Source organism: Homo sapiens, chromosome 1, assembly GCF_000001405.40.
Source record: "Homo sapiens chromosome 1, GRCh38.p14 Primary Assembly".
Taxonomy (NCBI): Eukaryota; Metazoa; Chordata; class Mammalia; order Primates; family Hominidae; genus Homo; species Homo sapiens.
Window position 1 is genome coordinate 116866496 of NC_000001.11, and position 261623 is coordinate 117128118.

Here is a 261623-nt window from a genome sequence, read left to right on the forward strand (position 1 = left end):
CACCAGCAAAGGCAGGCTATGCTACAGTATCTTCCACATCTATCATTGAGGCTAGCACTCTGCCACCCTCCACTACCTCTCAGCAAGCCGAACTCATTGCCTTAACTTGAGCCCTCACTCTTGCAAAGGAACTATGTGTCAGTATTTATACTGACTCTAAATATGCCTTCCATATCCTGCACCACCATGCTGTTATATGGGCAAAAAGAGGTTTCCTCACCACACAAGGGTCCTCCATCATTAATGCCTCTTTAATAAAAACTCTTCTCAAGGTCGCTTTACTTCCAAAAAAAACTAGTCATTCATTGCAAGAGCCATTAAAAGGCATCAGATCCCATCTCTCAGGGCAGTGCTTATGCTGATAAAGTAGCTAAAAAAGCAGCTAGCATTCCAACTTATATCCCTCATGGCAGTATTTCTCCTTCTCATCGGTCATTTCCACCTACTCCCCCACTGAAACTTCCACCTATCAATCTCTTCCCACACAAGGCAAATGGTTCTTGGACCAAGGAAAATATCTCCTTCCAGCCTCACAGGCCCATTCTATTCTGTCGTCCTTTCATAACCTCTTCCTTGTAGGTTACAAGCTGCTAGCCCACCTCTTAGAACCTCTCATTTCCTTTCCATCATGGAAATCTATCCTCAAGGAAATCACTTCTCAGTGTTCCATCTGCTATTCTACTACTCCTCAGGGATTCTTCAGGCCCCCTCCCTTCCCTACACGTCAAGCTTGGGGATTTGCCCCTGCCCAGGACTGGCAAATTGACTTTACTCACATGACCCGAGCCAGGAAACTAAAATACCTCTTGGACTGGGTAGACCCTTTCACTGGATGGGTAGAGGCCTTTCCCACAGGGTCTGAGAAGGCCACCACAGTCATTTCTTCCCTTCTGTCAGACATAATTCCTGGGTTTGGCCTTCCTACCTCTATACAGTCCAATAACAGACCGGACTTTATTAGTCAAATCACCCAAGCAGTTTCTCAGGCTCTTGGTATTCAGTGGAATCTTCATAATCCTTACCATCCTCAATCTTCAGGAAATGTAGAACAGACTAATGGTCTTTTAAAAACACACCTCACCAAGCTCAGCCTTCAACTTAAAAAGGAGGACTCTGCCAAGGATAGAGTCCAAAAATTCCCAAACCAAGCAAATAATTACGCTGAACCCCCTTGGGCACCCTCTAATTGGATGTCCTGGGTCCTCGCAGTTCTTAGTCCTTTAATACCTGTTTTTCTCCTTCTCTTGTTCGGACCTTGCATCTTTCATTTAGTTTCTCAATTCATACAAAACTGCATCCAGGCCATCACCTATAATTCTATACAACAAATGCCCCTTCTAACAACCCCACAACATCACCCCTTACAACAAAATCTTCCTTCAGTTTAATCTCTCCCACTGTAGGTTCCCATGCTGCCCCTAATCCTGCTCGAAGCAGCCCTGAGAAACATCGCCCATTATCTATCCATACCACCTCCAAAAATTTTCACCACCCCGATGCTTCACCACTATTTTGTTTTGTTTTTCTTATTAATATAAGAAGACAAGAATGTCAGGCCTCTGAACCCAAGCTAAGCTACCATATCCCCTGTGACTTGCACTTATACATCCAGATGGCCTGTTCCTGCCTTAACTGATGGCATTACCTTGTGAAATTCCTTCTCCTGGCTCAGAAGCTCCCTCACTGAGCACCTTGTGACCCCTGCCCCGCCCGCCAGAAAACAACCCCCTTTGACTGTAATTTTCCATTACCTACCCAAATCCTGTAAAATGGCCCCACCCCTATCTCCCTTCGCTGACTCTCTTTTCAGAGTCAGCCCACCTGCACCCAGGTGGAATAAACAGCCTTGTTGCTCACACAAAACTTGTTCTGTGGTCTCTTCACATGGACGTGTGTGACAATATCTATTGCAACTGATAAAAATTTTATACAAAATGATGAGCTACTATGCATTTCCAACTTCACATTGAGTGATGTCACATTAGTAACTTGAAATCAGTCATGATGGGTGTATTTACACCAAGAAAATTGGCCAGCTCTATCAGTCAGGGTTTCCTCCCTGCATCCCCCAGGGAAGCCAGTGGTTAAACATTTAGCAGCACACTCCTGATTGCAATCCTTAAGACTTACTCACTATTCGGTATTTACTGGCTAAGACCAACTACAGTATAAGGTCCTCACAACTGAGCATATGAAGAGCACCTTTCCTCAAAGACCCACCATAAGGCAGGTGGAGCATGGGGCTCAGGTATTCCTTCTATTTCCGGACTTGATGATTCTGAATTGTTTCAACTTCCTGAAATTCTTACCTTCCACCAGAAAGGCTCAACCACTTTGAATTTTCTAACCTACCTTTTCTTCTACCAAGGTTCTAAATCATCTTGTGGCTATATTGCTCCTCAGCCCAGATCTCTGCTGTTATGTGTCCATGAGATGCCTAACTCTGCTTGAGAAAGCAACGGAATGAGGGAACCAAAGTGTCCTTCTCCTGAGCAGTCCTAGAGATTGGGTTGTGAGTAGGTCACTAGCATAACTCTGGGGAATGGATCAGTTCTTAGAATGATGCTGCTGCCAAGGCGAGGCATGTTATCCCAAATCTCAGTGGCTGTTACAAGAGGAGGAGACTACCCAACTGCCTTGTTTGGAACATGACCCATGTTGGCCAAGTATCTCTCTGCCCAGTGAGTACACTAAGGTAAGACCAAACAGGACTGGACACTTTGCACTCAAGTTTCCCTGGACCTAAAATAGTAGCTATGGATTTGGAGGGGGAAAGGCTAGCTTTCCCTTTTGGACTTCCTGCAATTACTAACATGGGGGGGTCTTGAATAATGTGCTCTGGGAAATGACTGGGTACATTATATGCATCTCAAACTGGGTAGAGAGGCATCCCAGTTCAATGAAACAGAACAAGATGAAAAGGCTGGGCACGGTGGCTCATGCCTGTAATTTCAGCACTTTCGGAGGCCAAGGCAGGTGGATCACAAGGTCAGGAGTTCAAGAGCAGCCTGGCCAATATGGTGAAACCCCGTCTCTTCTAAAAATACAAAAATACTTGGGAGGCTGAGGCAAGAGAATCACTTGAACCCGGGGGGCAGAGGTTGCAGTGAGCCGAAATCTCGCCACTGCACTTCAGCCTGGGCGACAGAGTGAGACTCCATCTTAAAAAAAAGAAAAAGAAAAAGAAGGAGATGAAAAGGAAGGAGAAGAGGAGGAGGAGGAAGGAGGAAGAGGAGGAGGAGAAGGAGGAGGAGGAGGAGGGGGAGGAGGAGAAGAAGAAAGGAAAGAAAGAAGGAAAGAGAAGGAATGGCACAGATTAGACAATGAAGAACAAACCCCGGCTATTCTGCCTCAGACTGCCCCTTCTGCTGCATTCTCCGACTCAGTTAATGTGATCTTCATTTTCTAGTTTCTCAGATCTTTATTTTTTACTTCTTTCTCTCACAACCCAAATTTAATCTATTATCAACTACACTTTCTCTCTCTTTTTTTTTTTTTTTTTTTTTTTTTTTTTGACAGAGTCTCTCTCTGTTCACCAATCTGGAGTGTAGTGGCTCAACCTCAGCTCAATGCAACCTCTGCCTCCTGGGTTCAAGCAATTCTCTTATCAAGCCTCCTGTGTAGCTGGGACTACTGGCATGCACCACCATGCCTGGTTAATTTTTGTATTTTTAATAGAGACGGAGTTTCGCTATGTTGGCCAGGCTGATCTCAAACTCCTGAGCTCAAGTGATCTGCCTGCCTTGGCTTCCCAAAGTGCTGGGATTACAGGTGTGAGCCACTGCGCCCAGACATTTATCAATCATACTTTCAAAATAAACCTAGAATGTACCCTTTCCCTCACCATTTACCCCTGCCACCCCCCGATCGCAGTCACCATCGTCTCTCTCCTGCATGATCACAAACGCTGCTAATGGGCCTGTTTCTGCCCTGGCTTTCTCTTGTTTCAACAGAACAACCAGAGTGATCTTGTTAAATCATGAGCCAAATGACATCACTCCTCAGCTCAAAGTCTTCCAGAGGCTCTCATCGGGAATGAAGGCCAAAGTCCTTCCTCTGTCCTGCGGGACCCTACTGATCTGCACCCCTTGCCTCTTCAACCTCATTGCCAACTACCTCCCCCTTGTTCATTCTGCCCTATCTACGCTGGCCTCTGTGCTGTTCCTTGACTATATACCAGACAGATGCCCACACCAGGAACTTTGCAGTTACTATTTGCTCCCCCAAGACACTCTTCCCCCAGATAACCATATGCCTGATTCCCCACTTCTCTTAGTTCTGTACTCAAAAGTCATCTTCTGAGTGAGTCCTTTCCTGGCTACCTAACCAAAACATCTCCACCATCTCCATGCTTCATATTCCCTTTCTTTGTTTTTTTTCTTCTTGGCTTTTATTACCCTTTGTATATTTATCTTTTTTATTGACTATCTCTCATTAGCATATGGGTATATGAGGGCACAGATTTTTGTTTTGTTTACTCTCCAGGTTCTAGAACAGTGCCTGGTTCATAGTAAATGCTCATTTCAATGATCTATTGCTGCATCATAAGCCATCCTAAAATACAGGGACTTGAAACAACAGTTTATTAGAATCTCACAATCTCATAGGCTGACTGGGCTCAACTGGGTGGTTCTTCCTTGGGAATCTCTCATGTGGTTGGAGTCAAATGGCAGCTGGGACGGGAGTCATCTGATAGACTTGGCTGACACAGGATGCTGGCTACTGGCCAGGAGTTCAGCTCCGCCCACTGTCTGGAGTGCCTACATGTGACCCCTCCAAGTTCACTGGGGGCACCAACTTTTTTCTTTTTCTTTTTTTTTTTCTGAGACAGAGTCTCTTTCCATCACCAGGCTGGAGTGCAGTGGCATGATCTCGGTTCACTGCAACTTCCACCTCCCAGGTTCAAGCGAGTCTCCTGCCTCAGCCTCCCGAGTAGCTGGGATTACAGGCACTCGCCACGACATCCGGCTAATTTTTTGTATTTTTAGTAGAGATGGGGTTTCACTACGTTGGCCAGTCTGGTCTCAAACCCCTGACCTCATGATCCACCCACCTCAGCCTCCCAAAGTGCTGGGATTACAGGCGTGAGCCATGGCGCCTGGCGAGGCACCATCTTTAAAGATTAACTACCAGGGTATTCAGTGAATACTTGTGGGATGAAGGAAGGCAGAAAGGGAGGGGAGATGGTGGGAGGGAAGTAACTGGAAAATTTACAAAAAAGAAAATGAGGAAGGAAAGGAGACAGCAGAAAAGGAAGGAGAAAAGGAGATGTGGATTTCTGAATATGATGACAGTATTATAGCCCGGGAATAAAATCCATCCTTTCCTGCCTGACCCTTCTTTCCCATCTCCCTCAAGTTGCATAATAACCTGCTTGGAAGCAGAAATTCAACTAACGCCACATATCAGAACTGGAGCGCTCTTGGCAGAATCTTCTACAATTTATACCCCAAGTTCAAATTTAAGCCAAGGCATATTTCCAAGGAAAGAACAACACAGTACTTTATCTTGATGTTGCTCCTCACCCTTGGTGATTTCAAAGCAGGTTTATAAACAAGCGCTGTCATTGTGCAAGAGAGGAAATGGAAGGGAACTAGTAATATTTAGGTAACCAATAACAAAATCTTTGAGTCAATATTATAGTGAAATGATTAAGTAATTACGTGGAATCAGAGGCAGACTACAACTGCATCAAATTAATAAAGTAGAATTTGGAAGAAATAAGATATAAAAATTTCCACATAAAAACTGAAGTCAATTGAGGCTGTAAGGAGCTAGAAATTAAAAATAGATTTATACCAAACTAGGTAGAACAAAATTGAAACAGTTGTTGAGATATTAAAAATGGATTTGCTTTTAAAACCGTTTGGAATAGTTTAGTCATTTTCCAGAGCCATAGATATTCTGTGCCAGTTGAGCACTTTTTCCCAAACCAACCTGGCAGACGGTTGTCTAATCAGGAAGCTTTGCAGGCAAGTTCCTTGGCTAAAACCCATAGGAATAAATGAATTTGGGTTTCTAAAGTTCCAGTGTCTCAGTACAAAGAGAGATAGGTAACCCTTTTTCCTAGAGATACTGATGATGATATAAATTGTGGTATGACAGAATGCAAATTCCCTAAGCTTGGAATTCTCCTCTAACTGACATGTCACAGAATAAGATGGCATCATGTTTACTTCAATTTGTGGTCTCTCTAAACCACTTTGGTCTTTGGCCCCCAGATCTGCCCATTTCAGGGAAACTGGAGTAACTCAAAAAAGTAACTTGTCATGAATTAGTTAGGATTAGGTTTGGCAGCAGGATATTGAACTCTCCCTACTCCCCAACACCTTCACCTCCCTTAAAAAACAATAACAAAAAAAAAAACCAGTGGCTTAAACAACATGAAAGTTTATTTCTCTTTCATATAAGCCTGAATAGGTAGTCCACAGATGGTAAAGGGCTCCACAGTGCAGGGAATCAGATTTTTTTTATTTTTATTTTTCTGCCTTAACTGCATAATCTCCACTTCCTAAATCATCCTATCGTCCAAAATGAATGCTTGAGCTCCATCCCGCATATCCCATTCCATCCAGGAGAAAGAAGAAAAAGGTAGAGAGCAGGAAAAGCTCCCTGCCTTTAAGAACACTTTCCAGAAGTTGCTCACACTACTTCTACTTACATCTAACTAACCAAACGTTAATCCCATGACCGGGAGAGAATCAAGAAGACTGGGAAGCAGTCCTTCTAGCAGCAGGTGCCTAGCTAAACATTTAAGGTCCTAATACTTTAAAATAGAAGAAAACAAATGTTGTGAGACAATTAAACAGTCTCTCTGCTACAGTTTATCCCTTTGGCCTCCCCAAATATATGGGCATCCCCATGTAGGACACAATCCCTCCTCAAGGGGAAGAAACCCAGGGACTGCCTCCAGATCAAAGTCAAGATCTCTGAGTGAAGTGTAGTCTCCGTCTTCAAATCCAGATATGATGTTCACAATCTTGCAAGCTGTTTTAGTCTGTTCAGGTTGCAATAACAAAATACCTTAGACTGTGTACTTTATAAATAATATAAATTTATTTCTTACAATTCTGGAGGTTAGGAAGTCGAAGATTAAGGCACCAGCAAATTTAGTGTCTGGTGAGGGCTCTCTGCCTCGAAGATGGCACCTATTGCTGAATTGTCACATGGTGGGAGGGCAAAAAAGGGCCAGACTCCCTTCAGGCCCTCTTATAAGGGTACTAATTTCATTCGTGATGTCGTCACCTGCTGAAGACTACCCCCCGACCCCTTACTATGATGACATTGGGGATTAAGTTTCAACATGAATTTTGGAGGAGCCATATTCAAACCATAGCACAAACCATAAACTAAAAGATTAGTTATCTTTCCCATAACCCACTACATATGCAGTGATGTAGTAAGAACAAGAAAACCACAATTAAAACTACCAGTCAGAAAATGTGAAAGTCCCAGAAGTCGATCTATAGTAATTATCAAATCCTGCTGAGCAAGAACAGAGGGGACTCTCTTCTTAAACATCAGGAGTCAGCCGTCCGTCCTGTGGGAGGTGCTTCTGTGTCCATTATTCCCCATGGTTATGTCTGAGGCAGGAAGTGATGAGTTTGCCCTTTGGGGTGGGAGGACTGCTGCACAGCTTTCATAGCCTGTTTCTTGTTAATACATAGTTGGAGGCACAAAGGTTGCTTTAGGCATTGAATAGTCACAGGCTTTGGCAGATTAGGCTTGGATGCTTGGCAGTACAATTCCCTCAAAAACTAAGTAGGCATCTTTTCCATTTGCCTTCCATCAGTTCCATGTGCGAGTAACAATAGCCAAATATCTTGTCTAAAAATGGTTTTTAAACTGAAAGACTCAGATCTTTCAGACCTTTGTCCTCTGCCCACCCTTTGCCCCAGTTTAATGGCAGCTAGTTGAGTTTTGGAAGGAAAGCAACAGCTTTAATTGGATAGTAACAGCTAAGTTGTCACCCATTGTCTAGCAGACAGTTTTTAATAGCATTTTATTTTTATTATTAATTTTTTTTTTTGAGATGGGGTCTGTCTCTGTCGCCCAGGCTGGAGTGCAATGGCACGATCTCAGCTCACTGCAACCTCCACCTCCCAGGATCAAGCCATTCTCCTGCCTCAGCCTCCCAAGTAGCTAGGACTACAGGCATGCGCCACCATGCCTGGCTAATTGTTGTATTTTTAGTAGAGATGGGGTTTCACTATGTTGGCCAGGCTGGTCTTGAACTCCTGACCTCTTATTTTCTGAGACAGTTTCTCACTGTGTCAGCCAGGCTGGAATGCAGTGGTACAGTCATAGTTTACTATAACCTTGAACTCTTGGGCTCAAGCAATCCTCCCACTTCAGCTTCCTGGGTAGCTGGGACTACAGACACACACCACTACATCTGGCTAATTAAAAAAAAATTTTGTAACAGTCTTGCTATGTTGCCCAGCCTAGGTTAGTCAATTTAGATGGCAGGCCAAAGGCAGAGAGCATAGCCTGTACCACTTCCCTAATATCTTAACAATTGGACAGATTTAGCTGTAGTTTTCTACACTTCTGCTGCTCATGGAATTGAGGATTTTGCAACAATAACCACCAGCCCTCAGCCCCACTCTTGGTACTGAAATGAGAAAAGTTCCCTTGCCCCCCTTGCAGGGCGCGCGATGGGGATGTGGCTCGCTTCTTCAGTGAGCGGCTGTTAAACCTCTAGGGGAGCATACAGAGAGGCAAGCTGTGGGGCTCCGACCCCACTGCAGTGTCTAGGGGTGGATGTTTACAGCTCCTGAAGCCCCAGTGGGCGCGTGTTACAGGGTGCTCTTTTAGTTTGGCCGTCTATAGGCAGCTTGTGTTAACCAGCTCAATTAGACCCTCTACCTTGTTGCAAGGACAGAAGGCTTTCTGTATCCCGAGGTTCTTGCCTTGGTGTACTGGCGGGCTTGGAGAATGGGTGCAAGGTTTTTTTATTGAGTGGAAGTAGCTTTCAGCAGATGGGTGAGCCAGAAGGGAAATGGTTTTCCCCTGGAGTCGAGTTGCTTGACGACGGACCAGGCTCTCCTCTAACTGCCCCAAGCCCAACTCCATGACGTTCTGCCGGTTGGTGGCCTGCTGGCGTGCCGGTGCCTGTCGGTGTGTCCCTCTCCACCTCCAGCCACCTGTGTATTCCTCCGCTGATAGGCTCCTCTCGCCGTCCAGCTGCCTGTGTGTCTGCCTGCTAGGGTCTCCGGGGTTTTTATAGGCACAGGATGGGGGTGTGGCAGGCCAGGGTGGTCTTAGGAAATGCAACATTTGGGAAGAAAAACAAAAATGCCTGTCTCACCTAGGTCTGTGTGGGTAGAGCTCTAGCCAGGGACCACGCCCTCCTCTACCCAGCACTTCCCTTCCCCCATTCTATATCATTTAAAGGGACCATGCTTTTCCCTTCCCAGCACTGCTATTGCAGTACAAATTTATGGTTTAGTTAGGGTAGGTTAAATGGCTACCAGTAGTTGACCTAAGAATTTAATCACTCTAATACAAAAAATACATTTCTCCTTCTTTTTTTTTTTTTTTTTTTTTTTCTGAGACAGAGTCTTGCTCTGTCGCTCAGGCTGGAGTGCAGTGGCACAATCTTGGCTCACTGCAACCTCCGCCTACCAGGCTCAAGCGATTCTCCTGCCTCAGCCTGCCAAGAAGCTGGGATTACAGGCATGCACCACCACGCTTGGCTAATTTTTTGTATTTTTAGTAGAGATGGGGTTTCGCCATGTTGGTCAGGCTAGTCTTGAACTCCTGACCTCAGGTGATCCACCTGCCTCAGCCTCCTAAAGTGCTGGGATTATAGGCATGAGCCACCACGCATGCAACTGTCCAGGATAGGTGCTCCAGAGATTCAGGGACCCAGACTACATGAGTCTATGTCTTCGTAAGCAAAGGACTCATGTTAGTGAATAGTCTGACTAAATGTCTTATCTTAGACATTTTCCTATTAAGAGGTATAGATCTGCAATAAGAAAGTAAATTCTGCTGCTTAGTCAAAACTCAGAATTTTCAGCCAATAGAATTTAGTGTATGTGACAATAGGGCATCTGTATTAGAGAATGCCCATTTAAGGCTCTCTTAATTGCCCAATCTGAACCCATAACGCTGTGGGGCTATTATGAGCTTTGCACAAACCTGGATTCAAATATTGCCATTCCTATTACTTACTGCCTATGTGACTTTGGGCAAATTACTTAATCTTTCTGAACCTTTGAATGCAGATATTAAAACAAACCTACCCAATGTGTAGATTTGATTTGATATAATATATATCAAATAGATATATAAGTTTGGCATTTACTAAGTGTTGAATAAATGGTAGCTATACTTATTTGAGGAGCTCACAGTTATGATATCGGAACGTGGGTATGAATTTGGACAGATCTGTGTTTGGATCCTCATTCTTGCTAGTTGTATGTATGACCTGGGCAATTCTTTCCTTATTAGGTTCCTCATCTGTTAAATAGGGATCATAATACCTATCTCTGAGTGTGGTTATAAGGATTATACACAAAAGACTCCTAGTATAGTAATTAACACAAACATTCATTCAATATAAGGCTTCAGTTCTTGTTTTTATTTTTATTACTTTCTTTTCAGATTAAGAAGGCAATGTATGCTCAACTAATTTTGAAAAATACAAAAGGTTATGAAGGAGGAAATAAAAACCTACTGAACATCCACTACCTGGAAGACATTGTCAATGTTATATCTTGAGGGCTTCATTCCAGCCTTTCTTTTTTTATTAGGCTATTGTTTTTAAAGCTATGGACTGTGGAGTTCCCTTTGGTTCTATACACAGGGAGTTCCCCACTTTGTGTTGTGAAAGGGAAGCCAGAAATCCCTACCAGTGTAAAAATAACCTCCCCATTAAAACCAAAAGCCTCCAGTTAATAATAGAGAGCTTCAAGTGAAGAAATAATAGCCCTTCCTAAATTAGGCTAGATTTGCTGCCATCTTGGAAAGAGGAATGAAACCCCATAGGAATAGGAAGGGCTGGGAAGATCTGGGGGTGTGTGTGAGTCTGGGGCTGCTGAAGACACTTGACCAATTTACAGTCTCGCCGTGGGCTAGTTCTGCTAGGAGAACATCTAGTACTGATTCCAGTCAATAGGGTATTCTAGTCACAGAAGGACTGTGAGATTTGGCAAAGATCACAAAGCAAGAAATGCAGACAGAAACACTCAAAAATTGCAGCTTGGGATAGAGCAGAAGTAAAACCCCAAATTCTGGATTCACATGTTCTGACATACCCAGTTTATCTGGAACAAGAATCAAAAATTTAAACTGAACAGCTACCAATCAGGACTTATGTCTTCCCTAAAAGGCTCTGCAGTATGGGCACTCAAGGAATATTTTTAAAAAAAATAATCAGTGATAATCTGATAATGAAATAACAGATGAGTTTGTCATTTTAATTTCTGTACCTCCCCTTCCTATTATCACTGCCCAGACATTTTGCCTTAGTCTTTAAAATGTAAATTTACCTACAGCTATTCATTCTGCCTATTCTAATGCCTGTCAAACCAAAATGAAAGAAAACTGTACCAAGGCAAGTCTGAGATCTTCGTCTCAATCAGTAAAATCTTCCGCGGAAGCTTGCACTACTCAAGCAAGACAGATCTGAGCTCTTGATACAGTTAGGAAATGTGACCTACTTTAAAACCCAGCAGAGTGTGTGTGTGTGTGTGTGTGTGTGTGTGTGTGTGTGTGTGTGATGAAAGTGAATTGTTTTGCTGAAATCTGACACTAAAAATAGGGCACCGGATCCTTCCCCTGCTGGAAAAAGAAAAAAAAGAAAGACATTAAAATGAGTGTGTGTCTGTATGTCTGGGAATATGTCTCCATGGCAACCATTGTCCCACCTCCCCTATCAACAGCATTACCCCTCTCCACGGAAAGAGGGCATATGAACGCCTTTCCCAGCACCCCTCTCAATCCCTTACTCCATGAAATCTAATTAAAGAGTGAAATGAATTTTAGCGCTGGTTCCAGAGGCTGGGAGAAGTCCACGACTTGGGGGCAGGGTAAAGAGAGGAGCGCTGGGGGAGGGACAGGGAGACCTGCCCTTCCACACTGGAGCAGCAGCACGCGACTCTGTTCTCATTTTTAAAAAGAGCCACAGCTCCCACGCTGAGGAGCTGGAAGGGAGTGATAAACCTGCCATGCAACGATGTTATTACTTTAATGGATACAGGACCGGTTGAGCACTTTATTTCCACCAGGGCTTTTTACTTTGCATCTTCCCTTTCCACAACATCCAGTTTTCCTCAGACACTCCCCCCTTTACTAATGAACGTTGTCCCCATTTCTAATCCCGCTCAGGTGAGGGAGAAAGCAAGCATTATTTGAGATAATAGGTCTGCCTCTGGGGTGAGGCGTATGAGTCAATCACACTGGTGAACAACCCCACCCCCCAACCTCAAAAATCCTTTTCTGTATAGATTAGAAGCCAGAGAAGAATAGGGGGACATGGAGTGGTGAGGAAGACACTCTGGGGAGGTTGAAGCTGATTTGGGCAAATGAGCTTCAGGGTTTTTTTAGCATCTGCCAGGGACCTCCCTTCCCCCTTTCCAGCAGCTGCCTGCCCTCCCTCCTCCTTCCCCCACCTTTAGTGTCCAGTCAGCAGCAGCTCAGGCGCCTCCCTCTCCCTCCTTTTTGGCCATCCCTGCCCTTAGCTATCTGGGCATCTGTTCCTCATTCCTGCATCCAAACATTTTCTCCAGGTTGGCTGTCAGTCCGGCATTGTGCTGCAGGGGTCTCAGCTGGAGCAGAATTGCCTTCACATGAGCATGAGCATTCGGACAGGTCTGGACTTGTCCCTCTGACAAGGAGGAAGCGGTGGCAGGAAGCCTGTGGGCCCTCCTGGGAGAGAGGGGAGAGTTAGTTTTACACGGGCTCCAACTGTGTGATGTTTCAGCGACAAGAAGAAGGAAGAGCATGAAGAGTAAATCGGAGCCTGTCACTCAGACTTGTGTCTTCTGTCCTGGTGGACTGAGTGTGGCGGGCTGCAAGCACAAGGAAAGTCAAAGATGTGCTTTTTTACCCACAACAGGGTGGCAGGGTCGAGAGTCGATTGGCACAGGGCAGCCAGCGTGTGACTGTGGGCACCAGCAGGAGACAGCACCAGCTGTGGCATCTGCAGTAGCCGCCACCTTGACTGCCAGCCCTGCCGCTTCAGCAGCAGGCACCTCCATGTCCTTGGAAGGGATAACCAGCCTCTCCACCTGGACAGTGGGCCTTAAGCGAGCCTTCCCTTCTTGCAGCCAACTGAGGCAGCCGGCACCCTTGCTTGCCAGATACCCTGAAGCGTTCTGGAAAAAGTCAGGGAAGACCCACAAGCATGGGTCACTGTCAAACCAGAGAAATTCCTCTGACTTTAGTTTTTTTTTTTTTTGCCCAGGTTGATGTGGCTTAGGGCACATGGCTTATCCACAGTATAATCATGAGAACCAATATTTACTAAGTCCTCACTCTGGGCCAGAAATTCTTCTAAGCATTTACCAACTCACTTAGACTTGCAAGAGCCTGTGAAACAGATGTCATTCTTGTCTCCATTTGACAGAGGAGGTAAGAATATTCTCAAGGTTATATAGCTAGAAAGTGGCAGTGGCCAGGGTGCGATGGCTGACGCCTGTAATCTCAGCACTTTGGGAGGCCAAGACAAGTGGATTTCTTGAGCCCAGGAGTTTGGGACCAGCCTGGGCAACATAGTAAGACCTCATCTCTATAAAAATTTAAAAATAAATAAATAAAAAGTAAAAATACAGCTAGAAAGTGGCAAAGTTATGGTCTCAAATCAGACAGTTTGAACTCAGAGCCCATGTGCTGGCCTCTCAGACTGGGATCTACTCAGTCACTGGACAACAACAAATCTCCAGTCTTCATCAGATTATCTGATTTTTTCCAAATTGCTTAGGAATTCTTTAAACATCAAAAATTCATTATATAACCATTATGTAAATAACATCATTAAAAGCATGTTCAAATGAGAAAAAGAAGTCACTACTAAACTTACCACCCCAAAGCAACTGATTTTATATATGCATGCTTTTTTGATCCTTGCACTCACATGTTCCATATAGTGAAATATAATTCTGTATTATGATTATTTCCTGATGTTATAACATTGTATTATAAGTGTATTTTCATAAGGTTATTTTCTGACATTTTAATTGCTGGGTAGCATTCCTTCAAGTTGATGTACCATAATTGACTTAGCTACTTCCCTATTTTGAACATTTAGATTGTTTCCACTTAAAAATTTGAAAAATAAACAAACTCTTTGCTCTCATTTTTTCCTTTTATCAAATGCCTTGACCGTCCAGACGCAGGAGAGATGTTTAACCTGTGCAATTGAAGCTATTTTGATAACCTTTAGCTTATCCTTAAGGTTTATGCAAAGGTTAAAAGTGTATGAGCTGGAAGAATTTCATTCTGTACTATTCATTGCTGAAGGACTTGGAAGGAATGAAATGGTGAATGGAATTGCGCTCAGAGTATTGCTGCCAAGGTGCTAGAATGGTGTATGTAACAGACACAGGCCAAGGAGGCTGAGCAGCAGACTTGCAGAGTCAACATTTTTAACTTGGTAACAGATGGCCCACTGGTCAGAGCTCAAAAGGCTTGGGCTCCGTAAACCAACAGGACCCAGGCATATGATTCAAATGTTCTCAGTAACCAGAGGGACCGCTACTGTCCACTTGCCAAGGGCTGTGGTGACATGTGTGAATATGCAAGAGACGGGAATTATTTATCTTCCCCTAACCTCGATATTTCATTAGCCTCAGATAGAGACTGCTTTTTTTTTTTTTTTTTTTTTTTGAAACGGAGTTCCGTTCTTGTTGCCTAGGCTGGAGAGCAATGGTGCGATCTTGGCTCACTGCAACCTCTGCCTCCTGGGTTCAAGTGATTCTCCTGCCTCAGCCTCCCAAGTAGCTGGGATTACAGGCGCCTGTCACCACACCCAGCTAATTTTTGTATTTTTAGTAGAGATGGGGTTGCATTATGTTGGTCAGGCTTATCTCGAACTCCTGACCTCAGGTGATCCACCCACCTCGGCATCCCAGAGTCCTGGTGTTACAGGCGTGAGCCACCGCACCTGGCCGAGACTTCTAAAACTCTGAATCACCACTGACTGTATTCCCAACTCCATCTGGACTCAGCCCTTCCGAAATAATGAGAAAACCTCCCTATCTAGGGTATGCTTAGACAAGATGAGATTCAGCTTAAACCCTGGTAATAATTATCATTCTCCCCGTATCCCGAAAGCTCAATCCTGGTTGCTAAGTCAATCCAGACAGGCAAAGGGGTTTAAGAAAGCCAGGACTAGGGAGAGACAAGTGAGGTGCCTAGTGGGCAAAATTGAAGGAGGCATCACTTGCAAGTGCCGGCCCTGCACTTGTGTGACCCTGAGAATGAGGGCCTCCTTACATTTTGTGCCCTGAGCATCTCACTTGCTCACCCTGCTGGCCTTGCCCTAATGTCGCAGCAAAGCTCTGGCTTAGTCATTGCTGTCCTTATCAACTCCCTGCCCCTGTTAGGCTTAGAATAACTAGTTGAACCTAGGTCCTTGACCTTGGCAGGTGAAGAAATGGGCCACATCCACTAAGGTAGCAGTAGTAGAAGGGCATAGGCTGATAGCCTTCACAGGACCAGGTGGAAAGTGGAAGCCCATGTTCTCCAACCAACTGTGGACAAACAAAAGGACCAAACAGCCAGAACTGTAACTTCAATACGCACTGGCACTTGTGTTTTTAAGCTTGCCGAGAGAATTAACGTTCAACAGCTGTGCGTATTCACACTGCTGAATGCATATTACACAATATTCTCAGACATTCTCCTACGCAGAGCAGCAGTATTGGCCCATCGGGTGATTCATGAGTTTCCAACACAAGCCGCCAGAGAAAGGGAGCTATCAAGATTTTGGTGATGAGAGAGAAGCTGTAGCACATGGTAAAAGAAGAAGACAAACTGGATATCTTTTCAGGCTGGATCAAGAAAAAGCTTTGACAGAATGAGACATGATTTTCCTTTATTTGAAGTGTTGCAGGTCTACGGATCTCGGTGCAATTTGTTCAGTATATGGAGCAATGCAATGAGTATTCCAACCCTGAACAGCTGGGAAAGGAGAAAGATGTGAAAAATGAGGAGGGATCCAGGTGAGTTCACACTTGAATAATAGATTCTCTTGGTAATAAAACCACAGAGAGAGCCAGTGCTTGCCCAGATCTAGAGCTATCAAGAACTCCATTGAAACTCTACCGGCTTACAGTTCCTTCTATGCCACCTTAAGCACACCTATTCTGAGAGCATGGCTCTCCTTTTCTGTTGTCTGAGTCAGTGGCTGCCAACACAGGTGTGTGCACACAAATCTATTGGGGTACCAAAAAAAGAATTATATTTAATAATTATTTGTCTTCATCTGGCTAAATTTCTATTCTTGAATAGGTTTTAGGATGTACATCATATATTAGTACAGCAGTGATAAGTATTCATTTTGACAGAAAAATGCTAAAAAAAAATTCATACTAATGGGTCACATGATCAAAAATGCTTGGAAGAAGGCCAGGCGTGGTTCCTCCTTCCTGTAATCCTAGCACTCTGGGAGGCAGAGGCAGGTGGATACCTGAAGTCAGGACTTTGAGACCAGCCGGCCAACATGGCAAAATCTCATCTCTACTAAAAATACAAAAATTAGTCGGCTATGGTGGCATGAGCCTGTAATCCCAGCTACTCGGGAGGCTGAGGCATGAGAATCACTTGAACCAAGGAGGCGGAGGTTGCAGTGAGCCAAGATCACACCACTGCACTCCAGCTTGGGTAACAGAAGGACTCCATCTCAAAAAAAAAAAAAAAAAAAAAAAAGCTTGGAAGTCACTAAGCAAGAAACTCCTGACTGGGCGCAGTGGCTCACATCCATAATTCCAGCACTCTGCAGGGCTGAAGTGGGAGTATTGTTTGAGGCCAGGAGTTCAAGACTAGCCTGGACAACACAGTGGGACCCAGTCTCTATACACAGTGGGACCCAGTCTCTATAAAAAATTTAAAAATTAGCCGGATATTGTGGCACACACCTGTGGTCTCAGCTACTCAGGAGGCTAAAGCAGGAGGATCACTCAAGCCTGGGAAGTCAAGGCTGCAGTGAACCATGACTGTGCCACTGCACTCCAGCGTGGGTGACAGAGTGAGACCCTGTCTCAAAAAACAAAACAAAAAGAAACTCCTTAGCTTGATGTTCTGGGCCCTCTGCAACTTGCTTATTCAACCTCCCCTCCTGCTATTTCATCCCTATACTACCCACTGTAATAAAATGGATCTGGTCATCCAGTAATTCCTGTTTTTTTTTTTTTTAAACTTCCTCTCTCTGTATCTTGGCTGCTGGAATACCAGCAAATGAGGAGAGCTAATGAAGTCTCTTGGATACATTGAGCCTACAATCATTTTACTAGCAGAAATTTCAGCCCTGTCCAGGATACCCCTTCCTAGATAAGCTCTCCAGGGATAACTATCTTGTTCATAATTCTCAGTGAAACAACCTACTGCTGTCTGCCAGAGAGAAGTGGTGGCTCAGATGTATTCAACTTTCTTTCTTTTTTTTTTTTTGAGATGGAGTTTCACTCTTGTCACCAAGGCTGGAGTACAATGGCGCAACCTCAGCTCACTGCAACCTCTGCCTCCCAGGTTCAAGTGATTCTCCTGCCTCAGCCTCCCCAGTGGCTGGGATTACAGGCACGTGCCACCACGCCTGGCTAATTTTTGTATTTTTAGTAGAAATGGGGTTTCACCATGTTGGCCAGGCTGGTGTCAAACTCCCAACCTCAGGTGATCTGCCCATCTCGGCCTCCCAAAGTGCTAGGATTACAGGCATGAGACACTGTGCCCAGCCAGATGTTTTCAACTTTCATGAACAAACATTACAACTACTGCCACCCCCACTGGCAGCTATCCCCACTGCTTGGTAGACTAAAGACATCAACATCATTGGAATTAATACTAACTGTGTACCCTGCCACACCAGTGTTGGTGCTAAGACCTTGGCAATACAAAGGAAAAATGATTCCAGGAAGTACAGTATGGAGATCCAGAAAACACCCTCTATCTCTATAATTTACTCAGCCAGGGATTTCCCAAAGCCAAACTGCTGGTAGCAAGGGTGCTGCATGTTTCTGTAGTTTGTACATGGCACAGTGGTGCCAGGCAGGCAGTGGATCAAGCCCTCAATCCAGGGACTTTTCTTAAGGTATCCTAAGGCAGATTGCATTTTCCAAAGATGGCAGCCACAGTATCTCCCATCCCTCAAGCTCTTCTGACAATGTGACATTGACACTTCTCCTGTGGAGTGGTGAGGTCAAATGACCTCTCCTTGTAAACTTGGGCGGATCTTTGTGATTTCTTTGACCAATAGAGTATGGTAGAAATTATGGTTTGTGATTTCTGAGGCTAGGCCATAAAAATGCCATGTACTTCTACAAGGATCTCACTCACATACTCATCACCTGTGCCACATAGCACAATATGCCCCAGATGAGCTGTGTGACTGTGGGCAAGCTGCCTAAGTTCTTGGAGCCTCAATTTCCTCTTTCATAGAATAGGGATAAGATTAATCCCTACTTCACAAGGATTACATAAATTAATCCATGCAAGTGCATAGTATAATGCCTAGCATATAGTAAGCCCTCAATGTTAGCAATTATTATCATGTGGCATTTGGTAGGTGGCCAATTAATATTTGTTCATTGATTAATTAAATTGCACTGTACACAGGTGGAAAGAAGATGAAGATCCAATTTTTATCCAATGGCACAGAAGGCTCTTCATGTCCATGCTCTGTTAATGTCACCTTCCCCAAGCCGTGTCTGCACCAACTGCCCTGCACAAACCGCCACAGGACACCCACAACCCTGCACCCTGCCCTAGTCTTCTCTGCATTTTCCCTCAAGCTCCATGTTGCCTGCCGATGTCTGCTTTTACAATTCCCTCTTTCCAGAGTATTCCCTTCAACTTCCTCATTCTCATTTCAACTAATTTTTACTGGTACTCCAGTCCTCATCCTGCAGGGCACCCCTTTGGAGTCATTTTCTGACCTGGAGGTTTTATAGAAAATGTTCCTCTCTGTTTACCCTATCATGGCAGTGGTTTGCCATAGGACAATTGCCTGCTAATTTCTCTGTCTCCTTCATTACCTGGAAGCTCCTGGAGGGCAGGATTTATATAATCTTCACCACTGTTTTCCTAGTAGTTAGGAGTACCCAACCAATAACAGTCACTCAATAAATACTTTTTGAATAAATTGTTGCAAATAAATAGTAACCCTAGAATATTCAAGGTAACAATGTTCTGTACAATCACTGGAAGAAAACAGCTGTTTAGTACATTTTGAAAATATTTCCATCAAAACAGATTCAAATAAAATCTTGGCACTTCAATGGAATAAGCTTCAGTTAACTGGAAAAATAATGTGCTTGCAATGTGTTAACAGAAGATGGTAAATAAATGAGAATATAGTTACCTAGCTTTTTCACTGACCTTTCAAATAGATAAGCTCTGGGGATGACAGGGGGATGGGAAGAAGGAACCATATCCATTCTACAGTACCAAGGATTGTGCCTTGATTACTTAGTTGCTCAATGAATATTTGATGACAGACTCAGAAATGTAGGGCTTAAAGGAACTTTGATGACTGAGGATTGTTTGATTAAAACTGAACCATTTAGGACCCTGGGGGATGAACCACAAAGCAGCTGTCACTGGCCAGCAGAATAAGGGAATACCTCGCTGCTACTCCTAGGATCTGGTCCCAGGTGTCTGCACTGAATGGCTTTCCAGGAACCCCAGCAGTGCCTGCCAAGACTGCATTTTCAGATTTAACTGCTAAGGCTTTCTGTATGGAACAAGGAAATATCTGCAATGCTTTTTGTCTAAATGTGATCAGCACAGCATTCTGTAGTATTCCTTTCCAAGGAAAGCACACCACATTTAGGCTGGGAAAACATTCCAAATTTCCATTGTGATAGGATCCACCAGGGTGAGGCTAACAGCAGTTTCTAACATAACCAAGGCCATTTTAATTTCCCACAGAGGCCTTTCTGATACCCAAGGCTCCACATTGGTTTGCATTGCCAGAACCTGTTGGAGCACTGCATGCCATAACCTGTGTTTCTTGGTGAGTTGCTTGTCTATTATTGAAAATCCCAAGACTATGACATCATGGCAATAAACTTCAGAATGCTGAGTGGGTTTCCTCCCTGCCTGGGAAAGCCTCCTTCTAGACAGGATATGACATGATGGTCTGGGAGAGCTTAGGTTAAATTTTTTTCTGCCACCACTCAGGGTAATATGGAGGTGGATGTATCTACTCGCAGACTATGCCCATCATTTCTAAGCCTTCCTTAGATTCTTTCTCCACAACAGATACCCCCACTGATAGTCCCACACAGTGTGTTCTAGTATAGGTGATTCAAACACACAATCAAGTTTTAGTACAATATGAAGAAACTTGGGGTCCAAAGAACCTGAGCTGCCATGTTTCACAGCTCCAGCGGGGCACCGTTCACTCATGCTGCTGTGCAAATCACCTGTTGCCACATTGTTTATTAGCTCTCTTGGAACAAATGTAAAGTCTCTAATAGGAGCTTCCTAGTTGTCACTCTCATCTTTGTCTACAGCCCCTTTCGCCTAGCTCTGACCTTGGGAGTTGACATTTCTTCAGGCTAAAATAATAACACCTTACTTTCACTTATAGTTAACAAAACGCTTTCAAATACTTTATATCACATGAAACTCAATACTCTCATGATGTAATTTGGATATTTGTCCCCACCCAAATCCCATGTTGAAATGTAATCCCCAATGTTGGAGGTGGGGCCTGGTGGGAAGTGTGTGGGTCATGGGGGTGGATTTCTCATGAATGGTTTCGGCCATCCCGTTGGTGATAAATGAGCTCTCACTCAGTTCACATGAGATCTGGCTGTTAGAGAGTGTGTGGCACCTCCCCTCAACTCTCTCTCTTGCTCCTGCTTTGGCCACAAGTCACACAAGCTTCCTTCTGCCATGAGTAAAAGCTACCTGAGGCCTCCCTAGAAGCAGATGCCCCAGGGCTTTCTGTACAGGCTGCAGAACCATGACATGAGTCAATTAAACCTCTTTTCTTTATAACTTACCCAATCTCAGGTATTTCTTTATAGCGATGCAAGAATGGCTGAATACAGGGAGGTTAGGCAGTTATTAATGCTCTGTTTTATAAATGAAGAAACAAATGCTCAGAGGTCGCTGGCTTGCCAACAGTCACCCAACTAGGAAAGAGCAGAGGTCATGACTCCTGGCTTATTGCTTATTCTATCAGAACAAACAAGCTTTAAATTATAAACGGAATCACCCTCAGACCACTGTTGCTGGTGCCCAAGTCAGCCTCAATCTCTCCTACTTAAGACCCTAGGAAGATTTGTGCATGCTCATGAACAAGCCCTTTCAGCTGCCCTGTGGTCCTCCTTTCCCCTCCCCTCCTTCTTTGGTTTCCATCAGTCCCATCATGGCTTACTGCTGGTGCCTGCAACCGGGAAGATGGAACTAGTGCTCAGTGCTGGAGCCACCATTTTGGGTCAACTCAAATGTTCTGCAGGGATAAGGGGAAGGGGAGGGGGTCAGGAAATTTTCCAGCAGCCCCTACTGTTGTCCTGGGGCAGGAAGAACTCTCACTAGAGAACAAGAGGTACTGGGACAAGTTTCTGCATCTGACTCTTTCTTTAGGATGACTCCTTTTCCAATAGCCTCTTCTCCAACTCTTCTTGGCCCTCCATGTAAGTAGTCTCTGGTGGCCTGCCCCTTTAATCCTCCAGATATGCCTTGATGCATCTGAATTTCAGTCCAAGCTGGATTAAGAGGATCCAGACAAACAACTGCCCAGGGTGCCAGAACACCATGGATATAAATCTGAATGACTCCACTTAATTCCCCCCAGTCATGTGAACATTGGTTTCTCTCCCAGGACACAGCACCTGTAAGTGGTCAATTTAAAACCACTCTTCCAGAGTTGATCTATCCTTGTGGAATACATGCAGATGTACCATGTCCATGTGTAAGAGGCTTGATGCAACCATACCCTGAAACTGGAAATCACAATTGCATAAGTTTTGAAACCTAATAGGGTTTTGAACCCCAATAGTGCTACTTACTGAGATCAAGTAATCTAATTATTTTTACTTACATTTTAAGTCCTTTCATACTCCTATCATTAAGTTGCCTTGTTTAGAAAATTGCAAAGGAAAGCTGAAGCAAGAATAAGAACATCAGAAAAGGGAAAAATATTTTGCCAAGTTTTATCAGTACCCGGACTCTGTTTTGGCTGCTGGGAATAAATTAATAATCTGTTTCAACATAGAACTTTTATTAATAGAAAATCAGTTTATTTCTGAAGTCACTAAATACATGTTGAACAAATATTTCAAAAATATCCATTTGAGGCTGAGCGCAGTGGCTCACGCCTCTAATCTCAGCACTTTGGGAGGCCAAGGCGGGTGGATCACTTGATCTCAGGAGTTCGAGATCATCCTGGCCAACATAGAGAGACCTCATTTCTACTAAAAATATGAAAATTAGCTGAGAATAATGGCATATGCCTGTAGTCCCAGCTACTCCGGAGGCTGAGGCAGGAGGATTGCTTGAACAAAGAAGGCAGAGGTTGCTGTGAGCTGAGATCACCCCACTGCACTCCAGCCTGTGTGACAGAGGGAGACTCTGTCTCAGAAAAAAAAAAAAATCCATTTTAAGGGGCACCAAGTTGTTAGCCTTCCAGGATGCTCACAGTTTTGGTCTAGCCCTGATCCTAGAGGGCAAATCACAGCAGGCATCTCCAAACTCACTCGGCCTTTGGCTTGCTCTTCTGTGAAAGCAACTAAAGTAGAAGCTTAACAAATGTTTGTTAACTGCGTGCCTTCAAAATCATATGAATCTTTGATGTTCGTTTTTGAAAGAAGAAGTAAGCTGGAATTTAGAAATCTACTCTGCAAGGGATTTTGCCATGAAAATATTGCTGTGGTAATAAGATTTGATCTGAGGAAGTAGCAATGGTTCCATTGCCCCACCCAGGCAGGCTGGGATCCTCTCTTTACTGTGGCTCATTTTCCTCTACTTCTTACATAAGCCCAGTTTAGCCACCGTTTTGGAACAAAGCTGTGGGCGAGCCTAGAGCCAGAGTGAGTGATCAGAGAGGATGTTTTCAGAGGATACCATTTAGGGCCTCCTCTTGGGGAGGTCAGACTCCATAAAAAGCATGTGTGAACTCACACGCCCAAACACAAGCTCACCATCTACCTGTATTAGCCTCTAACCCAAGGCTTTGAAATCGGAATGTGCATACAGGTCAGCTGGGGATCCAGTTAGCGTGCAGACCTTGATTAAATAGGTCTGGAGTGGGTCAAAGTCAGCATTGCTAATAAGCTCCTGAGGGACGCTGCTGCTGCTGGTCCTCAAACCACACTTCGAGTGGCAAGCTCCATCCCGCATTCTCTACCTGACTCAGGAGCACAGCAGTCACGGTGTTAGAGTCTAGGGACAGGTGAATTAGGAAGATGAGAGTCAAGAAGAGGAGATGAATATACAGGCCAGTGACTATATCACAGTGTTACAAGTGTTCATATGGGTACATATAGATGTGCGTAAGCATGGGAAAAGGGACTGAGTAGAGGGGACCAAGGCTAAAAATAAATCTTGCAGAAATCAATGGATTTTTTATCCATGGATTCTCTTGACAGGGTCTAGGAAGAAATGAGGGCAGTTTGGCAAGATTGTATATTTAGCACCTTGGATGGCAACCTCCCTGGGGCAGTCAGATTGTTTACTCTCTTTTGTGTTCTGTCTAGTTCAGTGCTGGCGAATAAATTCTCCATAAATACTTCCAGACAGAATGAGTTAGTTACTTACTACATTTCATTTTTTATTATGGTAAAATATGCATAACATAAACTTACCATTTTAACAATTTTTAAGTGGACAACTTAGTGACATACATTCATGCGGTTGTGCAACCAACACCATACCTTTTGCTAGAAATTTTTTTTTTTTTTTTTTGAGACGGAATCTGGCTCTGTCGCCCAGGCTGGAGTGCAGTGGCGCGATCTCGGCTCACTGCAAGCTCCACCTCCCGGGTTCACGCCATTCTCCTGCCTCAGCCTCCCAAGTAGCTGGAACTACAGGCGCCCGCTGCCACGCCTGGCTAATTTTTTGTATTTTTAGTAGACACGGGGGTTTCACCGTGTTAGCCAGGATGGTCTCAATCTCCTGACCTCGTGATCTGCCCGCCTCGGCCTCCCGAAATGCTGGGATTACAGGCTTGAGCCACTGCACCTGGCCGAACTTTTTCATCATCCTAAACTGACGCTCTAACTCCTTGATCCTTCTGCTCTCCCCAGCCCCTGGTAGCCACTATTTACTTTCTGTCCCTATACATTTAACTGTTCTGGGTACCTCATAGAAGTAAAATCATACAGCATTTGTCCTTTTGTGTTTGGTTTATTTCATGTAGCATGTCTTCAAGGTTCATCTATGTTATAGCATGTATCAGAATTTCATTCCCTTTTAAGGCTGAATAATATTCCATTGTGTGTGTGTATATATATCACATTTTGTTTACTCATCCATTGATGGATACTTGAGTTGTTCTCATCTTTTAACTATTGTAATGCTATGACATAGGAATACAAATATCTGTATAAGTACCTGCTTTCAATTTCAAATCTTTCAGGTATAGATCCAGAAGTGGAATTATACAATGTAAATATGATGTAAATAAAACAGAATGGAATTACCAGATAATAGGGTAATTTTATTTTCATTTTTTGAAGAACCACAATACCATTCCATTTAATTTTTTAAATTTAAAAACTTCATCGTTTGTAATATAGGAAATAATTTAAGAATCTAGATTCTCCTTGCTGGGAGAACATGGGAGTGACCTTTGAATCTGGTAATTTATGAAATGGGTTTTGCTGGCTGTACCTTCCCTATGAGATGTTGTGAAAGTGAAGCTGGAGGGAGCTATATGTTGCATCATTTCATCTGTGCTGGATGGGCCAGTGGATGGGACTGTCAGGCCTTCAGATTTCTGGACCAACCAGCCCAGGTCATAACTTAGCAGAGTCTCTCTCAGCAAAGTCTCTCTGCTGACCCTACAGCTGCTGAGAAGAGAGATGGCCCTGAATCAAAGCTGCGTGGGTTTCTCATCACAGGAGAACCCGGGAAGAGCAAAGCCAGCAAGACTCCTCATACCAGAGGCTGGATGGTTTCTGCAAATGGTGACACCAGCCGTAACATTTTCCAGGGGGTTGATCTCAGAGGCAGCCAAACCTCGGGGAGCACCAAAGCAGAACACTCAGAGGGTGCGGCTAAGGCCAAGGCTGGGGAGGGGCTGGTCTGCAGCTGGAGGCCATTAAAATGTGGCAAAGTCTCCCTTCTTTGTTCTTAGGATTAATTTAAAGTGCTGCCATCCTGTAGGGCAGGGAGTTACATTCCTGGAATGGGAGACTCAGGAATATCCAGACAGAATCCTGACTTTCAAACACAGGATGTCCTTTTTTAAAAAACTATTTATTGGAATAACAGACTTTTAAAAAACCATCTATAATCATCTCCCCTCCCCCCCACACAAATTCACTGTTTCCATTTTTCCATGTTCTCATTTATGGCTAATGCACTTTTTGTTGCTCTTTTTACTCATCAGTCATACCTAGATTTCTCTTGTCTACTCCTACTTCTGAAGGCAGTTCTACCCAAATTATTGTCATTTTCAGGTTTCTGGGATTGGAGGAGAGAAGGGTGAGTCTCCTTCCTTCTCACCACCCCTTCAACACACACACACACACACACACACACACACACACACACACCCTCCAGGTGCCCTCTTCTTGGTTGGTAATGTTTTCACTTATCACTCACTCCAGTTATTGTCTAACTTCTATGGGAAAGGTGCCAGTTAGGAACAGAAATGTGCCCTTTTAGCCTTATGCCTGTTCTAGAGCTGAACATTGCAAAAGGATGCAGTGGTGATGTTTGCCTCATAGAGCTCCAGCGCCGGGCATTTTGCCCACCTCAGCAGTCCCCGTCTTCTTTCCTTGCTCCCGAGTTCCCTCTCTCCTTTCCTCCCCACTGATAATAGCCCTCAGAAACTTCACTTACACTAAGTGGCTAGGGTAAGAATTTACTAGGAGATTTATTGTGTTTGTATGCCACCACAATGTGTTCCATTTTTTATATCTCCCCAAGTCTTAAAACTATAACTTTGGGCCAGGCACGGTGGCTCATGCTTGTAATCCCAGCACTTTGGGAGGCCGAGGCGGGTGGATGAGGTCAGGAGTTTGAGACCAGCCTGGCCAACACGGTGAAACCCCATCTCTACTAAAAATATAAAAATTAGCTGGGTGTGGTGGCGGGCACCTGTAATCCCAGCTACTAAGGAGGCTGAGGTGGGAGAATCGCTTGAACCCAGGAGGCAGAGGTTGCAGTGAGCTGAGATTGCGCCACTGCATTCCAGCCTGGGTGACACAGCGAGACTCCGTCTCAAAAAAACTGACTTTGGCATTCCTTTTTTTTTTTTTTTGAGACAGAGTTTCGCTCTTGTCTTGGCATTCCTGGTAGACACAGGGTAAGACTTAGAGACCATGGGCTCTTTCTAGCATCTCTAAACTAACAAACTTCAGGTTCTTGACCATAATAGGATCATGACATGGGTCTTGGGGGCTTCTCCCCAGCCACTGTTGTTTCGCATCTCCTGTGTCACTGACTGACTTGAAAACTTCCTTCAGCTCAGGTGGCCCTGGTGACACTCCCAGGCTGTATATTTTGACATTGCTGCACTTCTGATGTTTCTGGAGACCTAACTCTAATTCTCAGTTGCTTGCTTAGCTTTCCCGTTCAGGTATTCTTTATTATGATTAAGCTAGCTACCCTAGCAGGCAGCACACACATCTTTCTTCTTGGAAATAGGTAGGCAGAAAGTTAGGATGCAGGATTCAGATTATAACTTTCTTTTTCCCTAAGTCTGGGCAAACATTCAGGTGTCCTGTAAGGTACTTTTTTCATTAATCAATGGGTTCTTTTAAGTAAAAAAACCTATAATCTAGATTAAATCCACAGACCATCTACATTAGGAAGACTAAATAACAGTGTAATTTTGAAGTCAGGGGGAGCCTGGGATTGAACTATCCCAGCTACGTGGGAGGCTGAGGCAGGAGAATCACTTGAACCCGGGAGGCGGACGTTGCGGTGAGCCGAGATCACGCCACTGCACTCCAGCCTGGGCAACAAGAGCAAAACTCCGTTTCCAAAAAAAAGACTCTTCCATTTCTGACCATGAAAGAGTAGCTGGTATCAAACTTGCCCTCCTGCCAAAGCAACCAGAAAACTGGAAAAAATATATGAAACAACTGTTTTCCAACATCGTACACAGGCATTACAGGGTAATCCCTGAGAGAAGGGAAACAGATTAGATGAGCCCTATATTTGCCCAACTCCCTTCCTGGGGGTACTTTCTGGACCACAGAGCACTAGGACATCCCAAGCAGAGCACAGCAGGCTCTCTGAGTTTGGGAGATTGAGATCTGAGTTTAGGGAGGTAGAGGTTGGAATGTTGTGGGGAGGATACTGGAAAGGAGAAAGCTACACAGGGAAAGAACCCCCAGAAATATGCATAAAGAGAACCTGTAAATCTTTGGATGAATACTAAGTTGCATAGACTTGGATTAAAACTGCACAAGGACTGGCAATAAAATAATCGTTGAAGATCTGTAAACTGAACAATTCCCAGTGTTCACACAGGAATGATAACTGTTAGTATTCCAGTCAGCTAAGGTGGAGAGTTATCACTGAACACCTGAGCATTCAGTAGAGTCCCCAGAAAGATCATGCCTTAGTAGTAAGATTATACAGCCCTAGAGTAAAGGCTATCTCCCTTAACAAAGCTTAAAAACAATCCTCAAAATAATTAAGCTGATATGAAGGTAACTACCCATGCAAAGCTCATCACTCTTTAAAGGAAGACAGCAAAATCTAGATACTCAATAGTATAATAGTCATAATGCCTAGCATACAATAGATACCAAAATATGTAAAGAAGCAGAAAAAATGTGACCCATATGAGAAGAAAAATCAATGGAAACAGACTTAAAAGTGACAATCATGATGGAATTTTCTAAAAAATAATTTAAACAGCTATTATAAATATGTTTAAGAGTTCAAGGTAAAATATAAGGATGAGAGAGACATAAATGGAAACTGTAAAAATAATGAAATGGAACCTCTAGTTCTGACAATACAATATCTGAAATGAAAAATTCACTGATGGACTTAACAGCATAATCAACACTGCAGAATAAAAGATCAATGAACTCAAAGACAGCAATAACACCTATCCAAAGTGAAGCACAAACAGGAAACAGTCTGAAAAACAATGAACAGAACCACAGTAACTTATGGGATAATATCAAGAGACTTACATACATATAATTGATGTCTCAGGAAGAAAAAAGGGTAGTGGAGGCAAAAAAATTTTTTTTGAAGTAATTGCCAATTTTTTCAAAATTTGATGAAAATTTTATACCACAGATCTTGAGTTTTTAATAAACCCCAGACAGGATATACACAAATAAAATCACAGCAAAATGCATCATAATAAAATTGCTGAAAACCAGCAAAAAGGAGGAAATCTTTAAAGTACCTAGAGAAAGGGACACGTTGTATACAGGAGAACAAAAATAGTAGTGATGGCTGACTTCCTGTCAAAAACACTGTAAGCCAGAAGACAATGGAAATGACATCTATAAAGTGCTGGAAGAAAAGTAAACCTTATAAACTAGAATTCTATATCCAGGGGAAATGTATCCTTCAAAAATAAAGACAAAATAAAGACATGTTCAGGTAAATAATAGCTGAGAGAATTTATCACCAGCAAATGCACTATAAGAAATATTAAGGAAGTCCTTCAAGTGGAAGGAAAACGGTACCAGGTGAAATTTGATACTTTCTTTATACAAAGAAATAAAGGGCTCTGGAAATGTAAGCATGTGGATTTATATAACAGATATTATTTTCTTATTTTGAAATTTTTAAAAAAGAGAAATGACTATTTAAAACAAAAATAACACTAATGTAGTCTGATATTTACAACATCTGTAGAAGAAAAATGAATGAAAACAACAGCAACAAAGGAGGGGAAGAGGAAATGAAAGTAGAATGTTGGCCAGGCGTGGTGGCTCATGCCTGTAATCCCAGCACTTTGGGAGGCCAAGTCAGGCTGATCACAAGGTCAGGATTTCGAGATTAGCCTGGCCAATACAGTGAAACCCCGTCTCTAATTTAAAAATACAAATATTAGCCGGGTGTGGTGGTGCATACCTGTAGTCCCAGATACTCAGGAGGCTAAGGCAGGAGAATCGCTTGAACCCGGGAGGCAAAGGTTGCATTGAGCTGAGATCGCACCACTGCACTCCAGCCTGAGCGACAGAGTGAGACTCCATCTCAAAAAGAAAAAATAAAAAAAGAAAGGCTCTCACATTATACATGACCGGTATAATATGATGTACAGGTACACCACAAGTTAAAGATGCAGATTGTAAGCAGGGAACCCACCTTTTTTTTTTTTTTTTTTTTTTTTTGAGACAGACTCTTGCTCTGTTACCTAGATTGGAGTTCAGTGGCATGATCTCGGCTCACTGCAACCTCTGCCTCCTGGGTTCAAGTGATTCTCCTGCCTCAGCCACCCAAGTATCTTGGATAACAGGCATATGCCACCATGCCCGGTTAATTTTTTGTATTTTTAGTTGAGATGGGGTTTTGCCATGTTGGCCAGGGTGGTCTCGAACTCCTGGCCTCAAGTGATCTGCCTGCCTCAGCATCTCAGAGTACTGGGATTACAGATATGAGCCACCATGCCTGGCCTAGAACCCACTTTTAGAAAGAATAGCAAAGAAATATAGCTAAAAGCTAAAATAAGAGATAAAATGAAACACTAAAAAACAAAACAACACAATCCAAAAAAAAGGCAGAAAAAGAAAAAAAGAAACAAGACAAATAGTAGGATCAGCTGGACATAGTTGCTCATTCCAGAACTTCAGGAGGCTGAGGCAGGAGCATTGCTTGAGCCCAGGAGTTTGAGATCAGCTTGGGAAACATGGCAAAACCTTGCCTCTACAAGAAAATTAAAAAATTAGCTGGGTACAGTGGTGTGTGCCTGTAGTCCCACCTATTCAGGAGGCTGAGGTGGGAAGATCATTTGAGACCAGGAATTCCAGGCTGCAGTGATCTATGACTGCACCACTGCACTCCAGCCTTGGTGACAGAGCAAGACCTCGTCTGTAAAAACAAATAAAAATAAAATAAATAAAATTAAAATAAACTTTAAAAATATCAGTATCGGTTGGGTGCAGTGGCTCATGCCTGTAATCCTAGCACTTTGGGAGGTCGAGGTGGGTGGATCCCTTGAGGTCAGGAGTTCGAGACCAGCCTGGCCAACATGGTGAAAACCCGTTACTGGTAAAAATACAAAAAAAATTAGCTGGGCATGGTGGCACATACCTGTATTCCCAGCTACTTGGGAGGCTGAGGCAGGAGAATCACTTGAACCTGGGAGGCGGAGGTTGCAGTGAGTCAAGATCGCGCCACTGCACTCCAGCCTGGGCTACAGAGGGAGACTCCATCTCAAAAAAAAAAAAAAAAAATTAGTATCATAGAGTTAAACACTCAACCATATTGAAATTACATTAGGCTGAATGCGATGGCTCATGCTCGTAATCCCAGAAATTTGGGAGGCTGAGGCAGGCAGATCACTTGAGGCCAGGAGTTTCAGACCAATCTGGTCATCATGGCAAAAACCGGTCTCTACAAAAAAAAAAAAAAAAAAGAAAGAAAGAAAGAAAGAAAAGAAATCACATTAAATGTAAATGTTTCGAATGCCTCAACTGTAAGTTAGAGATTGTCAGGAAGGGTAAGAAAGCAAAACCCGGCCAGGCGCGGTGGCTCACGCCTGTAATCCCAGCACTTTGGGAGGTCGAGGTGGGCGGATCACGAAGTCAGGAGATCCAGACCATCCTGGCTAACACGGTGAAACCCCGTCTCTACTAAAAATACAAAAAATTAGTCAGGCATGGTGGTAGGTGCCTGTAGTCCCAGCTACTTGGGAGGCTGAGGCAGGAGAATGGCGTGAACCCGGGAGGCAGAGCTTGCAGTGAGTCGAGATGGGGCCACTGCACTCCAGCCTGGGCAACAGAGCGAGACTCCGTGTCAAAAAAAAAAAAAAAAAAAGAAAGCAAAACCCAACTATATATTGTGTATTGTCTACTAAAACTGCATTTTAATTATAAAGTGACAGATAGGTAAAGGTAAAAGAATAAAAAAAAATACTATACAAACACGAATCTGAAAAAAATCTGCAAAACATGTATGTGATGAGATTTATATTTAAAATATATAATGAATTCTTATAACTCATTAATAAGAGCAATCCAATTTAAAAATAGGCAATATATATTAATAGATATTTCACCAAAGAAGATATATATATGGCAAAAAGACACATGAAAAGATATTCCACATAATTAGTCACTAGGGAAATGCAAATAAAAACCATAATTATACACTCATTAGGATAGCTTAAATTTAAAATGTCTGACAATACGAAGTATTGACAAGGTTGCAGAAGAACTGAAACTCTCATATGTTTGTGGTGGAAATGCCAAACAATATATTCCAAACTATTAGAAAATAGTTGGGGGGTTCCTTGAAAACTTAAACATAAACCTGCCCTATGATTCAACAATTCCACTCCCAGGTTTATTCCTAAGAGAAATGAAAATATATGTCTGCACAAAAACTTGCTCATATGTGTTCATAATACCTTTATTTATAATAGGCTAAACTGGAAATAACCCAAACATGCCTCACCTGGTGAGTGGATAAGCAAATGTGTTGTAACTACACAATGGAATACTATTCAGCACCAGAAAGGAACAATTCACTGACACAGGCAACCATGTAGGTGAATCTCGAGAGCGTTATGCTGTGTGAAAAAAGCCATATATCTGGAGGATCCAGTTCATATGAAATTTTAGAAGAGGCAAAATTATCGTAATAGAAAGCAGATCAGATGTTGCCAGGGACTGGGTGCGGAGGGAGGAAACTGACTACAAAACGGCACAGAGAACTTTTGGAGGAAATAGAAATATTCCTTATCGTAATTGTGGTGGTGGTTATATGACTGCTTACATTTGTCAAAACTCATCAAACTGTATGCTTAAATTGGTATATCATATGTAAATTATACCTACATAAAGCTAAAAATAAAAACCAAAAACAATTTTTAAAAAAGTGATAATCATAAGAAAGCTAGAGTAGCTATATTAATATAAGAAAAAGAAGACCTGGCCGGGTGGAGTGGCTCATGCTTGCAGTCCAGCACTTTGGGAGGCCAAGGTGGGCAGATCATGAGGTCAGGAATTCAAGACCAGCCTGGCCAACACACTGAAACCCCATCTCTACTACAAATACAAAAATTAGCTGGATGTGGTGGTGGGCACCTGTAATCACAGCTACCCAGGAGGCTGAGGCAGGAGAATCTCTTGAACTGGGGAGGTGGAGGTTGCAGTGAACTGAGATCATGCCACTGCACTCCAGCCTGGGCGACAGAGCTAGACTCTGTCTCGAAAGAAAAGAAAAGAAAAGAGAAAAAGAAGACCTTTCTACAAATCATTCCCAGAAGACTTTTCCTCACATCTCATTAGCCAGAATTTCCCCATATATTCATGCTTAAGCTGATCACTGACAAGGAGTAAGATTTGGAAGAATTGAAGTTTAGAACCCCGTAGTGCTCAGGCATAGGGCACTCAGGAATCACCCACTCAGACTAGGGATTCAGCCGGTCTCCCCTGAGGCAGATGGCTCAATAGAGGTTGGGTGGACCCCTCAATAACATTGAGGTTCTGTTAGAAAACAGGGAGGTGGTCAGGTACAGTGGTTCAGGCATATAATACCGGCACATTGGGAGGCTAAGGTGGGAGGATCACTTGAGTCCAGGAGTTGAAGACCAGCCTGCACAACATAGCAAGATCCTGACTCTCCAAAAAAAAAAAAAAAAAAAAAAAAAAGAAGAAGAAGAAAATTCAAAGAAAAGAGGAAGGGAAGTGTATGACTTAGGGTAGCTGTAGCAGATGTAACAAGTAAGCCCCCATATTTCAGTGTCTTAACAGCATCAAAACTCACTTCTCCCTGCCATAGCAGAACAATGCAGATGTTCCTGTTGGGGGCAGCTTTCTTCCATGTGGAGATTCAGGGACTCTTATTTCTCTTCCATCTTGTGGCTCAGTTATCTTTGGCCTCTGCTTCTAACTAGCAGGCCAGGGAAGAAAGTATGGAGAAGCCACACAACTACTTCTCAACCTGCCTTCTATCCAAGTTACACATATAATTTCTCCTCACACTCACTGTCAAGAACCAACCATGCAGCCACATCTAGATGGAAAGGGAGCTGGAAATATAGCCCCTAGCAGGAGAGCCGATTCCTTTGATATCACCACAGTGTGGAATGGGACACATTGGTATTCTGGTAGACAGTTGGTTGTCTGCCAAGATGGAGGTAGAGGTGGAAGCAATTTTGAGAGACAACCCAACAGCTTCTATTACATAAATACTTATTTTATTTTATTTTATTTTATTTTATTTTATTTTATTTTGAGACAGGATTTCACTCTGTCACCCAGGCGACAGTGAGGTGGCATGATCAGAGCTCACTGCAGTCTCCTCCTGGGCTCAAGCAATTCTCCTGCCTCAGCCCCCATGTAGCTGGGACTACAGGCACATGCCACCATGCCTGGCTAATTTTTTGTATTTTTAGTAGAGACTGGGTTTTGCCATGTTGCCCAGGCTGGTCTTGAACTCCTGGTCTTAAATGATCTGCGTGTCTCAGCCTCCCAAAGTGCTGGGATTACAGGTATGAGCCACTGTGCCTGGCCTACATAAATACTTTTTAAAATCCTTTCTCAGTTATCCCCAGAATAATCCTTTGCCATAAACATTATTATTGTCTCCATTTTATAGATGGGGAAACTGCACACAGAAAGGTTAAATAACTTGCCCCAGGTCAGCAGCTTTTGTAACTGGCAGAGCCAGGATGTTCCCCCAGGGTCTGTGACGCCACATCTGCTTCTCTCAACCTTTATTCTGCATTGCTTGATGAAAAATTTCACTGAATCGCTCTTCATCGTTTGGCTCAGATGAGTGTCAGAAGGAACACTTTGAGAATGGGCCACACAGATGAGGAACAGGTGTCTGCCTCACACTCACCAAGTGCTTTTTCATCATGGCATCAAGGATCATGGAAACGTTACACCAGCCACTCTTTTCTGGAGCAATGTTGACCCATGTCTGGGCAAATAAGAAAGGTTTCGTATGAGTATGTCTGTTCAAATAAATCCTAACTTTCTCACTGGGAAGGAATGACTAGTTCCCACGACTCACAGGACACCACCCCCCACCCCAATATCAAAAATTTCACCTTTTTTTTTAATACTAGCACACAGTGAGAAGTGGTACGCTTCTGTTTTTCTCGGTTTTCATCATAAGCTTTGGCTGTCCCTGGCATTCTGTATGCCACACATGTGCCAAACGCTGCAGCACAAGGATGGGCTAGGGGCAGGAAGGCAGCACAGGAAAGGGGCAGGTCTGGGAGAGGACTTTTGTTAGGTCAGTGCAAAAGTAAGTGTGGTTTTTGCAATTAAAAATAATGGCAATCAACCTAACACAATTTATTGAGATGGTAGTACATGCCAGACTTCATTTTTAAATTACAAATGAAAATGCTACTATCCCTATAGCTGCCATGTTAGATGAACAGGTTGGAGGAAGAGAATGCAAAATGAGTTCATTCTGATTCAAAGTTCTTGGTACATTACCTGAAAATGTGTTTACAGTGGGTGAATATCTTCCCCTAGAAAAGAAAGCCTCACTCAAGCCATTCACTTCTTTAATCAGAGCTCAGGAGCTTTCCAAGCTATTTTATTTTAAGCAATTTCCTGGTGAAAATCTAGCACAAACCTCCATTTGAAGTGCTAATAATTCACATTGTAACTCCAGTCGGCTCCCTTGTCTGCATTTGATGTACTTTGTGAAGTCATTTTAATATTCCATAATCACTTTAATATACTGTGTGATATTGGAGAAGTTACTTAGGTTCTCTGAGCCTCAGATGCTTCATCTGTAAAATGAGGGGGTTGGGTTAGATCAGTGGTTTTGGATGACTTTTTCCTCAAACAAAATTTTATGTGGCACTCCAATATATAAAAGAGATCAAAGCAGAAGTATTCTAAGTATAGCTGAAGCATTTATTAAGCAGACCTACTATGTTTCGAACGTTGTGCTAGGTGCCTGGGAAACAAAGCTGAGGGGAACACAGCCTCTACTTTCATTCTAGTAGAGGAAACAGACACATAAACTAGGACAGATACACAACCCTGAAACAAGCATCAGATGCAGAACTGGTGACATGGACACGGTGGAGACAGCAGCTAGGGAAACAGGGAGAACTCTTGGGGGAGTAATGAGTAGCTGTATCCCTCGGCCCCTCCTGGGGTTTCCATGCAGCCATGTGGACAGTTCAGAGTATGCTGGAGTGGCCCGCCTCACACATATCTGTCTCTCCACTTGTTTGCTTCAGGGCTCTAGACTCAGACAGGTACAGACGGGAGACAAGGAGGAGTGAATGCCGTAGGGGCCAAGCTCAGCTGTTGAGGCAGGAGAATCAGGGAGTAAATACCTGAGCCTCTTGTCCCCTGAGGGACAGTTCAAAGGCACATTCTACACAGTTTGTTCACAGCTGTGCTTACCTCAATAACACATATTTATTGACTTTCTCTTGTTCCCTGACTTGCTCTCCCATTCCCTCAACACTGCTTTTTGAGATAACTTCCCAGATAAAGAACTCACAGCCAAATCAGTGTCTCACGCTTTGCTTTCAAGGGAACCCAACCTACAGGAGTAGCCATGTGACATGTGAAACGCATTTCTGAGGGAGGGGACAGCAGGAGATGGCAGAGTACACAGGAGCCATAAGCGGCTTGGTGCCGGCTGGACCATACCACCTGAGCTGTTGACTGCATAGAATCGGGCACACTCCCATTCATCTGCCCTGGACACGCAGGCCACTCCAGCCTTCAACCACTGTGTGCTTAGAGAAAGCAAATGAACCCTAATATTTGCTAACTCAGTGCAGACAGATGAGCAGTGCAGTTTTCTAGGGTTAGGAGAGTCAACTATCTGCTGCTCTTGGAAACAACATCCTTTCAGGAGCTCCTGTGACTCTAGTGGATGGCAGTGCCCTTTCTCATCACACTCCGCCTTGAGTTCTAGGGCGGCTGACACAGCCTCATCACATTCCAGTCTTTCCCTGGAAGCAGAGCTCATTGTGATTATTACCTCATTGCATTTAATCGGCAAATGAGGAGTTAGAATTTAAAATGTCTGTTGAAGGGCAGGAGGAGTGGACTAGAATTTTACAGTAAGAAGGAGTTGCTGCATTGTGCAACTGCATGAACATAATAAAAGAAATGAAAATGAAAAAACAGTAAATGAGGGAAAGGGAAAATAATGATGGCAAGGTAAGGAGGAGTTAGAAGGTTATGCAAAACTAGAGTTATGCAAAACTAGGAGCTAGAAGGTTATGCTAGAGGTTATGCAAAACTCATGCTATAAGTCCTCTTCAAGGCTTGGCACTGTGGCTCATGCCTGTAATCACAACACTTTGGGAGGCTGAGGCAGGAGAATTGCTTGAAGCCCAAGTTCAAGACCAGCCTGGGCAATACAGGGAGACCCTGTCTCTACAAAAAAATTTTTTTAAAAATTAACTGAGCATGGTGGTGCATGTCTGTAGTCTTAGCTACTTGGGAGGCTAAGGTGGGAAGATCACTTGAGCCCAGGAGGTTGAGGCTGCAGTGAGCTGTGATCGTACTACTGCACTCCAGTCCAACTTGGGTGACAGTACAAGACTCTGTCTCAAAAAAAAAAAAAAGTTTTATTCATTTGCTAGAGGGAGGTCATAGAATTGAACATAACCTTCCCAATCACTACCATGAAAAGGAAAATACTATCAGTTACAATATTTACAGATTCCATACGAAAAAAGAAACTAGTCACTAAGGAAAAGCACAACTATTTGTGGTTCTGAGATGAGAGTAAAATTCCTCCATGCATCCTAAGCAGAGGCTGCTGCCTGATTTAACGAAGAGCATCTGTAAACCTGTCCTTCTGGGAAACAAAATGACAAAGTGCACAAAGCTGTTTCTTAGGACATCCCTCAATATAGGCTGATGGTATCATGACAAAATGCAATTCAGTAAAAGCAACTTTATGAGGGTGCCAATATGGTATATCCAGGTACTAAGCTTACTGATGTTCTACTTAATTCATAACTTAGGGGTAGATCTTTGGGTGTCTAGAAAAATGTACAGACTGCATTTACTTCAATAATCTTCCATAAATACTATTTTTTCCCAGCTGAGCATTTAAAAAAATATTGAGGGGCAGTACGTTTGAAATCCTCATCTAGATGATGACTTTTCTAGGTGGGGCCACATCAGGACAGCCAGCTGTGACTCAGAAGTGGACCTTCGGTGTTTTAATGGGGAGGGCGCCCTAGATTCTCCTCAGAAAGTAACTTTGCCTTCCAACCCAGAGGTCAATGGGTGATCGAAACCTCATAAAGTTTATATCATAAAGCATGGATACAATAATTTTAAGCTGGAAAAAATATTAAAGCAGGTGCAACAAACCTGCTTCTGCTGCAGGTGGATGAACAACCATTCATTAAAGAACCCATGACATGGCTGACTGTGCAAAATGCCATTCCATGTACATCCCCCAAGATAGACAAAGTTGCAAAATGTTGCAAAATGTATCTGGGCAACAAGTGACTGGCTGAAGGGGATTATGAGTTATAAAGTAGATAAAAAATGGAGCCATGTCTACCAAAATGATGGCTCCGTTTTAGAACAATCGATCTGTGAGTCCTCTCCAGTGGAGAGTACACAGGGAGCAGGAGTTGTAATCCCAGTTTTTCATAATAAAGCCATGTCATCTGTCTATGAGTTTCTCTGTTCTCTAGTGCTGCAGAGCACACCTATGGCTCAGCCCTAAGTTAGAGAAAGAGAAGTGCAGCAAGGACAAAGACTGAACTTTGGAAGATGGACTAGAAAAGAGAATTGGCTGGATTTAGGTAAATCTCGAAATCTTGAGATTGGAAAGGATTTCCTCCAAGGTCAGTTTGTCCATGGCTCCACCTAATGTCCCCTTAGAGGGGCCTTAATGCCTTGGAGGTAAACATTTTACCTCGAGAGGAGAGGATACCACTGTATAATTTAACTCTCCTCATCATTGAGCTAAGTGGTTATCACAAACTAGGCCAATTTTTTCTCTTAGCAATTTTTACACAGTGACTCAGAGTAAGACTTCGAATCAAAGTCTACTCCTCCCTTAAAGTGCAACACTTCAAAAACAACTGAAGACAACTCCTCAGAGCTCCCTGTTGTCTTCTCCAAGTCTTCCAGAAGAACCTCTTTCCATATAAGGTAACTCTTCTCCTGATGAGGGTTGCCTGATTTCACAGATAAAAATATAGAATGCCCAGTTGAATTTGAGTTTCAGATAAACAATGAATACATTTTTAGTGTTAAGTATGCTCTGTGTAATATTTGGGACATACTTATACTAAAAATATATTGCTTATTTATCTGAAATTCCAATTTTACTGGGCATTCTGTATTTTGGCTAGCAACCCTCCCTACTCTGGATGCATTTTAGTTTGTAAATGTTGTTTTTAAAATATAATGCTTAGAACTTAAGATAATATTCTAGTTGAACACAGAAGTGCAGCTCACGTGGGGTGAGAAAGGCAAGTGGGGAAATGGTGAAAGGAAGAGGACATCTTCATCCTCGTCTCCCTCCCTCCCCCTCCCAATTTATGTGTGAAGACTGGGATAAACTCCCTTCCTGTGAGGGGATAAAGGCCTCTCCTGGGCATAGCAGGTCAGAGACAGGGCACAATGTTGGCTCGATGGGGCACCCTTGGGCACCATCCTACTTGGCAGCCATGACCTTAGGTAAAGAACTTACTCCAACATCCATAGTGCCTGCAACTATTTCTAATGTGTTAGCCCCTCTTTTGCACAAGGGACTGCTGTCTCCATTCATTTAAGAGATACTTTCAGCCCAGATGATGGCATATTTGCAGAATACAACACATAATGGCTTGTGTCTCTCTTATCCATTTACCTTTCTTTCAATTCCTTTGCTCTTGTGGTTTCCATCTCCTCCCCGTCCTTCACTGTATTCCAGGTTTTTCATGCATTAAATTAGATGATAAGCCCCTCCAGGGCAAGGGCCCTGTCTGCTCGTAACATAGGAAATAGCCTCAGTCTTGGGGAGAGCTTTTATTGCCAAAGGCTCACCTCCATCCAATTCCTTATTTTCTCCTCACACTTCTCCACCCCAGTGTTCCTGCAGGCGTGATGCTATGTGGGGTAGCTTCCCAGGGAGGCACTTTTGGCCTGGTGGAGGTGGAATCTGGAACAGTTCTAAGTCATTTAAGAACACTTTCTCCACCATGTCCCACTTCAGTCTTTTAGGGCTGAAGAAAAGATGGGGAGAATTGATAGTTGGGTGGTGACGAGCAGGACCAGCCCTCAGGCAGGACCCTGCTTAGCCCATACCAAACAGATGAGGTCCCTTGCTGTTTTCAAACTTGTCACATGAGCATTCTACAGCTTCCCCACTAATCTCACCAGTATTGCAGGACTCTCACTCGTGGGGAAATAAAGGCCTCCTCTTCCCACCCCTCCCTTTCTAACTTTTAATTTCATTTTCTAATTCTATAATATAATCCTAAATTTCTTTTTGTTTAGTAATCTCTGTTTAACTTTAACTGGGAAAATATACATCTGGACACAGAACAAGGAAGACTGTGAGTGAAAATGATTAGTGGAATGAAACGGTGCCATGGAATATACTCCTTCCCCTGAGCCCCTGCTGAAGTAGGTAGGGGTCAGGGTCATTTGGAGACTGTGTGCGTGTACAGGCTGCCAGAGGTGGCAGGGCCAACAACTCCAAGTCTAGGTGAGTCTTAGAACAATCAGCAATTTCATTCACTGGGAACCTTTTAACATTTTCATTCACAAAGTTAAATAACATGATGATGTTTTTGCCTGATCTCAGCAGGGAAAACTTGTTTGGCGTAACAGTATGAGGACTCTTGTGAGGTTTTAGGGGTATCACCTGCAGAAAGACATGTGTGACCAAAAGACCATAATGTCGGACTGCTGTGACCAGTGCCCCTTGGGGGCACTATGATTGGAGAAAAGAAACCCATGTCGGTACTCTCCTTGGGGGTGGGCGTGAATCAATTAGAATTGCTGGAGAGTGAGTCTTCCTGCCCCAGGCAAGCCTATAGACTAAGATAGGAGAACAACTGGTTGGGGCAAAAGCCTTACCTGTATAGAAGGTTACTCACTCTGGTAAATAAATATCTTTCATAGTAAAAGCATCATCAGATTCCAGAGTCATGAATTAACAAATTGTGCCAGTCTGCTGTGTTTCTTCCTTTATCCATTGGTAGTCAGGAAGGTGCAAAGGGTGTGGTGGTTATAACCAACAGTCTAGACTTATTAATTTATGCTTATTTTTTGCTACAAAAGTGGCTCTTTGGTTAACTCCCATGACATTTAACTGCCAGCCACCAGCAGGCTACCCACTTCAGTCCTCATTCTACCTGCCTTACCTAGACAATTTTATTTATTCTCATCATTTCAATGGTTAACCACTGTTATTTCCATGATTGTAAGATACACCATTAATTTAATAATACCTGGGGGTGGGTGAGGTGAGAAGAATCTCTATCATATTAAATACACAACATCTATTGTAAGCTTATCCTTACACTCCACAGCTAAAGACCTACCAATTTTTCAAGACTCGTTGCATAGTCATCCCCTCTGTGAAGCTTTCTCTGACAGCCTCCTCCTGGACTGGCCGCTCCCTTGTGGTGTCACAACTCTACCTTGCATATGCAATCACAATGCACAAAATGTCGACTCCTCAAGGGCAAGAACTGTCTGCTTCATCCCTGTACCCCCAGGATCTAGCCCAGTGTCTGCCATTAATTCACTCTATAAATATACATTGGGACCTACCATGTGCTAGGCACAGTCCCTGACACACATTGTTTATTAAACAAAAGAATTTTTAAAACATCTACTCTGCCATAAGGTGGGATACAAGGTGAAAATGTGACAGCCTCTTAGGCCCATGCATTATTAGACAGAGATGGGGGTAGTGTATACATTTTGCTAAACTGAATGTGACCAAGTGCCACAATGTGTGGTTCAAACATTAAGCGTTCTGGGTGGTTAAGAAAAGGAAAGATGGAGGATGAGCTGAAATCTGAGCTTCTGAAGGTGCCAGGCCTCACATTTCTCTGAAGCTCCACTACCTTCCAAGGCCTAACATTAGGCTTGAATTCAAGGTTGATTGAATGAAATTGGGAAACTTCCCTGCGAGATTCTAGGGAAGAATTGGGATGGGGAAGAGAAAGGAATTACAGTGTGTATGAACAGAACCAGGAAAGGCTTGGCGGCAGAAATAAATTTTAAAAAAATTATTGTGTAAAATGTACATAGCACAAAATTTACCATTTTAACCTTAAAAATTTTTTTTTAGAGACGGTGTCTCACAATGTTGCCCGAGTGGTCTCAAACTTCTAGCCTCAAATAAAAAAAAAAAAGAAAGAAAAAAGAAAAAGAAGAAAAAGTGCCAGCCCAGTGGCTCAGACCTGTAATCCCAGTCTTTGGGGAGGCCGAGGCGGGAGAATCGCTTGAGCCCAGGAGCTCGAGACCCGCCTGGCCAACATAGGGAGACTCCAGTGTCTACAAAAAATAAAAACAATTAGCGAGAGTGTGGTGGCACACATCTGTGGTTCCAGCTACTTGAGAGGTGGAGGTGGGAGGATTGCTTGAGCCTGGGAGGTCAAGGCAGCAGTGATCCCTGATCGCACCACTGCACTCCGGCCTGGGTGACAGATCCTCATTTTGAGACCCTGTCTCAAAAATGAAAGAAAGAAAGAAGACAAAACAAATAAAAACTCCTGGCCTCAAGCAACACCATCCCTGCCCCCCGCCTCCCCCTGCCCCCCCAACCTCAGCCTTCTGAGTAGCTAGCATTACAAGTACCAGTTACCAGGCCTGGCAATTTTAAACATTTCTAAGTGTACCATTCAGTGGCATTAAGTACAATAACGTTGCACCACCAGGAATGAATTTTTAAGTCTCTTTCCAAAGATACCTGGCTAATCACACATTTGATAGTGGGGAAATAAGAAACATTTGTTGGTTGAAAGACGGATGCATGAGAGTAAAAGCAGTGTTCTTCCCCAGTGTGGGCAGTTTCCGCATAAGCATCTGCGATCCGTTTTGCATGTGAATGAAAGCCCAGTGACGGGCAGTGGGCACCAGTGCTGCTCCTTGCGTGTTTGAATCATGCTTGCTAAGTTTCAAGCAAGGAATGCTCCATTTCTCCCAACCAAGTCGGGCCTTTTGTATTCAAATCAAAAGCACAAAACTCTATTGTAGGGGGAAAAATGAGTCTTTATTGGCAATCAGTGGTGTCCACTTAGAGCAATAAATATTAAGTCTTAAGAGTACATTCTATATGAAGTACTATAGCTATTAATACACTTGGGTTTTGTTTGTTTTTTAAATGGGTGTCTTTGTGGGGTGCTGTTCTAATCAGTGCCACAGGCGCCGAGGAGAGGGAGGGAGCTGGGTAAGGAAGGAGACAGGCCCACCCTAGCCACCGGGGAGTGGGCAGAGTCAGGAGAGCGGGGTTCTGATTTTGCCCCTTCCCTGTGAATCCTTGGGCACCTCACCGAAACACTTAAGGCCTCTGTATGGTAGAGGTTGGAATCCGTGGCCTTTAAAAGTCCTTTCAGCTCCTTCGCTCCTATCTGCATAATTTTTGGCATAGGCCAAGCGGCTGGTTGGTGGGGTGTTTAGCTCAGGACGAGAGGCCGAACGAGCGGGGAGTTGGCTGAGGATAGACTAGACACGCGTGGGTGACTCCAGCGTGATGGAACGCGGGGTGTCCCGGGATAGGGCTAAAGCGATGGGATTTCCAGACGAGTCTTTCCCAGGCCAACTTTTAAAGGTCGGAGGAAAGTTTCTCGTGGGGTGGGGGCCCAGAGGGGATGGCAGGGTGGGCTCCGACGCCTCCTCGCCTTTAAGCGGGTGGCCCCGGCTCTTCCTCCGTTACCTGGAGCGGGGAGGGGCTTGGGAAAGTTTGTGTTTGTTGCTGGCAAAGCGCCGGATGGGAGGCGCGGGCGGGCGCTGCGGTTCTTCCCTTCTGCTTTCGGGAAGCGGTCGGGGCTGCACACTCGGATCGGCGGGGCCGGCTCCCGGGCCCGGCCGGCTGGAGGAGGGAGGGAAGGAGGCGGGAGGGAGCGAGCGGAGCCAGGGGCGCACGTACGCCCCAGCGCTGGGATTTATCGGCTCGCGAGGAGAGCGGAGCAGGCGCGCGGCCCAGGCGGAGGAGCGCCGACTCTGGAGCAGCCGGAGCTGGAAGAGGAGGAGGAGGAGAGGCGGCGGGGAAGGAGGAGGAGGGGGAGAGTCGCTCCCGCCGGGCGAGCATGGGGCGCCTGGCCTCGAGGCCGCTGCTGCTGGCGCTCCTGTCGTTGGGTGAGTGTGCGCGGGGCTCAGCGGGGCACACGGGGACTGGCGAGGCCCTGGAGGGCTCGGCGGGGCGCGGCTGCAGCGCGCGGCCTGGGGCGCCGAGGGTGCCCGGGCTGCTCCCGGGAAACCCGGCCGGGGTGCGCGGGTTGTTCGGCCCGGCGGGGAGCGGCCGCGGGGCCGCCCGGAGCCTGGCGCGAATCCGCTCGGGCCCCGCGCGCGGGGTGCAAGTGGCCGCTCCGCCAGGCCGAGCCTCGCCCCCAACATGTGCCGGGGGGAGTGGCCCGGGGCCGTCTTTCCCCCAGGTCTCCCTACCTGTTGGCCGCCGGGAGCCCGGCTCACCTTGAACTCCCGGCCCGGAAGGTGCTGCGGTCCCGGCCCGGGTCCTCGGCTCGAGAGCGGAAATGTGAGCCTTTGATATGCCCCGCCATAGCCGCCGCCGGCCGGGTCGCTCTTCACCCAACCCGCGCGGAGTTGCCTTTCCAGGGAAGCGAGAGAATCCTCCAACTTCCTTCCACGAAGGTCACAGGGTGGCCCGGAGCGTTACAATGGAAATCGGCGGGCGAGTCCTGCCGTCATTTTCGTCGTGGCTAGATCTTCTGCCTCAGTCTTTTCTTTTAGCTTTTCTTGAAGCTGCCTAGCTGCGTATTTATACACAAAGACCTAAAAGCCTGGCTTCTCCAACTTTTTCTACCTGTTACTTTCCCTCCCTTACTATCCCCTCGTCTTCCACCCTCCGGAAACCCTGGGTGCCCCGTGAGGTTTTGGCCCAGCGCCCTCCCCCCACCCAAGGAATCTTTTGTGGGTTTTTTCCCTCTCCATTTTCCATTCACTCCATACACAGACACCATCTTCACGTAGATCCACATGGTGATCCTAGCCAGCCACGGAAATATGTTTATTAAGTGCCCACCATGGTACCCCAGGGCCGACTCTTAAATGTTTTGATATTCTTGGATCCTTGTTGTCAGTGTCAACCAGGACAAGATGATTCCTGTGACCTGGCCTGGGGTTCTCTTCCAAGCCCCTAGAGAAGGCGGCTCTGAGTCTTTCACAGAGCGCATGATGTGCGGTGTCCGTGCCATTCAGGTCCCAGCTGCACACAGGGCAAATGATTACTCTGCACTTATGGTCAGAGGGTTCCAGAGGAGGCCTTCTATAGCTACTCCCCTGCTGGGGACACCGGGGCCCACACTGCTGTAACCCCCATGACTCCTGCTGCTGATGAACCAGCCTTGCTGGCTGCTGTGTTTTCTTCCTTCACCTTGAAGGGATTTTCTGAACTGACTCCCTCAGAGAGCTCGTCCAGCCACATTGCTTCAGCTTCAGCCCATGTGCAGAAAGCTTCCAGATCTTCCACTTAGTTTTATGGCATCTTTTCTATAGTCCCTGATCCTAGTGCTTTATTTTTATTTTTGAAACAAAGCCTCAGTCTTTCACCCAGTCTGGAGTGCAATGGCACAACCACAGCTCACTGAAGCCTCAAACTCCTGGGCTCAAGTCATTCTCCCACCTCAGTCTCCTGAAGTGCTGGAATTACAGGCATGCTCCACCACACCCGGTGGTAGTGCTTTTAATCTTTACTTTTCACTCTGGGACCCTTGTAAGTTGTATGTTAGTGGCGCACTGCTGTTATAGTCCACACACATTAATTGACTTTATGTGTCTGGGTCAAGCAGGGCCATGGCCTAGGTTTGCACAGATGGTGCACTGTACAACTTCGGGAGCTGCTGTTCACTTTGTAGTCTGTGTGAATAACTCCCCCTAGAGCTGTGCAGTTCTCTGAACAACCTGGGTACCAGTTATGAGGGTGGGATGAGGTAGAACTTTGAAAACAATGCCCTTGAGTAATAATGAAGGGAGAAGAGGGGAGGGGGCAAAGAGAGACTGACAAAAACAAAATAGAAGTGGGGAAAGCACAGCTTGGGGAAATCTTGATTGTACTCCAGCATATCCTGTCCTGGCTGGATGCCTCCTATGAATTACACAGGGAATTTCTGTGGTGTCACCAGCCAGTACCTTTTCACCTAACAGTTCTCTGAACCATTGATGACCCTCCTGATAACTCTGCTGTCACAGAATCTCACTCGGTGTGGCTTCAGCCTGACCTCTGGGAAGGTCTCGCTGTGTTACACTGCTCTGGCACTGTACTGATCCCTGAAATGTAATATGTTGATAAACAAGATCATCTTTCCTCCTGGGGTGTAACCTGGGTATAATCGTGGTATCGCTGCTCTTTTTGACCTCCATATTCACGTAGTCTCTCAATTCTTGGCTCTCCCCGTACCACAGACTCCAGCTTCTTTCTTTCCTTCCTGTTTCTACGGCTACTGTCTTAGCCCAGGTCCTGATTGTTTCCCACACAGTTGGTGTCTTCCTGGTTGATTATTTCCTCCAGCCTCCCTTTTAAGCTCATCCTTTTCCTAAATGATCATTTTTGGGGCTCCCACCTGTTCTCACTGTGTCCTTATGAGTTTCCTCCAAGGAGATGTTGCCCCTTGTGTGTCCCTCCCCTCTGGTCTTCTCTGGCTCAGACACTTCGTTCCAACTAACCTGTTTGCTCTCCTTTATGTAGACTATATTAAACCTTCTGGCCCCTTCTACTTCTCACCTCTTGCCTGCGTATTAATATTTCCTTTTTCCCTTGAAACTCACTTTCTCCATGAAGCCTTCCTAAGCCTACCTACCATGATCACACCAGAACCCACCCAGCCACATAGAGCAGGTTTCACATCCATTGCCTATGTCTGACCTGTCTTGCCCATCCACTCAATGTGGCATTTCTTGAGTGGCCACTCTGTGTGCAACTGTGTGTTCAATACTGGGAGTCCCAGACAAATGACAAAGACACAGCATCTCCCTGAGCGGCTGGTGGGTGTGAGTAGACAGAGAATAAAATAGCTAACCACAGGACTGAATGAAATACCTGACATGGAAACCAAGTGTGGGAAACAAGGAAGGGGATGATTAATTTTGACTTGGGGGTTGGGGCTGGTTTTGCTGAAGAAGTGACATTTGAGTTGAGCCTTGAGGATAATTAGAATTTTGAAAGAAAGGATAGAAGAGCATTCTGGGCTCTGGGGAAAAGCCTAAAGTGTGGATGAGTGAAAGTACATGGCTCATTGAGAAATGGCACGTAAGTTCCCTGTAGCTGGAGCTGGGAGGAGGAGGAAATAATGGGGGTGCAATTATTTGGGGGAGGAGGAAATAATGGGGGAGGAAAGGTGGGTTTGGGATAGATCCTGTAGGTTTTGCATGCTGTGCTAAGGAGTCTGGACTGGGAGGGGTAGATTTGTTGGTGCTCTGGGTGCTGCCAGCCAGTCTGTGCCCTGTCATCAGAGCATATATTTCCTTCATTGTATGTAATTGTTCCCTACTCTGATTGTTTCCCCTGGGGGCAGGGGCCACGTTGATTTTGTTCACTACAATGTCCCTATTACGAATAGGATATATAACTCATACTGGTTGTTTGATACATATTGGCTGACTGAATACTTACATATGTCATTTTATCTGTGGGAATGGGTAGCCATTAAAAGTTTGTAGGGCGAGATTAACAGGACAGGGTAATGTGTTGAGGAGGATAAACCCTCAACTAGTGCAACATAAATTGGAGAGTAGAAGGCATGGAGATTGTAGGGTGGGATTAACACATTCTCTTTATGTCTTTATTTTTGCAAATCTATTGAGATACTTTTTTAAGTGTCAAAAGCATTACATCTGTATTTTAAAATTCAAATGATATAAAAGGACTTTGTATTAATCAGGTAGGCTAAACTGCTCTAACAAACTCAAAGCATAGTGGTTCAGACAATAGATGTGTCTTATATAACAATGCGAGGGAGATGCTTCAGAGGAAAGGGTTGGGTGGGAACCCTGCTTTACACAGTCATTCTGGCTCCCCAGCTGGTGGCAGTTCTGCTGTCTTCAACTCACAGTTTCTAAGATCACTTTGGTAGTCGTCATCACCATTCCAGCCCCTACAAAGGAGGAAAGAGCGTAGAGTAGAATATTTGGAGTCTTTGTGGGTCAGACTTGAAAGTGGCACACATCATTTCTGCACACGTTCTATTGGAGAGACTTTGGGCCCATGCCACACTAGCTGTAAGGAAAGCTGGGAAGCCATGTGCCAGCTACTATGGAAGAAGGGAAAGACAGATTTTGAGGGAACAGCTAACAGTCTCTGTGTTACTTACAAAGGATATAAGGTCAAAAGAAAAATCTGGGCTAAACAGGTCAGCTCATGCCTGCAATCCCAGCACTTTGGGAGGCCAAGGTGGGAGGATTGCTTGAGATCAGGAGATCGAGACCGGCCTGTGCAACATAGTGAGACCCCCATCTCTACTAAAAAATAAGAAAAGTTAGCCGGGTATGGTGGCATGTGCCTGTGGTTCCAGCTACTTGGGAGGCTGAGTGGGGAGGATCACTTGAGTCTGGGAGGTCAAGGCTGTAGGGGACCGTGATCGCACCACTGCACTCCAGCTTGGGTAACAAAGCGAGACCCTGTCTCAAAAAAAAAAAAGGAAAAAAATGTGTCCACCCTCCTGCCCAGGCACAGCCACTCCTGCCTAACGTGTGTGTGTCTCTGCATACTGAGTATTTTGTTTTTTTTTCCTCATAGCTTCTGTACAAGGCTCTGCACCTAATAGGCACAGACTAATAATAGCTACTATTTCTCGATTGCATATCAAGCGTCAGGCTCTGACGTACATTCTGGTATTTATTCCTCACAACAATACTTTGAGAAAGTCACTATTTTGTCTTTATTACAGATAAGGAAACTGATGCCCAGAAAAGTTAGTTAACTTGTCTAGAGACATACAGATTCTTCCTAGCAGACCTAGGATCTGATCTCAGGACTCCATTCTGTCTCTGCTAAGGAAAAGTTTACTAATGTTCGCTAAACCTTATGCTGCGTATTGCTTGAGATTAGCTTAGGTGAAGAAAGATGATAGTGGTTTGAAAGTGAAAGTGCATTTAAAAATAGGAGGATCCAGGGTTAGTGCAGCCCAGGTACACTTCCTGAAGGGAAGGGCAGTGCCAGCATGCACCTCAGAGGTGTGGCATCTCTGCAACCCTAGCAGGTGGCCATGCCGGCTCTGAGGACGGGCCGAAATGCAACTGCCTCTGGAAAGCACTGAAGGAGGAGGAAGGCCAGTGGGAGGAACCCTAGTGAATCCATCCAGCTTTAACAGTCTTTGAAGTGCTGTGGCCTTCAGAGATTCCTTGGCACTTATTTTAGCCTTGTTAACAGAATTCCTGTATCTGCCAAGCTGATTAATGCCTGCCCTGGCTATAATTATTCTTATTAGCCTGCTGAATAGGAACTCTAGTTGTCAGTGATCATTCCTTACAAGGCAGCAGGCTAGTCGGCATTTATGTGGCTGTTTTGTTTTAGCGATGAGCTGCTGAGCTGATTTTCCCCCCGTAGATTGAATGTACATTTTCATATTGGCACTGCGTCTGGCAGTTAAATAAGGTGTGTGCTTGTCTGTCGATGTGTGTCTGCGTCTCACTTTATCAAATGAAGTTGGAAGGATGCTGTCCAGGCAGTTCATAGCTGTTTTGTTTAATTGCATTGGTTTCTTAAAGGCAGGGTTGCAAGGGTCATTTGACTCTGCTTTGGGAAAATAACTTGAACTGGCAAAAATTCTTCATAATTTATCTTCTGGAAAAGGTGAAGTGCTGCAGTTGGCACAGTCAGTGGTTTTTTCGATCTTGGACTATTTCTCCCCACACCAACTGTAGTCTTTGGGAAGCAACAGAATTAGACCCAGAAGTTAACACTGTCGTGTCCCAGCAATATGCGTTTCCAGTAGGCTGGAGATCATGGCTCTGTGCATTCGCTTGTGTTCTTTGAAGGCTGATTTCTCCACAATACTCTGTATTGTGTCACTAAGCAGCATGATTCAAGTTTAAGTAAAATGTTCTGGGACCTTAATTGCATCCTGTTTCACACCTTTACAAGCAGCTGGAATGTGAAAATATTTACCTCACTTGGGATATTTCATAGGAGTGGAGAAGAACCCGTGGCTACTGTTGCTCTGTCTAGGATGAATTTGGCTTAGAATAGCGAAGAGTGGAATTGTGCCTAAGGGTTCCGGGCACATTTCAGAGTGGGTGCTACCTTGGAATCCTAATGAAATAGAGATAGTGGGCAGACAGATGAGTTACTTCTTGGAGCTTAAAAGTGACTCCAAGCCAAGAATATTCTGATAATGGCTCTTCCTTGCTCTTCTTTAGAGCTGGACTAGACAGAACTCCCCAGCTTATGGGCCTCAGTAAGGGACTCACATGGATTTCAGGTGGGTTGTCATGATACTGATACCCACAGGGCAGGAGCTGCCTCTAAATCCAAAGGCCTGCGTACCCAGAGAGCTGTACAGATACTGTCATTTCCTGTGTGTGCTATGATTTGACGAAGGATGGCAGTTCTCTCCTTCACTTGGTGAACTACAGCCCTTTAGCCCTAGCTTTGGAATGAGCTGTTTGAAGATGCAAGGTGAGAAGCTCAGTAACACGGCTAGCAGCTCATTTATTCAGCAAATATTGAGCAAGCGCCTACTATTACACGCCGGGCATTGTTCTGAGGATTGCTGTATGAGCAGAGCAGACTCAGATCTGCCCTCAAAGAGTTGGACAAAATGCACTAGATGTCAGAAAGTGGACGATTGAGATGAGGGTCAAGGGCAGGTTCTTGGAAATGCCTGCAGTGAGGAGACAGGAAATGAAAGGGAGAGTTCTAGGAGTAGTCAGGGAACGGAAGAAGTACTGGGAGAGCACGCTGTCGGAAGCCAAGCAGAGATGGGTGTGAGTGGACTTGTTAAAGAGGGATTGGTCACATGCTGCTACAGAACTGGAAGGATAAAGACAGAGAAGCCCTTGGATATGGGCACTGTGAAGTCTGCCCAGTGAAGGAGGAAGGGAAATCACAGAACTTGAGAAGTGGGTGGGGTGGGGAAGGAACTCTGAGTCAGAAACGATCGCCCACCTTTTCAAGTGGTGTGGAGCAGAAGACCACTGTGAGGGTAGTGGCTCAGGGCACGGCAGAACCAGATCAACTTAAACAGGATCCAGGCGTCTCTAAGCAGGCCCACAGGCCAGCTGGGAGACTCTGGTGGCAAAGGACAGGCTGAAGAGCAGTGAGCAGGCATGACTACTGGGTGTGGACTCCAGAGAAGGTGGCACAGGGGGGTTGGGGTGCAAATAGAAGCCCTAGCCTTGAAGAGCCAGAGAGGAGGGAAGGGAGAGGGAGAGGAGAGCATGGAGAGAGCAGTTTGATATGGCATGCAGTCTCTGCAGTGATCTCAGACTTTTCAGCCCTAAGAGTAGCCCCAAAGCTTCCCCAGACATGCTAGTTAGAGGTTTTCTATATGTTCCCTTGTTCCCTGTCTCTCTCTTTTTAGGACAGGGTCTCACGCTATCACCCTGGCTGGATTACAGTGGTGCAATCACGGCTCATTGCAGCATGAAACTCCTGGGCTCAAGCAGTCCTCCCACCTCAGCCTCCTGAGTAGCCAGGACTGCACAACCAGGCCTGGTTAATTTTTTATCTTTTTCCTAGAGGCAGGGTCTTGCTATGTTTCTCGGACTGGTCTCAAACTCCTGGCCTCAAGTGATCCTCCTGCCTCAGCCTCCCAAAATATCGTTAGCCACTGCGCCCGGCCTGTATGTTCCCTTTCTTTATCTGCACACATATAAAGTTTCCTCTGTGTCCCTCTGGATGTCTTCTTCTGTGTTGATTGGTGGAATTAACTTACTCTCTGATAGCTTTTAGGTCTTTGGCTGTTAGGCAGAATCTCTAGCACAGGGACTCTTGCATTTTATAATCCATCTTTCTCTTATTCACATTAGCTAAGAAGATTTTAATAGTTTGTATTACAAATAAACCATTACATGTGTGTTTTTAAAATCTACTTCTGTTCTTTATACCCTTCCAGCCTTACTTCATCTCCCAATTAAAAGAGGAAAAAATAGGATTCAGGCTTCAGAATCAGCCTTTCATTTGAATCCTGTCTTCCCTCAGTGTGAACCTTGGACAGGTTTTCTAACCTCTTTGAATCTCACTTTCTGTCTCTGTGAAATGGGAATAATACCTCTCTTGGAGGTTTTTCCATGAAGATTAAAAACAATATATTTAGAAGAATGCAAACATTAGTGTATGTAAGTTCCTAGAACTCTGCTACCCCAACTGTGTTCTGTGGACCACCAGCATTGGCAGCACCTGGGGGAATCTCAGGTCCAAACTTGTGAATCAAAGTTTGTATTTGAACAAGATCCGCAGGGGATTCAAATGCATGCTAAAGTTTAAGAAGCATGTCTGGAGGAGGTTTGGCATACAAATTACTTGGTAGTCTGGGCTTTCTCAGTGGGACTGAGGCAAAGCCATGGTCAGAGTCTGAGCTGGAGGAGAGTGGGCTGGGGCTGGACCCCACGGGAATGTGACAGTCATTCAGTTAGCAGTGAAGGATGGAGGATAGCATAGGTCTGTAGTAAAGGCAGTGGGCCTAGTTTCGTGGCTTTATCCCACCAAGTTTGGCAGCCTAGGAGGGACAGCATCATGTGGTCTCTCCATGGAATGAGAGTGGAAGGATGAGTGATAAAGGAACCGAGGGAACTGATGAGAACATCACAGGAAAGATTAGCCAAGGAGTACACGTGGGATAGGCAGGTGAGTGGGGCTTCCAGGCTTGATGCACCTGCAGAAGGTTTGAGGGCCTGGAGGGCATGATGATGGCATAAAAGCAGATTCTGAGGTGCAAGGGAATGGGTAGTCTAGGAAAGTAGGAGGTGAGGATCAAGAGAGGTAACTTCTGAGTTCAGGGTTTTGGCAGCAGAGATCTAAGGGGAGATAGGCTGGATGGCTAGTAGTGACATAAGCATTTATTCAGAGTTTCTGCCTCTTCCACCATTTTGGCTGGTTGAGCTAATATCTGACTGGGTTGGGCCTGAATGGATTAGGAGAGAGGGGTGTGACTTAGAAGCATTAGCCCTAGGCGTTGTGGGGAAAAGGCAGTAACCTATGACTAAGATGAATTGGGGGTTGGGGACCAGGTGCGATGCAAGAGAAACCAATATGAGGGTTCTTTCCTTCCCAATAAATTCCTGTCTACCTTTTTTGTAGCATTTATTTTGTGCCAGGCACTACGCTTTTCTTTTCTTTTCTTTTTTTTAAAGAGAGGGGGTCTCTGTCACCCAGGCTGGAGTGTAATGTTGCAGTCATAGCCCACTGCAGCCTCAACCTCCCTGGCTGAAGTGATCCTCCCACCTCAGCCTCCCCAGCAGCCGGAACCAGCTAATGCACTTTCCATAGATGAACTTATTTAGGAGGCTTCATAGCCCCATGAGAGTAGGCACTGTTGTTACCCCTGTTTAATAGATGAGCAAACTGAGTCACAGAGGTGAAGTCACTTGCTCAGGGTCACAGTGTAAGTGGCAGACTTGGGATTCAAACCCAGGTAGTCTGGCTCCAGAGTGTGGGTTCATAACCACAGTACACTAGTCTGTCTTTCCATGTTAGTCAAAATATATCTTTGAAAACACTGAAAGGAATTGATATAATTAGCTAAATTGTGATAACATTTGTTTCCTTGTCTTTCAAGACAGGAGGCTTGGATTTTGGCCCTTGTCCTTCTACTCACTAGTTTTGTGACCTTGGACAAGTTGCTGAACAGCTCTCAGCCCCTGTAAAATAAGGGTTGGGCTAGCTGATCCCAAAGGTCTCCCCTTCCATCTCCAGAATTCTTTGAGTTCATGCTGACCCCTGCTGTTGGCCATGTGGCCTCTTGGCCCAGCCCTGGCTTCCTGCCCATCTTCTGAGCACTCCTTATAATCCTGCAGCCTGTGCCTGTTGTCTCTCACCTGGCTGGTGCCTCTTCACAACAGTGGGTTGGTGCCTCTGAGGGCTCTGGAAATTGTTCGGTCCTTGTGTAGGCGACTGCTGCCTGATTGCAGCCCATTTCCTGCACACTAAGGATCTTTCCCTGTGGTTCTCTAGGGTACAGAAGTGTCCCCACCACCAGGCTAACTGGGCTTTCAGGCAGACCCCTGGGGGAAGTCACAGAAACAGTAAAACTAATAAGCCATTTCTAGATGACAGACTGTTTCGTATCATTACCAATTTTCTTTTATGTGTGCAAGTTTTGATTGAGGATATCAGCCATGAGTAAGCTGGGGCTGACTAATCAAGCCTCAGCCCTCACAAATGTGACTTGTGTCTTCTCCCTTCAGCCTAGGAAAGAGCCTGGAAGATGTTCCACAGGTTGCCCTTTTCCCAGTATGCCCCAGACCACAGTGAGAAGAGACACAGACATCTTGAGATGTGTATAAATATTGCTACTACTTTGGCTTTTACACCCTTCCTGAAGGGTAGAAGAGTTGAAATACTTTTGTTTTTTTGAAGCAGGGTCTTGCTCTGTTGCCCAGGCTGGAGTGCAGTGGGGCAATCTTGGCTCATTGCAACCACTGCCTCCCGGGTTCAAGCAATTCTCATGCCTCGGCCACCCAAGTAGCTGAAATTACAGGGATGTGCCACTACACCGGGCTAATTTTTGTATTTCTAGTAGAGACGGGGCTTCACCATGTTGGCTAGGCTGGTCTCGAACTCCTGGCCTCAAGTGATCCACCTGCCTCAGCCTCCCAAAGTGCTGGGATTACAGGTGTGAGCTACCATGTCTAGCCGAAGAGTTGAAATTCTGACATCTCCAACCAATAGACTCAGCTGGCTAAAAAATGTGCCCCTAGTATTTGGGGAATTTCTTCCTTTTCATTGCTTTGGTCTGAACAAGGAAGGTTCAAAATGATGCTGGATAAATACCACCTACTAAAAGGATACATTCTAGAAAGTCTATGTGTTATAGAAGAAACTTATGTGTATGAGCTCAGTCCTTACTGCATCTTGGCTGCTGTCTGGCCCTCCCTGGCTACTTTGAGGTGCTACTGTTGATGCTGCTGCTAAGCCTAGTGATTTCATCTCAGTGGTTTTGGATGCAGATATTTTTGAGGCTTATCCCTTTAGGATGTACTGAGAAGCGAATATTAGCTGATTTGGTGTCTGTCCAGTGTACACTACTTTGCTTATGTTGCAGCGAGGAGTTAAAAAACACACACATTTTTGGTACAACTATTCGTTTTCCCATTTTCTGAAAGCTGGCGCATTGAAACGTTTTCTTATTTATTAGAAGACATTACAGTCCATCATCTTTGATTGAGAAATCCTTACAGTAAGTTCCAAGTTAAGACCATAGTGTGTAACTCACGGCATGACACAGCACAGGGTACTGAGTCACATTAGTCAAAGTAAAAACAGTTATGACCCTTGAAGGAATAAATTATTTGTGTCCAACTTTACTTTTCAATACAGGACATTGCTACTTTGCTTTGTAATCTTTTTTTTTTTTTAGTACTTCCGCAGCATTAAGGGAATATTGACTCTGTTTCTGACATTGTGCAAGATTACAAAGTCCAAAATGGAATGGAACCAGTTATAAGTGAATGGCAGAATGGATCATAGGTGTTTTTTAAAGGCTTGGGTGAATGAGTTATTAGATCACTGTACATATGGGACTGTCACAATTATAGAGATGAAACTGAGGCCAGGGGCTGTTATTATTGAAAAGTTCCATGGAGCAGGTGGGGCTGGAGAGTCGGGAGCCAGGAGCAGGAGGAAATGCATTTCAGGTATGAAAGTGGGCAGTACGGTTTCTCAGAGGTGGGAGTAGATAAATGTGTACAGGTTGGTGTCCCATTTGGGGATTAGCTAACTTCAGCTGGAAAAGTAATAGAGACCTTAGGGGACGTGGATATTAAACTCTGGGGAAGGGAGGTTGGTGGAGAAGAATGTGAGCAAAGTCACCCTGAAAGATGTTGGCAGCATCACCAGCGCCCACAGAGCAGCTAAGAGCCGGCATGTGTGAGGCTGGAGAGGTCCGCTGGAGCTTACAGGAAGCCAGCCTGCTAAATTAAGGTGATAAGTCAGGCCATAATCCTATTTTTGGTTGTTTCTTATAAGAAAAACAACTCACAAAACAATTACTGATGTTCCCCCCAGATAGTTTATCAGAGCATTTCTTCAAAGGACTATGACCTGATAAGAGACACATAAGTTTTAGAGCAATGATGGGAATTTTAGTTGGTTTTCTATGGAAACAAGGTTTATGCAATCATGTGATCTATTCATCGGAGTCCTATTTTCATTACCATTTATCCCACAAACAAGTTTCAGCGGAAACAGTAGTATGAATCCCAGGAAGCCTAGTGTCATACGTGGCTCATAAATAATTGGGGAAGGTACCTTTGTTAGCCCATCTAGGGAGGGCCACAGAGGTAGCAAGGTGGCATATGCTGCCCAGTGGTACCCTCAGGGACCCCACATTCCAGCACCGAGTTAGCTCACACCACAGGCTGAAAGGTAGTTATCATGCAGCAGGATGTGACTTTGGGTCATTAGAAAACAGCAGTGATGAGGCAAGCTCTGCTTTCTGTCCAGTATGTTCATTTAAGGCATTTGGGCCTCAAGACAAAGAAGTGTGAAAACTGAGCACATAATCAAGTGTTGGTGACCCCTCTTGAGGTTTTCCCAAGTACCCCTCCCACCAGTCCTTAGAAACGACTGGAAGATAGATGCACACAACACCTTCTTTGGTTTATATATTTGTCTTGGAATTATTTCCAGTTATTTGATTCTTTGGATTTCAAGTAAAGCCTCATTTCCTCAGTGAAATGAGGACATGTTGGACCCAGGAGCGCTGCCGCCTACAGCATGGGCCAGCCTGCGTCAGCTCTTGGTGATGGGCTGTCACTCAGCCACCTTCCTTGAGAGCACAGCCATCGGTTTGTGATGATCTGTTTATTAGGATGAGCATTTGTGTGTCTCACCCAACCGTAAGCAGCTCGAAAGCAGGATCATGTCTGTTTTTGCTTACCCCAGCATGTAGGAACTTGAATCTTTGAATAATTGAATTAATGTATGTGCTTAGAAAAATGCCTATAAGGTGTGTATATTATATATATTTAAAATTGTGGACGTTAAGTTATAACAGGGGCAGAAGATATCTATGTGTCCTTTTTACTATCTTTCTTATGTGTGCTTATTTATCTTCTTTTGTTTGGAAAGAATTGCGTGTGACTTCATTTCTAAGACAGGTTTTTGTGGTAGAGTAGGAAAAAATGAAATCTATACATGTTAAAGAAGGGGTGAGAAAAGTCTCCATTCTTCTTCCTGTGGATTTTCTCGTTTTTTTCCTTGGCAGCTTGGGTGGAAGACAGATGACTCATGAGTTCTCATTATTGTTTCTCCACTGCCTCCACCCCTTCCCTTTGCAGGATTGATACAACCGTTTCCACCCCAGAATGGCATAGGCTCCCTTCTTGGGCTTCGTCCTGGTTGGTCATAGTCTAGAGAAGCAGACTTCTTCAGTCCCAGTGTATGCGTCGAGTGCCTCGTGGCTGGGTTCATTCAAACCATGGATCATCTGCTTGTCATCACTGTTCTAGGGAGCAGCCCACACTGAGCCACATCTGAGCAAAGGGGCAGTAGTACTGCCGCCTGTAGCGTGGGCCTGGTCTCACTGGGTAGTTAATAACCACTATTTATTATCTGCCCCATGTCGAGCATTATTCTGGATCTGGGGGCACCTAAAAACATAGATCGACACAGTCCTTTGACTCCTCCAGCAACCAGTCTAAATGTGGAGGATGACACACACACAGGAAGAGAGGTGGCATGGACGAAGTGTCATCCAAGGATTGTTAAACGAAAGGGGAAACAAACTGAACATTAAAGAAAAGGGAGAGCATTCTGGGAGTACTTTAGGCAGAGGTGTTTTTGCAGAAAAGGTAAGTATGATCCCCTGTACCTGTTTATATCACTACCTATGTCTCGTCTCTACCTGTGCATGTATTTTTTTTTTTTTTTTTTTTTTGAGACGGAGTCTCACTCTTTTGCCTAGACTGGAGTGCAGTGGCACAGTCTCGGCTCATTGCAACCTCCGCCTCCCAGGTTCAAGCAGTTCTCTGCCTCAGCCTGCCGAGTAGCTGGGATTACAGGCGCCTGCCACCACACCCGGCTAATTTTTGTATTTCTAGTAGAGATGGGGTTTCAGCATCTTGGCCAGGCTGGTCTTGAACTCCTGACCTCGTGATCTACCTGCCTCAGCCTCCCAAAGGGCTGGGATTACAGGCGTGAGCCACCACACCCAACCTGCATGTAGTTTTAAAGGCATTAGTGCCATGTCTGGATTGGGGACTTTTGTAAGGATCCAGAGCACCCAGATAGTTGGTTTTTACTAGCCCCAAAGAAGAGTGTAAGTAAAATTGATGAGGTGAGTTTTGGGGTTTAGAATCCTGAGATTGTGTCACTTCCCAAGGTGCTGAGAACTGGTCCCTTGATTGACGCTGTGTGTCACAGTTGCCCCAGCCACATGCTCTGCGCTTTCTGTATTGAGCCTGGTGAAGGGCTATTTTTGAAAATTCACTGATGAAGGGCTGTTTCTGAAATTAATGAGATTATGTACTTTTTGTTAAGCCCCTGGATGACGATCCAAAGATCAATTCTGGCCCTAACATTCCAGAAGCTCATTGAGATAGGAGTGATCACAGTCACTGCATCAGCAGGCATGCTGCTGGGCTGGGGGTGTGGTGATGAGCAGTCCCTCCAGAGTCTCACAGGGAGGCTGACAGGCAGTTGGCTCCAGGTGATCGTGGTGGCAAGCAGACCCGCAGTGGGCACCTTCTAAACTCTGCCTGAGCTGGGGGCTGAGGTGGGGAAGGATCAGGAAAGCCTTCAGCAAGCTGGACTCATTTGAACTCATTAAGTCTTGATGATGAGTAGGTTTTTGTCTGGCAGAGAAGGGGTGGGTAGTTTACTTTAGGCAGAGGGAAGAGCACAGAGAAAGCGATAAACCAGCTGTCGCAGTGGCTTACACCTGTAATCCCAGCACTTTGGGAGGCTGAGGCGGGCGGATCGCTTGAGGCCAGAAGTTCGAGACCACCCTGGCCAACATGGTGAAACCCTGTCTTCGTTAAAAATACAAAAATTAGCTGGGCATGGTGGCACATACATTTACTCCTAGCTACTCGGAGGTTGAGGCATGAGAATTGCTTGAACCCAGGAGGCAGAGGTTGCAGTGAGCTGAGATTGTGCCACTGCACTCCAGCCTGGGCGACAGAGAGAGACTCCCTCTCAAAAAAAAGAAAAAAAAAAGATAAAACCATTCATAGGAGGATATTGGTTTTTAATAAATGAGGAAGACTTTTTGCAGCTAGTGTGGAGGGTTGAGTTGTAGGGTCATTTAGAGGGAAAGGATTGAGACTGGAGAGAAAGTCCTGAGTGTAAAGAGCCTGTGTGTCACCTGAAGGAGCTTAAGTCTAACATCATAGATGAATTTGTCTGTTTTTTCCTGATTCTGCCTTCCCTAAAAAGCTGGAGGTCCCTCCTTTCCTTTATTTACTTGATGTTTTAAAAGGTCCTCATCTTATTGGGGACTCATCTCCTTCCAACTTTTCTATAAGTCAACATACTGTTTCATCTTTATCGACTCTGACGCTTGGCCAGGTGTTAGCTCATCAACTTTCCGTGATGATGTGGTTCTGCACACAGTAGGCGTGCAGCAAAAAAATACTGAATGAAGGAATGAAGTATCAGACTGTAGTTAAAGTGTTCCTTAAAGGGCATGTGAACCCAGAGTCTTTTTTAATTTAATTCCCTGCAAGCCAAACTGTTAAACAACACTGTACTCCTTACTGAGCCTCATCAGGGAAGCTCGGCATAGACCCCTCATCACCCATGGCTTCTAGCACTGTGTCTACAAATGAGAAGGGCAGGCTTAAAGTGTTGTTGGGGAGGAGGGGTGGATGAGGCAAAGGAGGAGCAGACAGTGGATCTAGGGAACAGTCAAATAACGGGAGAGAGGACAGAGCTGCCCAAGGAAGGGAGTCGGGTTGGTGGGGAGTTTCCCCAATTATCTCAGGTGCCTTTTATGCTCATATGCAAGTTTAAACACAATATGAATCTCCCATTCTCTTAAACTAGAGGCTAAAAAGAGGACCAGGTGTTCACACAGAACTTGGCAGATGATGTTGGCCAGTTTGAACGTGGAGAGGATTGAAAATGGCTGAGCAGGGAGGGATGCTGAGCGGTGCTTGGGCCTCTAGCAGCTGCTAATTTTATAGAATGCGCTAAAATAAACCTTGTGGATAGATCTTGCCTCAGCCTTTTCTATCTCTGGTCCTTGGACAGAGAATTGTTTAAGTCATTTCATGTTTATTGAGTTATTTTGGTTAATCATCAGTACAGATTGCCTCTAAGTGGTTTTTGCATCTTTTTTTTATTATCGCTTGGTCACATAACTTCTCGGAACCTCAGTTTCCTTATTTAATACTCTCAAGGTTGAATATTAAATCATATGAACAGGATTTGCAAACTATAAAGCAATGCTATGCATGTAAGGTGTCTTTTTTTTGCCAGTTACTGAGTCTTTAAGGGCAAATTGTCTACTCAATACTTGGTTTACTGTGTTAGGATTCCATTAGGGAAGCAGAACCCTTATAAATATTGTGGAATAACACATGTATTAGAGGAATTAGACCTTACACAATTATGGAAGGAGTTGGAGAAGTGAAGGCCTAAAAAGGAGAGTTAAAGTATCAAGGAAAAGTCACTAGTCAGCTGTCTTGAAGCACTGGCAGGTGGACAAGTTGAAGCGTGAAGAGGAATCTGGAAACCAGGCAGAGTGGGCTGGTTTAGGGTTCTGAAGAAGGGTAATCACTTAGCCCCGAGATTGCAGCCAAGCATCTAGTGGTCTTGGGGTCATGTTGGTCCATAAGAATAGCATTTGGGAAGAAAACAGAAGCAGAAAGAGCAAGGACAAACGGGTGTCTACTAGCACCTTCACATCTGTCCCACACTGCCTTTAACCACGAGCCATATACCAAAGTAATGGCTGCCGCTTGACTTCCATCTCCCAAATCTGACATGAAGTTCTATTTTGTCCAACCCTAACCTGGAACTACACAGATAAGAGGATTCTGGGATATGTAGTTCCAGCTTAGCCAGGTGACAAAACCTCACAATTTCATAATGTAGAATTAAAGGTTTGACATGGTTCTGGCCTCCCAGGATCTCTCAAAGGCCACAAAACTGGAAGCAATGTCATAGTTATATGATCTAGTGCTTTACTAGTAAGAAGGAATTCAGTTAGTTAATGATCCAGTCTTGAAGAAGTACCGTGCATTTTTGTTCCTCACTTGTTGGTGGCACTGTATGTCTTTCTGCCTTGCTTACCTTTTTTTTTTTTTTTTTTTGATACAGGGTCTCGACCTGTTCCCTGTTGCCCAGGCTGGAGTGCAGTGGTGCAATCATGACTCACTGCAACCTTTGCTTCCCAGGCTCAAGCCATCTTCCTGCCTCAGCCTCCCAAATAGCTAGGACCATAGGCACATGCCACCATGCCCAGCTAATTAAATTTTTTTTTTTTTTATAGAGACGAGATCTATGTTGCCCAGGCTGGTCTTGCACTATTGGCTTCAAGCCATCTTCCCACTTCAGCCTTCCAAAGTGCTGGGATTACAGGTGTGATGCAGGAGGTAATGGTTGTCTTGGCAGCAAAAACTAAGAAAAGTTGCATTGACTTTGAAGAGCCTGTCAGTACTGATGAAATGCAAAGTCTTTGTCGCCTCCTTTCTAATCTTGTTTGATTTGGAGAACATGCGTATGAAGGCTGAAAGAAGATTTCCAGATATAAATGGCAGGATAGATAACATTAGAGCCAGAACTGCCATGTAAATGTCAATTAGAAACAAGATTTAAGTCTCTGGACCACCCTTCTTACCCCCTGTGGCCTGTTGGTCACACTGCCCCTTCCTCGTGTTTCTGTAGCCAGGCACAGGCTAACGAGGACTCAGAGAGTGCCTGCTATGATAATTTTAGCCCCTGGAAAAAATAACAGACTTTGTGAGATTTAATGGCCACACCTGGGCCTTGTCATCACTTAGTATTCTTTCACCTTTTTGATTGTCAATTCTGATATTTCCCTCTGTGACCACAACCTCCTTGCTTTACTCCTTTCAGATTCCCTCCTATCTGTTGAACCTATTCTTCATCCTAATTGTGATTCCCTGATTTTGAACATTCTTCCTTTTCAGTCCATCAGGCCATTCTCACTTTACTTGGCTCTGAATCCAGGGTAGACTCTGGTGGTCAGCATTTCAGCAGTGAGCTTGTTAACAACCTGGGACCCTCTGTCATATTTCTTTGCCAGACCTCACATTGTATTACATTTCAGTAATTCACACCAATCGTAGTTTGTAAGCCTGAACTTTATTATCTTGCTGGGGAAAATCTCAAAGTCTGCCCATCTGAGATTCCAGCAAAGTCCTGGCATCTTTACCGCAGCTCAGCTCTCCTTTGTGTTCCTTTTGTGATGGTTTCCTATTATATTTCTTCTGATGCTTATTCTAAACCTTTGTCAGGATCTTTAGCATCTGAACTCCTTTCTACTATTTTACTGAGACAATAGAGACCAAAGAAACCTCAAGCTTTTGCCTCAAAACTTTTTAATATTTTTACTCCTTTTCTCTGTCTAACCTGAAAAAAAGTAAGGGCTCTATCTTTGGCTCTTTTTCCTCTCTATGTGTATTCTTTCCCCAAGTGACCCCAGGCAACCTGTGGCTTTAAATACTCTGTGTGTGCTGATGACTCTCTAGTGAGTATCTCCAGCTTGGACCTCCCCACTGAGCTCCAGACTTAAACATCCAGCTGCCTACTCCACTGCACTTCCACTTGGTGTCTGATAGGGACCTCACATTTAAAATGACCAGAAGACAACTCTTGCTTTCCTTGGTACAGATTTGCTTCCCTCTAATTACTTTGCTGTCTCAGTAAGTGGCATCACCCTGTATGCCAGATGCTCAAGCCAGAAGCCTAGATCATTCTTGATTGCTCTCTTCTTCATTCCCCACATTCAAAAAGTCAGTTTGTCTTTTCATTCATACACAAGTTAAGTCCTGAATCTGACTACTCCTGAGAGTCACCACCACTGTCAACCAAGGCCGGTGTTCATCAGCTTTTGCTTGGTCTACAGAAACTTCCCCCATGCTGGTGTCCTTGCTTCCAAATTGGCCCCATATAATCTGTCTTTCCCACAGCAGTCAGACTGAAATTTCTACAAAGAAAGTAGGCTCTATCGTTTTCTCGTTGATGTGCTTCCCATTTCAACCAGAATCCAGGGCCCCTGCCCCCTCATTCATTGTGATCAGTCACAGTGATCTTTTTTTTCTGTACTTTAAACACCCAAGCTTGCTCCATCACAGTGCTTTTATATTTGCTGTTCTGTGTCTGGAGCAGTTTTGCCCCAGAGCTTCAATCACTGTCTCTTCGTCATTCTGGTCTAAACTCAGACATGACCCTCTCAGAGAGGCCTTTCCTGACCACACTTCATATTGTCATATTTTAACTGAATAGCATTTGTCAGTGGGTCTACTTCATCACTGTCTCTTTCCTAGAACACAGTTTTCTTGCAGGCAGGGACTGGTGGCCATGTGTCCCCAGTGCCTAGAAGGTGCTTTGGGGGACTGACTGGCTGACTTTGCAGGATGAACCCCCTGCTTGCTGCTTCAGTGCCTTTTTCATGGTTGTGCCTTCTCTTCCCTACATCTTTGTTCCTTCTCTCCTGGCTCTTACTTTCCAGATCCCATACCCGTCATTGAAAATGCGCTTTCCTGGAGGTTGCCAGTGATTACTTAGCCATCAGTTCATTTCTCTTTTCTCAGCACCCACCTTCCTTGACTTTTCTGCATGTTTGACATTGTTGTTCATTTTTTTCAAACAAAGGCATATAGTAGGAGTCTGCTTTAGATATTGTGCAGGATGCAGATATGGGTAGGAAACAGCTCCTGCTTTAAAGGAGCTTGCAGTCTGCCAGGAGCAAGTAGATGAGTAATGTTCATAAAGAAACAGTAAGTGTTACTTCAAACCCTTTCTTGAAATTCTTGCATCCCTTGGCTGCTAGGGCATAAGCCTTTCCTGGTTTTCTTCCTAACTGGTTACTATTTCTTTTTTCTGTGCTGACTCTTTTTCTTCTGCTCATGCCTTAAACATAGGACTTTGCTGTGGTTTTGTCCCATTCCCTCTTTTCTATACAGTAATCTGTCTCCCGATGGTGTCATCGACTCCCACGTCTTCACTGCTGGGCAGATTTCCTTTTTACCCCCCACTCCCTCCGTGCATGTGACTCCACATTGATGTTAGGCTCAAATATCTTCTAGGGGTTTCCATTCCAACTGTCCGGTGGACATTTCTACTGGTCAAAATCTTACTATAAGAAAATAGATTTCACCAGTGATTAGCTTCCCTTTGGCTTCTGTCTCCCCTCACAGGTCTACCAGTTGACCCTTCCTCTGTTGTGGCTCTCAGAGCTGCTGCCTTTTGATTCCTGTCATTGCCCTTGTTTTCATTATTATTACCTCTCCCCACCATTGATAGAGGGTCCCTGAATGATCTCTGGGCCTCCATGTCTCCTCTCCAGTCTGCTCTTGATACACTGTTTTAGTCACCCTGTCTTCACCACTACCTGCCTGTGTCCCCCGTGGCCCCTTTAGGTCTTTGCTTATGCTACACCCCTTATCTCTGGTCACTTTCCTCCTTCATGTCTTCTGTTAAACCTCCCCCTCATCCAACCATTTTTCAAAGGCCAAATTCGAATATTGACACTGCATGAAGCTTTTTATGAATCCCTTTGGATGGAAATGTCCTCATTCTCTTTTGACCCCTGAGGCACCTGTTAGTGCATCTCTTTGATTATTTATATCCTTCCTTATACAGGTTGAGCATCCTTAATTCAAAAATCCAAAATTGGAAATGCTCCAGAATCTGAAACTTTTTGAGCACTGATACGTTGCTCAGAGGTCATGCTCGGAGGAAATGCTCGTTGGAGCACTTTGGATTTTGGATTTTCAGATTGGGAATCCTTAACTGGTAGGAATGCAAATATTTGAAAATCTGAAATCCCAAACACTTCTGGTCCCAAACGTTTTGAATAAAGGATATACAGCCTGTATGACAGTTTGCACTGTTCCACACCTCCTGACTCTTAGCATACCATACGTGCCTTAAAAGAAGATCCACAAGCTGACTAACCTTTCACTCTCACTTATCACCTAGCACAGGGACTTTTTGCTCAGTAGCTGTGTGTTGAATGAGTTATCTTATCTTACATTTGTCTAGTGTATCTCAGTGAGGTCTTAGCTGAACTTTTTCTTTTTTTTTTTTTTTAATGATTATAAGCACTGTTCTAGTAGAACCTTATTTGCTTCTGGATGGGGTTTTGAAGTTCTGCCATATGTGACTTCATTACACATTCTCTGCTGTCTATAGCTTGTTTAATGTGCCTTGCTGCATTTTCATGACTTAGGGACTGTCTAGATGAAAGTTGGCATGATCCTTTCCTGTCAGACCTCTCAGTGGCAGACTTGAGGAGACAAAGGTTTTTCATTTGTTGAGTCAGGTACTCCAATAAAGGCACTATAAGGTTTTATAAGTTTGACTTTCTGTGCATTCATTTCTAGCTCATATGTGGACTGGGAACTCCATGTGGCAATCCATAGGCCCCGAGTCTCTCCTAAAAGCCTTGTAAGGACTCGGGAAGTGGGAATTAGGCACCCATTTACAAGGCATGCTGAAAACCATAACCTCTTTAGTTTCAGCATTTCAACTCACCTGTACCACTGGATTCAATAACTGCTGATACTTATCTTACAAATGGTTCAGATTGGAAAGTCAGATTGTTTGCTTCTAGGCAGCTCAGTGAAATAATAAAATTTGAGCAGAAATAGAAACAATTGCAAGAATTTTTAGCAAATATGCTATACTCTGCAGGTCTTGATTTAGAATAATGTTGATGATAACCTGAGAAATAAAATCCATTTCCCATGGATATCAGAAGGAGGTGGAAAAGCATAGATAAATGAAGTGTAGTCTTCATTGCCTTGTCTTTCTTAATGATTCCTCATGGTTGGCAATAGCACTTATTTAAATAAACATTGCAGGAGTAGTTGTTTACTTTGAAGAACTTGCCTTTTTCTACCTGTCCCCATCGATTCCACCTGATAGAAGAAAGTCGAAGGCATTTAATTACTTTCTTGAGTATTCCAGAGGTAGGGAAATGGTAATCGGGAAACAATTAACTCTTGGTTGTTAATTTTCTACTGCTGAGAAGTCAGAGCAGAGGACTTCTAAAAGTCCCTCCTGTATGATTTTGGAATAAAGTTCTCTGCACCATTTTTGAGTATAAATATGCGTGGTGTTAAAGTTGGTATCACTTAAAATAACAAAGGTAGTACATCAGAAAAATTTTTGAAGAAATTTTTAACAATCCAGTTTCTTCTATTCTCTCATCTGTCTACTTCACATTGAAAATATATAATATTTCTTCTTTCAGTGACTCATTTCTGTGTTACTTTGCTGCCTATCTTGGTTCCATTGCCCATGGAGAATATGAAATATAGGGAATTTTAAGCTGTTTCTTTTTCCTACTCAGATTAAAGACAAAAAATCAACAGAGGATGATAATATATAATGCAATTGAAGGCAAACGAAATCCGACCTATCTTTGGCTTATGCTGCACTATCAAGTTTGGGTTTGAGTCCCTCACGTTATAGCTGTTATGACCTTCAGGAGGTTATTCAACTTCTTTGATTCTCAATTTCCTCATATCTGTGATAGGGGTGGTAATAGCTACCTTATGGTTGTCTTCTGTGGATTAAGACAATTTGTGGATAGTGCCTGGCTCAGTCAGTCAGTGCATGCCATGTAAGAAACACTGTACATTATTATTCTTCCTCTTACTCGATTCTAATATTGTTGTGGAGAGAGACTGGGAGACTTGATAGTAAATCAAACTGAATACATCATGAAATAAATACTATGAGAAATGCTTATATGATTTTAGCTGAAATTATGGGGTCTTTGATTAATCAAGTATTTTTTATTCTACCCTCCCCCTCCCCCACCAATTAGCTTGTTATTCAGTCTTTCATTTTTGTGGTTACTCTAGAGATTAGAACACGTATCAGTGATCTGTTAGTGTTTACTAGTGATCCTTTTACCACTTCCAGGATAATGAAAGACCTTACAACATTTAAGCTCCAATGTATTCCACCCCTCCCCTCACTTTTTCTGCTATTGATGTCATATGTTTTAATTATGTATATATTTTGAATTCCAGAAGACATTACTAATATTGTATTTATAGTCAATATTCAGTAGGTTTACCCACATAGTTATTCTTTCTGTTGCTCACTTTGCCTTCTCACATTTCCATGATTTCAACTGGGATTATGTTCCCTCTATTTGAAGAACCCCCTTTAGTACTTATTTTTGGTGCAATTAATTCTTTTTCCCTTGTTGAGAATTGGTTGAAAGCATGTTTATGTTGCCTTCCTATTTGAGGATTTTTTTTCTCTGTATAGAATCCTAGGTTGGTGGTTACTTCCTTTCATCACTTTAAAGATGTCATTCTGTGGTCTTCTCATGAGCATCATTTCCGTTGAAAGTTAGCCATCAGTTGTATTCCTGTTCCTTTCTCTGCCTTTCAGTAGTTTTGCTATGATTTACCTAGGTGTGGTTTTATTTGTATTTATTCTGTTTATGATACATATCTTATCTTGCATCTGTGGCATGATGTCTTTTGTTGGTTTAAGAAAAATCTTAGCCATTATCTCTTCAAAAATTATGCCTAATTCTACTACAGTCTCTCCCTGTCCTTCTGGGCCTCTGTGACACATATGTTTGGCCTTTTTACTGTGTCTCATAGATTCTTGTCTGGCTTTTTTAGTTCTTTTTTATACCCTGGGCTTCAGTTTGGATAACTTTTACTGACTTTTGTTTTATTTTGTTTTGTTTTTGTGATTGTTTTGTTTTTTTTTGAGACAGGGTCTTACTGTGTTGCCCAGGCAGGAGTACAGTGGCACAGTCATGGCTCACTGCAGCCTCCATCTCCTGGGCTCAAGCAGTCCTTCCACCTCAGCCTCCTGAGTAGCTGGAACTACAGATGTGTGCCACCATGCCTGGCTAATTTTTTCTGTTGTTGTTAGAGACAGGGTCTCACTATGTTGCCCAGGCTGATCTTGAACCCCTGGGCTCAAGCAGTCCTCCTGTCTCAGCCTCCCAGTGTGCTGGGATTATAGGCGAGAACCACTGTGCCTGGCTGCTGACTTCTTCTGTGCTGCATCTAATCTGCTGCCAAACCTATTTATTGACCTCTTAATTTCGGATATTGTATTTTTTTTTTTAGTTCTAAAATTTCAATTTGATTGTTTCAATATATTTCAGTTTGGGTGAAATCCTGTTTTCTATTTCTTTAGTAAATTAATTATAGTTAGTTTACAATCTGTGTCTGATAAAACCAATATCTGGATCCCTGGAGGTCTGTTTCTATTGTCTTATTTTTTCTCTTTTGTTTTTGTTTATTTGGTTCTGTCATCTGGAATACCTGGTAAGTTTTAATTGAACACTGAAAAATTGTAGTGGCTTTGTATGATGTCATCTTCTATCTGAGAAGATTTACTTTTTTCCTAACAGGCCAGTAGAGTAAGAGAAGCTCATCTTTATCCAATGAGGAATTGAGATGCTTTGAGACTGTCTTTTAGTCTTGATGAGAGCTAGTTGCTTTTTCCGCTTTGCTCTTATTCCAAGAGCATAGCCCTTCCAGGATTGTAACTGAGAATCTGAGTGTTTACCACCTTCCTTTGTGGACTCAGAATTCTAGTTTTTGTTTCCCCGTATTGTGAAATGGTCAAAAATTTTACTTAACCTTTAGCCCCCTAGTGTTTATTTTCTGCTTAGCTTCTCAGCCACTTACCACCTCCCCATACCCTTCAATGTATCTTTCATGTCAGTTACCTTGAGGGGAAAACAATGTAGTATGTCAAGCTCACTTCTCTGCTGTTGCCTTTTTTTCGTAGGATCTTGCTCCTCAAACTCTGACCTTCTTAGTATCCTTGAACTTCAGTTGTCTTCTTGGCCCCACAAGGTGCTGGAAGCTCTGAGTTACTTACTTCTACTTGCTTTCTAGCCTGCACCACTTAAAAATAGCAAATATCTGAAGAGAAAAGGCAGTGGGTATTGTTGAGTCCACTTCAGTATCTTTCTGTGATCTTGGACCCTTGAGCCTGGCTGCCTTGATTGCTCACCACTGCATTCAGTTAGCTTTTATCTATCTTTTATGGTTTCTGTAGTGGGAGTGAGGGTGGGGGCAGGGGGTGGGGAGTGATCTGATATTAGCTACTCTATGATAGCAAAAAGCAAAAATCTAAAAGTAGAAATCTCAATTATTGGTCTTTTGAAATTTAAACTCTGCTTACCACCCCCAAATATTTGAGTCAACTTCCAATGAAATACACATACATATACGTAAACACTGCATGAAGGTGATAGTTAAAGTGCCCTTATTTTGTCTTGGGTATCAAAGGTACTCTGAGGCTGTGGTAACTGCCCCGAGAGGTAAGAGAAACCTGTGTAGTTCCTGTTTTTTTGAAAGAATGTACAATGGTCCATCAACAGGTATTTTTTTTTCTGGTATTAAATTTTAATGGAATTTTATTATGTGAATTTTTGTGTCATTGAACAACCCAGTAGTGTCCTCAATAGGACTTTTAAGGCTGATAAATGTTTTTCGTATGAAGGTTTCTTATATTGACTCCTGAAAACAAATGAAGCCATAATTCAAGATTGTTACTTAGTAGCGGCATTTTTATGGGGAACTAAACTAATACAGTTCAGGTAAAGAAGTGTTTGGGACCTTCAGTTTGAAACACTGGTAGAACTTGGAAAAATAGAGGAAAACTTTCTTTTCCTCTTTTTCCCTCAGTTATCAACTGTTACAAAAGGTTTTGACAAAAATTGGCAACATGTGGCTATGTAGATATTCTTTTTGATTTGAAAAGAGCCATATGCTCTATTTTTTCCAAGTTATATTTATTTTTAAATATCATTAGCTGTTATTTAACAATATTACAAGAAATCTGTGCTAAATACCAGATTGCTTGGTGGCAATTTGAAATTCTGTTACCAAAATTTAAGATCTTGATTTGCATGGATGAGGGGACATCCTAGTTCTGCATGCAAGACAGTGCTCAGGTTTATATCTTTTCGGATTAGAATTTGATCTTTCAAGCATCTGTTCATATCTGCTTTACTTTTCCCAGTGGAGCTATCATATAGCCAATGTTGAAGGTACTTTTGCAGGTTGAGTTGGAACATGAAGGAAGGAGTACCTAAGTGATCCTAGGGGAGTTGGGGAAGGCTTCACAGAGGAGGTGGTGCTGCAGCTGCTTCTTACAAGAGGGTGAAGAGATGGATGAGAGGGTATTCCAGGTGATGGAGGCATGAAAGCAGAGGCCATGAAGCACCAGAGAGTATGGCATTTCCAGAAAGTGAAGAGATGTTTGTTTTGTGGGATAGAAGCATCAGAGAGTGGGAGAACAGTTGGAGATGAAGCTAAAGTGGTATCCATGAGCCAGATCATGAGTGGTCTTGTATGTCTTTTATTCATTCATTCATTCATTTAACAAATATTTATTGAACAACTACTATTTTACCAGGTCCTGTTCTAGGCACTGTCATTCAGCAATGGACAAAACAAAAATCACTACTCATATGGAACTTACATTCTACTGGGGAAAAAAGAAAAAGAAAACAAATAATAGTGAAAACATAAATGTTCATAAAGTATTTTAGTAATAATTGATAAGGAGAAAATTTGGCAGGAGCAAGAATGGGGATGTGCCACTTTAGGGTGCTCAGGAAAGGCCTCATTGAGAAGGTGACATTAGAATATGGATCTGAAGCTGGTGAAGGAGCTAGTGGGATGAATGTCTGAGAGTGTCCTGGGTTGAGGAAATGTGCAAGGGCCCTGAGGTTGCAGTAGGTGAAACCTTGGGAGCAGAGCATGGCTGGAGTATAGTGGAGGAAGAGGAACAGACAGGAAGTCCAAGAAACAAAAACGGCCAGGTCCTGTAAGGATTGCCTCTATAAGGATTTCAGCTTTCATCTGAATGAGATGGGAAGTGATTGGAGACCTTTGAACAGAGTAAGATATAACCCAACTTAAATTTTTCAAAGATCACTTTGCTGTATTGAGACTAGAGAACAAGAATGGAAGCCAGGAGAACAGTAAGGGACACTGCAGTAATGCAGATGAGACGGGTGCTGGCCGGGGCCAGGGTGACAGCACTGGGGGTGGCTGATGGGTTGATTTTGTCCTATAGGTGATAAGGAGCCATTAAAGACTTGATCAGTGAAGGGACATCGGATTTGTATGTGGAAAATATGATTTTGGCAGCCCTGTGGAAGGATTGGAGAGTTCAGACAAGGAGATGAATCAGTTTCTAAAGCTCTGATCACTAAGGATAAAGATAGAGACCTTACAAGGATGCAGTCTCATGCTTGTGGGTAGGTTGTCCACCCTGGCCAGCTTCTTGACAAGGGATAGGAATGGAAAAGATTAACACATTAGGAAATTCCTCTGTAAACCTAGCCAAGGAAGCAAGGTGAATGACTATGATCAGGTTTATCCTAGAGGTGGCCTGCTCAGCACATAACCGCAGCCCCTTGCCATAGGCCAGGGATCATGAGTGCTGTAAGTACATTTCCTCATTTAATCCTTACCACAGCCCTCAGGGAGGGTGGTGACCACGGTCTCCATTTCACACGTGAGGAAACTGAGGCACAAGAGGGTTAAGCACAAGGCTGTTTTGCCTCTAAAGAGTCTCCACCATGATGCTTTCTTCTAGAAGATCTCATTGGGAGATTCAGAATTGTCTGGTTGTCTCAAAAATTAAATGTAAAAAAGTGATCACCTCATTTCTTTGTGAACTGTGGTAATGATGGCTTCAGAGAATTAGTCACTGCTGGGTAGTGATATATTATTTCAACGTTCTTTGAGTTGCCAGTGACAGAAATTACCTTTACCTTAAGAAACATAAGTAGGCTGGGCATGGTGGCTATAATGCTATAATCCCAGCACTCTGAGAGGCCAAGGAATATTAGTCCGTTTTCACGCTGCTGATAAAGACATACCCGAGACTGGGCAATTTACAAAAGAAAGAGGTTTAATTGGACTTACTGTTCCCCATGGCTGAGGAAGCCTCACAATCGTGGCGGAAGGCAAGGAGGGGCAAGTGACATCTTATGTGGATGGCGGCAGGCAAAGAGAAGAGCGCTTGTGCAGGGAACCTCCCCTTTTTATAACCATCAGATCTCACGAGACTTACTCATTATCATGAGAACAGCACGGGAAAGACCTGCCCCCATAATTCCATTACCTCCCACCAGGTCGCTCCCACAACATGTGGGAATTAAAGATGAGATTTCGGTGGGGACAGAGCCAAACCATATAATTCTGCCCCTGGCTCCTCCCAAATCTCATGTCCTCACATTTCAAAACCAATCATGCCTTCCCAACAGTCCCCCAAAGTCTTAACTCATTTCAGCATTAACTTACAAGTCCACAGTTCAAAGTCTCATTTGAGACAAGGCAAGTTCCTTCTGCCTATGGGCCTGTAAAATAAAAAGTAGGTTAGTTACTTCCTAGATACAATGTGGGTACAGGCATTTGGTGAATACAGCTATTCCAAATGGGAGAATTTGGCCAAAACAAAGGGGCTACAGGCCCCATGCAACTCTAAAATCCAGCAGGGCAGTCAAATCTTAAAGCTCCAGAATGATCTCCGTTGACTCCACGTCTCACATCCAGGTCACGCTAATGCAAGAGGTGGGTTCCCATGGTCTTGGGCAGGCTCCGCCCCTGAGGCTTTGCAGGGTACTGCCTCCCTCCCGGCTGCTTTCACAGGCTGGCATTGAGTGTCAGTGGCTTTTCCAGGTGAACGGTGCAAGCTGTTGGTGGATCTACCGTTCTGGGGTCTGGAGGATGGTGGCCTTCTTCTCACAGCTCCACTAGGCCATGCCCCAGTAGGGGCTGTTTGTGGGGGCCCTGACCCCACATTTCCTTTTCCTCACTGCCCTAGCAGCGGTTCTCCATGAGAGCCCCACCCCTGCAACAAACTTCTGCCTTTCATCCAGGTGTTTCCATACATCTGAAATAGAGGAGGAGGTTCCCAAACCCTAATTCTTGACTTCTGTGCACTCACAGGCTTGACACCACGTGGCAGCTGCCAAGGCTTGGGGCTTGCACCCTCTGAAGCTATGGCCAGCTCTGCATTGGCTCCTTTCAGCTATGGCTGGAGCAGCACCAAGTCCCTAGGCTGCACACAGCACAGGGACCCTGGACCTGGCCCATGAAACCACTTTTTCCACTCCTGGGCTTGTAATGGGAAGGGCTGCCATGAAAACCTCTGACATGCCCTGGAGACATTTTCCCCATTGTCTTGGGGATTAACATTAGGCTCCTCATTACTTATTGCAGATTTCTGCAGCCGGCTTGAATTTCTTCTCAGAAAATGGGTTTTTCTTTTCTATTACATTGTCAGGCAAATTTTCCAAACTTTTATGCTCTGCTTCCCTTATAAAACTGAATACCTTTAAAAGCACCCAAGTCACCTCTTGAATGTTTTGCTGCTTAGAAATTTCTTCCACCAGATACCCTAAATCATCTCTCTCAAGTTCAAAGTTCCACAGGTCTCTAGGGCAGGGGCAAAATGCTGCCATTCTCTTTGCTAAAACATAACAAGAGTCACCTTTGCTCCAGTTCCCAACAAGTTCCTCATCTCCATCTGCAACCACCTCAGCTGGGACCTTGTCGTTATCAGGCTTTTGGTCAAAGCCATTCAACAAGTCTCTAGGAAGTTCCAAACTTTCCCACGTTTTCCTGGGAACCCAGAATTTCAAAACATGAATTAAACCAGTGAAAAAAGAGTGGCAGTAGTATATTAGTTTGCTAGAGCTGCCGCAACAAAGTAGCATGAACCAGGTTGCTTAAACAGACATTTATTGCCTCACAATGCCAGAGGCCAGAAGTCTAAGATCAAGGTGTCGGGGAGTGGTTCCTGCAGAGGGCTGAGAGGGAGAATCTGTTCCGTGCTTCTCCCTTAGCTTCTGGTGGCTTGCTGGCAATTTGTGGAGGTCCTTGGCTTGTAGACATATCCACTTAATCTCTGCCTTATCTTCATGTGGCTTTCTCCCTGTGGGCATGTGTGTGTCCAAATTACCCACTTTTTAAGGATACAGTCGTATTGGATTAGGGGCTCACCCTATTCCAGTATGACCTCATCACAACTAATTATATCTGTGACAACCCTGTTGCCAAATATGGTCACATTCTGGGGTACTGGGGGCTAGAACTTCCACAAGGAATTTTGGATGGGGACATAATTCAACCTATAACAAATGATAAAAATACAAAATTAATAAAAGGTTCCCATTTCCTGGAGCCCTTATTACATGGTAGACTCTCACCTAGACATTTTATTTCATTAACTCAGTGAAGCTGCCTTGTCCCAATTCATAGTGGCAGAAGTCAAAGGTAAGAGAGGTCTCTCAGATTGCAACTTAGGTCTCCTTGATTTCAGACATGCTTTCTCTTTTATATGTTATTGCAAGAACATCACAAAGGAGCTATATGTGTTTATTTGGTGCAATTGAAATGCTAAACAGGTAGTAAATACACTGCAAAATCATGCTGAAGTTCATTGCAATGAAGACATCTTAAAGGACTCACAGGTGCCAGTTGTAGGGTCCCTACCAGAGAGGGCTGGGAATTGCACACTCTTAGGGAAGGGAAAACCAGTGAAGTCTTGCCTGTGTCCACTGGGCTTATACCCGGCAACCAGCTGCTGCATTCCTAAGAACACCCAGCAACCAACCTGCCTCTCTCCCTTTGTGCTTCCACATCCTCATTCTGAATTTAGATCAGAACAAAGAGTAGAGAAGGAAATGAGCCAGAAAATAGAAAATTAATACTTGGTAAAATCATCATATTTTAAAATTAATTTATAGGCAATGTCAGATAACAGGAGTTAAATCATTTTATCAGCAGGCTGCTCTAGGATTTAAAAATTGGCATCCGTCATTGTAAATCAGGTCTCAGGAGCCCCAGGGAATGGTCTCTAGGGATGAGGGCTGATGGCTGGGCAGAAATGTAAACACTTGACTGGCTGTGCCCTTTTATTTCACACAAAACCTAAAATATTTTTACATCACATGGAGTGGTTAGGGTGTGTTAAATAGTAACTGGAGGGAAGAAGCTATTGAGGTTTACAGTTAGCCTGCTTTTAATGCTTATCTTCCTCCCTGTTGGTCCTGGGAAACTGGTTGTGTGAGAGATGCTCATTTTGAGGTTGCATTCCTGGCTCATTATTTAAGGGTTAGGCTTAACCTTCTGCATAGATACATTTTCCCTAGTAGTTTGGCTGTCACGTTTCTGCCATGCCTGTGAGCAGGAGCATCCACAGGTTTGCCACATTTGTCCTGGGAAGACTTTCTGTGATTAAAGACCTGCCTTTCATCTTTTATCATTGCAGCTCTTTGCCGAGGGCGTGTGGTGAGAGTCCCCACAGCGACCCTGGTTCGAGTGGTGGGCACTGAGCTGGTCATCCCCTGCAACGTCAGTGACTATGATGGCCCCAGCGAGCAAAACTTTGACTGGAGCTTCTCATCTTTGGGGAGCAGCTTTGTGGAGCTTGCAAGCACCTGGGAGGTGGGGTTCCCAGCCCAGCTGTACCAGGAGCGGCTGCAGAGGGGCGAGATCCTGTTAAGGCGGACTGCCAACGACGCCGTGGAGCTCCACATAAAGAACGTCCAGCCTTCAGACCAAGGCCACTACAAATGTTCAACCCCCAGCACAGATGCCACTGTCCAGGGAAACTATGAGGACACAGTGCAGGTTAAAGGTACAGTCCTCACATGGGCTTGTTATGCCAGGGGCCAGACCTTTCTCTGCCCCTGGGCTGTGGTGGACTTTGTCAAGAGACTTAATTTCTCTGAGGCTCTGCTCCCTCCTCTGTCCAGGGGAATAATCATGTCTTAAATAATCATGTCTTAAAATTTAAAAATCATTGTTATCTGATTAAAGGCAGGGGATGGGCCAGATGACCTCAGAGGGCCCTTTCTCTTCACTCCGGTATGGTTCTGAGCCACCCTATGCCCAGTGAGGTGGAGGCAGCATGATGCGGTGGTGGAGAGCTGGCTCTGGAGCCAGGTTGCCTGTGATTGTTTGGTCCAGTTGCTGGCTCTACTACTTGTCAGCTGCATGGCTGTGGGCATGTTACATGCCTCAGCTTCCTCCTCTGTAACCTTAAAGGTTGTGAGGACAGCTGAGTTACCAGGTGTAAAGCCTTAGAGCAGTGCCATGTAAGCATTCAGTGGTTAGTGACAGGAAGGGGATGGTCATGTTAATGATGCTCAGGTTTATGGGAATCACAGGCACTTCAAAGTTCATGTCTTTCTCTGTGGCTTTCATGATTTAAGTACTTGTTTGTACCAGATGTTTTATGTGTTATATGTAATGTGGTCTCTGCTAGCTTATTGACCTAGCTTTGCAAATATTACACCTTATGTACCTGGAATGTTTTGGGATTTGTTTTGGGGGTTTTGTTTGTTTGTTTCATTTTCCAAGTCCTTTTAGATTTACTCACACATTCAATTCTCTGAACCCAATCAAAATAGGGCAGAATATTTCCCTAATTTATACATGAGGAAATGGAAGAGCATAGGTTAATTACTTTCCTAAAATCACACAGCTAATTAGTAAACGAGCAAGAACAAACCATTTTAATTTGGGGCTAAGAAAATAGAAACATTATAATTGTTGTTATTGTTACTTAATTATGCATTTATTTGTACCCTGCCTTGTTCCCAAAAGGATTTATGTCTGGGTCAGAATGTATGTAATTATCAGAAAGTAGAAAATGCACATGATGATATAAAAAGCGAGGGTTGATTGAGGCATTCATTCCCTCATGACTTGTAGAACCCTGCCATAGCTCAGAGACTGTTCCCTCACTAGACTCATCAGGGGATAAAACTGTCCATTAAGGAGGTAATGAAACACCCCATCTACCTCTTTATTCCTATAGAAAATTCAGAACATGTTATTTAGAAAAAGACACTCTTGTATTGGAGCTAAATATTGCCACATGCCACTTTTTCATTAAGCCAGATGCCCCCTTGTATCCCCTTGGAGTCTCCTCTTGAGTGGGAGGGAGAGTAAGGGGAGAATTCCCCCACCCGCACCCCACTTCCTCCAGTATCTTTCAGCCTCTTCTGCTGTCTTTGGAAGGCAGGAGACACAAGAGGAGGCCTTTCTTGGGTGAGGAAAGCAATGGATGACCATGAGAGAGACTGACTGCTGCCCAGGTGGAGCCTCTGATGGTTGCCATGTGTGGTCCAGGATCTGCCCGGCCTTCAGCTTCATGGCTCTTGAAACTATTCATCTGTGCTCTGAGAGATGAGCTGGCCTTGAGAACTGAGTCATATTAGCCAGACTCACAGACTGATACATATACTAGAAGGTCATTATATTTATTTTGCAGTAGAGATGGGTCTTCAGGATGTGTCCTCCTAAAAATGTAGCAGCTTTTAAATGTTATCTAGAATAGCCCCTTCTCAAGGACACTGAATTAGTTTCTGAATATGGAATTGGGGGGAAAAAAAAACAGATGATGAATAGTGGTGTTGGAGGGTCCTCTTAGCCAGCTCATGGATAAGCCTGATAGATTTTTCCCTGCTGCTTGGTAGTGGCCCCCTTTCTGGTTACCAGAATAGCAGTATCCATCTACTGCTTTTTTCCTGAGTACACCACCCATACTTCCTTGATCGCCGTCCCCTTTTTCTAGACTCTGTAGAAGTGTCTGGGCCTGTTCCTATCATGTGGATATGCTGTGTTCACCCTAGACATTCTTGGGCATTCCCCAGGCTGCAAGCCACAGGCAGCTCATGCCATCCTTTCTCCCCTGTGGATCTTGCTACTTTAAGTCTAGAAGGTCACCTTATCTGCAGATTCTGCGGGCTCCCTAGCCTAGCCCTGGTCCTAAGCAAAGAAATGTTTGACAGTCATACCCAATGATTTATCATGACAGCTGAGTGCCAGGCACGGTCCTGGGAACTTACCCTGTTTAACTTAACTCTCATGTCAACTCTATGACGAAGGTCCAGTTGTCATCCTCCTTTTAGGAAACTGAGGCACAGAGGGGTAAAGTAACTTGCCTTAAGGGTAGCAGAAGCACATCACATCCCCAAGGCACGACTCCCACAGGGAGTTTTTACCACCCACTTCTAGCATGGGGTTTTTTTGGTACCTTTATTTTTCTTTTTCAAGTCAGAAAGTCAATTGAGATTACAGATGAATCCAGTTGGGAAAACGTGCCCATCCGGGTCTTGGAATGGGAAAGGGAGGAGGAAATTGTCTGTGGTTGCAGCGGTGGGCTGGCCCTTGCCGGCTGGGGTCGGTGTGGACGGGCTACTGACCTAGCTTTCTCTCTCCGCAGTGCTGGCCGACTCCCTGCACGTGGGCCCCAGCGCGCGGCCCCCGCCGAGCCTGAGCCTGCGGGAGGGGGAGCCCTTCGAGCTGCGCTGCACCGCCGCCTCCGCCTCGCCGCTGCACACGCACCTGGCGCTGCTGTGGGAGGTGCACCGCGGCCCGGCCAGGCGGAGCGTCCTCGCCCTGACCCACGAGGGCAGGTTCCACCCGGGCCTGGGGTACGAGCAGCGCTACCACAGTGGGGACGTGCGCCTCGACACCGTGGGCAGCGACGCCTACCGCCTCTCAGTGTCCCGGGCTCTGTCTGCCGACCAGGGCTCCTACAGGTGTATCGTCAGCGAGTGGATCGCCGAGCAGGGCAACTGGCAGGAAATCCAAGAAAAGGCCGTGGAAGTTGCCACCGTGGTGATCCAGCCATCAGGTGAGCTGGAAACGATGCGTTATAGGTGATGTTATTTTGTGACTAATGATAGTGATACAAAGAACCGGGCCAGGGAGCCCCATGGCCTTCTGACAAGAACTGTTTCTGCTTCCCATGTGAGGCCTTATTTTTAGGGGTGAAGGGAGTAGGGTGTTGAGAGGTTGGAGGTGGGCGGGGTTACATTTGTTTTGTGCTGAGGATGCCTGTCGTTTTGCTTCGCAGCTGCTTTTATCTAAATTCATGTCCATGGAAAGCCACAGCCTGCACATAACACGAAGGCAGATCTTTCACTCAGAGTTGAGGTGCTGTGGTCCCTCAGCCAGATTAGGTAGGACTTGGTGTTCAGTGGAGCTTTGGGGTGAAGGTGCCACACCCTGCCCCTAAACTTTATCGGGTTTGATGTTTCCTGAGTCCTTTGACGTGCCTTTCTCTGCAGCTGTTGGAGTGTGTGCCTGGCTCATCCCAAAACCTTTCATCTAACTTGTATCCTCTAGGCCTGCCTTTCGGTCCCCTCAGATGTGCTTTTCCTGGAAGGGGGAGGAGCTCTCTAGGGCAGGGCCGCTTCTTGCTTTCCTGTATCATACAGACCACAGGAGCATCCAGTCCTGGGGTCTGTACAAGAAGCCCTTTGTCCTGTCGTCTGTGAATCAGCTTTTTTTTTTTTTTTTTCAAACCCTCTACTGCAATTATAGAAGTAATTAAGAAAATACAACATGCATTTTAGAAAACACATAAAAATAAAAGGAAAACATGGTCTTGTTGACTCATTGTCCAGCCAGCATCAATGGAGGACCTACTGTGTGCTCAGCTCTGTTCTGGGCCCTTGGGTCAGAGGTATTTGAGGCTTGTTCCCAGGCCCTGTGGAGCTTTAGGCTTCACAGAGACAGTGTAAAGAGACCAAGGAAGGGCAATGTCATTGCTCAGGATGAGTGGATGTCCTTGGTTTTCTGCAAGTCTGACATCTTCAGATCTCAGAGTACTTTGCTGCTGTTGCTGCTGCCTTCTGTTTTTTAAACTGGGAAGACCTTGGTTGTTGCACTCATTTCCTGAGCATGAATGTGAATATGTGGTGGCTCTGTTACTCAGATGGGAAGGAAAGCAGGAAACAACACGCAGGGGGAATATTTTGTCTCTGAAGGTGCATTGTCCTGAGCTCTTTACTCTGCACTTACACCACAGCACAGAGCCTGGATTTGGAAAAGTGGGTGGTGGAAAAGCAGGTCTGAGGTTCTTGAGTGACTATGGCCATTGAGGAGAGGAGCTGCTCATTACTGGTCAGTCTGGGCTCCACTGGCTGCAGAAATCGCTTTCCAGATGGACTTAGGTTACCTTCCTGATCAGAAGTGATCGCTCTGCAATCTGCCCTAAGAAACCTCTAGATATTAAACTTGCATCAAACAACTCTTAAGAGTTTCAGCTGTGTAGAAAGTTTACGCTTTTTTGGAAGAATTTGAATTGTAAAGACATTTTTTGTTTCAAACACACCATGAGACCTATAATATCTAGCTAAGAGACTTGAACACTGAACTTATTAGGCAGGTAATATCTGGCTCTCAGATGAGACAGGGTTCATAATCTTTTTGTGCCATGAGACTTTTCGACAGCCTTTTGAAACCTACAGACCTTTTCTCAGAATTAACATGTTTTAATTCATAAAATACAGTACACAAGATGACAAAGGAAAATAATTATATAGAAATCGTTATCAAAATACTTGTAAAGCAAATTGATTTTGTAGTAATATGCTGCTTTATTAATGCATTGATAATAAGATAGTGGCAGGCTTAACAACTGTACTTTCTGAATAGTAATGAGTATACATGATATTTCAGGATATCTGCAGCAACTGTAATGTGATTTCTATTTGGGGTAGTTCCAGACACAGGTAATACTACACTGGTTTGTTGCTTACTTTCACAGTGGGAGGAGATGCTATATTTCAGGTACAGATTAATAAAAATAAAGATGGAGTTTTTTTCCCATCCAAGTTCACAGACTCTAAATTCTCTTTGTGGATCCCAGGCTAAGAACTGTCACACTAGGCTGATGGTCCTTCTCTTCTTGTCCACACCTGCACTATCCATAGCTGGCTGCTTATATATTCTTATCACATTGTTATGATAAATGGCGCAGAGTGAAGCTGTGCTACCCATGTGGCAGGGAGCCTCCTCCCCAGCCCCTCCTCCCTGTCATGGGAGTGGTCTGGTTGCTGCAAACTTTGTCTGATTTATGGATTTAGTTATATTCAGGGACAGAGAACCTGCCCCACCACAGGCTTTGCCTGAGGTCCCTTCTTTCATTACAAATACTTAGAACTGGTCCTTTTTTTCCCTTTAGCCTACTCCATCCTGTCTCTCAGCAGTAAACTCCCAAATCCAGAATGTGTGGGACCTCTGGTTAGTGATGTGACAAGATACTGAGCCACTTGCACAGAGAAAATTACAAAGTGAACTACACAGCTGAAGAGACATCCCTGCCAATATTTTCTGAACCTGAGACTCTGTTTTCTCCATCCATACAGTCCACAGCTGCTTGTTAAGTACTTCGTCACTGACCCGACTCCCTCCTGAGTCGTCTTTTACTTCCAGTAGCTGAAGTCCTGGCAGAGGTGACTCCAGCAGGATTCCAGGGTTTCTGGCCACAAGCTTTGACTGTAGAATGGTTCAAACTGCAGAGCCTGGCTCAGGGCAGCAGTTTCCATACTTAGTCCTCACAAATGATACCCTCAGGCTACTTTTGGCCCTTTTAAAGAGATGATCGAGAGAAAGAATTAGGAGACTAGGTGGAAGGAGAAATTGAACTTTTAAATTGCCTTTTCTAATACTGTGCCCACCTTATTTTCTGTCTTCTGTCTAGCTGGATCTTGAACTTGACTTGAAATATTTGTTTGAAATATTGTCAGGCTTTGGACATATTCATATGAAAGTAATTTACGCCAAGGAGCACGGGCTTTGGAGTTGGTCTTTTCTGAATTGGGTCCCTGAGCTTACTGGGGCCAGCGCCATGCCGTTGATGCCAGCGACTTGCTAGAAGGCCAGGGCTGTGCCTCTGCTTGAATCCCCTGGGAAGTGCTTGGTACTTGTCATCTAAGTAATTGTTCCCGGACATTTCACAAGTTGATGTTTTTCTACTCAGATTACAGATGCTCTTTTAAAATCTTCTGAATAGAATAAAATGTTTCCATGTGAAAGCTTTGACAGGGGAATGCTGGAACTAGATCTGCCTTGAGTCTGTGACACCAAATACTTCAGTGCTTCATCTAAATATAGTCTACTTTTAATTATCCACACTAATGAGAAAGGACAGTAGTGCAGATAATCCAAAAATCATCGTGTTTTAGTTTTAGAATATGTTTTATGATTGGCTTTTATGTGGGAATGTCTAAGAAATAAATTATACTCTCAGTACATTACATTTTGAAGACTTGACTCAAGGAAAATTGTCTGGTTTCACTTTCCTGGCCCTTCTGTTTAGGATTTTTCCCTTTTATCCCTTAGACAGTTTCACCCTCACTTCTGCTGCCTTATTGCCTAGCCCCCAGCTAACAATATGTACCAGTCAGAAGCAAGTCTTCCTTTTCTGTAAAATCACCCAAGTTTCATCATGCACATGGAGAATGTATAATTTTAGTTTTACAGTCTTCAATAGACTGCTTATCAAAAGATAGCATAACAGTGAAGAGCAGAGTTTCTAAAGGCAGATAGCCTGGATTTGGATTCCATCTCTGCCACCTATCAGCTGTGTGACCTTGGGCAAGTTACTTAACTTCTCTGTGCTTCAATTTCCTCATCAGTAAAATTAGGCCTCTTAGGGTTGTTTTGAGGATTATTATATGTAAAGCACTCAGAACACTGCCTGGCATATATAGCAGATATATGTAAATGTTTGCGGCTATTGTTGTTTTTATAAAATAAGAAGAAATGTGGTATGTTCTGTTAATTTATTCATTAAATATTTCTCAAGCACTTACAACTGTACAAAGCCTTCTAACTTTAATGCTGTAAATAAGAACTTAAAAGGAGATGCTTTAAAGAGGGTGGAGAATAGAAGGGGCAAACATAATCAGATTACCTAGATGTATTTGTTTTTAATTTTCAAGTTCTGCGAGCAGCTGTGCCCAAGAATGTGTCTGTGGCTGAAGGAAAGGAACTGGACCTGACCTGTAACATCACAACAGACCGAGCCGATGACGTCCGGCCCGAGGTGACGTGGTCCTTCAGCAGGATGCCTGACAGCACCCTACCTGGCTCCCGCGTGTTGGCGCGGCTTGACCGTGATTCCCTGGTGCACAGCTCGCCTCATGTTGCTTTGAGTCATGTGGATGCACGCTCCTACCATTTACTGGTTCGGGATGTTAGCAAAGAAAACTCTGGCTACTATTACTGCCACGTGTCCCTGTGGGCACCCGGACACAACAGGAGCTGGCACAAAGTGGCAGAGGCCGTGTCTTCCCCAGCTGGTGTGGGTGTGACCTGGCTAGGTGAGTGGTTTGGAGAATGACTCTTAACCTCTTCAGCTTAACCCCTCCTCGGAGTTATCTGAAGGAGTTATCTCAGGAGGCTCTGCGCTTTGCATGACTTCGACATTATTTCTATTGGTTCATGCATACTTTGGCCCAGATAGATCCCAAGCTGGGGATGAAATAGAATCTGGCAGACAAGGGAAATGTTTAGATAATGTGGCCTCAGTTGTCTCAATACCCTCATTTGAGAGTATATAGTTTCCTTTTGTTGTCGACATTTGCAGGGTCAGGGCACTGCTGAATGGCTCTTTGAAATGAATCTTTGTTGGAGGGAGAACACTGCCATTCTTCCTTTGTTTCTCTTAGACTCCTAGGTGCTCCCTGGCAGGAGCTGGTGCTTTTCCAAAGCCCAATGCAGAAAGATAATTCCTTCAGTTATTAGAAAGCATTTTTTTTTTCACGTCACGCCCTGGAATCCCACAATATATCTGTATATACCACTTACAACTAAAGGGCCCGCCTGCTTCTATAGGCTTGTTTTGTGGACGCTCTCACCCCAGGTGTAATTTCCCCAGTGGAGGAGCAGAGTAGCTCTCAAGTGTTGAGCACCTTGCCACCCATTTTATAACAACCTGCCGTATATGTGGAGATCTTTGGCATGTCCTCTTACTTTATACTAAGCTCCTTTTCCCCTACCTCTTTTTTCCCTAAATGTTTGCCCTCTGGGCAAAATGTACACTAACTTTTCCTAATTTTTGTTATGTCTTGTAATTGCAAGTAATCAAAGGAGGGATGGGGTCAAGCTGGGTGTGGAAAGCTTCGCTCCCCACCTCCATTATTACAGAGATGGGACAGGCCTTTCATCACATTCCCCCCTGTTTTGATCTCTCTACTGTCCGTGAGTGCCTGAGCCCTGATAAAGGCATTTGGCATTGCTCTGATTATTAGCAGGCAAAACAGATCTTTAAAGGCCAGGAAACCATTTCCTCCTTTGTCTGATTCTTCTGCTATGACCTCCAACTCATACTTATCTATTCCTTATCTCTGCATGGAAATCTTCTCTTGGGTTAGTGGCATATTCGCTCTCCTTTTTTTTTTCCTCCCCAGTAAGCCTTTATTTGGCAAAGATGGGGAGTTGGCCAGTGGAGACAGAGGGGGCAGGGAGAAGAAGAGCAATGAGAGTAAGCGGAAGGGACAATCCGATTCCGATGGAGACGAGGCAGGGTGTTCATCAGCCCTGTTAGCAAAGTAATCCTTTGATATCTGAAAAGTAAAAGAAGCGGGGTTTATCTGGCAAGCTTTTTATTCCTGCCGTCTGAACCCCATGCAAGAGAGTCACTATGAAGTACTGAACTGGAACAATGTTGGCCCAGCTAGAACTCTCCTTAGCAACCTTCAAAATAAAACAGATGTTGTCAGCACCAAAAGAAGATTTTTCATCTCTGGAGCTGAATTTGTCTCACAGCTCTGATCCTTAGTGTATTGTATGGTGCTGTCAAATCCCAGCACTGGCTCTCCGTACCCGCTCCCCCTTCAGCTTCTGAATCCCAACTCGAGGACTTTTTTTTTTTTAATTGAAAGTGCTGCTTGCACTCCAATTTGAGGCTTCTTTGAAGTACGTGTGCATTGATCCCGGCATACCCGGGGGGAGATGCAGGGACTGTCAGACAACAGGAGCGGAGCTCTAGGAGGAATGGGCTCCTTTAACTGGAAGGGATTTGTTGGTAGCTGTGTTCTCCAGAGAGTGAAAAGAAATAAAGAGACTAAATTGTGGAAAAGGCTCAGTTACTATCCAAAGGATCCCGTCATTTGTTTTCCTTTGGAGTGCTACTACCATTGTGAAAGTCATCAGTGTGCTTTTCCTGACTGATGCTAACAGATACAGAACCTGCACCTTCCCTGCTGCTTTGCATGTAATAAGCACTCAATAAATATTAGCTGAACGGGTAAATAAACCAGTACCCACACATGGATTTTGTTAAAATATGTGCATAGGAAAGCTAGAATTGCTAAGAAAGCAGTAATGTTCAACTCCTAGGATATTCAGAGATATTTGCCCCTGAGTAAACCTAACGAAAGAGCGAGTAGTATGAAAAACAATTGCATTCTTTTTTTTTTCTTCCTCTTAAGACTTCTCCTCCTTCCCTGTGCCTATGACTCAGACCATTACAGCTGCTTGGACACTTGTCAGGAGCGGGTAGGGCATGAGCATAGCAGCAGACCCTTCTCAAAGACTTCCCCGCTGGACTCTGTCCAGAAGCCAGTGAGCCTGGCCTGACACTCCATGGTTGTCTCTAGATATGTAATGTGCATGTATATGCGTACGGATACCATACCACATACAACTTGGGACCAATATAAGGTAACCGAGAAGTGACCAAAAAAGATAGACAGACAACCTGACAAGCACTCTGTTGATATAGGTGGTCTTAGGTCATGTAACTCTGGAATGTTGTCACAGAAAAGTTTTCGAGAGAGTTGGTTTGCTACACAGGTAAAATGCAAAACTCAGTTTTGCCACTTGACAGATTAAAATGAATAATTACCATTTATTGAGCATCTACTGTGTGCCAGGCACTGGACTAAGGACCTTATATGCATTAAATGTTCAATGTGAAAATATTTTTGGCCTTGGGACTCAGCTTCATTCCTGAAACTCCAGAGCATAGTCCTAAGAGCTGGGTAGTTCTTGTCTTCATTTGCTTGGGGCTTGTGTACTGAGCTAGGTGAGGGGATTGAAGCTGATTGGGGTCTTCTAGAGTTCCACTGTGCTAAGCAGGAAGACGGGGCAATGACATGAATGGGCCTGGCAAGTCCAGAGCACTTGCAGCCACTGAGAGGATCATGATAATGTTTTAGATGTTGAGAAAAAACCTCTTTTACTTAGAATGTATGTCCTACTTTAAAGGGAAAGAAAAAAAAGATTTAAGTTGGCTTGCAAAATGAGGTACAGTTTAAAGCAGGAGACATAAAATCAAGATCAAAAGGGTAAAAGAAGAATAGATATTGCAAGGTGGTTGGTATGAATTAGTTATTATATTTGAGCACTGAATTTGCCTCTGAAGTTCTGAAGAGTTGAGACAAAAAAAAAGATGTGATTATACAGTTCTCCTCTGAGGAAGGAAAACATTAACTCTTTCAGCAAGACAAACTTTCTCTTGGCATTGAATTTATCATGTGCTTTTTCATTTTGGGGCATTGGAAAAGATAATAGACAGGGCTTTCAACTGTTCTTTTACAAAAGGCCCTAAATGATGGTTTAAATGGATGTTTCTTATATCCACCCTCTATAAAAGCTGAGGACATAAATCTTAAGTGTGTGAAGGGTTTCTGTAAGAAGCTCAATTACTATGGGGGACAAATGATGCTTTGTGTTGATCCAATTTAGTATATGTCTAAAACAGAGAACCTAGCAGAATGGCTAGTTAATCTGCACATTAAGCCATCTCCTTCTGCTATCAGATGTCTTAAATGAGCCTTTGGCAAGAGTTGGATACTAATCAGTTCATGGTTGAACTCTGCCCGAAGTACCAGACTTCTGTGGCGTTAATTGGAAGGGGTTCCACAGGCTTTGGATATAAGAGCTGGAGGAGGCAGAGTTGAGTTCTGCTGTTCAGTCTTAAGAACCTGATTTGCATTCTTCCCCACTGAAGGACTGGCCCCTCTTCAGCAGTGTGCCAGCAAGGAAGGTAATTATTTTATTTAAAAGAGCTGTTAATCTGCTAAGTACTTGGTAGAAACTTTAGAGTTCTGGGCCATTTATAGGCGATAAGATTTAGACCTGTAGGTTTTTTAAGGATAACTAATATCAGCTGTCTGTCCAAGATTATTCTGGAAGGCAGAAGTGCACGTGGCCAAGTGTTGGAGTCAGGAGACATGTGTTAGTCCTCCTTCTAGGTATGTTGCCTCGGGTGTGTCGATGAACATTTCCAAGTAAGTTTTGGTTTCCTGGTTTAATATGATAATGCATATAAAGTGCTTAGTACAGTGCCTGGCTCTTAAATGCTCACTGCATTTTCTTGGTGGTGGCGATGATGATTTGTTAGTGTTTGAGGGTCTTCCCCACCAAGTTCTTAACCAATTAAGACCTAAGAGTTTGTCTTAGGGCATGGAGGAGCCCAGCATAGAGGAATTAGGAACATGTGTGTCCTAAAAGCAGCTGCTCCTAAGAGGAGCTAGAGAAAGGGGTTGAGCTGACCACACCCAGCCCTTTTCATCCCTCTCAAAGCTAGTAATTCACTTTTCCTTCTCTGGGAGGAGCAAATGAGGATGAAGAAAGAAAAACTTCATGAATATTTCTTTTTTTTTTTTTTTTTGAGATGGAGTCTCGCTCTGTCGCCCAGGCTGGAGTGCAGTGGTGCAGTCTTGGCTCACTGCAACCTCCGCCTCCCAGATTCAAGCGATTCTCCTGCCCTAGCCTCCCAAGTAGCTGGGACTACAGGGCGCCTGCCACCATGCCCGGCTAATTTTTTTTTGTATTTTTAGTAGAGATAGGGTTTCGCCACGTTGGCCAGGCTGGTCTCAAACTCCTGACTTCAGGTGATCCGCCCGTCTCGGCCTCCCAAAGTGCTGGGATTACAGGTGTGAGCCACCGTGCCTGGCCCTTCATGAGTATTTCTTTGGGTGCAGGGCATAGATGTTGCATTCAAATGATGTTATTTTTATTGCTCTGAAATGGCTAGTGCTCCATCCATCCTCATAATGGTTCTGCCACAGTAAGGTAATGAGTCTCCCCTCCCACCCCCTCCCAACAACAATAGCTCCTTATTTGTAGCCTTCACTCATTAAATGTCGGTGAATATTTAATTGTTATACAAATGGTGATCGTGGTGTCATTTTGACGATTGGTCAATATGCTCAGCTGCCTCTAAAGTACCTACCCAATTCAAAATAATAAAACCCTGTCATCAGCACAGGCTGAGTACTCCTTCTGTTTCTTCTAACTGGTGCATGCAGCCATTCATGTAATTAGCTGTGCCAAGTTAACTAAGTTTCAGAGGGGGTATTAGAACATGGTCCTATTGTACACAGTTCAGGATTAGTGCTTCAGCTGTTGTCATCACTCTTGTCTTCCGGGACGTAGCAGGCTTTGAGAAAGATTAATAACCTTGGTGTGTAAGGAGGTTGCACAATTTGATCATAGTAGGAGCCAGGCCACGGAGCCAAAGCCTGTCCTATAATTCTGCTCTCACACACTCTGCAAGGCCTTAGTCTTCTAACTTAGCTCCTCTAACTTTTGCTTTTTGTTTGTTTTTCATTTGGAAATGTACATGAAAATAGTACCAATCTTACAAGGTTGTTATGGAGATTAATTGAAAATGCAAGGAAAGTATATAGTGTGGTGCCTGGCATATGGAAAGCCCTTGATAAATGCTCGTTGTTTAGCATTATTATTGTAAAATGGGGATAATAATACCTTCCTTACAAAATTGTCATGAGAGTAAAAGGAGGTATTTTGTATGAAAATCTCTAGATCAGTCTCCTGCACATAGTAGGCCCACAATACTTGTTTTTACAAATTAGCCAGTGATTCTGAAGGCTTTTTATTGTTTTGAAAGTTGTGACAAAGGAGTCTAATGAGCCATTATTTTTAAAGCCTTTCTTTAGGGGAGGGTCACTCTTTTGGAGTCTGTGCATAGCTTGGGAGATGGTGTGGACATGAGCAGACACCTTCCTGGCATCCAGATTAGGGAGCAGATCCCTGCTTCTCAGAACGTTAGTGATGCTGCACTTGGACTGGCCTCAGTATTCTGTGAGAGGGCTTACAGTGTGTGTTGTTGTTTGTTTTTAACTTTTAAAAATAGAAATTTACAAATATTCACAGTTGAAGAAATAACCACCAACTTCAACAATAATCAATATTTTGCTGATCTTATTTTATCTCTCTTCCCTATTCCAGACACCAGACACACACAGACACACACACACAAAAACACACACTTTTTTCTTCTAGAAGAGTATAAAGTATATCCCAGACATCATGTCATTTTACTGTTAAACACTTTAGTATGCATCTTTAATGATAAGCAGTTTTTAAACATAACCACCATTGCATTCTTAGCTGATTTCTTGATGAGATCAAGCAGAATGTAGCAGTAATCAGTGGTGAAATGCCTGTGCCCAAAATGAGCATTTTAATGCAAAATATTAAATTTAGTTCAATTCAGCCAGTATGTTAGTATTTTTTATGTACAAGGCACTGCATGCACAGCACGTACAGAGAATCAAGGTGGCAGTCCCTGGCCCTGGGAAGAGTCCTGTGGAAAGCCCATAAGACATACATACGAATAACCAAAGTTCAAGGCAGGATTCACATAAAACCCTTAGAGAGCAGGGAGCTTGGCAGGTGGTGGGATTTGTTGAATACGAAATAGGAGTGTGACATGTGAGTTCAAAGGAGGCATTCTCCGTTGAGTAGGAGAGGATACACAGAAGAGGTATGTGCATGACAGGCCTTGAAGAAGGGCACAATCTCTGCAAACCATTTTTAAAATTGTAAAACAATGTTAAAGGACAATCTCTGTCCATGCACCAAAACAAAAACGAAATCAGAACCTGCTCCTACTCCTACCATTCTGACATGGTGGAATCATATCTTCTCCAGGAGTGTAAGTCTAAAGTTGAGCTACAAGGCTGGTGGATAGCTCAAATGAACCTGCCCCTCGTAAGTTCACAAGCCAAGAATCCACTTATTTTTGTTTGCCTTTGCATTAAAACTGAGGCCTCCTTTTCTGAGGCCTAAGGTTAGTTTTAAGAGAAAATGAAGAGACCAACTGTTGAGGTCAATGAAGAGATTTTTCTTTCCTTCCAAGCTGGAATTCCTATAGCTAGATGCACACATTGTGCAAGTCCCCCGTACTCTCATTCCGCTGTGTTTGGGTATGTAGGATTCAAACAGATTGATTTCAGGGTGGAGAATGGAGTAGAATGAAAGAATCTCTTCAGTCATTATTTAAACTACTTATCGAGCAGGTGGCCCAGGTGCTGAGGCAGACAGAGCAGCAGGAAGGAAGGCGGAGCATAGGAGTAGCTAGGGAATGGTGAGAGGTGCCATCTGAGTGGAGTTGAGAAGGCAGTGGGTGCTGCGGCTGGGTGCACGCAGTGGAGGGCCTCGAATGCCAGGCTGGGGAGCATTTTCTTAACTCAGTAGGTGAGGGAAGAAGCCATGGGAGGTTTATGGAGCAGATGCCCAAGCAGTCATGTCAGTCATGTCAAGTGGCAATGGGAGGTTGTTATTATAGTCTTGGCTAGAGGGAGTGAGGGCCAGGGTGAAGGTGTTCTTCATGAGGTTTTCACTTCTATTTGCAAATATTCATAAAGTGTCTACTCTGCATCAGGCCTGAGAACAAAGAAATGGAAGAGACACTGAGGAGGTAGAATGTGCGAGACTTAGGAACCCTCAGAGTGGAGAGGTGGAAGGGAAGGGAGAGCGTTGAAGATGGCACACCTTTGACACTGAGTGACCTTGAGAATGAGTGGCGGGAATGTGGTAGCAGGAGTGGTTGAAAAGTTTGGAGGTGGGGCTGGCTGTGTTTGGAACAAGGTTTTAACTCTCTCTCTCTCTCTCTCTCTTTCTCTCTCTCTCTCGCTGGCTCGCTGTGTGTGTGTGTGTGTGTGTGTGTTTGTGTTTGTGTGTTTGCAGAGGCAGATGTGGAGTGAGGTGAATTCGGTTGTGAGCGTGCTGTAGTAAAGACGCCATGGATGCTCAGTTAGAATGCCCAGACCTCAGCTCAGGCCAGTGTTTGGGTCTGGAGGCTAAGGAAGAGCTGGGTTTTCATGTCTGGGGGAGTGAGCTTTGGGGTGTGAGCAGGCCAGGGAGTGGGAGGAGAGAGAGAGCTGCCCAGGTGATTGGCACAGGAGCTAGTTTTGACCACCTTTTCTGTGTGTTCTGTGATCTGACCACTAATAGGTCAGTCAAGTCACTCCAACATGTTTTTTTAATTGACAGATTAAAATTATATATGTTTATGGTGTACCACATGGTGTTTTGAAATATGTATACATTGTTGAATGGCTAAATCAAGCTAATTAACATATCCATTACCTCACATACCTATAATTTTTTGTGCTGAGAATGTCGAAGATCTGTTCTCTTAGCAGTTTCCAAGTATACAATACATGGTTATTAACTATAGTCACAATGTTGTACAATAGATTTCTGGAACTTATTCCTCCAGTCTAACTGAAATTTTGCGTCCTTTGCCTAGCATTCTCCCCTCTCCATCCCCCAGCCTCTGGTAATCACCACTTTACTCTCTGTTTCTATGAGCTCAGCTTTTTGACCTCCCACATGCGAGTGACATTATGTGGTATTTGTCTTTCTGTGCCTGGCTTATTTCACTTAACACTGTCCTCCAGGTTCATCTGTGTTGTCGCAAATGGCAGGATTTTGTTCTTTTTTTTTTATGGCTGAATAGTAGTCTATTGTGTATATATACCATATTTTTTTAATCCATTCATCTGTTGATGGACACGGGTTGATTCCATATCTTGGCCCTTGTGAATAATGCTGCAATGAACATCTACCATCTTTCATCATAATTTTGACAGCCTTTGAAAAGGTGCCACTCTGAAAGAATCTGCACGGGGGTGGAAGTAAACCATTAAGGATCAAAGGGTCTGTCACCTGTGAGGAGACAGAAGAGGAGTCCCCACAGGCAACTTCATGGTGTTTTGGATCACACTGGTCAGTCAGGCTGAGGCGAGGGCCTGCAGGGAGCTGTCTTCTGGGTCACATTCCCTGTGGCAGTAACTTAGTGTCATGGCAGCACTGCACTCAGCGTTCCTAAAAATCATGTGTCAGTCAGTGGAACTTAGAAAATATGAAGTTTAGAAGACAGTAGGTTTGGTTCATCTGTGAGCTAAGGATGCACTTGAAAGGTGGTAGAAGACAGGGCTCCGTTCCCATCTGCCACTTTTGAACTGTGTGGCCAAGTCACTAACTTCTTTAAAGCTCTCCCCTCAGAAATGGGAACTGTGAATAATGATCACAAATATATACACGTGTATGTGTATATGAATATGTGTGTACCTGCATACACACACACACCAGGCACCAGTCTAGGCATTTTAAGTACAGTATATTTTAACTCTTAACCCTCACAATAACATTATGAGCTAGTTACTGTCATCCCCATTTGTATGGGTGAGGCACCAGAGATCTGAGTAATCTACCCAAGGTCAATAGCAAGTAAGTGGCAGAACCAGGATTTGAACACAGTCTGGCTCCAGACCTCAGCTCCTCACCACTGTTCTCTGCTGCCTCACAGTTTGCTGTTCAGGGTTATGGTTCTCCAGTCCCCACACAGTCTCATGCCACACAGGAAGGGTCTTATGTGTTGTGCTTGAAATGGACTTGAGGCTCCATGTAAGAGCCACTGCTGGCTGCTGCCTACAGATAGTTGATGCTCAGTGTTCTGGGGCAGTCTTACCCTATGCACAGCTGGTGCAAATCTGCCCTTTCCACATGAGATGGACTTAGTTGTCCTGCTCTGCACCCACATTGCTGCATCCTGAATTCGACATGAAAGTTTAGATGTGGAGTAATTTGAGCATTCCTTATCTTTTGCATATGATGGTGTAAACACAGTTGGGTGGTGTGTGTCCTTCAGTCAGTTTTTGCTAGGGTGATGTGTGGTGTGGTGTATTAGCACCATGCTCAGGTTCAGGACATCCCCTAGCAGTGTGACAGCATATGAGCCTGTAAAATGAGCAGTCAGAATGGCCAGTGGATTCCTCTCTAGCCCTGGCAGTCCCACAGCCTGTGGATTTCTCTATGGTGTCCACATCACAGTACGATGTACTCCCATGGATGGGCACAAGCAATTAAATACTTGTGAAGATGACATTTGAGGAATTAGGATTTTGAGTTCTTTGCATTTTCTGGTCCACTGAATCATTCTTGGAGAAATCATGATGTTATAAATTCCATTAGAAGTGTAAATCACAAGAAAAGTTCCTTGACCTCAGCAGTTTGTAATCTGTATGTCATAAATGAAAACAATGTTAAATAAAACCAAACTTTGATCAAGGTGATGCAGATAAAGATAATGTTGATAAATGGAGAGTTCTGTTTAGGTAGTATTATTTTTCTCCCAGAAGGCAAAGTGCTATGGAAGAAAAACGTAGCCCTTTATAGGCCGGGTGCGGTGGCTCGTTCCTGTAATCCCAGCACTTTGGGAGGCTGAGGTGGGCAGATCACTTGAGGTCAGGAGTTTGAGACCAGCCTGTCCAACATGGCAAAACCCTGTCTCTACTAAAAAAATGCAAAAATGAGCTGGGTGTGGTGGTATGTTCCTGAATTCCCAGCTATTTGGTTGGCTGAAGCATGAGAAACGCTGGAACCTGGGAGGCAGTTGCAGTGAACTGAGATCGCGCCACTGCACTCCACTTGGGGACAGTAAGACTGTCCAAAAAAAAAACAAAAGAAGAAGAAGAAGAAAAATGTAGCCTTTTCTAAAAGCCTGAACATTCAGGCAGTAAACATTTACTGAGTGCCTACTGCATAAAAGGCAGTGTATTTGGAGCTTGAGGATGAGACTATAAGCAAAGAGTCATTGTGGAGTGGGCTAACTGGCATACAAAAGTGCATAGATGGCTTATGGGAGCACAGAGTATATCCCTTCTGGGGACCCAGGACCAGGTGACATTGAAGAATAAGTGGAAGTTTGTAGTGCATCTCACATCATCACAGTGGCGTGAGACTGTGTGGAGACTGGAGAACCTCGAGTAATCAGGTGTAGAGGAGCTGGGGGAAAGGAGAGGAAGCCACAAGAGGATTCCAACATCAGCTCCTTGGCAGGTATGGAGGAAGCCTTGGGGCAAAGGAGGACAGAACCATGGAGGTGCAGAAATGGATTAAATTGATGCAGTGAACCCCAGAGGAAGGAGGGGTTTTTCTCCCAGTGGAAACAGGACCGTGGCAGAGGCAAGGGGATGCTAGGAGAATGCTGGCTTCCCTCCCACCCTTCTCTGCAGGGACATGGGGTGCTCACTAGGGCAAGATTCACAGTGACACAGGTGAGTTACATGTGGCAGTAGCGAGAATGTCTGTGGGAGAGTTTGAGGATGGGAGTGCTTATTGACCACTGAACACAGATTCCGCAGAAAAAGTCAGAGGAACGGTAAAGTGAGGACATAAATATGTAGGGGGAATGATGACCTGAGGGCCTTGCATTTAGGGCATGGCCAAGGATGACAGGAAGCTGAGCCACTGTGCCACTGATGGGCCTCGAGTTCTGGAATTTACTGTTGGGTGGGGTTTTCCGATACTGTTCCAGTGGGGGTGTTGGAGGTCTGTGGGCTTACTTGGCATTCCAGAGCAATCTTGGTAGGGGGTGGACACTGAGCTTCTTAAGAGATTCTTCTCAGAAGACCTTAACCTCTTGGGGAAACTGACAGCAGACCCCAGTGCCATGGAAGGATCAAGATTCTGGCCGAGGACATTGGGCTTCTGTTCTTGGGAGGTTTTCTTGGGGTGGGAGGTATGAGAAGCGGTGTTTTACAAGTTTTGCAAAAACACTGTTCTAGGATCCTATCCAATGCAACGACTGATTTCTGTCTCTCTAGTCCGGCAGGAGAAGCATTTAATTGTTAAAACAAGAGCAGTCCTTGTCTCATTCCTTTTGTTAATTCTTGCCATGTTACTCTAATTATTTTCCTATCCTGGCCTTTCTGTCTCTCGTTCAGAACCAGACTACCAGGTGTACCTGAATGCTTCCAAGGTCCCCGGGTTTGCGGATGACCCCACAGAGCTGGCATGCCGGGTGGTGGACACGAAGAGTGGGGAGGCGAATGTCCGATTCACGGTTTCGTGGTACTACAGGATGAACCGGCGCAGCGACAATGTGGTGACCAGCGAGCTGCTTGCAGTCATGGACGGGGACTGGACGCTAAAATATGGAGAGAGGAGCAAGCAGCGGGCCCAGGATGGAGACTTTATTTTTTCTAAGGAACATACAGACACGTTCAATTTCCGGATCCAAAGGACTACAGAGGAAGACAGAGGCAATTATTACTGTGTTGTGTCTGCCTGGACCAAACAGCGGAACAACAGCTGGGTGAAAAGCAAGGATGTCTTCTCCAAGCCTGTTAACATATTTTGGGCATTAGAAGGTAGGAACTTTTTTCTTGTTATTCATTTTTGTTTTGTCTTTGCTTAAGTCGTGCCGCTGTGTGTTGATGCACAGTCACCCTCTGCAGGTTATCACTTACACTAGGAATGTGTGTCCTGGACATTGATCGCCATGCGACCCGTTGCACATGCTCTTTGGACTCACTATCACCCCTCCTCTGTCCCCAAGCCCCAGAGAGGTCCCTCTCCAACTCACTGTCAATCAGCCAAGTCTCTTGTTTCCTGAACTTTACCTCTGAATGTTTCTTTTCTCTTTCTTGCATTAAACATGGTGACTCTGAGGACACTCTTTCCCCTGGAGAAACCGTTACCTCTCTGAGGACAGTTTCCCCCAGAGCCCAACTAAGTGATGCCCATTTTCTTCCCACACTTCTCATAACTGGGCCTAGAGGTGTGGGGCAGGTGCCCTTCTTGATCCTCCCTGCAGCTTCCAGGTCGTTTTCGCTCACTCCTAAAAATATCTAGCTTCGAATCTCGTGTCATCATCACACCATACCACCTCTTCTTGTTACTATTGCCTGTTGCCTCCTAGGTCCTCCGTTCATTCTTTGAAGATGTTAGCGTTTGTTTCACGGCCACTCTGTCTGACACTGCTCCCATCTTGCTAACTTCAGTATCTGTGTAGAGCACTGGGTCACAATTGGAAGCCCCCTAGGAACTTAAAAAAAATGCTGGTGCTTTGTCCCACCAGAAATTCTCCCATCCAGATACTAACCAGGCCTGACCCTGCTTAGCTTCCAAGATCAGACGAGATCAGGCGGGTTCCACCAGAAATTCTATTTTAGTTGGTCTGAAGTATATGCATTCTGGGCACTGGAATTTTTAAATGCTCCCACAGTGATTTTCATGTGCAGCCAAGGTGGCGAACTCTAATACAGTTAATCCTGTCATTCTTAGTTGCTTGTCCTCCTCTCTGTAGTCATCATGTCCTCTATCCTATTTGGTCCTACACTTACATGCTTATATGCTACATTAGACCGTCTCCCTTCTGATAACTGAAACCCCTCCACAGTCTCAATTTCAAGCATCCTGTTCTCTAAACATATCTCCTGTCTTTCTGTACCGCTCCGTCTAGTACTCCAGCAACAATCCCCCAACCTTACTGGGGCCAACAATCTGTTAATCCTACCACCTGACATCGTCCTTCACTGCCATTGTGTCTTCACGTCTCTCTCACTAGGGTGCCCATTTGTAGTCCAGCGTACACCTGGAATGGTGTACATTATGATAGCACCTTCTTTCATTCTCAGAGCTAAGGCTGGGAGGTAGGGGTAAGTTATGTGGTCACCTACTATTACCTAGCCTAAATTCCCAGTCAGTTTTAATCACTCCCTTGCATACACCCCTAGCTTCCTTCCCCTCTCGGTTTGCATTAGACTGTGGCCAAACCACAACCCAGTTCAAAGGCAGCTTTCTGCAGCCTCCCTACCTGTGCCCACAGAGCTAATGTGGTTGGAGAGAAACATTCAAACATGTTGACTGGTCTCCCTTTAAAGTAGTGGTCACTTGTGACAAGTGGGCTCTTGGCACTGCGTGGGAATTATTCTGCATTTCCTTAGTCTGTTTATTTCCCCACTCTCCTAAGTGATTACTGCATACCACCTTCTGTCTCTGCAAACCTCCTCCCACAGCTTCTCTCTCAGCTGTTGGCCCTGCTTCCTATTCTCCTAAAAGTAGAAATAATCAGGAGAATTCCCATTCACGCTGCCCCAGGGCTGAGACCAGGTCACGTGGCATATGTCCTGGCAGAGGCCAGCCCCTCTCACTACTTAGACCATGGCTGCTCTCTCTTATGTCTTTGGTAATTCTCTCCCTTCTGGACCTTTCCTATTGGTCTGTCAATGTGCTGTTAGATCCAGGTTTCCTTGGGTTTTTTAAGAGGGGGTGGGGAGTGAGGGTTGTGGTATTTTTTGTTGTTTTAGTTTTGTTTTGTTTTTAGAGACAGTGTCTCACTCTGTTGCCCAGGCTGGAGTACAGTGGTGTGATTGTAGCTCACTGCAGCCTTGACCTCCTGGGCTCCAGTGATCCTTCCACCTTAGCCTCCCGAGCGGTTGGGACTGCGGGTGCTCACCACCACATTCAGCTAATTTTTTTTTTTTTTTGAGACAGGGTCTTGCTCTGTTACCCAGGCTGACATGCAGTGGCATGATAATGGCTTATTGTAGCTTCAGCCTCCTAGGTAGGTTAAAGTTATCCTCCCACCTCAGCCTCCCAAGTAGTTGGAACTAGAGGCACTATAGGCCTCTATCATCATGCCTGGCTATTTTTTTTTGGTAGAGACAGGGTCTCACTGTGTTGTCCAGGCTGGTCTTGAACTCCTGACCTCAAACGATCCTCCTGCCTTAGTCGCCCGAAGTGCTAGGATTACAGGCATGAGCCACCGTGCCGGGCGCCCCCCCTTTTTTATGCTAGTCTTGATCTTCCTTCTTCATCCGTCTTTCTGTTTCCCACACCCATTTGTCTACTTATTACTTTTTCCTTTTATAACAACAATATTTGACGTATATATACTCAGTGTGTCTGGTTTTTCTCCTTCCATTCTCTCTGGTACCTACTCAAATCAGGCTTTCCCCTCAGCTGCTTGTGGTAAGATGGCCAGTAATCATCATATTGGAAAATCCTATTGTCAGTTATTTTCTTTGACTTAGCAGAATTTAACGCAGGTGATTCCCTCCTCCTGGGAATGCTTTGGTTTTTCCCTTGGCTTGTGGGACACTGCCTTCTCAGGGCTTTCTTCCAACTTTATTAGCCATTTCTCAGCCTCCTTTTCTGGCTTCTGTTCATTTTTTGGACCCGGAAACATTAGACTACCTCAGGACATAGTCTTTGGACATAGTCCTTGGACTTGGACTTCTTTTCTATTTAACCTCACCTTCTTGGTGATGTCTCTAATCTCATCAATTTAAATACCATCTAGAAACCAGTGACTCCAGATTTACATGTCTACCCCAGGCCTCTTTCCAGAACTCCAGACTCAATATTACATTGCCTCCTTGACACTACTTGACTAACAGGCATCTCAAGCTTCTGTTCAAAAGGACGCTTCCCATCACATCTGCCAGCTCTCTTCTCCCAGCTTTCTCCAGCACCATTGTTCTAGTGGCTCAGCCCAAAACCTTCATCCTTGACTGCTCGTTGTTAAAATTGACTTAGAATCTGGCTACTTTTCACACTCTGCCATTTATGGCGCCACCCTTGCCTGGATTACATCCCTGGCCTCCCAGATCGTCTCCTTGCTCTGCCCTAGCACACAGCAGCTGGAACAATCCTGTTAAATATAAGTCAGGTCCTGAAACTCCTTCACTCTAAACTTTCAAAGCCTCCCCATCTCACTCAGAGCAAAACCCAGAGTCCTCTAAGTGGTCTTAGATGTTCTGTACCAACTGGTCACATTACCTTCTGGCCTCACCTAGCACCCTCCCCAGCACCCACTCCATCCAGCCACTCTGCCCTTCCAGGCTCCTCAAATACACCAAGTGTGCTCCGGCCTTGTAGCTTTCTGCCTGCTGTTCCATCAGTCTAGAATGCTCTTCCCAAGATAGATAGGACTTGCTCCCTCACCTCCTTCAGGTCCTTTTTATTTATTTTATTTTTAATTTTAATTTTATTTTTTTAGAATCACAGTCTTGCTCTCTCACCCAGGCTCTCTCACCCAGGCTGGAGTGCAGTGGCACCATCATAACTCGTTGTCGCCTCAAACTCCTGGACTCAAGCCTCTCAAGTAGCTGGGACTATAGGCACATGCTCTGTGCCTGGCTAATTATTTAATTTTATTTTTAGAGGCACGGGGTTTTGCTATGTTGTCCAGGTTGATCCCAAACTCCTGGCCTCATGCAATCCTCTCGCCTCAGCCTCTCTAATCAGTGAGATTACAGGAATGAGCCACTACACCCAGCTCAGGTTCTTTTTAAAATGTTGCCTCCTCAGTGAGGATGTCCCTGATCACTCTATTTACGGTTGTGGCACACACACCTTCCTTCCAAATACAAATCCACGCTTTTTCTCTTCCTTGGCTGCTTATTATCTCTTAAACATTTATCACCATATAACCATACCATATATTTTATTTGTTTATTTCATTTGTCTTCCTTCACTGGCATATAAAGGGAGGGATTTTTGTATTTATTTGTTCACCGTTATGTTTCCAGTACCTGCAGTATGGAAGGCTGTCAATAAATATATGTTTAAATTGATGAATGAATGACCGAACTCACAGGAAAATCAAGAAAGAATGTGGTGGCTCAGTAGAAGCTCAGCAGTCAGTGGTTCTGGAGAGAGTTCTTAATATACATGTTCTGCTAATCGGTTTGGTGGAACAAGTGTTCCAAAAAATCTAACGTAAAAATCTCATCTTGTAACTGGATGGATTATAGGATTAATCATCTTATTAAAGGATAAAAAGAATGTATCTAATTCATTTATTCATCCACTCAACAAATATTTAAGCACCTTCCAAGTGCCTGACGTTGTGCTACTATAATAGATGAATTCTAATGTGTACATGCATAGGCATTGTTGTTTTGACAGAGACACAAGGAGTAATCCACTTAAACCTAAAGTTAGCGTAGCCATAGACACCTCTCAAAATGTTTAAACAGCATTTCTGAAATTAAAGTGTAAAGCAAGTGGAAATTATTAGATCTGCAAATACATACGCTACAGTCATTTTAGCAATACATCTGTTCTGTAATGTCACTATCATATGATTAAACAGGGAGAATTCATTTCTCCCTTGCTGCATTCCTCCCTGCAGGCTAGCTTAGCTAGGGGCACTTCCCCTGCACTTAGCAGACCCCTGGGGAGGAGAGGCAAATGGTATGGCCAGGAGCCTGGCTTGGAGGTCATGGTGTTGTGTTCAGCCATGTCTTTCCCACCTTTATAGGAGTGTCCTCTGCCTTGCATCTTTTGGAGCACCAATAGCGGGTTCCCAGATTCTTCCTGGTGAAACTTCTTAAGGACTTAAAAATCCTTAAAACCAGTTCTCACCATAATTTCCTCTCTCCTGACACCCACTGATTCATTTCAGACTATTACTTTCAATGGGGTGGTTTTAGCCTGCTTATAGATACACATGATTTTCTTTCTGAGTTTCCAGATTTTCGTAGGTGCTTTTGTGTGGCAATTTGCAAATACATTTCTGTTTCTTGGTTATTTTGCTTTTAGTTGCATTTTTATTTTAACTGATCTTGTTGGAAATCACATCCTTCTGGTCATTCATTCCAGATTCCGTGCTTGTGGTGAAGGCGAGGCAGCCAAAGCCTTTCTTTGCTGCCGGAAATACATTTGAGATGACTTGCAAAGTATCTTCCAAGAATATTAAGTCGCCACGCTACTCTGTTCTCATCATGGCTGAGAAGCCTGTCGGCGACCTCTCCAGTCCCAATGAAACGAAGTACATCATCTCTCTGGACCAGGATTCTGTGGTGAAGCTGGAGAATTGGACAGATGCATCACGGGTGGATGGCGTTGTTTTAGAAAAAGTGCAGGAGGATGAGTTCCGCTATCGAATGTACCAGACTCAGGTCTCAGACGCAGGGCTGTACCGCTGCATGGTGACAGCCTGGTCTCCTGTCAGGGGCAGCCTTTGGCGAGAAGCAGCAACCAGTCTCTCCAATCCTATTGAGATAGACTTCCAAACCTCAGGTGAGCAGTGAGCCCTGTTGAATCATAGGTGGAGCTAGAAGAGACCCTAGGGTTTTGATCAGATGCCCTCATTTTTTAAAACAGCTTTGTTAAGATGCAATTCATATGCCATACAATGTACCTGTTTAAAGTGTGTAATTCAGTGGCTTTTCATATATTCACAAAGTTGTGTGATCATCACCACGACCAGTTTTAGAACATTTTCATGACCCCAAAAGAAACCTGGACCCCTTAGCCAATACCCTCCATTCACACTCCATTCCCCACCTCCCATTCTGCAGCAACCATGATCTACTTTCTGTCTCTATACATTTTGCCTATTATGGACATTTCACATAAATGGAATATAATATGTGGCCTTTCTATCTGGCTTCTTTTTTGGAGCAAAATGTTTTCAAGGGTCATCCATATTGTAGCATGTATCAGTGCTTTGTTCATTTTTATGACTGAATAAGATTCCATCGTATGGATATCCCACATTGTGTTTATCCATTCATCAGTTGATGGACATTTGGGTGTTTCCAGTTCTTGACTGTTACAAATAATGCTGCTGTGGACATTCATGTACAAATTTTTGATGAATGTATGTTTTCATTTCTGCTTTCATTTTAAGAAAATGAGCTGAAGCTCAGCTACTTCAAATACTTTAGGGAACATAGTGGAGTATAAAGAAAGAGAGGAGGGAATTGAGCCTCCCAAGGTGTTAAATGACTTGCCAAAGTGGAAGATCTTTAACATCCTCTGTCTGTGTATGTGTGTGTTTCAGTAGGAAGATGATTTAAAAGTATTTAAACCCCAATCTTATTTAGAATATGAATGCAAAGGATTATCATTTGTGAGTTTAATACTAAGTGTTTTCACTAACTCTGCCCTGGGTTCCTGGGTTTTAGTTAGAAATTTCTGAATGTATAAATTAATACTTATCTGTAAAAATTCAGGTGTCAATTGAATCATACAATGAATGCAAGATATTTGTTGAATTAAATGATTAGCATTTATATTAAAGGTAAGCTAGACTCTAATAAAGTTTTTCTATTAATATTATTTTCTATTATTATAGCCTTTTATGGTATATAATATATACCATAGTGAAATAATCTTCTAAGATCTCTTGACCTTTAAATTAAAGGGTAAATATTGATTTAAGCCCTTAGATTTGGAGAAAGCATAGGCCTCCTTTATTGTGTATCTGTTTGTTTTTAATAGCAGCTTTATTGAGATATAACTCACATACTATAAAATTTACTATATATAGAGTGTACAATTTAGTGGTTTCTAGTATATTCACAGAGTTGTGCAACTATCACTACTATCTAATTCCAGAACATTTTAATCACCTCAAGAAGAAACTCCACTCTCATTAGTAATCATTCCCATGCCCCCATGCCCTTGCCCCTGGCAACCACTAATTTACTTTCTGTCTCTATAGATTTGCCTCTTCTGGGTGTTTCATATGAATTGAATCATATTATATGTGGACTTTTGTGACTTGCTTTTTTTCACTTAGCATAATGTTTTCAAGGTCCATTCATGTTGTAGCAGGTATCAGTACTTCATTCCTTTTCATGGCTGAATAATATTTCATTGTATGGATATGCCACATTTGTTTATCTGTTCATCTGTTGATGGACGTTTAGACTATCTCTACTTTTTGGCTATTATGAATAGTGCTGCCGTAAACATTATTATTTGAAAGTATCTTCTCGCATTCTGTGTGTTGTCTTTCACTTTCTTAATGATGTCTCTTGAAACATCAAATTTTTAAATTTTGATGAAGTCCAGTTTATCTGTTTTTTTTTTTTTTCCTTTTGTTGCTTGTGTTTTTGCTATGTCTAAGAAATCACTGCCTAATCTAAGGCTGTGAGGATTTACACCTATGTTTTCTTCTAAGAGTTTTATAGTTTTAGGTCTTACATTTTAGGCTATGATTCATGTTAATTTTTGTATGTGGTTAAGAAGAAGGAATCCAACTTTATTATGTTGCATGGAGATAGCCAGTTGTCCTAGCACCATTTATTGAAAAGTGTATTATTTCTCCATTGACTTGTTTTGGCACCCCTGTCAAAAATAATTTAATCATAAATGTAGGGTTTATTTCTAGACTGTCAATTCTATTTCAGTGATCTAGATTTCTCTTCTTATACCAATATCACATGGTTTGATTACTGTAGCTTTGTAGTTAGTTTTGAAATCAAGAAGTTGGAGATTTCCAATTTTGTTCTTTTTCAAGATTGTTTTGACTATTTTGGATGCCTGGTACATCCATGTGACTTTTAGGATCCGCCTGTTAATTTCTACAGTCCAGGCATCTGGGACTTTGATGGGGATTGTGTTAACTCTGTAGATCAATTTGGAAAGCATTGCCATTTAACAATACTGTTTTTCAGTTCATAAACATGGGCTATCTTTCCATTTATTTAGGTATTTAAATTTTTTCCATGGTGTTTCGTAGTTTTCAGTGTACAGATCTTGTTTCTTTTGTTAAATTTATCGTAAGTATTTTATTCTTTTTGATGCTATTGTAAATAGAATTGCTTTCTGAATTTACTTTTTGGCTTGTTTATTCATTGCAGTTTCATAGAAGTACAACTGGGTTTTGTATATTGATCTTGTATCCTGTGACCTTGCTGAACTTGTTTATTAATTCTAATTAATTCTAAATTTGGGGGACTTGTTACAATTTTTAAAATACAAGATTATGTCATCTGTGAATAGAACTAGTTTTACTTCTCTCTTCCAAGCTGAATATCTTCTATTTCTTTTTCTCGAGTAATTGCCCAGCCAGAACCTCCAATACAGTGTTGAATGGAAGTAGCACAAGTGGACATTCTTGTCTTGTTTCTGATCATAGGGGGAAAGCGTTCAGTCTCATTCACCTTTAACTATCATGTTCACTGTGGGATTTTCATAGATGCCCTTTATCAGATTGAGGAAGTTTCCTTCCACTCCTAGTGTGTTTCCTTCCATTCTTAGTTTTTTTTTCATTCCTAGTTTGTTGAGTATTTTTGTCATGGAAAGGTGTTGAATGTGGTCAGATGCTTTTTCTCTGTCTGTTGAGATGAGATTATTATGTGGTTTTTGTCCTTTATTTGTGTATTTGTTTTGCTGTCTGTAGGAATCTGTTCCATCTTGTTTTACATTTGTTATTTGATCTTTCTTTTAAACTCTTATATGGAAAAGGGGAGACACAGAGTATTTTGTATCTATTTCTGGGTGAGGAATGGATGTTGAGTCTATTCCTCAGTTCTTTAAATCTCAGCATAACAGATAAAACCGCTGTAGCTTCCAGGTTGAATAGATTGCCTAAGGTTTTATTTTATTTAATCCACAGAGTTGTCATGGCCAGTTCACATTTTAATTAGGAGAAGCTGCCATCAAATTCAGCACCCAGAACAATACTATAGCCCTGAATAGCCACCAGCAAACATTGATTTGAAACTGAACAGCCTTTGCTTCCTAAAAATCCGTGACATACCTTAAGACACGCAACAAAGGGGTTCTTCCCATGTTCACCTTCCTGTCCCCTGATTTCAGGGCACCTGCTTTTTGGTATTAAAAACCAAGGGGCCCTACTGAGTGCTGGGTTTTACTGATTCAAAGTGTCAAGAGGAAAATGGTATTTAAATATGATAGTGTAGGCTTTGGCCTTTTAAAAGAAGAATAATAAATTTTTTTCTTCGTAATATATAGAAAATTTGAAAATATAGTAATGTAGAAAGAAGGGAAAGAGACTTATCCATCATCCTACCAGAGACTGTTAACTTGTGTTGTTCATCTTCCTAGAATGTTTTTCTTGTATATTTTCTTCATGACTTTGAGATCAAGCTGTACATACAATTTTAGGACCTGCTTTTCTCCCTTTAGTGTTATAAGATCAGCACTTTCCATATTGTCACCAATTCTAGGTAAACATTAATACCACGTTTAATGACTTTACATACTTGAATTTGCTTAGCCATTACCCTATTGATGGACATGCAGATGGTCTGTAACTTTTGCTTTCATTAAAAAAACTGCCACTAACAGCTTTTTTTAGAGGCCAAGGTTGGAACATGGTTTATGTCAATGTTTGTATTTAAAAGTTAAGTAGTTCCTATACTCTCTGCAGACTAGGAATTGGGGGACCCCTAGTGACTCCGGTTGTTCATTTAAACTCTCTGTACCATACCCTGTCATCTGTGAAGTTAACCAGACAAATCCCCTCACAAAAACAGAATTACCACAGAAATTGACCATAATGAAAATATTTCTAAGCCTGGGATAATGACCCATATTAACAGTGAGCTGCTGATTTCATTAGGAGGAAATCCACTCCTGTGAATAGCTCACCACAATGCAGGCCTTTTCCCCAGTCCTTGTCTGCCTTGTGAGCTGCAGCACAAATGCTCTGTTGATTCCCACGTCCAGTAGGGGAAGTGAGAACTGTAACGTGACCTAGGAGGTATTTGGGTTTTCTTTGGAAACATAAAGAAAAAGTGAAATTTGTTCGAATTAAGTAAGTCTTCTTTGCTGCTTCAAATTAAATAGATAATCCATGAGATAAAACCATGAGAATTTCTTAATGTTTTGTCATTTTATGTTCTCTTAGAAGGGGCCTGAGCACTAGAAAAGCCCCTCAGTGTAGTTCTGTGTATTACCATGAAATTTCTAATCTGAGAAAAATGTGACCCCCCTGCCCGCCCTTGCTCACCATGGTTGCTGCTAACCTGTACTCACTGACAGGTGGCCGCCTATGGCATAAGTGTCCCCAGTCACCACACAGAGCCAACTCCAGGCAGTTTGGCCTAATCCTGCCCCACCTCACTGCTCCAGGCAGAGCAAGTCCAGGGTATAAGGCCCGAGGGAGCCAGGGCTGAGAGCTGAGTTAATTGAAGGGGATGATGTCCAGAAGTAGGTCAGGCTTCCTTGTCTTTGCTTTCATCCCTTTCCCCATTTCCTGGAACAGCCATTCTGTCAATTCTTTATCCCCTTAGAGTTACGTACGCCCCTGCTGTTCCCTGAATAATCAGAACTCTCAGCAGTTTCTACCCAGAGCTGCCTAACCCCCACTAGGGTTCAATATTCTATAACCATCCTTTACCTTTCTCCCAGGAAAACAAAAAATATTTATATACTTGGTTAGGAAAGCAATCTGATGAATTCATCTTATTAGTCATCATGTCAAAATGAAAATATAGCCCTTTCATCATGTTACTCCCTCTGTCATGGCCATTTCTTCTGCAAGTTTAAAAAAGATACTTTAGGATACTTGTTTCTTTCTGGCAATCTGAACAAGAAGTAGTAATACCTATATTCTTAACTTCTAATGAGTTTTACAGTCAGCACCTAGGGCCTTCAATCGTTGCTTCCCAGGAAACCCAAGGGGAGTCCCATAGCATTGATGTTCTGTGAATTTCTTTTAGGTTTGCCTTGTTCCTAGATTTTAGGAGTTGGGATAAAGTAAACATTGAACTCTTAGGATTAGCTAAGCTGAAAGCTATGGAATGTTCTCACCTAAGAGGAATTCATAAGTGAGTTAAAAATAATAATTCTGCCTGCAGCGTTTTCAGGGAGGCATGTAAGACAAACCCAGTTTGGGTAGGGTTTTTTTGTTTTGTTTTTTAACCAGACTTTATTTTAATTTTATTTATTTATTTATTTATTGAGACAGTGGCACGATCTTGACTCACTGTAGCCCCAACTTCCCAGGCTCAAGCAATCTTCCTCCTACCTCAGTCACCTGAGTAGCTGGGACTACAGGTGTGCACCACCGTGCTCAGCTAATTTTTGTAGAGGCGGGATTTTGCCATGTTCCCCAGGTTAGTCTTGAACACCTGGGCTCAAGTGACCTACCTGCCTCGGCCTCCCAAAGAGCTGGGATTACAGGCATGAGTTACTGCATCCAGCCCAGACTTTATTTTTTAGAGCAGTTTTAGGTTCCCAGCTTTTCAGCAAAAAGTACTGAAAGTTTCCATATACTCCCAACTCTCCCACAACACATAGCCTCCCCAACCTCAGTAGTCTCTTAAAGGCATATCCACCTGTAATCTCAGCACTTTGGGAGGCGGGCAGATCACTTGAGGTCAGGGGTTCGAGACCAGGCTGGCCAACATGGTGAAACCCTGTCTCTACTAAAAATACAAAAATTTGCGGGGCGTAGTGGCATGTGCCTGTAATCCCAGCTACCCAGGAGGCTGAAGCAGGAGAATCACTTGAATCCAGGAAGTGGAGGTTGCAGTGAGCCGAGATCACACTACTGCACTCCAGCCTGCGTGACAGAGCAAGACTCAATCTCAAAAAAAAAAAAAAAAAAAGGAAAAAGGCATATCCAGGCTGCCTCCATTTTCCCTGGCATGCTGAAGCTGTGCCTTGAGTGCTACCACCACACCTCATAGAAATATCATTGTTGACATGTCTGTCTTCTTACCAGATTTCAGCCTCTTGGTAACAGGGCCCCTTTCCCCAGCACCCAGCACAGTGCAGTGAGACCACTCACTCCACTGGAACCAAAAGCTTTCTTGCTTCAGTCCCTGTTCCTCTGATCCCTAAGCCACCCTGGCCTAGAAGTGAACCATGTTGAACTAGAACCAGCCCAGGCTGTTCCAGGGTGGAGGGTAGCTTTCGAATGAGGTCACTGTGGCCACCAGAAAGAAAAGCCAGAGCAAAAGTAATTCTTTCAGAAGAGTTCTATTTTGGTTGTAATCTTAAGATGAAGCTCACTTGGATGTGCCTAATGCCCATGTCTCTCTGAATAGAAGAGAGGCAACCTTGGAACACCTATTTTGTGAGTTTCTAGACCAGTTCCCAGGGAAGAGAACCACATTTTGATGCCCCTTAGAGTGCAAAGAATGGAATTTGACAAAAGCATGAAAGAGAATAATGAGGCTGGCATTACTTTTTTTCCAGGTCCTATATTTAATGCTTCTGTGCATTCAGACACACCATCAGTAATTCGGGGAGATCTGATCAAATTGTTCTGTATCATCACTGTCGAGGGAGCAGCACTGGATCCAGGTACCTCACTCCATCCTCACCCCTTCACCATGTTGCTTTCTGTAAATGTTTCTCATATCATCCGCACTGTGTTACACAGATGTGGGTTAGGGATAGGATTATCTATTTATCCCCTAACTGCCTGGCCCAGTACTTTGTACTCATTAAGTGTTTAATAAATACATGTTGAGTGGATGCATCTATCTGCTAGATGGTTTGGAAATACATCCAGACATTTGAATCTGAGCTGTCAAGACAGTCAGTGGGGTCACTTCCAGGCCTATTTCAGGCTGATTTGAAACCCACTGGCAGAGTCTAGCTCCTTCTCTTGTGTCTTTCATTCATTTATTCATTCAGATATTTATTGAGTTCCTTTGGTATACAAGTGCTGCTCTAGATACTGGGAATAGATGAGTGAACAAAATGCCCAAAGTCAGGGGGCAGTTCCAAGATGGCCAAATAGGAACAGCTCCAGTCTACAGCTCCCAGCGTGAGCGATGCAGAAGACGGGTGATTTCTGCATTTCCAACTGAGGTATCGGGTTCATCTCACTGGGGCTTGTTGGGCAGTGGGTGCAGGACAGTAGGTACAGCCCACCGAGCGTGAGCCGAAGCAGGGCAAGGCATCAACTCACCCGGGAAGCGCAAGGGGTTAGGGAATTCCCTTTCCTAGCCAAGGGAAGCTGTGACAGACAGCACCTGGAAAATTGGGTCACTCCCACCCTAATACTGCGCTTTTCCTATGGTCTTAGCAAACGGCACACCAGGAGATTATATCCTGCACCTGGCTCGGAGGGTCCCATGCCCACAGAGCCTCGCTCATTGCTAGCACGGCAGTCTGAGATCGAACTGCAAGGTGGCAGCGAGGCTGGGGGAGGGGCACCCGCCATTGCTGAGGCTTAAGTAGGTAAACAGAGCTGCAGGGAAGCTCGAACTGGGTGGAGCCCACTGCAGCTCAAGGAGGCCTGCCTGCCTCTGTAGACTCCAACTCTGGGGGCAGGGCATAGCCAAACAAAAGGCAGCAGAAACCTCTGCAGACTTAAATGTCCCTGTCTGACAGCTTTGAAGAGAGTAGTGCTTCTCCCAGCATGCAGCTTGAGATCTGAGAACGGACAGACTGCCTCCCCAAGTGGGTCCCTGACCCCCGAGTAGCCTAACTGGGAGGAACCCCCCAGTAGGGGCAGACTGACACCTCACATGGCCGGGTACCCCTCTGAGACGAAGCTTCCAGAGGAACGATCAGCAGAAACATTTGCTGTTCAGCAATATTCGCTGTTCTACAACCTCCACTGCTGATACCCAGGCAAACAGGGTCTGGAGTGGACCTCCAGCAAACTCCAACAGACCTGCAGCTGAGGGTCCTGACTGTTAGAAGGAAAACTAACAAACAGAAAGGACATCCACACCAAAACCCCATCTCTACGTCACCACCATCAAAGACCAAAGGTAGATACAACCACAAAGATGGGGAAAAAACAGAGCAGAAAAGCTGAAAATTCTAAAAATCAGAGCACCTCTCCCCCTCCAAAGGAACGCAGCTCTTCTCCAGCAACGGAACAAAGCTGGACCGAGAATGATTTTGACAAGTTGAGAGAAGAAGGCTTCAGATGATCAAACTTCTCTGAGCTAAAGGAGGAAGTTCGAATCCATCGCAAAGAAGCTAAAAACGTTGAAAAAAGATTAGACGAATGGCTAAATAGAATAACCAGTGTAGAGAAGTCCTTAAATGACCTTATGGAGCTGAAAACCATGGCATGAGAACTACGTGACAAATGCATAAGCTTTAGTAGCTGATTCGGTCAACTGGAAGAAAGGGTATCAGTGATTGAAGATCAAACGAATGAAATGAAGCGAGAAGAGAAGTTTAGAGAAAAAAGAGTAAAAAGAAATGAACAAAGCCTCCAAGAAATATGGGACTATGTGAAAAGACCAAATCTGTGTCTGATTGGTGTACCTGAAAGTGATGGGGAGAATGGAACCAAGTTGGAAAACACTCTGCAGGATATTGTCCAGTAGAACTTCCCCAACCTAGCAAGGCAGGCCAACATTCAACTTCAGGAAATACAGAGAACGCCACAAAGATACTCCTCGAGAAGAGGAACTCCAAGACACAAAACTGTCAGATTCACCAAAGTTGAAATGAAGGAAAAAATGTTAAGGGCTGCCAGAGAGAAAGGTTGGGTTACCCACAAAGGGAAGCCCATCAGATTAACAGCGGATCTCTTGGCAGAAACTCTACAAGCCAGAAGAGAGTCGGGGCCAATATTTAACATTCTTAAAGAAAAGCATTTTCAACCCAGAATTTCATATCCAGCCAAACTAAGCTTCAGAAGTGAAGAAGAAATAAAATCCTTTACAGACAAGCAAATGCTGAGAGATTTTGTCACCACCAGGCCTGCCCTACAAGAGCTCCTGAAGGAAGCACTAAACATGGAAAGGATCAGCCGGTACCAGCCACTGCAAAAACATGCCAAATTGTAAAGACCATTGATGCTAGGAAGAAACTATATCAAGTAACGAGCAAAATAACTAGCTAACATCATAATGACAGGATCAAATTCACACATAACAATATTAACCTTAAATGTAAATGGGCTAAATGCTCCAATTAAAAGACACAGACTGGCAAATTGGATAAAGACTCAAGACCCATCAGTGTGCTATATTCAGGAGACCCATCTCGCGTGCAGAGACACACATAGGCTCAAAATAAAGGGATGGAGGAAATTCTACCAAGCAAATGGAAACAAAAAAAGGCAGGGGTTGCAATCCTAGTCTCTGATAAAACAGACTTTAAACCAACAAAGATCAAAAGAGACAAAGAAGGCCATTACATAATGGTAAAGGGATCAATTCAACAAGAAGAACTAACTATCCTAAATATATATGCACCCAATACAGGAGCACCTAGATTCATAAAACAAGTCCTTAGAGACCTACAAACAGACTAAGACTCCACACAATAATAATGGGAGACTTTAACACCCCACTGTCAGCATTAGACAAATCCATGAGACAGAAAGTTAACAAGGATGTCCAGGAATTGAACTCAGCTCTGCACCAAGTGGACCTAATAGACATCTACAGAACTCTCCACCCCAAATCAACAGAATATACATTCTTCTCAGCAACACATCGCACTTATTCCAAAATTTACTTCCAAAATAGTTGGAAGTAAAGCACTCCTCAGCAAATGTAAAAGAACAGAAATTATAACAATCTCTCAGACCACACTGCAATCAGACTAGAACTCAGGTTAAGAAACTCACTCAAAATCGCTCAACTACATGGAAACTGAACAACCTGCTCCTGAATGACTACTGGGTACATAATGAAATGAAGACAGAAATAAAGATGTTCTTTGAAACCAATGAGAACAAAGACACAACATACCAGAATCTCTGGGACACATTCAAAGCAGTGTGTAGAGGGAAATTTATAGCACTAAATGCCCACAAGAGAAAGCAGGAAAGATCTAAAATTGACACCCTAACATCACAATTAAAAGAACTAGGGAAGCAAGAGCAAATAAATTCAAAAGCTAGCAGAAGGCAAGAAATAACTAAGATCAGAGCGGAGCTGAAGGAGATAGAGACACAAAAAACCCTTCAAAAAAATCAATGAATCCAGGAGCTGGTTTTTTGAAAAGATCAACAAAATAGATAGACCACTAGCAAGACTAATAAAGAAGAAAAGAGAGAAGAATCAAATAGATGCAATAAAAAATGATAAAGGGGATATCACCACTGATCCCACAGAAATACAAACTACCATCAGAGAATACTATAAATACCTCTACGCAAATAAACTAGAAAATCTAGAAGAAATGGATGAATTCCTGGACACATACACCCTCCCAAGACTAAACCAGGAAGAAGCGGAATCCCTGAATAGACCAATAACAGGCTCTGAAGTTGAGGCAATAATTAATAGCCTACCAACCAAAAAAAGTCCAGGAGCAGACGGATTCACAGCCGAATTCTACCAAGGTACAAGGAGGAGCTGGTACCATTCCTTCTGAAAGTATTCCAATCAATAGAAAAAGAGGGAATCCTCCCTAACTCATTTTATGAGGCCAGCATCATCCTGATACCAAAGCCTGGCAGAGACACAACAAAAAAAGAGAATTTTAGACCAATATCCCTGATGAACATCGATGCAAAAATCCTCAATAAAATACTGGCAAACCGAATCCAGCAGCACATCAAAAGGCTTATACACCATGATCAAATGGGCTTCATCCCTGGGATGCAAGGCTGGTTCAACATATGCAAATCAATAAATGTAATCCAGCATATAAACAGAACCAAAGACAAAAACCACATGATTATCTCAATAGATGCAGAAAAGGCCTTTGACAAAATTCAACAGTCCTTCATGCTAAAAACTCTCAATAAATTAGGTATTGATGGGACGTATCTCAAAATAATAAGAACTATTTATGACAAACCCACAGCTAATATCATACTGAATGGGCAAAAACTGGAAGCATTCCCTTTGAAAACTGGCACAAGACAGGGATACCCTCTCTCACCACTCCTATTCAACATATTGTTGGAAGTTCTGGCCAGGGCAATCAGGCAGGAGAAAGAAATAAAGGGTATTCAATTAGGAAAAGAGGAAGTCAAATTGTCCCTGTTTGCAGATGACATGATTGTATATTTAGAAAACCCCATCGTCTCAGCCCAAAATCTTAAGCTGATAAGCAACTTCAGCAAAGTCTCAGGATACAAAATCAATGTGCAAAAATCACAAGCATTCTTACACACCAATAACAGACAAACAGAGAGCCAAATCATGAGTGAACTCCCATTCACAGTTGCTTCAAAGAGAATAAAATACCTAGGAATCCAACTTACAAGGGATGTGAAGGACCTCTTCAAGGAGAACTGCAAACCACTGCTCAACAAAATAAAACAGGACAGAAACAAATGGAAGAACATTCCATCCTCATGGATAGGAAGAATCAATATCATGAAAATGGCCATACTGCCCAAGGTAATTTATAGATTCAATGCCATCCCCATCAAGCTACCAATGGCTTTCTTCACAGAATTGGAAAAAACTACTTTAAAGTTCATATGGCACCAAAAAAGAGCCCGCATTGCCAAGTCAATCCTAAGCCAAAAGAACAAAGCTGGAGGTATCACGCTGCCTGACTTCAAACTATACTACAAGGCTGCAGTAACCAAAACAGCATGGTGCTGGTACCAAAACAGAGATATAGACCAATGGAAAAGAACAGAGCCCTCAAAAATAATACCACACATCTACAACTATCTGATCTTTGACAAACCTGAGAAAAACAAGACATGGGGAAAGGATTCCCTATTTAATAAATGGTGCTGGGAAAACTGGCTAGCCATATGTAGAAAGCTGAAACTGGATCCCTTCCTTACACCTTATACAAAAATTAATTCAAGATGGATTAAAGACTTAAATGTTAGACCTAAAACCATAAAAACCCTAGAAGAAAACCTAGGCAGTACCATTCAGGACATAGGCATGGGCTAGGACTTCATGTTTAAAACACCAAAAGCAATGGCAACAAAAGCCAAAATAGACAAATGGGATCTAATTAAACTAAAGAGCTTCTGCACAGCAAAAGAAACTACCATCAGAGTGAACAGGCAACCTACAGAATGGGAGAAAATTTTTGCAGTCTACTCATCTGACAAAGGGCTAATATCCAGACTCTACGAAGAACTCAAATTTACAAGAAAAAAACAACCCCATCAAAAAGTGGGCAAAGGATATGAGCAGACACTTCTCAAAAGAAGACATTTATGCAGCCAACAGACACATGAAAAAACGCTCATCATCACTGGCCATCAGAGAAATGCAAATCAAAACCACAATGCAACACCATCTCACACCAGTTAGAATGGCAATCATTAAAAAGTCAGGGAACAACAGGTGCTGGAGAGGATGTGGAGAAATAGGAACACTTTTACACTGTTGGTGAGACTGTAAACTAGTTCAACCATTGTGGAAGACAGTGTGGCGATTCCTCAAGGATCTAGAAATAGAAATACCATTTGACCCAGCCATCCCATTACTGGGTCAAAGGATTATAAATAAATCTGCTATAAAGACACATGCACATGTGTGTTTATTGCAGCACTATTCACAATAGCAGACTTGGAACCAACCCAAATGTCCATCAGTGATAGACTAGATTAAGAAAATGTGGCACATATACACCATGGAATACTATGCAGCCATAAAAAAGGATGAGTTCATGTCCTTTGTAGGGACATGGATGAAGCTGGAAACCATCATTCTCAGCAAACTGTCACAAGGACAAAAAACCAAACACCTCATGTTCTCACTCATAGGTGGGAATTGAACAATGAGAACACTTGGACACAGGAAGGGGAACATCACACACCAGGGCCTGTCGTGGGGTCGGGTTAGAGGGGAGGGATAGCATTAGGAGATATACCTAATGTAAATGACGAGTTAATGGGTGCAGCACACCAACATGGCACATGTATACATATGTAACAAACCTGCACGTTGTGCACATGTACCCTAGAACTTAAAGTATAATAATAATAAAAATATGCCCAAAGTCTGTCCTCATGGAGCTTGGCAACCTAGATGAGGACATGGGCAAGAAATAAAGTGCTCTATAATATCACAGCAATTAATGCTATGAAGACATGCAGAGCAAAGGAGTAGCTGGTGACCAGAGGGTGCTATTGTAGTTAGAATTCTTAGGAAATCATTATAAATTTTTTCTTTGCATTTACATATTAGCATTGCCAACAGGATGCCTAAGAGTTGTGGGACCCATCAGTCTTACTCCTTTTCTGCTTAGCCTCATTTAGTGACCAGTTGATGTCCCTCTCTCACTCTTTGACCCTTAAGACTTGAAAGAACATTAAATGCACTCAGGGGATCTCTGCTACTGAGCAGGACTGTACCCACCTCTGCCTTTTCCTAAAGAACTCATGAAGACCCTAATTCCCTATGGGCTTCCCTTGTCTCCTGCATGCTTTGACCTCGACACTCTGTAGTACCCCACCCCATCACAAGCAGAGCCATGGCTGCCGGCAGAAATCTGCTGCTTGAAAAGGCCAAATTGTACAGAGGTCACAAGTTTCTATGTGGAGACTGCTGGAAGTGTGTCCCTGGGAAAGAAACTAAAAGCAGCTTTCCATTCTGTATGAAGGGGCAAGCTCTAAGCAAAGGGCGGTGGCCTGCAGTGAATCCAGTGAGCCCCTGAGCAGGGGACTGGGTAACACTAGCATCTGGAAGCAGAGGCCTGGATGCCACCACCATCCAGGTGGACATCTGTCTCCTGCAGGACTCCCAGTTGAATGTTCAGGTCAGCAAATATTTTCTGTAAAGGACCTGGGTAGGAAATATTTTGGCCCTGTGGGCCAGATGGCGTTTGTGGCAACTATTCAGCACTGCCATTGTAGTGTGAAAGAAGCCGTAGATAATAATGTAAGCAAATGGGCATAGCTGTGTTCAGTGAAACTTTATTTACAAAAGCAGGTGGTGGGCTGGACTTGGCCTGCAGGCTGTAATTTACTGACCCCTGGACTAGTTGATTGAACCAAAATTGGCTCCAGTAGGGAAGGTGAACATGGCTGATCTTTAGAGGTAGGAAACAGAAGGAGAGTTTATGGGAGATGTTAGAAAAGGAAAAGAAACAATCCCACCCACATCCATGGAGTTGGTTAGCTCCATTCACAGGGGAAGAGGAATGAGAAGCCACTCCTGTACCTGAGATGGGGAAGACTGAGGACAGAAAGCAGAATTCCGAAGAGAAAGTGATGGTAAAACTAGAAGAGACTACCGGGGAAAAGGGAGGAAAATCCTTTTCAAAAGTTGGGAAAATGCGATACCATGTTTGCCCTTAAAGTTCATTTATGATACACACAAAAATAAATCCTTTAAATGCTCTTTCTCAGTAAATTAATAGGTCACCAGTTGTGCCTTTAATATAAAAGCCTTTTCCTCCAGTGTAATTAATTGCAAAAGCTATAGGTAGCTGTTATCTTTCAGATCACAATTTTCCAGAATTTTGCACTCTTGGACTGTGTGGATGGAAGATACTGAATTATTAAACACAAGTTGTAATTTAGTTTTTCCTCACACATGCTGTGGGCTGTGAGGGAATGCTCTTTTGTGAAGGACATGTTGCATAAGTGATTTGTGGGCCAAGGTCCTCTGTGCTGAGCAGGGGTGGGGACAGCAGACTTTGGCCCTTCTGAGGCAGTATCTTAGGTCAGGTTCTCCGCAAGCAAAGACAGACAAGCACGCGAGTGATGGATTGAGGGAGTGTTCTCAGGAGAACACTGAGGGAGGGAGGGACTTGAGATAGAGCTGGAGAAGAAGGCAAGTCGAGGTGTGAATTCAGAGCAAGTCCACCTCCCCACGGGGAGTTCTGGAGCATGAGTGTACTGCAGAGTAGGCCCACCGGAGGGAAGGGGACTGGGCTTTTCTGTCCCTTCACTAGTCAGTCATTGTCCACAGGCTGAGTGGCAAAGAAGCGAGAGCAGTTCATAACCTCCAGGTGGCGGCTTCCATCAGCCTAAGCCCGGCCTCTGGAGGGGGGAGGGTACAGGTGTGTGAATTTTAACAGCCAGTACCTGCAGTGGCCAGAGGCCCAGCCCACCAGCTGGGGTGGACTGGCCACCAGCTGCATTTGCTGCAGCTGGTAATGCCCTTCCCCTTAGCAGGTCTGTGTGTAGGAGCATGTGTGTTGAGCTGTGGAGATAATGTTGTTCATGGTGACCAACTTTTATTGAGTACTTACTGTGTTCCAGGTGCTGTTCTAAGCATTTTAATAAATGTGGTAAATTTAACCCTGGGTTTTGTCATTTTCATTTTGCAGATGAGGAAACTAAGTCTCAGTGAACTTGGGGAACTCGCCCAGGTCACATGGTTCATTAGTGCTGGTGCTGGGATGCTAGCCCAGGCAGCCTGGCCCTGGAGCCTGGCTCCCACACCATAAGGCACAGCGGGGATCAGGGCTTAGAGTCTGGGAACCCGGTTTGGCTTTTTGCCTTCAGCAACCACCCAGCACCTGCAGGTGACAGCAGCACTGAGTTAAGAGTTTTCACTGAAGACGAGAGTGATGCGGGTGTCCACTCTGCCCTTGGCACTGTGAGAGCATGAGGCTGTTTATGGCACTCCCTCTGCCCCCAGGGAGCTAGTTTCCTTGGAGAGACACTGGGAACAAAAAAAAAAAAAAAAAAAAAAAATTATGCTCAAGTGCCACAGTGGGTCAATGGGAGAAAAAGAGAAGATATTACATGTTTAGAGTGAGCTAAGGAAGAATTATCATTTGGATAATTTCATAGAAATTCTTGCTTTTAGTTCTGCTTACTTTTTTAATATGTAAGCATCTGAAAATAATTTATTTGCCTTATGTGCTTTTTGAGGCTATTAGTGTATTTTTACTAAATGAACAAATGTTATCTCTTGTTCGGCAAAAAATTGTGTTATTTGACATTTATATAAAACGCTTTCTCAAGTGGATTTAAGACAACAGTGTCATGGCTGTTGTCTTTTGTTGCTGGATGAATCTCAGAGCCGACACAGCTGATAATGGTTGGTACCAGTCAAGGGAAGAGGTCAAGGGCTTATGATGTGTGCTCTGTTTTCACATTCCATGAGAATTACCACTTGTGCCAAAGTCTTCTTTCTCTTATGCCCATATTAATTTATTTGAGGCTGTTAGAATCTTAATTTTGCAGAGTACTTTACGATTCAGCATTACTCTCTGGGACTGTTAAACTGTGTTCCATTTTCTCAGCTTGACATTTTTTTTCCTCTTGTTTTGAACTTAAGCACTTCTGCAAGGAAAGAAAAACCATAGTGTACAATAAAATCTAAACTGTTTACAACTCTAAATTTGGTGCAATTCATTTTATGTACATTTTGTTCCATATGACTTTAGTGTCCTTCCAGTCTTGGGTTCTTCTGCCTAAACTGTCAAAGGAGCTGGCTTTCTTTGGGAGAGAGAGCCTGCAGTGTCCTGGCATACCAGCTTTCGGATCAGTGTTCTCTGTGGGAGACAGTTTTTGGCCCTGACTCTTCTTCCTGTGGCCCCTTAGTCTGGGTGGCAGCAGTGCAGTGGTTAAGAGGCTGGGCTCTGGAGCTGTACTCCCTGGGTTAAGCTGCACACTCTGCTACCTGCTGACTACATGACCTTGAGCAGGTATATAGTCTGGCAATAATGGCAGAATAAAAGTATGATAGTGCCTTCATCATAGGGCTGTTGTGAGGATCCAGTGAGACCGAAGGCATGTAGTGTTGTGCTTGCCATACGTAGTAAGGGCCTCATACATGGATGTGGCCATACATATGACTTCTGCCCATTGCACTGACCCCAGGGTTTTGGCTTGGTAATCCGTAGATGACATGGCCTTTGATGTGTCCTGGTTTGCGGTGCACTCTTTTGGCCTGGACAAGGCTCCTGTGCTCCTGTCTTCCCTGGATCGGAAGGGCATCGTGACCACCTCCCGGAGGGACTGGAAGAGCGACCTCAGCCTGGAGCGCGTGAGTGTGCTGGAATTCTTGCTGCAAGTGCATGGCTCCGAGGACCAGGACTTTGGCAACTACTACTGTTCCGTGACTCCATGGGTGAAGTCACCAACAGGTTCCTGGCAGAAGGAGGCAGAGATCCACTCCAAGCCCGTTTTTATAACTGTGAAGATGGATGGTAAGAATGTCACCCAAATTTCTCAGTGTTTGGGAATGTCTTCTTCTTGTGCCAGGCTGTAGCTGACAGAACCCAGGTGGCCACAGTTTGAGGAATGTGCCATAGCACGTCCTGCTTTCTTTCTAGACCTGGCCTGAGCCTGCACCCAGAAGGGCACCAGCAGCCCTTGCAGTTTCCCCAGCTTTGCTATTATGTGCTAGTGTCACCATTGATAAATAATTTTCAAGACTTACTAGAAAAATTTTCAAGGCTTTGCCTCTTCCATAAATTTATAGAAACTCGCTTTATGGTGTCCGAGGGTTGGCATGGATTCTGCTAGGCACAGGCAGAGAGCAGCCTTGAGAGAGAGGGCTCAGGTCAATAGGGGAGGCTATAGCTTAGGGACCTGCTACTCTCACTACCACTGGTTTTGCTTCTTAAGAGAGACTCATGGCTGGGCACAGTGGCTCACGCCTGTAACCCCAGCACTTTGGGAGGCCGAGGCGGGCGGATCATGAGGTCAGGAGTTCGAGACCTGCCTGGCCAACATAGTGAAACCCCGTCTCTACTAAAAATACAAAAAAGAAAAACAAAATTAGCCAGGAGTGGTGGCGGGTGCCTGTAATCCCAGCTACTCGGAGGCTGAAGCAGGAGAATTGCTTGAACCCAGGAGGTGGAGGTTGCAGTGAGCCGAGATCGCACCATTGCACTCCAGCCCAGGCGACAATGGGATACTCCATCTCAAAAAAAAAAAAAAGAGACTCCTTCTGGAGTCAGTGGCACAGAGTGGGTACTTCACGGAGCCCCAAGATGGGAGGATGAGCTCCCAGCCTCGTTGGCCCACGATGAACACCAGGGTCAACCTAACTAGACAGTCAGAGCTTTGTTCCTTGAGCATCCCAGAGTGGGGACAGTTGTTCCTTGGTTTACAAAAAACATGTCTCCTTTGTGGAAAATTTCAGAAAGTACATGTTAGTCGAAATAACTCCATAAAGAGAATTAAAGTCCAGGGGCCTCCGAGGATGAGTAAAAGCCTTTTGAGTGTTTCCCTAGTGATCAGTCAGATGGAAATTGGAGCCCTAGCTCTTCCACAGACTACTTAGCCTTTCTGATCCATTTTCTCTCGTAAAATGGGATAATAGTCTTCTATGGGGCTATTTCGAAAATTAAACCTTAGCAAACGTAAAGCACCTAGCCCAGTGGCAGCGTCCACCCAAGGAGCATGGGTACTTATGGGGAAAGGAAGGTGGGATTTCAAGGGTGGAGTCTAAATGGTGTTTGTGCATTTCTGACACTTAAATCATCTGTACCATATTTTGCATCTTAGGAATTCCTTGCTTGAAGTAACTCCGTATAAAAACCCAGATTTAACAAACAGGGGAGTGATTATTCACTTTGCTAGATAATTTAGTATAGTGTTACTTAAAATAGCTCCCTTAGTACACTTCAGTTATTTGATGCATAGGATTGATTTATGCATGGTTTTTTTAAGGATGCATCTGCTGCTGAACGTGCGGTGCCCTTATACTGACTTTTAAAAATCAATCTTTTGCCAAAACCCTAAAAAGCAAGTTGACATTCAAAGGCATCGAGTGAAATCTTCTTTGTGGTTTTTATTCTCCCCGCAGAGCTGGGTAGGAAGACATTTGCTCATTTTTGTGACAGATAAGGCTGAGCTTCTCCTGTCTCCAGTGGTGTGCTAGGTGCTAGATGCAGGAGGAATGAGACCTTATCTCTCGGGAGATCCTGCTCCAGTGGGGAAGGGAGGCGAGGGTGCCCCCAAAGCGGCCTCCCTCGCAGCACTGACTGGCTTCCCCTTTGATCTCTCCCTCCCAGTGCTGAACGCCTTCAAGTATCCCTTGCTGATCGGCGTCGGTCTGTCCACGGTCATCGGGCTCCTGTCCTGTCTCATCGGGTACTGCAGCTCCCACTGGTGTTGTAAGAAGGAGGTTCAGGAGACACGGCGCGAGCGCCGCAGGCTCATGTCGATGGAGATGGACTAGGCTGGCCCGGGAGGGGAGTGACAGAGGGACGTTCTAGGAGCAATTGGGGCAAGAAGAGGACAGTGATATTTTAAAACAAAGTGTGTTACACTAAAAACCAGTCCTCTCTAATCTCAGGTGGGACTTGGCGCTCTCTCTTTTCTGCATGTCAAGTTCTGAGCGCGGACATGTTTACCAGCACACGGCTCTTCTTCCCACGGCACTTTCTGATGTAACAATCGAGTGTGTGTTTTCCCAACTGCAGCTTTTTAATGGTTAACCTTCATCTAATTTTTTTTCTCCCACTGGTTTATAGATCCTCTGACTTGTGTGTGTTTATAGCTTTTGTTTCGCGGGGTTGTGGTGAGGAAGGGGTGATGGCATGCGGAGTTCTTTATCTTCAGTGAGAATGTGCCTGCCCGCCTGAGAGCCAGCTTCCGCGTTGGAGGCACGTGTTCAGAGAGCTGCTGAGCGCCACCCTCTACCCGGCTGACAGACAACACAGACCTGTGCCGAAGGCTAATTTGTGGCTTTTACGACCCTACCCCACCCCCTGTTTTCAGGGGTTTAGACTACATTTGAAATCCAAACTTGGAGTATATAACTTCTTATTGAGCCCAACTGCTTTTTTTTTTTTTTTTTTTGCTTCTCTGCCCCTTTTCCATTTCTTTTGTATTTGTTTTCTGTGAGAGCACTGAAATGGCAGCCCTGGAATCTACAATTTGGCTCTCCACTGAGCACCTTATCTTGCCACCTTAGCCTTAAGAATGAATATGAAGAAAAATACACAGCCACCTCTGTCCAGGGCAGTAAGAAGGGCTGCAAGGAAGGGGAGGATGGGGACAAGGAAAGGATCAGATACCTGCTCCAGTAGTTGTGAGGCCACTGTGTCTCAGGGGACTCCAGGAGGAGCAGAAGAGGGATCCCACGAAGTTATTCTTACGCAGCTGGGGCCAGGAGGGTCAGAGTGGTGCCAGGTGCAAGTTAGGCTAAAGAAGCCACCACTATTCCTCTCTCTTGCCCATTGTGGGGGGCAAAGGCATTGGTCACCAAGAGTCTTGCAGGGGGACCCACAGATATGCCATGTCCTTCACACGTGCTTGGGCTCCTTAACCTGAAGGCAAATTGCTACTTGCAAGACTGACTGACTTCAAGGAATCAGAAATTACCTAGAAGCACCATGTTTTTTCTATGACCTTTTCAGTCCTTCAGGTCATTTTAAGGTCCACTGCAGGGGGTTAGTGAGAAAGGGTATACTTTGTGGTATGTTTTGCTTTCCTAATAGGGACATGAAGGAAACCCAGCAATTTGCTGTTATGTGAATGGCCTGTAGAGCAGAGTCAAGAGCGGTGTGCTTTGCCCGACTGCTCCCATCAGGAATAGGAGAGTAGACAGAGATCTTCCACATCCCAGGCTTCTGCTGCTGCTTTAAAAGCTCTGTCCTTGGAGCCTCCCGCTCCCTGAAGTGTCTCGCCCCCTGCACAGCACTGGCCTTTCGGAAGCATCCCAGTAGGGTTTTCTGAGGCTCGCTGGTGACTCATGCCCTAATTGCAATCCTCTGCTTTTATCTTGACTTTGAAGGATCTAACACTGCTCTCTCTTCCAAAGGGGAAAAAAAGATTCATTTGTTTTGAGCAATAAACTAATACAAAATGATGGCCATTCATGTGCAGCTCTTTGTCACCATGGGCCGGATGAGTTGTGCTCCTCCTGGCTCACCATTTCCCCCTGCTCCCCCACAGCCGGTTCTGCACTTATCACCGAGTCGCCCCTGGAAGCAGATTCCCATTGAGTTTTCCCCACCAAGGGGACCATGCACATGGTAGAAACATTAGATTCTGCATTGACAGTAGCCTTTCCTTGGCCCGGGCCTGTGGTGGGAAGACGGGCAACAAGTATACCCCACCAGGGCCTGAGTGACTAGAGGAAGAGGACGAGGCCTTGTTGGCACTAGATTTGGGTATTTTCTGCATGTCATAACATATCCTAACTGCTATTTCAGAAGAGGCAGCTTGTAGGTGATTGTACAAGTGAGAATTAAAGAGAGAACAGATATTTAAACAGGTGCTGTATTAGTAACAGCCAGTGCCCTTTCAGCCCTTGCATCTATTAAAAGGAGATTCAGGATTTTATTGGCACAGGCCCTTCTTAGTAGGAAGAAAGGGTGCTTAGCTTTGGACCTGACCGGGTGTGTGTAAAACCATGGACTGAGTCACAGCAGACACTCGATGGTGGTAAATGTGATGGGTGCTTACACACTGTACCTTTTCCTTTCATACTGATGCTGCAGTTCAGGGCTGGAGTTGTTAAGGCATTGACCTCCACCCACCTGCCCCATGTCCACTGGGCTGCCCAAGCTGCATGTCACCTGAGGGCTGGCAGGAAGGGGCGAGAAATCCCAGGGCATTGTACCAAGGACCTAGTTCCTTCTAGGGATATAAATTTCCAGGAATGTGTATTTTTAATGTGGTGAGATGCACTCTTTTGTTGTACCAAATAGGGCTCCCCACCCCACCCCTGCGACAAGTGCTCTTCTAGAACAGGTTCCTACCAGCAGCACTGGTGTGAATGAAAGAGAGACCCAGCCGCGTCTCACACAGGTGGAATTGCACTTCTTAACAAAAAGGAACTTTATAAAAGTTTGGGATTTTTTTTCCTAATCATAAAAATAGCCCCAGAAAGAGCCTAAGCTATGTTCAGATAGAAGCCTCGAAATTCCTGTAAATTGTTTACTTTATGATGTTTACATACACGTTTCACTTTGAAAAAAAATGCAAATCGACTTTTTAACAACTGTTGAGATGTTTCATGGGACAGTAGAACTCTGACTCACCAACTGGGCTAAATTTTAATTTAAAAATGTATTTATTTGAGTGTCTTTCCCCCCCTCACCCTCACCATCTGAGGGGCTCCCTGAGATCTTGGTAGAGGAGGCCCCTCCTGCCCAGACCTTCGTTTGTTTCCCCGGTGGCCCTTGCTTCTTGCTTTGCAGACTGCCTGCAGCCATGATTTTGTCACTGACATCTGTGAGCCAAAGACTGAGCCTTTTTGGCAGGAATAATAAGCAATACTACACAACTTGCTACTTTCAGAAAACTTTTTTTTAGCTTCACCGATGACAACAGAGGAAGAAGGGAACTGGGATTTGGGTAAGTTCTCCTCCACTGTTTGACCAAATTCTCAGTGATAAATATGTGTGCAGATCCCTAGAAGAGAAAACGCTGACTTTCTTTTTAAGTGTGGCACATAAGGATCTGCAGAATTTTCCGTAGACAAAGAAAGGATCTTGTGTATTTTTGTCCATATCCAATGTTATATGAACTAATTGTATTGTTTTATACTGTGACCACAAATATTATGCAATGCACCATTTGTTTTTTATTTCATTAAAGGAAGTTTAATTTAAATTGAAGTTGTGTGAGGAGCTTGATATTGGCCTCTGTCCTTTCATATCTTCAGCGTGAGGGATTGTGACTGGATTCCAGCAGCAACTTTAGCACCTTCTGATCTCTTTGAATCCTGTAAAAGCATTGCAGATTTTCACTAATGATAAGAGAAGAAATGGATTTGATGGGATCAATGTTGAAGTTCCCACCGGGTGGAAAGGTGAGGGCTAGGATCCTATTGTTTACAGAAGGCCTCCTGCTCTTTCAGGGAATTCCCATGACCTTACAGGACTCCTCTCAGGAAAGAGAGAAGTTAGATATTGTTCCTCTCTGCAGTTGAGGAAACACCAAAGTTCTGTGACCATATCGTGACTGGAACGGAGTGGTTTTTCTGACTCATGATGCAGTCTGGGGCCAAATCAGTCCAGAAGGTAGCAGCCCCTGTAATAGAAAAACAATCGTCTTCCCTAGGCCGCTGGCGTCAGCAGGCCTGGGCAGGAGTGAATACCGAGAACCCAACTCCCTGCGGGCCCCTGGAACAGCTGCTTGCCCTTGGCTGGCCTCCGCCATTCACTCTCCTCTTGGCCTCGTTTGCATTCTCTGTCTTTTGTGTCCTTTCCAGGGACCAACTTCATGTTGTGGAGTTATTCAAGGGCTGGGTCCGTGTCCCAGTCACTAACATTACCCAATGACTGGCACTCTTCCAGGCATGTAGAAGGCACTTGCACTTTGTAAATGCACAGTTAATGCTCTGCTCTAGGAAATGAGCCATCATTGCATGCTTCTTAGCGAACCGGGAGGGTTCCACTCATGTCACAACGGTAACACGGTCAGAGCTGGTCATTAGCAATCCTCCACCTATTTCTGAACCCATTCCTGCCTAAAATTTAAGTTATAAATTTATATTAATAACATTAAACTAAATTAAAAACAAAACAGGAACTTACTTGCATACTTATTGTGTGCCCAGGCATTGTGCTAAGCACAATTGCTGCTGAGTTGTCTGTAGGCCTTGGCACATAGTATCTGCTTGCCTAGAAACTTATTTCTATCCAGCCTTCCTTCCTCCTAACTTGTACTTCTCTTTCAGGACCCAGGGGTCATCTTCTCCTTCTCTAGGCAAAGTGAAGGTCCCTTGACAGATGGTCTGATAGTCTGAAAATGATGGGAGGATAGGAACCATTCATTGCTGTGGCTTCAGTACCAAATTGTGAATTGGACTCTTACAATGTGCCATGCACTAAGACAAGTACCTCATAGATGTGATTGCAATCTTAAGTGACCCAAAGGGATTTACAGCAGAAGCACTCTTGCCTGTTCTTCACAAAACTGGATCATTCAAAAAATACCACTCACTTCCTCTAACCCACAGACCAGTGTGTGTGACACACTTTTAAAATGAAAGTTTTAGTATTATTTAGGTTTGGCAGGGCCAACAGATCAGGAGACAATTGCCGTAGAAAAGATGGTTTGTTATATTCATAGAACCCAAGAGGAGGGACGTACCCCACCATGGGAGGCTGCGCAGGGAAGCACCAGGGTCAAGGCACAGGGGAAACATGGGCACGGGGCTTTATTGTGGTTTTTGCAGGAAGGAATAGGTGAGGCAGAGTAGGCAGGCTTAGGATTGGCTAGGTTGAATAATTTCAGCAAGCTCTAGGGCATAGGGGTTGTCCCTAGTTGTCTGGTACCTAATCCTGGGTGATTTGGGAAAGGGAGTAGTGGTCCTTAGTGCAAGAATTCAGTGGAGGAGGTTGTGCAGTGTAGGCTCTGGATTGGTTGGTTTGCATACGAAAGGCTTCTCTCAGGAGAGTCCTTAACTAGCTCTAGGAATTGGTTAGCCCTGGCAGGGGCAGTCTCTCCAGGATTAGCAAGACCCAGATGTTAAAGCATCAATAAACAGAAAATAAAAAGGGGTGATTAATGCATACACTCATTGCTTAGGGCTTGTAGACTACTGAGTCTTGTAAACACCTGGGTGGCTCAGCTCCACCCAGAGAGGTGATGCTCACCTGAGTCCACCCTGTTCTGTGCATTCTCCAACCTACTTGTGCCAACAGTACTGGTTACTATGATTATAATAAGTTTGTTGAATAGTATGTAAACCAATGAAATATGAATGCCAAAGGGGTGTTCAAAAGTGCTGTTGGTAAAACTGGATGTCCACATACAAAAGAATGAAGCTGGACCCTTACCTCACACCATCTACAGAAATTAACTCAAAATGAATTAAAGACCTAAACATAAGACTTAAACCTATAAACTCCTAGAAGAGAACATAGGAGGAAAGCTGTAATACTTTGGATTTGGCAATAATATGTTGGGTGTGACACCAAAAGCTCAAGCAACAAAATAAAAAAAAAAAATAGACAAATGGGACTACACAAACTTAATTTCTGCATGTCAAAGGAGAAAAACTAACAGAGTGAAAAGACAACCTTCAAAATGGAAGAAAATATTTAAAAATCATGTATCTGATAAGGGGCTAGTATCCAGAATATATAAGTAACTTAGTTGTACAATAAAAAGTAACCTGATTTTAAAATGGGCAAAGCATAAAAAGGAATGAAATAATGGCATTTGCAGCAACCTGGATGGAATTGGAGACCATTATTCTGAGTGAAGTGACTCAGGAATGGAAAACCAAACATCGTATGTTCTCACTCATAAGTGGGAGCTAAGCTACCAGGACACAAAGGCACAAGAAGGATACAATGGACTTTGGGGACTCTGGGGAAAGGGTAGGAGTGGGGTGAGGGATAAAAGACTGCACATTGGGTACAGTGTCCACTGCTAAGGTGATGGGTGCACCAAAATCTCAGAAATCACCACTAGAGAACTATTCATGTAACCAAACACCACGTGTTTCCCACAAACCTGTAAAAATTTAAAACAAAATGGGCAAAGGACTTGAATAAACAACTCTCCAAAGAAGATATACAAATGGAAAGCAAACATGAAAAGATGGTCAGCATCGCTAATCGTAGGCGAAGCACTGATCAAAACCACAATGAGATATCAATTGACGTGCATTAGGGTAACCACTATCAAAAGAATAGGAAATAACAAGTGTTACTGAGAATGTGGAGAAATTAGAACTCTTGTACTCTGTTGGTGATGTAAGATGGTGCCGCTGCAAAGGAGAACAGCATGGAGTTTCCTCAAAAAACTAAATAGAATTACCAAATGATCCAGCAGTTCCACTTCTGGGTATATATCCAAAAGAATTCAAAGCAGTATCTCAAAGAGGTATCTGCATACCCATATTCATCACAACAGTATTCTCAGTAGCCAAACGGTAGAGGTAACCGACCTTTTGTTGATGGCAACAGATGAATAGATAAAGAAAATGTGGTATGTACTTACAATGGAATATCATGCAGCCTTTAACAAGGAAATCCTGTCATACATTACAGTGTGGATGAACCTTGAGGACATAAGTGAAATAAGCCAGTCACAAGGACAAATATGTATGATTCCACTCATATAAAGTATCACAGAAGGTAGAAAAGTAAGGTTGCCAAGAGCTGGGGGGGAGGGGAAATTAGTGTATACTGGGTATAGAGTTGCAAGATGAAAAAGTTACGGAGATCTATTGCCCAACAATGTGAATATACTTTCTAAACTGTACATTTAAAATGGTTAAGATGGTAAGTTTAATGTTATGCTTTTTACCACAATTTTAAAAAGTAAGATGTATCAATAAAAACATGAATTCTCTGGAAAAAACTCATAAAAGCAAATTGCTTTTTAAAAAAATGCTATCAATTTAGGTATGGGCAAAATAACTGTAAAAGATTGAGCGGGGTGGGGAGGATAACAGAAACATGGGAGGACTCTACACTCCGTTGGCTTCACAAATGCTTAAGTTCTTACTCCATTTCAAAAAAATCAAACCTGAAATTTGTAGAGTAGACATTATAGGTTTGGTTTATGCAAGAAAGTGGCAAGAGACTCCAGGCAGCAGACCCATATTCAACAGGAAGGCTCGGGCCTGTGTCAAGAGATTGGTGAATGAATGTGCATGTATATGTTGAGGTAGAAATAAAATGTCTAAGATCCATGGAAGTCTTTTTATGATTCCCACGTTTACCTGACATGTTCTCTTAATTGATCAACTAACAGCCCAAATTGTGTCAGATAAGAAAGTTTCTACTGTTATTGTTACCATTTTTATAAATGAGGAAATTGAGACATAAGGCAAGTGATTTGCTCAAGATTTGAACCCAAATCTTTCTGACTCCACAGTCTATGCACGTTCTAAATCATTACACCAGTCTCAGTGCCTGAATATGCCAGGCATTTGTTAAGTATTTGTTGCATACATAGAAAGATGAGTAAGAACTAGCCCCTTCTTTTAGGAAATTCATGGTCTTACAAGATAGGGAAGTGTATAAATAATTCATTTTGTTACTATATAATAAGTAAACTTACAGAAATTCACTGACATAGTATAAACCTTTCTTTGGATTTCTATCCAAAATGTTAAGAAAGTTTTCACATAGGAGATGCAAACCCCAATTTTAAAATTTTTACATGAATGGGCATTTACCAGGTAGTAATGGGACAAGATTCTAAGCAAAGGGGATAGCATTTGCAAAAGAAAGAAACAATGGTAAGGTACATTCAGAGAAATATAAGTGATTCTGTATTCCTGAAGGTTGAAAGTTAAAGGATAGGGTGGTGAGAGTGTTCCCCAGGGTCAGCTCACAGAGATCACGTCAAGAAGTTTGGACCTGATCCTCTAGAAATGTTTTGGAGCCACTGAAAGAAAAATTTGGAAAGTTAATGGCTGTGTTTGTATTTTAGATCACTCTGTCAGCCGAGTAGCAGGGAGAGACAAAGCTGGAAGACCAAAGGGGCTGCATTAGTCCAGATGAAAACTCAAAGCTCTCAGTTGTGATGGCAACGGGTAGAATTAATTCATAAAAGATTTTAAGGAGAACTGATAGGATTTCATAAGTGGATGTGAAGCATGGAGGCCAGCCATGGGTCTGGGTTGATACTGGTGCATTCAACCATAATGGACAATACCAGTGAAAACAGAAAACAATGATTTCAGCTTTAGACTCGAGTTTGAGTTTCCTGAGGAACCTTCAAGTGGAGATACTCAACACCAGCTAGATGGTCTGGAGCTTAAGGGAGAACTTGGGGTTGGAGATCTATTTGAGATTGTCAATATAGAGATGGGGAATGAGATGCAGCGGGGTGAGAAAAGAAGGGCTGAAGACAGAACCTTGGAGAAGATAATAATTTCAAGTGGCCTGGAGAAGAGAAACCAGTGAGAAGCAGACTGAGAAAGAACTTCCAAAGGGGTAAGGGAAAATCCTGGAGAGAGTGGTGTCGGAGGAGGAAGGAAAGAATTGCAAGCAAGTTTGCCAATGGCCAGCCACACCTGATGCCACAGAAAGACCAGGTCAAGTGAGCAGTGTTCACTTTTGTGGCCCAGGAAGTCTGTGTGGACCCATGCCCAGATTTCAGTGGGCCAAAGTGGCAGTGAGAATTAGGAAATCAAACAGAACGCAGAACACCAGGAAACTGTCAGAAGTTTGAAGATGGGAGAGAAAAGGAGGTGATTTGGAACTAGAGTAAAAATTGGCTATTTAGTAGGATAGGAGACACTTGAGCTTCTTTATGGACTGAGTAAGCAATGGATGGGTGTCTGGCCCCAAGGGGATAAGAGGGATCTAGGGTCTAGGTAAAGGGAGCTTCCTGTCTCCTCTCCTCCTTTCTGCCTCTCTTTAAGGCCTATTCTGATCCCCTCCCCTAAACTTTTTTTAATCTTTATAGCTTGTTGTCAACTGACCCTCCGCAGGAAATTTAAGGAATAGCCCTTCCCAAGGAAGTATTCACTTAGAAAACAGGAGATGGCCTAGGATCCCATCTGTTTCTCTTTCTCCTCTTTTGTCAGGAAGCTAAACTCGCCCTATTTTGCACCCCATGCTTCTTTGCCTCCTCCATAGAAACCTAGTTCATGCTTTCCTCACAGGTAGGAAGAGTTGTCACCCACCTTGAAAACTTCTTCAGGATTGGTTAACTCATCAGCTCCTGGTGAAGCTGGGCCAGTGGGAAGGAAGAGCAAAGAGGCCGGGGAGTTGGGACCTGGACTTCATCCTCCATCACTGGGGCCAAGTCCCAGCTGGGCCTATGCAAGGCCTCAGTTTCTTCCTTTGTTATATGAGGGAGTTGACTGAGATCACTATGGTCCCTTCTTGTAGTGTGACTGCTTGGTGTTATACACATGCAGAGGTGAAGCTCAACTTCAGGGTCTCCCTCACATGGGCAAGTCCAGGCCCTGTGGAACGGTAATCAATTTGACCTGAGTTCAAAGAGCTCAAGTGGGATAAGGGGTGAAATAATGATCAGCCTCCTGCTGACCCCTTAGGGTTTTTTCCCCCTCCTCCAGCCATTCACTATCGTACATTCTGCCTCCTGTAAATCATGAGTAGCTAGCTAGAAGGTTTGTTAGAAAGAGCTCTGAACCAAAAGTGAGAAGGCAGCCTTAGAATCCCGCCATTTTCTAGCCATGATATTGATATACTCTGAGTCTGTTTTCTCATTTGTAGAATGGGATTAGTAATACCTACCACATAGTGATATGAGGTATTCTATAAGACTGTATATGTAAAGTGCCTTGCACAGAGCCTGATATGTAAAAGGTCCCTATTTAAATATTTCTTGGGCCTGAGTGCTTATGATCAGAGGACATAATACCTGCAATTTCTATGGTTCTGTGGAACTAATATTGGCGCATATCAACCTGAAAAAAAGAACTTTTTATTAATCTTCCAGGAACTAGAACAGAATTTTTCCTTTAGTACCTTCCTGGTTTCTTTGTCCAGTACTCTCTCCCCCCATCTGAATCAGGAACTACATTTTTACATTCCTTTCAAATGATACAATTGCAATGCAACAATTCCCAAGGTAAAAGAATAACTGTCTGTCTTGCTGGCTCTATTTTTTCTTTTCTTCTTCCTTTTTTTTTTTTTTTCTTGACAACAGAGAGCTTCTTTTTCCCCCCAGAAAAGAGGCAACATCACCCTGTCAATGTTAAATTCTGGCAGAAATGAAGCCACTGAAATGGAAAGAGAAAAAATATTTTGGCAACAGCCAGGAATGAGAAATTGCATAGCATTTACTGGGTTATATATATTCTGTGGATACAGGATACTCTCTATTATTGGCAATGATTGTCTCTGTGGTCAATGCTTATTTCTAAAATAATTCTCTTTTCAGTGCACATGGCAGATTGATTGCATTGATGGCCTCAGTTTGTTTGTGTTAATCTCTCCCTTTGCTCTATCACTTTGTAGTTCCCCTCCATAAAGAGGCAGAGTATATATTAACCCATCTCTTGCCTTTGGACTTTCATGTGGCTTGCTTTGGCCCATGGGATGGTAGTGGTCATGATGTAAGTAGAAGCTTTAAAAAATGCTGTTGTGTTTCCACTAGTTCTTTTGGACCCCTGACATTACCATGAAAATGTGCCAGTCCAGCCTGCCAGAGAGATGTGAGAGACATGTGGAAGAGAACTGAGTCATCCCAGCCAAGGCCATCCTAGACCATCCAGCTCCTGTCAGCAGGACACAGCCCCATTAACAGAGCCACCCAGCTGACCCATAGGCTTGTCAACAGAAATAAATGTTTGCTGTTGCAAGCCACCAAAGTTTTCTGATTGTTACACAGCAGTAACTACTCCATTCACCACATTTGCTTAAAGTGTTGGTGCCTGGGGGTGACCCCCAACTTCTGCAACTAAAATGGTGAATAAATTCCTGTAACTTGAGCCTCACTGATTTTATAGTTAGTAGCCTGGAGAGTTTGTTCGAAATCTCCATCCTAGGCAGACTGCCCTTTAATTGTTCCCAAAATACAATCTGCACATCCCTGACTCTGCCTCTGCCTCTGTACATTGTATTTGTCCACACTGAAATGTCCTTCTCCTTCCTGCCCATTTGCATCATACTAGATGTCCAAGGACCAATTTTAAAACCAGGCTCTTCTGAATGACTTACTGCGACTGTTCCCTGCCTTTTCAGCCTATTAATTCAGGTTATTTCTTGCCTGAGCTATAGATCGGATACCAGACCCATGTTTGCCGTATATGGCTGCTGTTTTTTTTTTTTTTTTTATCTCAGCTGTTTATTAAACTAGACCCCAAGTTCCTGGAGGGCAGGGCCCTCTTACACCTCTTTTATCCCCCAAGCCTTGCATAGTATCTTGAAAAGGGAAGTACAGGGCCTTTCACTTAAGACTTCAATATTTGTAGTTTGACCATCACTGGAGGGCTAATAGGTATCATTGCTAATGAATAAAACCAGAAGAATGGATGAGTGAATGGAGGGATGGATGGATGTATGGATGGATAGATAGATAGATAAAGTTAGATGCCTCCAGACCTGAATTTGTAGAATGTACCCCATTCTACTATAATTCTCACTAGGAAAATAAATTTTACTTTAAAATGCCACCTTTCCCCTGAAGATTTTACTGACCTCCCATTCATTCTCTCCAGATTAGACATGCCCTCTTCCTTCTCTGATATCCCTATGTGACAGTCAAGTTCTTACCTGCTCACCTCCACCATGCCACATGGCACAAGCAGCAGCTCCTTCAGATCAAAGGCTGCAGCTTAATTATGTCCTTAATGGATGTCCAGCACATGGTAGGGTGCTTACTGCACAGGGAGTATTCCGTAACTATTTGATTATTTTATCTATCCCACCTCTGTCTTTATTTATTTATTTATTTTGAGATGGAGTCTCGCCCTGTCGCCCAGGCTGGAGTGCAGTGGCGTGATCTTGGCTCACTGCAAGCTCCGCCTCCTGGCTTCATGCCATTCTCTTGCCTCAGCCTCCCCAGTAGCTGGGACTACAGGCGCCCACCACCACACCCAGCTATTTTTTTGTATTTTTAGTAGAGACGGGGCTTCACCATGTTAGCCAGGATGGTCTCGATCTCCTGACCTCGTGATCCGCCCGCTTCTGCCACCTAAAGTGCTGGGATTACAGGCATGAGCCACTGCGCCCGGCCTCTGTCTTTATTTTAAATGCCCTACTTCAGGCCCTTATTATTGCTCATAGAGACAACTACAAAAACCTTGTAACTGACCTTCTTGCTTCTAGCCTTGTCTCCCTTCTTCACCTTTCAACCTGTTAGCAATGCACACATACAGAATTCAACTTAAAAGGAAAAACGGAAAATCCAACCAGGCTATACTACCACTAAAAATCTTCATAGCTTCCCTCTTCTTTGAGGTATTAATAAAAGCCAAGCTCTTAGGCTTGGCACACGAAGCCCACTAAGATCTGCCCATCCTACCTGTATAGATCCTTCTTTCACAACAACCTCAAACTTCATTCCAACAAGATAGTACAGCCTGTGTGTTACTATTCATGCCACACGGTTTTTCCCCAACTGTACCTTGGCCCCCTGCCTCTCTAGATGACTCATTGACTCACCTGGCCCAGCCCAATCCATCTTGACCTTCCCTCCTGCCTACCAATTTTCCCCACCCCCTATAGGTGCCCCACTGATTGTTGACACATTGCATTGTGATTATCTGATTTAAGTGGAAGCTTCCTGAGAACTCTAGCACTAGCGTAGTATTAGTCTAGGTTCAGGGCCAACTGTTGCATTTAGATACTCCTCTGCCATCCTTGATACCTGGGTTCACATCGGTGTAACTGCCCATTAGCGTAACTGCCCAACAGGTTTCTCCTTGCCTGCTGCCCAGATAGAACAGACTTATCAAGACAGGAGAATTGCAATAGAGAAAGAGTTTAATTCACACAGAACCAGCTAAATGGGAAACCAGAGTTTTATTACTCAAATCAGTCTCCCCGGAAATTCAGAGACTGGAGTTAGTAAGGATAATTTGGCAGGCCAGGGAGTGGGGAGTGCTGATTGGTCAGGTAGGAGATGAAATCACAGGGGATCAAAGGGGGTTCTTGCAGTCTTCCGTTCCTAAGTGGGATCAAAGAACTGGTGGAACCAGATCACCAGCCTGGATGGTGTCAGCTGGTGCATCAGGATGCAGGGTCTGAAAAATACCTTGAGCACCAATTTAGGTTTTACAATAGTGATGTTATCCCTAGGAACAGTTGGGGAGGTTGGAATTGTGTGGCCTCTGGCTGCATGACTCCTAAACCATAATTTCTAATGTTGTGGCTAATTTGTTAGTCTTACTAGGGAAGTCTGCTCCCCAGGCAAGAAGGGGGTTTGTTTCCAGAAAGGGCTGTTATCCTCTTTGTTTCAAAATTAAACTAAGCTAAATTCCTCCCAAAGTTAGTTTGGCCTACAACCAGGAATTAACAAGGGCAGCTTGGAAGTTAGAAGCAAGATGGAGATGGTGAGGTCAGATCCCTTTCACTGTCATAACTTTCTCACTGTTACAATTTTTGCAAAGGCAGTTTCACAGGGCAGATGAAGATTTACTTAAATGTCTCATGATGGTGATGATGGTAGCTAATATTCATTGAGCAGTTACTATGTACCAGATATTGTTCTAAGTGCTTTAAATAAATTAGCTTGAAACTATCATTCTCAGCAAACTATCTCAAGAACAAAAAACCAAACACTGCATGTTCTCACTCATAGGTGGGAATTGAACAGTGAGAACACTTGGACACAGGAAGGGGAACATCACACACCGGGGCCTGTCATAGGGTCGGGGGAAGGGGGAGGGAAAGCATTAGGAGATATACCTAATGTAAATGACGAGTTAATGGGTGCAGCACACCAACATGGCACATGTATACATATGTAACAAATTTGCACGTTGTGCACATGTACCCTAGAACTTAAAGTATAATAATAATAAAAAAAAGTAAAATACAAAAAAAAAGAAATAAAAAAATAATTAAAAAATTAGCTCATTTGGCATTCACAGTAATCTTACAGGGTACCTACTATTAGTATCCTCATTTTAGCAATGAGGGTTAGGAAAAGTTAATTAAGTTTTCTAAGATTGCACAGTTACTAAAACTAGAATCTGCATGCAAACCCAGGCAGCCTGACTCTAGAGCCTGTAACCTTCAGCACCACCTCATGTCGCCCCAAGTTCATGTTTTTCAGGGGCCTTCTCCCATTTCTCAGTCATTTCCTCTCTCAAGAGAGGAGGAGAAGGAAGGGCCAAGAAGACAACATTGCTGGTGCCTTTTTTATTTATTCAGTTTACCTAAATTCTCTCATCATTACCAAATGACACATACTGTGAGCCAGGTTGAGACCCATCTTTTCTTAGTTTTATCGATATCTGTTTACTTAACCACAAAGATAACTTTTTTACTCCCAAATTTGAGTGATTAGTAAAGAGCTACATAATGTAACCAGTTTTGCTTTTCACAAGACATCTCTATTTCTCAGTGGGCTGAAAACCACACTTTTGCTTCCTCTTTACTTTGCAGTGAGAGCACAGCATTTGTCACTCAACCTCTGAATGTTAGTGACACTATTGGGACGAAAAAGGACTGTGCTGGCCCAAATGGCAGGCATCTCATATGTGGCATCTTTCTTTCTCCTTCTGAGTAAGTTTCATAATCCTTTATGTTTCTCTTGTCACAGGAGTTCATCAACTCAGGGTGCTGAGTGATGGAACAGGACAATTTGGTCTCTACAGGAACAACTATGCCATATATTTCTGATGTTAGCAATAATTTTTGACTTACTAATGACAGTTCTTGGCTTACCTAGACATCCTTGAGTTCCAGGGAGTCACAATGCTTGGTTGAGTCCCATGCACAAGATTCCATTGGTTTTAACATTTGTGTGTGTTGCCAGATCTGTCAGTTTTGCTTGGCCCTGGCTTTACTCATCTTCCTGGGCCGATCATCCCAAGAGACAGTAAAAAAGCTTTGTGTCCCAAACTGAGAGGAGACCTTAAGGTTTGCCTGATATTAAGGCTTGATGGGATAACTATGCCTTGCAGATATGACTGGATGGAAAGAAAGGTTATGAAAGTACTTAGTAGTTTTAGACTATGCTAAAAGAAGGTTCTAGATTTCACCTGCGAGTGGAAGTGGAAATTGACTACTGAGAGACTGAGAAATGAACAGGAAGATTCACTTGGCTCTACTGAGGGCCATGCAGAGGGGCTTGCCTGATCTAGGGGCATTTATCTATGTTTGAATAGGATGGAAGAAGAGAAAATTTGGAGGTAGAAGGGAGAGTCAGATGAGTTGAGCAGGTAATGGAATAGTTTCAAACCAGATAGCAGGTACTTTTTATGCTACAGTTTTCATTAACATCTGGTAAAGAGAATAGACTCCATCTCAGAATAATGTTTAAAATGCATAAAATAAAATGCATAGAATTACAGAGGAAATCAGTCACATTGAAATACAGGTATCAAAATATTTTAAATAAATTATAATGCAGTAATTTATTTGCTTCTTATTTATGCATTACATAACAAAATCTACAGGTAGGTCTTTTAACCACCAAACTTCAAAGTAATGATGAGTATAAATAACATTTCAATATATCTTAAGTAGTTGTAATGTGATATGAAGATATCTGTGGTTGTCTACATACATAACTGAAGAAAATACTAAATTTCCATTAGAGGCAAAAATGAAAATAAAGATGTAAGATTATTTTTCACCCTAGTTTATGGACCCTTTAATCCTACATGTGGACCCAGTTAAGAACTCTTGCTTTATAGCTGGGCATGGTGGCACATACCTGTGGCCCTAGCTACTTGGGAGGCTGAGGTGGGAGAATCGCTTGAACCTGGGAGGTGGAGGTTGCAGTGAGCCAAGATTGAGCCACTGCACTCCAGCCTGGGTGACAGAGTGAGATTCCATCTAAAAAAACAAACAAACAAACAAAACTCTTGCTTTAGAGAGACTGGATGGAGCCAGTGCAGGGACCCGAATGGCTGGGATGATTGGGGAACTAAACCAAGCTGCATTTGGTGTGACCAGGACTATGGCTGAAGAATTAAAAGAAAAGAATACAGCATTCAGCACAAAGAGGTTGCTTAATAAACATTGATTGAGTTGAATTGTGCTCATGTCTCTAGGTACATATGATAGTGTGAGGTTAAGAGTCAGACCTAGGGCCTGCAGGGGAAGTTACTGGGACCACTTGCTGGGTGACGGATGCCTGCCAGACTGGCTTGGCGGGTGTTGATGGATAGGTGCACTGGTGGGATCCTTTGGGGGCTGGTGTGTTTTTGTTGTTTGGTTAAGTTGTCTGAGTGTGATTCTCAAGTGTATGTGCTTTGTGTATTTGAATTCTATGTTTGCTATGTATATAGGAGGAAACTGGGTTTACATTGTGCAATAATTCATAGAATTGCAAATTCTGTCTCTTTTTTTGGTAAGCAGGCTAGAAGCCCTGGGGGAAGGAAAGTAGTAATCAAGGCTCAAAAAGGGGAAGCTGGAAGCTTTTCCTTAACCCATTTAAACAATTACCTAAACTGGGTTATACATTTACTTCTTCTAAATTCTGACTCATCTGAAGCACTAATTTTGTGTAGAAGCACAGTTTTTATGTGAAGAATACATAAATCAGGAAGTTACTGGAAAAAGCTTTAGAAGTCTGCTGTTTGTCCTTACAAATATAGAGGGGAATTGAAATAAATTATTTAAATAACGATCTATTGATCAATTACATTGGTTAGCAAATTTACACTTTGTCCCAATTTTTTTTTAGTAAATATAAGGACTGAACAATCCTGATAGAAAATGGTGCCATATGAGATTAATGTCATGGGTAAATGAGTTCTCGGATTTAGCAGTTAGCTTTGTCTGCTTGATCTATTTCCCCCACCCAAACTAGCTGCCCTACAAATAATGGCCATTAATATGGCAGGGTTTGGGGGAAGGGCTATTGTCTGTCTTACTGAGTTTGCATTCATGAAAAATAAAAAAGATTCCACTTAGTATGGATGGAAGCTATCTCAGCCTCCAAGCATATAGGGTTTTTGAATGTGAAAAGAGAAAGAAGCTGCTTGTTATGTTGGCTATTCCTGAGGTAGGTTTTGTATAAGGTAGCATTATTTGAAACTGCTGTTTTTTTGGTATAAAAAGTGCTCAAGTATGGACCATTTTATACAGTTCAACCTAATCGTTTTCATTCAAATAATACTGCAGTGGTAAATTTGACAATTCCAGTGATATTTTTAAAGAAAGTCAATACCATCGAGGAATTTTTGGTGTTTTGAAAGCATGATTCTAATGTTAGTATGTCAGTGCCAAGCTTTGTACTCATCAGCCAACAAGAATATGAGCTACTATTCAAAAGTAGCTAACCCTCTACCCATTAAAAGAGAGAGCAAGAGGGCAGTCCTCACAGGTGTTTTTCGGAGGGTGGATGATATGTACTTGAAAAAACCCAGAGAGAATATATTTATAGTAAGATGCTTAAGCTTATGGCCCCAGTGCATAGCCATTTGAGTTGATCTCTGCCAGTCATGCCTTCTACCTGAAAAATACCTTTGAAATCTCCACACTATTTCTTTCACTTTTCTCAGAAAGTAGTATGTCTTAGACTGTTTGGCGTGTTGTAGCAAAAGTACCATAAACTGGGGCGGGTGGGGGAGGGGGGCTTATAAACAACAGAAATTTAGTTTTGGAGGCTGGGAAGTCTAAGATCAAGGCACTGGCAGTTTGGTGTCAGTGAGGGCCTGTTCCTCATAGCACCTTCTAACTGTGTCCTCACGTGGCAGAAGGGGCTAGCGAGCTTCCTGGACTCTTTTACAAGGGCATTAATCCCATTCATGAGAGCACAGCCCTCATGACCTAATTGCTTCCTAAATGCCCCATCTCCTAATACCATCACCTTGGAAATTAGGTTTCTGCGTGTGAGTTTTAGGAAGACACAGACGTTGAGACTATAACACAGCACCCTCCCTGTCATCCCTCTACTAGGACATTACTTCATTCATCCTCCTTGCTGGCTTCACCCATTCTCCATCCCACCCCTTCCTACCGCTCCTCACCTAGCTACTCTTTCTAGCTGCCATCCTAATCTTCATTTTTCCTTCTCCATGAAACTCCTGGAAGTAGGTTCCACTTCCTGCAGTCACTTCTTACCCTGAAAACTGCTGCTTCCACTCTATTGAAATCCCTTTTACAAAGATCTTCATGGACATCCTCCTCATCGAGCTAACAGGAGTCTCCTCTGCCTTCAGAGTCCCCAACCTCTTGGCAGCCTTTGGCAGTGCTGACAAGCCCTTTCCTCTTAGAATGTTCTTCCCTTGATTTCCAGCCGCTGTGTCCTAGTTGCCCTCCATCTAACTCTTCCCTCTGTAAGTTTTGTTCCTTATCCCATCCCCTAAAGAGAGAAATTCCCTAGTAATCTCTCCTTAGTCCTCTTCCTTCTGTTCCCCAATACTTCCCAACACTTGTATGTAACTGACCTAATCTACATCTAACAGTTCAGAACTCTCCCTAGTTACAAACAGACATTTACAGGAGCCAACAAGAAACAATGGGGACAGCCATGGATTTGGCATTTGCAGATCTATTAATATGTTCAAGTCTGGCTCAAATCCTAGGAGTTTTTACATAACTAAATATGGGAATATCACAGGGTTTTTGAAAGGATTCGATTACAAATATTTTCAAAGGGTTAAAGTCTATTTAACCCTTTGAAAATATGTATAATTTATATGTAAATATAAATATCTATATTTAAATATTTCAAAATGTTTGCTGGATATCCTTCCTGTCTATTCCATGGTCTTCAAATTTAGTATTTCTAAAATTAAATGCATTATATTTTCACTCACCCTTATACACACAACAGTAACTCTTCCTAATATCTGTATTTCTAGTCAGAGTATCAATATTCTCCCAGGCAGCCTTATCAAACCTATGATCTTTGATTTCTTCCTACCTCTCATCTCGCCATTTAACCCTGCTACTCCCAAGCATCCAACGCACTGAAAACTACAGATTTTGTCTCCACAGTAGCTCAGTTATAGTACCTTTACTTTTATCCCTATTGCTTTTGTCACCTCTGTCCTGAGCTCCTACAATTACCTGATTGTCTATTTCTAACTTCCATCATTCTGCACACAAACTGTGAGGTTCATTTTCCTAAAACCTCCTAAACACTTTCAGTGGATTCCCCATTGCCAATGAATCAAGTCCAAACTTTTAAATGTGATAGTCAAGTCCTTTCTGCTCTGGACCCAAAAATTGCTGTCCAGTTTTACCTCTTTCTATTAATCTTTATGCAGCCCTCCCCCATCCAGTTGATTACTCTTTAATTTTGAGTAAGTCTTTTGATTCCTACTCAGAGTCTTGCCATGAAATCTCCTTCACCTAAAATGCTCTGTCTCCCCACTTACCTTGTCATAATCTTCCCAATTCTCCAAAATCCATTTCTAATGCCATCTCTTATGCCATCTCCATAAACCTATTTCCCTCCCCTCAAAATGTAGTCCCTCTTCAAAATTTTTGAAGCACTTTTATTATATGTTTTCCATAGAGAGGTGACTACTATCCACTTGATTGGATTATGAAATCCAGAAGTCAGAATCTAGCCTAAATTCATCTTCATATCTTAGTCCCTCAAGCATGAGAAATACTATAAGTGGTTGAATAAATATTTATTGAATTGGCAAATAAAGCAGTAGAAAAAGAAGTGCGTGTTTTCACAATAAAAATTTTCAAACGTGGTACCCATCTTGCTGAAAAGTGATGGGAAACGTTCGAGAAGTGTTGCCTAGCCACCAAAAATAACATTGTTTGTAGAAACATGCCTTGATATATGTGGGTTAGTGGTACCTCAAAAGCCACATTAAGAAAATATTTTTATTGTGAAATACAACATAAGAAAATTTTTATTATTTGTTTAAAATAATTTTAAAATAAATTTAAAATTTGTTAAACAAATTTTCAGTTTAACAAATAAGCACAAAGTAAAATCTGTATAATGTCTACCCAGGTCAAGAAATAGAATATCGCCAAGACCCTAGAAGCACCCACCCAGCCCGCAGTGTGCCCCATCAGATCACAAACACCATGCAATCACTTTCCTGACTTTCATGATAACCACTTCCTAGTTTGCTTTTTTTTTTTTCTTTTTGAGATGGAGTTGCCCGGGCTGGAGTACAGTGACGCAATCTCGGCTCACTGCAACCTCTGCCTCCTGAGTTCAAGCGATTTTCTTGCCTCAGCCTCTGGAATAGCTAGGATTACAGGCACCTTGCCACCATGCCTGGCTAATTTTGTATTTTTAGTAGAGACAGGGTTTCACCATGTTGGCCAGGCTGGTCTTAAACTCCTGCCCTCAAGTGATCTGCCCACCTTGGCCTCCCAAAGAGCTAGGATTACAGGCATGAGCCACCTCGCCTGGTCATTTCCTGCCTTTTTGCTAATGATTTCAGCCCTTTATGTGTGCATCACTAAATAATACAGTGTGGTTTCACCTGTTTTTAAACTTTATAAACAGTACGATCATTCTGTATATAGTCACAAGGATTCAGAAGTGTTTTTGTATCTTGCTTTGAACATAGTCATTCATGTTATTGCAAATAGTTGTAATTGTTGATTTTTGTTTCTATATAACATTCCACTTTATGACTGTACCACAGTTTATCCAGCCTACTGTTGATGGACATATGGGTTGTCTCTTGTTTGAAGCTTTAATGAGCAGTGTAGCTGTGCATATTCTTTCACACATAGCTTGGTGCACACATTTCTCTAAGACGACATTACTGAAAAGTGTCTTAAACTGCCACTGTAGTATAACTTGTTGGTAAGTAATAATTTACATTTTTCTAAGGTGGTCTAACTTGTATTCCTAGATTCTTATTACAAAAAAAGCATGATATAAATATGTCACATTAATTTGGACTTATGAATAAATTAGTGTATTCTAAATTATTATAGAGGCTGAGCGCAGTGGCTCACACCTGTAATTCCAGCACTTTGGGAGGCTGAGGCAAGCAGATCACTTGAGGTCAGGAGTTCGAGACCAGCCTGGCCAACATGGTGAAACCCCGTCTCTACTAAAAATATAAAACTTATCCAGGCGTGGTGGCCCATGCCTGTAATCCTAGCTACTCAGGAGGCTGAGGCAAGAGAATCACTTGAACCTGGGAGGCAGAGGTTGCAGTGAGCCAAGATTGCACCACAACACTCCAGCCTGGGTGACAGAGCAAGACCGTGTCAAAAAAAAAAAAATTATTACTAGAAATGTGTGTGGTTGGCTGACTAGTTGGTTGGGCATTGGTTGGTTTCCCAGTTTTAGACTGAACATACATATATGAAATATATGCACTTGACTGCATCAGGTGACCACTTACCTTTTCTGTGCTTTTGCCCTTTTTTGTAGTTCCCTCCTATCCCTTAGAATTATTTTCATTTCATCCCAGATTCCTATACTCAGCCTTATCATGTTCTCTGTAATGTCCTTTTTCCTTTCCCTCACTTTTTTTTTCCACTCTGGTCTCCTTACTCTTTGTCCCTGTGGAGTCACAAAATGCAGCAGAGGCTCTGCTTCTTACTCATCTTCGTATGAACTCTGTTCGGTTAACTCCATAAGGCCAGCAATCTCTCCCTGTCTGGCCCTTCTGGTGTCTTCCAACCCTGTCTTCCCTTTTACAGTACCCTGGGCCCCTAGTGGAAGAACTGACCACTCTTGTGGCATGTCTTTGTTCTTTCTGCAACACAAAATGAACTAGCCTTTAATATCAATCATAGTAAGTAAAGATATGCTTTTTGATTTCTGAAAAATGCTTGATTTAAAAAATTTGTCAAATGAAATATTACCATTTAATCATGCTTTTTCCTTTAGACCTAATACTTCAGATTTGTTCTAATAGAAAACATTCCCTAGTGGTCCCAATGGAAAACTTTTGGTAAGAAAAAAGCTAAAATAAATTCTAATCCCAGAACCTGCTGGATTTTCTAGCCATCTATTAGGAGGCTTTTCAGTAAAGCTATAGTGGCTCTTTAAGAAATGACAAAACAAAACCAAAAAAACCTCCACAGAATAGAAAGGAAGTGCTGCTGCCTCGTCAGATGCTAATGTTGGCTAGTCTTGCAACAGACCTGGCTAGGAGCTACAGATAGTTCCAACCAACCAGCTAGAAAAATCATGGCACCAAGGGCAGAGCCCTAGACTTTGCGTCTCCAGCAACTACTTCTCTGGGAACTGCCCGATGGCAGGCACCCTGGAATTTGAGACTTGAGGAAGTATATGCCAAATTTTCTCAGAAAATAATGTAAAGTTACCATACATTTATTTGCTTTAAAATAAGTACACTTCGATAAGCAGATGTTTTATAGAAGTGGTCGTGTTACATTGATGAAGCTAAATTTTTTTAAGAGACTGAAGATTACTATGGAAGTTAAAGTTATAAAAGAACAATTAACTCATCAAGCAATTCCACTGCTGCTCAGCCTGAAGAAGATGTTGAACATTTGAGTCAATTATAGCTAATAACTTGCGATCTCATTTACCAGAATTGTAATACAGGGAAATACATAACGTGGTACACTGGGAACTGGAACACTAATCTCTTTTTATTCCCCTTTCTTTCTCCTACTTACAAGCTAAGCTCAGCATTGGCCAGAGAGAAGTAACAGTTCAGAAAGGACCACTGTTTAGAGCTGAAGGTTACCCAGTCAGCATTGGCTGCAATGTAACTGGCCACCAGGGACCTTCTGAGCAGCATTTCCAGTGGTCTGTTTACCTGCCGACAAACCCGACCCAGGAAGTCCAGATCATTAGCACCAAGGATGCTGCCTTCTCTTACGCAGTATATACGCAGCGGGTGCGAAGCGGAGACGTCTACGTGGAGAGGGTCCAGGGCAACTCAGTCTTGTTGCACATCTCAAAACTCCAGATGAAGGATGCTGGCGAGTATGAGTGTCACACACCAAACACTGATGAGAAATACTATGGAAGTTACAGTGCAAAGACTAATCTAATTGGTAAGTTGCTTGTCCACTTCTGCTAGCCAGCCCCTGAGAAGCCAGAGTCTCCACCATGACAATATCTTGCAATATGACATGGCTTTATATTGTTCCATTTTCTTTGGGAAAAGAGCCCATGTACCCCTGTGGATATTTTGGAGATATGTCACAAGTGGGTATCTCATATTCTCTAAAATTATCTGTTTCTTTTTCTCAATTATCTTTGCCATAAATATTTAGATGGTGTGTGGTTTTCCCAAGGCCTTGTCCGCAGCTCTCCATAGGTTGCTAGTAGCAACAGCATTCAACAAAGCTGTGAGAGTTCTCCCTGTGTTGTCTCTGCTTGCAGGCAGAACAGTAATTTGACAAGAAAGCTGGTACCATAGGTGATAAGTCATTAACTTAGAAATGATAATTCTCAAACTACCATTCTCTAGCATATTTACACATTGGGAAAGGGTGATAGTCCTTGCAATTGTCACTTTGTCCCTTTGTCTGGAATATCTATCACCCCCTTTTCAGCTTAACAAACTCCTACATATACTTCAGGACCCAGTTTAGATATTACCTCTTCTGTGGAACTCATCTTGACTGCTTGGGCAGAATTCCCACTTTTGTTTCCTTTAGATTGTTCATACCACTGCTCTCAGCATGTATCCAGTTACATGGTAATTGGCTATTTGTATGCCTCTTTCCCACCACATCCTCAGCTTCTACTCAGTGGCTAGCACCGAGTAGACGCTCAGTCACATTCATTGATTAAATCTAAGTGTTGCTTTCATATAAGCTTAGGCTGTGTGATTTCATTTTAGGAAAACAAGAATGGTAGGGTAGTAAGATGGTTACCAAAACTTTAGTAAAGATTGCATTTGGGCTCTAAATGATACATTTTAACAGCCATTATTACATTATTAGATTATTACACAGCCTTATAGAGGAGCAGGTTAAGGCCCAGGGAGGTGAAGTGACATGCCCAAGTCCACGTAGTAGGGATGGATTTAGGATCAGAATCTAAGGTTTCTCTGTCCCAGTGCTTTCTCCCTTTAAATACATGCTTTGTGTCTGAGTAGCTAAATTGGTTATAGCCTATGTTAATAAAGCAAAGTGAGGGTCAACACATTGATGAGGCATTTACTTTGCCCAGTTCCGTAGACTGTACCTAGATGCCAATGTTCCCAATGGCAATAGAGAAAGCATATGGATAGGAAAGCATATGGCAAGTGGAAAACCAACTCAAAGTCTGTGTGCTTTACATAGGGTAGCTCAGGGCGCCATCTAAGGAGGCCCACTGGACAAGCACTGGGCCAGTCACATTATTATCATTCCTTTGTTTCCAGTTATTCCAGATACCCTCTCTGCCACCATGAGTTCTCAGACTCTCGGTAAGGAGGAAGGTGAGCCATTAGCCCTCACCTGTGAGGCATCCAAAGCCACAGCCCAACATACTCACCTCTCTGTCACCTGGTACCTAACACAGGATGGAGGAGGAAGCCAAGCCACTGAGATTATTTCTCTCTCCAAAGATTTTATATTGGTCCCTGGGCCCTTGTATACAGAGCGGTTTGCAGCCAGTGACGTACAGCTCAACAAACTGGGACCCACTACATTCAGGCTGTCCATAGAGAGGCTCCAGTCCTCAGATCAGGGTCAGCTGTTCTGTGAGGCAACGGAATGGATTCAGGATCCAGATGAAACTTGGATGTTCATCACCAAAAAGCAGACCGATCAAACCACTCTGAGGATCCAGCCAGCAGGTAATTATCTTCCTACGAAATTCATTAATACACTAGTATTAGGTAGTGGGTATTTATGAGGTATGTTTTAATTTTTGTTCTAATCTTTTGTTGGCTCTAAAAAATTGGCTAGAAAGTTTGATTTAATTTTGTATTTTTGTCATCTGAGAAGCATAACTAAGAGGGAGCACATTCAGTTCTGGCTCTGCCCACGGATTCTTTATGGGATAAGGTCTACTGAGTGGCTAGATCGATTCCACAAGCCAGTCATGGAAGTAGTTTTGTTACCATTTTTGCCAGTCTCTGTTCACACATTATCTACATTATCTAATTTAGTCGTAACCACCACCCTATGAGGCAAGTAGTTGAGTCTCCATTTTAAAAATGAGGACTCTGAACTTCAGACATGCTAGATGCGCTGCCTAAGCCCACCCAGCTGGTGAGAGTGGGGCTGGCATTCAAAGGGAGGCCTGTCTCTCTCCAAAGCCCACTCAGCACAGACAGCTGGGCCTCAAAGTAGCTCCAGTTTCCAACATGAAGCCTTGTCTTCGTCAGTGCTGGGGTTTCCTTCCACCTGCCCCCTTTCCCAACTTGGAATGCAGTGACTTTGCTTTTTTATTATTTTTTTAATTTTTAAATTTTTTTAAGGACAGGATCTTGCTATGTTCCCCAGGCTGGCCTTGAACTCCGGGGCTCAAGCAATCCTCCTGCCTTGGCCTCCCAAAGGGCTGGGATTTCAGGCGTGAGCCACCGCACCCAGCCTGCTGTTACTTTTCATAATCTTTTGGCATTTTTGTCAAAGCAAGTATAAAGGCCTTGTCTGTGATTCCTGGTCTCTATAGGCTTTTGTCCAACAGGAAGTGGTTGCTAAACCATATACTGTATATGCATTGCTAAAAGCAATGATCCAATAGTGGATCATTAAAGTTTTTTCTTTATTAAAAACAGTATTATTGTGTTCCACTAAAAATTGTCCTGTTGGCCTCAAGTATCCAAGTTATACTCATGAGTCCTATGGAGCGATATCACATGTGCTTTTTAACTTCAGAAAATTCTGCTGGATATTCTTAGCCAAAAAAGAGAGTAAGAAATCACAATTTACAGCAATTTAGTGTAAAATATTTAATATATATATTTAATTCAGTATACAATATTTTATTTTTTAATTTAAAAAGCATACATTACTATATGTGTCATACATTTGTGCATACATCTTGCTTACTAAGAGTGCATTCAGAAAACCATGTGTACTGTCCTTTCTGGGTGATTTAAGGAAGAGTCATGAGCGTTTTTTACTCTAAGGATTTTGTTTTTTTTGGGTTTACCTACCGCTATAGAATTGAACTCCCACATAAAATGTGATCCCTGTGACATCCTTACAGAGGGTGTCATCTCTCTCTGGTACTGAAAGGACAGAGGCTGTGGGCTCTCTAAATACCTGCCTTGCTTTTGTTTCCCAGTGAAAGATTTTCAAGTCAACATTACAGCTGACAGCTTGTTTGCTGAAGGGAAACCCTTAGAACTGGTTTGCCTGGTTGTAAGCAGTGGCCGTGACCCACAGCTTCAAGGCATTTGGTTCTTCAATGGGACTGAAATTGCTCACATTGATGCTGGTGGAGTCCTGGGCCTGAAGAATGACTACAAAGAGAGAGCAAGTCAAGGAGAGCTCCAGGTTTCAAAGTTAGGCCCCAAGGCTTTCTCTCTCAAGATCTTCTCTCTGGGCCCAGAGGATGAAGGCGCCTACAGATGTGTGGTAGCAGAGGTCATGAAAACACGCACAGGTTCCTGGCAGGTGCTTCAGAGAAAGCAGTCACCAGACAGCCACGTGCACCTGAGGAAGCCAGCAGGTACGTAAAGTCAAGGCCAGGCATGCATTGGGCTGCTTTCAGATGCCCCCTTGTCAGTGGAAGACCCCTTCGTGGATACAATGGGGATCTTCATGAAGAGCAGGTTTCAATCAGATCACATTGGAGGTGGAGTGGAGTGGAGTAAAGGAAGGCACCCAAACTAGCTGAAGACCCGAGTCCTATTCCTGAGTCATTAAGTAGTCTGTGACCATGAACACACCACTTTACGTCTCTAAGTCTCAGCTCCTTCATCTGTAAAATGATGGCACACAACTAGATGGTCTTTAAGTTCCTTCTTGCTATCTTAGAGTCTATTTATTTTTTGTTCTAATTTTTATGTATTAGATATTTCTTAAAGCAGAGAACATGTGTATTAATGAAGCCCTCTGCCTTTGTGTGTGTGTGTGTGTGTGTGTGTGTGTGTGTGTGTGTGTGTGATATGAATAGGTTAAGAGTAAAAAGCTACACTTTGTCCTCCTTCCTGAGGAATGAACACCCGTGTTATCCTACCTTGAGACCCTGCCGGCATTTTTCAGTTGCCTTCTGTTAGTCTCCTACTATGTTGACCTGGTGTGGGAAATAGTACTTAGTCATAATTCTGACTCACAGTAAGAAATGAAGAGGTAATTGATAGTGGGCAGACTCCATCCTCTGCATTTTGCTGTGATGTGGTGAGACGCCGGTCCAAATGGTTCTGAATGTCTGCATGCACGGAACTGAGGAAGCCACTCAGCTCACCTTTACTTTATGAAGGTTGGGTGACCTTAAACATGTTTGAATAATCAGTGCCTTTTGTGAAGAAAAACAGACATATCTGCAACTAATATAAGGATTCACTAGGCTGGGTTTAAATTCAAAGTCCAGAAAGATTAATTGCCCAAAAAAAATTTTTTTTAATGTTTTAAATTTTTAAAAACTGAGCTAAAAATAAAGGTGTCCTTGTTGCACTGGCTCATTGGAGACATCTCCAAAGATAGATAAATTTTCCTTTCATGTTCTCCAATATGCCATTTACTAGGAATGAAGATGCACCGATTTGGCCTTGAGTGGCAGGCCAGGAAGTGTGTTGGTGTTCGTTTTCACACTAAACATTTGGTCTGACTTTCTAGAATTAAGGAAAAACAATATAGGTGAGTTCACATATTTATGCAGAGATAAGTTTCTGCTTTATGCATCTCAGCCTTCTCTGGAACATATCTGCAGGCTTTTGTAAACCTGGTATGTGGGAATTTCACCTGAAGGGGAACTTCAGGGTACACAGCTGATAATCCTATCAATAGGGTCATCTTCTAAAACTAAAAATAGTTCTTTGTATAGGCTGGAGTCTACACTGGGCTTACTATGTAGACACAGAAAAAGTTATTAGCAAATTTATTAAGGATCCTGTTTAGCATTCTGTTTTGAAAGTCAAACGTTACTTGAAGTATTAGCAACATTTTATCATTTATGAATATTTTAATCACTCATTACCATTGTGAATGTGTAACTTGCACACATTTCATAAGTTTATTACTTCTTACCAAAAGGCAGTAATGGCCACAATGAACTAAGGAAACATCATTTAAAAAAAAAATCATTAGTTTAAACTAATCATCATGGTTATGTTAAAGTGGTGAATTTCCCCTCCAATTTTGAAACTTCAGTTATGAGTCTATTTTTAACTTGAAAAAAACTAAATTTGAAAGCAGATTTGCTCTTTTTAAAAACATATTTATGGACATTAACCCTCATTCTCTCTTTGTTACTTATGTATATGTATGCATAAAACAGTCAAAGATTGAACTCCTTCCTCCGCAGGGAAGAACAATTTGCAAATTCATTTAGATCCTATTTAGATTTCTAATGCCAGTTCTATTTTATTTTCCTCTTTTGCTTTGAATTACCTCTGCTTTTGCCAGAGCCTATCATTAAACACTAATGCTAGCAGCTAACCTTTACTAAGTACTTTCCCTAGCCATCCAGGCTAAGCTCTTTGTTCAGTCTTCATGTGCCATTTGTTCAGTCTTCTCAACAATGCAGCAAGGTGAGCACTATTATTATCTTCATTTTTACAGAAAAGAAAACTGTGGTCAAATATGTTGCCCAGGGCAATTCTGACTCCAGGAGCCGTGGCCTTAAATTAGTGTTGGGCTGCCTAGAATGTACAATCTCCTGCTGTATCTCTACATTGCTCACAAAGCAACCAGGAAAGACCTTGCAGAATTCATGTTTGTTGAATAAATGCGTTTGTTGAATGATGACTTGAATTTCCCATCTGGGAGCCAGATTTACATTTATGGTTTTACACTGTAGTTTAGACATAAGAAGCCTCTCTGTTTACAACAACGTGTGTTGTCGTACACCTTGTTGTACACGTTGTTGTACAACAACGTGTGTTGTAAACAGACACACATTTATATATATATATATTTATTTATATATATATATAAAATGTATATGTATATATACACGTATTTTCCCGCCAAGTAATTGTTTTTCATGGTAATATTGTGAACAGAGATATAATTAACAATGATGTTTCTTCCTCATTCAAAACACTTACTAAACCAATCAGATTGATTAGGGAAAGATAAGAAAGAGGAAGATTGTCTTGAACTCTGAAGGTCCGAATTCTAAAAAACTAAAAATTTAAATAAACACAGCTTTATTAGTTTCAGGCTCTTATATCTACCCTAATTAATATACTAAAACATTACCAGATGTTTTGCCAACTAGATATTCTTAAGGAAGAGTTGATTTAACAAACAAATAAGAAATATGTGCAAGTGATAAATTGTTTAAGTAAGCTGGGTGCAGTGGCTCATGCCTGTAATCCCAGCCCTTTGGGAGGCTGAGACAGGAGGATCGCTTGAGGCCAGAAGTTCAACACCAGCCTAGGTAACAAAGAGAGACCGTATCTCTACAGAAAATTTAAAAATTAGCCAGCATGTTGGCACGTGCCTGTAGTCCCAGCTACTGAGGCACGAGGCAGGAGAATTGCTTGAGCCAAGGAGTTTGAGGTTGCAGTGAGTTAAGATCACAGTGCTGTGTTCTAGCCTGCACAACAGAGCAAGACCCAGTCTTTAGAAATAAATAAATTGTTTAAGGGTGAATACATCCTCCGATATTCTTTCTGCTATCTTGTTTCCACTATTTAAGGTTTGGCAAATCTTTTGCCTGAGGGTGGTGCAAGAGGAAACAGCCCAATTTGACTTGTCACAAACTAGTCAAGTCCTAATTAATGAAATTTCACTGTATTTTAGAACATTTCTTATTTACCTAAAACAGTTTTGTTCTTCTATAATCTGTAACTCACAGCAAGAAGTGTGGTCATGTCTACCAAGAACAAGCAGCAAGTTGTGTGGGAAGGAGAGACACTCGCCTTTCTCTGTAAGGCTGGTGGAGCTGAAAGTCCCCTGTCTGTGAGCTGGTGGCACATCCCACGGGACCAGACACAGCCCGAGTTTGTGGCTGGCATGGGGCAGGATGGCATTGTGCAGCTGGGTGCCTCCTATGGGGTACCCAGTTACCATGGCAACACAAGGCTGGAGAAAATGGACTGGGCCACCTTCCAGCTGGAGATCACCTTCACTGCCATCACAGACAGTGGCACATATGAGTGCAGAGTATCTGAGAAGTCTCGGAACCAGGCCAGAGATCTGAGCTGGACTCAGAAGATTTCAGTTACTGTAAAGTCTCTGGGTAAGTGTCAAAGGAAGTCCTTTTCTGCACCTGTATATCACTCAATTCATTCTGCAGTGGAACTGGATTGCGTGTTATCCTGAATCCCCCAGTGATGGTATGTGTACCCTAGGACACAGAGCTAGTCTCTGGCTACCCTCTCTGTCAATTAATCTTTAAAGATTCTTCATTTTTGTAAAGATCATCTTTAGAGTGCAACTTGTAAATTGTTGTTCAAGGTTAAAAACAAAATCCTATGGATCAGCTTATAGACGAGTATAGCTGAGCCTCTTACCTTCTGGCTTTTGACAGCTGTGGCCCTGGGATTGCAGAGCCCATTGAAGCATGTGCAAAAGGGTTCTGATACTGAACCCACGCATGGGGGTAAGGGAAGGAGGCCAGACGACTAGGGTGGGGAGTGCTCCACCCACTCAGCAGCAGCTGTCTAAGTAGCAGATTGGAGAAACACTGCCTATTTGTTGTGGCTGCTGGGAACAGTCTTAGAAAAGGATCAACTTTGCAAAATTGAGGTCACAGTTCAGGACAGACTGTACTGGGAATCAATTTCTACTCTATAAAATAGGAAACTCCAAATGTACAAATGCATGGTCCTAGTCAAAGAGGTGGCAACTAGAAAAACTTGAAAGTGCTATATTTTAATCTGGTAAATATATTAGAAATTCTGTTTCATTTTTCTGTCTAGAGTCAAGTTTACAAGTTAGTCTGATGAGCCGTCAGCCGCAAGTGATGTTAACCAACACCTTTGACCTGTCCTGTGTCGTGAGGGCCGGTTACTCTGACCTCAAGGTGCCACTCACTGTGACGTGGCAGTTCCAGCCAGCTAGCTCTCACATCTTCCACCAGCTTATTCGAATCACCCACAATGGCACTATTGAATGGGGGAATTTCCTATCCCGGTTCCAAAAGAAGACGAAAGTGTCGCAGTCTTTATTTCGTTCACAACTCCTAGTCCATGATGCCACTGAGGAAGAGACAGGAGTGTATCAGTGTGAAGTAGAAGTTTATGACAGAAATTCCCTATACAACAACCGCCCCCCGAGGGCTTCTGCCATCTCTCACCCACTGAGGATAGCCGTCACTTTACCAGGTAAGTGTGACTTGAAATTAATCCCTGTTTTAAAAACAAACAAATAGCAATCCTCCCATTTTGGGTAAGTTATAACAATAAAACATAAAATACTTTCTCCCATATTTGTTCTATCTAAGTAAGCACCACATGATGAATGATACCCAGGTTAACATTGAGTTAGTATGCATGGGTTGGCCATACTGGTTGTTAAAACATTGAAATACCTTCCATGCTGGCTAATTGCTGCTCTCTACCCATTCCCCATTTTCCCCTAAGTTCCCACCACCCAGCAACTAAAGGGTACCACGTGGCACAGCAGGGGGCCTCTAGGACCTGGCTAGAGGGGAGAAGAAATGTTTTGGATTAGTCACTGTCCAGGCCTTACCAGTTAGTAAACATTTGCAGTGTCTCTGCTAGTGGTAGGGATAAGGTAAATTCCACTGGAATACATCCACCTACTTCTTTGTAAGGTGTTAATGTATAAGAGTCAGAGAATTTATTATTACAATCAAATATAATCCATCTCATCAACTGATAATAGAGCATAGGAGTTAAAAGTGAGATACTACCTAGGCAAAGTTCTGCTGTGTCATGTATCTTCTCTCTTATAGTTTGCATTCTCTTAGGAAGAGTGATGGAGAGACGTTGGAGTCATTTAGATCTGACAGTCACTGGATAGCAGAACAGCTTTGGATGAGACACTTAATCTGCTGAAGCCTTAGTTACCTGATCTGTAAATTGTTAATGTGCAATTTAAATATGGTGACATATATAACATGCCGAGTACCTGACACACCAAGATGACGCTCAAACGTGGTCACTGTCATTATTCTCTCTGCTGCTGTGCAACATTTTTGGTAATAGTAATGATCCCCTTGTTCATGAATTCATGCTTAATTAATTTGTCCTCTCTGTGGTATTTGCAATTGCTGCCCCAATCTGTCTTCTTGAAACTTCTTTTTTCCTTGGCACCATGACACAAGATTTTCATTTTCTCCTCCACTGATTTATTCTTTAAAGAAAACAGTTTCTCTGGATTCTATTCTTAGCTTTGTTCTCTTTTCATTCTATACGCTCTCCTGCAGTGGACTCGTCCCTACCCATGGATACAAGCTGTATGTTCACAACTCCCACATTCATTATCTTGACCAATTTCTCTTCTGATCTCCAGACTCGTATATCCAGCTGTCTCCAAGACATGCCTGCACTCATTATGTCAAAACATAAACCCACCATTATCATCCAAAGCTCTTTCTTCTGCATTGCCCCTTATGTCCCCACTCCTCACCAGTGACCCAAGTTGAAAACCTGAGTCATCACAACTCTTATGTTCACCTTGTATCTAAACTCCCACAGTGTGACATGCAAGGTCCTTTATCATCTGGTACATTTGTGTCTTTCCAGCATCATCTCCTTCAACTTTCCATCGTGAATTTGAGCTTCAGCCACACTGAATTACTGGCAGCTCCTCAATTGTCCATGTTCCCTCTCACTCTCAAAGTCTTTGATCTAGTTGCATCTTTTGTGTGGCAATCCTTAACCTCTTCTCCATCGGAATAATTCCTATAAACCCTTAAGACTCAGCTCAGAATTATCTCCTCCAGGAAGTCTCCCCTCACTCCTGTATTTGGGCTAGGAGACCCTGCTGTGTGCTCAGATAGGCACTTCTATATACCTCTGTCTTACATGAGGGACATGAGGAACAAAAATTTTACACTGAGGCCAGGTGTGGTGGCTCACACCTGTAATCCCACACTTTGGGAGGCCAAGGCGGGCAGATCACCTGAAGTCAGGAGTTTGAGACCAGCCTGGCCAACATAGTGAAACCCCGTCTCTACTGAAAATGCACAGATTAGCCAGGCATGGTGGCGTGCACCTGTAGTCCCAGCTACTCAGGAGGCTGAGGCACAAGGATCGCTTGAGCACAGGAAGTGGAGGTTGCAGTGAGCCAAGATCATGCCACTGCACTCCAGCCTGGGCGACAGAGCAAGACTCCATCTCAAACAAAACAAAACAACCAAAAATCTCACACTTGAGAAAGGTTTCTCAAGAGTTATTTCAGCTGCACATTCTAAATGTGGAAGACAGTGATCAGGGCAAATATCACTGTGCTGTGGTAGAATGGCTCTTTGTCTACAAATGGCACTTGGCACCATCTCTAAGCCTCTGTCCCTGCACTTGTCTCCCTCTAGAGTGTGAGCCACTGAGGGAAGATATCCACAGGGCCTGGAATTGTCTGGCACATAATATAGTGTGTGCTTCATAAATATTTGTTGAAGGAAGAGTAAAGGGACCTATGGGCAACATCAATAAGCAGTTAAAAAAGTAGAGTGGGTGATGTCAGCAAGATGCTAGAAGAAGATTTGGGAACAAGGATTGTCACTCATCTTTCTGACAAAGCAGAAAAGCTGCTGGGGTCAAAGATTAGTTGGCTCCATATCTATACAATGTTCCCACAGTTAAGTGACTGCAAAGACACACACAGTTTTAATCACTCATGTACAACTTCCTTTTGTTTACCCACGTTTGAAGGCAGATACAACTAGAGTTTGGAAATTGTGAATCCAGAAGTACTCTGCATAGTAAACACACAAACACAGCATTAATAGGGCCACTTTCTCCCAATCTGATACATGAAATATGACAGAAGAGATGCTTGTGCTTAAATACCGAAGCAGTATCATGTGGAAGAGAGATACTGGGCTTGTCTGTGTGACACTCCCTCTGCCACACCACCCCTACCAAGCACAGGTAGCACTAGGACTAGTGGATGGAAGTTATGAAGAGATAAAGTTCAACTTGATATCAGAAAGCATTCTGGAGGGGCAGAGCTGTCCAGAGATGAAATGGGCTGCCTTGTCAGCTAGTGATGCTGTTCAAAAGCTGTATGAGCAGTGAGTGGGGCTACTGTAGAGGGAGTTCACCCATATGATGGCGGGAGGATGCAGTGTCATACTTGACCTCTAATGTCTCTACTACCTTAACTTTCTATTTCATAGCAAAGTAACTGTTTCATTTTTTTAAATTTAGAGAGCAAGCTAAAAGTGAATTCAAGGAGTCAAGTCCAAGAGCTCTCCATCAACTCCAACACTGATATAGAATGTAGCATCTTGTCCCGGTCCAATGGAAACCTTCAGTTAGCCATTATTTGGTATTTTTCTCCTGTTTCCACTAATGCCTCTTGGCTAAAGATCCTGGAGATGGACCAAACCAATGTTATAAAAACTGGGGATGAGTTTCACACCCCACAGAGAAAACAAAAATTTCATACTGAGAAGGTTTCCCAAGACTTATTTCAGCTGCACATTCTGAATGTGGAAGACAGCGATCGGGGCAAATATCACTGTGCTGTGGAGGAATGGCTCCTGTCTACAAATGGCACTTGGCACAAGCTTGGAGAAAAGAAGTCAGGACTAACAGAATTGAAACTCAAGCCCACAGGTAAACCTTGCGAGTGTATCCTCACAATGTCTGTCTGTCTGACGGCTGTTTTCTCTTGGGCAGCTGTTCTATGGAGTGATTATGTGGAAGTAAAAATATGACCTAAAGTCATAGGAACAGTATCTACCTACACATGACTGCAAGACCGAGTAGTCCACCAAAGGAGGGGAGGTCACTTAAGGCAATCCAATCTGAGGTTTTGGGGAGCTGAGGTAGGAGCAATATCCCTTTGATTGGTTTGCTTCTCAACCTGGCAGCCTGGTCTGTGCAGCTACCCAGGGTATCGTATCTCCAGATCTCTATCATAACAAGCTGTGTCATTCCAGTGGGGCTCTACTGTAATTTGGCAGAGAAAGAGTAATACGAAGCATATTTCTCCCACTGTGAACAGAAACTGTACAACTCTATGGGGATGTGTGGAGAAATTGCTTCTCAACATTTAGCTGCCTAAACATAAGGCAAATAAGAGTAGTTAACTGTTGGAATGGCTTACTGAGGGAGTCTCCTCTTCCTCAGGAGATCTTTAAAAATGTAATGGAAGTTCCGCACTGGTCTAAGAGTGCCACTGTCTAAATGTGGGCAGGGTTGATTAGGTCTCTCAGCATAGGTTAGGTCACTTCCAGTGTTGATTAAAATTAAATGAATGTCACAGCCAAGGTTCAGGAACTGGCCAAGATCCTACAGCACAATGCAGAGAAGTTGATCTAATTTGGTGCTTGAAATACTATTTTCAAGGTAACGCTAAAAAAAAATTAGATGATAATTGAGCATTACTATGTGTTAGGCAGTGGAATACAAAGATAAAGAAGGCACAGCCCTGGCCCTTAAGGAGCTCCCAGTCTGGTGGGACAACAAGGGCAGAACAGCAGCTTGGTTTGGGGTCTCTTCCTGCCCTCTGGCTTCCCTTCTGTATGTTCTTCAAGCCCCTTCTTCTCCCTGCTAAATGTGTGTGTTCCTCAGGGATAGATCCTGGGCCTGTTTTGCTTCTTATTCTCTGCTTTCCTCAGAATTTCTTAAACACTGCCCTGGTTTCAACTACCACCTTCTAGATGATAACTCTGAGATTTTGTGCTTAGCCCTGATCTCCTGAGCTCCAAGCCTTCATACCCAACTGCCTGCTGTACATTTCTACTTGGATGCCCCCATACTCAGCATGCCCTAAATTGCACTTAGCATCTCTGCCATCTCACCATGCTCATTTGCACTTCTGCATTTCCCATCTGTGTGATTGGCATTCTGTCTCCCAGTCATCCACACCAAACTCTTGACCACATGTGCATGGCCGTCTTCAGGAGGCAGCCACTGCTTAGCTCAAGTGCTTCCCATGTAGAAATGTGGGCTCCGTGTTGTCAGATCTTTTTGCATATCTAGAGATGCCTAAAATCTTTTTTGGTGACATCTCCCAGTTTGAGAATGTCCACAACTAATTCACTTCTTCTTTTTCTTTTTTTTTAGACGGAGTCTTGCTCTGTTGCTCAGGCTGGAGTCAGTGGTATGATCTTAGCTCACTGCAACCTCCTCCTCCTGGGTTCAAGCAATTCTCCTGCCTCAGCCTCCAGAGTAGCTGGGACTACAGGTGTGTGCCACCATGCCTGGCTAATTTTTGTAATTTTAGTAGAGACAGGGTTTTACCATGTTGCTCAGGCTGGTCTTGAACTCCTGACCTCAGGTGATCCACCTGCCTTGGCCTCCCAAAGTGCTGGGATTACAGGCGTGAGCCACTGCGCCCAGCCCAGTTCTCTTAAAATACTGCAAGTGTCAAGCAGAACATACCTGTGGGCTTGGTGTGGCTGTGGACTTCCGGTTGTGCACGTCATTTAGGGAACAAGTTAACCAAGAGGCCCCAGAAAGATGCTGAGAATGACTGGTCAGAGTTGTAAGGGGGATATTTTCTCTGAGGTTGGAAGAAAAGAAGTCAATTTCAAGGAGAAATTGGACTCCAGTAACAAAAACCACATAGAGGACAGAAAAGGACTAGAGGGTCCCTTGAACTGGGAAATTGGGCCCTGGCCAAGTAAAGTGATGGGATTGGAAGCCAGATCACAATAAAGTAGGAAGTAATTTGAGACAAGGAAACAGCAACAGTATTCCATGTGCTAATATTCCACGTGCTACTCCATGAAGGAAAGGGGAGAGTAAAAATGGTAACTAAGAAAGAGTCCAAGATCAGACAGAATTATTCTCTTAAAGACAGATTAATAAATGTGTTTGAGTCAGGCACAGTGGCTCATGCCTATAATCCCAGCACTTTGGGAGGCCAAGGTGGGCGGATCACCTGAGGTCAGGAGTTCGAGACCAGCCTGGCCAACATGGTGAAACCCTGTCTCTACTAAAAATAAAAAAGTTAGCCAGGCATGGTGGCCCATGCCTGTAATCCCAACTGCTCGGGAGGCTGAGGCAGGATAATCGCTTGAACCCGGGAGGCAGAGGTTGCGGTGAGCCAAGATTGTGCCACTGCACTCTAGCCTGGGCGACAGAGCGAGACTCCGTCTCAAAAAATAAATAAAATAAAAATAAATAAATAAATAAATAAATAAATAAATGTGTTTGTAGTGGAATTGAAAATGTAATGCACACTATAATTTCTTTATTTTGTTTGTAACTACTTTGGCTGTTATTCTAAATCCTCACCTGCTGGTTAGCAAGGGGAAAAAAAGTAAATGTCAAAATCTCTTTAAAACTCAGTCTAATCCAATCATCTAAATAGCTCCCATGGATGGCCTTCTAACACTTGCATCAAAATGTTCAGTCTCTTGGATGGCGTCCTCTCTCTCTGCGTTTACACCCAAGATAATATCTGGGTGTATGGGAGGAGAGTAATTTGCTAAGAATGAGGGGTACTGGTGGAATACATGGCTTGAGGGAGCTGCTAAAAGTTGTGAATGACCACTTTGGGAAGTAGAGGAGGAGTGAATCAAGGGTAAGTAAAAGCAGCAGGCAGAGGGCCCTGCAGAAGCTGTGTAGTTTTCAATGGCAGGGTCCAGCAGGCAAGCAGTTGGGCTAAAGAAGGAAAGAGGCTGGTTTGATTCCTAGCAGAGAATGTCCTGGCAAATGTGAGAGAAAAACAGGGACCAAGGACAAGAATTAAAATGAATGTGGCTGGACGTGGTGGCTCATGCCTGTAATCCCAACACTTTGGGAGGCTGAGGTGGGCAGATCACTTGAAGCCAGGAGCTCAAGAGCAATCTGGCCAACATGGTGAAACCCCGTCTCTACTAAAAATACAAAAATCAGCTGGGCATGGTGGCACACGCCTGTAATCCCAGCCACTTGGGAGGCTGAGGCAGGAGAATTGCTTGAACCCAGGAGGCAGTGGTTGCAGTGAGCTGAGATCATGCCACTGCACTCTGGCCTGGGTGACAGAGCAAGACTCTGTCTCAAAAAATAAAAATAATAAAAAAAATAAAATGAATGCACTGATGTCTAAAGAATATAAGATCTTCCCAGTGAGAACTAGATTTTTCAGAGGTGGTATCCAAATCTGAAAGTCTGCATTCTCTAATTTACTGCCATTTTATTTTCTAGGAAGTAAGGTACGTGTCTCCAAAGTGTACTGGACCGAAAATGTGACTGAGCACAGAGAAGTGGCCATCCGCTGCAGCCTGGAGAGTGTAGGCAGCTCAGCCACTCTGTACTCTGTGATGTGGTACTGGAACAGAGAAAACTCTGGAAGTAAATTGCTGGTGCACTTGCAACATGATGGCTTGCTGGAGTATGGGGAAGAGGGGCTCAGGAGGCACCTGCACTGTTACCGTTCATCCTCTACAGACTTTGTCCTGAAGCTTCATCAGGTGGAGATGGAGGATGCAGGAATGTACTGGTGTAGGGTGGCAGAGTGGCAGCTCCATGGACACCCAAGCAAGTGGATTAATCAAGCATCCGATGAGTCACAGCGGATGGTGCTCACGGTGCTGCCTTCAGGTAACCAGGGGTTTATCTACCGCGAGCTCATGGTCAGGAGAATACATGGCTCTCCTCTTATCCTCTCCCTCTCACCTATCTTTTGCTCCTTCTGAAGACAATTTTCAGACTGAAGACAATTTTCAGGTTCCCTAAAGAAGATGACTTTGCTGTCTCTCTCAATAGTAACTCATTTGAACAAACAAGGTCCACATGAGATTTTGGCATAGACACTTAAATATCGGGAGCATCTGACAGGTCCATGTCTTTCTGCTGGGGTTCAGGGAGAAGGTGGGAGGTGAGCAATAAGCTAAGCTTACTGAGGGAAAGGGCCATTGGAGAAGTAGGGGTGTGGTCTTGGTGCCAGACACCAGGAAGCACAAAGGGAAAATCATCAATAAAGGTAACAATCCTAAGAGACCAGCTAGCTTTAGTGACACTGCTTAGGAGGGACAGAATGCTGTTGAGAACATATGGGAACATCTAAGAAGTAGGGATAGGTGCATCCCAGCGCAGCAGGGCTTCCAGAGGGGAAGTCGAAGCTATCCGATTTGTTCCTTGAGGTGGTCCATCATTGTTTTTCCCTGTTCATTCCTCAGCAGAAGTTTTCTCCTGAGTGCCAGGCCAAAATGTTTTTTCTATCAGCCTTTTTCTTCTTTCCAACAATTACAGGAAGTCCCATACTCATGAGCACATTCCGTACATGTTTTCCCAGTGGAATTAATAGGCTCTGTAGAATCGGCAGTTTTTGCAGTAGAATAAATAGATAAGAACTGTAAAAAGTATACAGTCTGTGATGAAAAGCGTATCTTCTCTGAGGCAGATGGGATCCTTCATAGCATACATATTGTTAATCTTTGTGAGATCCTTGTAAAACAGGTATACGGTTTTTAAAAGATAAACCTGGAAAGAAAACATTAAAAATTGAGTGGCCTTCGTATTCTTCAGAAAACCTTTGTCATGACAAACTGAGGGTTTTGAGGGTAATTAATGTTGAGGATTTCCAAGGAAATCCCTGTAATGTACCTTCTGGGCTCCTCCACCTGGCTGTTCCTTCCTGGTAGTCAGGGAGGCAGTGTGGGGTGATAAAAAATCCCAGGGGCTGGAATCTGACCAGCCTAGGCTCAAATCACAGCTCTACTACCAATACCAGCTATGAAATCATACGCTGGTTACTTGCTGTGAGCCTCAGCTTTCTATAAAATGAAGATCACAATATAAATATGTATAAAGTATCCAGTACAGTGCTTGGCACATTGTCAGTGCTCAGCAAATGTAATCTCCTTTTCCCCTTATGCCTCCAAACCCGCTGCACATACATATACACACAGGTACACACATACCTACATGTGTACATCTATGTGACAAAATAATGACACTTGTTTAATAAATAACTATATCAGGTTCTGAGGCCACAAAAGTGTACATGACAGAGTCTGTTCCCACCGAGCTTGGAATCCAGTGGGAGAAATCAAGTCCAACATAACAGGTGTCATCAAAGAAGTATTTCCAGTAGACTAGGGGAACAACAGAGGCAGGGCTGGGGTGAAGTGCTAGGTAGGGAGATGATCTGGGAAGGTTCCCCAGAGTCTGGGGCTCATGAAAAGGAAGAAACATATTTTAAGAACATGAAAGAGTATGCAAGATGATAATAAGATGTAAAATTTCATGTTATATTCGGGGAACTCCTGGTCATTGAGAATGGCAGGAACTGCAGTCTCTATGGTACAGTGGCAAGAGATGAGACCAGTGAGGAGGGAAAGGAACAGATGATAGATCCCAAATGTGTCTAGAGTATGAAGCTAAGAAGGAAGAACTTTATCATGACAGTGATGGAGTGTCATTGAAAAAGTTTAAGCAGGGGAGTGACATGATCAGATTTTCCTTTTAGAAAGTTCCCACATTAAAATGAATTGGAGGTCGGGCACAGTGGCTCGTGCCTGTAATCCCAGCACTTTAGGAGGCCAAGGCGGGCGGGTCACCTGACGTTGGGAGTTTGAGACCAGCCTGACCAACATGGAGAAACCCTGTGTGTACTAAAAATCCTAAAAATTAGCCGGGCATGGTGGCCCATGCCTGTAATCCCAGCTACTCGGGAGGCTGAGGCAGGAGAATCGCTTGAACCCAGGAGGGGAAGGTTGCGGTGAGCCGAGATCACGCCATTGCACTCCAGCCTGGGCAACAAGAGCAAAACTCTGTCTCAAAATAAATAAATAAATAAATAAAATAAAATAAAATAAGTGAATTGGAGGGGAGGTCCACAGTACAGTGCAGGTAGTATATGAAATTGTGGAAACCCAACTGGGGAAAGATGAAGGCCTGAGCTAAGGCGGTACCCATGACGACTAAGAAAAGAACAGGCATTAGGTATTAGGAGGTGTAATCTTCAGGATTTAGAGGCTGATTCATTGTATATAGAGGGCAAAGGAGCAGAAGGAGAGAATTAAGGATTAACATTTGGACTCTAGCTTAGATGGATAGTCGGGTCATTTACCAAGCAAGGTAATATATGAGAGGGATTTGGAGGGGAAGATTAGTTCAGTTTTGAATAAGTTGGGCTGGAACTGAGTTCAGAGTAACTGTGAGTTATTGATAAAGGTCTGTCCAATAGACATCAAGACTGCCAAATGGGATCTGCACCAGAGTTGTAGATTACAAGTCATCCATAGGTAGCCAGTAATGATGCCCAAGGGTGGAGCTCTGGGATAAATTGCCATTTCTCAGGGAGTGGAGAGCCTGTGAAGGAGACTGATAGGAGTGATGGAGAGCTGGGAAGGGAATCAGGATTTGGTGGTACCACAGACACTAAAGGCAGAGAGGGCATCAAGAGGGTGAGGAGAGTCGACAGACTCAGCTCTTGCAAAGAGGTTGATTAAGATAACAGTGGGAAAGTATCCATTGGATTTGACATTATGGGACAATTACAGAAAAGTTATCAGGGAAGTCAGACTGCAGCAAGTTGAGGGGAGAGTGGGCACATCAATGCAGATTGCTCTTTCAAGAGCTTTGATGTCAAGGGGAAGAGAGAAGACAATAAAATGGCAAAAGTTGTCAAAAAAAAGTGAAAGTATTTTAGTTTTGCTTTTTTGCTGTTTTGGTTTGAAGATGATACAGATTTGAGCACATTTATGTTTTAGAGGGGAGAAAGCCAGCAGAAAGAAAAGAAAGAAAGAGAGAGAGAGAGAAAGGAAGGAAGGAAGGAAGGTAGGTTAATAGAAGAGTAGATACAACTGACAGTCCAACATCAGAAAGAAAGAAAGAAAGAAAGAAAGAAAGAAAGAAAGAAAGAAAGAAAGAAAGAAAGAAAGAAAGAAAGAAAGAAAAGAAAGAAAAGAAAGAAAGAAAGAAAGAAAGAAAGAAAGAAAGAAAGAAAGAAAGAAAGAAAGAAAGAGTAGATACGGTTGACAGTCCAACATCTGAAAGAAAGAAAGAAGAAAGAAAGAAAGAAGGAATGAAGGAAGGAAGAAAAAGATTAATAGAAGAGTAGATACGACTGTCAGTCCAACATCTCACCATGCATGCACCATCTCCTTCCTGGAATGCTCCTCCATGCCATCTTTCCCTGGTCAACACTCTCATCCTTCATCCAGCAACTTAACTGCCACTGCCTCAGAGACTTCCCTTATTCTTTTAGCCCCCACACCTGCAGTTACCTGTTTAACATCTGTCACACTGCTAGACTATACTATAGGCAAAGATAATGAGTGTCTCATTAGTAGCACTAGCACAGTGCCTGGCACATAGGGGATGCTTAAATGTTTACTGAATCACTGTGTAATTGCACTCCTGTTGAGTACCAGGTCTATGTGTTATCAAGATCCAGTTCAAATATAATATGCTACCTATGGTCACTTAACAGATGGTTTTCCATGCTCTCTATCTGGCTATCCCAGCTTGGGCTGGTTTTAGGGCCACACAATAGGACTGTAGAGCATGTGGCTCAAGTGAAGGCAGGAAAGTTAAGAGACATTTTCTCGGAGAATGGACCTTGCCTTTTCTTCTCTATCTTATTTCCTTATCAGTGACTAAGCTATGGCAGAGACAACAGCTTCCTCAGTCTTTTTACCTTACCCTTAGACCCTAGACATTAAATGTCTTATTCTAGAGAATTGTCTGTGATTAATTGATAGGCCAGGCTATAAGGCTTCCTGGGAACTGGATTATCTGTAGTAGTGTGGTACTTGTTACTATTTCCCAGCTTTTATTTGGGTAAAGGTCTATTTAGAAATTAGATCCTTGGGCCAGATGTGATGGCTCCCATCTGTAATCCCAGCACTTTGGGAGGCTGAGGTGGGAGGATTACTTGAGCCCAGGAGTTTGAGACCCCTGTCTCTACAAAAAATTTAAAAATTAGACACATGGTTGATGCACGCCTGTAGTACTTGCTACTCAAAAGGCTGAGATGGGAGGATTGCTTGAGTTTGGAGGTCAAGGCTGCAGTAAGCCATGATCATGCCACTTTGCTCCAGTCTGGATGACAGAGCAAGACACTGTCAAAACAAACAAACAAACAAACAAACAAAGAGAGAGAGAGAGAAAGAGACAGAGAAAGAAAGAAAGAGAAAGAAAGAAAAGAAAGAAAAAAAGAGAGAGAGAAAGAGAAAGAGAGAAAGGGAAAGGGGAGAAGGGAAGATAAGGAAGTGGATTCTTGAAGGAGCTGTGTGTCTTTACCACACTGAAGTATTTGGAGATGCCAAGCTACTTACCTGTGCTTCCCAGTACCTCCAGCAAGGCCTAGCACATGGCATTCAACAAATGCTTAATGAAAGAATGAGCAGGCACGTCTTCAGTTGGGTTGAAACAGGATGCTGTCAGTGATTCACTTATTCTGGGATGCACTTGTTATCAGGTTACCTTACCCTACTTTTATTTCTTGGCAAGAGCCAACTCCCACATGGCTGCATGTTTGGGGTTGGGTAGTGGGGAAGAGTTGGCAGCCCCCTCTTTATCTCACACCTCTTTTCTTCTGAAGTCAGTGTCTCTGAGGAAATATCAAAAAGGAGTGCTCCTTTTGCTGTGCTTGGCTGTGGGTGGAAGCACGTTCTAAACTAAGCCTCATGATGAAGTGCTCTCATTACATTTTTGGCTTTGTTTTGAAGACCTTGTACTTTGAGCATTGGGCACTTACTTAGATTGATCAAAATGCCAAACCTTAATGGTTTGAATGTCACTAATTCTAATCCAGATATGGGTGAGAGGCAGATGGTGGGAAATGGTGACTGTGGGATGCAGAGCAAACACTGGCCTCCCAGGAGAGGTGATTTAACAGCACAGGCACTAACAGTTGCTAGCTGTTGGCCACTTCAGCATGGTAAGGGGCACACCTTGCCATCCTTTGATGGCAGATTGCACTAAGCTGGGCAGCCTCTTCCCCACCAAGATAGCCAAGCCCTCTGGCTGTTCCTTCATGCTGAAAAGCAGAGTAGCAGATTTATTTCCACCTCCTGTGTAGTGGCCCCATCTCGCCATCATTACCCCACCATTCTAGCAACTGTAATACCTGGTGCTGTGGACTCTAACCTCACAATTCTCTGCCTCCCATGAGTAGAAAAGGAAGCCAGGGCCTCCTAAGTAATCATTTCAGTCTTTGCTGAATGTCACCCAGGTCTGAGGACAGGGGGACTAGAGATGTAAGGGAGAGAGAGCCTGTGGAGGAAGATGGCCAAGCCTGGGGTCCCTGTGGGAGAGATATCTGTAGGCTCCAGCCCTGTTCTCTGTCTGTTCTCTTGGGAGAAGGTTTCCTGTGATTTTCTTAGCTTTCTCAGTAGCATTCTAGCTAATATTTATTGCTTGCTGACTCCACAAATGCTTTAGGCACTTCGTTAGATGCTTTATTATACATTATCTCATCACAACTCTAGAAATTGTTATCCCTATTTGGTTGATGAGGAAACTAATGATTAAGAGAGGATAAGTAACTTATCCAATGTCAATAACAGCACATTGAAGATTGAGGATTTGAACTCAGCTCTCTTTGAAACACAGTAGGTGCTCATTCACTACTCTGCACAAATGCTCACAGCCAGTGCTTATAATACCTGGACTCCATGGCTCCATTCACTTGCATCATTGCAGTCTATGCTTCCTTCTAGCCACGGGCCTTCAAATGTACTCAGATAAGACCGGGGGAGAATAACTGTAGTCAAGCAGGGTCATTGGAAGAGGGGTCAGATAGGATGTGGAGCAGAGGGATGGTAAAGAATTCAAAACCTAACTTTATCATTGCTCACCATTTCAAAAAACAAAACTAAATTTAGGATGAAGGATACAAATGAGATCAGAGAAAATCCAGGCCATGAACCTCTGCTGCTCTTTGCCAGCCCCATTCAGAGCTGCCAGCCTAATGTTCAGTGATGATCTGTACTTTGTATAGCATGATGGCAGCCATCCCTGGGTTCCCATGTGTGGAATGTACTCATGCAATTGATTCATTCATCAGGCTCCATTGAGACCCTGTGAACAAAGAGTTGAGGAAGATAAAAAGACACACAAGACACAGGCCCTACCCTCAAGGAGCTCACAGTGCAGGAGGTGAGCGAATGTCTAGATTCTTTCTTGACTATCATCAAAGAGATGTTCTTTAACATGTAGGATTCGTCGGCAATGCCAAAAATGGAATTCTTGCAGCAGGAGGTTGGTCAAAATGACCTCTAAACCTCTTTCATCTCTAAGCATCCATAATCCCATGAATCCTGTAGCTTAACCTTTGAAGAAGAAATTGCTTATGTCATTACAATTTTCCAGTAAAAGCACAGCTACAGTTAGCATTGAATATTTCAGAACAGCCCTGATTTCAGATATCATGTCATAAATAAATGTAATTGGAAGACTACATTTAGTAATTGGTCTCTTTAAGCATGTGTCTTTCTGCTTCAATAGACTGTTTCCTGAAACCTGTGGTGTTTGCAGTCCTCTGGGCCTTTGCTTTCCTGGCCGTGTGGCCAGGAGCCACTTTGGGGCTGCTTGTGCGTGCTCTGCGTGTGTATCTGCTGATTGATAGTGCTTCCCGGCGGACTGCAGCTGCGGGATGATCATATGCTTCAGCATGCCTTTATATAGTATCTTTTGCCCATGTGGTTGCAGTCAATCCAATTTAATTCAGATCAGCAAAAGTTACTGAGCACATGTGCTAGGCACTGTAGGGGATATAGAAACAAATGGCACTATCAGACATACTCAAGTAACTATAGTGAACAAAGGAGACGAGTAAAAGGGAATTAAAGAGGCCTAAACAAAGGGCTGAGTGAGAACGGGATGGAAGAGAAGAACTGTGCCTGCAGCAAGGTAGGAAGAGCTGAGAGAGTAGGAAGTGTGATGGAGCTAGGCCAGAAGGACCTAGAGGCTCAGATGCATGGAGCATGTCAGGTGGTGGCCACAGCCAGAGCAACACAGGAAAGGAGTGGGAGGGAGGGGGCCGGGGAAGGAGGAGACCCACAGGGAGGGCCAGGCTTGGGTCAGCGGGGGTAGGGGCTTCTTATTGTGGGTGTGATTGTTTTATAAGGACAGTGCAGAGTGCAGGGCAGAGTGTGTGTGTATGTGTGTGTGAGAAAGAGTGTGTGCCTGTGTGTTGGAGGAGCAGCAGTGGGAATAACTCAGTTAAAAATTCAGGACTGGCAACACTGTTGAGAACGAGGGTTGAATTATAGATATCTTTTCTGAAGAAAGAAGATTAAAGGAGAGGTTTTCTTTTTTGTTTTGTTTTTCATTTTGGCTGTTAGTTTTAAGTAGGTCATTGGAACCTCCAGTGGTTGGAAATCGCAGGGCAAGGGGCTGTTGCATTAGAAGAGCCTGTTCCAGGAGCTCTCTTCCCCCAGTGCTCTGTCCTGTGCTCCTCATGATTTCAGGGGCCCACTGCTATTTGGCCCCATTATTTTTACATATACTTGCCTATAACAATAAATCCCAGGAGTGTTTGTAATTGACTAGTACAAATAAGTTGGAGATGAATTACTCTCTTGTTTCTCCCTTCGTTGCAGAGCCCACGCTTCCTTCCAGGATCTGCTCCTCGGCCCCTTTACTCTATTTCCTGTTCATCTGTCCCTTCGTCCTGCTCCTCCTTCTGCTCATCTCCCTCCTCTGCTTATACTGGAAGGCCAGGAAGTTGTCAACACTGCGTTCCAACACACGGAAAGAAAAAGCTCTCTGGGTGGACTTGAAAGAGGCTGGAGGTGTGACCACAAATAGGAGGGAAGACGAGGAGGAAGATGAAGGCAACTGAATCCCAAGAGGCACCTGCAGCCAGGAAGGAAAGGTGGGGGCTTTTTAATTGGGCTAACCAGGGTGTGAATGAATCCTGGTTCTGTCCTCAACTATGTCTGCGGCCTTGGGCAAGTTACCTAGGAATCAGAGGGAGCATTCACTGAGTGCTTATTGGTTCTACGCACTGTTAGGTGTTCCTTTGTGTCTTACCTCATCCACCTCTCGCATCCCCCCTTGGAACAAGATAGCATCATTACCCTACATCTCTTGAAGGTTCAGGTCCCTGGGCTGCAAGGAGATAAGAGGCTCCCTCACACAGCCTCTGGAGGGCTAAATGAGATCCTACAGCAATGCCCTGGTGGGGCTTCTCTCTCCCTCTTATGTCACTTGTCACACCTGCTCTAGGTAATCATTTTCCTCCAGATGAGAGGTGTAGGAAAGGACCTGATGCCAGCAAGGAAAAAGGAATTGGTAACATGCTCTTTGTTTACCTAAAATCTGTCCCCACAACAAGAATGTAACTTCCTTCGAGGCAGAAATTCAATTTTCTTCTCCCAGCCCACCTACAAAGGCCCACTCAAGAGCAAGTTCTGTGTAAAGGTGCTTAACTAATACAGGTTCTTTGACAAAATGATAAAACATTTGTAACCTGAGTTTGGGGCTTTTTGTTTATTGTTTGATAAGACTTTTTATTAAGTAATTGCTGAGCAAAAACTTTGTAAAAACTCATGTAACAGTACTCCAGTCAGCCCCCCAAGGCCTCGTACCCCTGCTTCCCCCTACACCTCCATATCCCCACCAAAAGGTCCATCTGGCTCCTGGTGCTCAGCCAGTGCCTTATTTTCTTTGACCTGACAGCACTGGGTGGTAGGGAAGGTATTGTCTGGAGGAGCAGGGTTGACAGTGCCACCGTTCCCTCATACGCCTGCAGGGCTGGGGTTTGGGGCAGCAGTAGGTCAAGTCTGGTTCCTCAAGGTCTCCTATTCTCAGTAGCAAAAAGCAGCCGGTGGGGGTGGGGTGTAATGGCTTAAAGCTTTCAACAGCTGTCCCCACTGGGCCTACAGTCCCCTCATCTTTGTTTCAAAAGCCGCTCAGGCCCTGTTGTAGCCAGAATTGGAAATCAATCAGTGCCACCTAAAGACTTGAGAAAACACATCTATTTATTATCTATGTGACCAACCGAGTTGCTTTAACACTCGTTAATTTGCATTTCCAAGGAGAGCAATTTAGTTTTAATTATTTGATCAGGCACACACGTCCTCTCCAAACATAATTAGTTCCTTCCTAAGGGGATTATTGGTGGCTATGAGCACTCCTACTATGGACCTACCAGTTCCTTAAACTCATGTCCCTTCATAGCCTGATTTAAAATACTCCAAATCTTTCCTTAAACATGTCAGCACATTTGTTTCTTGTCATCCAGGTAAGGGAGCATATTTTTACAAACAACAAAGCTGAAATGAAGACTTTTTTTTTTTTTTTTTTGAGATGAAGTCTCGCTCTGTCGCCCGGGCTGGAGTGCAGTGGTGTGACCTGGGCTCACTGCAAGCTCCGCCTCCCGGGTTCACGCCATCCTCCTGCCTCAGCCTCCCAAGTAGCTGGGACTACAGGCACCCGCCACCATGCCTGGCTAATTTTTTTTTGTATTTTTAGTAGAGACGGGGTTTCACCGTGTTAGCCAGGATGGTCTCGATCTCCTGACTTCATGATCCACCCGCCTCGGCCTCCCAAAGTGCTGGGATTACAGGCGTGAGCCACCACGCCCGGCAGAAGACTCTTAGAAAGTGTGATGACCCCCTGCCCCTATTTTTTAGAAACCTGTATTTTAATTCAAAGGGAAAGAGAGCAGAAGTGAGCCTGGGCAGAGAATCTTGGATGGACTCTGCTGCAGCCCTCTGTGGGAGCACTCTTCACCCCATCCCTCCTCTCTGCTCACATGGACACCTCCTTCAAGCTTCTAGCTCAAACACCTCTTCCCCTTTTGAATCCAGCACAGAGATAGCACAGAGGAGATGTAAGCAGACAGGGAGGGTCTCCTGGGAAAGCAGACATTTAACCAACTTGAGCAATCAGCTTGTTTTACAGCTTCCTGCCTTGCTGCCTGTTTCTTCCCAAGCCCCGTGTGGAATGTGGTGACCTAGTCACCTGGAACCAGCTCCTGACAGACCCCGGCAACTTCTAGATGAACCCAAGTGAACTTTCCTCATTACCATCCTGAAGTCACTACCCCAGGGGGAGCTATAGCTTCATGACCGTAACATGTGACCTGTGTGCTGGCAGGACGACTCACTGCGGCTGCGCCACTGGGACCCCTCCCCTACATGCACCAATGCACTCTCTCCCCTCTCCATCACCCCATAAAACCCTCCTGTCACTTTCCTTCAGAGACACCGCTTTGGAGAGTATTCCCAGCGCTCTCCTTGCTTGTGACAAGTAAAAAAAAAAAAAAACTCCTTTTCATCAAAACTCATGTTCTTGTGGAGAGTTATTTGTTACTCGCCAGGCAAACAAACGCTGGTTTTTTTCAGGGAACAGAGACCCTCAAATATGAAACGGTTCCGGCCAGAGCACAGCATGGGAAGTGTGAGTTCCCAGTGGGTACCTGCTGCATGTCAGGCCCTGTGCTAGGAGCAAGGGGCCCTGTGGTGACTCAGACACAGCCCCATGCCCCTGGGATGCTCACCTTGTTTGTCCTGGATGCTCTGCTTTCATTAATGGGACTTAGAGCACCTTTGATAGTCTAAGCAGCCACATGGCACTCTTTGTCCCATAGGCAACTAAAATCCTCCAAAACTAAAACACCCCCACAGTATTTTCTTCTTTTTAAATTTACAGAATAAAATTTGCCCTGATCCAGTTCAGCAGACATTTTATGTGAAACCTCTTCTCTCTCCAATTACATACTGTTTACCTTTGGTTTTTGAAACTTAGTGGAGAGCTTTACTTTTACTTATTGATTTCAGCTTTTCCATTTCATGCCACCACCTGGTTTTACTTTTGGCTTTTTGTGTTATAAATCTTCCTTGGCAAAAGGACAAGCCTCTGTCTCAGGAGTTGACCAACCAGGGCCTATGGGCCAAATGCAGCCCACCATCTGTTTGTTTTTTAAAATACAATATACTGGAATATGGTCACTCCCATTCGCTTACATACTGTCTGTGGCTGCTTTCACGATAAAAATGGCAAAGTTGTGTAGTTGCCACAGAGACCATAGGACCTACATTGCCTAAAATGTTTATTATTCTGGCCCTTTACAGAAAACATTTGCCAGCCCTGCTGTCCTTTAATGTTCTGTCTCTCTTAGCCATGTATTATGTCCCTGGGAAACTGATTTGACCTCTTATATCTGAATCTCTTCTATATCTGATTAATCTAATAAATAATCTTAGGTTTTCAGGATTGGCATCTAGTCCCAGCCATTCTGAAGTTTGACTCCGCTGTACCGGCCTCACACTATAGATGGGAAGTTTATCACCCTGCAACGTTTCACGCCATCATACTGAGTACCTACTCTGTGCAAGATAAGATGACACAGGGATGATTAAGGCATGGTTGCTGTTAATTATTTTTATTGTATTGAGATGTATAGAAAAAACCGATTTATGGCAGAAGATGAATGCAATGGTATAAAGTCATGTGCCATAATAATTTCTTACAATCGTACAGGATTTTTTTCATTATCTCAGAATTTTACAGCATCTCTATACAAAAGGAATTGTTATTCCTGTCCTACAGGTAAGGAATTATAGCTCAGAGAGGTTGGGATTTATCCAGGATCACCCAGCCATATGCAGAAGAGTAAAAGCTCAAACTTAGGTCTGCTGACAAGTCCTGGACTCTTTCCACAATAAACACTCTTTCCACAATAAACACAAAAAATATGCTCAAATCCATTGCTATGGGGGAAAATCTGGATATAATAATAGCCACTTTGAGTGGTTGTTATGGTGATCAAATCAGATACATCAATGGAGATAAGTTTTAAAACCACATCAAGTCATAAATGAATGTCAGCATTAACCCAAGTTTTTCTAGGACTTAACCTGTCCGTGTACATAAATAAAATGTAATCAATAGTAATAATCCAAATTCTACAGGCTTTCCCTCCCAGAATATTTACACAGGGTCTTGGCCATCTACAGTGTCCTTTAGCTATTTCTGGGGGATTTCCCAAAACTGGAAATTTTTTTTTAAAGAGATGAGGTCTCACTAGATTGCTCAAGCTGGCATTGAGCTCCTGAGCTCAAGTAATCCTCCTGCAAGAGCCTCCCAAGTAGCTGGGTCTACAAGTACACACCACCACATCTGGCCCGGATTCTGTGAATTCACATGAGCTCACAAGCAAGTCCATTCCCATGTGGTTCCCTGCAGCTCCGTTGGGCTCTGCGGGCTCCCACCGCAGCTGGCATGCCAGAGCACATGAGATGCCAAGCTGAGTCGTGTTCAGTGATAAGCAGTGAAAAGGGACTCTTTCTCTGTCTTTACATTACACTCTTCTGTAAGGATACAAATTCAAGATTGTTTGCACCCGTGTCTCTAAAGATTCTCTTGTGAAAACTGTTCCATTAGCATTTGCCCAGTATCTCCTTTCTCCAGAGTCCAGACACCAGCAAGTCTGCGGCCAGGCTGGGAAAGACTTCATGCTATTCTCTCCATTTCCCATTGCCTGTTCCCAGCAGCCTCTGCACTAACCTCCTCATCACAGGTCCTCTTTTCCTCCAGCAGGAAGGTTATGCAATTGTGCTGTTGGGGAGCTCTACCACTTGGCAGACAGAGCCTGAGAAGTCTGCATTCCCTGTAGGCTCAGGTGGGAATTCTGTCAAACTGGCTATTAATTTTTACTCCTAATAAAGTGCTACAGGCATTTAGAAATCAGAGACAACTTCATAAAGAAGATGTAAGTTGAACTGGGCTTTAAAAATAAGAAAATATTTTGACAGGAAAAGGGTTAAGCAGAGGTCTGGACAGAGGAAGCCCCATGAAAAGTGCAGTGCTTACAATAGCTTTGGGTTAAGTGTCAGATCTATGAAGGGGAGCAATGGGAGATAAATCTGGAAAAGTAGTTAGAGCAAAATTCTGGGGTTGGGGAAGGACAGAAGAACAGATCTTGAACATGGATAATATCTTGGACTTCATGTGGTGGACAATAGTGAGCCAGTGAATGTAATGTAGTAGGGAAGGAGAATTGAAAAGCAACAGCATAGATGATAGGTGGGGTTGGAGTGAGGATGGCAGTGGTACAAAGGTGAGGCAGGGAAGCCAGCTGGAAAACCATCTTCACTCTCTTAATTTGTGTAATGGCTATCACACCAATTTTGTGAGCATTTTGAGTATAGAAAAAAATTATCAGAAAGTTTCAAGTATCAAGCTCATAGAGGTAGCTCCTGTATATTAAACACAATGACACATGATGAGACTCTTCTTGTGTCTAATAAATGCTCGTTAACCTAGTTTTCTACTGATAAGTTTAGAGATAAGAGACAGTTCCATCCATTCATTATATTAACTGGCTTTCCATTTTTTAAAAAATTTATTCACCTTTACATTTAATTTACTTGTTAGAAATTTGGAGTTTCTACCATATTGTCTCTTAATCCAAGGCTCCTTCTGAACCAGCTCTGACTGCCAAATAGAGATGTTTTGAGTTGAAGCATAATTATCACATTAAGCCATTTACCGAGACGAGAGACTATATTGGATGAGGACAGTGATTAAGAAGTTTCTATGGTATAAATAACCAGCATAGGAAAATCCAAATTTATTACTCCTATAAGGTCACATTGTCAAGGGAACCGAGAGGGTGTGTGCTTCCATTTTAAACTGGCTTTTCAACAATAGGATTCTTGGTGGACTTATCTCACCCTAGTCCCTTTCTGGGTACCTTGTGCTCCAGCCACACCAAATTACTTGCCAGGTAATTACTCCCCAGGTGTCTACCAAACATGCCCCTGATTTTGTGTCTTTCATTTGGAAAATTTCTCCTTTTTTGTGATCCTGTTCATCCCACTCAATTGACTTCAATATGTGTTTATTGCTAAGGGTGTCCACATAACATACCAGGGAAAATCAATACTGTTTGTTCTTTCGTTTGCATCTTCTGGGCTGGATCATGTTCATATAGAGAGTTGTGATGCAAACCAAGATCTCAGAAAGCTCCCTACCCCATCTCATGCCCTTTGGTAATTATAAGATTTTGAGCTCCCATAATCTTATCTTGGTTCCTCTCTCCCAAAACCACACTCTGCTGGGAGGTGTTTCTTGGTGGCCTGATGTGCACACGTGGCACACAAATACATTGGAAAGACAAAGTAATATGGAAGCTACTGTATGCCACTGGTGCAAGTTTAAAGCCTGCTACCTTTTGCCTTTTATTATTTACATAGGTACTTCTTCAGTGTGAGGGGTTTTCAACATTTTCCTCATGATAACAGTCATTATTGAGAGGCTCAGGCCAATAAAACAAATACATACGATGACAATAGCAATAAATGTTCTTTGATGACACGCATATGTATATATGCAGTGAGTTTCTAATCAAAACTTCTATCAGTAATAGTTATTTGGGTACAATAATACTATAGACCAGGGATCATAAACTTAGATGTTTCAGCATCTAAGGTACGTAAATGAAGAGAAAGTATCGGTCTGGAGGAAATCCTTAGGGAGGGATGAAGATTAGAGCAATTGGAGCATGCATATCTATTGAAAGGCACTTAAGTTCAACATAAGATATAAGATATTGTGCAAGGTAATCAAAACACTTTTAGGGGTGGAATTCTGTTCCTTGTAATCCCTGCATCACATCCTAAAGCCATCAATAAATGCTAAAACTCTGCCACCAAAATAGCATCTGAAGGTTATGCCTATATCTTAAAATTGTGAGTTATTGGCCTATGGTTTCTTCTAAAAGCTTCATTGTCTTACCATTTAAAAATAGGTCTAAAATACATGTCAAATTGATTTTTATATAAAGTAATTTTTGTATAAAATGTGAGGTAGAATTCTCGTGCACTGCTGATGGGAATCATTCTGTTTTCCATAGCACTGGCAGAGCAGCTGCTATGGAAAACAGAATGGCACTTCCTCAAAAATTAAAAATAGAATTACCATATGAGCCAGAAATTTTACTTCTGGGTATATACCCAGAATAATTCAAAGTAGGGGCAAGAAGAGATATTTGTATACCCCTGTTCATAGCAGCATTATTCACTAAAGCCAAAGGTGGGTGGAAGAAAGCCAGTGTGCATCAATGGATAAATGGATGGATAAAGAAAATATGGTACATGAAAAATAATACAATATTAGTCATCTTTAATAAGATAATAAATTCTGACACATGCTATTGACATGGATGAACCTTGAAGATATTATGCTAAGTGAATGAGCCAGTCACAAAATGGCAAATGCTATATGATTCTACTCATATGAGGTACCTAAACCAGTCCAATTTATAGAGACAGAAACTAGAATAGTTGTTGCTGGGCCTGAGGGAGGGGTGATAGGGAATGATTGTTTAATGATTTACAGAGTTTTAATTTGGGAAGATGAAAAAACTTCTGGAGCTGGATTGTGGTGACGGCTGCACAGCAATGTGATTGAACTTAATACCACTGAGATGAGCATATAAAAATGGTTAAAATGGTAAATTTTATGTTATATATTTTACCACATTATAAAAGTGAGATAAAGATCACGGTTTAATTTGCTCCATATGATTATCCCATTGCTCCAGTACCATATTTTTAAAAAGAGCATTCTTTCCCCACTGTAGTGGTTTTATGTATTGTTCAAGAAATCTTTGCCCATCCACAATAGTCTGCAGTAATACATTAAATCACAACCAATCATGATTTAATAACAATTTACTACTGAGCATGATTTCTTACAGGGAATGCAAGGTTGGTTTAACATTTAAAATTTAATCTATGTAAATCACTACATTAACACTTGATCATCTCAACAGATCAAGAAAAAAGAATTTAATAACATTCAACACTTCTTTTTTTTTTTTTTTTTTTTTTGAGACAGACTCTTGCTCTGTCACCCGTCACCCAGGCTGGAGTGCAGTAGCATGATCTCGGCTCACTGCAACCTTTGCCTCCTGGGTTCAAGGGAGGATTCTTGTGCCTTAGCCACTCGAGTAGCTGGGATTACAGGTGTGTGTCACCACGCCTGACTAACATTCATATTTTTAGTAGAGATGGGATTTTGCCATGTTGGCCAGGCTGGTCTCAAACTCCTAGCCTCAAGTGATCCACCTGTCTTGGCCTCCCAAAGTGTTGGGATTATACGTGTGAGCCACCACACCCAGCCTTAACACTTATTCTTAATAATATTTCTCAGTAAACTAGTAACAGAGGGGAATTTTCTAAAATTGATAAAGTATATAATAATTAATGGTGGAATATTAAATTATTTCCCCCATAGTTAGGAATAAGATGATAACATCAACTATCACTCTCTGTTGAATATTATACTGGAGGTCGTAGCCAATGCAAAAAAACAAGACAAATAAATATAAGGTAAAAGGATTAGAACAGAAGTTAAACTCTTTATTTGCAGGTGACTTGATTATATTTGTAGAAAATCCAAAAGTGTCTCCAAACAGGGTTGCTGAATACATGATGAACATGTTGATCAAAAATGAGCAAAAATGCACTAATTTTTGTATATTAAAAATCAAAAATTGAAAAATTAATTTGAAAATTACATTTAATAGAAAATATTAAATGCATTGGAATAAATTTAACAAAAGATGTGCAAAAACTCTACATTGAAAATTACAATACTTTGCTGAGATAAAGAAGACCTAACTAAATAGAGATTCCATTTTCATGGATTGGAAGGTTCAATATCATTAAGTTGTCAGTTTTCTCCAAGTTGATCTATAGATTTGATGCAGTTGTTATCCATGGGGAGGGAGTGGCAATTTTGCTCCCAGAGGACATCTGGCAATTTGTGGAGACATTTTGGCATGTCTTTACAACTTGAGAAGTGCTACTGGCATCCAGTGAGTGAAGACCAGGTCTAGTACTGAACATCCTACAATAAACAGCACAGCGGCTCTCCCTAACAACAAAGAATTGTCTGGCCCCAAATTTCAATAGTGCCAGGTTGAGAAACTGTGGTTTAATGGAATCATAATGCAAATCTCAAGTGTTTTTTAGAAACTGACAAGCTCATTTAGTGTTAAATGGAAATACAAATTATCTAGAATCGACAAAACAATATTTAAGAATCAAAACTTGGAGGAATTATATTCTCAGAGTCCAGAACATTCTACAAACTATAATAAGTAAGACCATGTGGAATAGGTGCACAAGTAAACAAGGAAACCTAAGAAGCAGAATAGAGTTTAGAAATACATATACACACACACATTTCCATTATAGGTGCTACTATAGTGGGGAAAGGATGCTCTTTCTAATATATGGTGCTAGAGTAATTGGATACTCATATGGGGGGAAAACAAACCTTGACATCTATCTCATGTAATAGGATAAGAGAAAAAAAATAGAAAAATTGGACATCATTAAAATTAAACTTTTTGTTCATTAAAAGACAATATTAAGAAAGTGATGGCTGGACGTGGTGGCTCATGCTTGTAATCCCAGCACTGTGGGAGGCTAAGGTGGGAGGATCACTTGAGCCCAGCAGTTCAAGACAAGCCTGGGTAACATAGTGAGACATCTTTTCTACCAAAAAAAAATTAAAAAATTTTAAAAGCCAGGCTTGGTAGTATGTTCCAGCAGTCCAGCTCCTTGGGAGGCTGACATGGGAGGATTGCTTGAGCCCAGAAGGTAGAGGCTGCAGTGAGCTGTCATCATGCCACTGCATTCCAGTATGGGTGACAGAGAGAGACTCTGTCTCCAAAAATAGTAATTATATCACAGACTGGGAGAATGATATTCATAAAACATATCTGACAAAGGCTTATATCCAGAATATATACCAAACTTTTATAAATCAATTTTAAAAGAGGAGAAGCACATAACTCAATTAAAAAAATGGCCAAAAGATTTAAATATGGTTTGAAAAAGACAGAAAAAAGACTTGAACATGGATCTCAGAATCGCCAATAAGCATACTGTTAGTTCAGGTGCTTTGAGAAGCACATGCCAAGATTAGACATGAAAGGGATCTACTGGGGGCAATGCCAGTGAAGAAAAAAGGCGATGGAGCAGAAGAGGGGAAGAGCCCTTGACTGTCCTGCAGGTCTGACTTCTGTGAAAGGAAACAGGGAAGGAAGGAGGATTTATATAAGAAGGTCTTCAGATTGCACAGCAGTTCTGAGATAATCTGGCTCAAGCTGATAAGGAGTCTCTGAGCAAAGGTTGCTTATTGAAGAAGTACTCCATGGGGCAGACATTGCCCAGCTCTAGTAACTCTGCCATGCTTAGTCCTTGGCAGGGAGCAGCCCAAGGGAAATGTGGCCTTAGCATAAATATTTGAAGATCTGGATGCTGGAGGTTGTCAATTAGCTATGCTCTTTGCAGCAGGCTCCCTTGAAAGGAGATATGAGTGGTACAGCTCCATGGCCACAGCGTATGAAAGATGTTCAATGTCATTACTCATGAGAAAAATGCAAATTAAAACAGTGAGATAACTTTATTCATATACCAGGATAGAAAATATAAAAGACTGACAATAGCAAACACTGGTAAGAATGTGGAGCAACTAGAAATCTAATGCATTGCAGGTGGGAGGGTAAATGTATTCAACTATTTTGTAAAATAGTTTGGTAGTTTCTAATAAAGCTAAATATATACCTACTTTATGACCTACAATTCCACTACTACCATTTTCCCAAGAGAAATAAATGCTTATGTCCACCAAATGACATATACAAGAACATTCATAGCTTTATTCATTATTGCTAAAAACTAGAAACAATCCCCTTGTTTATCGATAGGTGAATGAATAAATTATAGTTTGTACATATCATAGAATACTACACAGTAATAAAAATGAACAAACTACTGACATAATGACAGCATGAATGAATCTCACAGCATTTGTTGAGTAAAAGAAGACAGACACAAAAAGGTACAAAATTCAAGAACCAGCAAAACTAATCTATGGTGACAGAAGTCAGAATAAGGATTTCACTGGCAGAGGAAGTATTAGCTGAGAAGTAGCATGAAGGAACCTTCTGGGGTAATTGAAATGTTGTTTTTTTGACCTAGGTTGTGGTTTCATGGGTGTATACATATGTAAAAATTCATTGAGCTGTCTTTAAGATTTGAGCATTTTTTGTATGCACATAACTTAATAACATATAACTTGTTAATAATAATACATAACTTTATGTAAATAATTTAAACCTGAGGGTTTTTTGTAAAGCATTTTTCTTTCAAAAAGTAGTTGAGAACCAAACAGATGACCAATATAGAATGAGGAATTTTAATATAGATGGGAAATTGTAAGATTTATGTATTCAACAAGCATTTTTCTGGTACTTAGTATGTGCCAAAACATATGTTAGGAGGTAGGCAGGCAGAAATGACTGACATTGTTTCTTCCTTCAACAAAGAAAGGATAAAGGAGTTAAGGTTTACTTTATTGAGCTGCCATCACATGTTACAAGGATTGAATCCTTACAACAATATTGTCAAGAAGCCAAGATTAAACCATTGTATTCATCAGGGTTCTCCAGAGAAACAGAAACAATAGAATATTGTTAGGCTATGTATAGATATATAAGAGGAGATTTATTCTGGGAATTGTCTCACACAATTATGGAGGCCAAGAAGCCCCACGATATGCCATCTGCATGCTGGAGAACCAAGACAGCTGGTGGTGTAATTCAGTCTGTCTGAAGGCCTGAGAACCAGGCGAGCTGATGATGTAACTCCCAGTCTGAGGCAGAAAGTCTGAGAACTGAGTGGGGAGGGGATGTAAGTCCTGGAGCCTGAAGGTCCAAGAGCAAAGAGCTCCAAAGGCAGCAGAAAGAAGATGGATGTCCCAGAACAAGAACAAAGAGAGAATTTGCCCTTTCTCTATCTTTTTGTTCTATTTAGGCCCTCAACAAACTGGAGGATGTCGTCTCCACATCAGTGAGGTATCCTCACTGATATATCCAAAAATAATATTTTACCAGCTATCTGGGCATTCCCTAGCCCAGTCAAATTGACACATAAAGTCAGCCATCATAACCATAAATCAGGAAAAAGCAGTTAAATATCATGATCATTAAGTGGCATTAAAGATCATGATCATTAAGCCCAGATGCTTTGATTCCAGAAGCAATGGTCTTTCTATCACAGTAGCCTCCTCAAGTCATAAAGATTCTACCGTTTCATTATGGGCAAAGATCTGTACACACAAGGTCATGAGAGGACCACTGGGACAGAAAACGATAATATGTGCTTGTGTTGTCACAGATCTCTAAGTGCTAGCATGTTCTGAAAGGGGGAGATAAATTTGGACTTCAGGAGCAGGGACCCCTTTGCACTCTTTGCCCTCGTTCTGACAGATTTCCATTCAGCCCAACACATGTTGATTGAATGGCCACTCTGTGCTGCCTTCTGATGCTGTTCAAATAGACATATAAGAGCATGTTTTGTTATGGTCTCCCCTGACTGAAGGCAGATGCTACAAGTTCTTAAGTCTGTCTTTAGGGAATCTTTGTATTGTTTAATGGTCTGTCTGACAGCAGCTATTTGTACCACTCTGCTGGCAGCAGGAAATTGAGGGTTCTTCTGTTCTTAATGCCCAAGATGTGACCAGCCCAATAAACGGGTGCTGATGGCAGAAGGGCCCGTATTCTCTAAGCACGGGCCAAATACCTTCTAGCCCTAAAATTGACAAATGGGGCTGCTGTGTGGAAAACAAACAAACAAAAAACATTGAAGCAAAACATTGAGTGGTGTTACAGGAGTCTAAAGTGGCTGGGCTTAGCTTCAATATCAAATAAAGGTTACTGGCTCAGCCCAACATCAGCTCCTAACACACACAGGTGTCCAAATATTTCCCTTGAAATTCTTTTATTGATTGAGGAAAGGCATTCAGTTAGGATTAAATGTGGATCATTCAAATGCAGTAAACCAGTAGATTTTCCACCTGGCAACAGAAGGCTCAATGGCAACTCCGTATTTAATAGTAGTCTTTCCATACAAAAGAAACAGTAAATATATGAGCCCTCATCTATCGATGAGATGAAATTGAAGCCACTAACTACTATCTCTTACATTCCTCTACTTAGATTTTTTTGCTTCTTTTAGATGGTGTGCCCAATGAATACATCCAAAAAATTAATACTCAGGAATGTGTGCTCTGGATTCAGACTGCCTGGGTTCAAGCTCTGACGATGTCACCCACTAGCTGTGTGATCTTTGCTGGTTAATCTTGCTTTGCCTCAATTTCCTCATCCATAAAATGGGGATAATACCCATTACTTCACAGAGTTGATTGTGAGGATTAAATGAGATATACATGTGAGGGAGTCAGAACTCATAAATGTTAGGTGTCATCATCATTCTTAACAAGCTAGCCATTCCTGAAAAGGAAACGAGATACTTGCATTTTACTTCTTAATTCTTAGCACACTAGTAGAACAGGATGTGGAAATAGAATGCAAGCATGGGTTTTGCCACGAAATAGGATCATTGCTTGGGTTCTTAGCTCAAAAGGATAATTTAAGGGATAGGTAAGTATAAAGTTTCAGAAGTCAGGATATCAAGGCAGTGTGAACAGAGGAGCATGTGGATAGAATTATCTGAGTGCTTTACAGTTAAATGCAAAGCCAGGGTAGTTTAACCCAAGAGTTCCAAGTAAAGATATGTAATATATGGGAATTAATGAGAAATGGCATCACCAGAGACTCCTATTCTGAGGTACATTGTACCTATATTAATTACCTGTTTCAATTTACATGTAGATTTGAGTGCAAATGGCACATTTGGAAAACAACTATTATGGCAGATAGCAAATAATTAGTTTGGAATCTGTATTAGTCTGCTTGGGCTGCCATAACAAAATACCACCGATGGGGTGGCTGAAATAACAGATACTCATTTTCTCACAGTTCTGTAGGCTGGAAGTCCCAGTCAAAGTGCCAGATGATGTGGATTTTGGTGAGGACTCTCTTTCTGGCTTGTAGACAAGCCACCTTCTCACTGTGTAGTCACATGGCATGACAAAGAAGGCAAACTCTCTGGTCTCTTCTTAGAAGGGCACTAATACCATCATGACCCATCCTCATGACCTCATCTAAACCTAATTATCTCCCAAAGGCCCCATCTTCAAATACCAACACACTGGGGGCTGGGACTTCAATATGTGAATTATGGGAAACATCATTCAGACTATAGCCAAATTGACAGCATAATTAATGAACTGGACTGTGGCTTGTCCTGTACCTATCCAAGGTGTGCACTCTTCATGTCTGTTAACATAGTTCAGATGGAGTAAGTTATCTGAGTGCTACAGGTTTGGTATTTTTTACTGTGCATGTGTACACTTGGGTAGGATTACAACTTAAGAGCAAAACCAGTCAAGTGAACTGAGTAGAATTTCCCCACCTGCCACTTAGCAATGCTCCAGCTCTTCCATCAGAAATAGGTGATCACTGAAGTGTCAGAAACAGTGTCATCATGAAAGAGTGTAAAGATGGAAAGGGATTGCTTAAACATGCATGCAGAGCTCTGGGTGGGAATACAGAAACCCTTGACACCTCCTCCTCTGCAGCTGATCATTAATGCTGTTTCTGTCTGCCCTGAACTCAAGGAGAAATGTGGAGGGTCGAGCAGGGAGGATAGTGGGGAAAGCAGGAGAAGAAGAGAAACAGAGAGAAGAAACAGTGACAATTAGCACATAAGAGTGAGAAGGCAGAAATAAAAGCCAACAAACTACAGAGAAAAAAGAATTGACCAGCTTCTGCCCCATCCAGCTCTGCTCTGAGGCTCAAGTGGGTCTCTCGGATCCACCGTGCCAGCAGTGCTTGCAGCTCCCGAAGAAACTGCTGACCCAGAGAAGGAAGAAGGCTGAGTGCTTGCAGGAAGAAACCCTTCAGACACCAGGGGAGGCAGCAAGCCCCACCACACTGAGGCAAGGCCTGTCTCTGTGGTACAGCAGACAGGAGAAGTCCTGTCTTACTGTGTGTGGAAACAGGTGTGTGGGCTTCCGCTTAGAGTTAGGTGGAAGTTCAGTCTGCAAGGGAGGGTGAGAAAGTACTAAAGAGGAACAGAAGAGCTGGGAAGAGCTAGATCTTTTGAAGGGGATGTCTGCTTCTGCACCACGTGACAGTGGAGGATGCCTTGGATCTTCATCAAAAGAGGTAACTTCCTCTTCTCCTTGAGAGACGCAGCAAATCCCTCACTTACAACTTAGAACCTTCCTAGCTTTCATCCAAATGCATGTAAACCTTGAGAGAGCACCAAGAGGGAGAGAAAGGAGGCGACAGATTCTATAAGAAGTGAGACATGACAGTGTTGTGAGACAAATTGACGTAGGAGATGGTGGTGTGACTGAATCACTAGCCTAGTGTGAGGCGAGGGCCTCTGTTCTGAAGAGCCACCCCACTGAGGCCTCTGGGCTGCTTCCTGTGCTGCTCACCAAGAAAATGCCATGCCATGCTAGGCGCGGTGGCTCACGCCTGTAATCCCAGCACTTTGGGAGGCCGAGGCGGGCGAATCACCTGAGGTCAGGAGTTCGAGACCAGCCTGGCCAACACAGTGAAACCCCATCTCTACTAAAAATACAAAAATTGACCGGGAGTGGTGACGCACGCTTGTAATCCCAGCTACTCAGGAGGCTGAGGCGGGAGAATCGCTTGAACCCAGGAGGCAGAGGTTGCAGTGAGCCGAGATGGTGCCATTGCACTCCAGCCTGGGTGACAGAGCGAGATTCTGTCTCAAAAAAAAAAAAGAAAAGAAAGAAAGAAAATGACATGCCAAGTTAAACTCACTTCCTTTTCTGATGTGCTGCTTTCTGCTAGGCTGGTAAGTCATGGGACAGCTATAGATTCCGCATGCATGAACTGCAGCAAGGCCTTTGAACAAGAGGAACAACGTGGACACTATGTGACTCCATGCTTGGGTGAATGATCATACCCAAGGTGTAAAGACCATGGCAACGTGTTTACCTGTAGGAGATCTCTCCAGGTCTTGCTAAAGCACTCTGCCTTGTTGAGCATTTTTATTGGCAACTTGGATGAAGGGAAAGACAGCAGGCTTGTCAAGTTGACACAGAATTAGGAGATGGCACTAATAAGTCAGTTGACAGGAACAAGATTCAAAGAGATCTGGATAACCTAGAATAATGAATCAAAATTAACATGAAATATAGAATCCATAGTTAAGTTTAGGCAATTAGATGCACCAGATAGGGGAGATGAGCTCACGCATGAAAAATGAAAACAGTGTTTTGGTTGATTGCACACTTGATATATATTATTAGCATAACATACTTATTGAAAAAACAGAGAAAAAGATTTAGAGTTTTCCATTTCATATATAAAATGGTCATATCCAAAATAAAGGAGATAATTATCCCACGGCATTTTTCATATTGAATTTTCTTTGGGATGCCTCAAATTAAGCATACATTCATCAAAAAATACTGGCGAAACCCCATCTCTACTAAAAATACAAAAATTAGCCAGGTGTGGTGGCATGTGCCTGTAATTCCAGCTACTCGGGAGGCTGAGGCAGGAGAATCGCTTGAACCCAGGAGGCAGAGGTTGCAGTGAGCTGAGATCGTGCCACTGCACTCCAGCCTGGGCAAAAGAGTGAGACTCTGTCTCAAAAAAGAAAAAGCAAAATACTGGTGAGGGGGTGTCGGAGGGAGAAAAGTAATTGATGCAGTTGGACAAGTTTCTCTGGGCAAAGAGAATGCATGTGAAGTGCAGAGAGGATGAAATAGTCATATTCATATATTTTAAAGTGATGTAAAAATGGATCAGGTGTATTTTGTTTAATTCCACATGACAAGAAAGTGGAAGTTTCAGACAGAAAGATTTCTGCTCAATATGCATTAGAATTAACTAACATTTCGACACACCCAAACAGAACTTGCTATAACCAGAAGTTTCTATGCTGAATCCATTAGGGATGCTGTGGAAGGGATTTGGGAGGATGCATTAGGTGGCTTTAGGGTTCCTTCTACCCTATGATTTCATCCATTCCATTTAACAGATACTTATGGAATGTTTACATGCTGTGTATACAGTGATTAGTGAGCCAAACAGAAATAAGTCCCTGCTTTCTTGGCAATTACACATATAGTCCATGGAGAAGACAGACGATAAACAAGTCAACAGACAACTCTGAAATAAATGTTATGTGGAAAGCAAACCGGATACTGAGAGAGAACAAGGAAGAACCTTTGTAGATAAAGTAGTCAGGGCAAGTCTCACTGAGATGGTGCTTGCTGAGACCTACAGGATGAAGGGCTAAGTTTTTAAAGAACTGAGGAAAGCATTCCAGGCAGAAAGCACAATATGAATGCAGGCCTTAGGGTAATACAAAGCTTGGCACACTGAGGAACAGAAAACAGGTTAGGGCGGCTGCAATATAATGGGTGAGGAGTGGCGTGGCTGTCTGTGAGAGTGAAAGCAGGAAGGGCCAAACCGTGCAGCGCCCGTAGGAACCAAAAGGATGACTTAACCTTTTTCTCTAAGTTTAACAGAAAGTCACTGAAGAGTTATAGGCAAAGTAACAGAACCTGACTCATGTTTTAAAAGGTTGATGAGTTCTTTAAGGCCATTTTAGTACTAAAAAATAGCAGCAAAAACCAGAGGCTGCTCTGCTCTGGCTCCCAGGTTAACTCAGAAAGGAAAAGGAGGGAGAACCAGGAAGAACTCTGCCAGAGTTTTCTCAGCTACTAAGATCCCAGCATCCAAGGAGGCTTAAAAACTTCATGGCAAAAGTCTTCAGAGCATTGGGTAGTATTGTTTACGCTCAGCTTGAGAACCTGGAATCCACCTTAGTGCCATTTGTTGCTTTCCAGAAAAAATGCAACTCAGAAACAAAAAGAAAACAGAAAACAAAACAAACAAGAGGCCGGGTGCAGTGGCTCACGCCTGTAGTCCCAACACGCTGGGAGGCCAAGGTGGGCAATCACTTGAGGCCAGGAGTTCGAGACCAACCTAGCTAACATGTTGAAGCCCCGTCTCTACTAAAAATACAAAAATTAGCTGGGCATAGTGGCATGCGCCTGTAATCTCAGCTACTCGGGAGGCTGAGGCAGGAGAACTGCTTGAGCCCGGGAGGCGAAGATTGTAGTGAACCGAGATCATGTCACTGCACTCCAGCCTGGGCGACAGAGTGAGACTCTGTCTCAAAAAACAAGGAAAAAAAAAAGAAATACAACTCAGGATGGCCACCAGAAAACAAGTACATAGCCACTGGAGGTCTTCAGGTTCTAGGTTATCTTGAATGTGTAAAGCAGCGAAGGTTTTAGGGAACAAATGAGCAGTGAGGGTTGAGGAGAAGGTTAGAATTAAGCAGAATAACTGGTATAGGGTTAGGGGGAAGAGGGAAAAAACAGCTTGGTATAAAACTTGAATTAGATACCAAAAAAATGGGTAGGAGGACATGAATAAGAAAGAAAGGATTAATTAGAGGAAAGTTAGGATTGAATAGCTAAGATGAGAACTAGGCAAGTTTAAGAGGTGTTCTGATGAAGGTACAGAGACGTGGGGCCTATGACTGCTCTACTGCTGACAGTATAATAACATTATATGCCATATAAAACAATGGGAGAAAAAAAGAAAAAAACACCAATAATCCTACCATCTTAAATAAGCATTGTTATTATTATTTTGGTACATCCTCTTTGTTATTGTTTTCTATGTGACTGCTTTCAATATCTTTATTGGATTTTAAAAATCGTAACAGAGCAATACATGCTAGTTGTAGAAAATAAAAACTGCACCAATCTCCCAACCCAACCTCCCAGAGGTATATAAATGGAATCATACAGCATATAGTCTTGAAAGTTAATAGTTTTGATGCCAGGTGTGATGGTGTACACATGATCCCAGCCCTTTGGGAGGCCAACGCGGCAGACTGCTTGAGCTCAGGAGTTTGAGACCAGCCTGGGCAACATGGTGAAACCCTGTCTCTACAAAAAATACAAAAATTAGCCAGCTGTGGTGGTGTGCTCTGGTAGTCCCAGTTACTCGGGAGGCTGGAATGGGAAGATCACTGGAGCCTGGGAGAACAAGGCTGCAGTGAGCTGAGACTGCACCACTTCCAGCCTGAGGGGCTGAGTGAGACCCTGTCTCCAAAAAAAAAAAAAAAAACAAATTGACATGACTATACTCATAGTACATAGTACATTGTATAATGTTTGTTACTTAACATTATACAAATGATTACTATGTCTTTTTATGTCTTTGTATTAATAACAATTAATGTCATTTTAACTTAGGTTTAAGTTCCATACAAACGTTAAAGGAAAAAGACTTTCAAGACCATTTAAAAAGAGGAAGATGATGGCTAAAAAGCACACGAAAAAGAGTGCCACATCAATAGAAAAATCAAAATTCAAACAAAAGTCAGATACCACTTCATACCTACTAAAAAAGGCACGCAATAACAAGCATTGTTGAGGACATGAAGAACTGGGAACCCTCATACGTTGCTGGTGGAAATATAAAATGGTATAGCCACTTTGGAAAGTGGTTTGGCAATTTCTTAAAAAGTTAAACAAACTAACCATATGAACTAGCAATTCCACTCACAGGTTTATCTGCCCAAGAGAAATGAGAACAAATGTTCATATAAAGACTTTAACGTTAGGCCGGGTGCGGTGGCTCATGCCTGTAATCCCAGTACTTAGGGAGGCTGAGGCAGATAGATTACCTGAGGTCAGGAGTTTGAGACCAGCTTGGCCAACATGGTGAAACCCTGTCCCTACTAAAAATATAAAAATTAGCTTACGTGGTGGCTCGAGCCTATAATCCCAGCTACTCGGGAGGCTGAGGCAGGAGAATTGCTTGAACCTGGGAGCTGGAGGTTGCAGTGAGCCAAGATCATGCCACTGCACTCCAGCTTGGGTGACAGAGCAAGACTCCATCTCAAAAACAACAACAACAAAAAACAAAAAAACAAAAACAAAAACAATAAAACAGACTTTAACATTAATGTTCATAGCAATATTATTCCTAATAATTCCAAAGGGAAAATGATCCAAATGTCCACCAACTGGTGAATGAACACAATGGAATATTACTCAGCAATAAAAAGGAGTGAAATACTGATACATGTGCAACATGGGTAAACCTCACAAGCATTATGTAAGTGAAAGAAGACAGAGGCAAGAGACTACATATTACATGACTCCATTATATGAAATGTCCAGAAAAGGCAAACTTATAAAGACAGAAAGCATATCAGAGGTTGCCTTGGGACTAGCTGGGGGTGGCAGTTGGGATTGACTGCACACAGCTTTGAGGAAAGTTTTTGAGTGATAGAAATGTTTTAAAACTGGATTCTGGTGGTGATGGCACAACTTTATAAATTTACTTAAACAATGAATTGTGGGCCAGGTGTGATGGCTCATGCCTGTAATCCCAGCACTTTGGGAGGCCGAGGCGGGTGGATCACCTGAGTTCAGGAGTTCGAGACCAGCCTGGCCAACAGGGTGAAACCCCATCTCTACTAAAAATACAAAAATTGGCCAGGCGTGGTGGCGGGCACCTGTAATCCCAGCTACTCGGGAGGCTGAGGCAGGAGAGTCACTTGAACCCAGGAGGCAGAGGTTACAGTGAGCCAAGATCATGCCACTGTACTCCAGCCTGGCAACAGAGTGAGACTCTGTCTCAAAAAAAAAAAAAAAAGAATTGTGGCCGGGCGCGATGGCTCAAGCCTGTAATCCCAGCACTTTGGGGGGTCGAGGCGAGTGGATCACCTGAGTTCAGGAGTTCAAGACCAGCCTGGACAACATGGTGAAACCCCATCTCTACTAAAAATACAAAAATTAGCTGAGCGTGGTGGCACAAGCCTATAATCCCAGCTACTCAGGAGGCTGAGGCAGGAGAATCACTTGAACCCAGGAGGCGGAGGTTGCAGTGAGCCAAGATCCTACCATTGCACTCCACTCCAGCCTGGGTAACAGACAAGACTCCAACTGAAAAAAATACCTGTACATTTACCAAAAAAAAAAAAAAAAAAAAAGAAGAAGATAAAGAGCCTGCATTGAACCACTTTTGGAATAATATTTTAAGAACAGTGAAATTTGGAATCTAGTACTGAAAAAATATTGGTATAACAAAATAATTTGTAAAGTCTCTTGGCTTTACAAATTATAACCACATTTGTTCTCACTATAGTATCATCCTGATCGAGCCTATGTCAAAGGACAAGTTGAAAACAGTCATATGTTTGAAAGGCACAAAATGAAATGAAATGAAATTGAATTACCATTATATATCTTCAAACAAAAAGAATGAAACAGAGGAGGGTGGGCCTCAGTTTGGTTTTTATGTTACTAGGCTGCTACCTAGTGGTCATTTATAAAATGGCAGGACTTGGGTTTTTGGTTTTTGTCTTGGATTTGTTGAGCCATGTCTCTACACCACAGCAAATACCTAAACACTTACCGATGTGTGGGTTAAATATCTGAATGCATTGCTGAATAATTTATGCTTTATAAAAATACTATAGGCTGGGCGCAGTGGCTCAGGCCTGTAATCCCAGCACTTTGGGAGGCCGAGGCAGGTGGATCACCTGAGGTCTCAGGAGTTCGAGACCAGCCTGGCCAACATGGCGAAACCCCATCTCTACTAAAAATACACAAAATTGCTGGGCGTGGTGGTGGGTGCCTGTAATCCCAGCTACTTGGGAGGCTGAGGCAGGAGAATTGCTTAAACCTGGGAAGTGGAGGTTGCAGTGAGCCGAGATCACGCCACTGCACTCCAGCCTGGGCGACAGAGCGAGACTCCGTCTCAAAAAAAAAAAGAAGAAGAAGAAGAAGAAAAAATACTATAGTGGCAAGAACTGGATTGAAAGTTCTGAAAAATGGCCTTTAGTCCCTGATTGGCTGCTGTCAGCTTTGTGACTTTGAGCCAGGTCAAAATTAATCCATGGGGACTATCCGGTTCCAAAGTTTTAGGAGCAGCTCTGTAAGGTAAGTTGGCCTTGGGGCCACCTCCTTAACTGCTCTAAACTTTAGTATCTTCATCTTAAAAATGGGGATAAAAAATCCCATCCCTAGGCTAGTTGTGACAATTAAATGTGACAATGCATATAAAAGTACTATCTCAGAACACACCTCAGGAAAAGTTAGAATATGACTTTCCCTCTCAGAATGTGCCTAATAGGGAACAATCTTTTATCTGCCAATTAAAATTACTCCTTCCCATCCTATCCCAAAGCAACAAGCAAAAACACCAGAAGTTCAGAAAAGTAAATATGATTCTTAGAATGATCTGCTCATTTGAAACATAAATTTGAACAATTTAATTTAAAAAATAATCAATAAAGCATAGCCGCTAGAATTTTACAAATCACTTGAAACTTGGAATTGCTGATTATTTTAAAACAATAAGGTAGTGACCGAGATGTCAAAAGGTGAATGTTCTAGCTCATCCTCTCACCACTGGTATCTTATGGAGGTCTGACATGTTTAATGTATGCCAGCCAGCACAATGCTGACCACAGAAAGTATAATTCTTTCATTTTCCTAGGAATTAAGCTCCACTTTTGTGGGGTTGGACTTGTTCCTGGGTGTGTTGGCTCACACCTGTAATTTCAGCACTTTGGGAGGCTGAGGCAGGAAGACTGCTTGGGCCTAGTAGTTTGAGACCAGCCTGGGAAACACAGCAAGACCTCCTCTCTACAAAAAAAAAAAAAAAAAAAAAAAAAATCAAAAAATTAGTTAGGTGTGGTGGCACAAACCTGTGGTCCCAGCTACTCCAGAGGCTGAGGTGGGAGGATTGCTTGAGCTTGAAAGGTTGAGGCTAGAGTGAGCTATGATTACACCACCGTACTCCAGTCTGGGTGACAAAGCACGACACTATCTCAAAAAAGAAAAGAAAAATAAATAAAAATAAAATGAGTGTCTGTGCTACCCCAGAATTATATTTTATTTTTGAGACAGGGGCTCACTCTGTCATCCAGGCAGAAGCACAGTGGTTCAATCATGGCTCACAGAAGCCTCGACCTCCTTGGGCTCAGGTGATCCTCCCAACTCAGCCTCCCAAGTAGCTGGGACCACAGGCATGCTCCACCAAGCCTGGATAATTTTTTTATTTTTTGTATAGATGGAGTTTCACCATGTTGCCCAGGCTGGTCCCAAACTCCTGGATTCAAGTGATCCACCCACCTCAGCCTCCCAAACTGCTGGGATTACAGGCATGAGCCACCTTGTCTGGCCTACCCTGGATTTTATTCAATATTTCACAGGTCAAAGAACCAGTCTGCTTCTGTAACCGAAGGGTTTCTACTACCACTTTATTTCTTCACCCATTAGGATGTTTCCTTAAGGATGTCAACATATCTAGATGACCAATTTTAGTTATTACTTTCAATGCAGCAGATAGGTATTTTGGCATTGCTTAGTTTTTAAAACAGCCTTATTAAGGTATAATTTAGATGTCATAGAATTCACCTATTTAAAGTGTACAATTCAAAGAGTCTAGTAAATTTAATCAATTGTGCACCCATTACCACAATCCAGTTTTAGAACAATTCCAACATATACTTTGCATTTGACCAGCTCCATACTGAACAAATTTATTGGATAATTAACCTGTGCATTTTAAGCCATCTAAATCTAGGACCCAGCCTAGACATTATTTTGAATAAATCAAGCTTTAAGGAAAAACAAACTCTAAACTTTACTCAAAATAGAGATCCATAAAGCACATTCTCCCAAGGTCTCTCCGGGGGTCTGTAGGCTAATTAACAATATAAATTTAAAATATAAATTAAGAATAAAAATTAATACACATACACCAATACATGTGTATATTTTGAAAAGTGTATGTTGTATAATTCATTATTATTTATTTCAATAGGCATAAGTTTTTTTTTAAGAGACAAAGTTTCACTCTGTCACCAAGGCTAGAGTGCAGTGGCACAATCACAGCTCACTGTAGCCTCAAACTTGTGGGCTCAAGCCATCCTCCCACCTCAGCCTCCTGAGTAGCTAGGACCGCAGGTGCCCACCACCATACTCAACGGGCATAAAAATTAATTTTAAAAATGTTTCCAGTTATGACCATCTTTCGTCCAATCTCAAACTTATTTTTTTCAATCTTGTAAATATGATGAGGTGGAATAAGTTGTCCAGGGACTTAACATTTTGATCTAGTATATTTTTAATTTATGGAAGAAATATTCCTCCTGTCTGTGATTTGGCTGTGCACACTTTTGTGAGGTTGGACTGGAGATACCGACTTGGGTACTTGCAGAGGAGGAGCTTCTTCCTTAACGGGATATTTAAGAGGCCCCGATTTTGCCTTGTTTCGAAAATTATTCAAGAAATAATTAATTACCATGCCCCTCTTTCTGCAAATCCTGTATTCATGGTATACTACCTCCAATACAGCATCTATTAAACATGTACAAATACATCATTTGCAAGAATAACAATCTTGGAATAATGAAAATGCTTCTACCTATTTGTTGTTCCTGTCTTATCTCTAAGTTCATCTAAGTTTCGGAAGGGTAGTTATGTATAAAGGAACTTCACTTTGGAAATTCCATTTTTCTCTAGTCCTAGAGAGTTACTGCTAACTCCATTCATTTTGACATTTAAATACTATTTTATATTGTTATTTAAGTGTTCAACATGTACTAGTTCAGTCTCCTCAAAATACTGAGTAAGTTCCTTGTGCTTAGAATAGTTGTTTCAAACTTTGTGTGTGTGAATGAATGAATTTTACATTTCTCAAGCACCTAGTCCACAACGGGCACAAAAAAGCTATTTAGTAAGTACTGTTTAATTAATAAATGATACCTCAGGTTTGTCTCCCTTCCTCCGGATCCCCATAACATGTACATTTATCACATCGCCCAGATTTCCTAGACATTACAGATTTTCTGTTCTACGGCCCCCATAAGAACAGTGCAGGTGCCACACCATATGTCTGGGACATATGGTCCTCAATAGCTGCAATATGAAACTATTTCTATTGCAATAAATCTAATATCTATTCCTCTCTGTTTACTAATAGTTTTGATTACAACTTCAAATTTTAAAAATCGAGGATGAAGTTAAATAGAAGGGAACTGTCCCCTTTCTTCTATTTAACCTCGTCTTCGATTTTTAAAATTACAAAAGCATAATAGTAAAAAAAAGTTTGACAATACAAAATGATAAAGTAAAATTCGCCTTCACCAAAAGTCATCTATTTCCCCTTCTGTGGTTTCCACGTTGCGGCTGGTAACTCGGGGCTTCCACGCTGGGCGAGCCTAGAGAACATCCAGTACACACAGGAAGCAGCAGCGCGGGCCAAATGGCGCTGAGACCTGCGCACCTGTCCACGGACCGCCCACTCGCCAACTCTGACCTTGGGTGAGTCTCTCAAACTTGAGTCTCGGAATCTTCCACAAAATGCTACCCATCTCACCAGGTCGAGTGAGGAGGGTCGTGTTATGTGTAAGCACTTTGTGAAATCTAAAGCACGAGGCAAACGTAAAGCATTGTAGGGGGTCCTAGAGAAGTCTTTGTGCCTGCCTATCAGAGCCGTTTCAGTTCCCCGCAGCAGCTTCCAAGGACCTCCCACCATGCCCGCCGCTTCGGCTCCTGCACTGCAAATCTCGCGGCTCGGCCTGCAGCGGCGGCTTCCCCTGGCCTCCCACCCCAGCGACTGAGCGCGGAGCCCAGCGCGCACGAGCGCCAGCCTGGCTCAGAGACACCCACGAAGCCAGGGCCTTTCAGCGCCTGCTAACTGGCGCTACCCCTAGGGCCGCCTCTCGGTTTTAAACGTAAACAAGAGTTGCCCTTCCGTCTTCCAAGACCTGCAAATCGAAGCTTCTTTTCCTCCAGAAGCCCCGCCACCTTCTAAGCTTCTCCCCAGCCTCAGCCACGCCCCAGCCTGCAAAAGCCGGGTCCTTTACGCCCCCTGGCTCCGTATTTGATTTCGGCGCGCGCCATACCTGAGGGCAGCTGTGATTGGTTGGAGGTGAGCGAAGTTCCTATATGATTGGCTGATAGCGGCTAGGACGGGTGAAGGCCAAGGGCGGAGAATTATGGGAGGGATTAAGACTGCAAGAGCTGAGTGATGGTTGGTTCCTGAACAAAGAGGGCGGAGTAAAAGGCGGAAGCAGAATTGGGGGCGGGGCTTTGTGGAACTTGGGGGACCCAGCGAAATGGAAGAAGTTAGGTGTCCAGAGCACGGTAAGGGGCTAGGGTCTCAGCGTCCCGGGGCCTGTTGATTTAGCGTGGCGTAATCGTTGTTCACTTTCTTCTCTCTTCAGGGACTTTCTGCTTTCTTAAGACCGGCGTCCGCGATGGCCCGAATAAAGGAAAGAGCTTCTACGTGTGCCGGGCAGACACGTGCAGCTTCGTGCGGGCCACCGAGTAGGTCTGGAGCTGGGCCCCACTCCCTGTGGCTGCCCGGGGCCTCCCGAGAGGAGCTTCCCGCTCCCCGCTGTCGGGCGTCACAGGGCCGAGGAGTGGTGGGGCCCTAGTTTGCGGTGTCAGGACCCTTTAAGCAATTGGTGATCCCAGGGCAGCGTGGCGTGTTCGGAAGACGCCCAGCTAATTCTGGCTGTGTGACCCGAGGCTGGTTACCCCCCTCTCTGGGCCGATGGTTCCCCTACCTGTAAAATTGAGGATCCGGTGTTTTCCAGCTCTGGGTTTCTATTCACTTGACAGGCCTTAACCACTCCCTTCTCCTGCCCAGACAGTCCCTCCCCCTTTAAAGGAGTAAGGACACACAGCAGACATAGTGGAAAATAATTTGTCCCTGTTTTGCACTAGTTTTAGGCCCGACGGTTTTTTTTAAATGTTTGAGCTTAAAACACTCTAGTGATTAGTTGTTAGCCTTCTTATTTTTAAGTAGGATTCTCTGCATCTAAATGGTGAAATTGATAATTCAAAGAAATTAGCGCTGGAAGAAACAACGGAGGGCCTGGCGCGGTGTGTGACGCCTGTAATCCCAGCACTTTGGGAGGCGAAGGCGAGCGAATCGCTTGAGCCCAGGGGTTCGAAACCAGCCTGGGCAACATGGTGAAATCCCGTCTCTACGAAAAATTAAAAAAAATTGTCTAGGCATGGTATCACACGCCTGTAGTCCCAGCTACTCGTGAGGCTGAGGTGGGAGGAGAGAGTCAGAAATGTTAAGCATCTTCTCTAAAGTGAGGAAAGTTAATAGTTTGTCAAGTGTTAATGTTTTCACAGTACCAAGTGTCTACATTTTCTATGTGAATTTTAAAACTATCATCACATCATTAAACATCTCCTGCTCTCTATTCAGCAAAACTTGGTAGAGAAAAGTTATTTTTCTCCGTGTCAGATGTAGAGTACATAATGGATATCAGTATTAGAAAAGTGCCCTTTCAACATGTATACTAACTTCCCATGTTTCTGTTTCATGAGTTAGATGATTTACACTGAGCCTCTCAGATATAGTACCCAGGTCAAGTTTTGTGAGATAGAAGCATTTTTACCTTTGCAGGAATTCAACATTAATGGTGGCATAAGATTTGGTTTTACATTAAGAGAAACACTCTTATTTAGGATCCCATCTACACAAATGCTTTGCTATACAAACTAGCACAGTGGTATTTGAAGACAATTATTTGATAAACTTGATTTATTTGGACTATATCTGATAACCAATATACAGGCCAAAAAAAGTGCCACAGGTTTAGGAGAGTACTTTAAACCTTCACTCAAACCTGTTTACTCTCAAATGTTATATATATTTAAATTTTTTCATAATAAGTTGGAAGGGAGTGATTAAAAACTTACACAAAACAAGAAGCATATAGGGCGTATTGTTAGAGGTAGGCGTGTGAATAACACTAAGTGACAGCTCTCAGCTTGTTAGAGGGAAAGGATGAAGGGAAGAGCCTGGGGAAAATTCATACAGGGCCTCACAGCCAGCCCTAATTATGTCATTCGTAGGGGGATCCCAGTGTAGAGATTACACAGTGCAGTGTGGTTTTAAACTTTTGAGTCATCAAGAAACAGTTATGCTTTATTTGAGAAAGTGGGTAAAGATGAAAGCTAGGGACTTCTTCCCCAAAGGAATGCCCATAGCTGTGATAATGTGTGGGAATTACAAACCCAGTAGAGGTTATACATAGATTCTTGGTGTAAAAACCCATAGTTTTGATTTGACTTTAGGATATTGATCTCTGTTCCTGACCTAAAAATGTTTTCAACTTTTTTCTTTTCTCTAGCATTCCTGTTTCCCATTGCTTATTGCATGAGGACTTTGTGGTAGAGCTTCAGGGTTTGCTTCTGCCACAGGACAAGAAAGAATACAGGTAAGGGTCCAAAAGGAACATCTAAGTGTATTTGCTTTTTTTTTTTTTTCTCCCTGAAAGAGTTGTAGCCAGGTATGTATTAGGATTGTTCTTTAAAAGTCATTTTAAAAAACAAAATTTGTATATGTATTAAGTGTCTTTTGGCTGTCACTACCTAAATACCAAGCAGCTAGTTAATCTGAGAAGTCTGATTTCTAGTAATTTTCACGTAAATGGCTCCACAATCATCCCTCTCCAACTGTCAGGTAGCCTATAATGACAGCTGACCATTGGCCACTAACTTGCCCTTAACTTGTCAATCTTCTAATTCTGGTAATAGAACAAGGTAGTGAGTAAAAATGGCTAAACATATTTAGTCCTCAATAAATGTTAGTTTCTTTTCCTTTATATGGGAATTTGGGAAGGGCAGAGAAGTCTATAGAGCTGGGAGATATTTGTCACGAGTATTCAAAGATAAAGTAGGAATTCCCTAAGTGTTAGAGAGAGGTCATATTTAATGGACTAATATATTGCATTAGAGTACTAAGGCATGAATTAACATGGCATTTTCAGGGAAAATTTGATTTGTTAATAGTTTAACATATCTTTAAACAGAGACTTTAGGCGATAAGGCTGGCCAGGAAGGTAGGGGTCAGGATGTGATAGATGGTCTTTGTGTGATATTCTATGCACTTCATAATTTATATATTCTAGATCCCCCCACCCAATTAAAGGCATTTGAGTACCACCTACAATTTTTATATACCTGAGTACTGTTCATACTTCTATTTTTCTTAATTTAGTTATATGTATAGTAAGATACACAAGTCTTAAGATTTCAACCAGTTGAGTTTTGAGAATGCATGTACCTGCTCATAAAACCAAGATCCGAGTCAAAATATTACCCCAATAAGTGCCATCAGTCCCCTTCAAGTTAATTTCACCCCTCCCATCTCCACCCCTGTCAGCAATCACTGTTCTGATTTTTATCTCTTTAGATGTGTTTTGATTGTTCTTGAACGTTATATAAATGAAATCCTACTGCATGTACTCTTCTGTGTCTGACTTCTTTTACTTAACAGTATGTGAAATGTATATAATATGTATCAGTAATTCATTCATTTTTATTGTGGAGTTGAATTTCATTTATAAATGCACCACTTTGTTTGGTGTGCCTATTTGCCATCAGAAAATCTCGACGTTATCTGTTTAAATATTTTATCCTTTTTTTTGCATTGAAATTTTTATCAAGTAGTTTTAGATTCACATACAGTTGTAAGGAATAATACAGAGTTATCCCCTGTAGACTTTATCCAGTTTCCCCCAATGGTAACGTTTGCAAGGCTTAGAAATATATCACAAACAGGATATTAATATTGGTACAACCCACCAGTTTTATTGGTAAAGGTAGTTTTACTTGAACTAATTTATGTGTGTGTGTATATTCTATACAATTTTATCCTGTCGAGTCATGTATCTACCACTACAGTCAAGGTACTGAAGAGTTCCATCACAGGATCTCTCTGTTGCCCTTTCTATAACCATACCCCCTTCCCTCCCTTCTGCCCTCTTCACTCCGGCAATCAGGAATTTGCTTTTCATTTCTAAAATTTTGTCATTGCACAATTGTTACATAAGTGGAATCATAAAGTATAACTTTGGAGATCTTTGCCTGTTTTAAAATTTTTGTCTTTTTTTAAAACTGAGTTGGTAGAGTTCTTTGTAAATTCTCTATACAAGTTAGGCCAGGCATGGTGGCTCATGCCTGTAATCCCAGCACTTTGGGAGGCTGAAGTGGGCAGATCACTTGAGATTAGGAGTTTGAGACCAGCCTGGCCAACCAACATGGTGAAACCCCATCTCTACTAAATAAAAAAAAGTGAAAAAACAAAAAAAAATTAGCTGGGCCTGGTGGCACACTCCTGAAGTCTCAGCTACTCGGGAGGCTCATCATTTTTGTATGGTTTGTGCTTTTTGTCTGATCTCCAAGAAATCTTTGCCTACCCCAATATCACAAATATTTCCAAGAATTGTCTAGAAGCTTTATAGTTTTATTTTTGTTTGTTTGTTTGTTTGTTTTTGAGAGAGAGAGTTTCACTCTGTCTTCCAGGCTGGAGTGCCGTGGTACAATCTTGGCTCACTGCAACCACCATCTCCTGGGTTCAAGCAATTCTTATGCCTCAGCCTCCCAAGTAGTCCCAAGTAGCTGGGACTACAGGTGTGCACCAATAATTTTTTTGTATTTTAGTAGAAACGGAGTTTCACCATGTTGCCCAGGCTGGTCCCGAACTCCTGAGCTCAGGCAATCTACACATCTTGGCCTCCCAAGGTGCTAGGATTACAGGTGTGAGCTACTGCACCTGGCCTGTTTTTTTTTTTTCTTCTTCTTTTTTTTTTTAGTAGCTTTTTCATATAGGTCTATTATCTATATCTTAAATTACTTTTGTGTAGTATATCAGGTAGGGTAGAGGTTCATTTATTTTTGCATATGTTACCAATTGTTTTAGCATCATGTTTTGAAGATTTTCCTTTTCCCATTGAAATGCTTGGCGTCTTTGTAAAAATTCAATTGATCCAATATATGTAAGTCTATTTCTGGGGTTGCTAATCTGTTCCATTGATCCATTTGCCTATCTTTACATAATTAATCAGATAAAATAGTGTGAGTCTTCTGACTTTATTCTTTTTCAAGATTGCGTTGGCTGCTCTAGGATCTTTGCATTTCCATATAAAATGTAGAATCAGCTTTTAAAAATTTCCACAGAAAACCCTGTTGGGATTGCATTGAATCTATATAGATCAATTTGGAGAGAATTGTCAATATTGAGGCTTCCAATCCATGAATGTAGTGCATTTATTTATGACTTTAAAAATGTCAGCTGGGCGCGGCAATCCTAGCACTTTGGGAGGCCAAGGCGGGCGGATCACGAGGTCAGGAGATCGAGACCATCATGGCTAACAAGGTGAAACCCCATCTCTACTAAAAATACTAAAAATTAGCCGGGCATGGTGGAAGGCGCCTGTAGTCCCAGCTACTCAGGAGGCTGAGGCAGGAGAATGGCGTGAACCCGGAGGCAGAGCTTACAGTGAGCCGGGATCGCGCCACCGCACTCCAGCTTGGGTGACAGAGCGAGACTCTGTCTCAAAAAAAAAATGTCTCTGAGCATTGTTTAATACTTTTCATTACAGAGTTCCTATGCATCTTTTGTTAAATTTATTTCTCAGTGTTTGTGTTTTTTAGTGCTGTTGTAAATGGAATTTTTTTTAATTTTGTTTTTGGATTGTTTTCTGCTGGTATAGTAGGGCTGGTAAGCCTTTATTGCATGAAGTTATATTCTACTGATACTTAAAACCATTTACATACTACTGGAGGACCTTTACCATACAGACATACTGTGGTAGTTGTTAGGAAGCCACTGAAGGATTTTTGACCCAATTTGCATTAAAAGAAGAACTATGGAGGACAGATTAGAAAGTGAAAATAGGGCAAAGAGACCACTGAAATAATAGCTACCATTGAAAGCCCACTATATACCTTTTTTTTTTTTTTTTTTTTTTTTTTTTTGTAGAGACACGGTCTCACTGTATTACCCAGCCTGGTCTCAATCTCCTGGGCTCAAGCAATCCTCCTACCTCAGCCTCCCAAAGTACTGGGATTACAGGTGTGGGCCACTGCACCCAGCCTGTTCATTATCTTTTACCTTCATATAATTTGTTGTGATAGATTTCAATATCCGTGTTTACCAGAAAGATGGAGAAACTACCATTGAAACAGGTCAGAAAGGGAATCTGAGGACCCATGGTTATGAAGTGGCATTGCTGGGATTTAAACCCAGGTCCAACTGATTCCAGACACACCAACTTTCTCTTAAGTGAGAGGTGATGGGCCTGAATTGAAGTAGCAGCAGTGGAATTGGGTCCAAGTAGAATGAAAACTTGCTGAAAGAGCACTGATGAGATGTATTTCCTGGTAGGGCATATAAACGTGTTCCTTCCTCCATTTTTTCATCTGGAATATTGCTCACATGGCCCTAACTTCCCTGGGTTGGAGGACTTGGAGAGAGAACGTGTGTGATGGCCTCGGTCTGGTGTTTGGCACATTGTCAGTGCTCAGTAGGGAAACGGTTGCTAAGGTGGGGCTTCTGGGTAATGTGTTTACGTTAAGCAGGACAAGGAAGAAAGGTAATGTTGGTCGAGTATTGGGATGTGTGGCAAACACATACAGCTTTGGACTAATCATGTCTTTTTTTTTTTTTTTTTTTTTTTAAAAGACAGAGTCTTGCTCTGTCAACCAGGCTGGAGTACAGTGGCACAATCTCAGCTCACTGCGACCTCTGCCTCCCAGGTTCAGGTGATTCTCGTGTCTCAGCCTCCCGAGTAGCTGGGATTACAGGTGTGTGTCACGACGCCCAGCTAATTTTTGTATTTTTAGTAGACATGGGCTTTTGCCATGTTGGCCAGGCTGGTCTCAAACTCCTAGCCTCAAGTGGTCTGCCTGCCTCAGCCTCCCAGAGTACTGGGATTACAGGCATGAGCCACCTCACCTGGCCAAATTGTGTCTTATTTTCATGTGAAACCAGCTAGAAAAATGAGTGTGCAGCTCTGAAGAAAGGCCTGACTGAGGTCAGAATTTTGAGAACTTGCTGTTAACGTTCTTTGTACTAGATGGATAAGACTGAGAAGGGTTTATTATTTTAAAATAGAACAAAAAAGTATGTTACATGTATTTCTCTTAGCCTAAATTCAGAGCACTATTACTAGGAAGTACTTACTGGAGCTTTAAAAAGCTTGTCTTAGGGCCAGGCATGGTGGTTCACACCTGTAATCTCAGCATTTTGGGAGGCCAAGGCCGGCGGATCACTTGAGGCCAGGAGTTCAAGACCAGCCTGGCCATCATGGTGAAACTCTCTCTACTAAAAATACAAAAAATAGCCGGGCATGGTGGCGTGTGCCTGTAATCCCAGCTACTCAGTAGGCAGGAGAATCACTTTGAGCCGGGGAAGCGGAGGTTGCAGTGAGCCAAGATCACATCATTACACTCCAACCTGGATGACAGAGCAAGACTCAGTCTCAAAAAAAAAAAAAAAAAAAAAAAAGTTGTCTTAGGACAAATAAAAGTAAAAGGCAGTTCTTAACACACAACACATTAAAAAACAATAACAACAGAAAACCAGGTACTCTGATAGGTAGCATAGACTGGGAATTTAAACAGAAATAGATAAGTCTATATATGGATGATGGCTTCCTTAGTGAACATTAAGGGTGTTCAGCCAGAACCCCTGGAGAGTGACCTATGAGAGTACAGCCTTTCCCTCACATACTCTGGGTTTTCTTTTTAATAACTTAAATATTTTACATCCTCTAATTAATACTATTATGTTTGGCTGAATGTAGTCAGGAGACAGGTGCAACAGAGTAATAGAAGGGAGGTGTAAACTGAGGCGAAGATGCCCATTTTTCATCTCTTGCAGTGTAGCTGCATTTGTGTGCAGATCTCTAACTGAAACACCAGATGGCACCACTGACCAGCATTTGACTAGCCATTCGGCCATGGCCCTCTGTGTACAGGCAGTAAAGAAAACTGATAATCTCAGTAGAACCAGGGGGAAGAAATCTTGCCTTGACATGAACGATGTGGTACACCCTGGTATACAAATTTTGGGCATTGTCACTGAGCTCCTGAGTTCATATTTTCCTTTCTCTCTGTTTCTCACAGAACTTTCACTCAAGGATACAGGGTCAAAATAAATGGAAATATTTCTTTGCTTAGACGTGGGTATAACAAGTTTTAGTTCTTTAAATAATTGGTTGTGGTATCCTTCTGAGCAAACTATCACAAGGACAGAAAACCAAACACCGCATGTTCTTACTCATAGGTGGGAGCTTAACCATGAGAACACTTGGACATAGGGCGTGGAACATCACATACTGGGGCCTGTTGTGGGGTTGGGGGAGAGGGGAGGGATAGCATTAGGAGATATACTTAATGTAAATGACGAGTTAATGGGCGCAACACACCAACATGGCACATGCATACATGTGTAACAAACCTGCACATTGTGCACATGTACCCTAGAACTTAAAGTGTAATAAAAAAAAAAAAAAGAAAAATATTCACCTCCAAAAAAAAATTAATTGGTTGTGGTAGATGTTCAAAATATTTTACTTTTAATAACCCTTGAAACTTCACATGTCTAGAAAACTCCTCGTGTTGTTGGCTATTGGGTGAAATTGACCTGCAGATTATCTAGCCCTAGTATAGTGAGCAGGATGGTGATAGAGAGGCAACCAGGCATGCGCCAGACCCAGCCAGAACCTCAGGCCCCACCAGCTGTGAAGGACCACTGAATAAAGCCATACTTGTGAGGCGGTGTACAGTACCATGCACTGCACTGTGCAGTGCGAGCAATCCCTTTGTATAAAGTATAGTAACCCTTTGTGATATGTGTGGTAGTTACGTTTTCCCAGTTTGCTTTTTGTCTTACAATTTTGCTTATGGTATTTTCATCATATGGTAGTGTAAACTTTTAAAAATTACTAAATTCTTTATTTCTCAGCTTCAGAGTTTTATCCCAGGCTTAGAAAAGCCTTCTTCACTTTAGGACTACAAGAATATTCATATCTGTTTTTTTTCCTAGAACATTTACAATTTTGTTTTTTACTTTTACATTTTTTTCCATCTTGAAAGTTCGTGTAAAAGAATGAGGTAGACATTCGGCTTTATGTTTTTCCAGAGCTGGACCATGTAAAGATGTGAACTCATAATCCCTAAGGAGCCTTTGACACAGCTGGAATAAGAGTTAGATGTACTGAGATTGGGGTGCAGTCTCCTCTGCACATTAGAGCGCTAAATTGAAGACGTTCAGATGCGAGATGGTTCTGTGACTCTAAGACATACAGTTCAGGGCTAGGAAGGTTACAGAGAAAGTAGAGGAGTTGAGACTTGAAGTTGTCCTTGAATGACCTTGACAATTTTGATGGAGGAAAGGACAAGGAAGTGTTGAGGCAGAACAGCTTCAGCAGAAGTGTGGATGTAGGAATAAGCAGAGTGATCAGCCAGTGTGAGCTTGGCATTGCTGTTGTCTTTTAAGACCTTGGTATGTATCAGGCTTTGCTCTGATTGTATTTTGTCTTCATCATGACCGTATGAGGTATGGACTATATCATTTTGCCATTTTACAGAACAGGAAACTGCCACAGGGGGCAGTCAATTAAGGTGTCTGATGTTTCAGAACTAATTAGGTGGTAGGGCTGGGATTTGAACCAAGGGAGAATAGTTCTGGAGCCTGAGAGAACTGTAGCCTTGCTAAAGTGAATGCACTTGGCAGTGTGATGTTGAGTTGGACATTACCTTTAGGAAAATGGGAGGATTTGTGTTTTGGTGAAGAAGTCAGGATTGAAGAGGTCTGGCTTCTTCTAGCTGGTCCCTTCATCGTTATTGCCTATAACCTCTGTCCTGGAAAACAATTAATAAACATACTGCAGAAATTAATGCTTTTCTTATAGTGGAATTGATATTTGCTTTCTCTGCGAAAATATATTTCCACTGCATTCTTTGTTGATTTACAATATAATAAAACGTAACAAACAAACTTATTATCCTAAAATCAGAAAAGCTCATCCAGATTGATTTTAATTAAAAATGTAAGGGAAAGCATTTTTAGCACTGTGCCTAGCACATAGCAGATGTTCAGTGTGTTTCTTTCCTTAGTTCTGCAAATCTTGCCCTTCTCCTGAAAGTCTACATGGCATGAGTTTTAAAGTAGACACTACAGTCATGAGTCATTTAACAATGGGGGCATATTCTGAGAAATGCGTCATTAGGAGATTTCATTTTTGTGTGAACGTCACTGTGTGAACTTACACAAACCTACTTGGTATAGCCTAATACATACCTAGGTTACAGAACTGTACAGTGTGTTACTTTACTGAATACTGCAGGCATTTGTAACACAGTGCTAAGTATTTGTATATCTAAACAAAGAAAATGTACAGTAAAAATACAGTATTATCTCATGGGACCACAGTTGTATGTGCCATCCACTGTTGACTGAAACATCATCATGCAGCACGGGACTGTACTTATGAAATATTCTTTCAGTAAAGATTTCAAGTACTTGATATGCTTTAAACAACAGCAGGAGTTTGTTCTTGATTTATTTCTGTAAGTAGTAGCACCCACTGATGGCAGCTGTTACTTTGAATTTTATGCATTCAAAGCATTTCAGAAATTGTATTACATATGTTTAATATAATATCCTATTGCAATGAGAAAAATTAAAGAAACCAGTAAGATTTTAAAAATTGTGAACTTGGATGGGAAAATTGTGTTTGTACAAGAGGGAGGGGCTGGACCTATTTTCTTTTTAGCTTAACTTTTATGGACAACTTGTCCATTTGGGCTTGTTCATCTTTGTTTATGTGTCCTGGTGAAGTAGTGGCATCAAGGGACCAGGACCTGCTCAGGACCCCTGAATTAGGATGCAGACTGTTGTGATTCATGTTGTACATCATGGGACTAATTTAGGAAGTTAGAAAAAGAACAATAAATTAAACTGAAGGAAAGCAGAAGGAAGGAATTAATGTTGGTAAAAATTGCATTTAATGAGTTAGAAAGCAGCATATAGATAACTAATAAAGAAAATCAGAGGCTAACCTGGTCAAGAAGAACAGCACAAATACATAACATGAGAAATAAGGAGCTGCACCACAGATGTATTGAAATGTACATGAAATGACATATGCACAGTTTCACTCCTTGTGCCACTGCTTTTAATAGTAAAGGATAAGAAACAGCTGAACCGCCCACCAAGAGGGTTCTGGTTAAAAATAATGCAACATCCCATACAGTGGAAAACCACAACTGGAAAAAAATAATAAAAACAAGGATCTTCCTTACATATATGTTATTATAGAAAAATTTTCAAGGTATTAGGTAAAAAAAGAAAGGCAAGGTATTCAGCAGTATGTATGTTATGCTACCCATTTGTGTAGAGGAGGAAGAAAGAATGTATATTGACTTGAATATGCATTTAAAAATCTCTGGAAAGGTAAACAAAAAACTAATGAGCAGTTACATGTTGGGAGAGAAGTGAACTGGGCAGATAGGGTATGAGGGGGCTTCTCACTGTGTTTTTAATACTTATTGATTGAATACTTTACCTATTTCAGCAGACAAAATATATATTTTTAAAGCTCTTATTTAATCAATTAAAAGTTTTTGAGGAGTTATTTTAGGTAATTACATAAATCAGTTCTATTTTATGCAGCAATACTTAATTACGTACAACAGGCAAGTCATAGTTGGGAATAAAGAGATCATGTATGGTTTTTGCCCTCTAGTAGCTGAAAATATACCTGGACAGTCAGCTATATTTTATAGCTGGACAGTCAGCTTTATTAGGTTGGTGTAAATGTAATTGTGTTTTTTGCCATTAAAAGTAATGGCACAGAGGCAGTTCATGGATTAAACAGGGAAGGGAATGTGGGGAAACCTTGCCAAGCAGGTACGACTTAAGATGGGCCTTGAGGGACCAGTAGGACTTCCGTAGCTGGAGATGGGGGAGATGGTAGACAGATTGGGATGATGAGGATATCCTTTGGATGGAGAGTAGTACCCATGCAAAGTCTAGTAGACTGGAGGGTGCATGGCTTAGTTCGGCAGTGGAACAGCTTAGACACCTCTGGATAGCTGGAGTATGGGCTGTGTTTGTGTGTGCAGGAACTTTCTTGCACTGGGATGTTAAATCTGTATTCAGCCTTCTTTTTTTGGTGGAAGAGTGTAAATATATACAGAAGTAAGATAGGGTACTGTAGCATGAGCTTCAACAATTGCCAGCTCATGGCTACTCTTGTTCTATATGTATCCTATCCACTTCACCCCGTAACTCCTGCCCTATTTTGAAAAAAATCCCAGATAACATTATTTCATCTGTCAATATTTTAGTATGTAGCTTTAAAAGATACGGACTTTTTTTTTTTTTTTTTTTTTGAGACAGAGTCTCACTGTGTCGCCAGGCTGGAGTGCAGTGGTGCAATCTCGGCTCACTGCAACCTACGCCTCCCGGGTTCAAGCGATTCTCCTGCCTCAGCCTCCTGAGTAGCTGGGACTACAGGCATGTGCCACCACGCCGGGCTAATTTTTGTATTTTTAGTAGAGACGGGATTTCACCATGTTGGCCAGGATGGTCTCGATCTCTTGATCTCGTGATCCGCCCACCTCAGCCTCCCGAAGTGCTGGGATTACAGGTGTGAGCCACCGCACCCGGCCAAGATATGAACTATTTTTTAAAAAATATTTGTATGTTTTAGAGAAGGGAGTCTTGCTGTGTTGCCCAGGTTTGAGTGCAGTGGCTATTCACAGGCACAATCTTAGCACATTGCAGCCTCTGGCCTCAAATGATCCTCCTGTCTCAGGCCCCTGAGTAGAGGGGACTATAGGTGTGTGCCACTGCATCCAGCTGCACTCTTTTAACATACCAGTTGGTTTACATATTTTCAGTGGACTCATAAATGTCATAGTTTTTTTTTAGTAGTTTTAATTTGTTTAAATCAGGATCCAAATAAGGTTCACAAATTGGAATTGATTAATATGTCTTTTAAGTCTCTGAAGTTTTCCCTTCATCTTTTTTTCTCCCTCGTAACTTATTTGTGGAAGGGATCAGGTTGTTTGTCCTATAGCGTTTCCCACTGCCAAGATTTTGAAGGTTATATTCTCCACAGTATAGTTTTACGCCTTCTTCTGTTGTTTCTATTTCCTATAAATTGGTAATTGGATCTAGAGGTTAGTTTTTTGTTTGTTTTGGCTTCGTTGTTTTGGGGTTTTTTTTGGGGCAACATTGCTTTGTAGCTAGTGTTGTGACCCCCCTTCAGGGACACACAGTGTCTGGCTGTCTCTCATTTCTCTGATTTTAGTAGCCATTGCTGATCAGTGTTTCTATTTCAGTCATTCGTTACAGACTAAAAAGAATAAACCTGTGTGCATTCTCTGGCTACCATGCCATATTTATTCTTGGACTTCCTAGCCCTTATAAATGTTCTGTGCAGTAAATAATTTTTAAATGTGTATATAAAAGTAATTGGTTTCAAGTGACCTCCCAAAGCCAGGTTCAAATAGTTGCAAGATGTTTTCTTGGATTAAAAATAAGCTTATCTCTTGTTCTAATGGATTTTCATAGCCTTGATTATTTGTGTTTTATACTTCATTAGATTGTTCTTCCGATGCATTAGAAGTAAGGCAGAGGGGAAACGCTGGTGTGGAAGTATTCCATGGCAGGTAGGAATTATTCATCTGTTTTCAAACCTGCTGTGTTAAGACTTTTAATATGCAGCATCACCTGAAAATACCTTGAAGTTCACGTAAATGAGTTGGTCTTCATCAGACTGTCTCCGAAAGATAGTTTTCTTTAAGCAAGGTAGGCCCTGTTGGGACTTTTATTCAAAGGATCATTTAGTCGTAATCAAGATTAATTATTTGCATCCTATTTCACTTAGTAAATATTTTTTGAGGTCTTAAATGTAGTCAGTATTCTTTTACTCAAGGAAAAAAATAGATTTCCTTGACTAACTCTTGTATCTTTTTATAGAGGAATTTCTACTTGATACTGGTATAAGCTAAGTATAAGCATAAGCTCCTAGTATGTTAGAACTAGGAGGAGCATCTCCTAATAGGAGAAGCCCTACAGATATTCAGTACGTGAGGAACTAGAAGTAGGGAGGTGATAAGACTTGTTTTGGCAGAGGTGTGGCTTGAACTTACGATTCTAGATTACCACAGTAAAATCCTCCTAAAGCCAAAATCAAAGCAAGTGTTTTAAGACAATGTTTAGGTTTGGGGAAAAGTTCATCTTAAGAGAATAGTTTTTTTCCTGAAAAGTATACACTGTGGCCATTGTGATTGTAAAAGCACTTTGGTTTGTCACTACTTTTCCTTGAGGCCTGGAAAAGAGTGATCATGGACAGAGAAGGAACCAAGCTTCGAAAGTATCGTGAAGAAATGAGTCCTTTGTGGGTTTGGCACGTCATCTTTTCTAGACGTGGAAATGGTACCAAGAATGTTCAGGAAATATTGGACTGCTTTTACTGTGTTTCCATTTCTTCTGCAGAATAATCCTAAGTGAATTAATGCAGGAACAGAAAACCAAATATCATATGTTCTCACGAGCAGGAGCTAAACATTGAGCACCCATAAACATGGGAACAATAGATACTGTGAACTACTGGAGAGGGGAGGAGGGCATGGGTTAAGAAACTATCTATTGGGCACTATGCTCACTGCCTGAGTGCAATATACTCATATAACAAAGCTGCATATGTACCCCCTGTATATAAAATAAAAGTTGAGATGAAAAGGAAAGGCATTCTAGATACGAAGTTTGTATTAATATTTTATATGAAGATTAATTATTTTGTCTTTAGGATCCTGATTCCAAAGAACATTCTGTATCCAATAAGTCTCAGCATGCATCTGAGACATTTCATCATTCTTCCAACTGGCTGAGAAATCCATTCAAGGTACTTGACAAGAATCAAGAACCAGCTCTCTGGAAACAGCTCATCAAAGGTGAAGGTGAGGAAAAGAAGGCTGATAAGAAGCAAAGAGAAAAGGGAGATCAGCTTTTCGATCAAAAGAAAGAACAGAAGCCTGAAATGATGGAGAAAGACCTCTCATCTGGCCTGGTACCAAAGAAAAAACAATCTGTAGTTCAAGAGAAGAAGCAAGAAGAGGGAGCAGAGATTCAGTGTGAGGCAGAGACTGGAGGCACACACAAAAGAGACTTTTCTGAAATTAAATCTCAACAGTGCCAAGGTAATGAGCTTACAAGACCATCTGCATCTTCTCAGGAGAAATCAAGTGGTAAGAGTCAAGATGTCCAAAGAGAATCAGAACCTCTGAGAGAAAAGGTTACCCAGCTTTTGCCTCAAAATGTTCACAGTCACAACTCAATAAGCAAGCCCCAGAAAGGGGGACCCCTCAACAAGGAGTACACGAACTGGGAGGCTAAAGAAACAAAGGCAAAGGATGGCCCTAGCATACAGGCCACCCAGAAAAGCCTGCCTCAGGGGCATTTCCAAGAGCGGCCGGAGACCCACAGTGTGCCTGCTCCTGGAGGACCAGCGGCTCAGGCTGCACCAGCAGCACCAGGGCTTTCCCTGGGTGAGGGCCGTGAAGCTGCCACAAGCAGTGACGACGAGGAGGAAGATGATGTTGTTTTTGTTTCCTCTAAGCCTGGGAGCCCCCTACTCTTTGACTCGACTCTGGACTTAGAGACGAAGGAAAACCTCCAATTCCCTGATCGAAGTGTGCAAAGAAAGGTGTCTCCTGCCTCAGGTGTTTCCAAGAAGGTAGAACCCTCAGACCCAGTAGCCCGGCGTGTCTACCTTACAACACAACTGAAACAAAAGAAGGTAACTATTGACTCGTGTTTTGTTTCTGAGGTCAGAGCATTGCTTGTTATGGGCAGATATGAGATCTCATTGCTACAGAAGGGTTAAATATGTTCATGTGAAGGTTTTATAGGTGCATGTTCAGTTTCTGCCTTTTCCCCTATTTATATTTTCAAGATTGGTAAGCCAGCTGGGTTAAAATTTAAAAAAGGTTCTGGTTTTTGCACACATATTTAAAAGACCATAATTTCAGAGTTTGGGTGTTTCAGGCTATTTTAATCTGAAACTATTCATCTAACAGTGTGAGAGGAGAGATCCATTTGATGGAATCTGTTTTTCAGAGCACACTGGCATCAGTGAACATCCAGGCTCTTCCAGACAAGGGTCAGAAGTTGATCAAACAAATCCAGGAGCTGGAGGAAGTACTCAGTGGTCTTACCCTTTCCCCAGAGCAAGGTAAAGTGGCTTATGCCTCAGAACTCCGGGTTTGCATCGACTTTACAAGAGACATTCGGGAAGCCCTTTTAATAAAGAATGTGTTGATTCATTCACTTTTCCATTTTATTATCTGCTTCTGAGACTTCTTTCACATTACACCTATGGTTCATAAAAAACTTTCTCCTGTTTCCTGTGGACTCTACTTTCTTCCCCATTGTTTAAGCAACTGTTAAAATGCTACCTTCTCTAGGAATCCTTCATCGGAATGGTGATGATCCCTCTCTCTTGACCTCACCTCCACACATATGGTCCCTTCACTTAGTTTGCTGAACTTTAATCTGCTCTTCCCTTGTTTTCTGAGCAGGAACTAATGAGAAGAGTAACAGTCAAGTACCACAGCAGAGTCACTTCACCAAAACTACCACTGGCCCTCCCCACCTGGTGCCTCCCCAACCCCTTCCTCGTCGTGGTACCCAACCTGTGGGTTCTCTAGAACTAAAGTCTGCCTGCCAGGTGACTGCTGGAGGATCCAGTCAGTGCTATCGAGGTAAGACCCAAGGGCCTGACCCTGCTGTGAATAGCCACCCCTGTGAGTTACGTGCCACCCGGTACAGTAGTCACCTCTTATCCACACTTTCAGTTAACCTTAGTCACCTGTGGTTCAAAAAAAGGTGAGTACAGTACAGTAAGATATTTTGAGAGAGAAAGAGACAGAAACCACATTCACATAACTTTTATTACAGTATATTCTTATAATTCTTCTATTTTATTATTATTGTTAAATGCTTTCTGTCCCTAATGTATTAAAGTTTAAAATAGGTATGTACGTATGGGGAAAAAAAAAAGCCAAAACATAGTATGTGTAGGGTTCAGTACCATCCAGTTTCAAGCATCCACTGGGGGTCTTGCAACATACGCCCTGTGGATAAGGAGGGACTACCGTAGATGTCTTTGTGCCCACATGAGGGGAGAAGCCATTCTTAAGTCAGAAGTTGCCCATATAATAAAGATTGTGCAGCTCAGTAGAGCTTTGCATCGTGTTACTTAGCTTTCTGTGAGGGCACAGACTGTGTCTACCTTGTTCACCACTGTATGCTGATTAGTCAGCTCAGTGGCTGGCACATAGGAGTCATCCAGTCAGCATTTGTGGATGAAAACTCTAGCTCGCATCATTATGAGGTAGGCAGACCTGCAGATATGCTCTTATTCTTTCGTGTGTGTGTAAGTGTGTGTAAGACTGAGGAGAGACATGAGTCAAGACTGATGACTAATAGATCCACAGAGAGCAATAACACCCTATTAGCTAAGTGTTTCCTTCCTGAACTTTCTAGGCAACTTTGAATTCAGAGGTAACTGCAGAATGAAGATTCCAAGTGGAGCCTGAAATGTGTAATAGGATCAGTTGACAGGAGACTGATCAGGAGATAGGAGCTTGGAGATTGGGTTGGCTGGCAGTGACCAGAAAAGCAAAAGCCACTTGTTTCCCAACTGAGAACTGCTAGAGACATGGAAAGTTGAGGAGAGTAGTTAACAAGGAGGGTAAGAAACAGATACAGGGCCATTTGTAGCTAAGTTCACTCTAAAGGGATAAAGAAAACATACTTGTGACATCTTTTAGGTAACACCTATTTGTATGCAGGCCATACAAACCAAGATCACGTTCATGCAGTGTGGAAAATCACAAGTGAAGCCATCGGTCAACTGCATCGCTCACTTGAGTCATGTCCTGGTGAGACGGTTGTGGCAGAAGATCCCGCCGGGCTGAAGGTGAGCCAGGGAAGACTCCTGGTGTAGTCCTCTATGACAGTGCTCCAGCAGCCCCATGAAACTGCTGGCAGAGAGACTTTCTGAGATACCTTTCCTACAGACAGATGCTTAAATGGCTTCCCTTGCAGCATCCTCTCCTTTTATGCTTAACAGTGCAAACAATAACAACAAAACCCCTTTTTTAAAAAGTCATAAAGTTACTTATTTCTGTAGCAGTAAAGGATCCATTTGTTGAGTTGGTAGGTGCCACAAGAATGTGAAGGAATTGTTGCTTGTAATGAACTAGTTGGGGTGAAAATACATATACAATGTAAATAAAACAATTAGCAAAGGCTTTAAGGCAGAAATAAGGGGTGCCTTGTAATATACTATAAAGTACAAAAGGGATTCAGAATAAAGGAAACATCACTCTAGGTCAGTGATTATTTGTTGTCTGCCTACTTTGTGCCTTAAAGGTTGAAAGCCTTTAGATAGCAGAGAGGAAAGGAATAAAACGCTGCAATTAGAGGGAGTGGTGACTAGTGGGAAGATAAAGAGATTGGTATTCAGAAGTGGTGATCAGCTGTCATCAGTACCTGAGCCAGCAGTAGCAGGTGATGTTACTGAGTAGGAGCCTGGCATTGATGAAGGATTAGATCTGAATAACTCAAGAGATAGTATGGAATCGCTGTAGCATTTAAGCAGGGATGACTGATGAAGATTAGTTTTTCTTAACAGAGTACAAGATAAACTGGAGTACAGAAGACTAGAAGGGGGACTCTGGTCAAAGGGCTATTGAAATTTATGACCAGTAGTGCAGACTGGGACATTGGCTGCAGAAAGGAGAGGCAAATTTAAGAGATAATGAGGAAATAATGAAAAGCCAATGTAATGGCTGCTGAAAATAGGGTCAGAGGTCTTGGTTAAAAGCAGAGAGCTGGGCATAGTGGCTCACACCTATAATCCCAGCACTTTCGGAGGCCGAGGCAGGCAGATCACTTGAGGCCAGGAGCTCAAGACTAGCCTGGCCAACATGGTGAAACCCCATCTCTACTAAAAATAAGAAAATTAGCTGGGCATGGTGGCATACGCATGTAATTCCAGCTAGTCGGGAGGCTAAGGCAGGAGAATTGCTTGAACCTGGGAGGCGGAGGCTGCAGTGGGCTGAGATCACGCCACTGCACTCTAGCCTGGGCAACAGAGCGAGGCTGTCTCAAAAAAATAAAAATAAAAAAATAAAAGCTGTAGAGACTGATTTTGACTGATTAAGCAGACAAATCAGGACTCTCACTTGGGGTGTAGGGGGGACTCTTAATAGAAATGCTGAACATTAGATGCAACCCAAAACAAACAGGGGCAGACCAGGACAGTATGGTTACCCTTGAGAGAGGGTGCTGTTAAGGACTTCAAGGTGAAATGAACTGTCTACAGAATACTGAGGGAATCATTTGTAGAAAATAGGAGAGTGTAGAGTTCGTGTAGCCAGGCTCGGCATAGCCTCTCATTAGGAATTTATGCTTAGCATTTGGTTATTACCTTTGTCAGGTCCCTTTGCTACTACACCAGAAGCAGGCATTGGCTTGGTTACTATGGCGAGAAAGTCAGAAGCCACAAGGAGGAATTCTGGGTAAGTGTGGTATTATAAGAGTCAGCCTTTATTGAATGCTTAGGCATTGTGCTAAACACGTAGTGTTGTTTCATTTATTCCTCTCAAGAACTCTATGAGGCAGGTACTATTATTCCTCATTTTACAGATGATGAAAGTGAAGCATGGAAGTGTTAAGCAACTTGCTCAAGAATACACAGTTTAGGATCAAAGATGTTGGTTGCCAGCAGTAGAAGCTGACTCTGGCTGATTAAAGAGAGGAGGAGTTTATTTTTTGGTGGCTCCCACAATCTCTAGGAGATACGGAGTGCCAGGCTCGAGGCCAATTTCAGGAGCCATGGCTAGAGCCAACACACAAACAGCAGTCTATTGCCTCCCTCTTTTTTTTTTTTTTTTTTGAGATGGAGTTTCGCTCTTGTCACCCAGGCTGGAGTGCTGTGGTGCGATCTCGGCTCACTGCAACCTCCGCTTCCCAAGTTCAAGTGATTCTCCTGCCTCACCCTCCCCAGTAGCTGGGATTACAGGCAGATGCCACCACGCCTGGCTAATTTTTTGTATTTTTAGTAGAGATGGGGTTTCGCCATGTTGGACAGGCTGGTCTCTAACTCCTGACCTCAGGTGCTCCACCTGCCTTGGCCTTCCCAAAGTGCTGGGATTACAGGCATGAGCCACTACACCTGGCCTAAAAGTAGTCTATAAAAAGCATCACAGCTACTTTGCTTCACCAAGTGCTAGAGGCAACCAGTGCCACCCCAAAGTCAGTTGTTTCTATAGCCACTGTTTCCTGCAGAAAGGATTTCATAGGGAGTCTCTTTCTAAAGCTGCTTATACCTGAATTAAAGATGTTTATGAGTACATCTGATATATAGAGCCAGGTCATATTGCCAGTGCCTTAGCTGCAACAGAAACCAGAAAGCAAGTTTTCCACTCTGCTTTGGGGACTTGTCAGGCTAAAATTTTCTAAGGTGTTCAATTTTCAGAAACCATGATAGATGTCCACTATGGCTAGTAAGTGACTGTGTCAGTGGTCCTCAAAACCACCCCCAGGTTCGATGATTTGCTAGTAAGACACAGCATATGGTCATACTCACAGCTGTGATTTATTACAGTGAAAGGCTATAGATCAAAATCAACAAAAGGAAAAGTCACAGGGGCAGAATCCAGGGGAAACCAGGTACAAGCTTCCAGTGTCCTCCCAGTGGAGTCACATGGGATATGCTTAATTCTCCCAGCAGGGAGTTGTGACAACAGGCGTCAAAGGTTCCCTAGGAAGCTCATTAGAGATTTAATGCCCAAGGTTTTTATTGGGGGCTGGTTACTTCAGCTGGTTACACAGGTGGCTTCAGCCTGGTATATACCAAGTTTTCCTACTCCTAGAAGGAAAGCAGGTGTTCAACATAAACCATATTGCTTGTACAAAACAATTTAGGCAGAGTGAGCAACTCTTACCTTACATCCGAGTTTCCAGAGGCAACCTTGTAAGCAGGCCTTTCAAAGGATAGCAGGCAGGCCTATGGGCCTGCTATGTTAATTATTTTTCTGGACAGTAGCAGAGCCAGAATTTAAATCAGAGCCCATGCTCTGACATTCCACTTCTGTTATGGCAGAATGATTATTTTGAATGGGTTATAGTAGCCTCAATGTTGCAGTCTGTTAAAATGAGGATAACCGTATTCTGTAGAGTATAAATAATAAATTAGATAAGCTCAGTGATTGGTACAATGACAGTACCCAAGAAATGTTCATTTATGTCCTCTTTTGATGAATAAGTTAAGGGAATGGAAGGCTATTTTAACTCCAGGAATGTTCTGGTACTGGTAAAGTAAGTAGTAGGATATATCTACTGGACATTTTTTGCTTTTGGAGGTAAGGGATCATCAAACTGTAATAGATATCAGTCAGCACATTGTGCGGGTAATAACATAACATAGGGACTAGAATAATATTCAAATTGTAAGTTTTAAATTTTACAAGAGTCATAGTAAATGTCTTGGACCTAGATCTCAAAGTAAAGAGCAAGTGCTAGGGTTCTGCTGAATAAGGAAGATAAAGGAGCCATTAAGGTAGGCACAGAGTAGTGACGGAGTGGCACTGACAGAGAACAATGGGGAAATGTCTGCCAGTGGTTTCTCCTCTTGAACTAGGGTTGATTATTTGCCCTAAGCAATTAACTCTCTTAATTTTGCTTTTATTTTCTAGCAGATGATATGGGCTTAGGAAAAACCCTGACAATGATTGCGCTCATCCTGACCCAGAAGAATCAAGAGAAAAAGGAAGAAAAGGAGAAAAGCACAGCTTTGACGTGGCTCTCCAAAGATGGTAGACAGAAGTGCCTTAATAGCCTGCCATTCCCTACGTCATTTGAGCCACCCAAGAGGGGAACGTCTTCAGCTAAAAAAGGACACCTTTGGTCATATTTAATTACTCTACTGGAAAACCAGTATTAGATTACTCACCTATCATATCATTTCTGATGCTGAGTATGCTAATTATAAGTGATCATTTTTTCCGTATAAATTTGCCTATAAACTAGGCAGAATTTTATGGAGAAAGCTGAGGCTCTAGAACACTTAATTTAAGCATAATAATAATTCTTATTTTTTGAGACAGGGTCTCGCTCTGTTGCTCAGGCTGGAGTGCAGTGCATGAACACAGCTTACTGCAGCCTAAACCTCCTTGGCTCAAGCGATCCTCCCACCTCAGCCTCCCAAGTAGCTGGGACCACAAGTTTGCACCACCACACCCAGCTAATTTTTTAATTTTTTTGTAGAGATAGGATCTCACCATGTTGCCTGGCTGGTCTCAAACAACTGGGCTCAAGCAATCATCCTGCCTCAGCCTTCCAAAGTGCTGGGATTATAGGTGTGACCCACCATGCCTGGCCAATAATTATTATTTTTGGAAATATTGGGGAAATAACTACAGGGTAGATTCAAATTAATTTTTTTAAAGGAAGATCTGTCACAAATTCACATTTTAGTCACTATAGTGGAAGCTATTTTCCATGTTTCTGAAATTCTAGAAGTTCCTAGATTATAGACACTTTCTATCTTAACATATGTTTTTAAAATGTAGTAACTTTAGCCAGGCACAGTGGTATGCACCTGTAGTCCCAATTGAGGGAGGAGAGGCAGGAGAATCACTTGAGCCTGGGAGCTTGAGGCCAACTGGGCAAGAAAGCAAGACACTGTCTCTTAAAAAAAATTAAATAAAAAGTAATAACTTTATAAGTACTTTAAAGATTGAATATGTTATGTATAGACAACACTACATGTAAGTTGCCATGTATTCAAGTACAGCTCTCAGTTGCTTAGATAGATTAAAAATCTGTGGGCCGGGCATGGTGGCTCACGCCTGTAATCCCAGCACTTTGGGAGGCTGAGGTGGGCGGATAACAAGGTCAGGAGACCGAGACCATCCTGACTAATACGGTGAAACCCCGTCTCTACTAAAAATACAAAAAATTAGCCAAGCATGGTGGCAGGCGCCTGTAGTCCCAGCTACTCAGGAGGCTGAGGCAGGAGAATGGCATGAACCTGGGAGGCAGAGCTTGCAGTGAGCCGAGATCGTGCCACTGCACTCCAGCCTGGGTGACAGAGCGAGACTCCGTCTCAAAAAAAAAAAAAAAAAAAAAATCTGTGGCATCTGCTCTCAGGGCCTCTAATGAGCACTGTTGCAGCTGGGTCCTATATCCCTTTGTGTGTACTAGCAGTATGTGTAAGTAGCACAGGCACACACACGCAGAGATGAGGGGCCATGGTATAAACAAACCATCACTAATTGGTTCCAAACCAATGTTTGCTTATTTTTTAAAAAAGGTTTCTGTACTTAATTTTAAGGTAGAAGTACATTAAGTTATGCTTTTCAGAAAGTATAACAATACTCCATACGCCTCTATAATGAATCAACTCAAGAGGAGTTAGGAAATGATCCAGCTTTCACTTCCAGCCACTCTGTGAAAGCACATTGCTTTTTCACACTGAGGTCATGTGCCACCCACTTTCCTCCCCCTGTTTAGCCTCTCTTTCTGCCTGTACTTTTAGTGGAGAAAATAAGTAATCAAGTGTTTCAGTTTAAAAGACCATTTCTTCCATTTCCTACTTCACTATAGGCTCTGTATAGAAATAAGAGCAATGGTTAAACATATTAATTGAAGGAGTAAAGTCAGTCAAGAGGAAGAGGTAATGCCTTTAAGTTAAAGGCCGGTCAAACACGATGACTCACACCTGTAATTCCACTGTGGGAGGCTAAGGCAGGAGGATCACTTGAGCCTAGGAGTTTGAGACAGCCTGGGTAACACAGCAAGACCGTGTCTCCATATATTAAAAAAGAAAAGTTAAAAGCCATTTGGTGAATGTAACTAGGCACTGATTTTTTTCCCTTCTCAAGACTCTTGTGACTTTACTTCCCATGGAACACTAATCATCTGTCCTGCCTCCCTGATCCATCATTGGAAAAATGAGGTGGAGAAACGGGTGAACAGCAACAAACTAAGAGTCTATCTCTACCATGGGCCAAACCGGGATTCACGTGCCAGAGTGTAAGTGCAGGAATACGCAGTTGTGGGGGCGTTCAGCACCTCTGCCCAAGGGCCCACGGGCCTTTGCTCCCATCCCTGAGATTTCACTTAATCAGGACGCGTATTTGTGAAAGCCAAAGACAGATCTTTAGTCTCGTCACCATACAGCCTTTGCGTTGTATCCTGAGGTCTACTGGTGATCTTTTGCTGTGTCCTTGTCATTGTCCTCAATGAAAGCTGCCCTGTGAGGAGGCCTGAGATGCCGGAGCTGCCATTCAGGTGACAGCAGCATTCCCCTAGTCAAGGAGATGTGTCGCAAGGCCCTCATGGCTGCTGGAGTTCTGATTCCAGGTGTACATAGTGTGAATGGAACCAGCCCAGTTCTACAGAGCATCTTGATAGAATGCTAATGATTAGTTGCTATAGGTTGATTATATTTTTATGACTTTTTAATATATGAACCATCTAAGATGCTTTAGACTCAATAATTTAGGACGATTAGAGTTAACTATAAATTCTTGAAGAGGGATGCTCAGGAAGGAGGGAAGAAAATGCTTCCCCACATGGCAATCTTAGTCCTAGTCTTTGTCTTTTGGTTTTAAAGGAATTGTTTTCTGTTCTTAATTGCGGAGTGAAGATCTAGATTGAATACTGGCTGCTGTAGTCAAGGATGAGAACAAAGTTATTTCTGCCTCTAAGTAATTTCTCTCCCCAGCCTCCAATTTGGATATTTTATCTCCTAAAGAACGGGGCGGCAGTCTTTCAGGAGTAAGTTGTTAGATTGGTGCCCCTCTGTCTTATGACAGGCCAGTTCTCATGACTGAGAGTCGCTTCTGCAGGCAAAAGGCATCAGGGTGGCAGTGGCAGGCCTGCAGGCCTTCCCTGGCATAGATTACTGTGAGTTGTCTGCCTTTGTGCTAAATTTTTATTTAGAAATAAATTGAATCTCACTTGATTTGTACTTTGAGCCTAACTTGTTTGGTATTTAGAATGTACTAGTTGACCGATTAGAATCATTCTGAATTATACTTCTTTATATGATAGTAGGGTAACTTGTAGACACTGCTGCCTCTCTGAATTAGGCATATCATTTTTATCAAAAGTATTTATTGAGGTTCTCTTGGGGCTGGGCATGGTGGCTCATGCCTATAATCCGAGCACTTTGGGAGGCCGAGGCAGGCAGATCACTTGAGCTCAGGAGTTCGAGACCAGCCTAGGCAACATGGTGAAACCCATCTCTACCAAAAATACAAAAATTAGCTGGGTGTGGTGGTGTGCACTTGTAGTGCCATTTACTTGGGAGGCTGAGGTGGGAGAATCGCTTGAGCCTGGAAGGTGGAGGTTGCAGTGAGCCAAGATCACACCCCTACACTCCAGTCTGGATGACCAGGGTAGGTTACTCACCTATTATTATCATTTCTGATGCTGAGTATGCTAATTATAAGTGATAATTTTTCCCTTTTAATATAAACTTGGCTTGATCTATGATTAGCAGAATTTTACTTTATTTCAATAAATACTTTATTTTATTTTATTATTTTATTTACTTTTGAGACAGGATAGAGTGAGACCCTACCTTGTCTCAAAAAATAAATAAATAAAATAAAGTATTTATTGAAGTTCTCACAATATTAAGCTTCACTGGAAAAAGATTTGTGTTTCTCATTAATAATCTTTATATGTAAGGAGTATAAGCAAGATACACTGAAAGCTTACAGCATGTATTTTTATATCTTAATGTCAAACTAGATCAGTGAATTTTCACAAATCCATTATAGAGTGGTGGGAGGAAAGCACCATTGATACAAGGTGAACAGTGTTTTGAAGTTATCTTTCTCCCCTGGGACTTTGGTGTCATCCATCTCAAATCATTATTAAATGTTAATTCCCAACTCTATCCTACTTTCTGTTATTTCCCAACTCTATCCTACTTTCTGTTCTGGCCAGATCATATTAAGCATTATATTATCCCAGCCAGAGAATTTTCTTTCTGACTCACTGGATGGTAAGAGGGAGGCTGTGGTAGCTATAGTGAGCAGACGGTAAATGATCAGAGGTAAGAGATAGGGAAACCCAAGTGGGTAAAATTTACCTCCAAAATGTGTGTGTGTGTGTGTGTGTGTGCGTGTGTGTGTTAAGGACACAAGTTAATGAGTTCTGCTGTTTGTCCTTCCATTTGTAGGCATTTTTATTGAAAGATCAACTCTGCCTCTCTCATTGTCCCTCTATAGTGGGACCATTTATTGATTTCTTTGTTATGTCTACGCAGCCTCTCTACATATGACATCGTGATCACTACCTATAGCCTCGTGGCCAAGGAGATTCCCACAAACAAGCAAGAGGCAGAGATCCCAGGTGCAAACCTCAATGTGGAGGTGAGGCTGGGGGGCAGCCAGGGAAGTGGAGTTGGAGCCACAGATGGTTTAATGGGAGTCTTTCTCAGCCTCCACGATAGCAAGAGGACCTCCCTGGAGGTCAGGAATGCTGTAAATGATCCGCATGTGGAAAGGAATTGTTCTTTCCTCTATCCCATCACCCTTATTCCAGACAACCACCTCAGTGATAAAGATCAACCTATGCCACAGGATTCAGCTGCCTTTTAGAATGAAAGATGACTGCATTGTATTTGTGGGGGTAATAATCACCTGAATATATAAAAGCCTTACTTGTTGCTATTTTTATTTTAGAGTATTTGGGGTATATACTCATGATATTTTTAATATTTATTGTGCAGACTAGTATTTTACTACTAGTATTTTGATTTTAAGCCATCTTTCCCTGCCTCCCTTTACTTCCCAGAAAAAAAAAAAGGGTTGCAAATAATAAGGCCAGAGGCTAAGTGACAATTGTGAATACGTGATGGTCTTCTAGGGTGTCCAGGGCAGCCTCAGTTATGTGATGTAGAGGCTTTATCATGTAATTATACTCTGAAAATACAGTATTATCCCAAGAACTCATTTTTCTATATGTTATCCTTTTAGCCCAACGGGATATTCACAGGTTTCTGTATTTGGAGAGATCTCTAGAACATTTCTCCAGCTTATAACCAACTCTGACTTATAGATGATGAACTTTTCAGATTGCTCACTGGTTTTCCATTGCTTTTGGGATAAACCCTAAATTTCTTTTCATGATGTATTAGGCTTCATTTATTTATTTATTTGAGGCAGAATCTCACTCTGTCGCCCAGGATGGAGTGCATGGTGCGATCTTGGCTCACTGCAACCTCTGCATCCCGGGTTCAAGCGATTCTCCTGCCTCAGCTTCCCAAGTAGCTGGGATAACAGGTGCCCGCCACTATGCTCGGCTAATTTTTTGTATTTTTAGTAGAGATGGGGTTTCGCCATGTTGGCCAGGCTGGTCTCGAATTCCTGACCTCAAGTGATCCACCCGCCTCGGCCTCCCAAAGTGCTGGGATTATAGGCATGAGCCACCATGCCTGGCCATATTAGGCTCTTTATGATCTTGCCCTACCTGTATGTCGCTCATCTCTTGATGACACCCTGCCCCTCCCTGGGGCACCTCTTGCTCAGTCATACCAAGGGATCTGTAGTTCCCACCATGCTCTGTCACAGTGTTGTGTCTGTTCTCCCTCCGAATGAAACGCTTTGCCTCCACTCCTTCTCCCAGGTTAATTTTTTTAAACCTGCTTCAAGAATCTTTTCTGGACCACTCCCTTCCCACCTTCCCCCGGTTTGGTTGAATGCCTCTGCCAGCACCTTGTGCTTACATAAGTTATAGCACTTTGTTTCTTCAGCAGACGTTGAGTATCCACTATGGGTCAGGTGCTGTTTCGTCAAGAGCAGCCAGATTCCCACTTCAGGTATTGAACTAGCCAGTGGGACTTACTATATCTATATCGTATTGTAATTATCTTTACACTTGTTTTTCTCCCCTGCTAGATTTTGAGCTCTTGCAGGTAGGAACTGTTTTTTATATCTGGTTTAGCATCTCACATCTAAAAGTAGACTTTTGGAAAATTGTTAGTAAATTTAGTAAAATTTAGTAAATGTTTTATTGAGTGAGTGAATTTGCAGGTTCAATGCCTGGTGTAGTCATGGTCTACAGCCATTGCTTAAGTGTGTATTTAAAGAATAAAAGAAAAGTCGGCTGGGCGCGGTGGCTCATGCCTGTAATCCCAGCACTTTGGAAGGCCGAGGCGGGTGGATCACGAGGTCAGGAGATCGAGACCATCCTGGCTAACACGATGAAACCCCGACTCTACTAAAAATACAAAAAATTAGCCGGGTGTGGTGGCGGGCGCCTGTGGTCCCGGCTGCTCGGGAGGCTGAGGCAGGAGAATGGCGTGAAGCCCGGAGGCGGAGCTTGCAGTGAGCCGAGATCTCGCCACTGCACTCCAGCCTGGGCGACGGAGCGAGACTCCCATCTCAAAAAAAAAAAGGAAACCCAAATTTGAAAACATTTTACTCTTAGACATCTTATGTTCAAAGACTGAGACTCTCAAATAACTTATTTGAACCAGTTGAGACGTTTTACTCTTGGGTTTCTTAATTCTTATTTCAGTGTACCTGAGCTAAGCAAATTTAAAGGTAAATGTGGGTCCTCCATGCTTGCCTGCTATTTCCCCTTGTGTCCTTAAGGACATGTACATTTTCCCATATTGTGGCTGGATTTCACTTGTGATTCTTCCAGGGCACCTCAACACCTTTGCTTCGAATAGCCTGGGCTCGAATCATATTGGATGAAGCTCACAATGTTAAGAATCCCCGAGTGCAGACTTCCATAGCTGTGTGTAAGCTACAAGCCTGTGCCCGTTGGGCTGTCACTGGAACCCCCATTCAAAACAACTTATTGGATATGTATTCGCTGCTGAAGTGAGTAACTTCTCGTGATTGTGTAAATATGAACCCTGTCTGTATCCCTTCATCATTATTTCATGTCTCATAATAAAGCCTTAGTATGTGCCAGATTATCTTGTTTAGGAGATGGCAGGCCTGTCAACCTTTAAAGGACAAAAGAATAAATATTTATGAGAAAATAGCTGTTGATTGGTTGATATAGGACTTTGATTACATTCAGCCCTTATATATATATGCAAAAATATAGGACTTTATATATGCAAAATATATGCAAAATATATGCAAATATATGCTATATATATATATATATGCAAAAATTATTCTTAAGTCCAGTGAATGTTTTCGGCTACTTCTGCTTTAAAACATATGGTCTAGGGCTAGCACTACAATTTATTTGAAGCAAACAAAAAAGAATGTTGATTTTAAAATATTTCCATTTGGCTGAGTGCAGTGGGTCATACCTGTAATCTCCACACTTTGGAAGGCTGATGTGGGAGGATTGCTTGAAGCCAGGAGTTCAAGATTAGCCAGGGGAGTAAAATGAGACCCCACCTCTACAAAAAATTAAAAAATTAGCCAGGCACAGGGGTGTACACCTGTGGTCCCAGCTGCTCGAGAGGCTGAGGCAGGAGGATCGCTTGAGCCCAGGAGTTCAAGGCTGCAGTGAGCTATGATTATGCCACTGCACTCCAGCCTGGGTGACAGAGCAAGACCTCAGTCTCTAAAGAAAAAAATTAAAAATAAAATACTTATTTTTATTCGAGTCAGCCATAAGAGGATGTGAAATTTCTTTCTTAGCTCCTGTAGCTTTAGGAACAAATTCTAGCTGTTGGTTATATGTCTTGTTGTGACAGCGTAGGCATCGTTAATAGGAAAACTCACATTTTTATAATGTGGTTTTGTTATTGACTTACATCCTTTTGATCTGTCCAGCAAAGGTTTGCTATGAAATTCACTTTTAAAAGTGATTGGATGACAGGTGTAACAGAAAATCTGATTTGTCATCTTATATCTTACTTTGAACCTTTATTCCATTCTCCCTGACTTTTCCTTCCCTACTCTGTGCCCTTCTTCCTCAACAAAAAAGGTTTCTCCGTTGCTCTCCATTTGATGAGTTCAATCTGTGGAGGAGTCAGGTTGACAATGGCTCAAAGAAAGGAGGAGAACGGTTAAGTATTTTAACCAAGAGCCTTTTGCTGAGGAGAACAAAAGACCAGCTGGACTCTACTGGCAGACCTTTGGTAATCAAGTTTGTACCTGTCCCTGGGGGAGGCCAGGGAAGGAACATGACTGTGTCCTTGTCTTGGGTTGAACAGCCATCTGCTTTGCTTCAGGAGCCTCTGAGTTTCCCATCCTCCTGTGAGGAGGCCCCAGGGTTGCAGTTCCATGCCTAGTGTCATAGCAATCCAGTTGTACTGTATGTTGGAGCAGTCCTGTGTCTAAGAAAGGGTGGAAGCTGCATTCCAGGGTTGACTAGATATGCAGTGTCAGTATGGGGAATTTGTTCTATAATAGGCAGTTAATTTGTATAGCTTCATGCCAGCTTTTTTTTTTATTCTTCCAGGTGATACTGCCCCAGCGTAAATTTCAGTTGCACCATTTAAAGCTTTCTGAAGATGAAGAGACTGTTTACAATGTGTTTTTTGCAAGATCAAGGTGTGTGTATTAAAGAAGCACCTTCTCACACACATTGTTTTATTCCTGTCTTTTCTTGGGAGTGAGTTGAAGGTCAAATTTCCACAAACTTTATGGCATTATTGATTAGTTGGATGTCTGTATTCCCTTTTTTTTTTTACCCCATTTTTCTCCTTCTCCCCTCCCCAGCTTACCTCTGTCTCATACACACATGGAAGGCAAAATTTTGAACCTACTCTTCATTGGCTTCCTTGCATAGAAGTCATAGGGTGTGGTCACCATATACTGAATCTGTCTGGTCCTCATGGGGCTGTACTGAATAATAATATCTCTTTGACATTTGACCTGTCATCCAGCATCTCACCGGAACTTTAAGAAGATGACTTTGTAATCCTTTGTGTCATCTGTTCTTTGCACTTTCTCTTGAACTCTTATCTTTCCCTGAATTCCAGATTTACTGTTTCCTATTTGGTACCTCTCATTTACATTTCTAATGTAAATATATTTTTTCTTCTTTTACACCTTATATTTGTTAGCTTATTTTAAAAAAAGATTGGTTTTTTAAAATAACTGTTTCTTTTGCATTACCTTTGGCCATTGCTTCTTATGAGCTTGGCATCATTTAACAAGTCTTCTATAATTTGTCAAGATCCCACTGCAGGCACAGTTAAGCAGGTCTTAGTGACCATTATACATGCATTTTTTTTCTTTTTAATCTGAGGCAGGTCAGCTCTGCAATCCTATCTAAAAAGACATGAAAGTAGAGGCAACCAATCTGGAAGAAGCCCTAATAATCCATTCAGTAGAGGTAAGCTGTAGGACTCTCATAAATACATATGACTGGTGAAAATGGGGATTTGGATTCAGTAAAACACAGAAATGTGAGGTTATGAATCCTTGGTATCAGAGATTTGGCGTTAACTAAGACCCTCAAACCAGAGTAAAATCTACTGATTGCAAACACGAGATCTGGTGTTTATTTAGCTTCTTTTTAATTGTTTCCTAAATCTGCTTTATTAAAATGCAGGTAGTTCTATAAGGAAAAACCGATATTTCATTTGGCCTAATTGAAGTGGCCTATAGAAGTGAGTTGTAACTATATTATTGAGTCTGAGATCAAACATGGTTAAAGTAGCCCCATGTAGTTCCTGGCTCTCTCCGTATTTCTCTTTTAAATCCTGTACCATCCTGTGGCTTGTCTTCCCTCTTGGAAGTGGCACTGGAGTTTGGGTCTGAGGAGCCTAGACACTCGGAGGCAGCAGACTCACCGAGATCCAGCACCGTCCACATACTGTCCCAGTTGCTGAGACTCCGCCAGTGTTGCTGTCATCTTTCTTTACTGAAGTCGGTAAGAAAAGCCCTCAGCCTGCTGTCATATAGTGCTCCAGAGGGGCCACCTGAGAAGTCAATTTCACTCTCCTCCAACTGGAATCCAGTCTGCTTGATCAAAGGAAATGCTGTTTCGGTTTTTCTATTTTTGTTTTTTGGTGGGTTGGAGAAAAGGGGGCTTATTTATTTTGCTTTATTTCATATTAATCTTGATAATTCCTATGGCATCAAGAATAGTGTATTTCTATTGTTTATTTTGTTTTAGATTAACTGTTTAAGAAAAGAAAATGATATTTTGTTTAAAAAGAAGCCATTTGTGAATGCTCTGGTACTTCAGAATGTCATAAAGCTAATTTAGTTCTTGGGGTTTTCTGCTTTCAGGCAGTTTTGGGGTTTTGGGTTCCAGTTATAAAAACTCAGATAGTTATACAGACTGAAAAGTTGCCCCTACCTTGGATAGAGGCACATCCAAAATTAAGAGGAGTATTCTATTCATTTAAGGAGCTGTAATAATGTATTCTGATTATCAACATCTCAATTATATTCTAGCTTGGAAAAAATAGAATGATTATGTCATCTGCCTGGCAAGTCTTTAAAAAGTTCCATCATTTGGTTTATCTTTAATGTGGTGAAAAAACTTGCAAGATCACACTTTAATCAAGGTGTCTTGAGGAGTTACTGATGACAAATTACAAGATATTTTGCTCTGTGAAGTGGTAAACAATCAAAACATCATCAACAAGTAACAAGGTTTGCTCCCTTGACTCCCAGCTGCTCCTGTCCTTTTTTGTCTGTTCAGGCCCTGGATCCAATGGAACTGAAGGGTGAAGGTCTTGTCCTTTCCCTGGAAGAACAGCTCAGTGCTTTGACCTTGTCAGAACTCCGTGACTCAGAGCCATCTTCCACTGTTTCCCTTAACGGCACCTTCTTCAAGATGGAGCTTTTTGAAGGCATGCGAGAGAGCACCAAGGTACTTTTTGTCTCCTCTGTAGTAGTCGAGAGACTTCGATTCCTCACACATTTTCCTGTGTGACAGCACTTCATTTGTCCAAGTGGGAACAGCCATTTGCCAGCAGAGCTAGAGCCGTTAAATTCTAGCTGATCAGATTCTCCCTCCAGTCTTAAAGCTTCATTTATTTCACAGATAACACTAAAGCCTTACTACATAGGGGACTTTGAGAGAGTAATTTGGGACAACCCCAGCATTGCACTGAAGTGGGTTTTCTGTCATGGGTCACTGGGGAGCTTGCCAGGTTTGTGCTAGGGACGGGGCCTATGCAAGTGAGCAATTTGTTTAGAGAAAGCTTAAAAGGAAAACAAAGGCTTGACTCTAGAGACTGTGTCATACATGCGAGCGCCAATTGCTCTGACTTTGAAAGGCTTCCACATGTGAGTAGTGTTTCCTACATAGCCTTCTGTCTTCATTAGTCATTCTGCTCTGTTTTCGTCAGAGCTTTTTAAGGCAGAAACATTCTGCTGGAGGAAGGCTTAGATATGCCGTAACCTGAATCCTGCCTGTCTGCTGGCTCGGAATGTGCTTCATCATCCTGCCTGTCTTGAAAGTGAGGCTTGTTTCTCTCTTAGCATCTCAAGCTGCCGTTCTTGGGCTCAACCTCTCTTCAAAGGCTTTTTTTGAAAAAGTGTATTAATAACTAGAAAGGTCACTTCCAGGGGAATGGCATTATTTTTTAAAAGGAATGCTGCCTTTTAATTAAAATTTGAAAACATTTACCTAGGTCTTTACCACTGATAGCTGAGAGAAACATAAGAAGAGCATCCCATGTGGCCAGAACACACATGCTAGTGCCTTCAGAGTGAGCTATTGGGCTAAAATTTAAATTCCTAATCATTTGTGTTCCTTGTTTAATTAAATGCAGGTAATATTTATTCACAAGTTTTCTTAACATATGTCCATTAATAGTTCAAACCACATACGGTTGTTTCAAGTAGGGAAGGAGGCTTCTTACTGGAATTTGACCCCGGCTCGTGGGCCATAAATCCAGCCCTCCTGCTGCAGTTTTCTCAAAACACCATGGCTAGCTTTTTCATGTGGGAGTCACAGCGCCTTCCACAATCTCAAGTTGCCAAGACACCAGGCACATCAGTGTCTCTGTTCTATTGTTAACTAAATAACAGATGTAGCTGCTTTTCTGTCTGCTAATTTGAATGGTACAGTTCTGTGACTCACTTCCTGCCTAGGCACCAGAATGTTTGTTAAGATTGGAAAGCAGCCCCATGTGGTGACCACTGTAATGACATCCTAGAATGTGGGAGCTCAGGGCACCTCAGAATTTATCTGGCCTAAGTCCTTCTTTTCACTGATGAGGAATCTGAGTCCCAAAGTGGTCCAGCCATATGAGGACAGAGGAAGAACTTCTGTATATTTGTCTCCTGATTGACTTACAGCCCAGTTTTCTTCCTTCTCCAGCATTCTGGGGGTGAACTCTGGGGCCCTTAGAGGCTCTTGAAAGGTTTTTCACATGAGCAGCTGGGAAGAATGAGCCCAGCTGCACTCCAAAGTCATGCCCCACGTGTTCTTACTGACAGCTCCCCTGTGGACTCAAGTGCACCCTAAGGGTTCTTGGGGAATACCCAGGGAGCCTGTTCGGAAGCTTTAACAATGGTTCCTCCGTCTGGACAGGTCCTTTTCAACAACATTTGGAGCAGGCCATAAAGTGGGTAAAGCTCTTTCACTTTCTTCTTCAGCAAACATTAGGAGAGTATCTTCTCTGTTTTGGCCATGTGTGTACTCACAGCCCCTCACACATGGCCGAAACAGAGAAGTTACTTTCCTAATATTTGCCTCCTTGGAGTGTCTCAAGTCCTGGAAGCAAGAGATAATAAGCAATTAATATACAGTATGACAAGGACCGTGATAATAGAAACAAAAGGTGCTATGATAGTACTTGGGCAGTGGGCACCTAACCTGTACTTTGGGGGTTGGGAGGACCTCCAAGAAGAAGTGACATTAAGCTGACACAAAAGGGTGTTCTAGGCAGAGGGAGCAGAATGGACAAGATGGCCAGTGTGTGATTTATGGGAAGAATTTTGGTGTGCTTGCTGTGTCGTTTGAGGAGGGCATGGTGAGAAACGAACCCAGAGAAGCAGAGGCTGGAGCAGCAAGAATCCGGCAAGCTGCCTTGAGGAGCTTGGCCTTTATCCTCAGTGGGAAGCTATGGAAGGGCTTTAGCCAGAGGGGTGAAGTGACAAACTCACATTTTAGAAAGAGCTTTCTGGCTGCAGAGAGGAGGGTGGAATAAAGACAGGTGAGGCCAGAGCACAGACGCCATGTAGGAGGCTGCTTCGCATGGCAGGTGAGGGGAGATGGAGAAAAGTGAATTGCTTAAACATACAATGTTGATGTAACCTTTTCCCAGATTTCATCTCTGTTGGCAGAATTGGAGGCAATTCAAAGAAATTCAGCATCCCAAAAGAGGTAACTGCGTTTTCTCATTATCCAAGTATTGGTCATAATTATGTGAGAAAATTTGATATTGCCAAGAGTTATAAATCAAGGACTGTGAGTCATGCTCAGCAGAAAGCACTGAGGTTATAGCACACATTCCCTGTGATTTCTAATTAAAATATTTGTGGTACAAATTGAAAAGGAGATCCCTAGAGGATCAGGGTAAGCGAAGCATCTGAAAAAGTGTTTAAAAGTAGAGAAGCATATAAAGAAAAGCAAGCGAGTGAGGAGGCTCCAGCAGTGCTGATAACGTTCTTAAGCTGAGTACTTGGATACAAGGACTCATTTGTTATACCTGACATATGTGCTATACACCTGCATTATTTATAAAATAATTCAATATAAAAATTTAGAACTCGAATTAAGACAGCGTGGGGGCAGGGAGGAGCCTGTTGTTCTGGCTGGCACAAGAAGGGTGGTCAGTGTGTCCCTTTTGTGCAGGACCACAGATTTCTGGATGAGCACTAGGACCCCAAATGAAAGAAGGCTGGAGTCATCACTTTACTCTAGCTACCATTTTTTTCTGACTTCATTTAGCACTAAATAAATTGTAGAAAGGACCTAGAAATAACTGGAAGCATTATAATCTTCAGATATGACCTAAATGTGTGCCTTCTCCCTTAGGTAGCAGAAGGCCTTTCCTTGTCAACATTTGATAGCTAACCTTAAGAATGATGAGGGCATTAAAGCCCTGCAGATGAGTCTGTTTAATCTATGTTAGGGTATTTTTTTATTTTATTCTTCTTTCCAGTGTCATTGTCTCTCAGTGGACCAACATGCTGAAAGTTGTAGCATTGCACCTGAAGAAGCATGGACTGACTTATGCCACCATCGATGGCTCTGTCAATCCCAAGCAGAGAATGGACTTGGTAGAGGCATTTAACCACTCCAGAGGCCCTCAGGTACAAGCTGGTCACATCAGAGCCGCATAATTAACTGTTCTGAGTTATACAAAGAGAATTCTTTTTGTTTGGTTGGTTTTTGTTTTTGTCTTTTTGAGACGGAGTTTTGCTCTTGTTGCCCAGGCTGGACTGCAATAGTGCTATCTTGGCTCACCGCAACCTCCGCCTCCCGGGTTCAAGCGATTCTCCTGCCTCAGCCTTTCAAGTAGCTGGGATTACAGGCTCCTGCCACCAAGCTTGGCTAATTTTTGTATTTTCAGTAGAGATGAGGTTTCACCATGTTGGCCAGGCTGGTCTTGAACTCCTGACCTCAGGTGATCCACCTGCCTTGGCCTCCCAAAGTGCTGGGGTTACAGGCGTAAGCCACCGTGCCCAGCCATATAAAGAGAATTCTGATATGGCAACTTAAAAATATTTACAGCCTTGATTCCTCCGAGTGTTTAGAATTTATTAGACATGTATTGGGATACTTTTAAAGAGCACAAATATTCTAAAAAGAATCAAATATGAGGACTAAAAGGAGATTAACAGCAGAGCTGGTTAGGTTGAGGGGAATCTTTGCAGAGGAGGCAAGCTTTGAAGGATAGGTGGGGTTTTGGTATGAGGAAATATGGAAGGAAATGAAAGAACACAGGCATCTAATTATAGATAATAAAGATTTGGAAAGCATTAGTAGAATGATAGGCAGGAGAATTATTGTAGCAATGGAGGGGTAGGGACTGATGAAATAAACATAATCTGGTTAATTGAAAGTTTATTGAGCTGACCATCCCCAGGGTTCTAAATTACAGTATTTATATATTTTGGCAAGCACTCAGTTAATTTTTTGAGGTTGACTCACACACACACAAAATGTGATGTGAGAATTTTCTCAAAAGTGAGACATGGGAGATAGCATTATAATGTTAAAAAAAAAAACAATTTATAACAGCAGAAGGAAATTTGATAGGAACACAGTGCTTATCTGTATTGATTGTGGACTTAAACCTGAGACCGAGATGTGTTACGAGACCAAGTCTGTTTAAAGTTAATGTTGTGTTTCCTTTTGAAGGTAATGCTAATCTCTCTCTTGGCCGGAGGTGTTGGTCTAAACCTGACTGGAGGAAATCACCTCTTTCTTTTGGACATGCACTGGTAATGATTCCGGATTTGTCCTGGGTTGTCACAGCACATCAAGGAGGCCAGTGGGCTACAGGGGCAGCAAGAACTGACTTCTTATGTTGATTGCTGTGTTCGTATTGCAGAGATGCCTTGCTTTGTATGTGTCTATAGATACAGATCTAAGCAGGGTATAGGGCTAGCTGACTCCCCTGAATTCCTGAGCTAGCAAGCCTTCAAATGACTACTCAAAATAGTTCATTCACGTTATTGTTAGTCTAACATCTGTTTCCATGGAAACGGGGAGCATAGCTTTTCCTCATGGCTAAGAGTTAACCTTGCTCAGTTTTACCTCTTCTCCAGAATACTGTATTCCAGACACACTTGTTGGGGTCCAAGGAAATTTCAACCTTTGAAAAGAGGGAGAAGCATTACTCCAAAAAGAAAAGGAATAGGGATTTTCTAATTATGTTAGAAATACACTTAATACCTCACCCTTGGATTCATTGTATGTAGTGTTAATACCAGGAGTACAACCACATCTTTCGTGGCTACAGAATGAATGAGTTAGTGTGTTGCTAACAGAAAATCTCATAATGAGTACCAGTTTCTGGTTTTCCAGTTATGCCAATCAAGGATTGCTGCTGGGGATTGTCATTGGTCCAATTCTCCAGACAGCCCAGATGGGTACAAATAGGTCAACCTGTTATCATCTTCCAGGAGAACGGGTTTAGTTCTTACTTGGGACTCCTCTGTACACGTGAGTGAGGAAAGCATACTAGGAATCATGCTTTTTTTTTTTTTTCAGAGATAGAGAAATGTTATCCAAGATTTTAAAGAGGTAAGATGAGAAACTAATTTGGAGTTACAATGGGAATCAATAAAGAAGGAAACAAATTAAGTCTCCTTAATCGAATCACAGAATATTCAAGTTGAAAAAGGCAGCTAGTCAAGATCATTAGCTGGCCCTTCAATTTCCAAGTAGCAATCTGAAGCCTAGAGGACTGAGGTTAAATAACTTGCCCAAGGACATCTAGCTACCTAGAGACCAGACCTGAGTTTTGGTTTCACCTCTGTTACTTAAGAGTTGTCAACTGATGATAGTGCTAAGAGCTATTATTAACAGTCTGACCCTAGTTTCTCACTAGAAACTAGGCAAGAAGGTATCTGGCACCAGCTTGTCTTAGGCCAGTATAGCTTAGGACAGGGATCGACAGATTTTTTTTCTTTGAGGCTTTTCAGGCCACATAGTTCTCTGTCACATGATGTGTGTGTTTTGTTTTGCTTTGCTTTCTTTTCTTAAATCCCTTTAAAACTGTAACAATAATTTTTAGCTACAAAAACAAGCTGTGGGCTGGATTTGGCCCATGGCCCATAGTTTGCCATTTCTGATCTAGTATGTCAGTTCCTTTGAGCTTTAGCTGTCTTCTAACAGGAATCCATCACTTGAAGATCAAGCTTGTGACCGAATTTACCGAGTAGGGCAGCAGAAAGATGTTGTCATACACAGGTAAGTAATGGTCCCCAGGACCCAGGACCCTTCTCAACTTGTACTTTGTGAAAGTCTTTCTTTCTTAGGTAGTGTTTTCATAGAATTTAAAGTATTTGGTGATGACTTTACTGATGATGCCCCTGAGGCATACCTTCAGGCAAACCACAGTCAGGAGAAAAACGAGCAATTTGGGGTAAGCTTGAAGTTGGTCACTGCAAAAGAAGAGCAAATTTGTGTATATGGTGAGGGCAGTCCATGAAAGGATGCTCCTATCTTTTATTTTTCTTTTTAACTTTTATTTTGACATAATTTCAGACATACAGAAAACGTACAAGAATAGTACCAAAAAGTTCCCATATATTATGGTGTGCATGTGGGTAGAAACATTTTTCTGGACCACTTGAGAACAAGTTGTAGACCTGATGCTCCTTTGTCCCTAAGTACTTAAGTGTACATTTCTTAAAATTAAGGGAATTCTCTTACGTAACCCCAATAAAATCATCAAAATCAGGTTATTAAAATTAATAAAACACTATTATCTGATCTACAGATCTTTTCAATCTCACTTGTCTCAGTGATGTCCTTCACAGCAAAAAAGAATCCCAGATCCTGGTAGCACGCAGTTTTCATAAGTTTGTCTCCTTTGATCTGGAACAGTACCCAGTCTTTGTGTTTTATGACATTGACATTTTGATGAGCATGAGCCAGTTATTTTGCAAAATGTCCTCTGTTTTGGACCCCCTTGTCTTTAAAAACAACAAAACCTGCCTTAATGCTGCCAATCCCCTCTCACAATGGCCCTCTTTTTTGCCTTCCTTTTCATGACCAGGTTTCCTGAAGAATTAGGAATCACTGCCTATCTTTACTTGATTACTTCCCATTCATTCCTCAGCCTTTACAAACTGGCTTTTACTCCTGTTGCTGCACTGAAATTGCTCTTGTTAAGGGGCACCAATGACTTCCAGACTTTGCTAAATATAGTGATTATGATAGTCTTCCTATGCTCTCTTCTCTGCTCATTCTGTACATTCCTTCCTTCACAAATTCTGTGCACTCCAGTAAGTCCAAAATTTGTATCTTTAGTTCCAAGGTCTCCTAAACTTCAGACCTATCGCAGTCCCTGCTAAATATCTGAATCCGAGTGTCCACATACTCATCTGTTATTCCTTCTTTTATTCATTGTTCTTTTGAGCATTCAGCCCATAAAACATACCTTTTGAGCACCCACTATGTAGCAAGTATAATTACATGTTTCAGGTACTCAAATGTTACAAATAGAAATTGATTTTCTCTTCCTATTATCTCAAATCTGCTATTCTTCTGTAGTCATTGTCTTTGTGAATAGTATCACTCTTTATCTAATTATCTAGCCAGAACTAGACTCCTACCTTTCTCGCTTTTCCACTTACCAAGTCCTTTAGTTATATTTTCTAAATGTTTCTGATAACCATTTCTTCCTTCCCATGCCCACTGCCAGGTCCCCCCTTCCCACTCTGCTGAATCCTGTTCTCTCCATCACCACCGAAGGGCTCTTCCTAGCTAATCCATCTGATTGTGTCATCCACTTCTCATATTCTTCAGTAGCTCTCACCTCCTATAGGATCAAATCAAAATGTCTTAGCATGACATGCACCACCACCCGTGATCTGGCCCTACCAGCCTCTTGAGCTTTTGCCATTGTGGACAACATGGTCAATGTGAACTTCCTCCAATACACCATGCTCTGAAACTCAGCCATGGTTTTGCACGTGTTCCCATTCCCTGGGGTGCTCTCCTCACTGCTCTTTCTGGCAAACCCTTGCCCAACATACAAGTCTCATATTAAGAGTTAACTGTTTAATGGGGCCCTCCCTGACTACCCTGGACACATTTCCTTCTCCTCCTTTTGCACACGGCACATACTTCCATTATAGCACTTACCAGGTCATATTATTGTTTATTTTCATGTTTGTCTCGCTTTTGTTCTGCTTTGGAGCAAGACTATATTCATCTCTCCATCCCCACACCTAGCATAGTGTAGTGAGTGCTTAATCAATACTTTTGAATGAGTGAATGAATGACAACAGTGCCATTTACTTGGTTTGAAAACCCTGTTTTTATTGTGAATTCACTAAGAAATACTCTACTTAAACTAGCAGAAATTTGATAACCTTTGAGGCCTTATGGACTTACCAAGGTAGAACTTTTTGGGTAAAAGCTGGATCTCTATACTTTTTTGGATTGGGATATCTTTTGCTTATTTTGAGTTTGTTTCAATTACCTTAGCTTCAGAAAGTATTAAAATGCCAATGTGGGTCACATCCTTTTAAAGGGATATATATCTAGTCAAGGTTGTTTGGATTCCTCAGACAGGGTTCTTAACTGGACCTAAGAAGACTTAAAGGAAGAAATCTCATTAAAAATGAAAGCATAATAAAAGTTTGAATATATTATTAGATGTGCTGCTTAGGGTTTTTGATAGTTTGCTTATTTTTTGTTTTTGTTTTTTAGATTTGTTTGTGAGGGAACAGTAGAAGAAAAGATCTTACAGCTCCAAGAAAAAAAGAAAGATTTGGCCAAACAAGTTCTATCAGGGTCTGGAGAATCTGTCACCAAGCTCACCTTGGCTGACCTCAGAGTCCTTTTTGGCATCTAACCTCCTGTGGATAAGGGCTCAGAATAGCACCATTGCTGGTTTGTATTAGGATCTGGGAATAACAACCTAACCATGAGCCTTGAACTCTGTTCTTTGCATTTCAATTTCACCGTCAAGCCTTTCACCTTCCTCAAAATGAGGCATAATCTTATCCCCAGAATTGAGGAGGGGTTGTGTTAACCAATTAGTTAACCAATTATGTTAATAATTTATTTAATGAGTGGTATGGAAACCAATTGATTTTTTTAGATAAAAGAATATGTTTTAGAGTTGGATGATTTTGGAAAACAACTCTGGCAGAATTGTATATAAGCTTCAGTAAAGTTCAAAAAGCGGGCCAGGTGTGGTGGCTCATGCCTGTAATCCCGACACTTTGGGAGGCCAAGGCAGGAGGATGGCTTGAAGCCAGTAGTTCAAGACCAGCCTGGGCAACATAGTAAGACCCCATCTCTATGAAGAATAAAAAAATGAGCTAGGCGTGGTAGTGCACACCTGTAGTCCTAGCTACTTGGGAGGCTGAGGCAGGAGGATCCCTTGAGTCCAGGAGGTTGAGGCTGCAGTGAGCTGTGATTGTGCCACTGTTTTCCAGCCTGGGCAATACAGTGAGACCCTGTCTCAAAAAAAGGAAAAAAAAGCTCAAAAAGTTCTGTGTTGCCTTTCTCTTCTTAGCTGATGATGGGAGAACCAGTTACTACCTTCTCTAACACAGGCTCCATCCTATCTCTTCATCTCTTCTTGCCAGTGATGTTGCACCTGTAACCATCTTTTTATGGGTGGAGCAGAGAGTCAATCCCTGCAGCCACCCTGCAGCCAGCCATCTCTGCAGTTCTCTCAGTGCAGGCAGTTCTTCCTCTCAGGCTGAAGATCAAGGAGATGCTTTGTACATGAACAGATGCTGAGTATCTGTTATCATTGTATTGTTTAGTGTCAGTGTATCATTTAGTATTTGTATCACTGTACCATTTAGTGTTGTATATCACTCAGTCATTTAATATTGGTTATCACCATACAGTTTAATATTTGTATCATTTGGTTCATTGTATCGTTTAGTATTTCTATTATAACATTTCTATTTGTAGTATTTGTATAATATTTGTGTCATTTTTAATAGTATTTGTATTTTTACAAATTTGCAGTATTTGTAGCATTTAGTATCATTGTTTCATTTAGTATTTGGTACAATCTAATAAATACTAATCCAGTCCAATACTAATCCAATCCAATACTAATAATACTATTGGTACAATCCAATACTAATAATACTATTGGTACAATCCAATACTAATAATACTAACAGTAGTATTGATACAATCTAATAAATAATGTGTTTGACAGTGTAGCAGAAATAATGCTATGTGTTCACCAAACCCACTTCCTTTTCCTCCCGGGCACCCAGAGAGACTGTATTTCCCAGTTTTTGCTGCAGTTTGACGGGGTCCATATCAATGGACTGTGGAGAGAAGCGATTGATGTAAGTCACTTCTAGGTGGCCCTCTACCACTTTCCAAAAGATCATTCATGCTGTTTCTTCCCTCCTCAGCCTATGGGATGCAAAGGAACTGATGGAAGATTACAAGGCCCTAGGGAAGGTGAAGCCACTAGCTCAGCAGTTCTTAGCCTAGTTTTTGGCCATCAGCCCTTCTATTAGACTAGTGAAGCCTCAGTCCCAGGATGGCTCCCCATGTACACTTCCCTCCTCGCCCCAGCTCACCTACACTGGACTATGACATGATCAAGGAATCTTTTTTTTTAAGCTACTGAGATTTCTGTGTTGTTTACATAGCAGTTTGTACCCTAAACAAACACTTGAGATTTTATACTTCAGGAAACTATTCAGATTTCCTTCTCATTAGCAATTGTTCCAAAAACACTTACTCTGCTAATTTCTGCTAGAAAGAATCACAGTTCTTCTAACACAGAAACATTTCTGTCCCTTGAGTTGGGAAACAAGACCCTATGTTAACCCAGTCAGAGTGTGGACTGAGGCATTCGGAGCCTATTTAAGCAGAAGTTTTCTATAAGGACAAGATTTAAAGGCTTACAAAGGTAAAGACAATGGCCTGGTGGGAAGAATTCTAGTCTAGAACGTTTGAGATTTGACTCTAGTTCTAGGTTCATCTTAGCTGGGTGTGTAACGTTGAAAAAATTGGCCGGGTGCAGTGGCTCAGGCCTGTCATCCCAGCACTTTGGGAGGCCGAGGCAGACGGATCACGAGGTCAAGAGATCAAGACCATCTTGGCCAACATGGTGAAACCCCGTCTCTACTAAAAATACAAAAATTAGCTGAGCGTGGTGGCGTGCGCCTGTAGTCCCAGCTACTGGGGAGGATAAGGCAGGAGAATCGCTTGAACCTGGGAGGTGGAGGTTGCAGTGAGCTGAGATCGCGCCATTGCACTCCAGCCTGGTGACAGAGCGAGACTCCGTCTCAAAAAAAAAAAAAAAAAAAAAGAGAGAGAAAAAAATCCTTACTTTCTCTACACTCTGATTTCCTCATTTGTAAGGTGGGCAGTTTTCAGAACTTAGCAGCAATAAGGTTTCTGATAAAATCAAGAAGCAAAGGAAGTAACATTGCCTTTTTGAAGTTTTGCTATAAGATTGACATACCAAGGTAAAGATTGAGTCACCTGAGAAGCAGTGGCTCCCAGGCCAGCAAGAATGTACAAACCTGGCTCTGCCATTTGCTGATTGATATTAGGCAAGTTGCAGATTCCTTGGACATCTCAATCCTTTCATCTGTAAAATGTGTGGATTAGCATGTATCTCATGCTCCACTGGGAATTTCATAGCAAATATATATACTACAACATGGTTGACCAGATAGATCAGTAATGTCAACTAGAAGGTATTAGATGAACATTGTCAGTCTCCAATCAAGCATTGTTTAGGGGAGAGGAATTCTTTCAGGTTCAAGCATTCTGGCTTTTAGTTTGGAGAGGGATGCAGGGATTGTAACTTAAAATCTTCAGATATTGAGGCCATTGACAAGTAATCTACTGTAAGGTAGATGCCTCCTGGTATTTTAAAACAGCTTTTCTAATTTCTCATGTTATTGTACATAAGCAAAGCAACCTAGTTATGTCTTGGGTAGGTGTTCTTATAGCCGTGAGATGCTACTGACTTGAGGTGGATGCAGAAAAAAATGGAACCACTGCCTTAATGGGATGGAATATACTAAACATGCATTCTTAAATCCTAGTGCTGGGATGGATTACATGAATTACATTGTGGAGCTGCATATGTGTCTCCCCTCTTCCCTCCCTGGGGGTTAGGCTGGGTTTGTTTGGTTTTTTTTGTTTTGTCCTCATGAGGCTTAGCATCTAAGGGAGACAGGCATGAATTAACAGAAGTGGCATTCTGGTATCTGTCTCAGCCTCATATTCATTTTAGTGTAAATCAGTTTCGTCAAGTCTAGGTATGACAAGGTGGGTCTTTGCACCTTCTAGCGATGGGCAGCATCCCACAACACAGTGGTCTAATTGAGGTGCTGCACTATGAGTCCTGCCTGTGTTAACCAGCCTTCCTTCATGTCACAATACTGCTGCTGGATTTGCTTTTTACATCTGCCTATTGCACCTGACTTGGGCATGGATGATATGAGGTAATAAATGCTTTGAAAACCATGAAGGGCCACACAAGTGCTAGTGTTATTGCTGTGGGACAAGGTCTGGGAATATGAGAACCAGCAGCAGCATGGGTGCAGCTGAGAACCAGATGGTGAACATCTGTCTCCAAAGTGCAACATTCCTGAGCACCGGATTTATAAGGCATTTCTTACTCGACAGAATTGACTTCATGGAAGGTATGTAGTTTGACTTTGCCTTAGCCATGTTGATCAAATAGGAGTATTGTGCATGCCGCAGCTAGACAGAGTCCTGGGCCCTTTAAAAACCTTGTCAGTGACTCCCATTGCAGGCCCAGCGCAGTGGTTCACACCTGTAATCCCAGCATTTGGGAGGCTGAGGCAGGCAGATCACTTGAGGCCAAGAGTTCGAGACCAGACTGGCCAACATGGCAAAACCTCCTCTCTACTAAAAATACAAAAGTTAGCCAGGCGTGATGTTGGGTGCCTGTAATTGCAGCTACTCGGGAGGCTGAGGCAGGAGAATCACTTGAATCCAGGAGGCGGAGGTTACAGTGAGCTGAGATCATACCACTGCACTCCAGCCTGGGCCACAGAGAAAGAACGGTGATTCTTTCTAGCAGAAATTAGCAGAGTAAGTGTTTTTGGAACAATTGCTAATGAAAAGAAGGAAAAACAGAAAAAAAAAATTTTCTGTTTATGGGAGGTGACTTATTTCTCTATCAATCCTGTGAGTGATTTAGCATGGCAATTCATGAACACTGAGTTGTTTCCTTGCTCTGATTGTCTGTTGCTCAATGAAATGGCTTTTAGCAGGGCTCAAAGGTGAAGCCAGATTCTCCTGCACTAATAGGATAAGCATGGAGACACCAGTGTTCAGTGTGGCCTCTGGTTGTCTGAAATTTTGCTGTCAACTCTAATACCTTGAAAGAATTAGGTTTCCAAAGTGGGATATTGTGCTGCTGTTTGTGATATAGCATCTAGACTTAGGAAAGGGCAGGAACAATTTAAAAGCACATCTGTAGGCACAAAGAGAATTATAATAGAAATTCAGAATTCCTAGGCATATGACCTAGACTAAAATGTCTTCATAACTACAAATGAAATCAGGGTCATTTATAGTACAAACTACCACAGAAGTCAGTAGTTAGGGGATGGAGATAGATATGAAAAAAAAAAAAAGCAAACCCAGCCTAACTCCCAGGGAGGGAAGAGGGGCGACAGATATGCAGCTACACAATGTTTTTACTATCTTGAGTTCTTTTTACCCAGATTCCATAGCTAAATCCAGATGTATTAATAGGTAGAGACTACTTCAGAAAGGATGAGACTATTTTCTTGCTTAATTATCCACACAGTAATTCAGAAATGTATATTGAACACTTTTTATATGCCAGGCACTGCTGGGCACTGGAAATATAAAAGTAAGCAAAAATGAAAAACTATCCTGTCCTCCTGAGGCTTAGCATCTAAGGGAGACAGGCATTAGTCAACCCCGTGTGGCTGTGAATCAGCCATGATGCTGAGTGCTACAAGAGAGGACTGTGCGGCTGGGAGGGCTTATAACAGGATTTGACCTAGTTAGGGAAGATCTGAGGAAGTGATGAAAGAATGGAAATCAATATGTAAGAGCTCACAAGTCAGAGTGAGATGTTTCTTCCTATACTGCCTGCTTCTAATGAGCATCCACTTCATTGAACCACCTCTTCATTGAGCCAAACCTACCATACAGGGATACATTCTCTGGAGGAAAGTTGAGCAACTATTGCATTTGGGACATTAGAGTATGGGTGGGCTGACAGGTATGTGTATGTTTATTATCCAAGACAGCCAAGGTGTTTATCCTGTTACAACATCCCAGAGGACAGAGGCTCTTATTTGTGACTCTTTTTTCTTACCTGTAACACCAGAGGCATAACGTACATCATAATGCTGCATCTTGTTGACGCTTCAATGCTCACAATTCAAAGGTGATTTCTGAAGCACTTTGTTACACTGGGGACAGCTCCTAAATCCTCCCACTCTTTTTTTGCCTCACCTTGGAGTCTTGGGCTCTGTTGATCACTGACTCTGCCAGGTCTTTCAGCAGGCAAGACAGCTCAGTTAAATTGAGTTTGGACTCCACTGTAGTGCATGCATGAGACAGCACCCCCAATCCCCAACACCCACACACAAACTTTAAATATTTGTAACAGAATTGTTACCATTAATATTGCTTAAAGGCTAACACATTAGCCAGAACCTAGATGTCTTCTGGAAATTTTTTATTGCAATGTTACTTCATCTACATAAAGTTGTCCAATCACTGAAACCTCCAACTGAAATAAATGGTAAGCTTTTTGTTCTCAATTCTGAAATCAGATTCATTAAAAGGCACATGGGGATAGATGATATAATACAACAGGCTTCTTCATGGGAAGCAGTTCCCTAGATGTATGAGGTAATTGGAAAATTCAAGGCTGGTCTCTCAGGTGCATATAATTTATCCAACAGACTCGAGATAAGGCTGATTTTTTTTCCAAGTGGTATTTGTTTAAATGACAAATACTGAGGTTCGGGAGAAGGGAAGTCTGGCTTATAAAAACAGATACCAAGGAGATCCAAACTAAAAATTCTACCAATTAGATCTTTATTCACTGATCATAATATTAAGTCTCTACTATGTGCCAGGAACTGTCCTACATCGGGACAGTATGGTAGTTTAAAAATATCCCTGCCCTCATAGAGCTTACAATCTAATATGAGAGGACAGACAACAAACAGAATATATACATGTTGGCCTGTAATCCCAGCACTTCGGGAGGCTGAGATGGCCAGGAGTTTGAGACCAGCCTGGGCAACATGGCAAAACCCCATCTCTACAAAAAATGCAAAAAATTCACCAGGCATGGGGTCGGGGGGGTGGTGTGCCTATGGTTCCACCTACTCCAGGGGCTGAGGTGGGAGAATCACTTGAACCTCGGGAGGCAGAGGCTGCAGTGAGCCGAGATTGTGCCACTGCACTCCAGCCTGGGTAACAGAGAGAGAGAGACCCTGTCTCCAAAAAAAAAAACCACAAAACAAAACATATATATATGTGAGATGGTGATGAAACTGGGCAACTCTGGGGTGGGAAGTTGCTATTTTGTACAGGGTAGTTAGCTAATAGGGTGATTTTTGATACTGGAGCGAGAACTTGAGAGGAACATGAATCATGAAGGTATCTGTGAAAAAAGCATTTCAGATGGAGGGGCAGTGATTCTAAAGGCCCCAAGACAGTGCTTGGAGTTTGAGGAGCACCAGGCAGACCAGTTTGGCTGGAATAGGGTGATGGAGGCGGATGGGTGGGCAGTAAGAGCAGGGATCCAGATCATGCGGGGTCTTACATGCTGATGTAAAGACTCACTTTTCTGAGATGTGCGGCCAATGGACAGTGGTGAGCAGAAGAGTGACATGAGCTGACATATTTTAAAAGATTTCTCTGATATTGGGTGGTCAAAAAAGATAAAGATTGGGAATTGGCCATTGGATTCTGTAACCTGGAGTTTACTGGTAACCTTGACAAGAGCTATTCCGTGGAGTCTTGAGGATGACAGACTGACTGGATTAGATCTTACAGAGAGTGGGAGGGAAACTAGAGATACCAAACAACAATTCTTTTGAGGTCCTTTTAAAGAGGAGCAGAAAAGGGGAAAGGTTGCTAAAGGGGGATGTGAAATTCTTCTTGAAAACTCAGCCCTAACACCCAATGCGACTATATTTGGAGAAAGGGCCTTTAAGGAGGTGATTAAGGTTAAATGACATCATGTGGGTGGGGTCCTAATCCAATAGGACTGGTGTCCTTATATGAAGAGACACCAGGAGCACATACACACAGGAGAAAGGCCATGTGAAAACAAGGTTGCCATCTGCAAGCCAAGGACAGAGTCCTCACCAAAAAACAACCCTGCCAGCACCTAGATTTTGGACTTCCAGACTCCAGAACTGTGAGAAAACTAATTTCTGTTGTTTAATCCACCCAGTCCATGGTATTGTTATGGCAGCCCTAGCCAACTAATACAAAAGGGAAATTCGTATTTTAAGAGGGAATATTGTACCATGTTTATTTTCTGAAGTAAGCAATCTGGGAGAGGGGGAAATTACTGACGCAATGTTTTTGGGCAGTGGCTATAGAATGGGATTTAGTACATGGGACAGGAGTTGGCTCTTGATAGGAATTTAGGTAGATGTGTACATGTGGTAGGGATGCTAGGGAAATTCTCTGAATCCTTTTATATTCTTGGTGAAACAGGAAGCAAGGTCATAAGTGCAGAGTAGAGGTGGGGTAGAAATTGGAGTTTGAGGGGAAGAAAGTATGAATTGTCTAGAAGCATGGGAGAATAAATGGACTGGGGAGATGTTTCAGGTTATTGGGCAATGCTAAGAGCCCACTGAAGTTAGTGGTCATACATTTAAAGTGAGACTAGTCATCACGCTTTTGTTTTTTCTGCAGGATCATTCAGTTGGGTTAGATGGAAGGTTGGATCTAACCTGGGTTGGAGTTTTGCCAGGCAAGAATGAGAGGGAGACTATGCAATAGAGTGACTATAGTGATGGTCTATAGAATCTAAGCTGGGAAGGATGAAGGGAAGGACCTGAGGTGGGTGAGAGAAACAACAGGAAGGTGGCAGAATCACTGCATTGTGGGTTCCAAAGAGGTAGAATTAGTAGTCAGGTTATTACAGTGGGTGAGCTGGAAAGGTGGGAGGTTGTGGTTGCAGGATGCCTGAAATTGAGACTATGCAGAGGGTGCAGTTGGAATCAAGATCTAGGGTATGTAAGGCTAAGTAGGGAAAAAATAACACTGGGGAAATGATCACAGAACTAAGAAGTCTGTGTAGACAATGAGTTATCCCAAGATTGATAAGGAGTTGTACCAGAGTCACAGCAAGCTCAATGCTATAATCTTCAAGGAACGAAGGGGAACAATTTGGGGCTCAGTAGATGGCTGAACCATGGAGGAATAGCAAGCTGTATAGCTGAAAGGCATGAGCTCCAAGGCTGGCCATTTTTAGAAAAAAAGTAGGGCTAATGCTCTAGAACAGGGTTTCTCAACAGCGGAACCACTGACATTTTGGATTGGATACTTCTTTGTTTCAGGAAGCTGTCCTGAGCATTGTAAAATGACTAGCAGCATCTCTGACCTTTACCCACAAGATGCTAGTAGCACCTTGCCCCAGTAGTGGCAACTAAAAATGTCTCTGAGACTTTGCCAGATGTCCTCTTAGGGGCAAAGTCACTCCTGGTTAAGAACCACTCATCTCGGCCAGTCATGGTGGCTCACACCTGTAGTCACAGAACTTTGGCAGGCCAAGGTGGGCGGATCATGAGGTCAGGAGTTCGAGACCAGCCTGGCCAACCTGGTGAAACCCCGTCTCTGCTAAAAATACAAAAATTTGCCGGGCGTAATGGCACATGCCTGTAATCTCAGCTTACTCTCGGGAGGCTGAGGCAGGAGAATTGCTTGAACCTGGGAGGCGGAGGTTGCAGTGAGCTGAGATCGTGCCACTGCACTCCAGCCTACGTAACAGAGCAAGACTCTGTCTCAAAAAAAAAAAAAAAAAAAAAGAACCACTCATCTCAAAGCAGCAGTAATAAGCTAAAAGGACATATACTTCTGGGCTGAGTGACAGAAGGAGTGAGGAAGAGCAAATAGCTAATAATTTGAGAGGGTGACAGGCAGGAATGTGTTTTGGGAAGATCAGATTTGGGTTACAGAAAGAGGCTGAAGGGAATGTTTCCAGAAAAGGGTGAGAACGCAGAGAACATCTTAGTATTTATGGCTATAATGTAGCCCATGTCTGTCAGCCTCAAGGAGGAAATGTATTCCACAATGATCTGACAGTCATCATCTAATCATTCACTTCCTTTACCTGACCCAATTCGCCAAGTGAGTCATCCACTTCTTAAGGGATCTTACAATGCAGATTTCAATAATTATATTTAATACATGCTGAGTTTATTGCCATATAAGAAATCAAGAGTTTCAGAAGAACACACAAAATATATACAGTGAAGACCTTGGCAGGGCTGAGGCACCAGTGCTGTGTACATCCTCTCCCCAAATTCTCCAGCAGCTAAGAAGGCACACTATGAGTGAAGGCACAGTAAGAGTCAAAGCTCCCAGTTAACTTTCTAGGTATATAGATAACAGTGAAGACTACTCTAAAGACTACTCTACTAAAAAACAGAGCTGTGAGAAGGATGAAGGTGTCTAGATTTTCTGTATAAGTAGAACTGTAATAAATGTATGAGGTTCTATTTCAACACCATTCCCCTTTATTAACTTTCTATTTGTATGCCCTTGACCAAAGAGTAATCTTCCAGGCTTTGGGGCAGAAGGCTGTCATGGCATAGAGACGGAGTAGGGGGACACCACCAAAACAAGATCACATTATCATGATCACAAAACATGTACCAGTAAATCCAATGAAAGTATGCTAACAAAAAGTGGACAGGATGAAAGGAGGTTTCTAATCTCTAGGGGAAATATCTAAATAATGTGTAGCTCAGAGAAAAATGAAAAAGGTCATAATAGGCCAGGTGTGGTGGCTCATGCTTGTAACCCCAGCACTTTGGGAGGCCGAGGCAGGTGGATCACGAGGTCAGGAGTTTGAGACCAGCCTGGCCAACATGGTGAAACCCCGTCTCTACTAAAAACACAAAAATTAGCTGGGTGTGGGGGAAGGTGGGGGGGAACCTGTAATCCCAGCTACTCGGGACACCAAGGCACGAGAATCATTTGAACCGGGAGGCAGAGGTTGCAGTGAGCCGAGATCATGCCACTGCACTCCAGCCTGGGTGACAGAGTGAGACTCTGTCTTTAAAAAAAAAAAAAAAAGAAAAAAAAAGGGTTATATCAGAAAGGAACTAAACTACCTAGACCCTTCAGTGCCAATGGAATAGATACCTCCATACTGTACAAAATGAAAAGGAGTATCCTGTGGTAGAAAAAGAACGTTGCCAACCTACCTTTAAGAGAAATGTAGAGGTGGTTTTTTGTGCTCAACCATCCACAAGTACAATCAGTGAATAACTAACAAAAGAGCACTTGAACTCCAGTGCAAGATAAGGCACTTTGTTTTTAATTCTATCAGTCTCTTTAGAATGAACGAAGGTCTGGGTCCTCTGGAAATCTCAAGTGGTGCTGCCTGCAGCTTTAAAAGGCTGAGCACAAACCCATCAGAGAGCCACAGTCCTAAGTAGACTCCTCGGTGCGCTCTGCCCACCTGTCCATGTGCATTCAGATTTCTCATTAAATTTTCCACAGCATGACCAGTGGGGATGACCTGGGTGGCCTTTGTGTCCATGGCCACAGCCTAGGTACCCACCTACATGGGACAAAGAGGAAAGGACAAAAATCAACCATTAGCGTGGAGGCCAGCAGTTACCATTATCATGGAAATTAGACCTCCTGGCAACATGCAGATTCATGGGAGTGAAAATATCTAAGAAAATCTTGGCAAGAGGAACAAGCTGTCTGACTGTTGTGCAGTCAGGAGGACCCTGAGAATTGATCACAGCAAATCAACTCATGTTAGCCGGAGTTCTAAGAATGCTGTAGTGATAGAACTTACCACCTGAAGGAGGCGAACTAGTTTGCACATTAACTGTAAAATAAATTGGTTTGGATTTTAACTGTAAAATCATTGAAATAAAAAAGGATAGGTTGGTGGACATTAAAAAAATAGAGGTAGATCCTCAAGTGTTTATACAGAAGGATGCAAAAGCCCATTTTATGGCCCATTATTAGAGTAAGGACACAATAATTTTTTTTTAAAGTAATTAGATCCCTAACCTAAACTGACTCCCTATCCTTTCTGTCCCCCGAAAGACCCAGACCTTGTTCAATTGGTTTAATCATCCACTCCCCTAGCCATGCCTCATTTGGAATTTATTTAAGGTTCTAAAAGGAATAAGATGGGTCCATAGTTTTCACACTGCTTAGGCCGCTGGAAAGGGACAGACAAACTGAGAATCCTACATAGAAGCACAGGGCTCATAGGAGCTGTACCAAAACTAACAGAACTGAGAGCTTTTAAGTCTGCTATTTCAATTCAGAACAAGGAAGCTTTAAGTGACACTTTTAGAACAGTGGTGTCTCTACAATCACAGACTGTGCTTCCTAGAAACAGAGCCTAAGTCCAAATGTCTAGTGGCTGTGTGGTAGGGAAGGGCCCGTCGCTTGATTCCCACTGCTGGCAGAAAGGCCCAGAGGGTAGTGCTTTCTCCTTACCTGGCATGGTGCCTCCACAGGCGCAGCGAGCGGTTTTCTGGCCCCCGCTGGAGCAGAAGGTGCAGCAGTGAAACACGCCTGAGTGTGGGCGGTGCTTTCTCCTCACCATCACAGTGAATGGCGAGCCCTGCAGTGTTCAGACCAAAAGCAATGAACAGCATCTTACGAGTTAACAGGATGTGCTGCGCATCACTATGTGCTAAACAGAGTCTGAGGCACAGGGCCTGTCCTTGGATGGACAAGGACAACAGGAAAGAAACAGATTAGAGGACAAGAACCCTGCTCAGCTGAGAGGAGGCAGACACAGATGCAGTGGAAGCATCACAGGGTCTATGCAGCCCTCCTACCATGCTTTTCACCGCAGATGCTAAGTACTAGACGTAGGTACTGATTTATTCCATGTAGCTGAACCTGCTGGACACTGAAAGGAGTCACACAGTCAGCTCCATTTTCAGTGACATCTGTATTAGCTGGGAATAATTGTTCTGGCAAGATGGCAGCAAAAGCAGAAGCCCATGCCACAATAAGCTTAAGCTTTTCTTGATGGATTCTGCCTCACTCTATCCTTGTATGAAGTATAAGTACCTAGATCATTCAATACATTAGTAATCTCAGACTGACTTTTCTCTGGGATTCTCAATCTCAATTCTTAAGGAACCTCAGGTATAATAAGTAGAATGTCACAACCACAAAGATAGGACATTCTGTGGTCCCTTCTCCAATTTCTCAGCCATGTACCTCTTCTCACATACCAAGCTAGCCTCTTTCCTTCCATCCTGGACATGACTTATCTGTTTACTCACCCACTTATTCTGGGACTGTAAAGACATATGGAAGGGAGAAAGGTTAAAATGTGTACAGCTAATAATTCTCAAATTAGTAACTCTCCCATCTGCCCCCTTTCCTTTAAGGATAACTTTCGTTCTCTAATTTATATCCCATGTTAAACAAAAAATATTTATTTATTTTTTTAAAGATGGGATCTCACTCTGTCACCAGGCGGGAGTGCACTGGCACATCCATAGCTCACTGCAGCCTTGAGCTCCTGGGCTCAGGCAATCCTCCCAAGTAGCTGGGACTACAGGTGCACACCATCATGCCCAATTTAAATATTTAATAAGTTGCAATGTGCCTATCCTTATGTGAGAGCCACATTGTTTGCGAAAACGCAAAACAGAGAACCTAGCACCTTAGAAGTCTTTCAGATGTTAAATTTCCCATCTTAAAGAGTTTACAATCCAGTTAAAAAACAACTTGGCATTCAAAGAAATGGGTTCAAATTCCTATTTTGCTACATTTGCTGTGTATTTTAATGCAAGTTTGGTGTCTCAGTCTAATTGGACACTGATCCCTGTGCCTGAAGGGTTTTGAGGCAAATTGAAATAATGTATGTAAAAACACCTAACCTGTTCCTGACATACCATAATTAGGTAAACAATAAATGGCTATTAAATATGAATGTTCCTTAGTGCACAAATCATAAGCCTAATATATCATGATGCTATATGGTATTTTACTGTCCCTGTCAGTGTTGATTTCTGTGGAGGGAAACCTCTGACTACTCCAATGTCAGCAGAGAGATTCTGCTCGACCTGTTAGTATCACCCAATTTTTAAAAACTCATACTCTCTAAAGCAGAAAGTGCTCTACTTGTGTTATACTTGTTTGTAGAAACCATGGTAACGTAACTTGTTTGGTATATTTGTTTGTTTATAGGAACCATAGTAACAGAAAAACCTATATGTAAAACAGAGTAGAAAATTACATGAGCAGATGGTTAGGCAGATAGATGACTAGTCAATTGTGAGGAGGGGGCATAACCCTCTCAACTGTGTTCATGTCCAGACACAGTCTGGACAAAACTGGAAAATCCTGAGCTAGATTATATTTTTTGAATATGCATGGTTGTCTGCTGGCAGATCACCCCCTGTGATCAAGACATCTTCTCCATATTAAGAATCCTAAGAAACCAACTGGGAGAATGATAAGCTATAAGCATAACTGCCTGGAGGTGACACAGGGATACAGGGTTCTTATGGTCAACAGCATCCTCCAGGAAGAATAAGAGTAGCAAAATCTGGGCTGTTTCTAAAGTGAAGAAGAAGACATGGGGATTCTATTCAATCTCTCTGTATAGCTGATCCTATGTGAAATGTCTCCAGATCCTAAGACAGTAGAATCCAGGGAGCTCAGGGAAGCACGTGCACCAGTCTTACCTGCACATGCTGTTCTTTGATGCAGACCCACACAGTATAGACGCCAGGTTCCTTGGGGGTGTAGGAAATGTAGTATGTCCCATCCTTGTTATCCTGGACCATTGTTCTGACTGGGCTGAATGGAGATAAGAGTCAAAACACCACTCACTTCCACAAGCTGGCTTCAGTTGCTACTATTTCAGAATGTAAACTCTACACCATCCCATTCAGTATTAATGTTAAATATACCCAAACAGGATGCTTCTTCCATTTGCTTCAGAAGTTAATTTTACAACAGAAGGTAAACAGCATAAATTCCAATTTAGTCTGATATTCAGACAAATTCCTTGAATATATTATTGTGTCCTTTTCAACAGGCTTCTGTTGAACCCTCTTGCTCTGTTGTCCCTCCTCCATTCTACAATTCCAGAGAAATATAAACATGCTCCAGGCATAATTTAGTACCAAAGGGAGACTGAATTTTGAAAAGGGTACCATTCAGTCTAACACAGAATATTTTTCAACTTATTCTAAAGCTTGAGATGAAAACAATCTGAGGGGCAGACCATAGCTTTGAGAGAGAATTGAATACAAAACCCACACAAGAAAACACATTTGGTCACGTAACGTTTCATAGTATTATGGGGAGGTAAGACGTAACTAGTGAGTTACACTCCAATATCTTTTTTTTTTTTTTGGACCTGGGGTCTTGCTCTGTTGCCCAGGCTGGAGTGCACTGGCACAATCACAGCTCACTGCAACCTCGACCTCCTGGGCTCAAGGGATCCTCCCATCTCAGCCTCCTGAATAGCTGGGATTATAGGCATATGCCTCCACTCCCGGCTAATTTTTTTTTTTTTAATTTTGTAGAGACAGGGTGTCCCTATGTTGCCCAGGCTGGTCTTGAACTCTTGGGCTTAAGCGATCCTCCTGCCTCCACTTCCCAAAGTGCTGGGATTACAGGCATGAGCCACTGTGCCCAGCTCCAATATCTTAAAGGACCTCATGTTTCCAGTTTTCTCACTGCCTGTTATCCATGACACCTAATTGTGTCATACAAACCTGTCTTTCTTATCTTTAGGGACAACGGCAACTTGAACGTTGTCTCCTCCCCTGCCCATGATTTCTCCTGCGGCATCCTTACAAAGCAGGGTGAAAGAGGCCGTCTGTTTCTCCCGGGCTCTGTGGAGGTCTGAAAAAGATAAACACTCGGTCCTCACCTCGAATGTAAACTGCAGTGACTACATCTCCATCTTGCTTTTTCTCTTCAGAACAAAGGGTTGTACTTTACTGTAACCACCCTGGGTCCCTTTGTTTTCTCTTCCCCTTCTGCCTCCCAGAGTACGCCTCTTGGGAGTCCTTCCTGGTTGGCCTGGTTCTCTCAGCTAGCAGCTGCTTTGGATCACACAGGATCCTGGACCTTACCTTCAGTCCTAGGACTGAAGGTCCTATGCTTTAAAAATACTCACGACTGACCGAGGTATTTAAAGAAAACCTCTAGACCCTGTGAGAGAGGATAGTAACCCCAAAACCACCCTCCCTAAGCTCCAGATCCTGCTGGGCTAGGCAGGGAGTACAGCTGACCAGCCTCACGACCCTCCATGTTTTGAGATCCTCTGCAACTTGGTAGCTCATGCCAAGGTACTGGGGGGATATCCAGTAGCTACAGCCCCTACTCCAGCATTCAGATGAAACAGGGTTTCTTAACCTGAGGTTCATGAACTACTATGAGGTCTATGGAAAGGCTTATGAAGAGTCTAAAAATCTGGAATTGTATGCACAAGTTACTGGGTGTTTCTGTAGGAGAGAACATTCTCAAAGAGATCTATGGCTTCCAAACAGTTAAGAATGCCTGTGTCATTAAGATGCAATCTTCCTATCAGGACTGACCTACTGACCTGTGAAACATATGTTTTAATAATATGCTTCCATTAGAAAGGGAACACTCGTTAAAAAAAACCATTTTTTCCCCCAATTAAATGAAACACCTACCATATCCTTTTAAATGCCAGTAAAGTTGATGTGAACCAAAAAGGGCCTAAAGGAAAGGAAACCGTAATCTCATCTTCCTCATTCCTCTGAAACTCCCTTCAGAACTTGATCTAGGAATCCAGGGCCTGCCATGCTCCTCTCTGAGCAGGCAGAATTTCACCTGGCCCTAGTCACTGCTGTTACCTCCAACGGGCACTGTCTCTGTTCTGCCATCTGATAGAAACAAAACATGATCTGTGTGTTTCTCAGCCATTATTACTTCTCTGAACTGGAAAAGGGTCAAGCCTCACTCCTGTATTAACTGTACCCTAGCCAGAACAAACCAGAAAGGGCAAAGGTGGGGGTCACTGTCTTTCAGATCAGTTTATCTCCCCACCTTTGGTAACCTGGTCAGTAGGGCATGCTTCCTAGCAGAACAAGCCACCAATCTTCACACACCACCTCCCTGTCCACTGCCCTCTCAATGTCAATGGGAAATGCCTTCCTACCTTCTCCTTGTAGGACACATTTGGCTGGATCAACCTCTTTGGTATTAATCGTACCATAAATTTCATAGCCACGGCACTGGCCTGCTTTCTCCTGAGGACAGAAGCGTATCTTATCATTTACTCCAGGACGGGTGCTATATTGAACTTTGTTCAGCTTCCTGAGCCGTTCTACCACCACCCTCTTGGTGATGAGGATCTCCAAGTCTGAGCCGCTGGTCAGCAAGTGCTCGGTGAACTCCACTCCAGTCCGCATGTCTGCCAGTAACTGTTCCAGCTGGGCCTTCTGCAGCTGCAGGGAATTTTCCTTCTGGGCCCGTATGTCTTCCAGCTGCTTCAGCAGCTTGTCCCGATGCTCCTCAATGGCCTTAATGTAGCCCTCCGAGAATGTCCGGACATCAGCTGCCACTGCCTCCACTCGCTTCTGGAGGGCACTGTTTATTATGTGGATCTGAGCCAGGGCTTCCTCCAGGGCCTCCACGTGGGGCTGAGTACCTTTGAGGAGCTCCCACACAGAGTCCCCATGCTTGTGGATGACATTGCTGGTGAAGTCACAGGGGTGTTCCCGATGCTCCCCCACCACACAATCCTGGCACACGGGCCGGTCACAGAACTCACAGAACAGCCTCAGTTCCTCTGCAGGGTGAACAGGACACAGGATGGGCTTCCCAATCCGGCTGTAGCCTTTCAAGTCTTTTAGGTCCACCATGGTGTGGTAAGTCGTTTTCTTCTGCCGCCTAGGGGCAAACAGAATCAGTAACAGGAAATAAGGGGATAATTCTGTTGGGAATAGTTGGGCAGAGAGATTTTAGGAGCACAGGATCTGAAGTTAAACAAACCTGATTTCAATTCCTTGCTCTAATCTCTAATTGCATGAACCTCTCTGATTCCAGTTTCTCATCTGTACAGTGGGGACAATACCTACCTGAAAGAGCTGTTGTATAGAATAACGTGTGAACAGACTAGGGCTCTGGCTGGCTACATGCCTATGCAGAAGGTTGCAAGACTATGACTGCATGCTAGAACTTTCCCAAAGAGTTTAGACAAGAGTCACAGTCGGCTTCCTAAGGTAAGCTAGCAGTGAGGGCATGGCAGAAAACCAGCATCAAGAAACAGAAACCATGCCAGATAACACAGCAATAAAGTCCAAGCAATTAAAAAGCAGACACCAAGTCTCATCTAGCTTGCATCTAAGATTTTGGTGAAGCATTTCTGTTGACCTGTATCACCCAAATCAGCAGGCTAGAATTTTTTTCAAGAGACATCGTCAACATCATTAGAAAGCGTGAAACCGGCCGGGCGCGGTGGCTCACGCCTGTAACCCCAGCATTTTGGGAGGCTGAGGTGGGCGGATCAACTGAGGTCAGGAGTTTGAGACCAGCCTGGCCAACATGGTGAAACCCTGTCTCTACTAAAAATACAAAAAATTAGCCAGGCGTGGTGGCATGTGCCTGTAATCCCAGCTACTGGGGAGGCTGAGGCAGGAGAATCGCTTGAACCTAGGAGGTGGAGGTTGCAGTGAGTGGAGATTGTGTTATTGCACTCCAGCCTGGGCGACTAGAGCCAGACTCCATCTCAGAAAAAAAAAAAAAGAGAAAAGAAAGTGTGAAACCAATGGTTAGTAGAATCAAAGCTCTCTTTCTAATTCCTTTCCTATAGTAGCCCTCTAGAGATGTAGGGAAATCCTTAGGAAAACATGGTGACTGTTCAGAGTTCCTCCATTAGCATTGTATCAATTTGAAGCTTATATGCCTATTCTGGCACCAGAAGAGTGGCTGCAGAGAAAATAGGGTTAGCTGGTTTGGCTGGCAGCAAGACAGTCGCAGGGACTATCACATAATTACAAGTTAAAAATAGAGTGAAGTCTACAAACTTGTTCTGTTAGTGTAGCCAGAAAACAAATGGAAGTAGAACCCGAAACCTATTTTAGGCTAATCCTAAAACTGTGGTCATTTTATATTCTGGTGTCCTAGGATGGGGTAAGGTAAGAGTACGAAGGGACAAAAGTGATCCATCTGACAAACTATTCACCAAATGCCATAAAACACATAGTCTGCACCCCAATTAACACCTACCAGCCCACCTCACCAAGCTCCAGAGTAACTCTAAGGTACACAAAGCAAAAGCTGAGGTCCGGCCAATCATCATCACCTATTCTAGGAGCACAGCATGGGTTACTGGAATGTAGTCAAAATGATCTGGATTTAATACTCAGTTCTGTTACACACTTACCAACTGTAGGACCTTGGCAAATCACATAATATTGCTGAGCTTGTTTCCCCAATTAATAAATGGGGGCGAAAACAGGGCCTGCTTTTCTGTAAGAGTTGCAAGATCGAAGGAGATCAAGAACAGGATCTATGCTGTTATATTCATTCTCCTGTTTCTCCAGCACCCAGTACAATTATTCACTACACGAATGACTGAAGGAAACTGTAGCTGCACTTTGTAAATTGAAAGGGTTTATTGCTATTGCTATATTAGGCTATATATTAGGTACTATATTAGGCTAACCGGGTTAACTGTTGTACTGGAGTATTTGCTATTGCATTGTTATATTGCTCTTTGACCTTCCACGGTATTTGAGAAGGCTTTCCTTTTCATCTGCTCACCGAGGGATTTGTCTTGACACCTCTTTGTAATCTGCTCTTAAGCTACACCTGATGGAGTGTCCCATCTTTACCTATGAGCCTGGCAGCAGAAGTGGCAGAGGTTGGCTTTGCAGGTCTGACACCTCTTCTCTACTTCCCTGTCGTTGCACAGGTCACACACCAGGCCCTGGCCTTCCCCACGTAGGCTCTCCAGCATCACATCATTCACGGCCAGGTGGTCTATGGTTAAAGCCTTCACTCCACCCATGGGCAGGTCCACCTGAGCATCACATACAGGACAAAGGATGCCGATCTGCGACTGCAGACTTCGTGGCTTGAGTTCCTGGAATATTGACCCCTCAGAGCTTGTGTCAGAGTCTCCCCCTCGGATGTCCACTACTGAGAAGGGCTCCAGCTGCTCCAGACACGTGGTGCAAACTGTATGCAAACAAGGCAAGAGCCTGGGGGCTTTGAAAAGCCCCAAGCACAGGGGGCAGTGAGTCTTGCCTGAGTTCCCAAGTGCAGTCCCACTAGTGAGTTTGCTTACAAAGCCCAGCAGCGGTTTTCTGTTTTCTGACATACTCCTCACGTTTGTGACCAATATTAGAAAGGGCCCTGGGCAGTTCTACGATTTAGTAGCAGGTGATTAAGCCCACCCAAAGAGAAAGTCTCCAGAACTTGAACAGAGACCATGGGGACTCCCTCGCTGACAAATAAAAGGGCAGACGGGAAGACGAGGCGTCCTCGAAGGAATCACCCACAGATCTACTCAGGAGGGCCCCCTCCTTTCCACTGCATCCCACACCAGACACGCCCACGCCCTCCTCTGCCCCGCAAGTCCTCCCCGGATGCGCTTCCAGGTCTAGCTCTCCAGCTAGTCCTGCTGCCAACAAAGTCACCCCTGCACCTCTCGCTCCCTCCACTGCCACCCCCCTCCCGCCGCCCGCCCCACTGCGCGCCACACGCGACAAGCGCCGACCCCACCCGCGCACGATGAGGTAGGGGCCCTCTTGCTCCTTCCCTCTGCGAAAGGCGCGCGCCGGGTGAGGGAATTGCAAGCCGCCGGCGGGCTTCTCGGTGTCCACCGCCTCTCCCGCGCCTCGGCCCGGGACGCCCGCGGGCTCTGGCCCCTCCTCACACCAATCCCAGCCCGGTCTACTCCGGCGAGTCCAATCACCGTCCGAGAGCGGCGGCCCTCGCCGCTCCGGGCCCCGCCGCCCTCCAGAGTGACGCCACTAAGCATCCAATAAGTTTTGGAAATTCCACATCTTCGCCAGTCCACTCACGCGGGGGGCGGGACCTGACAAGGCCGTGGGCGGGGCGGCCGAAGGGCTTAGAGTGCGGCGGGAGGAAAAGGCCAAGGCTCGGAGCGAGCGGCATAGTGTAGTCAGCGTCACCGTTTCACAGGGACTGTCCCTCTCTCTGTGGTGACCAGAGAGGCCTCAGGACCTCTTAAAAAGCCACGCTGATTTGGCGCCGGGACGGCCTTCTTTCTGCCCTCGGACTCGTCCCACGAACGCAGACTGGGTTCTCCCATTGGTGGATGGCACTGTCAGTTGGCTCTGCGCTGGGAGTGGGAGACGTTTTTCGGGCTCCCGAGGTCTCGGCCGCTCGGGGGCGCCAGACGTTTCTCCTCCACGCGGGTTTGAGGCTGCGAGGCTCCCCTCTGTCCTCAGGCGCTTACTGTAGCTCACAGGTCCCTCAGGCCTAGCGTGCTGGGTACAAGCACTCCCGCGGCTCCCCGACTTTGGGTATTTTTCGGGGGTGAGGGCATCTCAGGCTCGCGTTACGGGGACCGGTTCGGGAGACCGTGGAGCCGAGGTGTCGAATGGAGGGCTTACTTCGGCCGGGCCAGGGAGCGCCACCCTCCTTGTCGGGCTCGGGAAGGCTTTGTTTTCCGGTCCGGGGGGAGTGCAGATGACCTAAGGAGTTGAATGTCACCCGGGATTCCACAGTCCTGTGTAACAGAAACGAGCTGAGCGAGTTGGACCCGCTGTTTTTATCAGTCAATCACGGAGGGCTCCTGCCTGGTCACAGTGAGACAATGGACGGTGGCAATGAGGGACAAGCCCTTTGTGGGCTTAAAACTAATTGGGAAGATGAACACGTCCGACCCCTTTAACTTTATAATTACACGGCCACCTTCTCTGGCCTTACCAGGCGTCTCCTGATTCTCCAAAATTCCAAAAATGGAAACAGCTGCTCCTTTCCCCTCCACCTGTTGTTATCTCCAGTTGCGTCAGCTTGTCTACTGGGCCCTCACTGCTTTCTTTGTTCATGACCTTCCCTACTTAATTTGTACCCAGTGGGCGACTGTTTCACTTGATTCCTTCATTATCTGTTTCATGCTATAGGCATAGTGTCTGGAGCCTAAGCTTTTAAAAGTATGGAATCTGAAAAAAAGTTAACCCCAAAATATGAAAAAAAAAAAAAAAACCATTATAAAATATAAAAATGAAATGTTTGGCCATTTCCAAAATATAACACGCCAATGAGTCAAATGCCACCTTTATATAAAATGTGCAAGTAATTTCCAAATGTTAAGCATATCTCCAAAGATTTTTAAATAGTCCTTACCTAGATTTTTTTCAGCCTCTTGTCCTTCTTGCATCTACTCTCAAAATCGGCATTCGCCTCTCCAGTAGGCTGGAGGAAGTCACAAAAACTGTGTGGACTTGGGTTTGCTATATATTCTTGCTTTGAACTTCACCTTTACCCTCCCTGCTGCTTGGCTGTGCTTTACTTCATCTCTTGTTCATACTGTATCACATTTCTTGTGGTAGTAGTTTCAAGCTTCTCTTGTTTCAGAAGTACTTCATAATTTACACGTGCAATATCTCATTTAGCAGTATCTCATTTAACCTTTAACAATATTGTAAGGAAATGGCCTCAAAGAGGTCTTGCCAGGTCTTGGATGGCCAGCCCAAGTTAACATATCTGGAACTTGAACACAACCTTATGATGCCATATCTAAGATTATATTCGGGCTACCTCTACCTTTCCCTTTTTTTTTTTTTCTTTTTTTGAGATTGAGTTTTGCTCTTGTTGCCTAGGCCGGAATGCAATGGCAGGATCTCGGCACACTGCAACCTCCACCTCCAGGGTTCAAGCGATTCTCCTGCCTCAGCCTCCCAGGTAGCTGGAATTACAGGCATGCACCACCACACCTGGCTAATTTTTTGTATTTTTAGTAGAGACTGGATTTCACCATGTTGGGCAGGCTCCTCTCGAACTCCTGACCTCAGGTGATCCACCCGCCTCGGCCTCCCAAAGCGCTGGGATTACAGGCGTGAGCCACCGCGCCTGGCCACCTCTACCTTTCCTTTCTCAGTTTATTAAGCATCAAATCCCTCACACATGCTGCAGCTAATTCCCTTCCATTGATGAGAAAAACAAGGTTGTCTGAAGAACTGCCTCGCCTTTCTACTTAAAAAATCCATGATTCCTCACACCTCCTCTCTTACCTCTCCTGACTGCCATTCTTTAGTGCCAAGATTAGTTCCTCAAGATTTTTGTTTTTTATCCCAACCTCTCCTGCTTCCTCAAAACCTTATTCCTATGTTTCAGTCAGTTTTTCTGCCAAGAGTTCTGATGAAGTCCTGAAAGGGGAAGCAAATCGTCTTTTGATCTAGCTCCCCTTCAACGTATTAATAGTGGTGGTTCTCGCCCCTATATTTCTCAAAAGGGTGGTCTCACTGTCTGCTTTCATCATCTTTTTATAACCATCACCACCGATTTATTCCTCCCCTCTTTCCTATTGAGACTTTCTTGTAGATCATGAGTGACCATATTGCTGGCCTTTTCTCAATAGGCAATCTCTTTAGTATTTACCATTTTTTGTACTTCCTCATCCTTAAAACTTGCCTCCTCCTTGACTTCTGAAATACTCTACTCTCCTAACCTTCTGTCTCTTGGGCTGCTTCTCACACCCTCCATCCTCACTAGTTCCCCTTCCTCCACTTTATCTCCTACCTTTGCGTCTACATTTCCTCACGTGGATGATTCCCAGACCAACGCTTCCAGTACTGATGTCTCCCCTGAGCTTTTGACATAGATTTCTAAATCTGCACTCAAATATGTTCCTATCACCAAGTCCCACATAGCTTAAACTTCACTGAACTTCTTTGCTCACTGAACTGCACTCTCTGAATTTTCCTATTTGATTCTCTCCAGAGTATCATCATTCTCCTTTCCCTCCTGCATGAAACCTTATAGTGCTGCTGGCCTCCTTTCTCTTGTTCCATATCCAGGCAGACACCGATTTCTTTCCATCCCCACTGCCAACACCTCACTGCATACACTTTTTAAGATGCTATAGCTCTTTATCACCCTCACCTTAAGTATTACAATAGTGTCTGAATTATCCCTGCCCTTTATTTTTTTTGATCTACACAGTTCTTCCAAATTAATTGTAAAAACATATAAAAACATGATACAAGTCAGTCTTCATTCTAAAACTTTCAGTAGCTCCCCATTTTTGTAGGATAATATCTGCATTCTTCAATAGATTCATAAAACTGCTTGTTTAGTTATTCCCTAAACATTGCCAAGCACGTTTCTTGGTGTTTGCCAAGTTGTCGGCAACATTCTCCTTCCTTTATTATTTAAACCTACCCTTCCTTCTATGAAAGCCCTACTTCACACTACCCCCTTGAAGCTTTCTCTTATTTCAGGGCTCCAGATTCAAGCCTAATGCTGTTTTGCCTATATTATTCACTTTGCAGTTTGTGCTACCTTGTGGTATTGTTTTTATTTATTATGTGTGTATATATATGCATGTGTATATATTTACATATGTGTATATATTTACACACTATATATATCACATACATACATGTATACTCTCTCTGTTAAGATGGAAAATCTTGGCAACCTAGACAGTAGTCATTTAATAAAGACCTGTTATTGATGAAGGAGAGAATGGTGATCTCAAGTAATGGGAGGACAAACAGGACCACCTTCAACCAAGAGTTTTATGGATAGTGCAGACCATAAGTGATATGGGGTGACATCACAGGACGAGAGAGGATTTGTTAAGGATGCTCCTTTCTCAGAATTAGTTCGGTGTCTTCTTCCATGCTCACACATTGCTTCATCTGTCTGGGGAAGCAATAGTCATGGGATGAGAGGAACAGGACTGATGAAAGTGACCAGCGTTCATGAAAGTGTCTACAAGACTTTCAGCCCACACCTGTTTGCCCAAGACAGGGAAGATATTGAAGGCAAGAAAGCCAGGAAGGGAGAATGACCCATCAGGAAATCAGGCAAGGCTGGTTTGGGCACTATGCTTGATCATTACCATCAGACATTGAGTGGATATATGGAAAGGGACCAGAGAGTTCTGTCAGACTTATCTTTCACCATTCCATCTGTCTCTGTCACCATCCTTCCTTCTTTCCTTCAAAGGAAGGAGACTCCTTTCTCCTGGGACCTGTGCTCTGAAGTTCAGCCCTGCCTGCCTCCTCTCTCTTCTGTCTTTATCTTCTTTCTGGTGGATCTTTCTTTCCGCTCATGTCCATGCTTCAGTCTCTCCTTCTACCCTATGCCCCTCTCTAGCTCCCAATCCCTCTCTACTTCTTTATAGCCAAGCTGCTTGACAAGAATAGTCTACATTTGCATCTCTTCTTCCCTTGCATTTTACTCCTAAACACAGCGCAATCTGGCATTTGCTCTCACCATTCCTCTGAACTTGCCTTTGCCAAAGTTACCAATAATTTCATATTTGCTAAATCCATTGGATACTTTTCAGTTTTTAACTAACTGAATTCACTATAGCTTTTAACACTGACAGTTTTTTGTTTCAGTTTGTTTTTCTTGTTTGAGACAGGGTCTCACTCTATTGCCCAGGCTGCAGTGCAGTGGTGTGATCACAGCTCACTGCAGCCTCAATCTCCTGGACTCAAGCGATCCTCCCACCTTAGCTTCCCAAGTAGCTGGGATTATATGTGTGTGCCACTATGCCCAGCTAATATTTTTATTTTTGTAGCAATGAGGTCTCACCATGTTGCCCAGGCTAGTCTTGAACTCCTGGGCTCAAGTGATCCTCCAGCCTTAGCCTTCCAAAGTGCTCGGATTATAGGCATTAGCCACTGCGCCTGGTCTGACACTGACAACTTTCTTCTTGAAACTTTCTTCTTCCTCAGTTACCATATGCTATTCTTGATTTTTCTTCTACCTCCTGCCGCTCTGACCACTTCTCTTTTTCTCTACAGGACACTGCTTCACTATGTTGGTCAGGGTGGTCTTGAACTCCCAACCTCTGGTGATCCACCTGCCTTGGCCTCCCAAAGTGCTGGGATTACAGGCATGAGCCACTACGCTGGTGGCTTCTTCTTCCTCTTCCTCGTCTTCCTCCTCCTCCTCCTCCTCCTCTTCTTCTTCTTCTTCTTCTTCTTCTTCTTCTTCTTCTTCTTTTCTTCTTTCTTCTTCTTCTTCTTCTTTTTTAACCTTTTCATCCTCCCTTGATTGATGTGGGATTTGGAGGTGATTTATAAACCATGAGCCCACTTGTTACATGGGGGCTCTTTTTACTATATTATTACCTCCATCATCTCTGAATTCACTCCCTGTTTTCAATTCATTCTCTATAATCCTGTTAGGGATCTTTTTGCAATTCCAGTTTGATCATGCTCTTTGGTAGCTCTTCCATGCCTATGTTTACTCATTTAATATCCTTTGAGTACCTGGAATATGATTTTCCCAAATGTCTTCACAACTTACTCCCTACTAAAATAATAAGTTCCTTGACAGCAAGGACTTTTGACTATGTGCCAGGCACCAGAGATGTATTGTTAAAACAAGCAAAAATTCCTGCTCTCGTGGAACTTACCTTCTAGTAGGGGAAAGCAGCCAATAAACAATAAATATGCTGGGCACGGTGGCTCATGCCTGTAATCCCAGAACTTTGGGAGACTGAGGTGGGCGAATCACTTGAGATCACTGGCCAACATGGCGAAACTCCGTCTCTACTAAAAATACAAAAATTAGCTGGGCATGGTAGTGCATGTTTGTAATCCCAGCTACTCGGGATGCTGAGGCAGGAGAATCACTTGAGCCCGGGAGACGGAGGCTGCAGTGAGCGGAGATCATACCACTGTACTCCAGCTTGGGTGACAAAGCGAGATTCTGTCTCAAAAAAAAAAAAAAAAAGAATAAATATAATAACTGCAGAAACTATACAGTATGTTAGAATGTGAGAATGCTATGGAGAAAAATTAAGCAGAGTGAGGAGCATCCAGTGCAGGATGAGGGTGTTGCAATATAACTGGAGTGGTCAGGATAAGTATTATTGAGAAGGTGATATTTGAGCAAACACTTAAAGGTGAAGGAGGGACCCATGGGGAAAAGGTAGTTCAGATGAGGGAAGAGTTAGTGCTTGCTGAGAGAGGAATGTGCCTACTCATGTTTGAGCAACAGTGAGGAGGCCAGTGTGACAAAATCAGAATGAACTAGGGGGAGAGGAGTAGGAGGTGCCTTCAGGATAAAACTCCATATGTC

The 261623-nt window shown here is 43.0% G+C and overlaps 4 protein-coding genes, 3 long non-coding RNA genes, 1 other non-coding gene and 1 pseudogene across 40 annotated transcripts, besides 18 other annotated features; 5 read left to right on the plus strand and 4 right to left on the minus strand.

Annotated features, from left to right (window-relative positions):
* Positions 4532-4826: an enhancer, noted in NCBI's record as "tiled region #12934; K562 Activating DNase matched - State 8:EnhW". NCBI's record gives its function as "activates a minimal TATA promoter and a strong SV40 promoter by Sharpr-MPRA in K562 cells {active_cell/tissue: K562}" and the evidence as "EXISTENCE:reporter gene assay evidence [ECO:0000049][PMID:27701403]".
* Positions 12166-12697: an enhancer, noted in NCBI's record as "NANOG-H3K27ac-H3K4me1 hESC enhancer chr1:117421283-117421814 (GRCh37/hg19 assembly coordinates)". NCBI's record gives its function as "activates a minimal SCP1, AML or CMV promoter by ChIP-STARR-seq in primed H9 embryonic stem cells {active_cell/tissue: H9 hESC(primed)}" and the evidence as "EXISTENCE:reporter gene assay evidence [ECO:0000049][PMID:30033119]".
* Positions 12166-13392: a biological region, named in NCBI's record as "MED14-independent group 3 enhancer GRCh37_chr1:117421310-117422509".
* Positions 12193-13392: an enhancer, noted in NCBI's record as "MED14-independent group 3 enhancer chr1:117421310-117422509 (GRCh37/hg19 assembly coordinates)". NCBI's record gives its function as "activates an origin of replication core promoter dependent on BRD2, BRD4, P300/CBP and CDK7 cofactors, and independent of MED14, by STARR-seq in HCT116 cells {active_cell/tissue: HCT116}" and the evidence as "EXISTENCE:reporter gene assay evidence [ECO:0000049][PMID:35650434]".
* Positions 12698-13229: an enhancer, noted in NCBI's record as "H3K27ac-H3K4me1 hESC enhancer chr1:117421815-117422346 (GRCh37/hg19 assembly coordinates)". NCBI's record gives its function as "activates a minimal SCP1, AML or CMV promoter by ChIP-STARR-seq in primed H9 embryonic stem cells {active_cell/tissue: H9 hESC(primed)}" and the evidence as "EXISTENCE:reporter gene assay evidence [ECO:0000049][PMID:30033119]".
* Positions 12758-13047: an enhancer, noted in NCBI's record as "active region_1576". NCBI's record gives its function as "activates an Ori minimal core promoter by ATAC-STARR-seq in GM12878 lymphoblastoid cells {active_cell/tissue: GM12878}" and the evidence as "EXISTENCE:reporter gene assay evidence [ECO:0000049][PMID:35858748]".
* Positions 13098-13177: an enhancer, noted in NCBI's record as "active region_1577". NCBI's record gives its function as "activates an Ori minimal core promoter by ATAC-STARR-seq in GM12878 lymphoblastoid cells {active_cell/tissue: GM12878}" and the evidence as "EXISTENCE:reporter gene assay evidence [ECO:0000049][PMID:35858748]".
* Positions 13523-19303, plus strand: LOC105378927 (uncharacterized). 2 transcript variants are annotated; one of them, XR_001737804.2, is made up of 3 exons: positions 13523-13581; positions 16056-16172; positions 18778-19303. It is a non-coding gene; the product is annotated as an uncharacterized LOC105378927 (long non-coding RNA). The 2 variants fall into 2 exon arrangements; XR_947742.2 differs by lacking the exon at positions 13523-13581 and adding an exon at positions 15889-15966.
* Positions 19304-43420: 24117 nt separating this feature from the next.
* PTGFRN (prostaglandin F2 receptor inhibitor) lies at positions 43421-123858 on the plus strand. 2 transcript variants are annotated; one of them, NM_020440.4, is made up of 9 exons: positions 43421-43757; positions 75220-75588; positions 78184-78597; positions 82697-83077; positions 94748-95173; positions 100416-100835; positions 107721-107828; positions 118185-118490; positions 120306-123858. In NM_020440.4, exons 1-9 carry the CDS (start codon positions 43709-43711, stop codon positions 120470-120472), a joined length of 2640 nt encoding a protein of 879 aa, NP_065173.2. In that variant the 5' UTR covers positions 43421-43708; the 3' UTR covers positions 120473-123858. The 2 variants fall into 2 exon arrangements, with proteins under 2 accessions (NP_065173.2, XP_016857363.1); XM_017001874.2 differs by lacking the exon at positions 43421-43757 and adding an exon at positions 64572-64719.
* Positions 72299-72848: an enhancer, noted in NCBI's record as "H3K4me1 hESC enhancer chr1:117481416-117481965 (GRCh37/hg19 assembly coordinates)". NCBI's record gives its function as "activates a minimal SCP1, AML or CMV promoter by ChIP-STARR-seq in naive H9 embryonic stem cells {active_cell/tissue: H9 hESC(naive)}" and the evidence as "EXISTENCE:reporter gene assay evidence [ECO:0000049][PMID:30033119]".
* Positions 80738-80938: a silencer, noted in NCBI's record as "peak385 fragment used in MPRA reporter construct". NCBI's record gives its function as "represses an SCP1 promoter by STARR-seq MPRAs in K562 erythroleukemia cells {active_cell/tissue: K562}" and the evidence as "EXISTENCE:reporter gene assay evidence [ECO:0000049][PMID:32103011]".
* On the minus strand, positions 95852-95976 carry RNA5SP55 (RNA, 5S ribosomal pseudogene 55; annotated as a pseudogene).
* Positions 115792-116086: an enhancer, noted in NCBI's record as "tiled region #2959; HepG2 Activating DNase matched - State 8:EnhW". NCBI's record gives its function as "activates a minimal TATA promoter and a strong SV40 promoter by Sharpr-MPRA in HepG2 cells {active_cell/tissue: HepG2}" and the evidence as "EXISTENCE:reporter gene assay evidence [ECO:0000049][PMID:27701403]".
* Positions 123586-124785: an enhancer, noted in NCBI's record as "BRD4-independent group 4 enhancer chr1:117532703-117533902 (GRCh37/hg19 assembly coordinates)". NCBI's record gives its function as "activates an origin of replication core promoter dependent on BRD2, P300/CBP, MED14 and CDK7 cofactors, and independent of BRD4, by STARR-seq in HCT116 cells {active_cell/tissue: HCT116}" and the evidence as "EXISTENCE:reporter gene assay evidence [ECO:0000049][PMID:35650434]".
* On the plus strand, positions 135265-170057 carry CD101 (CD101 molecule). 6 transcript variants are annotated; one of them, NM_004258.6, is made up of 10 exons: positions 135265-135365; positions 143355-143735; positions 145055-145471; positions 146911-147297; positions 150595-150978; positions 151661-152065; positions 155078-155488; positions 159014-159409; positions 167365-167639; positions 169661-170057. In NM_004258.6, exons 1-9 carry the CDS (start codon positions 135323-135325, stop codon positions 167604-167606), a joined length of 3066 nt encoding a protein of 1021 aa, NP_004249.2. In that variant the 5' UTR covers positions 135265-135322; the 3' UTR covers positions 167607-167639; positions 169661-170057. The 6 variants fall into 6 exon arrangements, with proteins under 6 accessions (NP_004249.2, NP_001243035.1, NP_001243038.1 ...); NM_001256106.3 differs by having other exon boundaries at positions 169673-170057; NM_001256109.3 differs by having other exon boundaries at positions 169704-170057.
* Positions 151137-152336: an enhancer, noted in NCBI's record as "BRD4-independent group 4 enhancer chr1:117560254-117561453 (GRCh37/hg19 assembly coordinates)". NCBI's record gives its function as "activates an origin of replication core promoter dependent on BRD2, P300/CBP, MED14 and CDK7 cofactors, and independent of BRD4, by STARR-seq in HCT116 cells {active_cell/tissue: HCT116}" and the evidence as "EXISTENCE:reporter gene assay evidence [ECO:0000049][PMID:35650434]".
* On the minus strand, positions 151598-155506 carry LOC124904386 (uncharacterized). Its single transcript, XR_007066499.1, has 2 exons — positions 152617-155506; positions 151598-151939 (listed from the first exon to the last, which is right to left on the minus strand). It is a non-coding gene; the product is annotated as an uncharacterized LOC124904386 (long non-coding RNA).
* Positions 158987-192995, minus strand: CD101-AS1 (CD101 antisense RNA 1). The gene is made up of 4 exons (NR_110786.1): positions 192878-192995; positions 183672-183839; positions 165619-165841; positions 158987-160291 (listed from the first exon to the last, which is right to left on the minus strand). It is a non-coding gene; the product is annotated as a CD101 antisense RNA 1 (long non-coding RNA).
* Positions 185490-185579: an enhancer, noted in NCBI's record as "active region_1578". NCBI's record gives its function as "activates an Ori minimal core promoter by ATAC-STARR-seq in GM12878 lymphoblastoid cells {active_cell/tissue: GM12878}" and the evidence as "EXISTENCE:reporter gene assay evidence [ECO:0000049][PMID:35858748]".
* Positions 192902-192951: a silencer, noted in NCBI's record as "silent region_1236". NCBI's record gives its function as "represses an Ori minimal core promoter by ATAC-STARR-seq in GM12878 lymphoblastoid cells {active_cell/tissue: GM12878}" and the evidence as "EXISTENCE:reporter gene assay evidence [ECO:0000049][PMID:35858748]".
* Positions 193372-193531: an enhancer, noted in NCBI's record as "active region_1579". NCBI's record gives its function as "activates an Ori minimal core promoter by ATAC-STARR-seq in GM12878 lymphoblastoid cells {active_cell/tissue: GM12878}" and the evidence as "EXISTENCE:reporter gene assay evidence [ECO:0000049][PMID:35858748]".
* TTF2 (transcription termination factor 2) lies at positions 193831-240958 on the plus strand. Of its 22 annotated transcripts, none has more exons than XM_017002550.3 (25): positions 193831-193879; positions 193960-194062; positions 195892-195978; positions 207166-207232; positions 208375-209364; positions 209685-209799; positions 210146-210328; positions 211400-211548; positions 213073-213154; positions 215333-215452; positions 217523-217673; positions 219922-220027; positions 221413-221475; positions 222306-222487; positions 223560-223713; positions 224037-224128; positions 224833-224915; positions 225322-225455; positions 226236-226406; positions 228814-228872; positions 229654-229804; positions 230856-230938; positions 232338-232412; positions 234885-235067; positions 235699-236368. In XM_017002550.3, exons 1-24 carry the CDS (start codon positions 193852-193854, stop codon positions 235027-235029), a joined length of 3573 nt encoding a protein of 1190 aa, XP_016858039.1. In that variant the 5' UTR covers positions 193831-193851; the 3' UTR covers positions 235030-235067; positions 235699-236368. The 22 variants fall into 22 exon arrangements, 17 of the variants coding, with proteins under 17 accessions (XP_016858039.1, XP_016858040.1, XP_047288091.1 ...); XM_017002551.3 differs by having other exon boundaries at positions 235772-236368; XM_047432135.1 differs by having other exon boundaries at positions 211421-211548.
* Positions 210384-211583: an enhancer, noted in NCBI's record as "CDK7 strongly-dependent group 2 enhancer chr1:117619501-117620700 (GRCh37/hg19 assembly coordinates)". NCBI's record gives its function as "activates an origin of replication core promoter dependent on BRD2, BRD4, P300/CBP, MED14 and CDK7 cofactors, with strong dependence on CDK7, by STARR-seq in HCT116 cells {active_cell/tissue: HCT116}" and the evidence as "EXISTENCE:reporter gene assay evidence [ECO:0000049][PMID:35650434]".
* On the plus strand, positions 228148-228233 carry MIR942 (microRNA 942). Its single transcript, NR_030640.1, has one exon. It is a non-coding gene; the product is annotated as a microRNA 942 (primary transcript).
* Positions 244565-257432, minus strand: TRIM45 (tripartite motif containing 45). Of its 5 annotated transcripts, none has more exons than XR_007063980.1 (7): positions 254219-255254; positions 251593-252272; positions 250121-250250; positions 249080-249194; positions 246864-246990; positions 245600-245958; positions 244565-244717 (listed from the first exon to the last, which is right to left on the minus strand). XR_007063980.1 is itself a non-coding variant. In XM_047430914.1 (7 exons), exons 2-7 carry the CDS (start codon positions 254392-254394, stop codon positions 245810-245812), a joined length of 1431 nt encoding a protein of 476 aa, XP_047286870.1. In that variant the 5' UTR covers positions 254395-254406; positions 255413-257432; the 3' UTR covers positions 244565-245809. The 5 variants fall into 5 exon arrangements, 3 of the variants coding, with proteins under 3 accessions (XP_047286870.1, NP_001139107.1, NP_079464.2); XR_246297.2 differs by having other exon boundaries at positions 251539-252272; XM_047430914.1 differs by adding an exon at positions 255413-257432 and having other exon boundaries at positions 244565-245958; positions 251539-252272; positions 254219-254406.
* Positions 255019-255208: a silencer, noted in NCBI's record as "silent region_1237". NCBI's record gives its function as "represses an Ori minimal core promoter by ATAC-STARR-seq in GM12878 lymphoblastoid cells {active_cell/tissue: GM12878}" and the evidence as "EXISTENCE:reporter gene assay evidence [ECO:0000049][PMID:35858748]".
* Positions 255519-255688: an enhancer, noted in NCBI's record as "active region_1580". NCBI's record gives its function as "activates an Ori minimal core promoter by ATAC-STARR-seq in GM12878 lymphoblastoid cells {active_cell/tissue: GM12878}" and the evidence as "EXISTENCE:reporter gene assay evidence [ECO:0000049][PMID:35858748]".

What these genes read in the sequence shown, in the direction of transcription:
- PTGFRN (XM_017001874.2), top strand. Translation starts at nt 64,653, where the DNA reads ATGCTCGGAGGAAATGCTCGTTGGAGCACTTTGGATTTTGGATTTTCA. An exon ending in AGATTGGGAATCCTTAACTG is followed by an intron (nt 64,720 to 75,219) that starts GTAGGAATGCAA and finishes TTATCATTGCAG; the next exon opens with CTCTTTGCCGAGGGCGTGTG. An exon ending in GGGAGCAGCACTGGATCCAG is followed by an intron (nt 107,829 to 118,184) that starts GTACCTCACTCC and finishes GGTAATCCGTAG; the next exon opens with ATGACATGGCCTTTGATGTG.
- CD101 (XM_047434715.1), top strand. Translation starts at nt 135,278, where the DNA reads ATGTTAGTGACACTATTGGGACGAAAAAGGACTGTGCTGGCCCAAATG. An exon ending in TCTGAGGATCCAGCCAGCAG is followed by an intron (nt 145,472 to 146,910) that starts GTAATTATCTTC and finishes TTTGTTTCCCAG; the next exon opens with TGAAAGATTTTCAAGTCAAC. An exon ending in AGTTACTGTAAAGTCTCTGG is followed by an intron (nt 150,979 to 151,660) that starts GTAAGTGTCAAA and finishes TTTTCTGTCTAG; the next exon opens with AGTCAAGTTTACAAGTTAGT.
- TTF2 (XM_017002550.3), top strand. Translation starts at nt 193,852, where the DNA reads ATGGAAGAAGTTAGGTGTCCAGAGCACG. An exon ending in GTGCAAACCTCAATGTGGAG is followed by an intron (nt 220,028 to 221,412) that starts GTGAGGCTGGGG and finishes TTTCTTCAGCAG; the next exon opens with ACGTTGAGTATCCACTATGG. An exon ending in ACCACTCCAGAGGCCCTCAG is followed by an intron (nt 229,805 to 230,855) that starts GTACAAGCTGGT and finishes TTCCTTTTGAAG; the next exon opens with GTAATGCTAATCTCTCTCTT.
- TRIM45 (NM_025188.4), bottom strand. Translation starts at nt 254,706, where the DNA reads ATGTCAGAAAACAGAAAACCGCTGCTGGGCTTTGTAAGCAAACTCACT. An exon ending in CCTAAAGATAAGAAAGACAG is followed by an intron (nt 249,195 to 250,120) that starts GTTTGTATGACA and finishes ATCTCCATTCAG; the next exon opens with CCCAGTCAGAACAATGGTCC. An exon ending in CTGTGGAGGCACCATGCCAG is followed by an intron (nt 245,959 to 246,863) that starts GTAAGGAGAAAG and finishes TGTCCCATGTAG; the next exon opens with GTGGGTACCTAGGCTGTGGC.